The sequence below is a fragment of the Balaenoptera acutorostrata genome, chromosome 1 (genome assembly GCF_949987535.1).
Source record: "Balaenoptera acutorostrata chromosome 1, mBalAcu1.1, whole genome shotgun sequence".
Taxonomy (NCBI): Eukaryota; Metazoa; Chordata; class Mammalia; order Artiodactyla; family Balaenopteridae; genus Balaenoptera; species Balaenoptera acutorostrata.
This window is the reverse complement of record NC_080064.1, coordinates 133,278,655-133,567,012: the sequence shown is the minus strand read 5'-3', so window position 1 is coordinate 133,567,012 and position 288,358 is coordinate 133,278,655. Positions and strand designations below refer to the sequence as shown.

The 288,358-nt window shown below is 38.1% G+C and overlaps 1 protein-coding gene and 1 long non-coding RNA gene across 4 annotated transcripts; one reads left to right on the top strand and one right to left on the bottom strand.

Annotated features, from left to right (window-relative positions):
* Positions 1 to 98,250: 98,250 nt before the first annotated feature.
* On the bottom strand, positions 98,251 to 241,895 carry LOC130709052 (uncharacterized). Of its 3 annotated transcripts, none has more exons than XR_009009504.1 (7): positions 241,578 to 241,895; positions 211,928 to 211,998; positions 123,406 to 123,472; positions 121,590 to 121,768; positions 105,027 to 105,164; positions 102,581 to 102,665; positions 98,251 to 102,442 (listed from the first exon to the last, which is right to left on the bottom strand). It is a non-coding gene; the product is annotated as an uncharacterized LOC130709052 (long non-coding RNA). The 3 variants fall into 3 exon arrangements; XR_009009502.1 differs by having other exon boundaries at positions 123,418 to 123,472; XR_009009503.1 differs by lacking the exon at positions 102,581 to 102,665 and having other exon boundaries at positions 123,418 to 123,472.
* Positions 106,863 to 115,381, top strand: TNFSF18 (TNF superfamily member 18). Its single transcript, XM_007165335.3, has 3 exons — positions 106,863 to 107,036; positions 112,717 to 112,747; positions 114,996 to 115,381. Exons 1-3 carry the CDS (start codon positions 106,878 to 106,880, stop codon positions 115,340 to 115,342), a joined length of 537 nt encoding a protein of 178 aa, XP_007165397.3. The 5' UTR covers positions 106,863 to 106,877; the 3' UTR covers positions 115,343 to 115,381.
* Positions 241,896 to 288,358: the final 46,463 nt, after the last annotated feature.

The window sequence follows — 288,358 nt, the reverse complement described above, 5'->3', positions numbered from 1 at the left end:
TCACGATGTTTGGAACCTAGTTTTAAATCCTGATTCTGTCATTCTCTAGCTCGGTGACCTTGACAAATTTTTCTTTTTTTTTAAAACCTCTCTGAATCTTACTTTCTTTATCTGTAAAGAGGGGATATTAACACATACCTTCTGGGTTATTGTGAGCATAAGAGTACCTAACATACCGCCTGGAACATAGTTGGTCTCAATACTCAATAATTGTTTAATTTATTTATTTACTTTTTCCTGTTGGTTTCTTTATCTTTTTTTGTATTTTTTTAACATCTTTATTGGAGTATAATTGCATTACAATGGTGTGTTAGTTTCTGCTTTATAACAAAGTGAATCAGTTATACATATACAATATGTTCCCATTTCTCTTCCCTCTTGCGTCTCCCTCCCACCCTCCCTATCCCACCCCTCTAGGTGGTCACATAGCACCGAGCTGATCTCCCTGTGCTATGCGGCTGCTTCCCACTAGCTATCTATTTTACATTTGGTAGTGTATATATGTCCATGCCACTCTCTCACTTTGTCCCAGCTTACCCTTCCCCCTCCCCGTGTCCTCAAGTCCATTCTCTAGTAGGTCTGAGTCTTTATTCCTGTCCTGCCCCTAGGTTCTTCATGACCATTTTTTTTTTTAGATTCCATATATATATGTGTTAGCATATGGTATTTGTTTTTCTCTTTCTGACTTACTTCACTCTGTATGACAGACAACACCATACACAAAAATAAACTCAAAATGGATTAAAGACCTAAAGGTAAGGCCAGACACTATCAAACTCTTAGAGGATAACATAGGTGGAACACTCTATGACATAAATCACAGCAAGATCCTTTTTGACCCACCTCCTAGAGAAATGGAAATAAAAACAAAAATAAACAAATGGAACCTAGTGAAACTTAAAAGCTTTTACACAGCAAAGGAAACCATAAACAAGACCAAAAGACAACCCTCAGAATGGGAGAAAATATTTGCATATGAAGCAACTGACAAAGGATTAATCTCCAAAATTTACAAGCAGCTCATGCAGCTCAATATCAAAAAAACAAACAACCCAATCCAAAAATGGGCAGAAGACCTAAATAGACATTTCACCAAAGAAGATACACAGATTGCCAACAAACACATGAAAGAATGCTCAACATCACTAATCATTAGAGAAATGCAAATCAAAACTACAATGAGATATCATCTCACACCGGTCAGAATGGCCATCATCAAAAAATCTGCAAACAATAAATGCTGGAGAGGGTGTGGAGAAAAGGGAACCCTCTTGCACTGTTGGTGGGAATGTAAATTGATACAGCCACTATGGAGAACAGTATGGAGGTTCCTTAAAAAACTAAAAATAGAACTACCATACGACCCAGCAATCCCACTACTGGGCATATACCCTGAGAAAACCGTAATTCCAAAAGGGTCATGTACCACAATGTTCATTGCAGCTCTATTTACAATAGCCAGGACATGAAAGCAACCTAAGTGTCCATCAACAGATGAATGGATAAAGAAGATGTGGCACATATATACAGTGGAATATTACTCAATTATTAATTTACAGAAGTCACTCCACAAGGCAGAAAGTGAGTGCCAAGTGAATTATGGAATTTATCTGGTTTAGTGATGGGGAAATCACTAAAGCAAATGGAAGAGCCTTGCAGAATTTAGATGGGAGAAGAGGAAAGGAGAACATAGCAAGGGGAGAACAGTGTGTGCAAATGCCTAGAGGTGGAAATTCTCATGGTGTTTTCTGGGGACAAGGAACTTCCACTGTGGTTATGACACTCATTCTCTCATTCCTTTATTTGAGCATATTCTGTTTTCCAGGACAGAAATCTGTGTTTGGTCACGGTTGGAGGTAAGGATTAATGAGTAGTTTGAGGATAAAATATTGGAGGCATTAAAGACATAGCTAAGAATTTTAGATCATATCCTGCAAAGGGAGACAATCAATGTTTTTGAATAGAGAGAATTTATCATGATTTGGGGGCAGAGCCTAAGTTCTTGTCAATATCACTTTTCATTTTGACCCAATTCATAGGAGTATTGTTCTCTGTCAGTTGAACAAAAGCTTTCAATTACTTCTACTAGAAGAAAATAAGAAAAGGAAATGTCATAAAAGTTTTTAATACTTTTGGCAAAAGGTATACAGAGAGCTTCTTATTAAATTCAGAATTAGTGTTTAATAAAGACCACAGTGGGTGGTTTTTAAAATATTAATTATATATTTTTTAAAAAGTATTTTCAGATATCAACCTGAGAGAGGTTATGAGCACTAAACAATAATCCCTGAAGATTTCAATCACTGTGCACATTTATTTATTTGTTTGCGACTTAAATATATCCTATTTCTAAAATTTAGTTTTTGGCAGTGCTTTGGAATTGCCTATCATGTATCTGTCTATCTATCTATCTACCTATCATCATCATTTATCTTATCTATCACCTATCTATCATCTATCTATCACCTATCTATCATCATCATCATCTATCTTATCTATCACCTATCTATCATCTATCTATCATCTATCTATCTATCTATCTATCTATCATCTATCTATCTATCATCTATCTATCATCTATCTATCTATACTTTTCCCCTGCAATAGCCTCCCTCACAGAGTATGTGGGTAGCCTGGGACTTCCCCAAGAACATCCCTAGTAATTAGTCATGGTGGCTCTTATAGCCACTCATTCAGTCCATAATCCACGGGATCAAGACATGGAAAGATATTGTTAAAATTTAAATGTAAATATTACTTAGGAGAGCTGACACATGAAGCCTATTAATGCTTTACCATTATCACTCCCCCCAACAAAAAGCTGGTCAGATGGTTCATGCCAATCTTGAGGGTATGGGATGTAAGGTCCTTTAGTTCTGACTGATGCCTGGGGGACAACTAGGGTAGCATTCAATCCAGAAGCAGGCAGGGAGTTGCCTTAGGAAGAGAATGTTGAGCTTCCAGGGTATTCTGTCATTCTGCTACAGCCCTTCAGAACTCTGGAGCCACTGTACATGGGGTGTGGTTAAACATGGGCCTTGGCCAGCATTTTGTTTAATGAAACTCATTGACTTTGTTCATCTTCCTATGGTCTGTCTGTGGGAGGGAGCAGAGGAATGCTAGGAGCTGAAACAGACTTTTAGCATTTGGGTTTCCTTGGAGTCATGCCAAGGCTGAGAAAATACTTTTATGTTCATATTCATTCTCTTTATTGCTAATGGATATAAAAGACCTTTATTTTCCTCCTGATTTATTCAGTCTTGACCTTTGGTTTTTAAATCTGAGGTTAAAAGAAGAACAGTAACCAAAAAAGCAATCTATATTGTAGAAATATAAGCAGGAAATAATTTCTAAAGGTCATTTCAGCCCAGCTCTTTACTTTTATTTAGGATGTACTATTTATTAGTAAGGACATATATCATCTTAGTGATTTTTAAGATATGATAATCTGTATCCTCCCTGTATAATCCATTTTAAGAGTTACCATTCTATAATCCTATGACAATTCCTTAAGGCAACTTGAACCTTTCAATTTATAAAAATCTCATTCACTATTATAAATAAGCAATAGTCAGGCAGTCAACATAAATATGTTCTACTCCTACTATATGCCAGGCATTGTACTTGGCACTTAGTGATACCTTTTTTCCTCATGAGAAATGAAAATGAGCCATTATTATTGATCTTTTACTCTCAAACCCCCAATACTTGCTGCTGTTACGTCTATTGTCCATCCCTCTCCTAGCACACATGCATTACCCAGATGCATTATAGAATATTATCGATCAATAAAAACATTGATATAATGTACCACATTATTTGTATATTTTTCATTAAAACTATTTCTATCCCCTTCATCATGTTAATACTATTTTAATCTCTTAAAAATTGATGCAAACACACTTCTTTTAGGTGAGTAATAAACAATTCTCATTTCATTTACAGTTAAAACTCATTTTATTGGAAGTCAAATACATAGCATTTTTGAAAGAGCAGATATTTGAAAGCTCAAAATAATTTTGTCTCTGAATTTTCATTTTTAGAGTGTTGAATTCATAAGATAAGGAGACCAGAGACAGAGTTAGTAGATTTCTTGTATAGCATTCCTTATATGATTGATGACATTTTATCCATTCATCCACAGATAATTATTGAATTCCTACTTTGTGTTACTGTGTGCCTACTATGCTAGGTACTCAAAATGTAAAGACAAACACAGAATCATTTCTTTCCACGAAGTATTGAGAATAGTTCATAGTGTTAACTGGAGTGAGGAGAAGCTAGATACCAGGTAAGATATCAGGATATCAGTAAGAAACTGAGTGTTGATGACTATAAAGAAAGGAATGGATCTGAAAGATATCAGGAACAAAAAACTAATAGGACCTGTTGATTGGTAGGATGTGAGTGGTAGATTTAGTGGTGAGGAATTCATTTGCTCATTCATTAAAACTACTGTTGTTTTGAGAGTCATGAAAAAATAAGAAACAACAAGCAAAAAACTAAGAGAAAATGAGAGTGCTATGAGAAAAAAAAATAGTGGGGTTATTTACTTTAAATTGGGGAGAGACCTTGTTGAGGAGATGCCATTTAACTCAAGATCTGAAAATTTGAAGAAACCAGCTGTTTGAAGCAAAACATGTTAGCAGGGGCCAATGAGGTGGGGGTGAATAGTGGAAAAAGGAAGTTAAAAAATTGGTCACATCTATGACCATGCGACCAACTTTGGAAATGAGAACTATAATAGTTATGAGTATTTTTCCTTATTTTGACATGACCATATTTATGCACACATTAACCACTCTTTTCCTTCCACTTTCCCATTCCTCTGTCATCTACTATAACGTGTTCATGGTGTTAACTTTACATCTTAGTGTGACTCAGCTGGAAGAGGAACAGAACATCATCCAAAGATGGATAAGTGAACTTTCTATCTTATTTGTGGGAGAGAGTTAACATGTTTTTGGTTGCACAAGTGATAGCTGTATCATTGGTAGAAGCATCATTTTGCTGTTGTCTTTATTTGGAAGTTAAGTATGATTAAAAGATACTATGTTGACAGGGGTGAACTGTGGTGGGTTCATATTAGTACAAGTTAGCTAAGGTTGAAGTATAATTCCTAGCATTCTTTTCCCTGTACAGGGAGAAGTTTGCATGACAATTAGAAGGTGGAAATGAAGGAGCAGCCGTTTTTATACTCGAGAGGTTGGAGACATTGTGGCAACTGACAGCCATTGGTGCTGATCTGCCAGGTCACCATGTTACTGTGAGGCAACACCCGCACTCACAGCTTATCTACCTCCTTCCAGATCTCCTTCCTCGGCTTCTCCAAGTCCTGGGCCATATACTTGTGCAGCTCTGTGGTAAAGGGATCTAATTTCTCCTGCAGGTTACCAGTGTCCTTAAAGTTGGTGGTATCCAGAGACAGATGTGGATTCCAGCTTGTCTCCCTGGGTCTAGTGTTCAAGAGAAAGTGACAGCATGGAGAAGAGGCAAGGAAGTACCAATATATAAGATAACAGGAGTCCTGGAAGAAGAAAACCAATTTAAAAAAAAAAAACAGAAAAAGTGCTAAAAACTATAGTTTAAAAAACTGTTCTGAAATCAAAAAGATTTGAAACCACATATTGCATGCATGGGAATACTGACCCTCAATGACCAATACCAAGACATAGTAAAATTACTGAACTTAAAAAAAACGGAAATCATTTAATAGGCATCTTGGCAAAAATATTATCACCAGACTCTTTGAGACCAACACTCTATTAGTTTCCTATTTCTACTGTAAAAGATTACCAGAAACTAATGGGCTTAAAGCAACCGAAACTTATTCTCTTACAGTTCTAGAGACTAAGTCTGAAATGAATCTTACAGGGCTAAGATTAAGATGTCAGCAGGGCTGGCTCCTTCTGGAGGCTTTCAGGGAGAATCCATTTCTTTGTGTTTTCCAGCTTCTAGAGACTGTTCTCATTCCTTGGTCAGTAGCCCTGCCTCACCTCACATTTTCTCTCCTTGCTTCAATCAACACATTGCCTTCTTTCTTTTCTGTAGTCACATCTGCCTCTGCTTCTCTCTCATAAGGATATTTGTGATTGCATTTAGGGTCCATCTGGATAATTCAGGGTAACCTCCCTATCTCAAGACACTTAATCACGTCTGTAAAATCCCCTTTGCCATATAAGGTAACACACACAGGCTCCAGGTATTAGGATATGGGTATCTTTGAGGGGGCTGGGGGAGGCATTATGCAGCCTATCACAAACACTTAAACAAACAGCCAGAAGAAAATGGAAAACATTTAAAATACTCAAGGAAAGAAAATACAAGATAAAAATTTTACATCCAGCAAAAATAACATTCAAATATAATGGGCATAGATAAATTGCTTTCAACTTTTAAGAACTCAGGAAATATTGTTCCCATAAACCCTTCCTGAAGAATCTATTAGAAAATGAGCTATAATAAATAGATAGACATTGACCTAAGGACTTGCGGTGATCATGAAACACCTAGTTTTCATAAAGATAAGACTTGGAAGGAAGAGATTATAGTATATAATGGCTACATCCTCTGACAACATAACTTTAAAATGTGTAAGGGAGAATGGGGAGGGTATATTAAAAATATGTTTTAAACTGTTCTTAGTAACTGTATAGATGGTAGTCATATTAGTACTGCTGTTCTGAAACTGTGTTGTGTATAATGTGGAATAAAATAAATGTACAATCATCATTTAAGGATTAGCTCAAAGAAAACTCCCCTTTAAGTCCTCCTTTAATTCCACTAGGAAGAAGAAATCTTTTCCTTTCTTTGAATTCCCATTATACATTATATAATTCTCTTATGATACATTTCAAAAAAAAATTTTTATTATGGTGATTTGAAGCAAGTTTTTTTTCTCAAGCACTACAATGATGAGTTTCTATACCTGACACAGTGCTAAGCATATAAGGTTGGCCAGTGAATAATTTTTTGTGAATAAATAAATCATTTATCTCGAGGAAACTTAGCAGGTACAGAGATAAAACATTGGTATTACTAATAAAATTCTCATACTGGGTCCACATTTCTTTTTTCCCAAAGTGTTGTGAAGGATAGAGTATCCTCATTAATAATGTCTGCTCACTAAATAGTGAAATGTTCCTTCTATAAGCCCAGGTTCGGCCCCCTAGTTATTTATTGTTGTTTAGATTGGTAGTATGGAAATAGCTCCCTAAGGACCCATACTTTTATTTTCTGAAGGTAGTTTGTTCCTGTGGGTATAATTTGTTAGACAAGCCTCATAAACCATAATTAACTACCCACAAAAAAGCAATCCCACCTTTGTTAATCACCTGCCCACACCTTTATAGCTGTAGAATTCATTCTGAGTCTGTAGCCTAGCCACGTGCTTACAAGCAGAAGATACTTGTAAGAGGAGACTTCTGCCAGTTGCTCTTAGACCAGAAAAAAAAGCATGACTTTCTAATGTTTTGGCTGACTTCCCTGTTAATTTACTGTCAGTTGAAAACATAACTCATTTAGCATGCAACAGGAGTCTTTCTGGAAGAGGAATAAATATCTAGCTAAGGAGACTGGAGAAAAAATAGTATCCCAAGCTAAGTCTAGACGAGCAGACAGTTGAGTCTAGATCCACATTCCATTGAATTAATGTTTTTCCCATAAAGTTAAATAGACAGGAAACTCTCTCAAATTGCAGTAAGTCATGCTCTTCATAAGACTTTTGCCAGAAATTCTCAAGTGGCTAAGTGGCAGGCTGCACAATGTATGCTGTAATTTCCTAAATAAAAGCTTCCTTCTTAGGAGGGCTGAGATGGCCCTTGGGACCATCAAGAAAGGGAAGGGAATGCAGTGAAGGAAAAGCAAAAATAAAGCAGGCATGGAGAAGACAATCAAGGAAGGGACAATATAAATGTCCTTCAAAAACATAGATTTACAATAGAGGTTTATTAAACTTGAGGTTTACAATAGAGGTTTATTATTATTTCAATTCAATTTATTTGAACAAGTACTTGTTCAGTTTCTTTCACCAGGTGCCTGACACAGTAGGTGTTCTGGAGAATCTGAGAGAGATAGAAAGGAAGTAGAATAATATGATTGGTATAAACCCAACATTTGGAATCAAAGGAGGCTTGACTTCAAGCTGGAATTTTACCATCACTTATCAGCTGTGTCCTTTGGCTAATTACTTAATTGTAGGTCCCCTACTCATTGCCTTCCCTGCTCCACCACTGTACAAATAGGGATAATGAAACATATCTCACTGGATTGTTGTGAGGGTGAAATGGAGCACTAAGCACAGTTCAGTTCTCGACATTTTCAAGGCATTTAATAATCTTTAGTCACTACCTGTAGAGTCTTATTTAACAGAAACCAAAGACATAAGAGCCTCTAAAAGAAGTAGAGAGAGAGAAAATGTTGTGGGTTTGCAAGAAAGACGAATAAGATAAATAGAATGTTTTGCATCATTAGCAAATGGTGCAGACTTTATGATTTGTATGAAGTAGTAGGCCTGAGGGTTTTATTGAAACTTCTATGGGCTTAAGAAAGTTTTAAAAAAAGGCAGACTTAGCATTTTACAGATGAGAAAACTAAGGTTTACAATAGCAGAGACTACTAGCTAATTGACAAAACTGTTTCCTTTTCTCTCTTCCTCCCTTGAAGTTAGAAGTAGCCACGTGACTGAGTTCTAACCAATGGAATGTGAGTCGTAGCCCATCCTACTTGCAATACTGTATGCTCTTCTCCTATATACTGGCTGGATTTTGATCTCCAGGGAAACTTTGAAGCCTTCTTCAGCCTGGGTCTGTAACTGACTGCATGAAATAGTCTCTTTCCTCTCTCTCATTATCAATCAGAAACACCTTTTTGGCCTACATACACAAGAAATTTCCACTGCTTTAAGTTATTGAGAGTTTGGGATTTTTTTTTTTTTTTTTTTACAGTAACTAGGATTGCTCAGCTAAAACAGTTGGAGAGAATAAGAAATTGACTATATATAGAACAACTCATAGAGCCATATTTAAAATCTCAGAGCATCAAGGAATCAGATCATAAATCTACCTTTATCATTTTTTACACCTGTTGCACCTCTAGACATAGCTTGAAACTTGTAAAACTGTTGGTCTGGTTCCTAACTATGCTGGGATTAATGCATATTGGTGGGGAATAATCATGTTTATATTTGTATTAAAAATACAAGTGGTCAAAGGTAAGCTTTACATCACTCTTCTGTAATTTGGTGACACTTGCTTTTGTATACTTTCTAATGTCGTTGTACAGGTTAAGTCAAGCAATATGGCAGTACTACAAACATTATTCTTCAGAAGTCTAAATATTTTATACAACAATTAAAGTCTTGCGTACAAAGAGCAGTGGGGTCTTCAAATCAGTTATTTTCCAAGGGGCTTTTCCTACTTTAAAATCATAGAATCATGGTTATGATGTTAACACCTAATTTTCATGGAGCTTATATTTTGCCATGTACTGTTTTAGGTGCCTGGAGTATAACCTTATTCACCACTACCGCAAAGAGACCTGAGACTCCATATCTCTGCTCAAAAAAGATTTTAAATTACTCACTTGGAGTTTTTACAAACAAAAAAGTCTCTAGATTCCTTGCAGTAGTGATCAAGGAGAGAGATGAAAACTTCACCACTGACTTGTCTGGTTTAATTCATTACTTATGCTTTATTTGCAAGTCAACAGTTAAGGTATCCTTTGTAACCTAGCCAGTCCGGTGTACTAGAATAAGAGATGTACTTAAGGTAAGACCCTTAGGTTCCAGAATAAAGTCTGCCACGCACATCACAACCCTGGGCCTTAGATCTGTAATTTCTCGTCCTAATTCTCATTGTCAAGAAGTTCTAAATCTATGGGATGGATAAATCTGTCAGTATAATCTCTAAAATTTCTGAATCTAACATTCTACTAGAGGACCAGCCATATTTAAGGGGAAAAGGTACCACCAGCACTGCCACCAGCACCACTACCATCAGTGTTGTCATACATCTACAGGCAATGGGATAGTGTGGTGGCTAGAAACAGATGTGAAAGCCAGATGACCTCTTTGAATCTTGGTTTTACCATTCATTAGCTGTGTGATCTTGGGCAAAATACTAGACTACTCCATGCCTCAGTTTGTTCATCTGTAAAATAAGGAGGAGAGTAATAGTTACTTCACAGAATCATTGAGGAGATTAAGTTATTTCATGTATGTAAAACATTTAGAAGAGTGTCTGGCATATAATAAGCACTGATTACATATTAGCTATTATTGTTATGGTTTTAGGGTAACTTATGGCACTGGGGAAAATATAAGGCCACTGAGGTCGCATATTGCTGTCACCTCTCTCTCTATATATATAAAGAGCATGGTCATAGGTGGCCAAAAAGCATGGATATTTTGACTCTCTGTGGGTGAGGGCCTTTAAACATGAGGAAGTATCACTAACATTCTGATTCTTAAGTTGGATAGGGGGTAATGAGTGTTTTATTACTGTGTTCCATAACGTACATATTATTTTGCATGCGTCAAATATTTCATCAAAAACAATAGGATTTGTGAAGTCCTATTTATGAATTTATATAAAATTATATAAATGGATGTGCATATGTAGTAAGAATGGTTTTATAACATTTAAAAAATCATGGGACAAACACTCTGATTACCTCAGTTGTAGAGTGACATCCAAAGAGCTGAGTTAAATGCAACGTTGGCTTGCTTTGCCCAGAAAATGAGACTGAGTGGGGATGAGCCATATCAAATACAATGGTAAGTGGGTGAGATTTGTCTTTGATGCCAACAAGATCCTTGTCTTTACTCTTTTATGCTCCTGGTTTTCCCTCTGGTCTCACATTCTATCCTTATCAAATCACACTTTTGGGCCACCATCACCTATTGCCTGGTTTTATTCAACATCCTCCTAATAGGTCCCCTTGCCACCAATCAAGTCTCCTCCAATCCCGTCTCTACCCCGCATGTAAGAGGTCCTTTTGAAAATACAACTTTGATCAGGTGACTTCTTGTCTTGAAACTCTTGGACGAGTCTCCATTGCCCTCAAGGTAGAATTAACATGGAATGACATAGCAAAGACTACTAGTTCCCTTTAATATTGTTTTCTCCTTCTTCCTTACTAACAGAACCCTGATTTTGTTAGGGAGAGCAATTGTACTCAACTAAGAAACTACATTTCCAAGCACTCCTTACAGATAGGAATGGTTGTATGACTAAATTCTGGCCAGTGAGATATAAGCCAAAATGTCAAGTGTGGCATCTAGAAAAGCTCCACCAAAAGGAAACTAACTCAGGGGGACTGTAACCTGTTGCTTTTTCTCTCTCCTTCCATCTCCTTGACTGAAAGAAATAGTGGCTCAAGCTGAAGTGGCCATCGTGAGACCTTGAAATGGTCTTGTGGAGAGGGGTCCTGCCATAAAGATGGCAGAACTGAAAGTAAGAATGAGCTGAAATCTTTGATGGTTCCTCCATCATGGAAATAGTTTGGACTGTCTACTTCTGGATTTGTTTTACATGAGAGAAAAATAACCCACTATCTTATTGAAATGGTGTTTTGGTGACTACCATTTCTCACATCCATACATAATTTCTAAATGATATTCGTGGCTTAAGGTCTGGTATCTATCTCTTCAGCCTCATATTCTACCCACTTTTGTCCTCAACCCTCAAAGACCTATATCTAAAGCATAACAAATTAGTTTCAGTTCCTTAAGCCTGTTTTCTAATCTGTCTGCCTAAAATGCTTTCTTCCCTCCCTTTGACTAGTTTAATGTCTACTCTTCATTCTAGTCTTAATTATCACTTATTCCAGGAAAGCTTCCTTTTCATTCTAAGTCTAAACAGTTATCCTTCCTACCTATTTCCATTAAATCCTATACCTTCTATCTTGTCTGGTATCAACTGTAATTGATAAATTGCTTACCTGCTTCCTTTACTAGGTCTTAGGGTCAGTGATAGCAAGAACTGTGTCATGTCTACAGTTTTATCTCTAATATCTACTGCAATCCTGGTACCTTAGAGCCAGTCAGTAAATGTGTGGTGACTAGTGAATGAATGAATGAATGAATTCATACCAAAATGAAAATTATGGATTTATCTGCATGAGCTTCTTCTAATAGGGCTATTTTCCTGTAAAAAGAGGTCAGAGTTTAACTCCTATGAAAGAGGCGGGTGGTCCTTTTGGTTCCCCTGATATCACATGATATAGCCTCTTGTTCCACAGAAGCAAGAGAAAATAGCAGATTTCCACTTTTGTCTATGATTTGCCTTTATCAATACGCACTCCTCACTCTTCCTCCTTCTCCTCTTTTCCCACATACCATGGCTTAGAGGAAAATTCAATCAAGGATGGTTATTTCTTCAGGGAAAATATCATCTCTAATTTAAACCAAACAAAACCCAAGGGATCGGTCTGGCTCTTTTGAGGTTGAGTAATGGGTTTAGAGGAGAATGTCACCATGTGCCAAATGTTGCACTGATACCATCAACTCTTCGCGTAAATATGACTTTTTGTTCCCAGTTTTTGTTACTCACACTTTCATGATCTTTTTTTCCTTTCTGAGTAGATCATAATTTGCCAAATGTTAACTTGCCTTGGGGTCTGTGTCTATGGAGAGACTGAAACCTGGCTGGAAGTATTTGTTTGCCAAGAGTGAATAACACTGCTTATGATTTTCTTGAATAATTTTGTGTTTAAAATAACTAACACAAAATTGTTACTTAAAACAAACCAAGTTCCCCAACACAAAGATGAACAAAAACTTAAGGAAATCCCACAACATGAAAAAGAGACACCAAACCCAACAAACAGAACTATTCCCACTGGTTAGGAAACACAGTGTTAGAAGAAACTCATACGAGGAAGAAGGGACTGGTTTTCAGAGGACGGGGACATCTGATGCTAATCCAGACCCAGCTGTTTGTGAGGGCTCACGTACCTCCTAGAAACTCTTCAGGAGCCACTGACCTACAACCTATGTCATAAGTCACACAGCTTATTTATGACATGTCCTCATTCCTTACACCTTAGTACTATAGAAACTTTCTTCAGAGATTTGTGAAAAAGAGCTTGGAAGCCAGCAGTGCTGCTTTTTTGTATTTTTAAACATTTTTTTAAAAATTTATTTATTTGGTTGTGCTGGGTCTTAGTTGTGGCAAACATGCTCCTTAGTTATGGCTCACCAGCTCCTTAGTTGCAGCACGTGTGCTTCTTAGTTGTGGCCTGCGGGTTCCTTAGTTGTGGCATGTGAACTCTTGGTTGGGGCATGCATGTGGGATCTAGTTTCCTGACTAGGGACCAAACCCAGCCCCCTGCATTGGGAGTGCGAGTCTTAACCGCTGCGCCACCAGGGAAGTCCCGCCAGTAGTGCTTCTGGGATGACAGTGGAGTGGGCAGAGACGCTGAGATGTGGAGGTGGCAAGCAAGCACTGAATTGGGTACATTCTGTGGGCAGGCTCCCAATAAGCCACTAGGTAGTTCTGGGTGCACACTGAGAAAGTGGTGAAACTTCGATCACATGACTTTGGATTGTTTTTCAGAAGCTTACTACCCAGTGGTGTCCTGACTTCTAAATGTGATGATTATATAAATATTTGCTCAACGTTGATCATGTATCAAGCATGGGAGGTGTATGTATGAATGTCTGTGACAAATGACCCCTGATGGAGTTCTCTTCACTCCACTCCAGCTGCTTTTACAAATAAGACAATAGTTAAACAACAACACAGTGAAAGATGCTATGAGTGCTGATGAATGGGATGGACATGGACTGCTATTGTATTGGCAAAAGAAGTCATTGTAAGTTGGAGCTCCCTGAAACGTCTTCATGGATGTGGTAAGCTGTAGCTGAATATTAAGATTTCTGATTGAGTAGCAGAAAAAATAAAAATGCTAGGCAGCTTGCCCTGCAACTTGCAATCTTTGTGGATCCTAACAGGCAGAAAACTTCTATTGCCAAGAAGAGTTACAAAACCTAGACATCCTCAAGGCTTTGGAAAAAAATCAAGAATTACTCCACAGTGCAATAAACAGGATGAGAAGCCAGAATAAACCAGAATAAGGACATCTGCATTTGTGGCTGTCCAAAGTCTTTTAAATAGACTCTATACTTTGATTGTTCTCCTGTTATGATTCCCACCTTTGTTGAATAGGATGGTGCTGGCATGTAATCTAGATTCCACCAATCAGACATGCAACCTTGGAGTAAATAATGTAAGGAAAAGGGCTGGGTGCAGGTGGCAGTGGCTTGGTCTGGGACCAGTGTTGAAAGTGCTGTTCTGTGGTGAAGTTCTGGAAGGAGTTTTCGGAAACTCAGCCATAAGTTTATTTCTCTGGACCCTTGAGCTACCTAATATCCCATAATAAATTCCTTTTCTGCTTAAACTAGCTATTGATAGTTTTTGCAACTAAGAGACCTAGCTGACATTCTGTTGCCTTTTGATAACATCTGTGGGTCTTGGCTTTAGAACTGCCCTTCATCCCTCACTGGTTATCGAGTGGATCACATGAAGTCTAAGCAGTAGAGTCACCATGTATAACTCATGATATAAGCAGAGTACGAGTTCATTGTCTCCCTCCATCCCTTTAATGTTTCTTCAGAGGAGGTACTCTTTCCTATTCTATGAAAACTCTAGTGGATACCAAGGCTTTTATGTTCAGGAGGTAGGGTTGCTTCAGGTAACAAACACAGTCTGAAGTCAGTAATTAGAATATCCAGGAGGAGATATTAAACAGATATCAAAATGGGATTTAATGGCTTATCTCCTCCTACCCCTGGATCAGCCTGTCTCAGCCTGGAAGCTTCTAGTAGGAAAGGGGAATGTGGTTGGCTGCTTCTCCATCTCCCTATCCTCTCATCCTTCCCCAACTTGCTGGTCTGGGAGTGTGAAAGGGATAGAAAAAGCATCAGTTGAACCGACCAAATAGAATCAGTTTATATATGGCAGCTGTTGAAAGCAGAGTCTTTCATGAAGCACTTTGGTGGCTCTTTGGAAGCCAAGATCAAGCCTCTCAGACTTCAGGTTCCCTTGTCCTGAGAAGACACTTCCCTAATCTAGATGGTTACTTGTGCCTCCTGTAGTTTCTGGTAATCTGGCTTTCATCTCCAACTTTTTGCTGGGGTTCTGCTGCCTCTTTAGGAGGCTGTATAGGACATGCACCCAAGATGAGCTCTCACACCTGGTTCCCATCAACATCGCTTGTCCTGACAAACTCTAGTAGTGTTGGCTAATCTCAATGTAACAGTACTTCCCCTGTCCTTGCCACCAGAGCAGTTGGCTCATGTTTTGAGTTGATATTCTCTGGATGGACATTAGACTGCACACCCTTATGACCTATAGAGGTCACATGTTAAGCTCTTTCAGTGGCCCCGTGGAAGCCCACACCCCTCTTATGAGGGAGATGAAGGGGCATGCATCTCTTTCTAACATCTTGTTATAGAAATAAAGGACAGGTAAATGTTTTGTTAAAGATAAAATTCTTTCAAAATCAAACTAAATTCAGCAAACATATGTGCAGTGGGTAGTGAGTTAGGCCCTGGGGATGCAGAAATAAATAAAATATGCTACTTCCTCCCCATGTAGAAGATTTATAATTGCAAACAAGAAATTGCAAAATGGTATGTGCTAGGGAGAAATGGTGGTATAAATCACTCTACTGGAATGATTTGGTCAGCAGAGTAGATACTTAAGGAATGAGTAATGACATAGAGAGTATACCACACGAACTCAATGGGAAATGTCTGGATGTACGAGTGACATGGGAAACTTTGAAACTCAGAGAGAAGATTATGCTAGGAATTCGGCTCATTGAAGGGAGAGTTTCCCTTTCATTTGCTACAGAGAAGTTTTAGATTTTACACTTCGAGTGACACATAGGAGGCTCATGGCTTCAGATATCTGCATACTTTGTTCACCTTTAGGTGTCTACATAAGTTTGAGAACATATACTGAGAACATCAGTAAATACAAACAAGACTTTTGCTTCTTTAAAATTCTCTCAGGGAAAATAGAAAACAAGCACAAGGAATTTCTTAATGAGTAGAATTAGTTTCCTTGGATCTGAATAAATTAACAATAGAAGAAATTCTCCAGGTTATATTCTCTGGTCACAGTATAATAAGGTGAGAAATAGTTATTAGTAATACTTTATTGTTATTACTTTTATTGATGTAAGAATTCAAATGAATAACAGGAATACCATATGGAAAATGTTTAAAAATCTCCAGTATAACCAGTAAAATAAGACATAAGCCAATTACTTAATAACAGACCTTGGAGTAAATAACAAAAATTAGAACTGTTCGTAATACAGAAAATCTTGGGGATGGAGTCACAGAAATACTCAGAGGTCAATTCATAGTTTTCAATGCTTTCACTGTTAAAAAAAATAAAGAGCAAATAAACAAATAAAGCATTTACCTTGATTATATACGGGGAAAAAACACATTAAAAGTCCTAAGAAAACTAGCAGAAATGAAATAAAACAAAAGCTGAAAAAATTAATTGTTAAGAAAAAAATGTTGGGACTTCCCTGGTGGTCCAGTGGTAAAGAATTCACCTTCCAATGCAGGGGACACGGGTTCGATCCCTGGTCAGGGAACTAAGATCCTACATGCCACAGGGCAACTAACCCCACATGCCACAACTACTGAGCTCGCATGCCTCAACTAGAGAGCCCATATGCCTCAAACTACAGAGCCCACGTGCTCTGGAACCCGTGCACCACAACTACAGAGTCCATGCGCCCTAGAGCCTGCACGCCACAACTAGAGAAGAGAGAAAACCCACAGGTCACAACTGGAGACAAGCCTGCACGCTGCAAAGAAGAGCCTGCGCGCCACAACGAAAGATCCTGCACGCCTCAACGAAGGTCCCACGTGCTGCAACTAAGACCCGACGCAACCAAAAATAAATAAATAAATTTTTAAAAAAGAAAAAAAATGTTAAAGCAGAACCAACAACCCCAAGAGCTATAATTACACTTAGAAGGCTGCAGATTTTATCAAGGAAAAAAAAATGGAAGAAAAGGAAGAAGAAAAAGGAAGAAAAGCAGAAAAATCAGCATGGAAGAGACTTGTTAGCGAGGGTTCCCTGAACCAAGAGAGAGGAAACCTGTCCGAGGGGACGGTGGCAGAGTCTCAGCATTGCAGGGCAGATGACACAGGTAATCAGAAGGCCGAAGCAGAGCTTCCAGCCTTTTTGCCAATTAGGGACCCTTCTCAGGCAGGCACTGAGAATAAGGAGCTCCACCTGAGACAAGACAAAGAGATAGAAGGAGTGGCAACAGCCCCTCAGAGTGAACCCCACATATTTGGGAGTGATGCTGTTCTGTTATCTTTTCCATTTCTTCTCCGGTAGTTGATGGTCTGGATCATGAGAGGCCCCTACTGTCCTCCTCAGAGTTAGGAGTGAGGAGAGTGAGATTTAACACAGGGAACAGTTGAACACCATTTAACACGGTGGGAGGCGGGGGCTGTCCTCACTCCTGGGACTGGGGCTCACCGCTGTAGCTGCAGTGAGAAGTCAGGAAGCTCCACCAGGTGGGTGACCAAACAGAGGAATGCTGTGTCCATCATCCCAAACGCCTCAGTGCTTATATCCCCACAACGCTGGGGCCCGTCGGGTGCTGGATCACTGAGTCCAGTTGCCACCACTGCCTTGAAACACTCATGTCTCAGGACCATACTCGCCAGACAGAACTGCCCCAGGAAGATGGCCTTGCCTCCCTTCCGCCTTCCGAGTTTCACAGGCGAGCACAGGCAGAAGCTCAGTCACATCCAGGACCTCAGCTGAGAAAGAGTCTGGGAAATGTAGTCTATAGTTTTTCAGATTACCAACCAATCCAAACCCAACCAAACCACAGAAGGGGGTTGGAAACCAATGTCAAGTGCTGATGATCGTATTCAGCACAGTGTGTCTAGATGTAGGTTTCCTTTCGTAGACCTTGTTTGGGGCCTCAATCTGGGAGTAGATGTTGTTTATCTATTCTGGAAAATTCTCAGCCATTATGAACTCAAATGTTGCCTGACTTCTCTGGGTTCCCACTTTCTCCCGGTTTTCAGCCTCTGAAGATTCGTCATTACTTTCTCTCCATTGACTCACTGAAAAAAAAAAAAAAAAAGTCTTTTTTGGGGGGAGTAATTTACCCAAAATGTTAGGTTGTTTTCAACCTTTCATTTGGACTCTACTGAATAATATAAGTAATAAAAATGTCCTGAGGTAAAATCTAATGTAGGTTTTATCACATGCTTAGTTTTCCCCCCTTCAACAATGAAAGTTTATTAAAGAAAAGCCAGGAGCTGAGGGACCATGGGGTTTATGGGGCTGTCTTTATGGTTTTTGTAGAGTCCAGGGCTGATCCACACTGGCTGGCTGAGGTTAACTATCAGGTCCAGCAAGGATGCCTTTGGACAGTGTTCAGTTAAAGCTAAGTTTCTTAGGTAAATTGATCTATGGCATACGTCAAAGCTTATTTCTCATTAAAGAGGAAAGCAGGTAATGGAACATCAGTTCTCAGTGACAGGGGAGAGAAACAGCTTCTAACTCTCTTGGTGGTGTGGTTCAAGAGTGGCACGGACAATTCAGAGCCCTCGCCCTAGAGTTGCTAGACATGAACCATTAACCATTAGACATAACAGGTAATATTTCTGAGAAGGAAGCAATGAGCAAACTGACCTGCAGCAAATAGACAACATAAATAACAAGATTTTATTCCTCAAGAGGCCACATTAGGGAAGAGGTGCAAAACAGCTTCCGATAGAGGTTACTTGATGGGGTTCAGAAAACATTACTCTGAAACATGGTGCCTTGACATCATTGAATATTGGAAGCTAGAGAACTGACAGGTGCAGGGAGAACTCTGAATGTCCCCTTCTCCCCTGAAGCAGCCCTTTCTATACCTGGAGGAAAAAAGGATTCTTATTTCCAAAGATGGAGGAATGCTAAGAGGAATCCAGAGGAACATGTCTTGCTAAGTTTCCCAGTTTACTACCTTTAGCTCATATCCGTTTGTTCTGTCATGTTTTTCCATGACTTCCCACTCTTCATCAAACGTAGTATAGAAACACTCAGGCTTAACTATTTCTTCAGGTTTTTATTTCCCTATAAAGGCTCCAAAGTCATGTAAAACTTACATTAAATAAATATGTGTGACTTTTCTCCTGTTAATCTTTGTCAGTTTAATTTTCAGGCCCAGCCAAGGAACCTAATACTTTTTCTTCCCCTGCACTTAAGTGGAGACACTCCTGCAGCAGTTCATAAACATGCAATTAAAAATAATTTTTTCCCCTCACTTCAGGGCCATAATGACTCCAGGAAGAGAAAGGAAGTCTGTTCCTTAGTACCTGAACTCCTTACGTGCATTCTCTCACAGCTAGCAGGGGCACAGAGAACATGGTGACAAAGCCTCCTTGGGAGCAGAACCCACAGATACTTTCTACCTTTCCTCTGGGTCAGGGATATATGTGTTCCACTAGATTCTGCCCATCCAATTAAAGTGGCAAGGCATCCTAGCTGTTGATCTGGCTAAAGGCTAATAATGCTGGGGCCCAGGTCATGGCTGCTCTGGGCCTGAATCTTGTATGAGGCACAGATGTGTAGAAGGGAGATATAGTTCACTGATGCACAGCTGCACTCACTCAATCCCCTCCAAGCCTTCTCTGCCACATTACAGTGTGCTCATTAAAACATACAGTTGTCCTGCCACTACCCTATTTAAAATCCTTCAATGACTCCTTCATTACCTTCAAAGTAAAACCCAAATCTGTTATAGAAGATCATTCATGATCTCAGCCAATGGTTACTTCTCCACTCCAACCATTCAAAACATTTTGGTTGCCCATGACTATATTTCACTGTTCCCAGTGTCTGGTCAGAGTAGACCATGCCCTGGGTCTCCCAAGCTGAATCAATGAATTCTCTGCCCAAGGACTTTTGGGCTTGAGGGGAGAGAGAGACAGAGAGAGAGAGAGGAGCAGAGAGAGAGAGAGAGAAGGAGAGAGAGAGGGAAAGATCAGTTAGACCATCTCTGGTAGTAAAAGTTGCAAGAGGTCAAACTCAAGTGTTGGCTGGTGACCATGTTTTACCCCAATGTGGAGAAGACCACTCAGCAATGAGAGAGGATGAGATCCATGTGTAGAGAAATGTGAAAGAGACTGAAAGGGAGTCCTGGCAGCATTGAGTACCCAGCTCCAGTTGGGTTTTATTACACTGTTGACCTGGCTAACTCCTTATCCTTAAGAGTTGTGTGTGAGACATTTCACAGAAATAAGGACATGAGTTTCTGGTCTCCAGTGAGGGTGGCATAAAAAACATGCCATGTGCAGCACTCTCTTCAGTTAGGTCTGCTTGGAATAGCATCTGCCTGAAGGACTGAAGACATCCAGTTATTTCTAGATTGCCTTTGACTCAAAAAAGTGCCTGAAGAAAATTTTTAAACATTTTTAAAAATTTCTTGAGACGTTTATTTACTTTGTAAAAAAAAAAAAACATTTTGAGGCTTGTTCTTCTCAGCAATTAAGACAAGATCCTGAGCTTTATGAAAATACCTGGTAACTTGAATTTGAAAAAGGTAACGTGTTGGAGCATTCAATGGAAAAAACCTGCCCCTTAGGTACAAATCCAGGCTAATGATGTTTGGAATGCAAGAAAGAATCTAAGGAATTTAATTAGAACTCATTATTATCTGCAGAGCATGTCTTTTAGGCTTTGGGATTGAGCAAGTTTGTGCTGTTTGAAGTTGAGATGTGGAAACATACACCCAAGAAATTTCCCTTTTGTTGGTAGCACAAGTCAATACCTGGGAAGCTGGTTGAGAAGAGGTGCAGTGAGGTGTGCTCTGTGAAGATCCCTTCCTTTTCATTCACAAGAACCTGGCTCCGCTCTCCCCACCTCAGGGCAGGAGGTGACTGAAGAGTCTGTACAAGGCCAGCAAAGTCAGGCAGAAAGTCCATGACGTAGCTCCACAGACTGCAGCTGAGAAGGGAACCACTAGTTCAGTAAAACCAAACCTGAGAGAGAAGTGGGCAAAGGGAGAGGAGAGGAGCGGGGCGCTGGATCAGTGTAATAGGATGCTTATAGCTGGGTCTTCAAACTGGAGTCCCCCCTCAACCTACAGGTACACAAGAGATTAAGGAGAACATGCTGGGTTGTCCTTTCTGGACTTTCTTTATTAAAAAGAAAAAAAAAATCCTTCTCAGACTTTACATAACAAGGAACCCCAAAAAGGGAAGGGGGTAGGTTTGGTACTTGCAAAGCCTCCTTTAATTAGGCACAAGTCAGTGTTCCACTGGCATATTTTGCACGATTTCAAGAAGAATCATTATTCCAAGTCCTCAGGGTGCTAGAATTACCTTGGCACCAAACCCCAGGGGTCTACTCCAAGCCCCTCCATCTCTCCAGGAGCAGGAACACAGCCTCGATCTCCTTATTTGGGTATTAAGGAGGCAGGACCTTATGGGACCACTAAAGAATCCGGCAGTTGGGGGAATAAAGGCAGGTCAACAAAGGTTTGAGGGTGGGACAGGGCTCTGATGCGTGAAAGGAGGGGTCTGGATACGTTTCTGAGCCCAAGGCTCCCGCCTTTGCCTGGCTAATCCAGCAAGTAGCTGCAGCTCCTCAGGAGTGTGCCAAGTGAAGGTAGTAGATATTTGGTTTCACTTTTTAAAGTAATCACAACTTAGAGAAACTGGCAGAGATAAGATCCCTCCAGGGCTTCTGCTTGGATGATGCAATTGGGGCTGGGAGGGAGCCGCTGTGATGCAAATAGCTCGGGCCAGCCCAGGAGGAATCTCTGGTGGGTGGAACAGTCTTTCGGTTAGGAAAAAAAGGGACATCCTTGCCCAGTGGGAGGAACAGGCAGCTCGGACTTTTACTTTCTTGAATCCACCCACTGAATGGAGACGCAGCTGCAAGTGATGAAATCCACGTTCCTGAGCGGTCTGCTCCTCTGATCTTAAGGAGTAGATTTTTTCCCCCCGCCTCTGTGGAAGGGTCTTTTAACCACCTTTAGCAAAGGATAAAATAACTTGTTCTCCTCAGGACAGAAAATTGATCCTCCAGACCTGTACCAGCACCTTTATTTCATACAACTGATTTGTGACCCACCTGGAAAATCAGAAAGCTGCAGCTCACAGGAGGCTCACAGTTAAAGGAAGTAGAAGGCAGCCCAGGCTAAACAAATGCCAGCCCTTAAACTGCTTGTGCAGGTATTGAAGAACAGACTTCCTCAGGGGGTTATTCTGTCCTTCTGTGTCAAAACAGAACTGCTGACTTCAGCGAAAAAGACACATGCTTTGCAAGATCATTTCCAGTACTGATGACAGAGTTACGTTGGTCCACAGGGCCTCATACTTTCATTTACTTAATTTATAAATCACACCCTGCCTTCTCCTCCCTCAAAAAAAAAAAAAAAAAAAATTGTGGTAGCGTATTACAAAAGCAAACAAAACGAGCATCGATGTGATCACAGTAGAAACAAGATAAGACAGGGAGAGGGACATGTTTGGTTAGAAAATATGCCAAAAGGAAAATCAATATTATTTCCGTGAATTGTGCATTTAAGTAGCCAAAAGAAAGAAGTCAAAGAAAGAGCCAAGTAGCCAAAGAAAGAAGGAAGGAAGGGGTATGGTCAAGCCACTCAAGATGGCTGTTCTCTTGCTCTCTGTACCAACGCCCCCAGACCAGTGCCTGCTTCACCTACACCCTACTTACATGACTGACCTTCCTACATACTTGCCCCAGACCCCAGCTAGTAATTGTTCTTATCAAAGGGGTGGGGCACGCCCCTCCGCTAGTTTCCCTGGTAACTGACGAGCCAACCTGACTTCAATTCCCACTCTAACTGGCAATCTTCCCTTCCTCCCAGGAAGGAAGCCTGCCGCCATGTTCTGCCGGCCGCTGTGGGAAGTCGCTCCAGGACCTTGCTTCAAACATGTAAGCTCCCCCATCCATGAAACCATTGATGTCTCTGTTGCTGACTCTGGGCTTTCTTCCGTCTTAAAGTTGGGCAAGTGCAAGCTTTGTAGGCGCGCCGACTGCAGCCCAACAGAAGGAAAGAGGGAAGGGAGGAACCAACACTTACTGAATACCTCGCTCTTCTATCCTTGTGCTGGGCACTTACCTTATTTCCTCCAGTTCTTAGCACAGCCCTAGGAGAGATACTGTTTCCTCTATTTTACAAATGAGGACAGAGAGATTAAATACATCAGTCCAGGATTGCAGGACTAGTAGATGGGATTAGGATACAGCTTGTTTTTTCCATGCTCAGTGAGGCCCAGTGCTTAAGAGTATGTTCTAAAGAACCATCCACCTGGGTTCAAATCCTGGTACCATCAAGTACTACCTGTGTGTCTTCCGACACATTCTTTAACCTCTTCCTGCCCCATCTCTGAAATGGGGATAAAGAGGATTGCATGAGGAAATCTATAAAGCAAGTACACTAGTACTTGGAATATAGTTAACGCTCAAAACCTGGTAGGAGTGGGTGGGGTACTGTGTTTTGTTTTGTTTTTATTTATTTAAAAATTTTTTTATTATTTTTTTTAGTTCCTGGATTTCTGCCTTAGTCTATTCAGACTCCTCTAACAGAAAACCATAGACTGGGTGGCTTAAAAACAACAGAAATTTATTTCTTACACTTTTGGAGGCTGGGAAGTTCAAGATTGAGGCACTGGCAGATTCCATGTTTGGTGTGGACTTCTGGTTCACAGACAGCTGTTTTCTCATTGTGTCTTCACATGGTAGAAGGGGTGAGGGAGCTCTTTGGGGGGGGTCTCTTTTATTAGGGCACGAATTCCATTCATGAGGGCTCCACTCTCATGACCTAATCACCTCCCAAAGTCCTCACCTCCTAATACCATCACATTGACGCTTAGGATTTCAACATGTGAAATTTAAGGGGACACAAATCAGTCTATAGCAATATCTCTTTAAAAATAAGTTTGAAACAATGTCTGTCTTACATTCCTCTACCATAATTATCCCTACATTTATGACTGCATACTCTATCACCTCTTACTGATAAGTATTATTGGTAATACTCTCTATAGAAAGAATAGAAAGATAATTCAGTCTTTTATGGCTGGTCAAAAAAAAATTTTGTTTTTTGGTTTCTTTTTTGCCTAGACACTTTTTTAATATGGACGTTATTTTTTAGAGCAGTTTTAGATTCACGGCATGCTTGAAAGGAGATTTCTATATATTCCTATATTCTCTCTACCCCCACCTATGCGTAGCCTCCCCCATTAACAACACCCTCTAGAGTGATACATTTGTTATAATTGATGAATTTGCATTAACACATCATAATCACCCCAATTCTCTTGACAGTATCTTTCACAGAGCAGAAAATTTTAATTTTAATGAAGTCCAGTTTATCAGTTCATTCCTGGATCATGCCTTTGGTGTGGTATCTAAAAAGTTATCACCAAACCTGAGGTCATTTCTGCTGTGTTTTCTCCTATGTTATCTTCTAGGAGTTTTATAGTTTTTCCTTTTGCATTTAGATCTGTGGTCCCTTTTGAGTTAACTTTTATGAAGGGTGTAATGTATGTGTTTAGATTCTTTTTTTTTTTTGACACGTGATGTCCAGTTGTTCCAGCACCATTTGCTGAAAAGACTATCTTTGCTCCATTGTACTGCCTTTTCCTTTGTCAGAAATCAGTTGACTATATTATGTGGGTCTATTTCTGCGTTCTCTATTATGTTCCATTGATCTATTTATCTGTTCTTTTACCAATACAAAATTTGTTTTTTACTAACAGAAGCTGGGAGATTTTCTTTCATCTTCACCACTTGCTATTAAATGCCACAGCTATAACTTCTTGCCCTAAGATAAAGCCTAAGAGAACTCCAGCCCTGAGATCTCGAAGGACATGTCTCCTCAATAGCTGACAGCTGCTGCCTCAGCAGGTGGTCTGAATTGGTCAAGTTTTTCAGCTCCCAGTTTCCTGTCCCTGCTGGATGAATTTTCAGGGTATGAGAAGGCCATGAAGCCTGAATCATAGTGGCTCACAAAGCAACATCTCATTCAGATTCTTCTCCTTGGGGTCAATGATAGAGTTCAGATGCCTGACAAGGGCCATAAGGGGCAGGTTGTTCCTGGGGCCAGGTGCATGTGTAGTAGTACTGGCAGCCCATGGGCCACATGCTAGCCTTTCCTTGGTTGCCCCCTTCCCTGGTAAGGAGCTGGCAGGTCCAAGTGGTTATGCCTACGTGGAGCCTGTGGGCTATACCATATATATCTGCTTCCAGGCTTACTTGCTTGGGCTTTTCCCTGGGCCAGTCATCTAGTGAGTGAACCACGCTTGTGTTGTGCCCTTCTTTAGGCCTCCAAGTTATCAGGGCAGCAGTTTGCATCAAGGATGGAAAGGGTAGGGAGTGGGGAGTGCTGTGGACATACCTTGGATGTGTAAGTTAAGGTGTGAGATCCCTCAATGTGTAGGAAGGAGCCAAGGGCTGGAAGAGCAAGGGTAGCAGCAATTTTCCATACCAAGTTTGAAGAGGCCAAGAATTCTGAATTTGTACCTGGCCTTCTAGATCATTATGAAGGCATATTTGTCAGAGTAATAGGACAGGACGTATTTTATTTAACAGTTTGATACTTGATTTTAACTTTCACATAGCTAGGTGTATGGTATGAGGACGACCATTTGTACTCCTTCCCATGGCCCCACAAATTTGGAGGGTGGACCTGTTGGTGAGTGATAGACATGGGACCACAATTCAGTATTCTGGGTTCCTGTGTTAAAGTCCTTTCAACCCTTTTAATGAGCTTGGCTCGTCCTTACAAAAAACAACTGTTTCTCCTAGATTTCCTCTGGTTTTATCCTGCTGGTCAAGTGTAAAATCTGATGCTGAATCAGAGAAAGTATAGTTACCCTAAATTAAGTTAAAATATAGTTTGCTGTGGGCACCCACTCTCCCCTGACTCTTCTCTTCCCAGGCACAGTACCTTGTGCTGTGGCCCATGAGCTCACCCTCTTTCTCCCTCTTTCTGTCTGTAAAATTCATCCAAGGGATGACCCAAGCCTAGGCCCAAGGTCTAGCCACAGAATTGCTATTTGTAGGGATAGAGACAGAGCTTGGACAGGCAGGCTAGGGTACTCACATGTTTTCATAGCTCATCACATTACGGAACAGATCCAGAGGTGGAAAGGGGAAGCAGACTGTGGGCTGGGGGTCCAGGGACCAGCTCTGTCATGCTACCACATTCAAGAACAGAACTCTGAGCAGAATGTGAAAATTCAGAATTTGAACTTGGTTTTCCAAACTATTATAATCCATGTAAGATGATATAAAATATTTAATTTAATAGCCTCTTACTTTGACTTAGAACTTTCAAATAGGTAGAATGTGGTACATGAGTCTTGATTTATTTTTTCACACCTGGACTTGAGACTGTTAAGAGTAGACATCTGCTTAGAAGGATTTTCTCCCTGTAGGCTATGCTTCTCTTCTTTCTGGATAAAGGCATGGTGAGTTCCATCATAAAGTCTACTGTCAGAGGTGGATAGAGACTTTCAAACCTGACCACTGGCTGACCTTTACTTTCTTGCTGGTTTAAGGCAAAGGAGTCTTATATAGATTTTCACATTGGACCTCAGCTTGTATCTGACCTTCCATGTTTTCTTAGAAGAAACTTCCTGAAGTTTTCCCCTGTCCTGGGTGTGTTGAGAATTAGCAGAGGATAAAGTCCTCTGTACTCCACCCTCTCTTTTTTCCACTCCAACTTCAAAAACACATGCACAGAGCCACACAAGATTCCTGTAAAAACTGGGACTCCTCTTCTCATCACGGAGGTTTTCTGGAGCTTCCTTCCTCCTCTTACTGCTCTAGGGCGTTTTCCACTCAAAACCATTGACTTAAAAGAAAAAAAAAAAACAACTCTTGATAAAAAAGAAAAGGGAAGGGTTCTTGTCAGAACATGGGAAACAAAATTCTGAATATAGCTCATATTCTCCTACAGACATGATGCAAGTGTTATTAAGTTGAGGAACTGTTGACACCGATGACATGATTGCTGATCCTTTGCTCTTTTTCTCATTCTTTCCCATCAGTATTTCCTGAAATCTGAGTTCTGGGCAGTGACCCTTGAATGCAACCTTGTAAACGATCACCCATAATGCTTACAAGAAAATCTTAGAGCTATGACCCCCTTTAAACTTATATTTAAATATATTTGTAAATATAAATGTAAATATACTAAGTAAGTATATATTTAAATATATTAATAAATATAAATATAAAAATATATTAAAATTATATGTTTATAGAGATATATACCAACTGGGGGCTTATTTACTATAAATACCTCTTTAAATTTTCCTGGTATGGGGCTTCCCTGGTGGCACAGTGGTTAAGAATCTGCCTGCCAATGCAGGGGATATGGGTTCGAGCCCTGGTCTGGGAAGATCCCACATGCCATGGAACAACTAAGCCCATGCACCACAACTACTGAGCCTGCGCTCTAGAGCCCTTGAGCCACAACTACTGAGCCCACGTGCCACAACTACTGAAGCCCACATGCCTAGAGCCTGTGCTCCGCAACAAGAGAAGTCACCGCAATGAGAAGCCCGCTCACCACAGCAAAGAGTAGCCCCCACTCGCCGCAGTTAGAGAAAGCCCACACACAGCCAAAAATAATAAATAAATAAATAAATAAATAAATAAAATTTAAAAAAAAATTTCCTGCTATGGTGAGGGGGATTTAAGGAGATAGAGATGGGATAAATGCAATCAGGAGAAAAATAAAAATTTAGGAACTGACCAGATGATGCTGATAAAATTGGACACAACTCAATAGGTTTTAGGAGGCCAAAGACATTAAGATAATTCATTGGTCCATTCATTTATTCAACTAATATTGCTATTTTCTTCTTTCTACTCTAACAAAAAGGATTAACACAGCTAAATTGTATTTATTGTGACTGGCAAGGACTGTGTACACTATTCTGGAAAATATAAGATTGTGACACAGCTGTTCAGAAGTTCAAAGCTGTTAGGGAAGGAAAACGTGTATCTGAGAAAGTGAAAACAATATAAGACTTTATCAGAGATACTGGCCCTGAGTTTTATCTCATTTCCCCATTCCATATGTTATGTTATGACCAGAGTTAGGTTTCTAAAATGAAAATCTCATCGCATAAATCTGCCTAAAACCGTTTGTGGGTTCTCGTTATTTATCGGAGAAAGTTGAAGTGCCTTAGCATTGTGTACAAAGTGTCCATGACCTTGTTCGTGGCTACCTTTCTGGACTCATCTCCAGTCACCGCCTCTCCTCCCTGTGTGTAGAATGGGAGCTTCCGGAGAGCCATGACTATATCTTACTCATCTTTGACCTCCCAGTGTCATAGTGGAGGCTTCAGGAGCACTTTATTTTTAATTAATAGAGCCTTTTCCATCTGTGAATCTTTTCTCTTTATGGTGGAATTTAACACATACAGAACACTTCGTAAAACAAATGAACACAAGTTTAATTACCACTTCATTCAAAAACTAGAACATTGCTGGCTCACCAGAAGTCCTCTTCATGCCCTTTCCTAATCACATCCCCTTTTCTCTCCCCAAAGATAACCACTCACCCCACCTATTCACCTGTTCTCAGCTCAAGCCCACAATCCCCACACCCCACCTCACTTCTGGGATATTCCCCTGAGTTCATACAGACCTCTGATAACTTCCTTTGTCTCTGATCTTTAAAGCACCTATTTTCTTTAGCATTCATTTGGCACCTAGTTACCTATCGCATCTCTTTATAAAGTTACATTTATGGTATTCTTCTTGTATTGTTTATATTATTTTGCCTTCACTGTAGGTATCTTTATCTGTTCAAATACTTTTTGATGTCTATATTCTATATTGCTATTGTCTATGTTTTACGTTTATAGTTAAATATTCATTAAGTATCTATAATGAGATCTTATTGACAGACATATCAAAGCATGTAAGAGACAGATTTACTCAACCCAATAAAGAGAAAGAGCCAAGTATAGTCTACACAAAGACACAGAGAGAGAGAAAGAGAGAGCAAGATATTGTTCTGATGTAGTACACATAACTATTCAAGAGTTTCACACATTGAGAATCATAATTTCTCTCTCCCCTATTATTCATTTTCTCAAACCAGAGCAAGTGTTAGGAAATCCAGATATGCTTCTGATATAATCTTCACACAGATTAAGGTTTTGAGTAAAGAAGACATTTAGGATCAAGCAGTACCTGTCCTCTTTAGCATTTTACTTGAGAGGAAACGTCGCCAGAACATGGGCCACACTATTGGTTGAACTCCTGACATGGATACTCCAGGAAGGATTCCCCATTGTCAGGGAAACTGGAAGAGATGACACTGAAAATCCTTTCCTACCTTATGATGGCATGGATGAATGAAAGCCATTGCCAATCTAAATATAATTATTAAGTCTGTAGTTTTACTTAGAAATTAAGTTGGTGCTGAAAGCTCAGGTCTAAGACATGGGATTGTGATTCAAATAGCTCCCAGATTCCACCCAGTAAATATGGTTAACATTTTTAGTCAACCTATATCCATCATTTCAACTCTTGGATGGAATGATAAATGTTAAACATGTGAACATGAATTATCTTTCCTTGCTTTTCACATACTATCAATGACCCCTTCCCATGTCACCTATACTTTTCTTGCAGAATTTTACTCATTCTTTGAGATTCAAATAAAACATATCGTCCCATATGAAATCTACCTTGATCTCTCATGAAAGTTAGGGCTTTGTCTATTCTGCTTAACAATACTTTTTTTCCTTAAAATACTCAACACATTGTATTTCAGTGTATTTATCTGCCCCACAGAATTATAAGCTCCTCAACTTTAAGGGCTGGGTTTTATTTAGTACTAGACCTGTGGTAGGTGCTCAATAATTTGAGTGAACAAAAAGTACAAAGTAGTAAAATTTGAGACACAGAATCAAAAGTAGTAAACACCCAGTGCCAGAGTTAATATCTTCTGTTTTCCAGTTACTAGATTAGGTACTGAGACAAGGCAAATAAAACACAGAACAGGCATCCACAATCTCACAGTCCAGTAGGGAAAGAAGAGAAGTAAGTGAACACATGAAATATTGTTGGAGGGAGGAAGATGGAGGTGGGTGGGGTGCTGTGGGAGCCCAGAGAACTGGTGTTTGACTCAGGAGGGGGAGTAGGAGACAGATGTGCAAGCTGATTTATTAAGGACAGGCAGTCAGTCATATGGAGAAGGGGAAGAGGTAGGGGGCATTCAAGGCAGGGGAACTTGAAGCATTGGAGTCCTCTGTGACCTTACATGGAGAACAAGCACAGAAAGTTGCTTCTGTCAGGTTGACCGTAGCCCTAGCACTTCTATGGGGTGTACCAGAGAGGAAAAGAGAAAGGAAAGGAGAGCATACTTCTGTCTGACTGGGAAAAAGTAAAAAGATGCAATTGGATCACATGTGAACTTGTACTATACTTGGACGTACAAAGAAAATTAGCTTCTTTATTTTCTAATACATGGCTGATCTTCTTTACAATCTCCTCACATCCCCTTGGGAGGGGAAGGCAGAGACTTTCAACTTCCTATTTCTTGCATCACAGGCTATACTAGTTTGAACAGTGTATTTTCTTTTTTAAAAAAATTTATTTATTTATTTATTTATGGCTGTGTTGGGTCCTCGCTTCTGTGCGAGGGCTTTCTCCAGTTGTGGCAAGCTGGGGCCACTCTTCATCGCGGTGCGCGGGCCTCTCACTGTCGCGGCCTCTCTTGTTGCAGAGCACAGGCTCCAGACGCGCAGGCTCAGCAATTGTGGCTCACGGGCCCAGTTGCTCCGCAGCATGTGGGATCCTCCCAGACCAGGGCTCAAACCCGTGTCCCCTGCATTGGCAGGCAGATTCTCAACCACTGCGCCACCAGGGAAGCCCTGAACAGTGTATTTTCAATGACTCAGTCTCTTTTGGATAAATGCTTTCAGATTTCCTCTCCCCATCTCTACTCCTGCCTCCATCCCTTGCTTTTTTCCCAAGGGCAACCTCATGGCAACACAGAAGACAAATGATTGGAACCCATGTAGCATTCTCTAGAATCTTATTGGTCTCTTCTGGGCCCTGCCATGAGGCAGCCACTCAGCCTTTCAGGTACAGCTGGTTTTATTTGACCTTTTGGAGGATATGCAAGCATCTGTGACTAGAACTCACAGTCTAAGGCATTTATATGGTACTTTAAATGTGGCAACCACTTCATTCAGACCCTGGGTCTTCGCCAGTATGCTGCTCCAACCAGCACCTCAACACCTGGTGACATGTTTGAGTACCATGTACAGGCCTTGGGAAAGAAGGAGAGATACTTTAAGACAATCTTTCTGGGCACTCTCCTTCAGGATCTTCAGGCATGTGCATCTGGATCTTTCCACTGGGTCCCTCTCCTTGGGGTTCATCCTGAGTGGGGGAAATGAAGAAATGAAAGACCTCTCCATAGCACTTAGTCAACTCTCTTTTCTTTCCCATAATCCACCAGGATAGAAGGGGCAATTGATCTACTTCTCCTTCCTGGCATAGACTTCTCTTATAAAATATTCTCCTGTTTCCTTCTTAATAGAAGAGAAGTATTTCCATATTGTGGGAGAAACTATAATTTGAAAAGAAACTCTAAACTCTGAGTTGGCCAGGTCTGGCTCTTGATGGAGTACAAGTGGACATTGGTTTAACACCCACACATATTATTCTGATTACACAGGCACAGCCAGGATAAAAAAGTAACACTTAAAGAAGTGTTGTGGAATGGCAGAGCAAGATGGTGAAACTCTTTTCTCACAAAAACAGAAAATTCAAGCAAAACAACTAAAATCATTTCACGACTTTAGAAATTAACCAAAACCACGGAACAAATTGAAAATTGTCTATGCAAGAGAAACTAAACTTCTGTAAGGTAGCAGTATCTATGGCATTTTAACATGGGCTTTTCCCATCCCCCTTTCCTCTCCAGCCAGGTAGTGGGGTAGTCATGACAAGCCAGCAGTCTTGCTGCCAATGGAGAGGGATGACCACTTCTGGAACTTGATTAAAATACCCATCTATATAGTACCATTGATATTTTGTCTGTATTTGCAGCTACCTGGAAAATGTTCATTCCCAGGGTGTTGGGGCTATTTGTTTTGACTCAGAGCTAGCTCAACAACAACTAAAAGCTCTATCCCCAGGATGTTACCTGAAATAATAGTAATCTGCTGGCAACATCATAACTGTTGGTCCAAGGCTGTGATTTCAGTTGAGGCAAAAAAGAGTATGACCAAAAAATTTAAAGGAAGTCCTGGAGCTAGGTAACTAGAACTAAGGAACTTCAGAAAGCCCTGACATATTTCTGAGGATCTAGAAGGCAGTGTGTGTGTGCAGGACTTGACCTGGGAAAGGAGAAGGCTTCAGCCATTCCAGTCCACATTTGGCTGACATTGACATTGCACAAGCAGGAAGTGAAAGCTAAGACTGCTTCATAAATTGCCTGAAATTTGAAAGCATGCCTTCACACACATCCCTTTGGCAAAGGGTGAAAGACATGTAGACAAAGCATTTAAGGAACTATTCCAATAGATCATTGGCTGGCCACAAGTAATACTGACTCAAGGATGACCCCTAGGAACTCAGATTAAAAATAAAGACAAGAACTTTTAAAAAAAGCCTAAGAGAGAACTCATTGGCCACATATTTCAGAATACCAACAACAATAAGAAACTTTGGAGAGGAGGGTGATCTGATACCATAGTTGTTATATTATTCAATATACTATCTAAAGTATCCAGTTTCAAAAGAATTATGAGACATGCAAAGGAAAATAAAAATATGACACATACATGGAAAAAAACAAAGGGAGCCAAAGAAAATGTCCCTGAGGGGGAACTGATGGTGAACTTAGTAGCCAAAGAATTTAAACCAACTATTATAAATATGTTAAAATAACAAAAGAATTAAAGGGAAGCATGACAATGATATGTTACCAATTAGACAATATAAATAAAAAGAAAAATAATTTTTAAAAAACTCATTAGACCTTCTGGAGTTGAGAAGTACAATCACAAAAATAAGAAAAGTTTAATAGAGGTGTTAAAAGCAAATTTGAGCTTGCAGAAGAAAGAATGTCAACTTGAAGATAGGTGAATTGAAATTATCCAGTCCTAGGAAAAGAAAAAAAAAAGAATGAAGAAAAATGAACAGCACCTCAGAGACCTGTGAATACAATCAAGCATGTGAACATACGCAAAATGAATGTCTCAGGAGGAGAGAAGAGATAAAGGGGCAGAAAGAATATTTGAAGAAATAATGGCCCCAAACTTCCAAAACTTGATGAAAAGCATTATTCTACACATCCTAGAAGCTCAGTGAACTGTAAGATAAACTCTAAATGATCTACACAAAGACTCATCATAATGAAACTTTAGAAAGCCAAAGACAAGAAGACAATATTGAAAGCAGCAAGAGAGGTGACTCATCACATGAGGGATCCTCATTAGAAACCATGGAGGTCAGAAGATGAGATGAGATGACATATTCAAAATACTGAAAGAAATGGACTGTCAACCAAGAATTCTACATCCAGCAAAACTATCCAAAAATGAAGGAGAAATTAAGATATTCCCAGGTAAACAAACTCTGAGACAGTTTGTCACTAGCAGAGTTATTTAATAAGAAATACTAAAGGAAGCCCTTCAGGCTGAAATAAAAGGACACTAGATGGTGACTCAAACCCATACAAAGAAATAAAGAGCATTGGAAAAGGTAAATACATAGCTAAATATAAACGACAATATAAACGTATTTTTGTTTCTAACTGTTTTATTCTTTTATATGAGTTAAAGGCAACTACAGGGACTTCCCTGGTGATGCAGTGGTTAAGAATCTGCCTGCCAATGCAGGGGACACGGGTTTGAGCCATGGTCTGGGAAGATCCCACATGCCACAGAGCAACTAAGCCTGTGTGCCACCACTACTGAGCCTGAGCTCTAGAGCCTGTGAGCCACAGCTACTGAGCCTGTGTGCCACAACTGCTGAAGCCCGTGCACCTAGAGCCTGTGTTCCGCAACAAGAGAAGCCACTGCAATGAGAAGCCTGCTCACCGCAAAGAAGAGTAGCCCCCACTCGCCGCAACTAGAGAAAGCCCACATGCAGCAACGAAGACCCGTTGCAGGCAAAAATAAATAAATAAAATAAATTTAAAAGACCAGGAATAAATTTAACAAAGGAAGTACAAGACTTGTACACAGAACACTACAAAACACTGTCAAAAAAACGATTTAAGTAAATGGAAGGACATCCTATGTTCATGCATTGGCAGAGTTAATAGTGTTATAATGGCAATACTCTGTATTGATCCACAGATTCATTACAATCCCTGTAAAAATTCCAGATTCCCCTTCACAGAAATTGGCAAGTTGATACTAACATTTTATGGAAATAAAAGGGATATATTGCCAAAAGAACCTTGGAAGAAAAGGAATAAATTGGAAAACTCATACTTCTCTATTTCACAACTTACTACAAAGTTACAGTAATCAAGATAGTGTAGTACTGGAATAAGAATAGAAATATAGGTCAATAGAATATAAGTGAGAGTCCAGATATTAACTCTTATATTTATGGTCAGTTGATTTTTAATAAGGGTGCCAAAATAATTCAATGGGAAAATATAATCTTTTCAATAAATGGTACTGGGACGTCTGAGTATTCACATGGAAAAGTATTAAGTTTGACCCCTACCTCACATTGTATACAAAAATGAACTCAGAATGGATCATAGACTTAAATATGAGCTGAAACTATAAAGCTTACAGAAGAAAACTTAGGAGTAATTCTGTGACCTTGGGTTAGACAACAATTTCTTAGATATGACACCAAGAAGTACAAGTGACAAAAGAACAAAGAGGATAAATGGGATTTCATTAGAATTAAAACATTTACTTCAAAGGACACTATCAAGAGAATGAAGACAACCCACAGACTGAAACAAAATATTTGTAAATTATATCTCTGCTAAAGGATTTGTAACCAGAATATATTTTTAATGAACCTTACAACTCAATAATAAAAAGACAAGCCAATTAAAAAAGAGCACAGAATTTGGATAGACATTTCTTCAATAAAAATATACTAATAGCCAACAAGAATATGAAAAGATGCTTGACATTATTAGTCATTAGGTAAATGTCAATCAAAGCTGTAATCACTTCACACCCACTAGGATGGTGAAATAAAAAAGAAAAACAATAACAAGTATTAACAAGGATATGGAGAAATTAGAACCCTCATATATTGCTTACAGGAATGTGAAATGTTGCACCCACTTTGGAAAACAGTTTGGTAGTTCCTCACATTATTAATCAGAGTTACAGTACAAGCCAGCTATTTTATTCTTAGGTGTATACCCAAGAGAAATGAAGACATATGTCCTCACAAAAATGCATTTGTGAATGCCCATAATAGCCAAAAAATGGAAACAACTCAAATGTTCATCAACTGATGAATGGATAAACAAAGGTGGTATATCCATACAGTGTAATATATTCAGCCAGAAAAAGAAATGAAGTATTGATACATGTTATAAAGTAGATGAACCTTGAATAAGCACTAAGTGAAAGAGGTAATCACAAAAGACCAGATATTGTATGATACCATTTATGTGATGTCAACCTATAAAAAACAAGAATCCAGTTCAAGAGGTTAAGTGTTGATTTGGGATCAAAGAACTGCAGTTTGGGGTACACAGATTTAGGTAGAAATCCAAATAGTACCCTGATTACAGGAGAGGGGCTCAGGGTTTTTAAGGGGAAAAGAGAGGAAGATAAGTTGTTTTTAAAAAGGGTTAATTGGTGCAAGATGAGGTAATTGATCAAGTGAAGTCTTCATTGGTAAAAGATGAGGTAAAGCTAGATTTGTACTTTATTAATTGGTCAGGTGAAGTGGGCATGAGGTAAAAGTTCTCTTTTATCAGTCCTTTCAAGGATATTCTTGTTCTCGCTGATTTCTTGGCACATTGGTGGTTTGGCCTAGTTCAGAGTTTCAGAAAATAGGATGTACAAGGCAGGTGTTCTGGAGTGGCTACTCTGGTGTGGTAAGATGAAAATGTTGTAAAATGAGATTTTGGAGGTGGTTGCAAAATTCTGTGACTATACTAAAAACCGCAGCACTGCATACTTTAAATGAGTGAATTTTATGGTGTGTGACTTATATATCAATAAAGTTATTTTTTTAAAAAAAGAGAGAGATAGGGGTGCCACAGAAAATGTGACAGGTTTTTGGGGGGGGAGGCATGAAATCTCAAGCTCATCATCTCAGAGAGCATGGCTCTGTTAACCAGGTGTTTCGGGAAAGTCACTAATAGACTAGGTGAGTTCCCTTGCTGATATCTATTTAGAAGCCTAGATTTATCCAGATTTTTATATTTCCAAGCACTAATTTTAAACTTAAACTAAATCTTATGGCCTACAGGTGACATTTCATATGTCAAAGTACTTTTACACTTGTCATTTTATTTGGCCAGAAAGACAAATATTATTAATGGTTAAGAAATTTTAAATTTCTTCTCCATAAAAATATTTTATAAGAATTATAACAAAGAGGCACAAATAATTGATTTAGAAGGCCTTTCAATAGTATTTTTCTAAATGTGTGCAGTGGAACACCAGCTTTGCTAAGTGTTTTGGGGAAAAAAAGAGATCAACAGCCAAAAATGTTTGGGCATCTATGTACAACATTCTTTTCTTGGAAATTGAATGGGCATGAGGCAATTAAAGGCTCTGAAAAGTTATTCACACTCACTCAACAAATATTCATTCAATGCCTCCTAAGTGTCAGGCACTGTTCTAGGCACTGAGGACACAACAGAGAACAAAGACACAATTCTTCATCTGATGGGGTTTGCATTTTAATGTTGTACAGAAAAAATCTATTTTAATTTAGTATTTTTAATTAAGTATTTCTCAACTCATTTGATCACAGAATATTTTTTTCAAGAAATATCCATTAACATTCTGTGGAATACATTTTGTTAAATAGAGGTCTACATTTATATATACCAACCTTCTAATAGAAATGCTATAAGACAGTCAAGGGGGAAAAGCAGCATATGCAAACATCCTGCATTGTACACAAACTGTGGTTTTAGTCCTTGGTGTTATCAAAAGGTAATGGGAATTAAACCTTTATCCTTAAGGAGTATGACAGGATGGCCTGATTAAAAGTGAGGATGGGAAAGAAAACAAAAGAGATGAGCAATTAAAATATTTGTAAACATATTTTAGGTGACCCAGTTTCCAGATCTTTTCAATTATGAACAAGTTGAGAAAACCAAATGGAATTAATTAGGGTACTATAGAGGAGGAGGGACATGTGTATGAAATTAAGATATCATCTGAGAAATCTGAGTGTAAGGAATTGTAAATTTCCTCTTTTAACTACTGGGAAATTATAAAGGAATTACAAATCCCCTCTTAAGAAATGTATTCAAGTGACAGTAAACTACTAGAAATTCAAGTACAACAGTAAGTTCAACTGGATAAAACTAAGGCTAGAGCAAATTTTGGAGACAAAAAAATTGTCCTCAAAGGCAATATTAAAAGTCATAACTTTACTACTAATTCCTATTAAAAAATCTTCTTTACACTTACATTCTTTTCTCTAATAAAGTTCAGTTTCACATAAGTGGAATCAAACAATAAGTGTGTAGCCTTTTGTGTCTTTATTTCAATTAGCATAATATTTTCAAGGTTCATCCATATTTTAGCACATATTGGAATTTCATCCCTTTTTAAGGCTGAATAATATTCCATTGTGTGTATATACCTATCCATGCATCTGCTGATGGACATTTGAGTTGTTTCCATTTTCTGGCCATTGTGAGTAATGCTGCCATGAAAATTGGTGTACGTGTATCCGTTTGAATACGTGCTTTCAATTCTTTGGGGTAATATCTAGAAGTAGAATTGTTGGATAATCTGGTAACTGTATGGTTAACTTTTTGAGGAACTGCCAAACTGTTTTCCACAGCAGCTGCACCATTTTACATTCTCAAGGCACAAGGGTTCCAACTCCTCCACATCCTTGCTGTATGATCAGGCCATCCAAGATGGCTATTCTCTTGCTCTCTGTACATCCCCTGCTCAACCAGTGCCTACTTCATTTACATGCTACTCACCTGACTAACCTTCCTACATACTTGCCCCAGACCCCAGCTAATGATTGGTTTAACTTTAGCTACCAGGATAGCTTATCAAAGAGGTTGTGAGGGGCATGCCCCTCTGCTGGTTTCCCTGGTAACCAATGAACCAATCTGATGTCAATTCACCCTGTAACCGGTAACCTCCCCCTGCCCCTGAGAGCAAAGAATGCTGCCATGTCCTGTCCCTGCCACCTGCCACACACAGTGGGGTGTTGCTCCAGGACCTTGCTTCAGACATGTAAGCTCCATCTATCCATTAAACCATTAATGTCTCTGTTGCTAACTCTGAGCTCTTTCTTCCGTCACAAGGATGGGCAAGTACAGGGCTTGTAGGGCTGTGGGATGCATCCAAACACTTGCCAATACTTTTTATTCTCCTCCCCCTTTGTTGGATAATAGGTATCCTAATGGGTGTGTAGTGGTACCTCATTGTTTTGATTTACATTTCCCTAATGGCTAGTGATGTTGAATGTCTTTTCATGTGCTTATTGGCCATTTGTATATCCTCTTTGGAGAAATGTCCGTTTAAGTCCTTTGCCCATTTTTGGATTAGGTTGTTTGTTTTTTGCTGTTAGACCATAGGAATTCTTTATATATTCTGAATATTGATCCTTTATCAGATATATACTCTGCAAATATTTTCTCCTATGCCATGGGTTACCTTTTCACTTTGTTGACAGCATCCTTTGAAACAGAACAGTTTATAATTTTGATGAAGACCAGTTTATCTTTTTTTTTCTTGTCTGGGCTTTTGGTGTCATATCCAAGAAATCCTTGCTAAATTCAGTGTCAAGAAGATTTTCCCCTATGTTTTTTTAAAGCGTTTTATTTCTTATGTTTAGGTGTTTGATTCATTTGAGTTAATTTTCGTACATGTTATAAGGTAAGAATCCAGCTTCCTTGTTTTACATGTGGATATCTAACTTTCCTAGCACCATTCATTGAAAATGCTGTCCTTTTCCCATTGAATGGTCTTGGCAACCTTGTTAAAAATCAAAAGACTGTGCAAAGGTTTATTTTTGGACTCTCTATTTTGTTCCATCTGTCTACATTTCAGTCCTTATGCTAGTACCATACAATTTTGATGATTATTCTTTTGCAGTAAGTTTTGAAATCAGGAAATATGTGTTCTTCAACTTTGTTCTTTATTTTCAAAATTGTTTTGGTTATTCTGAGTCCCTTGAGTTTCCATATGAATTTTAAGATGGGTTTTTCTCTTCCTGAAAAAACACCATTGGGATTTTAATAGGGATTGCATTGAATCTGTAGGTCATTTTGGGTAGTATTGTCATCTTAACAAAATTAAGTCTTCTAATTCATAAACATGGGATGTCTTTCCATTTATTTGTGTATTCTTTAACTTCTTTCAGTAATGTTTTATAGTATTTAATGTACAAATCTTTTGCCTCCTTAGTTAAATTCATTTGTAGATTTTTAAAAAAATTTTGATGCTATTGTAAATGGAACTGTTAATTTCCTTTTTGGGTTATTCATTGTTAGTGTATAAAATTATAACTGATTTTTGTGTGTCGAATTTGTATCCTGGAGCTTTCCTGAATTTATTTGTTAGCTCTAACAGTTGTGTGTGTGTGTGTGTCTTCAGAATTTTCTGTATGTAAGATAGTCTCATCTTTGAACAGAGATAATTTAACTTCTTCCTTTCCAATTTGGATGCCTTTTATTTCTTTTTCCTTGCCTAATTGTCTCATTGCCTTTAATCACTATCAAATACCTCCTTCATCCAAAGCCTTCTAAGGGTATTCTGGAAATTATTTCTCTATCTCCTTTTTCTTCTTCACAGGCCTTTCCTTTGTTGCCTCAGATATAGCTGCTCAAAAATCTTTAACTTCAAAATTCTAAAATGCTTTAACAAAACAAAAAGGAGCTGCCTTATCTTCCCAGGAGGTGTTAAGACCACCTTCTGTGGGTCCAGATTGAAATCAGTCATTTCTATTCTGGAATGAATCTCAGAGTAAATTTCCCTTATTCAAATATTCCCTCTTATCTCAGAGTGCCAAATGTGATGGCATGAGTCCTATATTTGAAATCAGTCCTATATTTGAAATTTGAAATCAGAATCTGGGTTTATGTCCCCATTCCTTCTCTTACTAGTTTTGGGTGAAGTGGAGAAGTCTCTTACTCTGAATGTTGGCAGCTGTAAAAGTTAGGTGCTAATAATATCTGCTTTACCTTATAATATTTTGAGAATCAAATAGAATATGTATCTAAATCTAATAGAATATGTAGCTCATTCTGTAAGCTCTTAAAGTGCCATCCAAATATTATTATTGTAAGTAAAACTGTAAAGTACTATATCTAAGTAAAACATTATCATTTGTTCCTTTATTTATTCTACAAAATTTACCAAACTTCTGTTATGTTCTATGAGAGAGAAGAGGGAAGTTTCTCGAAAGGAAATCAGACAAGTCTCTTTCTCTGGAGGTGCTCACACTTTAATAAGAGAGATAATGTGCATAAACAATTCCAGTTCAGCATGACAAATGGTACAGTAATGGTGTGAAAAACTGGTACATTAGAATAACTGGTTCTTTTGGTAGGGGTTTGGGAAAGCTTCACAGGTTGTGCTTTGAGATGAGTCTGGGAAAATATTGGTGAGCTCACCATGGACAAAGGAGGGGACCCCTAGAGTTCTATAGAGAACACAGCTATCTTAAAAATGAAGTGATAGTTGCTCCTTTGCTTGAGATTAGAGCTCCTGACACTCCAAGAAAGGAAGCACTGAGGAAGCAACAGGGAAAGCAAACTTTCAACAGACTCACTTTCAACCCCAAAAGCCTCTTTTGTGGTAACCCTTCAAATTCCTTTTTTAGCTTCTATGTGAGTTTAAGTTTCTCTCAAACAGTTTGTCATTTAATAAGATAAAGGTACACCTGTAGGGTGAAGCAACACCTTTACTGTCATGACAAAAAAAAAACCCAATAATAATGATGATAAAAAGTAATTAGAAGGTCACAGGGTGGAGAAAAAAACATTTTCACAAATTCAGGCCATAACTCCATTTGAATGGTTTTGAACTTGCTCCTGAACCCCAGGTCTTGGAACTATCAGCTAACAACATTGCACTGACCTGTAGCACTTCCCCTGCCCAAAGAAAAGCATTCTCAACTGACAAATTATCTGAGTAGTTAACTAATTCCACAGCGGTTAGAATGCAGTGACCCCAGCAGCTAGATCAGGGTTTCTTTGAAAAAAATTTCCCTATTACTAGGGACCTATTACATTGTGGAGCACTCCAAGAAAAACAAAACCAAGAAGTTTTAATCACCAACTTTCTTTAAGCAGAGAGTCCCCGATAGACAGTAGACTTCAAAAAGATGGGACCCCTAATATTTTGTTGTATCTCCAGTACCTAGCACATAAAAGGGTGACAATAAATATGTGTTGTGGTCAACCGAATGGTGCAGAGGTTGCTCCTTCACCAAAAAACATCAAACTAGACGTGAAATTCTGGGTCTGAATTGTTAATAGAAAAACTTCAGCTCTTGCCTCTTTCTCACACCCTTCAGAGAAAAATTTATGCACTGGAAAGGAAAGATGGGAGCAAATAGGGTTGCCCTTCCTTGGCCTGTCTTCTAGTTCCACAGAAGTTTTGTTTCTTCTCCCGGACTGCGGTACACCCACATACTCTCCTGCTTGTAGAGGGACTAAAATTTCTTTCCAGTGGCCTCTTTTCTGGTCTCAGCTTTTGGTCAGTGTTCCACAGCTACCACCTGAAGAGTTAATAAAAAGCGGGGGAGGGTGTGTCTTGACCAGTCTCCATTCTTTTTCCACAATAGGCTTTTCCTTCATCATATTCCAAGAAACACAGTCTGTGCAAAATATTGCACAAAATGATTCCAAGTTATAATCAAAGATAGGTCACAATCACAGTCACACAACACAGCTAGTTTGGCTCTATCATGAGGAATCTTGTTTTCTTTCCTTCCCTGACTCTCCTGCTGGGTCAACAAGCAGCCTCTCCCCTCAGCCCTTCCACTCTCAATTAACACATTCTTCTTTCCATGCTTCACCACAGTGTAGGAAACCCAATTCTGAAATGCCCTCCTATTTAGGCACAGCGCTGCCCTGGAGTCATATTCTTGCCTGTTCCATCTGTTAGTCACATTTCTTTTCAGAGATTCTCAGTTACATTAGCATATTTGAAATATTTAAGACCCTACATTTCCATTTTTTTAAATACATCTTTATGGAGTATAATTGCTTTACAATGTTGTGTTAGTTTCTGCTGTATAACAAAGTGAATCAGCTATACATATACATATATCCCCATATCTCCTCCCTCTTGAGCCTCCCTCCCACCCTCCCTATCCCACCTCTCTAGGTCATCACAAAGCATCGAGCTGATCTCCCTGTGCTATGCAGCAGCTTCCCACTAGCTATCTATTTTACAGTTGGTAGTGTATATATGTCAGTGCTACTCTCTCACTACATCCCAGCTTCCCTTCCCCACCCCCGTGTCCTCAAGTCCATTCTCAACGTCTGCATCTTTATTCCTGCCCTACCACTAGGTTCATCAGTACCATTTTTCCAGATTCCATATATATGCGTTAACATATGGTATTTGTTTTTTTCTTTCTGACGTACTTCACTCTGTATGACAGACTCTAGGTCCATCCACCTCACTACAAATAACTCAATTTCGTTCCTTTTTATGGCTGAGTAATATTCCATTGTATATATGTGCCACATCTTCTTTATCCATTCGTCTCTTGATGGACATTTAGGTTGTTTCCATGTCCTGACTATTGTAAACAGTGCTGCAATGAATATTGTGGTACATGTATCTTTGTGGATTATGGTTTTCTCAGGGTATATGCCCAGTAGGGTGATTGCTGGGTCATATGGTAGTTCTATTTTTGGTTTTTAAAGGAATCTCCATACTGTTCTCCATAGTGGCTATAACAATTTACGTTCCCACCAACAGTGCAGGAGGGTTCCCTTTTCTCCACACCCTCTCCAGCATTTATTGTTTGTAGATTTTTTGATGATGCCCATTCTAACTGGTGTGAGGTGATACCTCACTGTGGATTGGATTTACATTTCTCTAATGATTAGTGATGTTGAGCATCTTTTCATGTGTTTGTTGGCCATCTGTATGTCTTTGGAGAAATGTCTATTTAGGTTTTCCACCCATTTTTTTTTAAACACATTTTTAAAAATTAACAGACTTTTTTAGTGAAGTTATAGGTTTACAGGAAAATTGAGCAGAAAATACACAGAAGTCATATGCATTTTAAAAATCTCCTTCCACTGTTCTCAACAGGAATGTTGGTCTACTGCAAGATACTCTATCATACCAACAAGTGGATGTACATTGTAAGCAATACTTCTTGAAGGGATCAGTATATTAAAGAAGAAACATTAACTTAATGTATACATACAAATTCTCCATGTTGCAAATAATATACTTATATATTTAAATAAAAGACTGGGAGAATATTTTCAACAAATATAAAAAGGCTGACTATATTATACAAAGAGCTCATAAGTTGATAACTGGAATAATACCTCAATAACTAGCTAAAGTTTATAAAAGTTTTAATGAGAAGCTAGATTTAATAGAGTAACATTTAATTTTAAACTGATTAATTTATCAAAATGAAAATGAAAAAAAGTAGTTTTTGTCCATTAAATAAGTTCTGATAACTGGTACATATGACTTCGTAGGTATTGGACCCTGACCCTTAATGCTGTTAGCTGGATTTTGCTTTAAACTGGAAAATGCTGCATTCAAATCCTGGTGCTACCACTGGCCTGACTATAAGAATACCACCATCTGAAATCCCTGCTGCTCTGCTTCAGTCCACTAGCTTATACTTAGATATTATTGGCAGAACAAATCAAGTGAGTCTGCCATATCCTCTTCAACTATGATTTGGTTTGCTCAGTACTCTCCTTAGTGCCCACCCTGTAATCAAATGAATTCCCATATGCTCTCCCTCCCCATTTCTGACTTTCTTCCCTCTATACCAAAGTCCTATTATTCCTCTGATTAAAGTACATATGGGTTATAACAATATCCAACATTTATAAGGAAGTATTCCACCCATTTTTTGATTGGGTTGTTTGTTTCTTTGATACTGAGTTGCATGAGCTGTTTGTATATTTTGGAGATTAATCCCTTGTCAGTTGATTCGTTTGCAAATATTTTCTCCCATTCTGAGGGTGGTCTTTTCATTTTTTTTAAGGTTTCCTTTGCTGTGCAAAAGCTTTTAAGTTTCATTAGGTCCCATTTGTTTATTTTTGTTTTTATTTCCATTATTTTAGGAGGTGGATCAAAAAGGATCCTGCTGTGATTTATGTCATAGAGTGTTTTGCCTTATGTTTTCCTCTAAGAGTTTTATAGAGTCTGGCCTTACATTTAGGTCTTTAATTCATTTTGAGTTTATTTTTGTGTATGGTGTTACGAAGAGTTCTAATTTCATACTTTTACATGTACCTGTCCAGTTTTCCCAGCACCACTTATTGAAGAGGCTGTCTTTTCTCCATTGTATATTCTTGCCTCCTTTATCAAAGATAAGGTGACCATATGTGCATGGGTTTATCTCTGGGCTTTCTATCCTGTTCCGTTGATCTATATTTCTGTTTTTGTGCCAGTACCATACTATCTTGATTACTGTAGTTTTGTAGTATAGTCTGAAGTCAGGGAGCATGAGTCTTCCAGCTCCGTTTTTCTTTCTCAAGATTGCTTTGGCTATTCAGGGTCTTTTGTGTTTCCATACAAATTGTAAAATTTTGTGTTCTAGTTCTGGGGAAAATGCCATTGGTAATTTGATAGGGATTGCATTGAATCTGTAGATTGCTTTGGGTAGTATAGTCATTTTCACAATGTTGATTCTTCCAATCCAAGAACATGATATATCTCTCCATCTGTTTGTGTCATCTTTGATTTGTTTCATCAGTGTCTTATAGTTTTCTGCATATGGGTCTTTTGCCTCCTTAGGTAGGTTTATTTCTAGGTATTTTATTCTTTTTGTTGCAATGTTAAATGGGAGTGTTTCCTTAATTTCTCTTTCAGATTTTTCATCATTAGTGTATAGGAATGCAAGAGATTTCTATGCATTAATTTTGTATCCTGCTACTTTGCCAAATTCATTGATTAGCTCTAGTAGTTTTCTGGTGTCATCTGTAGGATTTTTTATGTATAGTATCATGTCATCTGCAAACAGTGACAGCTTTACTTCTTCTTTTCTGATTTGGATTCCTTTTATTTCTTTTTCTTCTCTAATTGCCATGGCTAAAACTTCCAAAACTATGTTGAATACTAGTGGTGAGAGTGGACAACCTTGTCTTGTTCCTGATCTTAGTGGAAATGGTTTCAGTTTTTCATCATTGAGAATGATGTTGGTTGTGGGTTTGTTGTATATGGCCTTTATTATGTTGAGGTAAGTTCCCTCTATGCCTACTTTCTGGAGAGTTTTATCATAAATGGGTGTTGAATTTTGTCAAAAGCTTTTCCTGCATCTATTGAGATTATCATATGGTTTTTATCCTTCAATTTGTTAATATGGTTTATCACATTGATTGATCTGTGTATATTGAAGAATCCTTGCATTCCTGGGATAAACCCCACTTGATCATAGTGTATGATCCTTTTAATGTGCTGTTGGATTCTGTTTGCTAGTCTTTTGTTGAGGATTTTTGCATCTATGTTCATCAGTGATATTAGCCTGTAGTTTTCTTTTTCTGTGACATCTTTGTCTGGTTTTGGTATCAGGGTGATGGTGGCCTCGTAGAATGAGTTTGGAAGTGTTCCTCCCTCTGCTATATTTTGGAAGAGTTTGAGAAGGATAGGTGTTAGCTCTTCTCTAAATATTTGATAGAATTCACCTGTGAAGCCATCTGGTCCTTGGCTTTTGTTTGTTGGAAGATTTTTAATCACAATTTTGATTTCAGTGCTTGTGATTGGTCTGTTTATAATTTCTGTTTCTTCCTGGTTCAGTCTTGGAAGGTTGTGCTTTTCTAAGAATTTGTCCATTTCTTCATGTTTGTCCATTTCATTGGCATACAGTTGCTTGTAGTAATCTCTCATGATCCTTTGTATTTCTGCAATGTCAGTTGTTACTTCTCCTTTTCATTTCTAATTCTGTTGATTTGAGTCTTCTCCCTTTTTTGTCGATGAGTCTGGCTAATGGTTTATCAATTTTGTTTATCTTCTCAAAGAACCAGCTTTTAGTTTTATTGATCTTTGCTCTTGTTTCCTTCATTTCTGTTTCATTTATTTCTGATCTGATCTTTATGATTTCTTTCCTTCTGCTAACTTTGTTTTTTTTTTGTTGTTGTTCTTCTTTCTCTAATTGCTTTAGGTGTAAGTTTAGGTTGTTTATTTGAGATTTCTCTAGTTTCTTGAGGTAGGATTGTATTGCTATAAATTTCCCTCTTAGAATTGCTTTTGCTAATCCCATAGGTTTTGGGTCGTCGTGTTTTCATTGTCATTTTTTTTAAGGTATTTTTTGATTTCCTCTTTGATTTCTTCAGTGATCTCTTGGTTATTTAGTAGCATGTTGTTTAGCCTCCATGTGTTAGTGTTTTTTACAGTTTTTTCCTGTAACTGCTATTTAGTTTCATTGCATTGTGGGAGGAAACGATGCTTGATACAATTTCAGTTTTCTTAAATTTACTTAGGCTTAATTTTTGACCCAAGATGTGATCTATTCTGGAGAATGTTCCATGTGCACTTGAGAATAAAGTGTATTCTGTACATTTCCATTTTAATGCATAAACTTCTGTCCATTTTCCGGGATTTCCCTCTATGCATTTCTTGGGGAATTGTTTATTTTTCCAAAAGACGAGAGCCCTGTAACATCATTAATTGGATTGTATCCTCAAATGCTGAGTAATGAATCTGAAGGAAATTCTTTATGAATCCCAAATTAGTGTCTGATAATTTTCTTAAGAGGAATTAATAAGATTGGATGTGATGATAATGCAGCCCTGGACAATGGGCCTATGGATTGGCCTTGAGGGCTTAGAGTCTGCCACTGTTTGCTTGACTGGAAGCTATACCATTGGCTTGAAACCTCAAAATTGACTCTGGATGGAAATCTTCAGCAGAAAGTTTGGTGTCCTTGTAGGAAAGGAAGGTAGGAAATAGGTAGGGCAATGTTCTATACTTGTTTGTATTTGTGGTCCAGCTCTTGGGCTATAAATGAACATCAGCCCATGAAAGAACACCCATGCAACATCTTTATGAGCTACTGTAAACATTCCAAAGAGGTATTTTGGTTGGCAACACTCTACTTCAAGAATAAATGGTCCTTCAGATAGGCAAAGCTCTTCCTGAGAAATAAAAACAGGAAGTACTTGAGTGGGGCCTCCAAGTCTTTGTTCCAAAGGAAGAAGCAATTTGTCTGGTCTGGCTCTACTCCAGGTAGATTCTGTGCAATTTAAGTAATTCTGGATTCTGAGCCTGTAAAACCCTAAGCAAAAATAATGAGGGAATGTGCTACTCACAGCAGATCTGGGCAGGCCCTGGCCTGAGTCTTGCTGGCTCTCAGTGCAGGGCCTAGAGGCATGACATATGTTTTCTCAGCAACCCTTGCACTTTGTATTATTTGATTCCCTTTTGCAAGCATTGACTATCAGAGAACCTGAGAGCAATGTTTAATGCCTCCAGTAGAGCATTTTATGTCTAAGCATATATCCACCCATATTTTTTAAAGCTTTAGGCCCCTTGGTTAGATGTCCCTTCATGTCTTACTCTTTCTTTCCAGCCTCCATTTCTCTCCATTCATGTCCTTTGAACACCTTTGCCGAAAACCTCTTCTTGGCTTCCCAATTGGGAGTTTGACATTCTGCCATAGCCTTACAAATTTATCCATCTTGGGAGGTGTTTTGCATGCTTTCCCCTGAGTGTAGAAGAAAATTCATTCTGAGATTTATGTAAGTAAATTTAAAACACATACATACCCAAAGCAACACTGTATTTTTTCCAATATATATGTATATTAATGTAAAATATTCATCACATTTCTAATGTACATATAATGTAACTATTTAAGTAGAAAAATTATATATATATAACTTTTAAAAATACACATAGACATATTTTGGATATATTACAGTGAGTCCTTGTGGGGATCAAGGGAATGCGAATGTGGATTGGAGATGAAAAAAAAGAGTAAGATATCTTTCCATGGACTAGTGATGTTATACCTGAGACCCAAAACAAAACAAAAGATGGGGAAGGATTTTCTCACATGGGGAGAAGTGGGAGAATATATCAGGCAGAGGGAATGATAAATTAATATATTAATATATTAATGAGCTCTACCCATATTTACAGAGTATGTATTATGTGCCCAACACTGTACAAGACATTAAGGATATGACACAAGACTGATGTCAACCCTGAATTTGCCTGGCAAATCATATGCTGTATATAATAAAAATAGCCCTTACAATAACCCTATGAGAGAGATGGGTGCTATTATTATCCCCGCTTAGATAATGATAAAGTTAAGGTGTGGAGAGGTTAAATAACTTGCCAGGCCCATACAACCAGTAAGTGGCAGAGCCAGGATTTGAATACCAGCAGTATGACTCTGGAGCCCACATCATGATGGACTAAATCACTCCCTGAACTTACTTATAAACAGACAATAGTAGTATATGAGATAAGGACTAATGAAATTCACATGTTCTAAGTTCTCCAGCTTTCTCCAGTCACCTTTTATTTCAGTATTGAATGGACTGGTTCAATCTCCATCACAGGAACAGTAGGAAATCTGGTGTAGTTCTCATGGTTAAAATGTCTTTGGTGGGTGAGGGGAAGTGACTAAATCTATATTCTCTTGATCATTCAGTACTGCAGCAAACCTCCCTACTCTAAACCTAATTCTGGACATGGCTATTTTTTCTGCCTGCCCATATCAATTTTGGCATGAAATATTATATATTTCCTTTTGCTCCTTGCAATCCCCCACTCCCCAGGACTATTTATAAAATATTTGCAGCGCTGGAACTTACCTGGTGGTCCAGTGGTAAAGAACCCACCTTACAATGCAGGGGACGTGGGTTTGATCCCCAGTCGGGGAACTAAGATCCCACATGCCATGGGGCAAGTAAGCCTGCACGCCACAACTACTGAGCTCGCGCCTCAACGAGAAAGCCTGCAAACTATGGAGCCCACATGCTCTGGAGCCTGCATGCCACAACTACAGAGCCCATGCACCCTGGGGCCATGCGCCACAACTAGAGAGAGAAAAAACCTGCATGCCACAACTAGAGAGAAGCCCACATGCCACAACTAGAGAGAAGCCCGCATGCTGCAATGAAGACCCAACACAGCGCCCCCCCAAAAACTTAACTAAATAAATAAAATAAATATTAAAAAGAATTTGCAGCAGAGTTTTACTAAAAGTTTGGGAATTAATGAAAGGAGTCTGTATAACAGTTCAGTGCAGGTATCAACTTAACTGAATGTTAGATGTGGTCTCAAAAGTCCATCAGTTGATTTTTGCAGGCCCAGGGAATGCTTAGCTCCAGTTTGCAGCCAGATGCTCTAGTCTCTTGCTTTTTCAAAATATTTTGTGTAGAGTGGCAGTCTCTAAACCCTAAAATCCTGTTGGGTTTCCTATGAAGTGCAATTTGGCTCTCTGTGTTAGCTCTCTCCTCAAAGAGACCTAACAATTAGGGGTGGTAGATGGGTGGACAGAGAGCATGCTTCACAGCCAAGAGATTTCAAAACATTTTCTTTGACAAAAGCTACCTCACCTATTATGAATTGTACCGCTGCCCTAGTGTATTAAGGTTGCTGCAGTCAATTCTTGTTTTATATAGGTGGTGTTTCTTTCCATATAGTCCCAGAGGAAGAATACAAAGTGCAGTTGGAGCACATAGGATGGGCATCTAACCTAGATTATAGGGGTCTTGGAGGAGATGACCAGCAGAGGTGATAACTCTATACTGACATCTTGAGGATAAGTATGAATGAGCCAGGTGAAGGGCATGGAAAGAATGGTAAAAGTGTTCCAAGCCAAACGGCCTAATCCAAAGCCCAGGGGTGAAAGAATACCCGTTAAATAAAAATCCAAAGTTAGTTTTGTGTTATTAGAAATTAAAGATTGTTAAAGAAAGTGGCAGGGCTTCCCTGGTGGCGCAGTGGTTGAGAATCTGCCTGCTAATGCAGGGGACACGGGTTCGAGCCCTGGTCTGGGAAGATCCCACATGCCACGGAGCAGCTGGGCCCGTGAGCCACAATTGCTGAGCCTGCGCGTCTGGAGCCTGTGCCCCGCGACGGGAGGGGCCGCGATAGAGAAAGGCCCGCGCACCGCGATGAAGAGCGGTCCCCGCACCGCGATGAAGAGTGGCCCCCGCTTGCCGCAACTGGAGAAAGCCCTCGCACGAACCGAAGACCCAACACAGCCAAAAATAAAATAAATAAATAAATAAATAAATAAATAAGAAAATCCTTAAAAAAAAAAAAAAAAAGAAAGTGGCAAGAGATGAGGAAAAGTGAGCAAAGTCCTGGCAGTCAGACTAAAATCAGAATTTATCTGAAGGCAGTGAAGATACATAAAAAGTTTTATGGTAGGACTATCGTAATTGAAGTTTCTTCCCTCCCTCTCTCTCTCTCCCTTCCTCCCTCCTTCTCTTCCTCCTTCCCTCTTTTCTCTCCTTTTCTTCCTTCCCCTTTCTCCCTTTCTTTTATCTTTATGGGAGATCTTGGTGGCTGCAGTGTGGAGAATAAATTGCCAGAAAGAAAGACTGGAGGTTACTGCTGTAGTAATTTGAGTAATGACTATGGGGCCAGAGAAAAGTGGGATGGATTCAAGAGTTATTCAAGATGTGAATGGAGAGGTGGGGAGGCAGTGAGGAAGAAAGAGGCATAAAGAATTGACTACTGAATGGATTGGGTGTGGAGTGATGAATTCACTAGGATAAGGAATCCAAAAGGAAGGAAATAGTTGAATGGACATCTAATGAATTCAATTTTGGACATACTGATTAATAAGATTTCCAAATGCGGATGACCAGCAGGAAGTTGGATATGTGTATTTGGAGCTCCAGTGATATCTGTCTTGAGACACAGAGTTGGGATTCATCATCAAGTAGGTGGTAATTGATGCCTTTGGAGATAAGATAACCTACTTAGAGTGGCCACGAGAGAAGAGAAAAGGACCATAGACCAAATGTCAATGAATACCAATATTTTAGGGTTGGGCTAGGAAAGAGGAGCACACCATAAATACTAAAGAGGATGAAACAGAGAGATGGAAAGTAGGACAGAGAAGCCAGTGTAAGAGTGTTTAAAGAAGGAGAAAGTAGTCAGTCATGTCAAAGCTCAGAGACATGTCTGGAAATGGTGCTCTTGTGAGTTGTTTCCCCAATTTGATTACAAACTTCTTGTGCCATTGTTGAGTTTGAAATTTATGCTCAATAAATACTTCTTGACTGACAGCACACATCCCTTTCCCCCTCCCCAAATATTTCAAGTCTCTGCTTTTCTTGTCTTTTTCTGTTGAAATATAGTTGACTTACAATATTTTATTAGTTTCAGCTGTTCAATAGTTATTTGATTTCTTATAGAATATACTTCATACAAAGTTATTATAAAATATTGACTATATTCCCTGTGCTGTACATTACATCTTGGTAAATTATTTATTTTATACTTCTTAATCCCATTCACCTATTTTGCTCTTCCCCCCAGCCCTTTCCTCTCTGGTGACCACTAGTTTGTTCTCTGTATCTGTTAGTCTGTTTTTGTTTTGTTATATTTGTTCATTTGTTTTATTTTTTAGATTCCACATATAAGTGAAAGCATACAGTATTTGTCTTTCTCTGCCTGACTTATTTCACTAAGCATAATACCCTTCAGCTCCACCCACGTTGTTGCAAATGGCAAAATTTCATTCTTTTTTTATGGTTGATCAATATTATATTGTGTGTGTATACCACATCTTCTTTATCCATTGACTGTTGGTGGATACTTAGGTGTTTCCATATCTTGGCTACCGTAAATAATTTTGCTGTGAACATGGGAGTGCATATATCTTTTTGAATTAGTATTTTCAGAGTACTAAATCAAGAAAATAATCCCTTTTACAATCAAATTAAAAAGAATAAAATACCTAGAAATAAATTTAATTGAGAGGGTGAAAGACCTGTACTCTGAAAATTATGACATTGATGAAGGAAATTGAAGACTGTACAAATAAATGGAAAGATATCCCACATTTATGGATTGGAAGAATTAATATTGTTGAAATGTCCATAGAACTAAAGCAATCTACAGACGTAATGCAATCCCTATGAAAATACCCATGATGGTTTGCACAGAACTAAAACAAATAATCTTAAAATTTGTATGGAAGCACAGACGACCCCAAATAGCCAAAGCAATCTTGAGAATAAAGAACAAAGCTGAAGGTATTGTAATCCCTTGCTTCAAACTATACTACAAAGCTACAGTAATCAAAACAGTATGTTAGTGGCACAAAAACAGACACATAGATCAATGGAACAGGATAGAATGACCAGAAATAAACCCACACACTTATGGTCAATTAATCTACAACAAAGGAGGCAAGAATATACAAGAGGAAAAGATAGTCTCTTCAATAAGTGGTGCTGGGAAAACTGAACAGCTACATGCAAAACAATGAGATTATAACACTTTCTCACACCATAGACAAAAATAAACTCCAAATGAATTAAAGACCTAAATTTAAGACTGAAAGCCATAAAACTCCTAGAAGAAAACACAGGAGGAACATTCTTTGTCATAAATCATAGCAATATTTTTTGGGATCTGTTCTCCAAAGGCAAAGAAAACAAAAGCAAAAATAAACAAATGGGATCCAGTGAAATTAAAAGCTTTTGCACCGCGAAGGAAAGCATCAGCAAAACAAAAAGGCAACTTACTGAATGGGAGAAGATATTTGTAAATGATTTGTCTGATAAGAGGTTAATATCCACAATATATAAAGAACTCATATAACTCAATATCAAAAAAACCCAAACAATCTGATAAAAATATGGGCAGAGGACCTGAATAGGCTTTTCCAAAGAAGATATACAGATGGCCAACGATCATATGAAAAGATGCTCAACCTCACTAGTCTTGAGGGGAATGCAAATGGAAACCATGATATATCACCTCACACCTGTCAGAATGACTATTGTCAAAAAGATAAGAAATAACAAGTATTGGTGAGGATGTGGAGAAAAGGGAACCCTCATGCACTTCTGGTAGGAAGGTAAATTGGTGCAGCCACTATGGAAAACAGTATGGGAGTGCCTCAAAAAATTAAAAATAGAACTACCATATGGTCCAGTAATTTCACTCTTGGGTATTTATCCAAAGAAAATGAAAACACTAATTTGAACCAAACAGTTCATGCTTTCCTGATAGTACATTGTTTTCCTTTGTGAAGAAAAACTGGTGACTCTCAATGAAAACTTTGGAAAATCTAAGGCTGAGTCCTTTGTATAGATAAATATGGCAGCAATTAATTTCTTGGTATGCCATCTCATCACATGGGAAATAATATGTGCTTTATTTAGAAGTGTGACTTTTCTCCTCACTTTCTCTTTTACTGCCTTCTAGGGTGGCTGGTTGAACCTCTTATTCTCTAAGGCAATTAAACACTTAAATAATTCATTCCTTGTTAATAAATATAGGAAATGGGGCACTGGTATGTGATGTAAGGAGTAGATACTTTAGGGTGTATACTGCAAAGAATGTCTGGTGTCACATAATTTGCTAGAGCTGGTACTAAGGATTCATGAATGCTTAATTTTTGTGGTCCACAGAGCAGTTTCCACTTGCACTCAGTAGTACTGTGAATCAGCTGACTTTAACAAGTCTTGTCACAGTTCTGGAAATTGGGTATCCCATCAACCACTCAGAAAGGAAAAATATTTCTTATAGTTAAAAACAGGAATAAAAAAAGGTTTCACTTCCTTCAATTAGTGTGAAACATATTTGCTCAGGCTTGTGAGTGCTTGGAAATTGTCTACTTCGTTTTTTTTTTTTTTTTTTTCCATTTAAGCTAGTTTTGATTCAGGAAAACACTTAAAAGCCAACAAGAAAGTCTGTGGCTTTGGCAGTCATACTTAAGCTTCCCCACAAGAGGAAATAAATCCTAGCTGGTTGGGTTTTCTAAAGGGTGATAGCTGTGATATAATATTAAATTAGCTCAAAGTCTAGCTTGAAAAAGATATAGTCCATTTGCTTTCAAGATGTTCTGAGAAATCCAATCTTGGACAAAAGTTAGAAATGGTCACTAGACTACATTACAATATATTTGTTTGCTTACCTCATTGTCCTTCAGATGTAAGAAGATGAATAAAACACAATTCTCCCCTTTTTATATTTCTCACTCCCCAATGAGTCATATCTATATACAAAATGACCTAATACCATTTGTCAGCAGAGAGTAGGCCTTCTAATTTTCTGGCTTTTATCAAAGTGTAGGTTCTTTCATCCTTTTCCTGAGAACTAACTCACCTGGATCCCATTATCAGCTTCAACAGAATGACTTTCATCTGACATTTTATACATTATTCTTCTGCCTTTATAAAGAGCCATTTTATACATTTGGACAGCATTTTAAAGTCTTATGTAAAACCATAGTAGAAGATATCATCAGGTATTATCTACATGTCACTCATAGAGATACATAGGTCCAGGAAATACTTCTTTTCTTTTTTGTTTTTTACATATGATTTGATGTCTTAAATACAAGAAAATAAAAACTTCATCACTTACCACATTTTTAAAAATAAATTTATTTATTTATTCATTTATTTAATTTTTGGCTGCATTGGGTCTTCGCTGCTGCACGCGGGTTTTCTCTAGTCGCTGAGAGCGGGGACTACTCTTTGTTGCAGTGCACGGGCCTCTCACTGCGGTGGCCTCTCTTGTTGCAGAGCATGGGCTCCAGGCACGTGGGCTTCAGTAGTTGCGGCTCACGGGCTCTAGAGAGCAGGCTCAGTAGTTGTGGCGCACAGGCTTAGTTGCTCCACGGCATGTGGGATCTTCCCAGACCAGGGCTTGAACCCATGTCCTCTGCATTGGCAGGCGGATTCTCAACCACTGCACCACCAGGGAAGCCCCATCACTTACCACATTTGATTCCCTTTTGCAATAGCTGTCAGAATTTAGAGCCAAACATATTTCGCAATATCGTAAGCTAATTGGTCCTCCATCTGATAACACCCATCCTTTCTGTTTGGTGTCCTAATGACTCCTGTACTGGAAATAGGATGACCTGTCCACAGTCATACCAGGGTTCAAATTTCAGCTCTGCTTCTTGCTACTTATATGAAGCCACATTTGACTTCTTTGTGCCTCAGTTTCCTTATGTGTAAAATAGATAAACATATCCTAGTTTCATCAAGTTATTTGTGAGAATTAAATGAAAATCTGTGTTTTAGCCTTCAAGATTAGTTTATTTCTTTAAGATGGACTACCTTGAATTTTTATTCTTAAATACTTTGCTAACTTTAAATCTGTTCATGGTGGGGTGCTGACTTGAAAGAGCAAGAGCATCTTTGTAGCTAGAGCTTAAAGGTACTTCATACAGAGGAAGAAGAAAGACTGTGGTAAGCGAGAAAGTTGTTTACAGTTTCCTGAATAATTTGAAAATTGAACTTTCTTTAAACTTAATTGTAGCAGAACATGGTTTTAGAACCTGTTCAACATACAGTTTCAAGAAGCCACTACCAACTGATTGGAGTTAGAATGAGAGAACTAAATTCACTTGGCATACCTATGCTGTCACTTAAAAATCTGGGCATGTCTTTATGAATTTTTCTTCTAGAATAAGACAGTAATTCATGTGGCTTCTTTGATACTTTCTCATCTGATTTACACTATAATTATAGAAGTAATTTTCTTTTTTTTGATTTATTCATTATTGTTTTTATTGTTATTTACATGCAGAGTCATTTTCATGAGATAATAAATATTAGTAGCAGAAACTGAAGATGTTATGAATTTTCAGGATTTGGGACCACTCAGTTCAATGTATTTGTTTTAAAAAAATCAACAAATGTGTGAGGATACCAGTAATTAAATTTCAATATTCTTCCATTTCACTAGGTGTTTTAAAATTATTTTTTTATTTTTTTTATTTTTTTATACAGCAGGTTCTTATTAGTCATCAATTTTATGCACATCAGTGTATACATGTCAATCCCAATCGCCCAATTCAGCGCACCACCCCCCACCCCCCCACCACTTCCCCCCCTTGGTGCCCATACGTTTATTCTCTACGTCTGTGTCTCAATTTCTGCCCTGCAAACCAGTTCATCTGTACAATTTTTCTATGTTCCACATATATGCGTTAATATATGATATTTGTTTTTCTCTTTCTGACTTACTTCACTCTGTATGAAAGTCTCTAGATCCATCCACGTCTCAACAAATGACCCAATTTCATTGCTTTTTATGGCTGAGTAATATTCCATTGTAAATATGTACCACATCTTCTTTATCCATTCATCTGTCGATGGGCATTTAGGTTGCTTCCATGACCTGGCTATTGTAAATAGTGCTGCAATGAACATTTGGGTGCATGTCTCTTTTTGAATTATGGTTTTCTCTGGGTATATGCCCAGTAGTGGGATTGCTGGATTATATGGTAATTCTACTTTTAGTTTTTTACGGAACCTCCATACTGTTCTCCATACTGGCTGAATCAATTGACATTCCCACCAACAGTGCAAGAAGGTTCCCTTTTCTCCACACCCTCTCCAGCATTTGTCGTTTGTAGATTTTCTGATGTTGCCCATTCTAACTGGTGTGAGGTGATACCTCATTGTAGTTTTGATTTGCATTTCTCTAATAATTAGTGATGTTGAGCAGCTTTTCATGTGCTTCTTGGCCATCTGTATGTCTTCTTTGGAGAAATGTTTATTTAGGTCTTCTGCCCATTTTTGGATTGGGGTGTTTGTTTTTTTAATATTGAGCTGCATGAGCTGTTTATATATTTTGGAGATTAATCCTTTGTCCGTTGATTCGTTTGCAAATATTTTCTCCCATTCTGAGGGTTGTCTTTTTGTCTTGTTTAGGGTTTCCTTTGCTGTGCAAAAGCATTCAAGTTTCATTAGGTCCCATTTGTTTATTTTTGTTTTTATTTCCATTACTCTAGGAGGTGGATCAAAAAAGATCTTGCTGTGATTTATGTCAAAGAGTGTTCTTCCTATGTTTTCCTCAAAGTGTTCTATAGTTTCTCATCTTACATTTCGGTCTCGAATCCATTTTGAGTTTATTTTTGTGTATGGTGTTAGGGAGTGTTCTAATTTCATTCTTTTACATGTAGCTGTCCAGTTTTCCCAGCACTACCTATTGAAGAGACTGTCTTTTCTCCATTGTACATCTTTGCCTCCTTTGTCATAGATTAGTTGACCGTAAGTGTGTGGGTTTATCTCTGGGCTTTCTATCTTGTTCCATTGATCTGTGTTTCTGTTTTTGTGCCAGTAGCATATTGTCTGGATTACTGTAGCTTTGTAGTATAGTCTGAAGTCAGGGAGTCTGATTCCTCCAGCTCCGTTTTTTTCCCTCAAGACTGCTTTGGCTATTCGGGGTCTTTTGTGTCTCCATACAAATTTTAAGCTTTTTTGTTCTAGTTCCGTAAACAATGCCATTGGTAATTTGATAGGGATTGCATTGAATCTGTAGATTGCTTTGGGTAGTATAGTCATTTTCACAATATTGCTTCTTCCAATCAAAGAACATGGTATATCTATCCATCTGTTGGTATCATCTTTAATTTCTTTCATCAGTGTCTTATAGTTTTCTGCATACAGGTCTTTTGTCTCCCTAGGTAGGTTTATTCCTAGGTATTTTATTCTTTTTGTTGCCGTGGTAAATGGGAGTGTTTCCTTAATTTCTCTTTCAGATTTTTCATCATTAGTGTATAGGAATGCAAGAGATTTCTGTGCATTAATTTTGTATCCTGCTACTTTACCAAATTCATGGATTAGCTCTAGTAGTTTTCTGGTGGCATCTTTAGGCGTCTCTATGTATAGTATCATGTCATCTGCAAACAGTGACAGTTTTACTTCTTCTTTTCCAATTTGGATTCCTTTTATTTCTTTTTCTTCTCTGATTGCCATGGCTAGGACTTCCAAAACTATGTTGAATAATAGTGGTGAGAGTGGACATCCTTGTCTTGTTCCGGATCTTAGAAGAAATGCTTTCAGTTTCTCACCATTGAGGATGATGTTTGCTGTGGGTTTGTCGTATGTGGCCTTTATTATGTTGAGGTAGGTTCCCTCTATGCCCACTTTCTGAAGAGTTTTTATCAGGAATGGGTGTTGAATTTTGTGAAAAGCTTTTTCTGCAGCTATTGAGATGATCATATGGTTTTTATTCTTCAACTTGTTAAGTTATCACATTGATTGATTTGCATATATTGAAGAATCCTTGCATCCCTGCGGTAAATCCCACTTGGTCATGCTGTATGATCCTTTTAATGTGTTGTTGGATTCTGTTTGCTAGTATTTTGTTGAGGATTTTTGCATCTATATTCATCAGTGATATTGGTCAGTAGTTTTCTTCTTTTGTAGTATCTTTGTCTGGTTTTGGTGTCAGGGTGATGGTGGCCTCATAGAATGAGCTTGGGAGTGTTCTTTCCTCTGCAATTTTTGGGAAGAGTTTGAGAAGGATGGGTGTTAGCTCTTCTCTAAATGTTTGATTGAATTCACCTGTGAAGCCATCTGGTCCTGGACTTTTGTTTGTTGGAAGATTTTTAATTACAGTTTCAATTTCATTGCTTGTGATTGGTCTCCTCATATTTTCTTTTTCTTCCTGGTTCAGTCTTGGAAGGTTATACCTTTCTAAGAATTTGTCCATTTCTTCCCGGTTGTCCATTTTATTGGCATAGAGTTGCTTGTAGTAGTCTCTTAGGACGCTTTGTATTTCTGTGGTGTCTGTTGTAACTTCTTCTTTTTCATTTCTAATTTTATTGATTTGAGTCCTCTCCCTCTTTTTCTTGATGAGTCTGGCTAATGGTTTATCAATTTTTTTTATCTTCTCAAAGAACCAGCTTTTAGTTTCATTGATCTTTGCTATTGTTTTCTTTGTTTCTATTTCTTTTATTTCTGCTCTGATCTTTATGATTTCTTTCCTTCTGCTAACTTTGGGTTTTGCTTGTTCTTCTATCTCTAGTTCCTTTAGGTGTAAGGTTAGATTGTATTTCAGATTTTTCTTGTTTCTTGAGGTAGGGTTGTATAGCTATAAACTTCCCTCTTAGAACTGCTTTTGCTGCATCCCGTAAGTTTTGGATCATCGTGTTTTCATTGTCATTTGTCTCTAGGTATTTTTTGATTACCTCTTTGATTTGTTCAGTGATCTCTTGGTTATTTAGTAACGGATTGTTTAGCCTCCATGTGTTTGTGTTTTTTACGTTTTTTTCCCTGTAATTCATTTCTAATGTCATAGCGTTGTGGTCAGAAAAGATGCTTGATATGATTTCAATTTTCTTAAATTTACTGAGGCTTGATTTGTGACCCAAGATGTGATCTATCCTGGAGAGTGTTCCGTGTGCACTTGAGAAGAAAGTGTAATCTGCTGTTTTTGGATGGAATGTCCTATAAATATCAGTTAAGTCCATCTTGTTTAATGTCTCATTTAAAGCTTGTGTTTCCTTATTTATTTTCATTTTGGATGACCTGTCCATTAGTGTAAGTGAGGTGTTAAAGTCCCCCACTATTATTGTGTTACTGTCGATTTCCTCTTTTATAGCTGTTAGCAGTTGCCTTATGTATTGAGGTGCTACTATGTTGGGTGCGTATATGTTTATAATTGTTATATCTTCTTCTTGGATTGATCCTCTGATCATTATGTAGTGTCCTTCCTTGTCTCTTGTAACATTCTTTTTTTTTTTTTTTAATGATATTCTTGTCTGCTTACATTCTTTTTATGTATGTATGTATGTATGTATGTATGTATGTATGGCTGTGTTGGGTCTTCGTTTCTGTGCGAGGGCTTTCTCTAGTTGTGGCAAGCGGGGGCCACTCTTCATCGCGGTGCATGGGCCTCTCACTATCGCGGCCTCTCGTTGCCGCGCACAGGCTCCAGACGCGCAGGCTCAGTAATTGTGGCTCACGGGCCGAGTTGCTCCGCGGCATGTGGGATCTTCCCAGACCAGGGCTCGAACCCGCGTTCTCTGCATTGGCAGGCAGATTCGCAACCACTGCGCCACCAGGGAAGCCCACATTCTTTATTTTAAAGTCTATTTTACCTGATATGAGTATTGCTACTCCAGCTTTCTTTTGATTTCCATTTGCATGGAATATCTTTTTCCATCCCCTCACTTTCAGTCTGAATGTGTCCCTAGGTCTGAAGTGGGTCTCTTGTAGACAGCATATATATGGGTCTTGTTTTTGTATCCATTCAGCATGCCTGTGTCTTTTGGTTGGAGCATTTAATCTATTCACGTTTAGGGTAATTATCAGTACGTATGTTCCTATTACCATTTTCTTAATTATTTTGGGTTTGTTTTTGTAGGTCCTTTTCTTGTGTTTCCCACTTAGAGAAGTTCCTTTAGCATTTGTTGTAGAACTGGTTTGGTGCTGCTGAATTCTCTTAGCTTTTGCTTGTCTGTAAAGCTTTTGATTTCTCCATCAAATCTGAATGAGATCCTTGCTGGGTAGAGTAATCTTGGTTGTAGGTTCTTCCCTTTCATCACTTTAAGTATATCATGCCACTCTCTTCTGGCTTATAGAGTTTCTGCTGAGAAATCTAAAGCTGTTAACCTTATGGGAGGAAGCTGTTAACCTTATGGGAGTTCCCTTGTATGTTATTTGTCTTTTTTTAAAATCTAAAGCTGTTAACCTTATGGGAGAAAGCTGTTAACCTTATGGGAGTTCCCTTGTATGTTGTCTTTTTTCCCTTGCTGCTTTTAATAATTTTTCTTTGTCTTTAATTTTTACCAATTTGATTACTATGTGTCTCGGCCTGTTTTTCCTTGGGTTTATCCTCTATGCGACTCTCTGTGCTTCCTGGACTTGGGTGGCTATTTCCTTTCCCATGATAGGGAAGTTTTCGACTATAATCTCTTCAAATATTTTCTCTGGTCCTTTCTCTCTCTCCTCTCCTTCTGGGACTCCTATAATGCGAATGTTGTTAAGTTTACTGTTGTCCCAGAGGTCTCTTAGGCTGTCTTCATTTCTTCTCATTCTTTTTTCTTTATTCTGTTCCGCAGCAGTGAATTCCACCATTCTGTCTTCCAGGTCACTTATCCGTTCTTCTGCCTCAGTTATTCTGCTATTGATTCCTTCTAGTGTAGTTTTCATTTCAGTTATTGTATTGTTCATCCCTGTTTGTTTGTTCTTTAATTCTTCTAGGTCTTTGTTAAACATTTCTTGCATCTTCTCGATCTTTGCCTCCATTGTTTTTCTGAGGTCCTGGATCATCTTCACTATCATTATTCTGAATTCTTTTTCTGGAAGGTTGCCTATCTCCACTTCATTTAGTTGTTTTTCTGAGGTTTTATCTTGTTCCTTCATCTGGTACATAGCCCTCTGCCTTTTCATCTTGTCTCTGTTTCTGTGAATGTGGTTTTTGTTCCACAGGCTGCAGGATTGTAGTTCTTCTTGCTTCTGCTGTCTTCCCTCTGGTGGATGAGGCTATCTAAGAGGCTTGTGTAAGTTTCCTGATGGGAGGGACTGGTGGTGGGTAGAGCTGACTGTTGCTCTGGTGGGCAGAGCTCAGTAAAACTTTAATCCACTTGACTGCTGATGAGTGGGGCTGGGTTCCCTCCCTGTTGGTTGTTTTGCCTGAGGCAACCCAACACTGGAGCCTACCTGGGCTCTTTGATGGGGCTAATGGCAGACTCTGGGATGGCTCACGCCAAAGTGTACTTCCCAGAACTTCTGCTGCCAGTGTCCTTGTCCTCATGGTGAGACAGAGCCACCCCCCAACTCTGCAGGAGACCCTCCAACACTATCAGGTAGGTCTGGTTCAGTCTCCCCTGGGGTCACTGCTCCTTCCCCTGGGTCCCAATGTGCACACTACTTTGTATGTGCCCTCCAAGAGTGGAGTCTCTGTTTCCCCCAGTTCTGTCGAAGCCCTGTAATCAAATCCCAGTAGCCTTCAAAGTCTGATTCTCTAGGAATTCCTCCTCCCATTGCCAGACCCCCAGGTTGGGAAGCCTGACGTGGGGCTCAGAACCTTCATTCCAGTGGGTGAACTTCTGTGGTATAAGTGTTCTCCAGTCTGTGAGTCACCCACCCAGCAGTTATGGGATTTGATTTTACTGTGATTGCACCCCTCCTACCATCTCGTTGTGGCTTCTCCTTTGTCTTTGGATGTAGGGTATCTTTTTTGGTGAGTTCCAGTGTCTTCCTGTCGATGACTGTCCAGCAGCTAGTTGTGGTTCTGGTGTTCTCGCAAGAGGGAGTGAGAGCACGTCCTTCTACTCCCCCATCTTGGTTCCAATCCCCAGAAGTAATTTTCAAAATGGCAAAATCAAGATTATCTCTGACCATGGAACAAATTTTTAAAAGAAGATGTAAGAAACTCAAGGCAAGAAGGACAATTAACCCTATGTTATAATCCCAATGTTGTTATCAATCTCTTGACTAGCAAGTAGCAAGTATAATTTAGTTCACCAATGGATTATTTTTTGAAACAAAAAATAGAGGTAGTTTAGTGTAGAGACTCAAAGCACAGACTCTAAATTCAGACTATTGGCATTTGGATCCTGCTTTGCCACTAACAGTCTGACTTTGGGAAAACTACTTAATTTCTTTGTTTCAGTTTTCTCAACTATAAAGTGAGAACTTAAATTCTGTATACCTCAGTTTCTTCCTCTGTAAGATATGAACAGTAGTGATACCTAACAATCAAACGATTTAATGATTTAATACTTGCAGAGCACTTAGAAAAGTGTCTAGCATGCAATAAGTTCCTTATAAACATTTGTTAACTAACTAATATAAACTAGTGAACAATGAAGGAAGCATGGGTGGTATGTCATCAGGTTGTTATGAAAGAGGGCACAGTCTTTGGAGACAGGCAGGTTGAAGTTTGACTTTACCACTTTCTGACTGTGGAGGCTTGGACCAGTTAGTTTTTCCATCTGAAGAATAAACTTAATAGGCTGTTCACAGAATTATTGTGAGGGTTTGAGCTAATCTGTGAGAATAACCTAGCTCAGTACCTAGGATATGTGAGGAGAGCATACTAGAAAAGTAACTATTTATCATTTCCCTTAAAGAATGAAAAGGTAGAAAAGAGATTACATGCACAGTAGGAAGGATGGATTAGCCAACAGGAAGATTTTTCTGGCAATAAATCTTATAAAAGGCTGGAGCAATTCACAAGGAGAATGTGTGGGCTCTCCCTTTAAGGCAAACCTTAATTCCATGATAATTAGGCATCTGAATCAGTTTGATTTAGTAGGTATAGACTCTAGAGACATATTCCAGAAATTTTTTCCTTTCCTCCCTCTCCCCATCCTCTTCTTTCCTCTCTCCCTTATTCACTTCTCTTCCTTTCTTCCACACTGATTGAGTGTCTATCATGTGCCAAACATTATCCTAGGTAACAGTGACACATATATAACTAGAATCCATTTCCTCTCCTTCAGAGGGTCACTATCTAATACTTGTGTTTTATAAAGGGAGAAACTTTGCTGGTGCTAAACAGGAACTGCAGATATTAAGTCAGCTAGGCCTGTTATAGTGACATAGCTCTGTATTTCTACAAATCACTTTTCTTCTCTTGGCTCTTCCAATCAATGAATTAAGATCTCTAAATACCTATTGTGTGTTAGGTGTTATAATGAGCTCTGGGGATATATAGCTCATTAACACAGAATCCTGCTCTCCAGGCACTCACAGTGTCATAGGAGAGATGGACATACATACAGAGAATAGCCAGGCATCATTGATGTGTTGGGATAGAGATAAGAGCAGAGAGTTGGAGTCTGGAGTACAAAGTGTCAGTATATTCTTAGTAACAACAGGGAAGACTTCAAGGTGAGAATATTTTAAAATCTGGGCTTGAAGGAGGGAGAAGGGAGAAGGTTTCCAGTAAAGAGAAGAACGTGAAGGCCTGAGTGTGCATAGCTTTGAGGGAAACAAAGATACTCAGTGACCAGTAGGCCCGAGGAGACCTGTAGACTAGTAGTATAGGATACAGGGTAAGGATACAACTTCCTTATTTTGAATGTGAATGTCCAGTTTTCCCAACACCATTTGTTGAAGAGACTATCATTTCTCAATTGTGCAGCCTTAGCACCCTTATTAAAAATCATTTGATTACATATACTAGGGTTTATTTCTGGGTTCTCTAGTCTATTCCATTGGTCTGTGTGTCTTTTTTTATGCCAGTACAACACAGTTTTGATTACCATAGCTGTGTCATAAATTTTGAAATAGGAAGTGTCTGACCTCCAACTTTATTCTTTTTTGAGATTGTTCTGGCTATTCTGGGTCCCTTGAAGTTGCAAATCAGTTTAAGATAGATTGTTCTATTTCTGCAAAAAACATCATTTGCATTTTGATAGAAATTGTATTGAATCTATAGGTCTCTTTCAGTAGTTTTCACATCTGAACAATATTGTCTTCCAATTCATGAATATTGGGTGTCTTTCCGTTCATTGGTGTCTTCTTTAATTTCTCTAAGCAATATTTTATAGTTTTAAGTATACAAGTCTTTCATCTCCTTGGTTAAGTTTATTCTAAGTATTTTATTCTTTTAGACACTATTATAAATGGAATTGTTTTCCAATTTCCTTTTTGAAATGCAAATGATTTTTGTGTATTGATTTTTTTGTCCTGCAATTTTGCTTTATTAGTTCTCTATCAGAACTATTTGTTAAAATTTGTTTATTCTACAAGTTTGTGAGTCTCTGTGTGTGTAATCTTCACAATTTTCTGCAAGATAAGATCATGTTGTCTGAGGACAGAGATAGTTTTTACTGCTTTCTTTTCAATTTGAATTTCTTTTATTATTTTTCTTCCCTAATTGCTCTGGCTAGGACTTTCAATATTTTATTGAATAGAAAGTGAGCAACCTTGTTTTTTTCCCAATCTTAGAGAAAAAGTTTTCATTCTTTCACCATTGAGTAAGATATTAGCCAGGGCTTTTCATATATGGCTTTTGTTTTGTTGAGTTTCCTTCTGTTTCTAGTTTGTTGAGTGTTTTTTATAATGAAAGTGTGTTGAAGTTTGTCAAATGCTTTTTCTGTATCAGTTGAGATGGTCATGTGTTTTTTCCCCCTTCATTCTGTATTACATTGATTACTTTTCATATGTTGAATCTTTCTTGCATTCCAGGAAGAAACCACTTGATCATGGTATATAATCCTTTTAATGTACTATTGAATTCTGTTTGCTAGTGTTTTGTTGAGGACTTTTGCATTGATACTCATCAGGAATATTTGTCTGTAGTTTTCTTGTATTGACTTTGCCTGGCTTTGATAGCAAGGCAATTTTTCCCTCTTTAAATGCGTTTGGAAATGTTTCCTCTCCTTCAGTTTTTTGGAAGAGTTTGAGGAGGATGGTGTTCATTACTTAAATGTTTGATAGAATTCAGCAGTGAAGTCATTTGTTCCTTAGCTTTTCTTTTGAAGAGGGTTTTGATTATTGATTCAATCTCTTTACCAGTTATAAGTCTTTTTATATTTTCTATTTTCTCATGACTTAATTTTAGTAGGCTGTGTGTTTCTAGATTTTTGCCCATTTCACCTAAGTTATTCAATTTATTTGTATACAATTATTGATAGTACTCTCTCATAATCCCTTATATTTTAATAAAATTGGTAGAAATGTCCTGTCTTTCATTTCTAATTTTAGTTGAGTCTTTCTTTTTTCTTAGTCAACTGAGATACAGGTTTGTCAATTTTGTTAATTTTTAAAAATGAATCAACTCTTGGTTTCATTTATTTTTCTCTATTGCTTTTTTATTCTTTATTTTGTTTATCTCTGCTCTAATCTTTATTATTTCCTTCCTGCTACTAAACTTGGGTTTAGTTTATTCTCTTTGTATTTCCTTAAGGTATAAATTCAGGTAGTTGATTTGGAAATTTTTTTTTTCCTTTTTTAATTTTATCATTTACAGCCATAAATTTTTCCTTTAGGACTGCTTTTTCTTGATCACATAAGTTTTGGCAGGTTGTGTTTTCATTTTATTTTTTCTCAAGATTTTTCTAATTTCCCTTGAGATTTCTTCTTTGACTCATTGGTTATTTGACTGGGTTGTTTAATTTCCACAGGTTTGTGGATTTTCTAATTTTTCTTCTGCTACTGATTTCCAGTTTCATTCCATTGTGATTGAAAAAACACTTTGCATGACTTTAATCTTTTAAAATTTATTAAGACTTATTTTGTGGCCTGATATACGATCTGTCCCATGTGTACTTGAGAAAACATGTTTTATGCTTTTTTATGAGTAGAGTTGTTCTCTATATGTCTGCTAGGTCCAATTGGTTTATTAGCATTGTTCAAATCCTCTGTTTCCTTATTATCTGGGTCTTCTATCCATTATTGAAAGTGGGGTATTAAAGTCCTCTACTCTTATTGTTGAGCTATGTAATTTCTCCCTTTAATTTTGTCAATGTTTACTTTATATATTTAGGATCTCTGATGTTTGGTGCATATACTTTATAATTATTATATATTCTTGGTGAATTGGCCCTTCTATCATTAAATGATATCCTTCTTTATCTCTTGTAACAGTTTTTAATTTAAAGTCTATTTTGTCTGATATTAGTATAGCCACTTCTACTATTTGCATGGAATATATGTTACTATTTGGTTACTATTTGCATGGAATATATGCTTCCATTCTTTCACTTTCAACTTATGTGTACTTAGATTTCATTTGAGTCTCTTGTATACAGTATATAGTTGAATCTTATTTTTATATCCAGTCTGCCAATCTAAGTTTTTTGATTGGGGATTTTAAGCAATTAAAATTAAAATAATTACTGATAGGGAAGAACTTATTATTGCCATTTTGTTATTGTTTTCTGTATGTCATGTAGCTTTTTGTTCCTCATCTCCTCCCTTACTGCTTTCTTTTGTGTTTAGTTGACTTTTTGTAATGACATGTTTTTGTTCCCTTCTCATTTCCTTTTGTGTACATTTTATATATATTTCGTTTGTGGTTATCATAAGGGTTGCATAAAACATCCTAAAGTTATAACAATGTACTTTAAACTGATAACTACTTAATACCATCACATATAAAAACGCTACCCTTTTAGAGCTCCACTCCTCTCCACTTTATATTGTAAATGTCATAAATTACATTTATATATTGTTACTCATTAACATATATTTAGAATTTTTAAATGCTTTATATTTTAAATTTTATAAAGAAATTAAAACGGGAGTTAAGCAAAATTACAACAACACAGTTATTTACCTTTATGGGACAACTTTGTTGTTTTCATATGGATTCAAATTACTATCTAGCATCCTTTTGTTTCAACCTGAAGGACTATTTTTAGTATTTCATGTAGGGAATGTGTAGTGGGAGAGGACTGGAGTTGGCTGCATGAACACAGCCTGAAGGGACTGAGAGGGAGTCCAGGAAAAAGTCTGGACCTGCCTAAGTGGCAAGAGACCATTGTTTCAAGGTGTGTGAGGAGAGGGGATTCAGAGCACTGCCTAAACGAGCTCCAGAGATGTGTGTGAGCTGTGGCTATCAGCGTGGACACCAGAGACGGGCATGAGATGCTAAGGCTGCTGCTACAGCCACCAAGAATCCTGTGTGCAAGCACAGGTCACTATCCACACCTCCCCTCCTGTGAGCCTGTGCAACCCGCCAATGCCAGGGTCCTGTGATCTAGGGACAGCTTCCCCAGGAGAACACGGGGCATGCCTCAGGATGTTACAATGTCATGCCGGCCTCTGTCACCACAGGCTTGCCCAGCATTCTGTACCCCTCCCTCCCCCCCGGCCTGAGTGAGCCAGATCCCCCAGTCAGCTGCTCCTTTAACTCCATTCGGTCTGGGCAGTGAAGAGATGCCCTCAGGTGACCTACACACAGAGGCGGGGCCAAATCCAAAGCTGAACCCCAGGAGCTGTGTGAACAAAGAAGAGAAAGGGAAATTCCTCCCAGCAGCCTCAGGAGCAGTGCATTAAATCTCCACAATCAACTTGATGTACCCTGCATCTCTGGAATACCTGAATAGACAACGAATCATCCCAAAATTGAGGCAGTGGATTTGGGATGAATTGTTGACCTGGGGTTTACTTTCTGCATCTAATTTGTTTCTGGTTTTATATTTATCTTAGTTTAGTATTTAGAGTTTATTATCATTGTTAGATTTGTTTATTGATTTTGTTGCTCTCTTCCTCTTTTTTATATATAGATATATATATATTTTTTCCTTTTTCTCTTTTCGTGAGTGTGTATATGTATGCTTCTTTGTGTGATTTTGTCTGTATAGCTTTGCTTTTACCATTTGTCCTAGGGTTCCATCTGTCCGTTTTTGTTTTGATTTGTTTTGTTTTTTTAGTATAGCTTTTAGCGCTTGTTATCATTGGTGGATTTGTTTCTTGGTTTGCTTGCTCTCTTCTTTCTTTCTTTTTCTTTTTTTTAAATAATTTTTTATTTTTTATTTTAATAAATTTATTTTATTTTATTTTTCTTTCTTATTTTCCTTTTCTCTCCCTTTTCTTCTGAGCTGTGTGGCTGACAGGGTCATTGTGCTCCAGCTGGGTGTCAGGCATGTGCCTCTGAGGTGGGAGAGCAGAGTTCAGGACACTGGTCCACCAGAGACCTCCTGGCTCCATGTAATATAAACCAGTGAAAGCTCTCCCAGAGATCTCCATCTCAACACTAAGACCTAGCTCCACTCAACAACCAACAAACTACAGTGCTGGACATGCTATGCCAAACAGCTAGCAAGAGAGGAACACAACCCCACCCATTAGCAGAGAGGCTGTCTAAAATCATAATAAGGTCACAGACACCCCAAAACACACCACCAGACGCTGTCCTGCCCACCAGAAAGACAAGATCCAGCCACATCCACCAGAACCCAGGCACCAGTCCCCTCCACCAGGAAGCCTACACAACCCACTGAACCAACCTTAGCCACTGGGGGCAGACACCAAAAACAACGGGAACTACAAAACTGCAGCCTGCGAAAAGGAGACCCCAAACACAGTAAGTTAAGTAAAATGAGAAGACAGAGAAACACACAGCAGATGAAGGAGAAAGGTAAAAACACACCAGACCAAAAAAATGCAGAGGAAATAGGCAGTCTACCTGAAAAAGAATTCAGAGTAATGATAGTAAAGATGATCCAAAATCTAGGAAATAGAAGAGAGAAAATACAAGAAACATTTAGGACCTAGAAGAACTAAAGAGCAAACAAACAATGATGAACAACACAATAAATGAAATAAAAAATTCTCTAGAAGGAATCAATAGCAGAATAACTGAAGCAGAAGAACGGATAAGTGACCTGGAAGATAAAATAGTGAAAATAGCTGCTGCAGATCAGAATAAAGAAAAAAGAATAAAAAGAATGGAGGACAGTCTCAGAGACCTCTAGGACAACATTAAACGCACCAACATTCGAATTATAGGGGTCCCAGAAGAAGAAGACAAAAAGAAAGGGACTGAGAAAATATTTGAGAGATTATAGTTGAAAATGTCCCTAATATGGGAAAGGAAATAGTCAAGTCCAGGAAGCACAGAGAGTCCCATACAGGATAAATGCAAGGAGAAACACGACAAGACACATTTTATCAAACTATAAAAAATGAAATGCAAAGAAAAAATATTAAAAGCAACAAGGGAAAAACAACAAATAACATACAAGGGAATCCCTATAAGGTTAACAGCTAATCTTTCAGCAGAAACTCTGCAAGCCAGAAGGGAGTACCAGGACATGTTTAAAGTGATGAAAGGGAAAAACCTACAACCAACATTACTCTACCCAGCAAGGATCTCATTAAGATTTGATGGAGAAATTAAAACCTTTACAGACAAGGAAAAGCTAAGGGAATTCAGCACCACCAAACCAGCTTTACAACAAATGCTAAAGGAACTTCTCTAGGCAAGAAACACAAGAGAAGGAAAACACCTACAATAACAAACCCAAAACAATTAAGAAAATGGTAATAAGAACATACATATCAATAACTACCTTAAATGTAAATGGATTAAATGCTCCCACCAAAAGACATAGACTGGCTGAATGGATACAAAAACAAGACCCATATATTTGCTGTCTACAAGAGACCCACTTCAGACCTAGGGACACATTCAGACTGAAAGTGAGGGGATGGAAAAAGATATTCCATGCAAATGGAAATCAAAAGAAAGCTGGGGTAGCAATTCTCATGTCAGACAATATAGACTTTAAAATAAAGACTATTAAAACAGACAAAGAAGAGCACTACATAATGATGAAGGGATCAATCCAAGAAGAAGATATAACAATTGTAAATATTTATGCACCCAACATAGGAGCACCTCAATACATAAGGCAAATGCTAACAGCCATAAAAGGGGAAGTTGGCAGTAACACAATCATAGTAGGGGATGTTAACACCCCGCTTTCACCAATGGACAGATCATCCAAAATGAAAATAAATAAGGAAACACAAGCTTTAAATGATACATTAAACAAGATGGACTTAATTGATATTTATAGGATATTCCATCCAAAAACAACAGAATACACTTTCTTCTCAAGTGTCATGGAACATTCTCCAGGATAGATCATATCTTGGGTCACAAATCAAGGCTCAGTAAATTGAAGAAAATTGAAATTTTATCAAGTATCTTTTCCGACCAAAACACCATAAGACTTCATATCAATTACAGGGAAAAATCTGTAAAAAATACAAACAAATGGAGGCTAAACAACACACTACTAAATAACCAAGAGATCACTGAAGAAATCAAAGAAGAAATTAAAAAATACCTAGAAACAAATGACAATGTCAACACAATGACCCGAACCTACGGGATACAGCAAAAGCAGTTTCTAAGAGGGAAGTTTATAGCAATACAATCCTACATCAAGAAACATCTCAAATAAACAACCTAACCTTACACCAAAAGCAATTAGAGAAAGAAGAACAAAAATACCCCAAAGTTAGCAGAAGGAAAGGAATCATAAGGATCAGATGATAAATAAATTAAAAACAAATGAAGGAAACAGTAGCTATGATCAATAAAAGCTGGTTCTTTGAGAAGATAAACAAAATTGATAAACCATTAGCCAGACTCATCAAGAAAAATAGGGAGAAGACTCAAATCAACAGAATTAGAAATAAAAAAGAAGTAACAACTGACACTGCAGAAATACAAAGGGTCATGAGAGATTACTACAAGCAACTCTATGCCAATAAAATGGACAACCTGGAAGAAATGGACAGAGTCTTAGAAATGCACAACCTACCAAGACTGAACCAGGAAGAAATAGAAAATATGAACAGACCAATCACAAGCACTGAAATTGAAACTGTGATTAAAAATCTTCCAACAAACAAAAGCCCAGGACCAGATGGCTTCACAGGCGAATTCTATCAAACATTTAGAGAAGAGCTAACACCTATCCTTCTCAAACTCTTCCAAAATATTGCAGAGGGAGGAACACTCCCCAACTCATTCTACGAGGCCACCATCACCCTGATACCAAAACCAGACAAAGATGTCACAAAGAAAAAAAACTACAGGCCAATATCTCTGATGAACATAGATGCAAAAATCCTCAACAAAATACTAGCAAACAGAATCCAATGGCACATTAAAAGGATCATACACCATGATCAAGTGGGGTTTATTCCAAGAATGCAAGGATTCTTCAGTATACGTAAATCAATCAATGTGATACACCATATTAACAAATTAAAGGAGAAAAACCATATGATCATCTCAATAGATGCAGAGAAAGCTTTTGACAAAATTCAACACCCATTTATGATAAAAGCCCTGCAGAAAGTAGGCATAGAGGGAACTTTCCTCAACATAATAAAGGCCATATATGACAAACCGACAGCCAACATCATCCTCAATGGTGAAAAACTGAAACCATTTCCACTAAGATCAGGAACAAGACAAGGTTGCCCACTCTCACCACTATTATTCAACATAGTTTTGGAAGTTTTAGACACGACAATCAGAGAAGAAAAAGAAATAAAAGGAATCCAAATCGGAAAAGAAGAAGTAAAGCTGTCACTGTTTGCAGATGACATGATACTATACATAGAGAATCCTAAAGATGCTACCAGAAAACTACTAGAGCTAATCAATGAATCTGGTAAAGTAGCAGGATACAAAATTAATGCACAGAAATCTCTTGCATTCCTATACACTAATGATGAAAAATCTGAAAGTGAAATTCAGAAAACACTCCCATGTACCATTGCAACAAAAAGAATAAAATATCTAGGAATAAACCTACCTAAGGAGACAAAAGACCTGTATGCAGAAAACTATAAGACACTGATGAAAGAAATTAAAGATGATACAAATAGATGGATAGATATACCATGTTCTTGGATTGGAAGAATCAACATTGTCAAAATGACTCTACTACCCAAAGTAATCTACAGATTCAATGCAATCCCTATCAAACTACCACTGGCATTTTTCACAGAACTAGAACAAAAAATTTCACAATTTGTATGGAGACACAAAAGACCCTGAATAGCCAAAGCAATCTTGAGACGAAAAATGGAGTTTTTCAGACTATACTACAAAGCTACAGTAATCAAGACAGTATGGTACTGGCACAAAAACAGAAATATAAATCAATGGAATAGGATAGAAAGCCCAGAGATAAACCCATGCACATATGGTCACCTTATTTTTGATAAAGGAGGCAAGAATATACAATGGAGAAAAGACAGCCTCTTCAATAAGTGGTGCTGGGAAAACTGGACAGGTACATGTAGAAGTATGAAATTAGAACACTCCCTAATACCATACACAAAAATAAACTCAAAATGGATTAAAGACCTAAATGTAAGTCCAGACACTCCAAAACTCTTAGAGGATAACAGAGACAGAACACTCTATGACATAAATCACAGCAATATCCCTTTTGACCCACCTCCTAGAGAAATGGAAATAAAAACAAAAATAAACAAATGGGACCTAATGAAACTTAAAAGCTTTTGCACAGCAAGGGAAACCATAAACAACACGAAAAGACCACCCTCAGAATGGGAGAAAATATTTGCAAATGAAGCAACTGACAAACGATTTATGTCCAAAATTTACAAGCAGCTCATGCAGCTCAATATACAAAAAACAAACAACCCATTCCAAAAATGGACAGAAGATCTACATAGACATTTCTTCAAAGAAGACATACAGATGGCCAACAAACACATGAAAGAATGCTCAACATCACTAATCATTAGAGAAATGTAAATCAAAACTACAATGAGATATCATCTCACACCAGTCAGAATGGCCATCATCAAAAAATCTGCAAACAATAAATGCTGGAGAGGGTGTGGAGAAAAGGGAACCCTCTTGCACTGTTGGGGGGAATGTAAATTGATACAGCTACTATGGAGAACAGTATGGAGGTTCCTTAAAAAACTAAAAATAGAACTACCATATGACCCAGCAATCCCACTACTGGGCATATACCCTGAGAAAACCATAATTCAAAAAGAGTCATGTACCACAATGTTCATTGCAGCTCTATTTACAATAGCCAGGACATGGAACCAACCTAAGTGTCCACTGACAGATGAATGGATAAAGAAGATGTGGCACATATATACAATGGACTATTACTCAGCCATAAAAGGAAACAAAATTGAGTTATTTGTAGTGAGGTGGATGGACCTAGATTCTGTCATACAGTGTGAAGTATGTCAGAAAGAGAAAAACAAACATCATATGCTAACACATACGTATGGAATCTAAAAAAAAAAAAAAAAAAAAAAAAAAAGGTTCTGAAGAACCTAGGAGCAGGACCGGAATAAAGACTCAGATGTAGAGAATGGACTTGAGGGCACAGGGAGGGGGAAGGGTAAGCTGGGACGAAGTGAGACAGTGGCATGGACTAATAAATACTACCAAATGCAAAATAGATAGCTAGTGGGAAGCAGTTGCATAGCAAGGGAGATCAGCTTGGTGCTTTGTGACCACCTAGAAGGGTGGGATAGGGAGGATGGGAGGGAGACGCAAGAGGGAGGAGATATGGGGATATATTTATATGTACTGCAGATTCACTTTGTTATAAAGCAGAAACTAACACACCATTGTAATGCAATTATAGTCCAATAAAGATGTTAAAAAGAAAAAGAATCTACTCTGTATTTACTTTTTTAACAAGGATGTGGTTTTGTGGCAGGGTTCACATTACAACATGGTCTGACATACATCAGAAGACAGATGTACAGGGTAATCACTCAGTGTCTACAGGGTGTCTAGTAAGATCCTGATTGTTATAAATCACAGGCTGGGTGTACAGTTTGGATAAGACCAGTATGGTTCTTGCTGTTTATACAACAGGGTTTAGGCAACATGATAAGCACAAACACTGCTCTGCTTCCTTTCCTTGGCAATCAGCATCTCATAGGAGAGAGAGGCTGGAGCATTACAGCCAGCCATAAGACCACCAGGTCTTAGCTGTACAATAAAAATGTTGCTATTGGTGTTACAATATTTAGGGGAAAAAATGATTAAGCAAAATGTGAAGCAAACATTTCAACATAGATTTAGCCCTGTTGATAGGTGATTGATTAGTGGGATGAATATGGTACTTATAAATTCAAGCCTTAGGAGCTGAATTTGGTCTGGGTGCTACTCTGTGATGATCTAATGTTAGTAAAGCCATCCATTAATCCGTCCAATGCTCATTAAGCATTATCTATGAACCTGGCCTTAGGTAGGCTTTGGATGTAAAGAGATTAAAAAATCACCTCTAGAGTCCTACACCCCAATGGAGAAGATATATAAGTAAGCAGATGATTATACTGTGGGATGGTAAGTGCTAAAATATGGATAAATATGGCGAGGTTTGGGAACAAATGGAAGAGGCACTTAACTAAGATGAAAAAGTCAAGGGATGATTTCTCTAGGAAGTTGTGCTTGGTTGAATTTCAGAGGATGCTAAGAGTTGGCTAGCACAAGATTAAGAAGGAAAAACTGAAGGGTGATTTTTGTCTAATACTGGCCTCTCTGTTACTGGTACTTCTAGTAAGCAGATTCCTGACATAAGCTAATACAGTTAATAGCCTATTTTGGAGTAAGAGCTTCCCCTGAGCAGGAAACCAGAAGATACTGAGAACCCCTTCTCAAATACAAAGAAGAAAAAGTGTAACCTGTAATGACTAGACCCTTTCAGCGGCAGAACAGTACTGAGCCTTCTCACATAACCCTTAGGCAGTTTGTCTCTCAGCTGAAGAAACTTGTAGTGTATCAAAAGGAACACCAGTTAGAGCTTAGACATCTATTCTAAACAAGCCCTCACCTCACACTTGAATAACCATTATGTCCAGTTTGGAGCACCGGTAATAATATTGAGGATATAGACTATAATTCCTAATAACTCTTTTAGTGGTTAGGGTCACCTGAACACTTCCTGTTGATTTTTTTTTTACACTGTTTAGCACCAAAGAGAGGAAGAAACATCCATGTGAAAGCACTTGATTATATACTACTTTTTATATTCCTCAATATTTAAAAAATTATTTAAAAATAATTTCCAACAATAAGCTATATCCATTCAATACAGATGCAGTGCATCCATTAAATATTATTTTGTGGATTATTTAAAGGCAATGCCAGTTATTACTAAGTATAAAAAGCAAGTTATGTAACTATGAAAAGTATGACTCTAAATTTGTATATAGAAAAAATGCATCCATCCTTTCCCCTGCAATGCCTTACCTCTTTGAGGCTGGTACAGGGATTACTATAGAGATAGCTCATAGCCAAGAATACACAAGTGGATGTTATGTTCTAACGTGAAACTTCTAAGTACAAAAACTGCCTTTTGCAGATTTCACAAAGAGGTGCCTTCCACCCAATGTTATAGCAACATCCCTTTTCCTATATAGACAAAATGGCTAGAGTTGGGGAAAGGGGTCATTTGCAGCAAGGACAAATATTAGAAGAGCATCTGTGTGGACAAGTCTTTTAGAGGAATGACCTAGTGTGTCAGGGCACGGCTCCTCTTCATGTCCCACACCTGTCTCTCATCTCCACAGAATGAGGCACATATGACATTGATTTAACGTGAGCCTAGGCCATGTCATGTCATGGAGGGAGTAACAGGCAGGGAGTGGCTGTTTACCCAAAAGACTCTTGGAGAGAAAGATGAACTTGCATTGGGAGACCCCTGGAAATAACCTATTGGGAGTGAAGGAAGGATGCAGCAGTGCTCTCCAAAGGACTCCCTGATGTCAGAAGGCAACAAAGGGCCAGGTGATACTATGGTAGGTTGAAGGACCACGCACAGATGTCCACACACTAATCACCAGAGCCTGTGAATACATTTCCTTATATGGTCAAAGGGACTCTGCAGATGTAATGAAGGTTATGCACCTTAAGATAGGGAGGTTATCCTGGATTATCCAGGTGAGCCCAGTGTAATCACAAAGGTCCTCAAAAACATAGAACTTTTGATGTTTGGAGTTAGAAAATGGGGAGTCAGAGAAATCTGAAATACGAGAAGGATTTGACCCACCAGTGCTGGCTTGAAGATGGAGGGGAACTGAATTCTGCCAACTGCCTGAATGACCCTAGAGCAGATCCTCCCCCAGAGCCTTCAGATTAGAAGGCTGAAGTGTTATTTCAGCTTTGTGAGATCCTAAGCAGAGTACCCAGTTGATTACCTCAGACTTCTGACCTACAGAACTATAAGATAATAAATGGTTGCTGTTTTGAACTACTACATTTGTGATAATTAATAGTGGCAGCAATAGGAAACTAACACATACCCCAACCACTAATGGGTAACCCAACGGGATCATGGCCCAACAAAGTAATACCAAATCTCCACTAATGGCCTCCGCTGACCTGAGCAGTCTCCCCTCCTCCCTTCCAACTCCACATGTGTTCTCTCTGACTTCATGCTGAACTGGTGGGCCAAGGCACAGGGAATGTGAGATGGAGAGAAAGCAGGTAACATCCATACCACCTCTTTCCCAACTGCCACAGCTTACATGTATAGGTGTTTGGCTAGGGAGTGGTGCGTAAGTGGGTGAGATTGCAAAAAAGGCAAACTTTGACATTAGTTATTGGAAAAATAAATCCTTCTTTGTGTGTAAATTGATAAGTTTGGACTGTTGATCTTATTTGTTTTGTAGACACAGAAAAAAGGGTAGGAAAGTAATAAAATCTACATGTTAACAGTGGTTATACCTAGGTTATGTGTGATTTTAACTATTGTATTTTTCTGGATTTTTGAAAATTTCTACTGTTATATAAAGTATATTTATCAAGGGAATTCAGTTATTGTTTCTTTTAAGGGTTTATACATTTTTGTAAAGTCTATATCTTATGCCATTTAAAAAAAAATTCCAAAGTACCTACTGAAACACTTTCTTTGAAAATTTGAGGGAAATTAGCATTCAAATATTTTATATCAGTAAACCTTTTGTATATTAATACTTATCAATGACTAGGGTGATATAATTGAAATATTTACTTTCTTTTTTTCCCTCAACTTTATTCAGATATATTTGACATATAACATTGTGTAAGTTTACAGTGTTTACATGTTGATTTGATACACATATATTGCAAAATTATTATTACCTTAGCATTAACACCTGAATCACATCACCTAATTACTATTTTGAGTGTGTGTGTGTGTGTGTGTGTGTGTGTGTGTGTGGTGAACACATTTAAGATCTACTCTCTGAGCAACTTTCATGAATATAGTATAGTATTATTAACTATATTTGGTATGCTGTACATAAGGCCCCCAGAACTTTTACACCTTATAACTGGAAGTTTGTACTTTTTGACCAATATCTTCCCTTTTCCTTTACCATCCAGCCTCTGGTAACCACTATTCTAGTCCCTTTGAGTTCAGCTTTTTTTTAAGATTCTATGCACAAATAATATCTTGTGGCATTTGTCTTTTTCTGACTTAATTCACTTAGCATAATACCCTCAAGCTTCATCCATCTTGTCACAAAAGGTAGGATATCCTTCCTTATGGCTGAATAATATGCCATTGTATATATATAGTGATTCTTTATTCATTCTTTTCTTGATGGATATTTAAGTTGTTTTCATATTTTGGCTGTTGTGAATAATGCTGCAAGGCACATGGGATTGCAGATATATTTTTGAGATTCTGTTTTCATTTCTTTGGATTTATACCCACAAGTAGGAATGCTGGATCATATGATAGCTCTATTTTAAGTTTTTTCAGGAAACTCCATATTGTTTTTCATAGTGGCTGCACCAATTTACATTCCTACAAACAGTGCAAAAAGATTCCCTTTTCTCCCCATCCTTCTCAACACTTGTTATCTCTTGCCTTTTTGATGATAGCCATTCTAACAGGTGTAAGGCGATATCTCGTGGTTTTGATTTGCATTTTCTTGATGATTAATGATGTTGAGAATGAAGTTTATACACCTGTTGGACACTTGTATGTCTTCTTTGGGAAAATGTCTATTCAGTTCCTCTGTCCATTTTTAAATCAGATTTAGTTTTGCTGTTATGTGAGTTCTTTATCTATATTGGATATTAACCCCTTATCAGATATATGATTTAAATATTTTCTCCTATTCTGTAGGTTTTATTTTCATTTTGTTGATGATTTCCTTTGCTGTGTAAAAACTTTTAAATTTGATATAGTCTCACTTGTTTATTTTTGCTTTTGTTGCATGTGCTATTGGTGTCAAATCCGAAAAGTCATTGCTGAGACTGATGTCATGCAGGTTACCCCCTATGTTTTCCTCTAGGATTTTTATGGTTTCAGGTCTTAACATTCAGTTCTTTAATCCACTTTGAGTTTATTTTTGTGTATGGCATAATATAGGGATACAGTTTCCTTCTGTTGCATGTGGCTGCCTAGTTTTACCAACACCATTTAATAAAGAGACTATCCGTTTTCCACTGTATATTTGTGGCTCCTTAGTTATAAATTAATTGATCATATATGCATGAGTTTTTTTCTGGGTTCTCTGTTCTGTTCCATTGATCTATGGTCTGTTTTTATGCCAATACCGTACTGTTTTGATTACTATAACTTTATAATATAGTTTGAAGTCAGGAAGTGTAATGCCTCCAGCTTTGTTCTTTTTCAAGTTTGCTTTGGTGATTTGGGGTCTTTCATTCTATACAAATTTTAGAATTAAAAAATTCTGTGAAAAATGCCATTGGAATTTTGATAGAGATTACTAAATCTGTAAATTGCTTTGGGTAGGATGGACATTTTAACAATATTAATACTTCTAATCCATGAGCATGTAATATTTTTTTCATTGGTTTGTGTTTCCTTCAATTTCTTTCATTAATGTCTTATAGAGTTCAGTATACAAAAGTTTCATGTTGCTTAAATTTATTCCTAGGTATTTTATTATTTTTGATGCAATTATAAATGGCATTGTTTTCTTAATTTGTCTTTCTGATAGTTTGTTGTTAGTGTATAGAAATGCAACCAATTTTTCTATATTAATTTTTTATCCTGCAGCTTTTCTGAATTCATATGTTCATTCTAACAGTTTTTTTTTGATGGAGTCTTCAGGGTTTTCTATGTGTAACATATGTCATCTGCAAATAGAGACAATTTTACTTCTTCCGATTTGGATGTGTTTTATTCCCCCCCTTTTTTTTTAAATTAATTTATTTATTTATGGCTGTGTTGGGTCTTCATTTCTGTGTGAGGGCTTTCTCTAGTTGTGGCAAGTGGGGGCCACTCTTCATCGCGGTGCACGGGCCTCTCATTATCACGGCCTCTCTTGTTGCGGAGCACAGGCTCCAGACGCGCAGGCTCAGTAATTGTGGCTCATGGGCCTAGTTGCTCCGCGGCATGTGGGATCTTCCCAGACCAGGGCTTGAACCCATGTCCCCTGCATTGGCAGGCAGATTCTCAACCACTGCGCCACCAGGGAAGCCCTATTTCCTTTTTTTTGCTTAATTGCTCTGGCTAGGACTACTAGAACAATATTAATAAAAGTAGTGAGTGGGCAGACTTTTCTTATTCATGATCTTAAAAGAAAAAAATTTCAGCTTTTCACTGTTGAGTATAATGTTAGCTGTGGGCTTCTCATATATGACCTTTATTGTGTTGAGGTACATTTCCTCTATACTCAGTTTGTTGAGAGTTGTGTTTTTTTTTTTTTTTAATCATGAAAGGATGTTGAATTTTGTCGAATGCTTGTACTTTTATCTATTGAGATGATCATTGATTTTTATCCCTTATTTTGTTAATGTGGTGTATCACAATTGTATCACATTGATTAATTTGCAGATGCTGAACATTCCTTGCATCCCTGAAATAATTCCCACTTGATCATGGTGTGTGATCCTTCAATGTACTGTTGAATTTGGTTTGCTAATATTTTGGAGGATTTTTGCATCTATGTTCATCACGGATATTGGCCTGTAATATTCTTTTCTTGTAGGATTATTGTCTGGTTTTTGTATCAGGGTAATGCTGGCTTCGTAAAATGCGTTTGGAAGTGTTCTCCTCTCTTCCATTTTTTGAAGGAACTTGAGAATGATTGGTATTAATTCTTTTTTTAAATGTTTGGTAGAATGCAACAGTGAAGTCATCTAGTCCTGAACTTTCCTTTGGGAGCGTTTTGAATCAATAATCAATCTCCTTACTGGTAATTGATCTGTTTAGAATTTCTATTTCTTCCTGATTTAGTCTTGGTAGGTTGTATAATTCTAGAAATTTATTCATTTCTTCTAGGTTGTCCAATTTGTTGGTGTATAATTCTTCCTAGTTGTCTCTTATGACTATTTGTATTTGTGTAATATCATTTGTAATATCTTCTTTTTCATTTATAATTTTATTTATTTGAGTCCTCTTTTTTTCGTGGTTAGTCTAGCTAAAGGTTTTCTATTTTGTTTATTTTTTTCTATCTCTGTTTCATTTATTTTCACTCTGATCTTTGTTATTTCTTCCTCCTGCCTAATTTGGGCTTAATTTGTTCTTCTCTTTCTGTTTCTTGAGGTGTAAAATTAGGTTGTTAATTGAGATCTTTGTTCTTTTCTTGAGGTATGTGTTTATCACTATAAACTTACCTCTTATAAATGCTTTTGCATCATCCCATGATATTGGTATGTTGTATGTCCATTTTCATTTATCTCAAGCTATTTTTTGATTTCTGTTTTGATTTCTTCTTTGGCCCATTGATCTTTTTTCAGAAGCATGTTATTTCATCTTCACATATTCATAAATTTTCCAGTTTTGTTCTTGTAATTGATTTCTAGTTTCTTACCTTTGCTGTTGGAAAAGATACTTGATATGATGTCAGTCTTCTTAAATTTATTGGGACTTTTTTTGTGGCCTACCATATGATCTATCCTTGAGAATGTTTCATGTGCATTTGAGAAGAATGTACATTCTGCTGCTGCTGGATGAAATGCTCTGTAAATGTCAAGACTATCTGGTCTAAAATGTAGTTTAAGTCCATTTTTTACAACTGATTTTCTGCCTGGATGATCTATCCATTGCTGAAAGTGGGTTATTAGAGTCCCCTACTATTATTCTGTCACTGTTTACTTCTTCCTTCAGGTCTGTTAGTATTTGCTTTATATATCTAGATGCTCCTATAAATGTTTACAAACCTTTATCTCTCCTTGATGAATTGAGCCCTTTATCGTTATATAATGTCTTTTTGTCTCTTATTGCAGTCTTTGGCTTAAAGTTTATTTTGTCTGATGTAAGTCTAGCTAGCCCTGCTTTCTTTTGGCTTCCATTTGCATGGACTATCTTTTTACATCCTTTTATTTTCAGTCTGTGTCCTTAAAGCTAAAATGAGTCTCTTGTAGGCACCATATAGGTAGGTCTTGTTTTTTAATCCATTTAGTCAGTTTATGTGTGTGTTTTTTTTTTAAATCAATTTACCTATTTATTTATTTTTGGCTGCATTGGGTCTTTGTTGCTGCACGTGGGCTTTCTCTAGTTGCAGCGAGTGGGGGATACTCCTCATTGTGGTGTGTGGGCTTCTCACTGCAGTGGCTTCCCTTGTTGTGGAGCACGGGCTCTAGGCACGTGGGCTTGAGGAGTTGTGGCACGCAGGCTCTAGAGTGCAGGCTCAGTAGTTGTGGTGCACGGGCTTAGTTGCTCCGTGGCATATGGGATCTTCCCAGACAAAGGCTCGAACCCATGTCCCCTGCATTGGCAGGCAGATTCTTAACCACTGCACCACCAGGAAAGTCCCCGGTTTATGTGTTTTGACTGGAGAATTTAGTCCATTTGCATTTAAAGTAATTATTTTTAGATATGGATTTGTTCTTCCTATTTTGTTAATTTTTTTTTCTGGTTGCTATATTCCTTTCTTGCTCTCTTCCTTTGTGGTTTGATGACTTTCTTAAGTGATATGCCTAGATTTCTTTCCTTTTCTCTTTTGTGTATCTACTGTAGGTTTTTACTTAGTGGTAACAATAGGGCTTACATAAAACAGATAATTTTATAACAGTCTTTTTAAAGATAACAACAACTTTGAACATATACAAAAATTCTGCATTTATACATTGCCTGGAACATTTTATGTTTTTTTTTAAAATTTAATTAATTAATTAATTAATTTATGGCTGTGTTGGGTCTTCATTTCTGTGCGAGGGCTTTCTCTAGTCACGGCAAGCGGGGGCTACTCTTCATCGCGGTGTGCGGGCCTCTCACTATCGCGGCCTCTCTTGTTGTAGAGCACAGGCTCCAGACGCGCAGGCTCAGTAATTGTGGCTCATGGGCCCAGTTGCTCCGCGGCATGTGGGATCTTCCCAGACCAGGGCTCGAACCCGTGTCCCCTGCATTAGCAGGCAGATTCTCAACCACTGCGCCACCAGGGAAGCCCCATTTTATGTTTTTGATGTCACAATTTACAACTATTACATTGTGTAGTCCGTAACAAATTATTATAATTATAATTACTTTTACTACTTTTGTCAACTTTCATACTAGAGTTGTAAGTGACATACCCACCATTATTACAACATCAGAGGACTTTGAATTTAACCATATATTTATATTTACCAATCAGTTTATACTTTAATATGTTCCTGTTATGAATCTGTATCTTTGTTTTAGGTTAAAGAACTCTTTCTAACTCTTTCTATTTCTTGTAAGACCAATGTAGTGATGATGAACTCTTTCAGCTTTACTTGTCTAGAAAAATCTTTATCTCTCCTTCAATTCTGAAGGGTTGTTTTGCCAGGTATAGTATTCTTGGTTGGTTTTTTTTTTCTTTTTTTTCTTTCAGTACCTTGAATGTATCATGCTACTCCATTCCGGTCTGCAAAGTCTCTGCTGAAAAATCTTGTGATAGTCTTTTGGGGGTTCCTTTGTATGTGATAAGTTGTTTCACTCTCTCTTTTTTTTTTTTTTAACATTTTTTCTTTATTAAATTATTATTAGTAGTATTTTTTATTGAGTGTAGTTGCTTTACAATATTGTGTTAGTTTATACTGTACAGCTAAGTGAATCAGCTATACATATACATATATCCCCTCTCTTTTGGATTTCCTTCTCATTTAGGTCACCACTGAGCACTGAGCAGAGTTCCTCGCACTATACAGTAGGCTCTCATTAGTTATCTATTTTATACATAGTATAAATAGTGTATATATGTCAATCCCAATCTCTAAAAATAGAACTACCATATGACACAGCAATCCCACTGCTGGGCATATACCCAGAGAAAACCATAATTCAAAAAGACACATGCACCCCAATGTTTGTTGCAGCACTATTTACAATAGCCAGGACATGGAAGCAACCTAAATGTCCATCAACAGAGGAATGGATAAAGAAGATGTGGTACATATATACAATGGAATATTACTCAGCCATAAAAAGGAACGGAATTGGGTCATTTGTAGAGACATGGATGGACCTGGAGACTGTCGTACAGAGTGCAGTAAATCAGAAAGAGAAAAACAAATATCATATATCAGTGCATATATGTGGAATCTGAAAAAATTGGTATAGACGCTCTTATTGCGAAGCAGAAATAGAGACACAGATGTAGAGAACAAACATATGGATACCAAGGGGGAAAGGAGGGGTGGGATGAATTGGGAGATTATGATTGACAAGTTGTTTTTTTCTTGAACTTTGTCTTTGTCTTTTCTTTCCTTGTCTTTAACTTTTGATGATTTAATTATAATGTGCTTAGTGTGGGTCTCTTTGAATTCATCTTATTTGGAAGTCTCTCGGCCTTCTGCATCTGTATGTTTGTTTCTTTCCCCAGATTAGGGAAGTTTTTATCTGTTATTCCTTTGCATAAGCTTTCTGCCCTTCCTTCCCTCATCTCCTTCTGGGGCCCCTATACTGTGTATATTGGTCTGTGTGATGTTATCTCATTAATCCCTTAAGCTATCTTCATTCTTTTTCATTTTGCTTCTCCGATTGGATGAATTCCACGTGTCATCTTCATTTCACTAATCCTTTCTTCTACCTGAACTGGTCTACCCCTGTATTGAATTTTTCAGTTCAGTTATTTCATTCTTCAAATGCGTGATTTCTCTTTGATACTTTTTACTATTTTCTCTCTCTTTATTGAAATTTTCACTTTATTCATGGATTGTTCTCCTGGCTTTGGTTAGCTTCTTTATGACTGCTATTTTTGAACTCTCTATCATGTAAATCATGTATCTCTATTTCATTAAGATGTGTTTCTGGATTTTATCTTGTTATTTTTTGTAACATATTCCTCTGTTTCTTAATTTTCCTTGATTCTCTGTGTTGATTTCTGCACATTAGATAAAACAGCCACCTCTCCCAGTCTTGACAGAGTGGTCTCATGTACGATGAGCCTTGTCAATCAGCCCAGCCTGAGCTCTTGCTTATCTCTCAAACTTTTCTGATTGTCCAAAGCATGTTCTTTGTCTTTGGGCCTCCCTATAATTGAGGGTGTGCTAAGACCTGTCAGTGTCCCAAAAGGAGGATTGAGTCAGCACCTAGATTCAGATTGATTGAAAGCTGGACCTTCAGGCAGCTTCTCGGAAAGTATGTAGTTAGGCCCCTTCCAGGGACAAACTGGGAGATGGGAACTTTTGCCTGCTCTTTCTGCATTTGGCCCCGGTATATACAATCAGGGGTGGGTGGGGCTCCTATACCCACTAAGAACTGCTTCTTTGTTTGATACGGTCCTGTGGGACTTGGGAATGCAAGATCCATTGACTATGAACGTCAGTGACCCAGAGGCTTATTTCTTGGGTGGCAGTTGCCAAAGCTGGGGCACCAGACATGTGTACAAGCTTCTTCCAGGGTGATATTAGTGGCTTAGTGTGAGCAAGAGGGAGAGGGCAGGGTATATGTCGATAGGTTTCCCTGGCCTCCAGGGAAAATCTGTCAGTCCTTAGATGTGTGTTATTTAGAAGCTTGATCCTCAGGCAGCAGCTTTTAATGTATTCAAATAGACCCTTTTCAGGGGAAGCCTGGGAGATGGGCTTTTTTTTTTTTTTTTTTTTTTTTTGCCTGCTCACTCTGTGCTGAGCTCTGTGAGCAAAACTATTTCTTTGTTTGCTACAGTCCTATGGGAATTTCACAGGCCAGCCCCATTGGCTATCAGAGCCAGGTGATCTAGGGGCTTGTCTCTTATGTAGCAGCAGCTAAAACTAGAGTAAAGATGTGTGTACAACCTCCTTTCTGGGAAATATTAACAATTTGGAGCAAGCTAGAGAGACAAGGTGGGGAAGGCCTCTGATGCTTCCCTAGTCTCTGGGGAGAATGGCATTTAGCCCCTAGATGCGTGCTAAAAGAGAAGCCTGAGGCAGCAGCTTTTAATGTATGTAAATAGGTCTTTTTCAAGGAAAGACTGGAAGTTGGGCATTTCTTTGTCTGCTCCTGATAAACCCTGAGGGGATAGCCACTAGAGTCCTCTAGAACCTGTTAAAAACTGTTGCTTTGTTTGCTGTAGTCTTGTGGGTCTCGTGGGTGCAAGCCCCACTGGCTTTCAGAGCTAGGGGTTTTGGGGGCCCACTCCTCAGGTGGGAGTCTTAAAAGTTGGGGTGCTAGATATGGAGTCCAAATCCTTTGCTCCTCATGGAGAAACTGGGAGTTGGGGATTCCCTCCCAATGGTATGGTGCTATACTGGGGATGGGGTTTATGGTGAGACTGTGTCTCAGCCTTTCCTACCAGTTTCAATGTGGGTTTTTTCTCATTCACCCAATATGTAGGAGTTGCTTAGATAGTTTTTGAATTTCTTTAAGAGGAAATTGTTTCATGGTAGTTGTGTATTTTGTGTGTCTGTGGGAGGAGGAGAGTTCAGGAGCCTCCTATATCAACACCTTGGACCAGAAATAGCACTTCAATATTGTCTAACTAGGTATTTAATTACTTTGAGAAGTAGTAGTAGTTCATCAAGAGTCTTAAGTAGGTTCTGTGTCCACAGTTCCCTCGATGGAAAATTGAGGGAGTTAAAGTAATCCTTTCCAGCTTTTACATTCTAGGATTACAAGATGACAAAAGAACATCCCAATGATACCATCTGAACACTCACATTTTGTTACCAAACTCAGGTCTGGTGCTTGCTGCTCAAAAATCAATACTCAGGAGACAAGTGCTGGTAGGAACGGAGAGGTTGTTTTAATCAGAAGGCCAGCAATCTGGGGAGAAGGTGGACTCATGTCCTAGGACCAACTCTGAAGATTCTGTTTGGCCATGAAAGTTTTTAAAGGGAAAATGGGGAAGTAATCTCAGTTAATCATTGAAATAGAGGGTCAGATTCATCACCATCTCCCACTGGGTGCAGGCTTGTTGACTCCTTGTGATCTTTCTACAGATGCTATCTTTTTTTTTTTTTTTAATTTTATTTATTTATTTATTTATGTATTCATTTATTTATTTTTGGCTGTGCTGGGTCTTCGGTTCGTGTGAGGGCCTTCTCTAGTTGCGGCAAGTGGGGGCCACTCTTCATCGCGGTGCGCGGGCCTTTCACTATCGCGGCCCCTCCCGTTGCGGGGCACAGGCTCCAGACGCGCAGGCTCAGTAATTGTGGCTCATGGGCCCAGTTGCTCCGCGGCATGTGGGATCTTCCCAGACCAGGGCTCGAACCCGTGTCCCCTGCATTAGCAGGCAGATTCTCAACCACTGCGCCACCAGGGAAGCCCCATTTTATGTTTTTGATGTCACAATTTACAACTATTACATTGTGTAGTCCGTAACAAATTATTATAATTATAATTACTTTTACTACTTTTGTCAACTTTCATACTAGAGTTGTAAGTGACATACCCACCATTATTACAACATCAGAGGACTTTGAATTTAACCATATATTTATATTTACCAATCAGTTTATACTTTAATATGTTCCTGTTATGAATCTGTATCTTTGTTTTAGGTTAAAGAACTCTTTCTAACTCTTTCTATTTCTTGTAAGACCAATGTAGTGATGATGAACTCTTTCAGCTTTACTTGTCTAGAAAAATCTTTATCTCTCCTTCAATTCTGAAGGGTTGTTTTGCCAGGTATAGTATTCTTGGTTGGTTTTTTTTTTCTTTTTTTTCTTTCAGTACCTTGAATGTATCATGCTACTCCATTCCGGTCTGCAAAGTCTCTGCTGAAAAATCTTGTGATAGTCTTTTGGGGGTTCCTTTGTATGTGATAAGTTGTTTCACTCTCTCTTTTTTTTTTTTTTAACATTTTTTCTTTATTAAATTATTATTAGTAGTATTTTTTATTGAGTGTAGTTGCTTTACAATATTGTGTTAGTTTATACTGTACAGCTAAGTGAATCAGCTATACATATACATATATCCCCTCTCTTTTGGATTTCCTTCTCATTTAGGTCACCACTGAGCACTGAGCAGAGTTCCTCGCACTATACAGTAGGCTCTCATTAGTTATCTATTTTATACATAGTATAAATAGTGTATATATGTCAATCCCAATCTCTAAAAATAGAACTACCATATGACACAGCAATCCCACTGCTGGGCATATACCCAGAGAAAACCATAATTCAAAAAGACACATGCACCCCAATGTTTGTTGCAGCACTATTTACAATAGCCAGGACATGGAAGCAACCTAAATGTCCATCAACAGAGGAATGGATAAAGAAGATGTGGTACATATATACAATGGAATATTACTCAGCCATAAAAAGGAACGGAATTGGGTCATTTGTAGAGACATGGATGGACCTGGAGACTGTCGTACAGAGTGCAGTAAATCAGAAAGAGAAAAACAAATATCATATATCAGTGCATATATGTGGAATCTGAAAAAATTGGTATAGACGCTCTTATTGCGAAGCAGAAATAGAGACACAGATGTAGAGAACAAACATATGGATACCAAGGGGGAAAGGAGGGGTGGGATGAATTGGGAGATTATGATTGACAAGTTGTTTTTTTCTTGAACTTTGTCTTTGTCTTTTCTTTCCTTGTCTTTAACTTTTGATGATTTAATTATAATGTGCTTAGTGTGGGTCTCTTTGAATTCATCTTATTTGGAAGTCTCTCGGCCTTCTGCATCTGTATGTTTGTTTCTTTCCCCAGATTAGGGAAGTTTTTATCTGTTATTCCTTTGCATAAGCTTTCTGCCCTTCCTTCCCTCATCTCCTTCTGGGGCCCCTATACTGTGTATATTGGTCTGTGTGATGTTATCTCATTAATCCCTTAAGCTATCTTCATTCTTTTTCATTTTGCTTCTCCGATTGGATGAATTCCACGTGTCATCTTCATTTCACTAATCCTTTCTTCTACCTGAACTGGTCTACCCCTGTATTGAATTTTTCAGTTCAGTTATTTCATTCTTCAAATGCGTGATTTCTCTTTGATACTTTTTACTATTTTCTCTCTCTTTATTGAAATTTTCACTTTATTCATGGATTGTTCTCCTGGCTTTGGTTAGCTTCTTTATGACTGCTATTTTTGAACTCTCTATCATGTAAATCATGTATCTCTATTTCATTAAGATGTGTTTCTGGATTTTATCTTGTTATTTTTTGTAACATATTCCTCTGTTTCTTAATTTTCCTTGATTCTCTGTGTTGATTTCTGCACATTAGATAAAACAGCCACCTCTCCCAGTCTTGACAGAGTGGTCTCATGTACGATGAGCCTTGTCAATCAGCCCAGCCTGAGCTCTTGCTTATCTCTCAAACTTTTCTGATTGTCCAAAGCATGTTCTTTGTCTTTGGGCCTCCCTATAATTGAGGGTGTGCTAAGACCTGTCAGTGTCCCAAAAGGAGGATTGAGTCAGCACCTAGATTCAGATTGATTGAAAGCTGGACCTTCAGGCAGCTTCTCGGAAAGTATGTAGTTAGGCCCCTTCCAGGGACAAACTGGGAGATGGGAACTTTTGCCTGCTCTTTCTGCATTTGGCCCCGGTATATACAATCAGGGGTGGGTGGGGCTCCTATACCCACTAAGAACTGCTTCTTTGTTTGATACGGTCCTGTGGGACTTGGGAATGCAAGATCCATTGACTATGAACGTCAGTGACCCAGAGGCTTATTTCTTGGGTGGCAGTTGCCAAAGCTGGGGCACCAGACATGTGTACAAGCTTCTTCCAGGGTGATATTAGTGGCTTAGTGTGAGCAAGAGGGAGAGGGCAGGGTATATGTCGATAGGTTTCCCTGGCCTCCAGGGAAAATCTGTCAGTCCTTAGATGTGTGTTATTTAGAAGCTTGATCCTCAGGCAGCAGCTTTTAATGTATTCAAATAGACCCTTTTCAGGGGAAGCCTGGGAGATGGGCTTTTTTTTTTTTTTTTTTTTTTTTTGCCTGCTCACTCTGTGCTGAGCTCTGTGAGCAAAACTATTTCTTTGTTTGCTACAGTCCTATGGGAATTTCACAGGCCAGCCCCATTGGCTATCAGAGCCAGGTGATCTAGGGGCTTGTCTCTTATGTAGCAGCAGCTAAAACTAGAGTAAAGATGTGTGTACAACCTCCTTTCTGGGAAATATTAACAATTTGGAGCAAGCTAGAGAGACAAGGTGGGGAAGGCCTCTGATGCTTCCCTAGTCTCTGGGGAGAATGGCATTTAGCCCCTAGATGCGTGCTAAAAGAGAAGCCTGAGGCAGCAGCTTTTAATGTATGTAAATAGGTCTTTTTCAAGGAAAGACTGGAAGTTGGGCATTTCTTTGTCTGCTCCTGATAAACCCTGAGGGGATAGCCACTAGAGTCCTCTAGAACCTGTTAAAAACTGTTGCTTTGTTTGCTGTAGTCTTGTGGGTCTCGTGGGTGCAAGCCCCACTGGCTTTCAGAGCTAGGGGTTTTGGGGGCCCACTCCTCAGGTGGGAGTCTTAAAAGTTGGGGTGCTAGATATGGAGTCCAAATCCTTTGCTCCTCATGGAGAAACTGGGAGTTGGGGATTCCCTCCCAATGGTATGGTGCTATACTGGGGATGGGGTTTATGGTGAGACTGTGTCTCAGCCTTTCCTACCAGTTTCAATGTGGGTTTTTTCTCATTCACCCAATATGTAGGAGTTGCTTAGATAGTTTTTGAATTTCTTTAAGAGGAAATTGTTTCATGGTAGTTGTGTATTTTGTGTGTCTGTGGGAGGAGGAGAGTTCAGGAGCCTCCTATATCAACACCTTGGACCAGAAATAGCACTTCAATATTGTCTAACTAGGTATTTAATTACTTTGAGAAGTAGTAGTAGTTCATCAAGAGTCTTAAGTAGGTTCTGTGTCCACAGTTCCCTCGATGGAAAATTGAGGGAGTTAAAGTAATCCTTTCCAGCTTTTACATTCTAGGATTACAAGATGACAAAAGAACATCCCAATGATACCATCTGAACACTCACATTTTGTTACCAAACTCAGGTCTGGTGCTTGCTGCTCAAAAATCAATACTCAGGAGACAAGTGCTGGTAGGAACGGAGAGGTTGTTTTAATCAGAAGGCCAGCAATCTGGGGAGAAGGTGGACTCATGTCCTAGGACCAACTCTGAAGATTCTGTTTGGCCATGAAAGTTTTTAAAGGGAAAATGGGGAAGTAATCTCAGTTAATCATTGAAATAGAGGGTCAGATTCATCACCATCTCCCACTGGGTGCAGGCTTGTTGACTCCTTGTGATCTTTCTACAGATGCTATCTTTTTTTTTTTTTTTAATTTTATTTATTTATTTATTTATGTATTCATTTATTTATTTTTGGCTGTGCTGGGTCTTCGGTTCGTGTGAGGGCCTTCTCTAGTTGCGGCAAGTGGGGGCCACTCTTCATCGCGGTGCGCGGGCCTTTCACTATCGCGGCCCCTCCCGTTGCGGGGCACAGGCTCCAGACGCGCAGGCTCAGCAGCCGTGGCTCACGGGCCCAGCTGCTCCGCGGCATGTGGGATCCTCCCAGACCAGGGCTCGAACCCGTGTCTCCTGCATTAGCAGGCAGATTCTCAACCACTGCGCCACCAGGGAAGCCCTACAGATGCTATCTTGTTCACACAGTTTGTTCATGAGATTACTGAATGGGAAGCTGGAGAAAAGATCTCGTCATCTGTTAATTACTTATTCTTCACCTCTATTTCTTTGATCTAAGGAAAGAACCAACAGGTTAGGCAAGGCTTTGTGTGATCAAAAGATTTGAAAATTGTGCTTAGGTCAGAGGTTAGTTAAAATATAGCTTTGCTAAAGTGACAAGACAAAAGGGATCTCCTGCAAAGAGCTCTTTCCTGCAAAGAGCTCTTTCCTGCAAAAAGCTGCTTACAAATCCCCACTGTCAGACATCATTCCATTTCTATGGAATTACGGGCAAAGGTCTGTCTTCTGTAACTTCTTCATGCTGACAAAGGGCTTTGTATTCTTAGAGTGGAAGAAGTAGACATGTGTCTGTAGCATCTCTTTGTTGACAGTTTTAGTTGCCTGTTTACATATACGGGCAGAGCAAGCTACAATTATTTTGATGCCCACCAAGATATAGATTATTATGAGCAATAGTGTTAATCCCATTCTCTTGAGGCCAGTTCTTGGAATTGTGCTAGCCATAGATTCAGTACTGCTCAAGATGGAGCAGTTTATGTCATGGTTACAGTCTGGTTAACGTGCAGTTAGCTTTTTCCTCTGGTGGCAGTTACAGTATCTGTAAAACAACTCAGGAATGTGCACCAGACACTGAAAGAGTCTGTGACTCTGTTACTGAGTCCAAGCTTACTCTGCTGGCCTCACGGCAGGCCAATAAATTAGCAGACGAGGTGTTGAGGCAAGGAATATGACTTTATTCGGAAAGCCGGCGGACCAAGAAGATGGCAGATTAGGGTCCCCAAAAAACCATCTTATTGGGGTCAGTTTTTTATAGAGTCAGAGAAGGAAGTAAAGTAAAAAAGGCAGAATAGAGAGGGAGAGGCGGGGAAGAAGTAAAGTAAAAAGGGCCATCAGTCTTGCAAAACATCTCCTGGAATGGCCATCCTCAGGGAGGGGATGTGTTAATTTCTTCTTGCTTGCAGCTACCCACAGGTGGGTAGGGTTCCCCGAGGCAGGCCATTATGTATGATTATAATAACAAAAGCAATGAAAAGCGAAGGTTAAAGTCAAAGAAACAGATGCAACATGGAGTCGAAATTGGCTCCTCTGTGTTAACAACTCTATTGCCCTAATCATTAACTGCTTGAGCCTGCTCATTTGTGACTCAGGGAGGCCTGGGAGATTTCAACTTTTCTACAAACAAGAGGCAGGGGACATAGAGGGGCCGGGGTGTGCGCAGGGTTCTGCTTGGTTTCAACTTTAGATTCAGAAGTGTCCAAATATTCTGCCATTTTCTTTGTGTGTGAACATAGCAACTAAATAAATACTTAAGAAATCTGGCTACTTTATTATGTGGTTGGAAATGAATAGAACTATAATATGTGTGTGCATTTATTTTAAATTTTATCCTTCATATTAATTTAAGGATGAGAGTAATAATGGGAAAATTTAGGTGCTTTTCCTAAAGCTCTTTCTCTTACCTCAAAACACTGCAGAGCAATATAAGCTGGGAAGTTCTTGCCTCCACATGTCCACTAGCTTCAAGCCACTATATGAGACTGAGGTAGACAAAGGCAGGATGGACTTGGAAAAGCCAGGAACCATTTCTCCCTTTCTTAGCTCATTCATTTCAGAAGTCCATACCATTTAGTTTTCTTGTCCCTCCATTCACTTGCAAACCGCATACTTTATGTGTTCATATAAATACAAATTGATGGTGAATTTGCGTATTTCCTACTCTGAACCTAAAAAGGTCTTACAACTTGGTTGACTTCAGATCAGCATGGTCAGGTCTTTATTATGGGCTGATCAACTCCTACTTAAAAGACAGAAGGTGCTCAAACAAGGTTAGCTGTTGTTGACGCTGTGGTTGCTGTCTACATTGTTACTATCAGAAGAATCTTCACACCAGTCTTTGTGTTTTCAGCATATTCATGAATGACTAATGATTGTTGAAATCATCTATCATCTTTACCACAGTTACTGTCCTATCTTCCCTTTAAGCCTTCTGGGACCTCTGTTTTCTTCTACGTTGAAACTACTACAACTAACCCGTCCATTGGGTTCCCACAATTCTACTCGGCTCTAAATTTCTCTTTTAATTAATACTCCCTCTGACTCTGTATTTGCCCACAAATTTTACTACTATTACTCTCTTTGTTAAATTAATATGGATAAAATTTAAAGTAAATGCTTGCTATATATACAGTATTAAAGTATAAAGGGTTTCTTTTTCTCTTTTTGCTAAGAAAAATTGCTTAAGGAAATTTTTTGGCTGGAAATAGTTTTGGAACTGGAAATAGCAAGTACTATCTTCATCCTAATTTAAAATTTGATTTCAACTCTGGCTCTATCTGGAAACCTGAGTCATTTTGAGATTAAGAAGGAATAAAAGGAAGAATTTGAAATTGAAGGCAAAGCAAAGAATTATGCCTGTTTGAAAAAGATAGTACTATTTAGTAAGAGCTTTTTCTTCAAAAGATATATTAGTAGAATTCATATTCAGAAATGGAGCACATAAGGATCCTTAACATTGTAAATTGTTTCTCATTTTAAAATCCTTCCCCTACTAAAGCCAAGTTCAGGTACTTATTAATGCATCAAGACAGAATGGATAAAATAGGGTTTAGAGTTAGACAGATTTGGATTTGAATTTTAGTAGTTTTGTGACTTTGGTTAAGTTCTTAAACATCTCTTAACCTCAATTTTCTCATCTGTAAAATGGGACTAATAAGGGCTACTTTCTTTTTTTTTTTGTTTTGTTTTGTTTTTAAACATCTTTATTGAAGTATAATTGCCTTACAATGGTGTGTTAGCTTCTGCTTTATAACAAAGTGAATCAGTTATACATATACAATATGTTCCCATTTCTCTTCCCTCTAGCATCTCCCTCCCTCCCACCCTCCCCATCCCACCCCTCTAGGTGGTCACAAAGCACCGAGCTGATCTCCCTGTGCTATGCAGCTGCTTCCCACTAGTTATCTATTTTATATTTGGTAGTGTATATATGTCCATGACACTCTCTTACCCTGTCACATCTCACCCCACCCCCTCCCCATATCCTCAAGTCCATTCTCTAGTAGGTCTGTGTCTTTATTCCCGTCTTGCCACTAGGTTCTTCATGGCCTTTTTTTTTTTTTCCCTTAGATTCCATATATATGTGTTAGCATACTGTATTTGTTTTTCTCTTTCTGACTTACTTCACTCTGTATGACAGACTCTAACTCCATCCACCTCATTACAAATACCTCCATTTCATTTCTTTTTATGGCTGAGTAATATTCCATTGTATATATGTGCCACATCTTCTTTATCCATTCATCTGTTGATGGACATTTAGGTTGCTTCCATGTCCTGGCTATTGTAAATAGAGCTGCAATGAACATTTTGGTACATGACTCTTTTTGACCTATGGTTTTCTCAGGGTATATGCCCAGTAGTGGGATTGCTGGGTCGTATGGTAGTTCTATTTGTAGTTTTTTAAGGAACCTCCATACTGTTCTCCATAGTGGCTGTATCAATTTACATTCCCACCAACAGTGCAAGAGTGTTCCCTTTCCTCCACACCCTCTCCAGCATTTATTGTTTCTAGATTTTTTGATGATGGCCATTCTGACCGGTGTGAGATGATATCTCATTGTAGTTTTGATTTGCATTTCTCTAATGATTAATGATGTTGAGCATTCTTTCATGTGTCTGTAGGCCATCTGTATATCTTCTTTGGAGAAATGTCTATTTAGATCTTCTGCCCATTTTTGGATTGGGTTGTTCGTTTTTTTGTTATTGAGCTGCATGAGCTGCTTGTAAATCTTGGAGATTAATCCCTTGTCAGTTGCTTCATTTGCAAATATTTTCTCCCATTCTGAGGGTTGTCTTTTGGTCTTGTTTATGGTTTCCTTTGCTGTGCAAAAGCTTTTCAGTTTCATTAGGTCCCATTTGTTTATTTGTGTTCTTATTTCCATTTCTCTGGGAGCTGGGTCAAAAAGAATCTTGCTGTGATGTATGTCATAGAGTGTTCTGCCTATGTTTTCCTCTAAGAGTTTGATAGTGTCTGCCCTTACACTTAGGTCTTTAATCCATTTTGAGTTTATTTTTGTGCATGGTGTCAGGGAGTGTTCTAATTTCATACTTTTACATATTCCTGTCCAATTTTCCCAGCACCACTTATTGAAGAGGCTGTCTTTTCTCCACTGTATATGCTTGCCTCCTTTATCAAAGATAAGTTGACCATATGTGTGTGGGTTTATCTCTGGGCTTTCTATACTGTTCCATTGATCTATATTTCTGTTTTTGTGCCAGTACCAAACTGTCTTGATTACTGAAGCTTTGTAATATAGTCTGAAGTCAGGGAGCCTGATTCCCCCAGCTCCATTTTTCGTTCTCAAGATTGCTTTGGCTATTCGGGGTCTTTTGTGTTTCCATACAAATTGTGAAATTTTTTGTTCTAGTTCTGTGAAAAATGCCAGTGTAGTTTGATAGGGATTGCATTGAGTCTGTAGATTGCTTTGGGTAGTAGAGTCATTTTCACAATGTTGATTCTTCCAATCCAGGAACATGGTATATCTCTCCATCTATTTGTATCATCTTTAATTTCTTTCATCAGTGTCTTATAATTTTCTGCATACAGGTCTTTTGTCTCCTTAGGTAGGTTTATTCCTAGATATTTTATTCTTTTTGTTGCAATGGTACATGGGAGTGTTTTCTTAATTTCACTTTCAGATTTTTCGTCATTAGTGTATAGAAATGCAAGAGATTTCTGTGCATTAATTTTGTATCCTGCTACTTTACCAGATTCATTGATTAGCTCTAGTAGTTTTCTGATAGCATCTTTAGGATTCTCTATGTATAGTATCATGTCATCTGCAAATAGTGACAGCTTTACTTCTTTTCCGATTTGGATTCCTTTTATTTCTTTGTCTCCTCTGATTGCTGTGGCTAACACTTCCAAAACTATGTTGAATAATAGTGGTGAGAGTGGGCAACCTTGTCTTGTTCCTGATCTTAGTGGAAATGGTTTCAGTTTTTCACCATTGAGGACAATGTTGGCTGTGGGTTTGTCATATATGGCCTTTATTATGTTGAGGAAAGTTCCCTCTATGCCTACTTTCTGCAGGGCTTTTATCATAAATGGGTGTTGAATTTTGTCGAAAGCTTTCTCTGCATCTATTGAGATGATCATATGGTTTTTCTCCTTCAATTTGTTAATATGGTGTATCACATTGATTGATTTGCGTATATTGAAGAATCCTTGCATTCCTGGGATAAACCCCACTTGATCATGGTGTATGATCCTTTTCATGTGTTGTTGGATTCTGTTTGCTAGTATTTTGTTGAGGATTTTTGCATCTATGTTCATCAGTGATATTGGCCTGTAGTTTTCTTTCTTTGTGACATCTTTGTCTGGTTTTGGTATCAGGGTGATGGTGGCCTCATAGAATGAGTTGGGGAGTGTTCCTCCCTCTGCAATATTTTGGAAGAGTTTGAGAAGGATAGGTGTTAGCTCTTCTCTAAATGTTTGATAGAATTCGCCTGTGAAGCCATCTGGTCCTGGGCTTTTGTTTGTTGGAAGGTTTTTAATCACAGTTTCAATTTCAGTGCTTGTGATTGGTCTGTTCATATTTTCTATTTCTTCCTGGTTCAGTCTCGGCAGTTTGTGCATTTCTAAGAATCTGTCCATTTCTTCCAGGTTGTCCATTTTATTGGCATAGAGTTGCTTGTAGTAATCTCTCATGATCTTTTGTATTTCTGCAGTGTCAGTGGTTACTTCTCCTTTTTCATTTCTAATTCTATTGATCTGAGTCTTCTCCCTTTTTCTCTTGATGAGTCTGGCTAATGGTTTATCAATTTTGTTTATCTTCTCAAAGAACCAGCTTTTAGTTTCATTGATTTTTGCTATTGTTTCCTTCATTTATTTCTGACCTGATCTTTATAATTTCTTTCCTTCTGCTGGCTTTGGGGTTTTTTTTGTTCTTCTTTCTCTAATTGCTTTAGGTGCAAGGTTAGGTTGTTTATTCGAGATGTTTCCTGTTTCTTGAGGTAGGCTTGTATTGCTATAAACTTCCCTCTTAGCACTGCTTTTTCTGCGTCCCATAGGTTTTGGGTCGTCGTATCTCCATTGTCATTTGTTTCTAGGTATTTTTTGATTTCCCCTTTGATTTCTTCAGTAATCACTTCGTTATTAAGTAATGTATTGTGTAGCCTCCATGTGTTTGTATTTTTTACAGATCTTTTCCTGTAATTGATATCTAGTCTCATAGCATTGTGGTCGGAAAAGATACTTGATACGATTTCAATTTTCTTAAATTTACCAAGGCTTGATTTGTGACCCAAGATATGATCTATCCTGGAGAATGTTCCATGAGCACTTGAGAAAAATGTGTATTCTGTTGTTTTTGGGTGGAATGTCCTATAAATATCAATTAAGTCCATATTGTTTAATGTATCATTTAAAGCTTGTGTTTCCTTATTTATTTTCATTTTGGATGATCTGTCCATTGGTGAAAGTGGGGTGTTAAAGTCCCCTACTATGATTGTGTTGCTGTTGATTTCCCCTTTTATGGCTGTTAGTATTTGCCTTATGTATTGAGGTGCTCCTATGTTGGGTGCATAAATATTTACAATTGTTATACCTTCCTCTTGGATCGATCCCTTGATCATTATATAGTGTCCTTCTTTGTCTCTTGTAATAGTCTTTATTTTAAAGTCTATTTTTTCTGATATGAGAATTGCTACTCCAGCTTTCTTTTGATTTCCATTTGCATGGAATATCTTTTTCCATCCCCTCACTTTCAATCTGTATGTGTCTCTAGGTCTGAAGTGGGTCTCTTGTAGACAGCATATATATGGGTCTTGTTTTTGTATCCATTAAGCCAGCCTGTGTCTTTTGGTGGGAGCATTTAATCCATTTACATTCAAGGTAATTATCGATATGTATGTTCCTATTCCCATTTTCTTAAATATTTTGCGTTTGTTATTGTAGGTGTTTTCCTTCTCTTGTGTTTCTTGCCTAGAGAAGTTCCTTTAGCATTTGTTGTAAAGCTGGTTTGGTGGTGCTGAACTCTCTCAGCTTTTGCTTGTCTGTAAAGGTTTTAATTTCTCCATCGAATCTGAATGAGGTCCTTGCTGGGTAGAGTAATCTTGGTTGTAGGTTTTTCTCCTTCATCACTTTAAGTATATCCTGCCACTCCCTTCTGGCTTGCAGAGTTTCTGCTGATAGATCAGATGTTAACCTTATGGGGATTCCCTTGTGTGTTATTTGTTTTTTTTCCCTTGCTGCCTTTAATATGTTTTCCTTATATTTAATTTTTGACAGTTTGATTAATATGTGTCTTGGCGTGTTTCTCCTTGGGTTTATTCTGTATGGGACTCTCTGTGCTTCCAGGACTTGATTAACTATTTCCTTTCCCATATTAGGGAAGTTTTCAACTATAATCTCTTCAAATATTTTCTCAGTCCCTTTCTTTTTCTCTTCTTCTTCTGGGACCCCTATAATTCGAATGTTGGTGCGTTTAATGTTGTCCCAGAGGTCCCTGAGACTGTCCTCAGTTCTTTTCATTCTTTTTTCTTTATCCTGCTCTGTAGTAGTTATTTCCACCATTTTATCTTCCAGGTCACTTATCCTTTCTTCTGCCTCAGTTATTCTACTATTGATCCCATCTAGAGTATTTTTAATTTCATTTCTTGTGTTTTTCATCATTGCTTGGTTCCTCTTTAGTTCTTCTACATCCTTGTTAAATGTTTCTTGCATTTTGTCTATTCTATTTCCAAGATTTTGGATCATCCTTACTATCATTATTCTGAATTCTTTTTCAGGTAGACTACCTATTTCCTCTTCATTTGTGAAGTCCGGTATGTTTTGACCCTGCTCCTTCATCTGCTGTGTGTTTTTCTGTCGTCTCATTTTGCTTATCTTACTGTGTTTGGGGTCTCCTTTTCACAGGCTGCAGGTTCGTAGTTCCCGTTGTTTTTGGTATCTGTCCCCAGTTGCTAAGGTTGGTTCAGTGGGTTGTGTAGGCTTCCTGGTGGAGGGAACTAGTGCCTGAATTCTGGTGGATGAGGCTGGATCTTGTCTTTCTGGTGGGCACGTCCACGTCTGGTGGTGTATTTTGGGGTGGCTGTGGCCTTATTATGATTTTAGGCAGCCTCTCTGCTAATGGATGGGGTTGTGTTCCTGTCTAGCTAGTTGTTTGGCATAGGGTGTCCAGCACTGTAGCTTGCTGGTCGTTGAGTGAAGCTGGGTCTTGATGTTGAGATGGAGATCTCTGGGAGATTTTTGCCGTTTGGTATTACGTGGGGCTGGGAGGTCTCTTGTGGACCAGTGTTCTGAAGTTGGCTCTCCCACCTCAGAGGCACGGCCCTGATGCCTGGCTGGAGCACCAAGAGCCTTTTGTCCACACGGCTCAGAGTAAAAAGGAGAAAAAATAGAAAGAAAGAAAGAAAGAAAGAGGCTATAATATAGTGAAGTAAAATAAAGCTATTGTAAAGCAAAGCTATACAGACAAAATCTCACCCAGAAGCATATACATATACACTCACAAAAAAAGGAAAAGGGGAAAAATTAATATCTCCTGCTCCCAGAGTCCACCTCCTGAATTTGGGCTGATTCGTTGTCTATTCAGGTATTCAACAGGTGCAGGCACATCAAGTTGTTTGTGGAGCTTTAATCCGCTGCTTCTGAGGCTGCTGGGAGAGATTTCCCCTACTTGTCCCTGTTCGCACAGCTCCTGGGGTTCAGCTTTGGATTTGGATCCGCCTCTGTGTGTAGGTCGCCTGAGGGCGTCTGTTCCCCGCCCAGACAGGACGGGGTTAGAGGAGCAGCTGCTTCGGGGGCTCTGGCTCACCCAGGCCGCGGGGAGGGAGGGGTACAGAGGAGGCGGGGCGAGCCTGCGGCGGCCGAGGCCGGCGTGACGTTGCAGCATCCTGAGGCGCGCAGTGCGTTCTCCCGGGGATGTTGTCCCCGGATCCCGGGACCCTGGCAGTGGCGGGCTGCACAGGCTACCGGGAGGGGCGGTGTGGAGAGTGACCTGTGCTCGCACACAGGCTTTTTGGAGGCGGCAGCAGCAGCCCCAGCGTCTCACGCCCGTCTCTGGGATCCGCGCTGATCGCCGCGGCTCACGCCCTTCTCTGGAGTTCGTTTAAGTGGCGCTCTGAATCCCCTCTCCTTGCGCGCAGCGAAACAAAGAGGCAAGAAAAAGTCTCTTGCCTCTTCGGCAGCTGCAGACGTTTCCCCGGTCTCCCTCCCAGCCAGCTGTGGTGCGCCAACCCCTTCAGGCTGTGTTCACGCCGCCAGCCCCAGTCGTCTCCCTGCGATCCGACCGAAGCCTGAGCCTCAGCTCCCAGCCCCGCCCGCCCCGGCGGGTGAGCAGACAAACCTCTCGGGCTGGTGAGCGCTACTCGGCGCCGAGCCTCTGTGCGGGAGTCTCTCCGTTTTTCCCTCTGCGACCCTGTTGCTGTGGGGTCCGCGCTGATAGCCGCGGCTCGCGCCCTTCTCTGGAGTTCGTTTAGGCGGCGCTCTGAATCCCCTCTCCTTGCGCACCAGGAAACACAGAGGCAAGAAAAAGTCTCTTGCCTCTTCGGCAGCTGCAGACTTTTTCCCCGGACTCCCTCCCGGCTAGCTGTGGTGCGCTAACCCCTTCAGGCTGTGTTCACGCCGCCAACCCCAGTCCTCTCCCTGCAATCCGACCGCAGCCCGAGCCTCAGCTCCCAGCCCCGCCCACCCCGGCGGCTGAGCAGACAAGCCTCTCGGGCTGGTGAGTGCTGGTCGGCACTGATCCTCCGTGCGGGAACCTCTCCGCTTTGCCCTCCGCACCTCTGTGGCTGCGCTCTCCTCCGTGGCTCCGAAGCTTCCCCCCTCTGCCACCCGCAGTCTCTGTCCGCGAAGGGGCTTCCTAGTGCGTGGAAACCTTTCCTCCTTCACAGCTCCCTCCCACTGGTGCAGGTGCCGTCCCTATTCTTTTGTCTCTGTTATTTCTTTTTTCTTTTGCCCTACCCAAGTACGGGGGGAGTTTCTTGCCTTTTTGGAGGTCGGACGTTTTCTGCCAGCGTTCAGTGGGTGTTCTGTAGGAGCAGTTCCACGTGTAGATGTATTTCTACTGTATCTGTGGGAAGGAAGGTGATCTCCGCGTCTTACTCTTCTGCCATTTTCTCTCCTCCCTCCAGGGCTACTTTCTAATGTTGTGAAGATTAAATAAACCTAATAATGCATGTGAAAGTTTAAACTTTAAACACAGTGACTGGAAGAGAATAGGCTTTTAATGTATATTTTTCTTGTTTTTACTCTTTATAATTTTCTATCTTTTTTTTTATGGTTTACATTTGAAATCAACGCTCAGTGGTGTTGCCATCAGAGCAGCTGGTACATGACAAAATCTAGGAATTCATGAGATGAGGGACCAGGAGAGGATGTAAGAGGCCGTGTATGTGTTGGGTGGAGAATATCCTTACTTTCAGCCAAAGAGATTTTCCTTAGGCTTGCTGGGTGTTGAAAGACCTGAAATACCTTAGGCCTTATCTTTCCATAATATTCATAGCTAACTCTTCAGGGTTGTTTATTCTTTATTTAGCTAATGGAAGCTGCCTGCTACCTTCAGCTGGCACCAGTTCATCAAGCAGCATTCCACAGTGTTGTCTGAGTCAGCATTTTTTCCATTGGCATACCAGCCTGAGATTTCCTCTTTATAGTGGGACATCCATTCAGGGCTGGAGTCCTCAAACCAGATGGACGAGTATCTTGGCCTGAACAACTCCAGAGGCTTTGGCAATTCTCACTTAGGAAGTTGGGAAAGTTACATAAAATCATACAGAAAGAAAAAAAGAAAAGAGAAATAAGTGAAACTTGTCTTGAAATTGAAACATGTTTTCAATGCAAGTTTAGAAGACTCAAATGTAAGAGAACCAGCAATTACCAGATAATGGATTCCTTAAGATCAGAGGTCCTGTCATACTCCTGATTTCTCCATTGCCAAGTAAAGTGCCTGAAACACTGTAAGACTACACACACACAATATATATATATATTTATACATTGTACTATATATAGCATACATAATTTGCTGATAGCATAATATATAAATATATATTATCAATATATATCATATTAGTAAATTTATACAAATTGATTAGCTTAGGGGAGTGGGATATTATGAGGTTTTTTCACCTGGTAACATCTCTTTAGACATATATATCAGCCTAGTCATTGCCTCCTTTATAAAACTTCCCCTTAACCCAAGTGAGGTCAGGTATTTGGTTCTTATCCTATTACACACTTCTCCCCATATTGCTTTGTATATTTGTCTCTTTCCCTAGCTACCTTTAAAAACCAAACCAAACCAAAAGTAATAAGAAATTTGAAGATATGGACTGGCCCTTTTCTATTAGTACTTAAGTTCTCTACATACTTGGTACGTAGAAGGCAGTCAATAATATTTTCTAAATGAGCAAGGGGGATAACGTTCTTTTGCTATATTTTGGAATCATTTCATATAGAAAAACCAAAACCTTTCTTTACTCATGTAGGTTCTCAGTGCCAAAACCAACCAATCTAGCCATGAGCCAGAGTATCTAGATTGGATGGTGTAAGACCAGTACTAAAAATGGAAAACCAGAAGAGAAAGTGTCTCCCAGATTTCTGTATGAACACGTGTCACAGTTGGGTGTTGAATACAGTGAATGTGCTGATTGTTTTCCACTGGTGGAGCTCATGTTTGGTAGTTTGTCAAATGAGGAAAACAAGTTGAATCATAAAGGGAAAAAAACCTCTCCCATCCCCATCTGCCAGGGCTACCCACGGAAATCCAGGAGATTTGGGAGATGCTTAGTCTCAGGAATATTAAGACCCTCTTATTTAATTTGGTTGGTAGGTGAAATATAGTTCTCTGGTGATCCATTTGATATTGGGCAAGATATGCTTTAATAGCAAATCCCTTTCATTATGGCTTCTAGGGTGATGTTTGATGGTTTTAATTAGGAAGTGTTATGCCATGTTGCATAACGGAAAATCTATTTTCAGTCCAGATTCCAAGCAGGAAGTAATCCTTCCCATCAAAAGGTGTTTAAGATGCTCCTTCCGGGAGATGCTGGGATACTGACACAATACTGGTTAGGCTAGAGAGGACAGCCCCCCACACCTCCCCAAGACAACAAGAAGCCACTCACAGAGAGAACTCAGGCTAGACAGGGACATACAACCCCACACAGCCTTTCTCAAAGATTAGTGGTAAGGCAGGTACCTGGAACAGGAAGGCTTCCATGGAAATTTGTCAATAGACTTGTTGCTTAAAGACTGTACTTGATTCAGTAAAACATAGACAAACAATGAAGAATTTGGGAAGGGCTCCAAAAAAATGGACATGCAAAAACAGCACAGAACAAGAGAATTTAGCGTATAGAAGAGGGTCCCCAAGTCATGGAAGAAAAACATAATCTTAATTCAAACTGTTTCCTAGACCACCCTGGTTAGAGTTGTTACTAGTTCCTTAGAGAGAATGATCTGAAGATTGATATGTCTCCATATACCTTTTAGAATTTATTGTACATATAATATGTAAATATGTATATGTATGTAAATATGTATTTATATGTGTACATATATATCTATTTATGTATAGAGCTTACACAATTCTCTTTACAGAGTAGGCGTTTATTAATCTTAACAGAGACTGTTGTTGCCTTCATAAAATTCCAAGTTTAAAACCATATTTATGTGTTATGTCTGTCTATTTTCTCTTACCTATCTATCATCCATTTATGTATGTATCTTAAGGCCACCTGGGCCTTATTTGTTCCAACAACGAATACTCTGATATCTAGAGTAGGCAAAATCAGCTGTGTAGTGCTCCTGACTGAGTTCTGACACACTGAATATTTCTCACTGAATAGGCCACGCCATACACTATCACAAGCATAAAGTCATGGTAAATAGTATATAAGGGGAACGTGGCAGGGACTGCAGACCTGATTCTGGAGGAATCCATTGTCTATCTAATGCTCTCTCACAGTACAGTGATTCAGTTATACATATATATACAAATATTTATGTTCTTCTTTCAACATTCTCTTCCATTATGGGTTATTACAAGATACTGAATATAGTTCCTTGTGCTTGGAATGTATTCTTCTTGAGATAAGCATGTCATCTTTTTAAAGATATGTTCAGAAGGTTAAAATAATTAATCAGGATATTCCAGAGCCTAATCTTAGTTAAGGGCAGAAGAAGGAACTGGATTTTATTTGGAACAGATCCTTATTTAAATAAATATTAACTGAATTGAGCAAGCAGAGGCACTGCCATCTAAAATTTGGAGAGGAATCAGGAGAAAGAACAAGTCAGAAACACAGAGGAAATAGACTGACTTTTCAGTGGTCAGTTTTAAATTCTGTGCTGGTGCGTATGCATTTCATGCATTTCAGACATGATACAAGGGAAGAGTTGTAGGTAGAATGCATCACTCTTCTGGAGTCATTTTGCTGTTCATCTCTGCATCACAGCATCTAGGAGAGAGCCACAAAACATTGTTGTATTAAAAAATTATTCCCGTGTGACTCAGTGACTCTTTTCTTCAGAGATACTTTATTGATCAAGGTAAAATAGAGCCAAATTAAATCTGACAACTCAGTGAGAAATATTGCTACAAGTAGTGTGGTACTAAAAAAACAAAAAAACCCAAACAAACATGATTGGGTTAAAAGATAGTATCCTTGGGCTCAGGTCCCCACTCCACTGTTACCCAGCCATTAGTGGTGTGATACACCTCTCAACTTCTATTATCCTTAGCGTCTTCTTTCAGAAATGAGGATGTTCAATCTCTAGGCTTTTCCCCTAATTTAAAACATCTTTGATTCTCTCTTAGATTAGAAAGTTTTTCTTCAAAATACTTTCATTTTACCTCCTTTTATTTAAATGAACTTCAGTTGAGTTACACCCTGTGGCAAATATTTAAAAAATCATTCTTTTCTAGAATTTCATAATTGACTCAGTCTTAACATCTCTCAGAAGGGTGGAGAAGAGAGAAACACTTATGGAACACTTCTTATGAGCCAAACCTTCACATCTATTTCATTCTCAAAAAAGCCTTATGAAGTGGAAATTTTCTCCATTTACAAGGACAGAAACAAAGAAGTCAAGTAACATGCTGCAGGCCACTGAGCAGATAAGGGCTGGGTAACACCAGGCCCCCCTCTCAGGTCTGTCTGATTTAAAAGTCCATGTTCTTTCTAGAACATGATTCTGGCACTGTGTAAAAAAAAAGGTAGGCATTCCATTTAACAGATGGAAAGACTGAGGTACAGAGAACCAGGGAACTTCCTCAATTTTGTAGTAAATTGGTATTTTTGGTGCCAGGAAGAAAACTCAAGGTTTTTGGAATAGAGTGTAAGCTCAGACTGGAGGACAGGGTGCAAGAATATATCCTTTTGTATAACTTTATTTCTATTTGATGCCAGCATTGAATTTTCAGAGTTTTTAAATGGTGAGACATAAAAGAATTAAGCTTGTTGTATTGACATATTTTAAAAATTAAATTCTAGTAATACACTTGGTGTTTTCTAGAGACCATCTCAGAATGAACACATTTTTTTTTCTTTTCACACACACTGTATTTTATTTTTACAAGAGATAAATAAACTGACACCAAGCATTGTAAATGGATGACCACAACAAAAGCAACAATGATTGCAATTACCAAACACGAAACACACTCAGAATGAACACATTTTATACACTAGAAATTGATGAAACGATTTTTTCCAAACCATGCATCCCAGTCTCCCTAGCTCCCTGATCTACTGCCTCACACATGTATGATATTTGGAGTACGATAGGGCTTAATCTTGAACTTTATTTTTTCTTACAAAAAGTGATTTTCTTATCTGGAATAATTTGTAATACCGCACAGTTCCATAGTTCCTCTTGCTTCAGGAAATAATTTTTTCCCCCCTCTTAACTTCTCTTGTTTTGTTCTGTATTTTGTCCTCTGTGTTTGTGTTCCCTTTTAGCCCTCTCTTCCTTTCAGTGCATTTGGCCTGGTGCCAAATGAGAATCAGCACTTAGCCTAGGAGTATCATTTTCCAACACACAGAATCAGAAGGAAAACCCCACCTCTTACACCCACTACTAATTACCATAATACTACAAAACTGACTCCTTGCACCATGTGCTCATCACTTGTGAATATTTGCTTTCCACAGCTCTCATTCCTGCAAAGAATGGATTTGAGCCCCCTGGAGAATATGCCTTTAGGCCATTCAAGTCCTCAAAGAGCACAGAGACCATCCTGGAAGAAATGGCTACTCTACTCAACAACAGTTATTTTGCTATTACTTTGCTCCTTCAGTACACTAATCTTTACTTGTCTTCCACTCAAGGTAAGGAGACAACTGTACCTAAGGTTGCTATTTATTATACTCCTTTTTTCTTTTATAAGTCTAGTTATTATCATTGTCACTCAGTATTGTTAGAGCTAGTTGGAAGAAAGAGTCATGTGGGTACAGATAATGTAAATATAATTCCAATTTTGTCACAGCAATATGGCTTTTGAGGCTTATCTAAGTGTTTAAGATGAAAGGTAGTAGAAAATACTAAATGTTAGCTGCAGAACTAAGTTAGATGGAATCAAATAATCAGTCAATTGACAGATGTCTGTGGAGTGTTTTCTCCCTTTCTGGAACTCTGCTCTTGGTGGAATAAGAGGACGTAAAACACAATGCTTGCCCTCAAGGAATGGGGTGCAAGCTACACTCTTACTGTGGAAAAAGACACAAGAAGATAATAAAAGACAATAAGGTAAGTTACAGATGGTTAGCGTATCTTTGAGGAGGGAAATGGCACTGAACTAGGAGTAAGAAGATATGGATTCTATGTCTCTCAATAACTAGCTGTATGCATCTGAAAGGCGTCTAATCTTTCTGGTTCTCAGTTTCTTCATCTGAAAAATGGTGGTAGGCAAATGGATTTGTTCATTATAATGTCCCTTCTAGCTATAAAATACAGTGATTAATAATTTAGCTAAGGACAGTATAGAACATAAATGCTTTAGGAGGTCAAGAGGGGGTCACTGACTTTGGGCTAGGTTGATCAGGGAAGGCTTCATGGAGGAAGGAGGAAATACTTTCTTATTTGGGAAGGCCCTGATGCTTATCAGGAATTTCCCACTGAGCTCCAATCCAAGTTGTGGGTCTAGTGAAGGGAAGGGAGGTACATGAGATTCTTAGTAGAAAAGTGACTGTTGACTACATAGCATTGACCAAAAAGAAAATAAGAAATGCTTTATTTAATTTAGGATTTAGCCAATTCCTGGGTACATCTAAAGATTCTGAGTCTTGCAAAGAATAAGGTAGTACATGACCATCTCAGAAAGGGCTGTGATATGAAATCAGTGACTGTAGAAACATTTTTCTAAGGGGGATTGGTCAGTTAAAATTTCAAAGATATGGTTTTACTACTTCAGATATTTAAAAGCAATTGAGAAAAGATACAGGAGGAAGCAGTACATTGTAGTTGCTGATGTTAACTTAGGGTAAGTATAGCTTTGGCCAAGTTTTTACACAGTAGCCCATTAATTTGTAAACAAGTGAGTACAACAGAGGAATCTGTAATCACATCCCCACTGTCTCAGGAATGTATCAAGCAGAACTCTGAACTTTCTGGAACAGTGAAGCTTTGAGCAGGAAAAAAAAAAAGAATTGTCAGGAATTCTGAGTGTTTAGATTTCTGAAGAAGGGGAAGGGTGAGAATAGCAACAACTTAAATCTGGAAGTGCCTTTTCCTTCTCCAAACCTCACGTCCTATTAGCCAGATGACTGTGAAGAACACAGGATATGTTCTAGGTGTCATCATTTCCTGTGTGTGACTGGGGAACCAGTGCCTGGGAGAGAAGGAAAGTGCCTTTCTCAAAGGCACACAACTGCTCTTGCAAAGGGAAGGAGGTGGGCTCATACTACGATACTTCTTGCCAGAACTGAATTTGATCAATCCCCTGTGTTTGAGCTCTGATTCCAGATTCTCTCTCCTAGACAATATGCAGCTTCTCAATGAAAGGGTCCGCCTCTAAAGAAATAGCCCAGAGTTTGTACCAAATTTGGGGAAGTTTGAAAGGTTTTCAGGATATTGTCCTGACAGAATGCCAGGGAGGCTTAGTTCCCATGGGAAAAGCCAATGCCTGGCCGACAGTGGAATGGTATTAGCTCCTGTATTCCACTTTCCACTTGCCTGCACTTCTTTTTCCCTATTGGCCACAGATTAGTATTTTTGGAAAAGAGGACTGAATGGCTGGTGGGTGATGAGTCATTATGAGGTGGCCACTTCCACCTCCTCATAATGCTCCACAACCTTGGAGTTTACATTATTTTAGTCTCCACTCTGGTTTTTATATACAAAAACCCCACTTTCCAGCCTCTCTAGGCACTAATTCAAAAAGTGTTAGACAGGAAGGTTGGCTCCTTCAAAATCAACAGAAATTTCCTTGGGAGAATTCTTTTTTTCTTTTTTCCCCCTCTTCATTCAGAAGACATTTCACTGAAAGAATCGGTTATGAGCCCAAGGAGTTGGTCCGTCCCTAGATGAAAATAACCTCATCGAAATTGTCTCTAAGAAACCAAATGTCAGGAGAGTCCCCTGCTTCAATGAAATGAAGGATACTTTCAAAAGGGAAAGTTGTGCTTGTACTTAAAAGCAGAGTAGATTCTATTTCCAAATGATGATCTGATTAGACTTGGTTTGGAGAAATAATTATTAAGTTTATTTATTAACCCAAGTATGTAAATCTGGGCTTAAATCACAATGGGGTTACAAGAGCAACTGATCCTTCTAAGCAAAAAATAAATTAACTAAACTGAAAGTCCCATATGCTTCTTTATAAGTGGATACCCACTCCTTCCAAACATCACCAAAATTAGAAATACAAACTGCTCCACAGAGTGGTAGGGGTGAGACTTTTGGGTCAGGCTCTGTTTGTATCTTAGCCTGGCCTCTCATCAGCTGCATGACCTTGGGCTAGTTACATAATCCTTCTCCTTCTTGTTTCCTCATCTGAAAATGTGTGTGTTGGTTATTTCACAGAGTTGTGGTAAGAATTAATGAGATAGATAGTACAGTGCCTGACCCATAGTAGGCTCTCAGTGGATGGTAGTGATTCATATTTGCACCATTATTATTAATGACTTTACAATGAAGATAAAGTTAAAAAAGCCTTTTAACAAAATGGGTATTCCTTGCTTATCTATTCCACTTCCTCAGCCAAAGACTATGCCTCACTACCAAACAGAGGATTTTTGTGATTAGACAGATTTTCATTTGTGGCAATAATGACAGAATAGCACAGTGGTGGTTTCTATAGTTCTAAATAGACATTAAAGCAGCCTACAGGATTTCTGCAGTATCCAGGATTTCTGTCTCTGGCAATTAATTTGTCTGTGGCATTAGGTTTCTCCTCACACTCTTTATACATGAGAGTAGACAACATAGAGGTTACCTGTGGCACATATTTTGGAACTCTTTTGTACTTAGATTGTTATCCAATCCCTTCATGTGTTTAATCATGTCTTTCTAGAAAGATGATAAACTTTTTAAGAGGCAAGGACCATAGATGACATTAGTTTCTCTTGCTTACAATGCTAGTATAATGTTGGGAATGTAGGTGCTTAAAGTTTTAATTCTTCATTATAATCAGCATCATTATCAAAACACTAATACTTAATAAGCAGGACAAGACAGAATATCTGGGCAAAATCCTTTATAAGAATTATCTCATTTAAACTCATAAACAACCTCAATGGGCTAGGTGCTGCTATTTCCCCCATTTTATAAGTGAGAAAATTGAAGTTGAGTCCCTATCACATGCCTATTATGGGCTAAACTAAATTGAATTTTAACATCTCTTCTAAGAAATCCCAAAGTAAGGATGAAATAATTGCAAGAGCAAAAGCAATTGTAGGAATCCAGTGATATATCTCCTAGAACAGTGATTCCCAACCTTTTTGATTGCACCTCTCTATCAACAAAATGTTCTAGAGTACAATCCCAATATACATGCTAATTTATTGTACGTTTTATACAAGTTCTAATACTCTGTAAATTAAAAAGATACACAATAGAAATTTGTAAGGATGAACCAAATAATATGCTTAATGTTGTTTATTCACAGTGCAAAACCATTTTGCTTTTACCAAAATGTTATACTTATATAATATGCAAATATATAATATAAAGATTTCTAAAATAATTGAAATAATATTTTAGTAAAGTAATTTGATAAATGTGTTTCTTTTATTTTCTTAATCTTAGTTTAACACTTTTTAATATAATAATTTTAAAGTTATAGTCTAGGTTAATTTACCTTACCTTGATTCATGGTTTTGACCGTCATAACTGAAAAATTACCTCATGAAGAAATATAGATCAAAATGGAGGAATGCATTTTTGAGTGTGCTTACCATGTTATGACACTAAATTTTAAATCCATCATTCAATAGTGCAAAGTTCTTTTTTTTAAATTAAAATAATATTGTCCCAAGTTGGGGGCAGGGTGGTGGGATGAATTGGGAGATTAGGATTGACATATATGCACTAATATGTATAAAATAGATAACTAGTAAGAACCTGCTGTATAAAAAAAATAAAATTAAAAAAAAATATTGTCCCATCACTCCATTCATGATTTTTCTTCCTTCCTTAGACAACTTAAATTCCACGGTCTATAATTAAAATCCTTACCAAGGTGGCCTTTCCTTCGTAGGCTCCCTTGCGGGTTCTTTCTTATTTCCTGACCTCTAAACGTTACAGTGCCCCAGTACTCCTGTCTGTCTGTACCCACTGACTTGATGCTCTTATACAGTCTCATATCTTTAAGCACCACACAGAAGCTGAAGACTCTTAAATTTATATTATCAGAACTCCTTAAATTCCATCCTTACAGATCTAACTACCTTCTTGACACTCCTACCTGGATATCTAATAAGCATCACAAACTTGACATGTCTAAAAATGAACTCATGACTCTTTTCCCCCCAGTTTACTCCTCTTAAATCTTGCTCATTTCAGTGATTAACAGTTTTATCTTTCTAATTACTCATGCCCCAAATCTTGGTGTCATCTTTGTCTCTTCTCATTTTCTTATCCATATCCATGTCAGGAACTCCTGTTGGCTCAGTTTCCAATCACTCATCACCATCTGCACGGCTAGCACCTTGGTCAGAGGCACCATGCTTTCTTGCATAGATGATTACACTGATCTCTTAGCTTGTCTCACTGCTTTTGCTCTTGTCACCTTTTAATTTATTTCTAGCATAGCAGCCAGAGAAATCCTATAAAAGAAAAACTGATATCACGTTTAAGCTCGAAAAGTCTCTTAAGCCCTTTGCCACAAGGAAACAAAAGAACTTTACATGGTACAAAATGTGTGGGTATACCTTACCTTACTACTAAGTATCTTAAAGCCTTTAGTATTTAAATATCTGTATTTATAAAATCAACCACACTGGTGGCTTCCTGTAGCATGTAAACTGTGGTATGTTGCAACAGTTTGAAACTGAGATCTCCTCAGGGTATTTCAGTCACTGTATATGATGCATGATTGTCTGAATATTAAATAGTCGTGACATTATCAATCTGAAATGTAAATATTTCTATAGCTTAATTTGTTATTTAAAATATAAATAGAAATTCTATTATTTTCTTCTCACATGACAGTGGACCATCTTGTGAAGTCACTGGGATGCAGAGACTATTATTTATAGAAAATTTCTATAGCCCAAGATGAGGAGAGTCCAAGGTCAAATAGCTGTACTGTGGGTAGAGATTAGGTGGATAAAAGGAGTTCTTAACTTTTCCCTAGAAGACCCAAAAGGTAGCTGGGTAATGAAAGGTAAAGGAAGGCGCCAGCCATCTGTAAAGGAAAGCTGAGAGATCCAAAACAAGGGGGAGGGAGGGATTTTTTTCATGTGGCTAGGAAAAAGAAGTCGGCTTCAGGAATCAGAGGCTCTAAATAAATCAATCAAGAAAGTTGTGACACTGTCATCATCCTGACCAATTCTTCTTCTTCCCTTACAGACTGTCAATGGGCCCTGTATTGCAAAGTTTGGTGAGTAACATGTCTCATATACCTCCTTTTTTACTTTTCTTAGTATTTGATGCAAAAGGCAAGCTCCAGAGTTAAGAAAGCATGCATTCTATTTTAGTCATCCTTCAGCTACTATTTACAACTGCTTATCTTGTGCCAAGCAGTTGTCTAGGAGCTGAGGCTTCAGAGGTGAACCAGATGGACAAGCCCATGCCCTGATGAAGACTACATTCAAGGTCACATCTCTGGGCAGGAATGCTTAGGCACTCCCATAGGCCTGGGAATCTGAGATCCAGGAATGTACTTTTAATTCTGTGTTTTAATAAGCACAAGTTTCAGATTTCTACAACCTTTCCCTGGGACAAACTCAAAGTCATTCTCACATTTCACATACTGCTAGCGTCCAGTAGAGTGAGTATAGGGTGTGATTTTTGTTTCTAAGTATAGAGATGAGAAATGAGAGTTAGGGGAATGGTCACATCTCTGCTCGTTTCTCTTCTCCTCTTAGCTCCTGAGTCACTTCCCTTTATAGTGACCTGGTACTTGCTTAGAAAACACACTAAAGTTTACAGTTTTCCGGAGCCTTAGGGCATTTTTTAGAATACATACAAAGTTGAAATGAATACATTTTGGGTTGTTTACTGGTTTAAGGTCAAACAAACACCCATTTTCAGCTGACAGCAGAATATTTCTAGAGTCAACTTCGACTCCTGTTTTCCTATACAGTGCAAACAGCCAGGCTTCCTTGCTTTGTGGAAATTAGGGAGTCTCTTTTTACTTGTCTCTGCCTTTGTGATTTGTTTTTGTTTTTCTAGTGAATGGAGTGAAACTCCTCATGATATGTTGAAATTTTCTTTTGATGTGGTAAAAGTTGAGAACCTCAAGTGATGCTAAGATGGTCTTTAAGTGTCCCCCATCACAGAATTAAATATGAGAACCAGTGACACTTCTTCCTGGTGACTTGCCTATGGTCAATTACATGGTCAAGCAGGAAGAAATTTACTGGGCTCTGGGCTCATTGGAGATACAGGGAGACTTTGCTTCTTGCTTTAATGATCTTTCCTTCATTCTCCTTCAGAATCTACTCTCAGAGCCTTATATCTGACATTTATATACAAATAAGAATTTGTCAATATGTTATCTCTTCCAGGGTGCTTTTTTTAAAATCAAGGTTTCTAATTATGTGACAAACGCTTTGACGCCGTAACAAAAATTATGGAGAATTAGAGAACAGGCCAGATAAGTGTTTTGGGAGGTAAAAGCACATCCTGGGATTCTGAAATCACACCTCTGTGTAAAATAATTAACATCAGGAAAATATGTAAATTCCATATATTCCTATGAAAATAAACAAGTCTTGACCCTTTCCCCATCCCCTTTGACAGCAATAAACTAGGGATACTTATATTTAAACAGTCAAATAATTTCCATTTATAAACTCATTAATTTACCAGTAGCTATTCTGGGAGTGTTTGGATAAAGATAGTCCAAGTGTATCTTGAATGATATATACCCATAAAGTGCCATAATTTAGACACAGTGCACCTAATTCAGGAACACAGTTGTATCATTCAATCAAGATATATTTATTGAGCACATACTGGGTACCAGGAATTCTTTTAGGTGCTGAAGATACAGCAATGGACAAAATAGAGAAGTACTCGTTCTCAAAGACATTATATTCAAATGGGTATGAGACAGACAATGAACAAGTGAACAATTTATAATAGGCTAGATGGTGACACCTTCTATGAAGAAAACAAAAACAAGGTAAAGGGAGAGGGTAACAGGAGAGTGCTATATTTTATACAGATTGATGAGAAGATCTCATTGATAAAGTGATACATAGTAAATAGTATTTACACAGAGAAAGACAAGTTATGCATCCTGCACTGCCAACTTTGGTCATCACCATCCTGGCGAGTGATTCCTCTCCTCCTTTCTCCCCTTTCACAAATATCGATTGACAAGAGCTGAAGTGGCACCCTAAAACTTAACCCGTGTCCCTATTCCAAATGTATTTCCTTAGAACTCCCCAAGCAAGCGATACACTCGGGAGCTGCAATTTCTCTAAAACAAGGAGTAGGTAGATACTTAAAATATTAAAATTGTGGTTGGAGAGAACTAGTATAGACCGGGTAAAGAAACATCCGGTAAGTAGGAAAGAACTATAATCAGGAAGAAGATGAAATAATTAAATAACTATGCTTTCCTTTTTTTTTTTTTTTCTTTCTTTCTCTCCCCCGCCTTTCTTGTAAATGTCTTATAGGACCATTACCTTCAAAATGGCAAATGCCCTCTCCTGAGCCCTCTTGTGTGAATAAGACAGCTGACTGGAGGCTGAAAATACTTCAGAATGGTTTGTATTTAATTTATGGCCAAGTGGCTCCCAATACAGCCTACAAGGGGCGAGCTCCTTTTGGGGTGCTGCTACGTAAGAATGAAGACTCCATACAAACTCTAACGAACAACTCTACAATCCAGAACGTAGGAGGGGCTTATGAATTCCATGCTGGAGATGTAATAGACTTGATATTCAACGCTGAACATCAGGTTCTAAAAAATAACACATACTGGGGGATCTTTTTGCTAGCAAATCCCCAGTTCATCTCCTAGAGACTCGATTTGGTCTCCTCCGTCCTCTTCAGCACATGCAGAGATACCAGTGGGTAGGACGGAGGAGGAAGATTTTCAGTGCCTACAGTTCATCTGGGCACACAGATCAACACAAACAGAACTCCTCTTCATGTGGATTTTCATTTCTCATGCCTGTCTGAATAAGACTCAGAGGGAGGACCAAAGACATTTGGTTACCCTTGACGTTAGGTCAGCAAAGGCACTTTACTAGTTCATAATAAAATGAATACGGGTGGCTAGAGGACAGAATCTTCTCAAAAAGTGTCTTTGTCTAATCCTTGAATCCCTGGGTGGAAAAAAATGAAGTCTTATTCCCATGGGAGCCTTATCTGGTATGAAAAAAGATCCAGGGCAGTAGCCTGGCCTTGTTCTCATACTCTTGGACCGTGGATTGCTTGACTTCATTCTTCCCATATTCCCATCTTCTGAGATCCTCCTAATAAAAAGTAGACTTGGAGGGTGGCCACAGATATGCCAGCAATACACCACTTTAGATTTGATGGCATTAGAGGATAGAGAACACTCTTGAGAACTATTGGGACAGAGGCACAGGTGGCATTGGAATGGAACGCACTTTATTCGGGAACTTTCCTTGATTTTATCATACTCAGGATGCAGGGTGCTTTATAAAACCAGCTGGTCAAAAGGGTCATTCTGAACCTTCACATAGGGCTTCAAGAGAACTTGTGTATGTGTCTAAACGTTGTCAATAGTAAAGAAAGAGTAATCATTACTAATCATAAGCTTTACCCCAGAAATTGATATTACCAGTACTGTATTTTATCATGTAACGATTTCATATTTTTAGCTAGCTCTGCACAGTTTGCAAAGTGCTTTCATATATCACTTGACAATTCTATGAAGTTAATGGAGCAGGTATTTTTGGCACAGTTTTAGCAATGAGAATACGGAGGCAGATGGAACATAGGTAACTTGTTTCAACCCACAGAACTAGTGATTAACAAGGGGCCCTGGGCTTCCCACTGTATCACACCATTTTAGCTTTAAGGTTGGTATTTCTGCTAGCATATTAGAAGTCTATAAAGTTTAGCAGATTTGATTTTTCAGGTGGTATATTCCCTTTTAGCCCAAGGTAGATAGATAGAGGGAAGCTACACCAATTCTTTCCTTTCTCAGCAAACTTCTTTTCCTTTCCTTGCCTGGAGCAGGGAACACAGGGTGTTGTTCGGGACTGACTTCAACCAAATCCCCTTCCTCACTTTGAAGAGCCTGTCTTGGTCAAATGTGTTAACTTCCAAAAAGAATGAATAGCACTCAATTCAATGACAGTCTGCTAAAGTTTTGGACTCTGAGAAATTAACTAGCTGCTTATGGGTTCTTGTTGAAAGGTATGTAATGTGATTACATGATAACCCAATTTAAAATATTTATGGATATTTGTAAAAGGCTACATTGTTAATTAATAGTATCACCGTATAAAGCTAATTTTAAAATATTTGTATTGTGTGCAAGAAAAACTGCCTGGGAGCAGACTAAGCCTGAGGCCACGGTGCTTCTTAGTAATTTTTTTTTAAAAAGACATCTGCTGAGTAGCTTAGGGCCAAAGGCTTGGATGCCTGGTTCCTCTTGCATTTGTATATTTTCTCAGGAAATAATTAAAGTTATATGACATATATTTATGGAAACTTGGTGATATTGATTGTTGTTGAGCTATAAGCAGCAGAGTGCTGGAGTGGGCCAGTACTAGTTCATAAGAAGTGATTGTTAAATTTTCACAAATTGCACAATCTGGTTGTTAAATACAGTCAACCTTGAAATTGGCCATGGTGGGACTATTTATACCATGGGAACTGGCAAATGCTACAAATCAAGGCTTTTGTTTTTGGAAAACCCATTCACCAGCACACCACTGCTTGTAAAACTCTCCTTCATAATAACTCCTCTTGGCTTCTGCGTCATTCCTGGGACAATCAATCAGTCAAGGCAGATAAGGGAGAAAGAGAAATTGTCATACTCCTAGCAAAAGCCCCACATATCAGTGATTTCTCAGGGCAAGCAGAGGTCTCTGCAGTTGCAACCAGAAAGACAGCTACCAACAGATGACCTTTAAATTTCCCTAGTGTTGTAATTTCAGGTTTTGCTTTCAATGTATACTCTTTCCTTGTTTCCTCAAACAGTTGTTTACATTTTAAACCTATAATAAAGTATATGTTGGTAAGTCATCTGTAGCTGATTTATCTGTGGGTTATCAGACTAGAGATTTTGATCCAGAGAATATGAGAGTGCATCAAAGAAATTCTGGCCCATATGAAACACTGCTTTTTAAATTTATTTTTAGAAGTTTTTAAATTGAGGTATAGTTGATTTACAATGTTATATTAGTTTGAGGTACACAACATAGTGATTCAAAATTTTTATACATTATACTCCATTTAAAGTTATTATAAAATATTGGTTATATTCCCTGCACTGTACAATATATCCTTGTAGCTTATTTTATACATAGTAGTTTGTACCTTGTAGCTTATTTATTTTATACATAGTAGTTTGTACCTCTTAATCCCCTACCCCTGTCTTGCTCCTCCCCCTTTCCCTCTCCCCACTGGTAACCAATAGTTTGTTCTCTGTATCTGTGAGTCTGTTTCTGTTTTGTTATATCTGTTTGCTTTATTTTTTAGATTTTACATGTGAGTGACAACATACAGTATTTGTCTTTCTCTGACTTATTTCACTAAGCATAATGGTCTATCTACATTGTTTCAAATGGCATTATTTCATCCTTTTTTATGTCAGTAATATTCCATTGTATATCTAAATTACATCTTTATCCACTTATCTGTTGATGGACACTTGAGTCGCTTCCATATCCTTCCATTAAAAAAAACACCCTGTTCTCAGGAACATTGTTAAAGTAATTATGGAAAAGAAAAGAACCTTGTAAATTAAGTAACTTGCAATAGGGTAAATAGTCAATAAACTACCTTGTCTTGCATTTCTAGAACAGGACAAAATCCTATTTGGTTTAAGCCTTGCTGGGCAGATGCACCAGGAAGCAACTATCTTTACACTACTAAGACAAAACAATTTGTTCAGTGATCAGTAGCGGAGTTTTTCAAACTGAGGCCTATGGACTCTATATCAGATTCACCCAGTATGCTTGGAAAAAAAAAAAAAGATCCCCAGGCCCCATTCATATTCCAATGAATAAATGTTTCTAGGAGTAAGGCCTAGGAATCAAATTTTTAATGAGCTCTGACCCATAGGTGATTCTTATGTACACTACAGTTTAAGAACCACTGCTTCATGGCATGCAACTTTGAATCTCAGCTGAATATTTTTCCAAGTATTTAAAGACAATCAATCAAAGCTTCTAAACAAATATAAAAAAATAAAAAAAGCAGAACAAAAAACCAAAGTTAGTGTTGTCCATGAGACTTACCATAATCCATCTCTCATCACAAAAGCAAATGGCCTTCTATCCTCTATTTGAGTCTGAAAAAAGGTCATGCTCTTCACTTTTCATAACCTAGTGACAACTTTGGCACTTGAATGCTGGCAATCTATGGCATATGAGCCTTGCCACAATCAATATTATGTTATTTACCTGTATGCTGTCAACTCTCAAATTTTTATCTCTAGCCCAAGTTGTTCTCCTTTATTTCAGACTTGTAAATTCACTTCTCTAGTCAATAATTTCACATTGGAGGTACAATGGACATCTTAAATTCAACTTTCCCAAAGTGAATCTTTTAATGTTTCCTCAAACCAGCTTTTCTTGAAGCCCTCCTCATTTCAATCATACTGCATGAGCCAAAAACCTTTGAGTCATGGAGTCATTCTTGACTTCTGTTTTTCACCCATTTAAGGAAATCATATTGTCTTTACCTTCAAAGAGAATCTGACCTCTTTTCTGCTATGGCTCTTGTTTGTGGACCAAGATTATTTCAATAGCTTCATAACTAGTTACTCTGCTTCTACTTTTGAAGTCAGACACACTTTTTCAAAATCCCAGTTTTGCTGTTTATCACTTATTTGGGTCTTGGACAAATTACTTGCCCTCTCTGAGACTCAGTTTCTTGTTTGTTTTGTTTATCCAATGTCTGATGCATAGTTGGAGCTTAATATTTGTTGAATCCAGGAATAAAATTAAAATAAGTTTAAAATACCAATTAATATATGAAAGGTTTCTGATACATAGTGATACTAAAATGATGGCTGCCATTGATTTCATTTTTATTAAAGAGTTGGATTTATTCCTAAGTTTTTAAACTGCCACTTCTCAAGTTGACCTGTTAATTTAACATCTATCTTATTCTCTTTCCTCCCCAAGAAAAGGTAATCCCCAAGATAAAAGCATTTTATTTATTCAATGCTGTATCACCAGCACCTAAAATAGTGCTTGGAACATTGAAAGAACTCAACAAATATTGAAATGAATGAACAAAAAAGATGGGATGCTGGTTCTTGGTTAGAATGACCAGCAAGACATGAGATACATATGTTGCAAACAACCTCTCAGAATAGCCTAATGTCCATTCCTCTAGGTTTTTAAAAACTCTAAGTAAAACAATGCATGGAAAATTCTAAGTATTTATGTATGTAACAAGTGCTCCATAAAACTGGCTACCACAGTAATAAAGAGAAGCAAAATGACATGTGACTGGTCATCTCCGCTTGGTCCACAATGTGCAAAGAACCTGGTTTATGTGGCTTGTGTAGCTCCCATGCCCCGAGGGATGCTTGGTGCCCAGATGGCAGTCATGGATGATTACCTCCATGATTACCATGCTAACTGGAGAGCAAGGGCTGTGACTGCTGTGTCCCCAGCTCTATTGCTAGCCTGGCACATAATCAACCAACACAGATTGCTTGTTGAGTAAGTGCTTGCTGATGTGTCTTGTTATTGAGCAATTAGAGGGTCTGATGCCACCATACCTCCTCAGGTGTGTCCCCTTAGCTTCCTAAGAATCTAGGGGTAGGGGATTAAGAGGTACAAACAATTATCTATAAAATAATCTACAAGGATGTATTGTATACCACAGGGCACATAGCCAATATTTTATAATAACTGTACATGGAGCATAACTTTTAAAAATTGTGAATCACTGTACTGTATACCTATAACTTATTTAATATTGTACATCAACTAAAATAAAAAATAAAAAATAAAAAACTGGCTACCACATACCACCATCATCATCATGAAAGTCATTTCATTATCCTTGTTTTCCTAGGAAGCAGTATTCTAGAGCACATTAGCTTGCTTTACCATAGTAATGCTTTCACCAAATTTTAAGGTAAGCTTGTGCCTTTGGCCTTTATTAAATATATTTATTAGAAACAGCCATGTGTATCTTCTCAAAAAATGGCTCTTAGAACCATGTTTTTTAATGTTACGTATCATCCTTTGTGACAAACACATTCAGGAAAACTGATCTCTCATGAACTTGAAGCCATATCTCTATGGGAATTTTTTCTCACATATTTCTATTGAGCAATAAAGAGTTCAGTAATATGTGAGATTTTAGAATGCACACATTTTTCCTCTGCAAAGGCATTATAAGTCTCTAGAACCTTGATTTGTTATTAATTACTTCACACGAATATTTTTGGAAACATGAACTGTGGTTTCTGGGCACAGACATTGACAGATGCCACCTTAAGTGGTGAGTTGCTTCCTCAACAAGGTTTTTCAGAGTGGGTATTTCAGAATGGTGAAATTACCATGTCTGAAGTCCAGGATCCAGGTTTTTAGGTCTAGAAACTGAATTTTAACAAAGTCTTAGAGTTTATACATCTCTCAGGGACTGCATAACCAAACTCATAAGAGAGTAAGATTTAAACTAAGGTAGAAGTTTATTGGTCAGCACGTTCTCTTCCTGAAGGAAGCATTGTATGGTAATTCAAATTATAACCAGAAGGTTATTGGCAGGCATGGAATCCAAGTCAGGGTGGTTAGGTAGGGGATTCAAATGAATAATGGCCTAAGATACAAAATGCCTCTTTTACTTATTGAACAAATATTTCCTGAGGCCAAATATATCTCAGAAATTATACCAGAGGGGAAACTAAATGAAATGATATAATACCTGTCCTCAAACAGTTTAGAGTTTAGCTGAGAAACATGTATGTAAACAAATGATCAGAGGACTGTATATATGATAATTAATGTGAGTAAATTAGCCCATGGAAGAGATGGAGAACCTGAACAAGGACAATGGCATTGGTGATGAGACTGAGAGAAAAATTTATGACATAGACTCACCAGACTGTAGTGATTGTGGTAGGTACCACTGGGGTTTCTGCCAAAGTCATAATGGTTTCCTTATCAGACTTCCTTAACCACAGGGGTGGGTTTCAGCAGCCTCATTTTCACGATGTGATCTCATTCTCTTAGCCAGTGTTGACTTGTCCGGAATTAACTGCCCTGGCGTGATCTCTTGACTGGAGAAGATAAAAATTTAACAGCTATATGATAGCCCATCTTCCTCCTATAGAGTGGACCGAGAAGCAGAGAGACCCAGTCTGGCTGAGAAAGAAGAATGAAAGGGGTACACAGAGAGAAGCAGAAATGAAAAATGGAAAGAAACTCCACTGAACTGCTCTTGACCCATAAGGCCCAGCTATGTTCTTACCCCTGGATTCTGTAAGAATCACTGCAGCTGTATGACAAATTCCCTTTTACTTTTCCCCACTCAGCTACCTTAAGTTTTCTTCTCCTAATTGAAATCAGAGTCTTAACTAGTAAAGTGATCGATTTAAGGTGAAGGATAAAGAAGAAGGAGGGACCTTGCTGGACAAAGTGAGGAAGATGGTGATGTTTTCATGGTAGGGCATATGGAAGGAGGAACTAGAGAAAGTTTGGGGTGGATGAGATAATGAGTTCAGTTTTATAAATGTATGATTTGAGATGTCTGTAGAATATCCCAGTGGGCATTACTAGTATATAGCTGGAACTCAGGAAGAGTCACATGAGATGGGATGAATATTTGAAAGTCAACAGCCTTTAGAGTAAAGTCAATGATGTGGATAAAATAACTATAGAGAGGGTTTAGAGAGGGAGCAAACGACTGAGACCCGGGGAGCACCAACAGTTGAGGACAGGCATAGCGAAGGAATCCTATAGAGTAGCAGCCAGAGACAAATGAGGTCAACTGGAAGAGAAGCAGGCCTAAAAGACTGAGAATGAGGGTGTGGTCAGTGATGTTAGAGTCTCCAAGAAGTCAAATACTACGAGGATTGATAATTGCTCATTAGACTCCACTGGTAAGTAGTTGCTCGTCATTTTCAGTGGCATAATGGGAGAAGAATCCAGATTTCAAGGACTGAAGAACAAATGGGAAGAATAGTGCCAGATGAGGAGTTAATGGAACCTGAAACAATATGTTATACTACTTTTTGTAGAAACTTGTTTGTGAAGAAAAACGAGTTGTGGAATGGTAGAGGGTGGGTAATCTCAGGGCAAAGGGAAAGAAAAAGGCATCTATCTGGTAAGCAGACTACATGTTAATGTTGGTCAGTCAGGGTACCCTCTTCCCAGCAGAAGCAAGCCTTGTGCAATAAAATGAGCTGGGCAAATCCAATGCCCTTTCTTAGGAATTTGATCTAGAACATACAAGGAAAAAGTACCATTTAGCAGTGGAGAAGTTAAATGATGCCATGGAACTGTTGACAGGCAGGAAGAATAGAGCTAATGTAAGAGGAAAAGCCAGTGCTGCCATGAACAGGAGGGAGAGAGGGAGGGAAGGAAAGAGGGAGGGAGGGAGGGAGAGACCATGAAACTTGTTGGAAAAAGTTGAAAACAGTCAATGGCCAGAGATGCTCCAGTTTCTGATATAATTTCAGTTCCTGTTCTAGGCCTTGTAAATCATTTTAACAAACCATATTTTCTCCTTGAGTTAGTGTAAATGGATCTCTTTCCTTTCAACAAAGTAAGGTCCATCAACTCTCTAAGTTGTCTTTTCAAGATGTTTTAAAAAACATCTGTTATTGTCTAGGCTGTATCATCTCAGGGGAGGCAAATGAGTACTGTGGTTCAGAGATGGGTTTAGATTTAGATAGACCTAAATTTAAATACTCACTCTGCTACTTACACTTTGTGTGAGCTTGAGCACTTTGCGTAACTTCTCTGGGTCCAGGTGTTCTCATCTGTAAAGAAAGAATAATTATTTCTACTGCATAGGATAATTTAAGGATTAAAATAAAAGAATGCACACACACAAAAAACTCACCTCAGTGTCTGGCAATAGAAAGTTAAATAGATGCCAATTATTTTTGTGTTATTATCAGTTTATAATTAGTTTTGTTAGGCAGCCTTTTCTCTATCTTAAATATCTATTTTCTTTTTTAGTTTCAGTGAGTTCCTTCTAGCAACTAAGTACATATTCAGCTTCTTCATACTTTATATATTTGTATATTGATATTTGAATGGTGCTTGGAATGATGAATATTGAAAAGCTTTAATCTCTGTGGCTTATTCTTACTAGCTGCCTTGTCTTAGATCTTCTCTAGAAACATAGTTAAATGGAGAATACATTTTATTTAAATTGCAAACATATAGTGATTTTATCTTATATAAAGATCTAATTATTCATTCACTAATTCATTCATTTATTCCACAAATATATGTCAAGGTTTTTCTAGGTACAAAGTGCAGTTAGGCGCTATGGACAATGTGAAGCTTTGTAAGACACTGTGATTTAAGAAGCTATATCTAGTAAGAGAGATAGATGGATTCACAGAATTATAGAGCTAAAAGGTACCTTATACAAAGATAATCAATCCCCAATCTGTCATTTACAAATGGGGAAGCTGAGATACAGTGAGGTTAAGAAGTAATTCAGGAATTCAAATCTGGATTGTCCAAATCCCAGCCCAGTTCTTTTTTCAATTAGATCATCCAATACAATAATGAATGAAGCAAGTGCTATGATAAGCATAGGGCTATAATAAAGGATAACACATTCTAGCCAAATGAGAGAAGGGGGAAGAATTTTAATTCATGTGTGATGAAAGAGTAGGAGGTAGGCCTACAGGCAGAGGGTGAAGTGTGAGCAAAGGCACAGGGCGTGGAAGAGAGTGTGTGTGGTCCCCTGCTCGGTGAAGGTGATAGGTGGAGATAAGAGATGGGAGCTGACACTGAACATAAAGGAAACCAAATCCCAAGCAGCTATAGTGCTATTTCAAGGAATCTCTGCTTTACTATTTAGGGGCTTTTTGTTTTTTTATTTTAGAAGTTTGTGGCTTGATGGGACCTTTTTCAGAGAAGGTAGCTAAGGTAGCTCAGGTAGCATGGTGAAAAGTGGGTGGAAGGGGCAGAGCAAGACCACCTAAAAGAATGAGATAGCCCCAGTGAGGCATGATCTATAGTGGCAGAAGCAACAGAGAGGAGAGGAGCTCAGACAGAGAAGCAATAGTAAGAAAACATGGATCTTGAAGAAGAAGACATGGTTGTAACAACAATGATTTTAGTTATGACTGAAACAACCATCTCAGTATTTTAGATACTCTGTTTTAGCAATAAATGGATAGAATTGTTTTCACTAAAATAATCAGATGCACTTTGAAATTTTGGTAGTTTAAATAACATAACAAAATATTTCTTCAAGCCTTCCTACTAAAACCTGGAATCAGACAAGGATGTCCACTTTCACCACTATTCAGCATAGCATTGGTAGTCCTAGCTAGCAGTCAGGCAAGAAAAAGAAATAAAAGTCATCCGAATTGGAAGGGAAGAGGTAAAATGGTGATTATATGCAGATGACATGATACTTTATATAGAAAACCCTAAAGACTCCTCACAAAAACTACTAGTACTGATAAATGAATTCAGCAAGGTAGCAGGATACAAGATTAACATACAGAAATCTGTTGCATTTCTTTACACTAACAATAAAAATATCAGAAAGGGAAAGTAAAAAAACAATCTCTTTTAAAATCACATTAAAAAATATCTAGGAATAGTCCTGACCAAGGAGGTGAAAGAATTATATGCTGGGAACTATAAAACATGAAAAAAGGAAGCTGAAGATGATTCAAAGAAATGTAAAGATATCCCATGCTCTTGGATTGGAAGAATGATACCATTCTGACCAGTGTGAGGTGGTACCTCATTGTAGTTTTGATTTGCATTTCTCTAAATCTTTTTTTTTTTTTAATTTATTATTTATTTATTATTTATTTTTGGCTGTGTTGGGTCTTCGTTTCTGTGCGAGGGCTTTCTCTAGTTGCGGCAAGCGGGGGCCACTCTTCATCACGATGCGCGGGCCTCTCACTATCGCGGCCTCTCTTGTTGCGGAGCAGAGGCTCCAGACGCGCAGGCTCAGTAGTTGTAGCTCACGGGCCCAGTTGCTCCGCAACATGTGGGATCTTCCCAGACCAGGGCTCGAACCCGTGTCCCCTGCATTTGCAGGCAGACTCTCAACCACTGCGCCACCAGGGAAGCCCGCATTTCTCTAATAATTAGCGATGTTGAGCATCTTTTCATGTGCCGGTTGGCCATCTCTATGTCTTTTTGAAGAAATGTCTATTTAAGTCTTCTGCCCGTTTTTTGATTGGGTTGTTTGGGGTTTTTTTTTTGTTATTAAGTTGTATAAGCTGTTTGTGTATTTTGGAAATTAAGCCCTTGTTGGTCACATCATTTGCAAATATTTTCTCCCAGTCCGTAGGTTGTCTTTTCATTTTGTTTATGGTTTCCTTTGCTGTGCAAAAGCTTATGTTTGATTAGGTCCCATTTGTTTATTTTTGCTTTTATTTCTATTGCCTTGGGAGACTACCCTAAGAAAACATTGGTATGATTTATGTCAGAGAATGTTTTGCCTATGTTCTCTTCTAGGGGTTTTATGGTGTCATGTCTTTTATTTAAGTCTTTAAGCCAGTTTGAGTTTATTTTTGTGTATGGTGTGAAGGAGTGTTCTAATTTCATTGATTTATATGTGGCTGTCCAGTTTTCCCAATACCAATTGAAGAGATTGTCTTTTCTCCATTGTATATTCTTGCCTTCTTTATTGAAGATTAATTGACTGTAGGTGTGTGGATTTATTCCTGGGTTGTCTATTCTGTTCCATTGATCCATATGTCTGTTTTTTGTGCCAATACCACACTGTTTTAACTACTGTAGGTTTGTAGTATTGTCTGAAGTCTGGGAGGGTTATGCTTCCAGCTTTGTTCTTTTTCCTCAGGATTACTTTGGCAATTCTTTTATAGTTCCATAAAATTCATAAATTCCATAAATTTTATGGTTCCGTATAAAGTTTAGGAATATTTCTTCTAGTTCTCTGAAAAATGTCATGGGTAATTTGATAGAGATTGCATTAAATCTGTAGATTGCTTTGGGTACTATGGCCATTTTAACAATATTAATTAATCCAGGCATGCATGGATTCACTCATTCATGAGCTCCTTTGTCCTAGAAAAAATTTCAGAACAACGTCGAAAAACTCTTTGGGGGTCTTTTCTTCTTTTCCAGTTGTTGAACACTCCATAGGCATCAGCCATTGCTGTTAAGCACTGGGGTGAAAAGATGAATGGGGCTCGTGTGGCACCATGTCTTGTCCACGGAGAGATTACAGTCCAGCCAGGGAATATACATATATACCCAACTATTGACTTATATTAGGAATCAGAATCAGGTGTGAACTTGTATTCTGATTGGTGAGGGAAAAAAGGCCTGTGCGCTTTTTCCTGAGAAGAGGGAATATTGAGAAAGAGAATTCTCTCCCTTACCTCTTTCACCAGGGAAGCACTGGAAGAGAACTAAAATTAAAGCCCAAAGGGGTGAATGCTGGTTTTACTATCTTGAAGCAGAAAAGCAATTGGTGAAAGCTTCCCTAGAAAGCAGCCTCCTTTTGGGGCCCAAGGCCAGTGTGGAAGAGGCTGTGCACTTAACACACAAGGGTGTCTGAGAGTCTGAGCCTTTGTTCCTGGTTTACACCATGCTAGGTTCGCCCACGCCTGCTTTGGTGTGACCAGCTCTTCTTGATGATGCATGGTGGTGCTGGTGTGGGGCGGGGGTGAGAGGGAGGGATATGGGAAGATGGGAGCTCCATTTTCCCATACAACGCCCCTAACAACAAGAAGGAAAATGCAGTATCTAGCTCGCTCTGGTTCCCCTCTTACTGTACGCAGCTCCGCGAACAGTACCCTCAGTTTTCTCAGTTGCCGCTTTCAAAAGAGGTCCTGAGATTCACAAGTGAACTCCAGTGCATAAGGAAGGATGGCTAGAATCCAAGGAGGGCAACTTAACTTCCTAAAACTTTCTGCTCCTGTCATTTGGTCTCACCCCTCCCTTGCTCCCCTGCCCCAGTCTCCCACACTCACTCTGCACACTTTGGCCTTTGTGTTTTTAGCTCCCACTGTTTAGAACACACATCTCTGTCATCTCTGCCTTCCTTCTCTAAATGTGCTGATCCTTCAAGACTCAGCTGAATTCCTCTTCCTTAGGTCCTTCCAGTCACATAACTATAGTTAACCTTGAACTCCCTTGCTTTGGGACTCCTATCTTAGAGGTCTGCATTATTATTTAGATATTTTTTGGCTTTTTAATCGCTTTGGACGTGCTCACTTTGTCTTTCAAACTGCACAGAAAGAAACTAAGTCACAGAATTCTTTTACATGCACAATAGAAGGTACATAGTGCTTGGCCTGTCACTGGGCCCTAGAGATAGATGCTTGCTTGATTGACTCTGTGGCGGACTGTAGCATCAGACAACTAGAATGGGTGGAGTAGTGGAGGCTCAAAACTGAGGGAAGCTGCAAAGATAACCAGGATGACTGTCATGATGGGTAGGACTCCAGAGAATGTCCTGCTAGCTATGCGTACATATCACAGCTTGCTTACGTGTATCCTGTTGAAGTTTCTGTTCCATAAGACTGCTAAGGCAAAGAAGTCCCCGCTCAGAGGAATAAGCATAAATGATCTTCAAAGTTCTCAGCCAGAGACAGGCTGGATATCAAAACATGCTGTCAGCATGTCCCTGCTTAGCCCCTTGGCTGGCCCATTCCATCCTTTGCCTTTGGCAGCTCTGGGATCTATAATACTTTTCATGAAAGCACGAAGTCAGTATGTTTCATTCACATGGATCTTGGTGAAACTTGCAAAAGAATGGAGCATGTTTTCTATTCTTTCACAGTCTACAACACACTTGTGAACTTACTGGAATGCTCTGGGCCCACTCAAGACAGGAAATGAGGTTAGTGTTGTTGGTGCATCATAGTGCTGTTCCTGAAAATGAGACTTTCTCTGGCTCCAAGGACCAGAAACATGCAGACAGCCACCCAAGAAGCTCACAGCTGGAGAAGTAGGAGCTGTTGCCATCATTTGTCTCGGATAATGTGATAAAGCTGAAGGTGTGGGCATGTGGCAAAATATTTCCCTTTAGCAAACAATAAAACCATAAGCAACAAAAGGAAGGAGAAAATGCTACAAATCCTCTCTCATTCTCCTGATCACCCACAAGGAACACAAAGGTCAAGATACTGAAAGTTACACTCACAAGAGCCTGGCCAGGCTGAGGATTTTTTGAGAATCTGTACCTTAGTATGGGGCTTTCTATCACAGGACCTGCAAGCAGTTTCATTCAGCTGGACAAAAGAAAATAATCGGGTCCCAGGCAAAAAATTCCAAGAAAAAGTCCCTTTCCTTTTGATGACAATATTAATAATGATAATGATAAAAACAATAGGAACTAATTGAGCAACTACTATGTGCTAGTAATCTGGTCTTGGTGCTTTACACATTCTAGTTCATTTAGTCTTCATGAAAGGTCCCTAAGGTAGTCACTAGCATTATCTCCATTCTACAGATAAGTAAACAGAGGCACAGAGTGGGCAAAGGACTTGTCTAAGATTCATGGAGTGAATTAAGTCAAGGAGGTAGACTCCAGTTTCCAGACTCTGCTCAAATAAGTGAAATATAAAGATAGTTCTTGAGCTTCTAGAGGATGGAGCTTAAGCCTTCTTTATCCATGGGACCTTGTGCAGTACCTGGGCTAAAGCAGAAGTTTAATAAGTATGCATCCTACAGCTGGCTAGATCAATGAGTCATTGGTAGAAAGGTCAGGGGCCTCATCCCTTCATCTGTTCTCCCTGCTGTGGTGATATTTGAACCCAGGGTAGTAGGGAATTCAGATTCTCATGACATGAGTTCCCTAGATGGTTTTAAAGGGCAGCGAGGTCATTTCTTTCCTTCTGTATACTCCCTTTGCTAGAAAAGTCCAGAGAGAATGGAAGCTGTGCAATCAGGTCATATTATAGCCAAGTTTTCTGCTGTTGTGAAGGCCTTGGCTTCAGGTGCTTTTTCACATGAGACACTAAGAAGGTACTCTGATGGCGAAAATTGCCTTTTCATTTGTTTTTGTCCTTTTCTTCTCTCCCTTTTCATCTCTTGTATAGTTTTATCTTTTACCTTCTCCTCTCGTTTTCCTTTCTCTTCACTTTCCATTCATTTTATGTTAGAGCCAGAGTTATTTAAAGTGTCCTAAAAATATTGTCGTGGATATATTGTCATTGATAATTAGACATGACGAAAAAGGTATATACGTATATCTTTTTAGTCATCATCATCACTTCTAATTCTGTGGTTGTGTGATTTACACACACAAGATCTCTAAGAAGGGTATTAAGACACATAGCTATAAGCCCTAATCTAATTCCCAGCCCAAGCAAACTTATATTGAGCCAAAGATAGCAAATCATCATTCTAAACAATCTCTTTGACTTGTAAACTGTTATTATTTGATCAGAATTAAAGCACTTAGCCTGAATGAGAGCCACGAGGTACCTGAGGTGTCAGTCTAGACAGACACAAATATAGTAACTAGATGATTCTGAAAGAGGTGTCTTTTGGGTTTCTGAGATCATCTATGACATATCCCTGTACCCCAGATATTGCCCATGTTAGAAGTATAGAGCTCACAATAAAAGACTAGATGTTTTCTGTAAACTCCTGCTTGCTATGCCCTCCATATAGTATAACGTGCAACAAAATTCTACATATAACCAGTATTGTATCTGAGAATACTAAAAAGTTTCAATTGGATGGACACATTCCCTCTTATTTACTCTGCTTACAAAGTTTTGTCTTCCCAGCTCCTATGCTCCCTTGAAACTGCTCAGGCTCCAGTCATAGAAGAACTCCAAATAGTCAAAAAAAAGGACACTGTATAGTCTTTACCTCATTGACCTAATCCAAGGTACTTTACACCATTTACTATGGCTTGATATCTGGGACACCACTCTTTCATAATTCCTCTTCCATCTCTCCGACATCTCCTTTTCAGTTCCCATTACAAGCCTACCTCTTAAATGCTGTCATTCTCCAGAGTTTAGTCCTTAGTCTTCTTCTCTTCTTACTCCTTATAGTTTCCCCAAGCAATCTCTTCCACATCAAAAGGGTCTGGTATTATCTGTACGGTGATGACATTCAAATCTGGATCTCCTGCCCAGATCTTACTCGGAAGCATTAGAACTATATAACTGCCACTGGACATCGCCATATAAATGTGCCACAAAATCTTAAATTTAAAAGTTCCCTGAATGAACTTACTTCCTCCCACCCCCAATATTTATTTCCTCTTGGATTCCCTCTTTTGGTTAACCAGAAAACCAATCAACCTAAAAATCCAAGCAAGAAAGTCAACAATTATCCCTGAATCCTTCCTCCCCCTCATACCTCTTACCCAGTTGATCACCTCTTAATTCTTCCTCAAAGTTGATTCTTTCCATTCATGCCCACTAGCATTGCCTTAGTTCAGGCCTTTCTCTTCTCTTATCTAGATTATCATACTAGTTTTATAACTGGGCTCTGTGACAATCCCTTACTCTTACTTGTTCTCTACACTGTTGCCAGCATATGCTTTCTAAAACACACATCTAGTCACTGCTCCACTCTTTTCAAAGACTCCCTCACTGCCCAGATAATAAAGTCCAATGTCCTGTACATGGTTTCATATTAGGACTTTTTTGGCCAGAAGTGATGGAAACTCAATTTAAAGTGGTTCAAGTAGAACCCAGGTAATGAGAATGTCCAGGAATTGAACAGACGCTTCAGGCACAGGGCTCAAGTGATATCACTAGGGCCTCATCTTTCCATTTCTCTTGATCTCTCTCACTCTGTCCCTGGATTCTACCTTCCTTGGTGTGTTTGTCTCATCTGGCATACAACTTGCAGGCAGCAGGAGATGGTAGCTGCTTACAACTCCAGGCTTGCATGATCCATACAATTCAAGATTCCAAAGGAAGAAGACCCTTTATCTCAATTTTCATACATCAACTCTTAGGGAAAATTCTTATTGGCCTGGCTTGAGTCATGTGCCTTGAATTAATCATCATAACCAAGGAAGACAGAACCGTAGACTGGGTAATTTTGAGTCATTTTCTGTCTCTAGGTTGCCATGAAAGATAGCCCAACCGATATCACAAAGAGTAGGGAAGTGTGGTTTCCCAAAGAGAATCAGGGTGTTATTATCACTTGAAGGGGAAAGAGATGCTGATCAGACAAAATGACTTAAGTACACTCCCCATGACATACAGATCTCTCCATGATCTTGATCACTGTCAGTCTCTCCCATCACTACTCTTTCTTTCCATCACTGGACTACTTATAGACTCCTGAATGTGCCAGTTCGTTTCAGACCTTCCTGCCTTTGCAAGTGCTATTTTCTCTGCCTGGAATGTCTGGCAGGCTAAGTTTTATTCCTCTCTACAACTCCAGCTTAAATACCTTCTCCTCTGAGAGCCCTTTGCTGACTTCCAGCTCGTAAGGTGATTATTTCCTCTTTTGTGCCACTATTATACATAGTACTTACCAACATTATTATGCTTTTTTTCACCCTATGCTGCAATTATTCATTTTTTTTGTCTGCCTAGCCCAACAACCTGGGAGAGTACTACTAGATCCCTGAAACATAGAACAGATGCAGAGTAGGTGTTCAATAAATTATTGCATTGTGTTATGTGAATAAATATATGAATGGCTGAGTTTTTCAGTGGTAGAAATAACATATAAAGTTTACTATTTTTCCTGGATATCAGGAACATCCTTTGACTCATCCTTCTGTTCCTTCAACCTCCATCTTGATACATGCACACACAGATACATATGTGCAACAATTCCTCCAGAGGGATAAAGAGAACTACCTCCTTAGGACACCCAGGGTTATCCTACTAACTGTTCCTTTATGCCCTTTCTACAGCTGGAAAAATAGCACATTGATCTTTGAAATGCTTTTTTCTTTTTGGATAGATGGAGAAGTATGAAACAAGTAGAAGGCTAAAGGGTGTCTGAAGGGGAGAAGGGGAGGCCAGATGGAGAGGAAAGGATGAAGGAGAATGATAGAATCCCAAATGACAAACTTTCTGGACATTTCACTTTCGGTTACGGTTGTCCAAGTTTGTTTCCATGATGAGAAAATGGTATATGAAACTATTTGTGCCTGCATCACATGACTTTTGTGTGTTTACATAAGCAAGTTTAGTTTTGCTTAATACAGCTAAATTCCTCTCAAAGGAGTGTTGTTCTCAGAAAATGCATCAGTAATATAAGACTTGGATTTGCCAAAGAGAATTTGTGTGATCTTAGATCATCAGTCACCAAACATTCTACATCTATTTAATATCTGGAAAAATGGAAATCATTAATCCTGCTTTGACTTTCATCCCCAAAGGGTTATGTGAAGTCCTCAAATGAAATGTGTCAGAAAGTATTTTGTAATGTGTTAAATCAATGTGTACAAGAGTGAGTCATTAATATTAGAGAATGGTTAAAATTCCTCCATAGAACGATGTTAACGTAACTGCCATATTTTGAAGTTTATTTTTGTTTTTGTTTTACATTAATTTTCAACAATTGGATTTTAAAGGTACAGTAATAAGATTGTGAGTACATTTATGAGATGTCTCTGCTAAGCTTATAAATTGGATAAATGAGGATTTTTCTTAATTTGGCTGACAGCATACAAATCTGTTTTACCTGAGAGAAAAAAAAAGAAAGGGATGGAGGAGAAAAAAAAAATCTGTAGCCAAATTTATTAAGGTGGATGCACTTGTTAGAAGAGCTAAAGAGTTTTGATGATCTAAGATCACAATTAGCAGCAACATGACCTGGTCGAGAGAGAAGTCAAGGGGGCTGGTTCAAATTCCAAGTGTTTTCTGGAGTACTATGTGACTGTGGGAAAACATTTCTTACTCTTCTATTTGGAAGTGCTGAGGAAATTACCAGTAGAGAAAGAAAATTTAAAAATATACCATGTATCCACAAGATCAGATTCAACTGAAAAATATTACACTGTTTTTATGGTATCAGTGCTTTGCACAGTATCAAGTTTCACTAATTATTTGTTGAGTGAGTATGTGAATGAGCATTGGAGTCAGAGAGAGGAAACAAGGAGAAATTCATTGCTTACTTGACCTTCAATGTGTTGTTAAGTTTAACTTTTCTCTCTTTGTTTTCCTTCCTATGGAGGAAGGACAATTTTTATACTGAGAATCAATGATAACATGAGATAGAAAAGTAAACACAAGATAAAAGTAACACCACCTTCCATATGTAGGCTTAATATTTTTCTAAGTTCTTTTATGTGCAACCTCTCATTGAAACTCACTGACAAGAGAGTATGGGAATTTTATAGGCACAATGTTTAAGCATACATACTTGGTTGCTTTCCCTCTTGCTAATAAAACTGATCTCTTCTACCCCATCCTCTGTCTCTCTCACGCTCAAGGAACACTATGAGCTGTTTCAAGGAATGATGCCAGGTTCCATCCACAGGTCTAGCCACCTGAGACAAGCGTGGGCAACTGGCATGATTAGGTTCCTTGGGGATTAAGAAACCTCCCCTGACTTATTGCCTGAGCAGGGCTGGCAATGACTCTTTCTTCAGCTTCACCCCTCCCTTGCTTACTTCTGCTGTGGTGTAAATGGTATTACCTGAAGCATAGAAGTACAAAGAGGAAAGGGGTGGTAGTAAACTCAAGTAGAGAAAGTATCAAGAGATCACTTGGTAGACCTGAGCTCAAGCTAAGAACTCCCAAATTCACCTCAATATCCCTCTCAGTCAGCATGTAGCCCTCATCTAGCTTCAGATTGCCACATGGGAGAGTGAGCCCCAATTCACAAATGCTCATGGGAAAAAAGATTTTACTTCCTTTCACCATGTAAAGGGTACAGATTTGGGTGAGCACACACTTAACATGCTTTACCATGACCTGTTGAGCTTTATCTTTAAAACTGTTGAAATCCTAACTATCTTTGGGATTCTTTCCACAACCTCAGTATCATAAAGAGGAACCTGGAAATTCTGGCAAACTGGGTCCTGGATATTACCCAAAGAAGAAATCTGGAAGACCAGCATCTTTGGAAGTAGAGCACAGCACAATCTATCCATCTTCATCATTGATGGCATTTTGCCAGATACAACTGACCAAACTCCTTTCTCTTATATGCTCACCTCTACTCCTTACCTTCAGCCCATGGAGTGATTAATCTCAAGGGCAACAAAGAAGCAAAAATAATGATCTCATCAAGAGATAGCTTTAGAATCCCTTTCAATGGGTTTGAACAACAATGGAAGCAAATTCCTCCTTTAGTAAGAGTCCTCTTGGTTTATGCAAAACAATGGCTAAAAACACTAGGCACCCTCCTACCAAGGTAGAAGATACCAAACAAGAACCAATGTTGATTTGCAAAAGACAAATCTTTTCTAGTTGGAAATGTAATAAAGTCTATATCTTTCCAGAGAACCCAGACTGCCCCATATTGGAAAGAAACAATGATTTGCCACTTAATTTCTAACTTAAATATGTTTTGTCAGATAATAGGGAAGGAGTAATATTGCCCAACTCATTTTATGAGCCTAGTGTAGTCTTGATTCCAAAAGTAGATAAGGATGACTCAACACTTATTTATAATTAAAAGCAAAGTCTTAGAAAACTAGGAATAGCCAGGAAATCCTTAACTTGGTGATAGTTATATACCAAATACCTAGAACAAACATTGTGGTCAGTGAAAAAGCCTACACATGTCCTTTAAATACTGGAAATAAGACAAGTACACACTGCTACTATTTCACACAGTACTAGACATGCTGCTGAAAGTTACCTGGAAAGAAAAAGAAGTAAATTCAAGGATTGGAAGAAAAAAGTAAAACTCATGACTTGCAAGTGATATGATTATCTACCTAGAAATACCAATGGAGGTACAGACCAATTCAGAACTATTAAGAGTTCAATGTGTTTGCTGGATCCAAGATTACTGCACGATAATAAAAGCACATTCCTTTATCAGTAGTATTCAAATAGAAAATGCTATTTTTTAAAAAAGACGTCTCTCTCAATCACAAGAAAAAGTTATCAGAAGTTAACTTACCCAAGGGTACACAAGATTTCTAGAAGATGACCTGAACAAAGGGAGAGGCATTTTATTATCTTGGATATAAGGACTTAAATGTTACAAAGAAACCAATTCACTCCACATTTATCTATAAGTTCAGTGTAAACCCAATAAAACTTTAATCTGGATCTTTGAAGAAACTAACAAAAAATTCTAACATCTCAGAAAAGAAAACTGCAGAGAGAAAACTTAACCTATCAGTTATTAAGAATACTAAAAAATCATAGTTATAAAAATAGTTTCAAGAACATGGAGCCTAGAGAGACAGACCTATGTATATACAGCAAAGGAAGTTCTGCAAACCAATGGACAAAGAGCAGATGGTTTAGTGGATGGTGTTAAGAAAACAGGCTTGCAACATGTGGAATAATGAAACTGGATTCCTTCTTCAATAGTAAATGCAAATGGTAGATTGCAGATGGATTCAGAACCAGATATTAAAACAAAATTTATAAAAGTACATACAAAGTAATGCAAAAGAATATCCTTGTGACCTAGAAGTGGGGGAAACTATTCTTAAACAATGCTTCCCCCTAAAATAATTCCACGAATCATTAATAAAATAATTGATGAATTTGATTATATAATAATTAGGTCTTTCTGTTCAATGAAGGACATCATAAATAAAGTTTATAGACATTACATATTGGAAGAAGATGTTTAAATGTCTAAAACCACAAAAGACTAATATTTAAGATAAGAAACACATGAAGATCAACAAGACAGGAATTTCCAATCAAGAGATGGGCTAAAGACATGATTGGGCCATTTATAGAAGAGGAAAGGCTAACAAGCATATGAAAAGCTGTCCAAACTCAGTAGTAATTAGAGAAATGCAAATTAATCAATGAGACATTACTTTATATTTGTTAAACTGGCAACAAAAAAAAAAAGAGAGAAAGATGGACATTGCCAAGTGTTGATAGAGATATGGGGACATCTTTTCCATAGAGTATAGATTGGTGCAGAGATCACTCTGACAGTCCTTGGTCCAAATAAATAACCCCTTACTTAATGACCAAGCAATCGTACTTCTGGATATCTACCCAAAGACATTCTCACACAGTTTCACAAGGGAACATTTTCAAGAAAGCTCATCCCAGTGTTGCTTTTGGTGGTGGAAATTTGAGGCAATCTTGTTGTCCAATCCTGGGGGAAATATAGGTTGAAAGTGAAGAATTACCATCATGAAGGACTGTGCAGTGAAAGAAATAACAGACTACATATGCCCACAGTTCCATAAACAAATGCTAAAAAAGTTATGGCTGAGTTTTTAAAAAGAAAGAAAAGATAGAAATAGGAGTGGAATCTGTAAATACCCCATCTGCATCAATTTAAAATTCATGCAAATAAAATGCATATTTTGTAAGAATAATACATACAAAAAAGATAATCATTAAATACTTTAGAACACTTTCCTATGATGTGAGGCATAGGGATGGAGAATTGGTGTGGGAAACGGAGGAAAGAATGAAAGAAATTAAGCAAGAGACTAGCATGGACCTATGACAATAATGTGCATTCTGAAGAGTATGATTAACTCAAATATATCTATTTCTATACATCTCTATGTTTATCTATCTATCTATCTATCTGTCTGTCTATCTACCTACCTACCTACCTACCTACCTACCTGCCTGCCTATCTAGGGACATGGAAATTTCTACCACCAGGTAGGAGCACAGAATGGAATCATAGAATGTCCTTGTTGGAAGGGGCTGGTCAAGACTGAATTTTATATATTCTCCCCCTCTAGGAGGGCCTTCTTCAAACTCTAGCTTCTTAAAGGAGAGTCCATGTCAGTTCCAAAAGAAAAGAAAAAAAGGAAGAAAGGAAAAAAATGCAGACAAACAGGCTCAAAGAACCATTATTTAAGTATTATTGATATAATTAAAATTATGGAGTTAGAAAACCTCAGGAAAGAAAAAAATAAAAGCAAGTACAAGATTAAATAATATATTTGCCATACCTCCAAAACAACACAAGTTCCAGGCAAATCAATTAGCTTGGCCCAAGTAGTCATGCTTTTCGATAATCATTGTGGAGACCAAACGTAGTAAGACAGACTAAACTTCAACTGAATTAGTGAAATCTTTTGTTGTCAGGCAGAAACGTCCTTAAAGTGCTGTGGTATGTTCCTGGTTCACAGTTCATGTGGAGGAGGTTTGAAAACTCCTAGCAGAATGTAATCTTATGCTTTGTTTAATGTAAATTGCACCGTTTTTCCCCTTTGGGGTACCCAAGTAAAGAAAGGTGATTTTTCAGTAGTTTAAAATCCTAGAGGAGGAAAATTACTGTTCAACTAATGAATTTTACAAGAGAACACCAGTTGCATCTGACATAAGTAGACAGACACCCATACTAAGCAGATGGATTGGTTTCTTCTGGGAAATGTTATAAACAGGAAAAAGCAAACACCCTTCCCACACAAATTTTTAAAAATTTTCCTTTGGTATTTGTTTAATATCTTGATTAAAAATGCGGGTCACATGAAACTCTATGCCCAAACTGGAGATACTGAGTGTAAAAATATCAGACACATTAGATGGGAGAGTAGGGCCCATTCACCATAAGGGGGCTAAGATCAGAGATCATCACAAGTGACTCCCCACTGTCAAGTGAAGCAATGAGTGCTCCGAAGAAAAATTCTAGGGCTTGCATTCATTCACTCAAAATACATCAAAGAGTAACTCATTCTCTAGGCACTGTTCTCTGAACTGTGAACAAGACTAGCAAAACCCTTTATATTCTAATGGGATCAGACAGACAAGAAATGTGTAAACAAGTAATTACTAAGATAATTTCACATTACATTAAACACTGGGAAGAAGAAAAAGATGGAAAGTAGCAATGGGAGAAAGAGAGGAGAAAGAGTGAGGGTGAGAATATGGGAAAATATATTTTGGCAGTGGTGGGCTCCTCTCACTAGAGTGGTTAGAGGAGGTCCATCTGAGGAGTTGGCATTTTAGGTGGAACTGAATGTTGAAAGGCTGGGATGATGGATAGCGAAGAGTGTTGTAGGGAGAGGGAAATAAATAAATCAGGAAAGAGCATGGCATATATGGGCATAGAAACAAAGGCAGCATGGTTGAAGCACAGTGAGCAAGCTGGGGAGTGATAAAAGGTCATAATCAAAAGGAAGACAGGGGTTAAATTATGCAAAACCTTATAGGCTATGAGAAAGAGTTTAGATTTTTATTACAAGTGCAGAGCATTGTAAGTGGGGAGAGGGGTAACAGGATCTAATTTATACTTTGAAAGATCATTCTGGCTTCTAGGGGAAGGGAAAAAGAATAGAAGCAAGAAGACAAATTAGAAGGCTCTTATGGCAGTCCTGGTAATGATGATGGTGGCTTGGGTCGAGATTCTGCCAGGAGCAATAGTTACTTGTGATCTGACTCAGGATATCCTTGGAGGATGGCTGATCAACTGGAATTGGTGTGTAAGGGAAGGAAGAACACCAAGGACAAGTTAATTCTGAGATTTAATGTGTTATGCAGTCAAGTGGCGATGTCAACTAGGCAGCTGGATATAAGCGACAGGAGGTCTTTGGTGAGGCAGGAGCTGGAAAAATAATTAGAACTTTAACAGGAATGATTAGGGAGCAGGGGAGCTCTGATGAACTATTTTTTTTGGAAGAATTGAGAGTTGACAAGACATCTTTTCAGCTTTTAGAAAATCTTTCCGAAATATAACTCTGCTGACCTGTCTCAGACCTTCATAATGCAATACAATATGTATACAATGCACATAACATGTCCAACGAATGCTTACTGATTAAGTGATTAATTAGTAGTTTATTATACTGATATTCTTTACCTCTCAATGTTGATTGAGACAATGGGCTTACCGGGGCAATTTCTTCATCTGTAAAATGAATATAACAATATGTTCTTGCAGAGTTATCATGAATATCAGGCACATAGTAGGTATTTATGTGTAATAACTATTTTTGAAGATTGCATTCTCGTCAATGTAGATCTAACAGTAAGGCAATCCAAAGAATTGTTTTCCTGAATTGAAAAGGCTCCAATTGAAACTGCCTCAGGAAAAGTATTATTTCAGGAAATAATATATAATAGACTAGCATTTCCTTTCAGAATCAAGGAAATGACTTCTGAGTAACCTGCACTTTATTCAGTTTTTGACTTGTATTGAACACCTGTATTGTTGACTCCAAGAAGTCCAGTGCTAACATGTTTGGTATGTATTTTTATTAGTCACGGTTTTCCAAAGAAACAGAACTAGTAAAATATGTGTGTGTATCTATATCGATATCTATACTGTTTTCTCTTTCTCTATTTACCTATCTATCTAGAGAAATTTATTTTATGGAGTTGGCTCACGTGATTGTGAGGACCATACGAGTCTCAATTCTGTAGGGTAGGCCAGCAAGCTGGAGACCCAGAGAAGGGTTGGTGTTGCAGCTCAAGTCCAAAGGCAGTCTGGAGACAGAATTCCTTCTTCCTTAGGAGAGGTCAGTCTTTTTCTCCTAAGGCCTTCAACTGATTAGATGAGGCCCACCCATATTAGGGGAGATAATCTGCTCTACTCAAAGTCTACTGACTTACAAGCCTCTTAGATAGCCTCATCCACAAGAGGGCAGACAGCAGAAGCAAGAAGAACCACATTCCTGCAGCCTGTGGAACAAAAACCACATTCACAGAAAGATAGACAAGATGAAAAGGCAGAGGGCTATGTACCAGATGAAGGAACAAGATAAAACCTCAGAAAAACAACTAAATGAAGTGGAGATAGGAAACCTTCCAGAAAAAGGATTCAGAATAATGATAGTGAAGATGATCAAGGACCTCAGAAAAAGAATGGAGGCAAAGATTGAGAAGATGCAAGAAATGTTTAACAAAGACCTAGAAGAATTAAAGAACAAACAAACAGAGATGAACAATAAAATAACTGAAATGAAAACTACACTAGAAGGAAACAATATCAGAATAACTGAGGCAGAAGAACAGATAAGTGACCTGGAAGACAGAATGGTGGAATTCACTGCTGCAGAACAGAATAAAGAAAAAAGAACAAAAAGAAATAAAGACAGCCTAAGAGACCTCTGAGACAACATTAAACGCAACAACATTCGCATTAAAGGGGTCCCAGAAGGAGAAGAGAGCGAGAAAGGACCTGAGAAAATATTTGAAGAGATTATAGTCGAAAAGTTCCCTAACGTGGGAAAGGAAATAGCCACCCAAGTCCAGGAAGCACACAGAGTCCCAGGGAGGATAAACCCAAGGAGAAACAAACCAGCTCTACAACAAGTGCTAAAGGAACTTCTCTAAGTGGGAAACACAAGAGAAGAAAAGGACCTATGAAAACAAACCCATAACAATTGAGAAAATGGTAATAGGAACATACATATCGATAACTACCTTAAATATGAATGGATTAAATGCTCCAACCAAAAGACACAGGCTCACTGAATGGATACAAAAACAAGACCCATAAATATGCTGTCTACAAGAGACCCACTTCAGACCTAGGGACACATACAGCCTGAAAGTGAGGGGATGGAAAAAGATATTCCATGCAAATGGAAATCAAAAGAAAGCTGGAGTGATGTGGCGATCACACCTTGGGTCACAAATCAAGCCTCAGTAAATTTAAGAAAATTGAAATCATATCAAGCACCTTTTCCAACCACAATGCTATGAGACTAGAAATCAATTATGGGGATAAAATGTAAAAAACACAAACACAAACACATGGAGGCTAACCAATACATTACTAAATAACCAAAAGATCACTGAAGAAATCAAAGAGGAAATCAAAAAATATCTAGGGACAAATTACAATGAAAACACGATGATCCAAAACCTATGGGATGCAGCAAAAGCAGTTCTAAGAGGGAAGTTTATAGCAATACAAGCCTACCTCAAGAAACAAGAAAAATCTGAAATAAACAATCTAACCTTACACCTAAAGGAACTAGAGAAAGAAGAACGAAAAAAACCCAAAGTTAGTAGAAGGAAAGAAATCATAAAGATCAGAGTAGAAATAAATGAAATAGAAACAAACAAACAAACAAAAAACACCAGCAAATATCAATAAAACTAAAAGCTGGTTCTCTGAGAAGATAAACAAAATTGATAAACCATTAGCCAGACTCATCAAGAAAAAGAGGGATAGGACTCAAATCAATAAATTTAGAATGAAAAAGGAGAAGTTACAACAGACACTGCAGAAATACAAAGCACCCTAAGGGACTACTACAAGCAACTCTATGCCAATAAAGTGGAAAACCTGGAAAAAATGGACAAATTCTTAGAAAGGTATAACCTTCCATGACTGAACCAGGAAGAAATAGAAAATATGAACAGACCAATCACAAGTAATGAAATTGAAACTGTGATTAAAAATCTTCCAACAAACAAAAGTCCAGGACCAGATGGCTTCACAGGAGAATTCAATCAAACATTTAGAGAAGAGCTAACATCCATCCTTCTCAAACTCTTCCAAAAATTTGCAGAGGAAGGAACACTCCCAAACTCATTCTATGAGGCCACTTTCACCCTGATACCAAAACCAGACAAAGATACCACAAAAAAAGAAAATTACAGACCATTATCACTGATGAATATAGATGCAAAAATCATCAACAAAATACTAACAAACAGAATCCAACAACACATTGATAGGATCATACACCATGATCAAGTGGGATTTATCCCAATGATGCAAGGATTCTTCAGTATATGCAACTCAATCAATGTGATACACCATATTAACAAATTGAAGGAGAAAAACCATATGATCATCTCAATAGATGCAGAAAAAGCTTCTGACAAAATTCAACACCCATTTATGATAAAAACTCCCCAGAAAGTAGGCACAGAGGGAACCTACCTCAACATAATAAAGGCCGTATATGACAAACCCACAGCCAACATCTTTCTCAATGGTGAAAAACTGAAACCAGTTCCTCTAAGTTCAGGAACAAGAAGAGGTTGCCCACTCTCACCACTGCTATTCCACATAGTTTTGGAAGTTTTAGGCACAGCAATCAGAGAAGAAAAAGAAATAAATGGAATCCAAGTTGGAAAAGAAGAAGTGACACTGTCACTGTTTGCAGATGACATGATACTATACATAGAGAATCCTAAAGATGCTACCAGAAAAAGTCTAGAGCTAATCAATGAATTTGGTAGAGTATCAGGATACAAAATTAATGCACAGAAATCTCTTGCATTGCTATACACTAATGATGAAAAATCTAAAAGAGAAATTAAGGAAACACTCCCATTTAACATTCCAACAAAAAGAATAAAATATGTAGGAATAAATCTACTTAGGGAGACAGAAGACCTGTATGCAGAAAACTGTAAGACAGTGATGAAAGAAATTAAAGATGATACAAACAGATGGAGAAATATGCCATGTTCTTGGATTGGAAGAATCAATATTGTGAAAATGACTATACTACCCAAAGCAATCTACAGATTCAGTGCAATCCCTATCAAATTACCAATGGCATTTTTTACAGAACTAGAACAAAAAAATCTTAAAATTTGTATGGACACACAACGGACCCCGAATAGCCAAAGCAGTCTTGAGGGAAAAAAAAGGGAGCCTGAGAAAGCAGACTCCCTGACTTCAGACTATACTACAAAGCTACAGTAATCAAGACAATATGGTACTGGCACAAAAAGAAATATAGATCAACGGAACAGTATAGAAAGCCCAGAGATAAACCCATGCACCTATGGTCAACTAATCTATGACAAAGGAGGCAACGATATACAATGCAGAAAAGACAGTCTCTTCAATAAGTAGTGCTGGAAAACTGGACAGCTACATGGAAAAGAATGAAATTAGAACACCCCCTAATACCATACACAAAAATAAACTCAAAATGCATTAGAGACCTAAATGTAAGACTGGACACTGAAAACATAAGAACACTCTTTGACATAAATCACAGCAAGATACTTTTTGATTCACCTCCTAGAGTAATGGAAATAAAAATAAAAATAAACAATTGGGACCTAATGAAACTTAAAAGCTTTTGCAAAGCAAAGGAAACTACAAACAAGACAAAAAGACAACCCTCAGAATGGGAGAAAATATTTGCAAATGTATCAATGGACAAAGGATTAATCTCCAAAATATATAAACAGCTCATGCAGCTCAATATTAAAGAAACAAACAACCCAATCCAAAAATGAGCAGAAGACCTAAATAGACATTTCTCCAAAGAAGACATACAGGTGGCCAAGAAGCACATGAAAAGCTGCTCAACATCACTAATTATTAGAGAAATGCAAATCAAAACTACAATGAGGTATCACCTCACACCAGTTAGAATGGGCATCATCAGAAAATCTACAAACAACAAATGCTGGAGAGGGTGTGGAGAAAAGGGAACCCTCTTGCACTCTTGGTGGGAATGTGAATTGATACAGCCACTATGGAGAACAGTATGGAGGTTCCTTAAAAAACTAAAAATACAATTATAATATGACCCAGCAATCCCGCTAGTGGGTATATACACAGAGAAAACCATAATTCAAAGACACATGCACCCCAATGTTCATTGTAGCACTATTTACAATAGTCAGGTCATGGAAGCGACCTAAATGCCCTTCAACAGACAGATGAATGGATAAAGAAGATGTGGCACATATATACAATGGAATATTACTCAGCCATAAAAAGGAACGAAATTGGGTCATTTGTAGAGACGTGGATGGATCTAGAGACTGTCAAACAGAGTGAAGTAAGTCAGAAAGAGAAAAACAAATATTGTATATTAACACATATATGTGGAACCTAGAAAAATGGTACAGATGAACTGGTTTGCAGGGCAGAAATAGACACAGATGTAGAGAACAAACGTATGGACACCAAGGGGGGAAAGTGGCGGGGTTGGTGGTGGTGGTGTGATGAATTGGAAGATTGGGATTGACATGTATGCACTAATATGTATAAAATGGATAACTAATAAGAACCTGCTGTATAAAAAAAATAAATAAAATTCAAAAAAAAAAAAAGTCTATTGACTTAAATACTAATCTTAACCTAAAACATAGCTTCACAGGGACATCCAGACTGGTGTTTCACCAACTATCTAGGGACTGTGGCCTAGTCAAGTTGACACATAAAATTAACCATCACTGTGTTCACCCTTGGAGTTTAACAACAATGGTACTGTTTATTCTATACAGAAGAAAAAATAAATCCCCAGCAACCTGTGTGAGAAAGCCTTAGTTATTAAAATCTCAAAGTAAGGCAAACTCATTCCACATCAGTTTCTTCAGTTTTTTTCAGTATTTCCTGACCAGGTGAGATTCTACTATATTATGGGGTTGTCTTAATACTCCAAGCTTCCTTTCTACCTACTCCTCCTTCTTCCCTGCTCCCTTTTTATCACATATCCCTGATGAAATACAGATGTAATCACTTTAAAAAGAAATGTAAGTGTCTTTAAGGAAGAAAACAGATTATAAGCAGAAAGGAGACCATATTCCATGACTCGTAGCTGAGAAATTACTGAGGGAAATGAGAATTTCAGTTCAGCTCCATTGCATGGCAGTTTACAGTTGTTTTCTCCTCAGTGACTTTGGAAGGAATTGATTCCTTTGAACAAAATGTAGTGCACAATTACTGAACAACTCTTTTCAATTTATTTTCAAAGCAGAATATTTTAAAAAATTGTGGAGAGGTGTCTGAGGTTCACAGGACATACTCCGGCCATGTTTACTACCCAAATATTTCCAATTATCAATAAACCCAAGTTTATTTATTTCCATTAATCTTGTGAGGAATGAGATGGTGACAAATATTTAAGGTCAGCAAAAGTTCACCTCTAGTTACCTAGGCAGGAAGTGTGGGCAAACCAGTTTGGTTCAGTTGTGCTGATGGTGAATAGGAGAAAAATCAAATGCAAGAGAGTTTGAAAATGCCCTAAGGGTAATACAAATTCTCACACATTTGAGGGAAATTCCATTCAATCAACAGTATTTATTGAATTCCTGCCATGTTCAAGGCACTGGACTAGGTGGAGGTAGTGGTAGGAGGAAAGATTTAGAGATGGGTAAACTATAGCTTCTATTCTCCTCATAATTCTAATCTAAAGGGAAGAATAAAGGCAGTGCATATATATCCATCATATAAGGCAAAGTATAGTCAGTAACTTAAGAATAGAAATATTCATGTAGTGGCTTTTTGGCCAAAATGTCTTTTTGTACTTTTAGAGGAAAAGGGTTGGGCAATCAGCTGACATCTACTACCTTTGAAAAATTTGCCCAACGGCCAAGAATCTGAGGAAGAAACTCTGCCTATCTTGGAAACAGTCTCCAGCTTTGACAGCAAAGCCTTCCCTATCACTTTATTCCATTATTGGTCTTCAGATTTAGGTCTCCAGTGAGGATTTAGGAATACGCTTCTGTAGGTGGCATCCAACCAACACAGCACCTGATACCACAAATACCTTTAGTAGATCCAGGCTGTAGATCCCAGAAGCCAAAATTAATATTAAATGCCATGATTATGTGTGCCTTCCACCTAGTTCTTGACTTGTCATGGGCCTGTATCTCTCACCTATTTTCTACTCCCTTGGTCTTCCCTGGGCCAAAGTCCAGAGATCTTTGCTTTTTTTGAGAGAAACTACCAAACTCACTGACTTTGGCCTTTCCTTGTGCTAATTTTCAGTTTGAATGTTTGCTCTGGCCACAGAGATTTAGTCCAGTTTACCAACTACTTTTATGATACAACCTAGAGCTTAGTCCAGATTGGTAGCTGGCTCCAGCTATACCCTAGCTACTAACTCAACAGCTGTCAAGTTCCAAGGAAGCTTCCAGTAGAACTGGATAAAATGACATAATGCTATGCTATCAAACCACACCCTTCCTCAGTTTACACTGCAGTGTAAACTGATTACAAAGTTAGTTTTTGTGCTTTCCTTTGAGGCAGCTTGACACTTGCCACAAAAATACAAAGCCAGATGTTTTTAAGGATTTGATTCCTCTCCAGCCATCTGTGTGCCACTTGTAAACTCAAAGGCACGTGCCTTTAAAACTTGAATTCTGGGGCTTCCCTGGTGGCGCAGTGGTTGAGAATCTGCCTGCCAATGCAGGGGACACGGGTTCGAGCCCCGGTCTGGGAAGATCCCACATGCCACGGAGCAACTGGGCCCGTGAGCCACAATTACTGAGCCTGCGCGTCTGGAGCCTGTGCTCCGCAACAAGAGAGGCCGCGACAGTGAGAGGCCCGCGCACCGCGATGAAGAGTGGTCCCCACTCGCCGCAACTGGAGAAAGCCCTCGCACAGAAACGAAGACTCAACACAGTCATAAATAAATAAATAAAAGAACGTGAATTTAAAAAAAAAAAAAAAAAAAACTTGAATTCTGGTGACACGAGTCATATAAATTCGAGAGTGTGTTGGTCCAAATAGGCCTATGTCTGTAATAGTCACTCATTAAATATTTCTTGGGAGAATATATTTTTCTAATGCTTCTTACCATTTTCCCATTATTATTTCATTCACTCAATCACTCAATTATTGATCAAATATTTACTGAGTTCTTACTATGTGACAGGGACTGTTCTAGATGTAGGGAATATATCAGGGAACAAAAGAGACAAAAATTCCTGCCCTCCTGGAGCTTTCACTCCTTATTATGGTAAGGGTGAAGCAATAAATACCTTGGCATATTATATATTATTATAAATGGGCATGATTGATATAAACAAAAATAAAGTAGGAAAGGAGATAAAGAGGTGGGGGTCAGGGGAGGGATAAAGTTGATTAGGGTACTTCTATGCTCAAATGCTGGGAGATTAGGAAGAACTGATGAAATAAGACTGAGAAAGAATAGCAAGTTAGGGAGGAGGAAAACAAGGGATGTGTGGTTTTGGTAGTCAAGAAGATAAGAACTGAGAACTGATTTACCGACATGGAGGCCATTTGTTACTTGACAAGAGCAATTCCACTGGAGTGATGGAAGGAAAAGCCTGATTGGACTTATTTAAGAAATAATGGGAGAAGCATATGAAAAAGTTCAACATCATCAGTCTGCAAGAACAGGCAAATTAATATCATAATGAGATACCAGTATCTCCCACCAGACTGAATTAAATTAAAAGGATAGTAATATCAGGTGTTAGTGAGAATATGGAGATTTACATTGTTGGTGGCCATGTAAATTGGCAAAGCCACTTTGGAAAATTAACTGGCAGTATCTTTTGAACTAAACGTGATCCTGACACAATTCCACTCCTGGCTATATATCCAATAGAAACGAGTGCTTGTGTGCAGCAAAATATGTATAACAATGTTCAAAGTAGCTTTAACAATGATAACAAAAGTTGGAAGCAATCCAAATATTCATCCATAGAATGGACAAACTGTGGTATATTCATACAATGTCATATAAGAAATGAAAAAGAATGAACCGCTGCCATCCTCAACAGTACAGATGAATCTCACAGAAATAATATTGCATGAAAAAAGCTAGACACAAAAGAGGGTATACTGTGTGATTAATATAATATTCAGAAACAGGTAAAAATTAATCTATGGTGATAGAGTAGAAAATAGATATTACCTTTGAGGAGATAGTGACCAGAAAGGGGCATGAGGGAGCCTCTCTTAAGGACTGGTATTATTCTAATTTTAACCAGAGTCATGCTTAAGTGCTATACACTTAAGATCTGTGCATTTCATTGTATGTAAGTCATACATCAATAAAAAAAAAAGAGTTTAGAAGGAGAATTAAGAAAAGGGAGTAGGGGGCTTCCCTGTTGGCACAGTGGTCAAGAATCCGCCTGTCAATGCAGGGACACGGGTTTGAGCCCTGGTCTGGGAAGATCCCACATGCCGCAGAGCAACTAAGCCCGTGCGCCACAACTACTGAGCCTGCGTGCCACAACTACTGAAGCCCGCATACCTAGAGCCCATGCTCTGCAACAAGAGAAGCCACCACAATGAGAAGCCTGTGCACCACAATGGAGAGTAGCCCCTGCTCGCCGCAACTAGAGAAAAGCCTGCGTGCAGCAACGAAGACCCAATGCAGCCGAAAATAAAAATAATTTAAAAAAAAAAAAGAAAAGGGAGTAGGGACAACTTTTTTGTTTCTTCCCCAACACTGACATAAAGTCCTAAGCACACAGAATCTTAGAGTGGGAAAGGATTTACAGATCATCCTGTCCAAACTCCTTCCATAGTCGCCTGTGAGGCATACTGCTTTCCTGCAGATTGGTGTCTGGATATGTGCCTTTGGGCATTGATCACTTTTCTACTTGTCTGCACATTATTTTGGTTGACTCATTTGATTATCATGATATGGCAGCCAAGAGACAAAGTGCAGCAAAATAGATTTAGGGTAAACTTAAGGAATGACTCCCTTAAGAATCAAGGATACTAAAGCATGTGTTCCATGTGGAGATGGGTAACTGTGACCAACTCCTACCTTATATTTAATGAAAAGAACCACCATCTCTGAGTTTAGAAGGCATATTTCAGGTAGAAGGAAAGGCGCGTGCCAATGCAAATCCCAAATTATTCCAAACTGGGAGTTTCTCCACATTTGAAAAACACACATAAGTCTTTCGAGCTTCTATGGGATCGTTTAAATGCTTTTAGGTAAGCTGCTGGAAAGATAACATACACACGAATTGTCAAAGTAATGTCATACACCTAGCTGAACCGCTCAACTTGTTCAGAGGCTGCATTTCAGCTTGTTCTAGTGAGGAGCCTTTTACCCTTTGTATTGATTTGGAAATAGTTAATGACACAGCATAGACCAAGCCCTCTCTCCCTTGAAGCCCAGCCAAGTTCCAGAGCTACATCTTTCTTTGCCAAAGAGAACTCCCTGAGCCACGTGAAGCTTCCTGGCGAGGTCCTCAACAGTGCGATATGGCAACAGCAGTAGTGACAGGAACTGATGAATTGGGAGAAGGAGTTTGCTGGGCTAGAGGGAATCCTCCTCCTGCTTTCTCCCCTGGGCACACCAAGACCATGTAGTAAGGGAAATCTACTCTTCCCTGCAGCAAGTACAAATTCTAAGGGGGTGGAAACTGGCTGTGGAGCAGTTAACATGGCAGAGGTAAAGCCTTTCATTTTGTGGGAAGAAGTTGGAGCAGGGGGTGGAGAGCAGAGTCAGGGAAATCTGCTCTGCTGACTGCAATCCGCACTGTAGGAAATTACATAATTGAGATTTCATCAGGACCTAGGTTGCTGAAGCCAATGTTGTTCACCTCCTAGGATGTGAGTCATAACTTCACACACAGACACACACACACACACACACACACACCAATCTAGATGATAATATCCTATGGGGATCATGAATTTCAGGCCCTTCCGATATTAGAAGGTGGGATGATAGTAGAAATAATTAAAAGATTAAACCGCCTTCAGAACCAACCAGTGCCACAAGAGACGCACATAAATGGTAATTTAGAGATCAAAATGATGCTCGCACACAGCACACACTGTAAGTTTTCATTAACTGTGATGACTGAGAAATGAATACATGTTGGCTAGTAGGCCTTTTAAAATTAAACTCAGATAAACTTTAAAAAAGTTTTAAAATAATATATTTTAATTTTTCAACTACTAAATTAGGAAGTAGATTTAATGATAATTAACAAAGGTTGGTTAAAGTGTGGGGAAATGGAGATTCCCAAGAGAATGTAAATTTGTATACATTTTTCTGTAGATCAGTTTGGCAATATGTACTAAAAGTCTCAAAATAATAAATTTCATTTACCAGTAATTGTAATTTTAGGAATTTTTAAGGATATCACTAGTTCTGTTTTCAGAGATTGTGCTCTTCACACAATGAGATAATATATCAGCATTAGAAATAATGTTTTAAAGAGTACATTTGTTGACATGGAAATGTGGAAATTTCTTCAAGGTATACTGATGAGTGGGAAAAAATATATGTAAAAGCATTAAAATACTGTGTGAACAGTATGACCTTATTTTGTAAATAAATGTGTAAACAGTTGCACACACATAGAAAAAAATCAGATAAACTTTTTATAAATAGTATGCATCTCAAAATTATTTCTGTTGATAAGCTCCAAATTTTTTTATGGGTACGACTTAAGGAGTTAGCTAGAAATAAAGGGAAAAGAGAGACAAAGTAATGTAACTTAAGGCTTATTATTAAACGTCTAAGGCACCAGATAAGTGTTTCAAAATCTAATGTATGGACATTAGAATTGCTAGGGATATTCTGATTTATTGGGTCTGGCCCCCCTCTAAACTGGTATTGTTAAAGCTTCCCAGGTGATTTTAATGTGCAGCCGCAGTTGGGATCTAACACATTAGGTGCAGTGGTTCTCACAGTGTGGTTCCTGGACCACACCATCAACATCCCCTGAGAACTTGTTAAAAAGGCAAATTATTGGTTCCCACCCTAGGCTTACTGAATCAGAAACTCTGGGAGTGGCTGGGCCCAGCAGTTTATGGTTTAACAAGTCCTCTAGGTGATTTTGATGCAGCCTAAAGTATGAGAAACACTGCCTCAGGGAATCATCAGAAATAGTGCCATCAGTTTCAGGTGATCAACCACAGGAAACCTAACTCAACGAGGCCTGCTCAGAGCTCTACATGATAGTAGATGGATCTATTCTAGGAGTCAGCATACATGTAAATTTCCAAAATTCAAAAAATTAAGTTGGGAAAGGAAATTTTCTTTGTGCTGATGCACATACATAGGCAGTGATCTTCCAAAGCAGGCTAAACTGACACATGTGAGAAAGCTTTGCTTCCACGGAACACATGGTTACATGTTTCCAATGCCTGGAAGTGTTGTTCAGCTGCTGCTACTGAAGATCCTTTCCCACGGTAATACACCCTCCATGTTACAACCAAAGGAATATTTTCCACTTGCAACACTGATCATACCACCTGCATTTCCAGACTTAAAAACCTCAAGACTTGCCCTTGCCCAGAGGCCAAGATTCCCAACATGGCTTAGAAGGTCCCACACATTCTGATCCCCACCCACTTCCCCATCCTTGTGTCATAGGATGTTCCTTTGTGAGTTCAGAGTTTTGGCTACATTGGCCTTCTTTCTGTCCTATGGACTCCCAACCATCCCTCCGGCCACATTCTTTTCACATAATGTACCCCATGCTGAGAGCACTCTCTCCTCCTGTCTTTGTCCATTTAATTCCTGCTCATTCTTCAAATCTCAGTCATCACCTCTACAAGGCAACCTTCCCCAACCCCGCTGACCAGGTCACTTCCCTCTTTGATATGTTTGAACAGCACATACTCTCTCCTTCAGAGGACTCCTCATAAGTGTGATCTTGCATTTAGCTGTGAGACTCCTTGACTCCTATTTCCCCCACCATTTGGTCAACTCCACATGGGCAAGCTCTCTTTCACATCCCTGGCATACAGCCGGCACAGGGCTTGGCATATAGCAAGGGCACAAGAACACTTTTAATGAGTGGATGACTGGATGGATAGATAAATGAATAAATGAATAGTAGTTTGGCTATATTGATAGTACTTCCTACTGTTTAAGTTGTTGACAGTGGTCATTGACCTGCATCACACCATCCACATCCCTTATTCGAGGTCCATACAATCTTATAGGAAGGGAAACAAGGACATTCTGAAAGCGTGCCTTTTGTGTATTGCCACAGTTTTGGGTCTTGAGATTGACTTGAGGGAGAAAACTGCACTAGAAGCCAAGTGTTTTTCTTAGCTGTGACTCTGTCTCTATCAGCCTGTATGGACTAGCTTTGCCACAGTGAATTGTATGTGACCCATTTACTGCTTGCTGGCACCGTATTAGCAGGCTCTGCCCATCAATTTCTCCTATCTGAACTTGCTTTGACAAGTTTAAACTTTTACATACCAAGAGCCTAAAACAGTACTTAAGTCAAAATAGGCATTTAACGTGTGGAGAAAGATTTGTGTGAGAGCAAAGCTTTGGCCTATGTAGCTATAAGGACATCGATTGTACTGGCAGTCCAATCCAGTTGAGGGGACAAAGGGAGGTCCCCCCTGAGGTAGTGGTCAGACTAGTCAATAGCAATAGTGGATGCAAAAAGAGAATGAAATTCTATATTTAAATCATTGAGAGAAAAGAAATTTGGACTAAGAATTTTATATCAAGTTACATTTCCATTCAAAAAATTGTCTTAATAAAAAAGAGGCATATACAGCCTCAGGTTTACCTCCTAAAGATATTACCTTGAATATGCTTTTGGAAAAAGTTCTAAATAAGAGAAAAATTCTAAATAAGAGAAACCAGGAACTGCTGTAAGAGAGGAGAAAATAAGGTGATCAAATATCTTGGTAAACTTTACTGTTCTCTTTTGGGAAAACCTAGAACCAGAGAAAAGCAAAAAGGGAAGTATCTGATCCAGAACTAAAATTTAGACAACATGATAGATGAATATGGAGACAAAACAATACTTTTTAATGCAAGATAAAAGTATTGAAACATGAAGCAACCAATGAAGATATATGAACATGTGTATGAATGTTATAAGAAAAAAATGCAGTATACAACATTTAAGATAGCAGAAGAAAACACAATCTATTCGCTGGGATGCAGGAAAGGAGAATAAAGAAATTAAAGGAAGCTATGAAAATGAATAAAGATGAATACTCTGGGCTGCTCAAGAATAGTGAATTGGGATTTGGCAGCAGCTTGGGGAAGAGGCAGAATTAAAAGACATTTTGTTTTGGAGGACAAACCCTCAGTGACCTCAATGTTATTATTCACCTTTTCCTTTCTGATCTGATCATCTGTTCTTACACAGCCATTGTGTAATCAAATGCGGCTATTTGAAAATAGACATTTTGTTTCCCCTGCCCTGGGTCTCAGGGAATGTCTTGGAAGTCTGGCCAGCTCTTAAATCTCAAATCAGGGAGCTGGCTGTCAGAGACAAATAGTGGGCCAGGCTAATAACCATCACTACAACTGGTGTAAGGTTGCCAGACACAAGGTCTCTCCATGGGGTCTGTTCCCTGTTCTAGGGACTAGATAAATGAGCTGTTTGAAATGTTCAGCAACCATACTTGTCAACTAGTCACAAAAATTGGGGCCAGAAGAGCCTTAAGAGACAAAAGTCTCTGAGCACTGGAAGTTTATATATTTGACTTTCAGTATATGTAGAACACCAAATATTTGACTTTGATGGTAAATTTGAAATTAGGGAGGATTAGCTTGCATGGGAAGGAATTCACTTCCTAGGTTGGATTAGTTTGTGTAGACATTAATCACTTTCCTCAAATATTCCAATTTCAAAGAGATATATTGAGCTCCCACTTTCTCAGGATAGAATGGTAACAAGGGACACATGTGTTTTCAGTGTGAGAAAATCCTCTGTACTAATTTCCCTCATTGTTTTCCAAATAGAGTACATCTTCCCTGGCTTAATGGAACATTGACTGAGCCTAAAATGCCTCCGTTCTGGAGGAAATGTCCAGTGAGCAGTGAATCTTGATGCTTTCATGTGGGGAAGGAGGCATTTTAATAAAGCCAGTCCCAGGGTCAGAGGGAGGAACATTTCAGAGTGGAACGTCTTCTAGCATTCAACCGGGAGCAACGGGAAGTTCACATTCATGATTCATCATTCCCAGGATAAGGAATCGTGAGTGTACACACTCTCTACCAGCACGCACAATTAGCCCTCTCCAGGGAAAAAAGAAACAAATGAAAGAATATAGAAAGGGAATTTTAGGGCCAACCATTTAATTCCCATTAAACATAAGTTTTCTTAGGTTCTGGGAGCACAGATTAAATAGCATTCAAACACATTTCTCTAACTTTTTCAAGGTCATAGTTTTCTTGAGAAAATTACTGTCTTATCTTGCCTCCCTAATTTTTTAGGACTCCTAGGAATTTCTAAATTTTAGGATGAGTACTCTTTCACAAAGTCGTATTAACAAGTCTTATTAATAGAAAATAGCATATAACATATATATCCAACATACAGTTTGTGTAAAACTGCATGTACACACGAGAGTTCCTTCATAACCTTAGCCTGCAAAACCTATTTATCTTTCCCATAAGTCAGAACTGGAGATGTGTGTATCTTTGTAATTCAAGCCTCATGGTTTTACCTCTTTGAAACTCTACAGAACTTGCTCAATTTAGTCCTCACCACAAAACTGTCATTTCTTCTAAGTGTAAGAAGGATTCCCAGAGGCTTGAACTTTGCTGGCAGAGTGCTGCTTCATCCACTCAAGGAAGTTCTGCAGTCAATGCTATTCTCAACTTGCCAGGCCTCCAGAGAATGCTCTTTTGCCATGGAAGTTCTTTTCATCAAAAAGACCAATGGCTGGTCCAAACCAAGCCCTTCACCTCAACCCAACAGACTAGGGTTGCTTTTTAAATTTTCTCTGTACCTCCTGCTATGAAGAATCTTCAAAGGAATCCTGAGAATAAGATCATTCTCTCCAGTCTCTCACTTCTTGGCATGACTCTCCTCTTTCCTATCATCTGTATTCACATCTGAATAGCCACAACTATCCAGAGAATTCAGGAGAACTCTCTGAATTTCCTGGAAAATTGAGGAAAGTGTATATACAACTAACAGGTGTTGAGCAGGTACTCTGTTCAGACGCCATTTTTAGTGCTTACATGTAGGAAGACTCACAACAGCCTTACGAAGCAAGGACTGGTTTTATTTAGTTTTACAGATAAGGAAATTAAGGCTTCAAGAAGTTAAATAACTTGTCTGCAGTCATAGTGCTAGTATATTTAGAGCCAGGATTTGAGAGTCCACACTATGTCCAGGAGTTACTTCAGTGTGCACATCTGGCCACTGCCAAGTCAAGTTACAACTTTATCCTTTTGCAAGGTTATAAATGCCTGACTCAGAGTATCTTAAATCATGCCTTCCTATAAAATGATACAATACTTGATATAACTTTTCCATTCAGTCCCTATCTTTCCCACAAAGAAAGAAAATTTAACAATAAACAATACATTAAGATCCAAACAAACTTAGAACACAGTCTTACCAATAAGCCCACTTTAAAGATGGAATGAAGGAAGGCCAAACAGAACAGTCAGGAAAACAGTAGTTTCCTAGCTTCTAGAGTCCCACAGGTCATCACCACACACAAAGAAGGTGCATACCCTTATTTCACTGCTGCTTTTGAGGAGTTTTACTAAGTGCCAATCAAGGAACTGTGAGCACCGATACAACCTACATTTTTGCAGGTCAATAGCACTACTAATATCAGTAATAATAATCCAAATTTCACTGCGTTTTGCTGCCATATACTCACAGAGGTCTTCAATCCTGTGAATGAAGGACCTGCTTAAGAAAAGTGTTTGCTTTTTTATTTTCTCTAACAATACAATTTTTAAAAAAGCAAAATTTTGAGAAGTAAAACCTTTGGAGAACAAAGGAAAGCCAAAACTGGGATTTATTTTGGTGAAATGAAGAGTGATTTCCTTCTGGGAGCAAAACACAGTAACTTCCCAGAGACACATGCATTTAATTTATATCGGTTATGCCTTCATTGATCTGTGTATCTTCACAATCATTTATATGAGGTACACACTGAGGGTGAAATCAGCGCTCAGAGGGACTTCCTTTGAAGGGAGGATAGCTGCTCTTATTGTCTCTAGAGAGTTAGGAAAGCCAAGAATTATAGGATGATATGCCCCAAATTCAAAAGGCTCCTGTTTATCCAAGTGGGAATGATTTTAGGATCTTGCTCTTTATCTCGGGAATGCTTAGATTCACACACATCTGAAAGGAAATTATGTAACTGACTTCAATTTCTTTTTAACAATATCAATTTCTTCAGTCTGCCCTGAGGATTATATAAACTGAAAGCCCACAGTTGGCTGTGTTGACGCTCACAAGCTCTTTGGAGACTAGGCAAGGGAAACTTGCCACCACCGTTGCAATAAAAGGAGAGTCGGAAGATATACATCATTAACTCTGAAGAAAGACAGAAACTCCATGGGATTTATCTTGGTGGAGAAGAACCAGATTTACTGAGATATAGTTTACAAGTATGCATATTTTAATTAATTTTAAAAAGCCTAATAGGTTTTCCTGTAAAGAAGCATTTGTATTTAGGGTATCCCTTGGCAAAGTCATGCTCTAAAGAGCCCAAGGGAAGTGGACCCAAGTGAAATGGTTTGGATGTAGGCTGTAAAAGGGAAAGGTGGAGAAGAGAGTTAGAGAGAATCAAAGCTATGAAAATGAATTTAGATGGACCAGAGTGGAGGATGTGGAGTGAGGAAAAGCTGCTGCTTTGAGGGAAGTAATAGTCATTGCAGGGAAGTTAGAGCAGATTTATATGTGTTCCCTGTACTCTGATGATTCATACCCGTGTGTTCTCCAAAATCCCAGGAGAGGAACACAGAGACAGCTTCACCCCAGGAAAACTCCAAACCCAGTTCCGTAGCCTCATTATGGCTTTTAGCATTTCCCACTTCAACCAGAAAAGCCTGACTCAATTTGAATTCCACTGAAACTGATTTCTCTTAACCTGACACCTAGGCATGTACCCTCAAGTATTCAAAACCTGAAAGAATTAAAAAAACTTTTCTCTCTGATGGAGGCAAGTCAACTTTCCTAGCTTCACATTTCAGTTCTACCACATTCCTCAAATTCCATTCTGCTGGTTGTTCATATCCAGAACTGTGCCCCTTGGTGTGCTTATTCTAATGCTCGGACGATCTGTGGGCTCAGCCTGTGTTTCCCCTGGCAGGAAATGACGGAATGAATCTCAGAGCTGGAAAAGACCTTGAAAGATATCTGTTTCTTGGTTCAGTCCTGTTACCAGACAAATTAACACCTAGCCCAATCTAGGCAGACGTGTGTTTTAAATGAGGGACAGAAAATGATGCCAGTTGGACTGTTGCCCCAAGTACTTTGTTTACTATCAAAGTACATCTGACAGCACTTCTCTCATGCTGCTGCTTCTTCCTGCTCCTGCTCTCCATCAGATCACCAAGGTTATAACTGCCCCACCTGGGGCTTGAAATCACAAGCCACCAAGCCTTGTCCTCACATTCTTTCCTCCCTTCCTCTGAGCCTTGAAGGGTGGGCTCAGGATATCATCCTCCTTACAACTCTTCTAATACCCCTAGAGAACAAGGTCAAAAATCAAGTACTGCTTCCATGAGGTGGAAAATCCCCTTTTTACCAGCTGATTTTTGACCTAGATATGGCTACAAGCAGCTACACATTAAGAGCAGTGTATATCTACAATATTCCACAGTTTTACATTAGCTTTATGAAACTTAGCAGCAAGCACAAACTGATTTCAAATTAAAATCCAGACTCTCAGATCCTCCTCTTTGTATTTCAATTTTCATCATTCATGGTTTTTTTCCCCTGCTTTGTTTTGTTTTCATATGGAAACATTTGAAAATAGATACCCTTGTATTTATGGCCTATGACACAATAAATGGACAAAAAAATCTTATTGATGGCCTAAAATGGTTTTAAATAAGGTTCCTTATGTATAAATTCAGGTCAAAATCTCTGAATGCCATGTGAGAAGGATGGAAACTGACATTTTTATTTATAAGATTTTTGTAAACCAGACTAGTGCTTTAATTAAGTGTTTTCTTTAAGTTGATTAATCTTGAGTTGAAATTAATTAGTCTGACATTAATCAAAGGAATCTTCCATTAACAGGCCAACTCCTCTTTAAATGAATATGAAACTCTAGTTTTGTAAATTTGTAGCAAGACCTCTGCTTCAGGCTTAGCACAGACTAGGAATTCTATTAAAAAGTGTTTGTTGACTGGCTGATTGTTTAAGGAATAAGTTTTGCCCTTCCAATTTCCATGAAAATGACTTGAGAAGTTTCCATAATGTTTTAGTTTCCATTTTTCTTCCTTCTCTTTATCTAACTTATTCTCAGAACTGAACAGAGGTTTATGCACTGGCATTAAAAAAATCAGCCTCTTTACTAATAAGCTTGATTTTTTTTTTTAATAATAAGTGTAACTTGTCTCTCTTTCCCATATGATAAACTCATGCTAATGTTTGTAGAAGCTCTTAATTCTGTAGAAAGAGGTAACGATTGAGTCAATATACTACCTTTTACTAAATTAATCATAATCCATTTTATTCAAATTGGACACCTATAAAATGATGACATTTGGCCTCTGAAATAGTTTGACAATGGATCTTGAATGGCGGCTGGGGGAGGGGAGGGGTTCCCACACTTGGAGGGGCCCACTCATGGTGAGGGAATCAGCAGAGATGGGGAGAGATCTTCAGAGTATTGGGGAATCGGAGGGGAATGCAGCCAGCAACTCCCCCACCCACTAGGGCCCTGACAAGCCTTCTGGGGTCCTGGGCCTGAACCTCTACCCTCCGGGGCCACCTCCGGCTGCCCAGGTCCTGAGCCTAAGCTCCGCCCCCCCCCCTCCCCCCCCACCCCCCCCAAGACCTTTTCTGGCTGCGTGGGCCCTCAGCCAAAGCCCCCTCTCCCCTGCTAAGGCCTCTTCTGGCCGTTTTGTGTGTGTGTGTGTAGTTCTTTTTTGCTTTGTTGTTGTTGTTTCATTCTTATTTTTATTTTTTCTAATATATTTTTTATTTTTCTAATTTTATTTTATTTTTTATTATTTGTTATTGTTCTCCTTTCTGTTTGTTGCCTTTTTTTTTTTTTTTTTTTTTTGGCTGTGCTGCGTGGCTTGCATGGTCTTGGTTCCCAGTGCAGGGATTGGACCTGAGTTCCTGTGGTGAGAGTGCCAAGTCCAAGCCACTGGACTAACAGAGAACTTCAGGCCCCAGGGAATATTAATCAGTGTTAGCTCTCCCAGAGGTCCTCATCTCAGCACAAAGACCCGGCTCCAACAAACTGCCTGAAAACTCCAGTGCTGGATGCCTCAGGCCAAACAACCAGCAAGAGAGGAACACAGCCCAACCCATCAAAAAAAATATGTTACAGATGAAGGAGCAAGGTAAAAACCTACAAGACCAAATAAATGAAGAGGAAATAGGCACTCTACCTGAAAAAGAATTCAGAGTAATGATAGTAAAGGTGATCCAAAATCTTGGAAATAGAATGGAAGCATATATCGAGAATATAAAAGAAATGTTTAACAAGGACCTAGAAGAACTAAAGAACAAACAGTGATGAACAACACAATAAGTGAAATGAAAAATACACTAGAAGGAATCAATAGTAGACTAACTGAGGCAGAAGAACGAATAAGTGAGCTGGAAGATAGAATGGCGAAAATCACTGCCGCGGAGCAGAATAAAGAAAAAAAGGAATGAAAAGAAATGAGGACAGTCTCACAGACCACTGGGACAACATTAAATGCACCAACATTTGAATTATAGGGGTCCCAGAACAAGAATAGAAAGAGAAAGGGTTTGAGAAAATATTTGAAGAGAATAGACGAAAACTTCCCTAACATGGGAAAGGAAATAGTCACCCAAGTCCAGGAAGTGCAGAGAGTCCCATACAGGGTAAACCCAAGGAGAAACATGCCAAAACATATTAATCAAACTAACAAAAAATTAAATTCAAAGAAAAAATATTAAAAGCAGCAAGGGAAAAGCAACAAATAACATACAAGGGAATGCCATTAAGGTTGTCAGCTGATTTTTCAGCAGAAACTCTGCAGGCCAGGTGGGAGTAGCAAGACATATGTAAAGTGATGAAAGGGAAAAACCTACAACCAAGATTACAAAACCCAGCAAGGATCTCATTCAGATTTGACAGAGAAATCAAAAGCTTTACAGACAAGCAAAAGCTAAGAGAATTCAGCACCTCCAAACCAGCTTTACAACAAATGCTAAGGAACTTCTCTAGGTGGGAAACACAAGAGAAGAAAAAAACCACAAAAACAAACCCAAAATAATTAAGAAAATTGTAATAGGAACATATATATCGATAATTACCTTGAATGTAAATGGGATAAATGCTCCAACCAAAAGACACAGACTGGCTGAATGGATACAAAAATAAGACCTATATATATGCTGCCTATAAGAGAACCACCTCAGACCTAGGGACATGTACAGACTGAAAGTGAGGGGATGGAAAAAGATATTCCATGCAAATGGAAATCAAAAGAAACCTGGAGTAGCAATACTCATATCAGATAAAATAGACTTTAAACTAAAGACTATTACAAGAGACAAGGAAGGACACTACATAATGATCAAGGGATCAATCCAAGAAGAAGATATAACAATTGTAAATATTTATGCATCCAAAATAGGAGCACCTCAATACATAAGGCAAAAGCTAACAGCCATAGGAGGGGAAATCGACAGTAACACAATAATAGTGGGGGACTTTAACACCCCACTTACACCAATGGATAGATCATCTAGACAGAAAACAAACAAGGAAATGAAAGCTTTAAATGACACTATAGACCAAATAGACATAACTGATATTTATAGGACATTCCACTCAAAAGTGGAAGAATACATTTTCTTCTCAAGTGCACATGGAACATTCTCCAGGTTAGATCACATCTTGGGTCATAAATCAAGCACTGGTAAATTTAAGAAAATTGAAATCGTATCAAGCATCTTTTCTGACTATATGCTATAAGATTAGAAATAAATCAATTACAGAAAAAAAACTGTAAAAAATACAAACACATGGAGGTTAAACGATATAATACTAAATAACCAAGAGATCGCTGAAGAGATCAAAGAGGAAATCAAAAAATTCATAGAAACAAATGACAATGAAAACTCGATGATCCAAAATCTATGGGAGGCAGCAAAAGCAGTTCTAAGAGGGAAGTTTATAGCAATACAAGCCTACCTTAAGAAACAAGAAACATCTCAAATAAACAACCTAAACTTACACCTAAAGCAATTAGAGAAAGAAGAACAGAAAAACCCCAAAGTTAGCAGAAGGAAAGAAATCATAAAGATCAGATCAGAAATAAATGAAAAAGAAATGAAGGAAACGATAGCAAAGATCAATAAAACTTAAAAGCTGGTTCTTTGAGAAGATAAACAAAATTCATAAACCTTTAGCTAGACTCATCAAGAAAAAAAGGGAGAGGATTCAAATCAATAAAATTAGAAATGAAAAAGGAGAAATTACCACTGATACCTCAGAAAAACAAAGGATCATAAGCGACTACTACAAGCACCAATATGCCAAAAAATGGACAACCTGGAAGAAATGGACAAATTCTTAGAAAGGTACAACCTTCCAAGACTGAACCAGGAAGAAATATAAAGAGAGAAATCACAAGTAATAAAATTGAAACTGTAATTAAAAATCTTCCAACAAACAAAAGTCCAGGACCAGATGGCTTCACACGGGAATTATATCAAACATTTAGAGAAGAGCTAACACCCATCCTTCTCAAACTCTTCCAAAAAATTGCAGAAGAAGGAACACTCCCAAGGTCAATCCATGAGGCCACCATCACCCTGATACCAAAACCAGACAAAGATATCACAGAAAAAGAAAATTAGAGGCCAATATCACTGATGAATATAGATGCAAAAATCCTCAAAAAATACTAGCAAACTGAATCCAACAACACACTAAAAGGATCATACACTATGATCAAGTGGGATTTATTCCAGTGATGCAAGGATTCTTCAATACATGCAAATAGATCAATGTGATATACCATACTAACAAATTAGAGAATAAAAACCATATGATCATCTCAATAGATGCAGAAAAAGCTTTTGACAAAATTCAACACCCATTTATGACAAAAACTCTCCAGAAAGTGGGCATAGTGGGAACCTACCTCAACATAATATAGGCCACATATGACAAACCCACAGCAAATATCATTCTCAATGGTGAAAAACTGAAAGCATTTCCTCTAAGATCAGGAACGAGACAAGGATGTCCACTCTCGCCACTATTATTCAACACAGTTTTGGAAGTCCTACCCACAGCAGCCAGAGATGAAAAAGAAATAAAAGGAATACAAATTGGAAAAGAAGAAGCAAAACTGTCACTGCAGATGACATGATACTATACATAGAGAATCCTAAAGATGCCACGAGAAAACTACTAGAGCTAATCAATGAATTTAGTAAAGTCACAGGATACAACATTAATATATAGAAATCTCTTGCATTCCTATGCACTAACAATGAAAGATCAGAAAGAGAAATTAAGGAAACAATCCCATTTACCATTGCAACAAAAATAATAAAATACCTAGGAATTAACCTACCTAAGGAGGCAAAAGGCCTGTATGCAGAAAACTGTAAGATACTTATGAAAGAAATCAAAGATGACACAAACGGATGGAGAGATATACCATATTCTTGGATTGGAAGAATCAATGTTACAGATTCAACGCAATCCCTAACAAATTACCAGTGGCATTTTTCACAGAACTAGAACAAAAAATTTTACAATTTGTGTGGAAACACAAAAGACCCTGAATAGCAAAAGCAAGCTTGAGAAAGGAAAATGGAGCTGGAGGAATCAGGCTCCCTGACTTCAGACTATACACAAATCTATAGTAATCAAAACAGTATGGTTCTGGCACAAAAACAGAAATATAGATCAATGGAAAAGGATAGAAAGCCCAGAAATAAACCCACACACATATGGACAACTAATCTATGATAAAGGAGGTAAGAATATACAATGGAGAAAAGACAGTCTCTTCAATAAGTGGTGCTGGGAAAACTGGACAGCTACATGTAAAAGAATGAAACTGGAACACTCCCTAACACCATACACAAAAATAAACTCAAAATGGATTAAAAACCGGAAGGTAAGACTGGACACTATAAAACTCTTAGAGGAAAACATAGGAAAAATACTCTTTGACATAAATCAGAGCAAGATCTTTTTTGACTCACCTCTTAGAGTAATGAAAAAAAAACCAAAAATAAACAAATGGGACCTAATTAAACTTAAAAGCTTTTGCACAGCAAAGAAAACCATAAATGAGATGAAAAGGCAACCCTGAGAATGGGAGACGATATTTGCAAACAAAGCAACTGACAAGGGATTAATCTCCAAAATATAGAAGCAGCTCATGCGGCTCAATACAAAAAAAAAACAAACAACCCAATCAAACAATGGGTGGAAGACCTAAATAGACATTTCTCCAAAGAAGACATACAGATGGCTAAGAGGCGCATGAAAAGATGCCCAACATCGCTAATTATTAGAGAAATGCAAATGAAAACTACAATGTGGTATCACCTCACACCAGTCAGAATGGCCATCATCAGAAAATCTACAAACAATAAATGCTGGAGAGGGTGTGGAGAAAAGCAAAACCCTCTTGCACTCTTGGTGGGAATGTAAAATGATACAGCAAATCTGGAGAACAGTATGGAGGTTTCTTAAACAATTAAAAATAGAATTACCCTATGACCCAGCAGTCCCACTACTGGGCATATACCCTGAGAAAACCATAGTTCAAAAAGATATATGTACCCCAATGCTCATTGCAGCACTATTTACAATAGACAGATCATGGAAGCCACCTAAATGCCCATTGACAGACGAATGGATAAAGAAGATGTGGTACATATATACAATGGAATATTACTCAGCCATTAAAAGGAATGAAATTGGGTCATTTGTAGAGACGTGGATGGACCTAGAAACTGTCATACAGAGTGAAGTAAGTCAGAAAGAGAAAAACAAATATCATATGTTAATGCATATATGTGGAATCTAGAAAAGTGGTACAAATGAACTTGTTTGCAAGGTAGAAATAGAGACACAGATGTAGAGAACAAACGTACGGACACCAAGGGGGAAAGTGGGGGGCAGGGTGAGATGAACTGGGAGATTGGAATTGATGTATATATATACACACTAATATATATAAAATAGATAATTAATTAAAAAAATAATAGGGTAGTCTATGTCCCTATAGCCCCTATGATTTACATAATGAATCTAACTTGTTTTTTTCAGTATAAGTCAATTTTATAATTTCCACTAAACTGGATATCTGTCACTCAAAATAGTCCCTGGTTCTTTATTCACTGATAAGTCAAACGTAAATAATTGCTGCTTCCATTCCTAGAAAGTAAGAGGGTGGACATGGAGTCATCTCAAGGCACATCTTAAGAAAACAGGCAAGTCCGGGAGTTGGCCGTTGTCTTTTGCAACACTGGAGGGTTTCACAATCGTTAGCATAGACTGCTAGAAGAATACGTTTCCACAACATCATGTAGCCCTGGCTAAGATTCACCATGGTAGGTTCAAATTTTTTTGAGAAGTAAAATATTATCAATAGAGGTGAAATTTTTTGTGCAGCCCACTCCAATGAAGATAGGTTGATGAGATTTATCATTTCTGTGGAAATTGTTCTATATATCAGCAACAGCAATAATAGTAATAGTAATAATAACTAACACAAGCATTGCTTACAATGTGCCCAGCACTATTCTAAGCACTTTCTATGTATTCAGTCATATGATCTCTCCATCCAAGAAGTTAAGTTTCGCTGTCATTTCCATTTTATTGATGAGGAAACTGAAACTCAGAAAACTTCTGTAATTTGCCCAAGGTCACATAAGTAGAAGAGCCAGAATCTCTAAAAAAAAAGAAATATATATATATGGTGATATTTTTTATGTTTTTAATGTTACATAAGTGGTATCATGTTGAATTCATCCTTTATAACTTGCTTTGTAACTATTACATCTTTTATGTTTATTCATGTTAATATGCATAGCACTTATTCATTCATTTAATTGCCACACAATACTACATGTGGAATATATGGCTATTCCACATTATACTGATCTATTTTCCTATTCTTGGCCCTGTGGTGATTTATAAATTTTCCCTATTATAAAAAATACTGTATGAAATGTAAAATATATAAAAATTTGTATGGAAACACAAAAGACCCCAAATAGCCAGAACAATCTTGAGAAAGAAGAATGGAGCTGGAGGGATCAGGCTCCCTGGCTTCAGACTATACTACAAAGCTACAGTAATCAAGACAGTATGGTACTGGCACAAAAGCAAACACATACATCAATGGAACAGGATAGAAAGCCCAGAAATAAACCTACGCACTTATGGTCAATTAATCTATGACAAAGGAAGCAAGAATATACAATAGAGAAAAGACAGTCTCTTCAATAAGTGGTGCTGGGAAAACTAGACAGCTACATGTAGAAGAATGAAATTAGAACATTCTCTAACATCATACACAAAAATGAACTCACAATGGATTAAAGACCTAAATGTAAGATGAGATACTATAAAACTCCTAGTGGAAAACATAGGCAGAACACTCTTTGACATACATTGCAGCAATAGTTTTTTGGATCTGTCTCCTAGAGTAATAGAAATAAAAGCAAAAATAATCAAATGGGACCTAGTTAAACTTAAAAGCTGCTGTGGCTATTTCCAGTTCCAGGTCTTATGAAACTGGCAGCTTCCACTTTTTATCTCTTAGGCTTCTGAGTTTTGGAACCCAGCCACTATGCAACCCATAGAGAAGCCTAAGTGGGAAGGGAACAGAGATCCCCAGCCTTCTGCCCCTGCTGAGCTCCCAGCCAACAGCCAGCACTAACTGGCCAGCCATGAGAGTGAGCCACCTTACAAGTGGATCCTCAGCCCCCAGGAAACCTCAGCTGATGCCACATGGAGCAGAGACAAGCCTTCCCCACCAAGGCCTGTCCAAATTGCAGTTTCATGAGTTACATAATTGATTGTTGTTTGAAGCCACTGGGTTTGACACACCTAAGCTTCCTTTCCTCTAAAATTCTTCTATGAATCTATACATTCTTCTATGGCTAACTTCCTGGTTTTAAGATGAGAGCCAATGCTTGTTAGTTGTATATACATCATGCCTGATTTCTCCAACAGTTACCTCATTATAGTAAGAGCCTTCTGTAGATCTTCCCAAATTAGATAAATAACTTAACATTGAACAAGACATTTCTTTCTTTGTAAGGTGGATTCAGCATGGGACTACATGCATCCTTGGAATTTAGTTGAATGAACACAATACATTCCAGCTTCTTTATGTTTTCATTAACTACGTTGAGTCCACACTGAACTAAGTAACATTTATACTTTACACTTTGTCTAATGCTTAGAAACCCCCAAAGTTCTTTTTTAGTAGGTTTCTAGGAAATAGAGAAGACACATATATTCACCTCAACTAGAGAGCAACAGGCCTTGAGTGGAGGGGTGGTTAGCATGTTTAAAAGAGAAGAATGGTTATTCTCCTTCTCTGCTTTTACTTACCTCTTCCAGTAAAATCACACAATCCCTTTCCTTTACCCCCATCTCTACATAAGAAAATGAGGAAAAGAAAATAAAAGAAGGTAAGAAGAGAGGGGGTAGAATATCCCAGAGACCATATTTACATTTTTACAGCACTTTAAACTTTTTAAGAAGTGCACTTCCTGTAAAGTAGATAGTAGAATCCTCATTTTTTGGCCTGTGAAAATTAGTGAATTGCACGATATCTTGTACTTTGTGACAGCATACGTCCTGGTATCTGAGTAAACCCAGGGATTATTTCATTAATTCTAACATCATGCCCTTACAGTGGGGAGGATGATGCAGACCAGCCACCACCAGGGCCCCGAGGAAGATGTCCAAGGATGCGGAGGCTGAACTTCCAAAGTCAACACTCAGCCCTGCCCTCTTGGAAGTTCCTAATCTCATACACTGATGTTTCCTGTTCTCCCCCAGACCACACTTCAATCTCCTGCCTTAATCCTTCTAGGGTTTAGGAATGGGGTTTAAAGAGGAGGTCAGAGACTCCCCCAACTCTTTCATGGAGCTGGGGGTGAGGGAGACAGGATTGGTGTCTTGTCAGGAAACATATTGTAGTTTCTTTTTTTTTTTTTAAAGATCAATTTTATTTTTATTTATTTATTTATTTTGCCACATCACAGGGCATATGGGATCTTAGCTCCCTGACCAGGGATCAAACCCACGCCCCCTGCATTAGAAGCATGAAGTCTTAACCACTGGACGGCCAGGGAAGTCCCTGTATCTTCTTTTGTTACGTTCATTTGTTTTGTTTTGTTGCTTAATGGAGGAGGAGGAGAGAGGATCACTTGGAGGTACAGAACTCTCTTGTACCTCTCCTCTGCTCTCACACCCTCGTGAAACCAGCAGGACAAAGAAGAGCTACTTAAACCATGATGAGATAGTTTCAAGACGGCGGAGGAGTAAGACGTGAAGATCACCTTCCTCCCCACAAATACATCAAAAATACATCTACATGTGGAACAACTCCTACAGAACACCTACTGAACTCTGGCAGAAGACCTCAGACTTCCCAAAAGGCAAGAAACTCCCCAGGTACCTGGGTAGGGCAAAAGAAAAAAGGAAAAACATAGAAAAAAGAATAGGGATGGGACCTGCACCTCTGGGATGGAGCTGTGAAGGAGGAAAAGTTTCCACACACTAGGAAGCCCCTTCACCAGTGGAGACAGCGGGTGCGTTGGGGGGAAGCTTTGGAGCCATGGAGGAGAACACAGCAATAGGGGTGCAGAGGGCAAAGCAGAGAGATTCCCACACAGAGGATCGGTGCTGACCAGCACTCACCAGCCTGAGAGCCTTGTCTGCTCACCCACAAGGGCGGGTGGGGGCTGGAGCTGAGGCTCCGGCTTCGGAGGTCAGATCCCAGGGAGAGGACTGGGGTTGGCTGCGTGAACACAGCCTGAAGGGGGCTAGTGTGCCACAGCTAGTTGTGAGGGAGTCCAGGAAAACGTCTGGACCTGCCTAAGAGGCAAGAGACCATTGATTCAGGGTGTGCAAGGAGAGGGGATTCAGAGCACCGCCTGAACGAGCTCCAGAGATGGGCATGAGACGCTAAGGCTGCTGCTGCTGCAGCCACCAAGAATCCTGTATGAAAGCACAGGTCACTATCCACACCTCCCCTTCCGGGAGCCTGGGCAGCCTGTCACTGCCAGGGTCCTGTGATCCAGGGACAACTTCCCCAGGAAAACACATGGCATGCCTCAGGCTGTTGCAACATCACGCCAGCCTCTGCCAATGCAGGCTCACCCTGCATTCTGTACCCCTGCCTCCCTCTGGTCTGAGTGAGCCAGAACCCCCTAATCAGCCGCTCCTTTAACCCCATCCTGTCTGGGCAGTGAAGAGATGCCCTCAGGCGACCTACATGCAGAGTCAGGACCAAATCCAAAGCTGAACCCCAGGAGCTGTGCAAACAAAGAGAAACAGAAATCTCTCCATGCAGCCCCAGGAACAGTGGATTAAATCTCCACCATCAAAATGGTGTACCCTGCATCTCTGGAATACCTGAATAGACAACAGATCTTCCCAAAATTGAGGCGGTGGACTTTGGGATCAACTGTAGAGTTGGGGTTTGCTTTCTGCATCTAATTTGTTTCTGGTTTTATGTTTATCTTAGTTTAGTATTTAGAGCATATTATCATTGGTAGATTTATTTATTGATTTGGTTGCTCTTCCCTTTTTTAAAATATATATATTTTTCCTTTTCCTCTTTTTGTGAGTGTGTATACGTATGCTTCTTTGTGTAATTTTGTCTGCATAGCTTTGCTTTTACCATTTGTCCTAGGGTTCTGTTTGTCCTTTTTTTTTTTTCTTTTAAGCATAGTTTTTATCACTTGTTATCCTTGGTGGATTTGTGTTTTGGTTTGGTTGCTCTCTATTTCTTTTTTTTTTATTACGTTTTTATTTTTAATAATATTTTTGATTTTTTTATTTTAATAACTTTATTTTCTTTCCTCCCTTTCTCCCTTTCTCCCTTTCTCCCTTTCTCTCTTTCTTTCTTTCTTTCTTTTTCACCCTTTTCTTCTTAACCTGGCTAAAAGAGTCATGGTGCTGTACCCGGGTGTCAGGCCTGAGTCTTTGAGGTTGGAGAGCCGAGTTCAGGACACTGGTCCAGCAGAGACCTCCTCATCCCATGTAAATATAAAATGGCGAAAGCTCTCTCAGACATCTCCATCTCAACAATAAGACACAGCTCCACTCAATGACCAGCAAGTTACACTGCTGGACACCCTATGCCAAACAACTAGCAAGACAGGTACACAACCCCAACCATTAGCAGAGAGGCTACATAAAATCATAATAAGTTCACAGACACCCCAAAACACACCACCAAACATGGTCCTGCCCACCAGAAGGATCCAGCCTCATCCACCAACACTGGCACGAGTCCCCTCCACCAGGAAGCCTACACAATCCACTGAACCAACCTTACCCACTGGGGGAAGACATCAAAAGCAACAGGAACTATGAAACTGCAGCCTGTGAAAAGGAGACCCCAAACACAGTAAGTTAAGCAAAATGAGAAGACAGAGAAACACACAGCAGATGAAGGAGCAAGGTAAAAACCCACCAGATTAAACAAATGAAGAGGAAATAGGCAGTCTACCTGAAAAAGAATTCAGAATAATGATAGTAAAGATGATCAAAAATCTTGGAAATAGAATGAAGAAAATATAAGAAATGCTTAACAAGGACCTAGAAGAACTAAAGAGCAAACAAACAATGATGAACAATACAATAAATGATAACAAAATCTCTATAGAAGGAATCAATAGCAGAATAACTGAGGCAGAAGAACGGATAAGTGACCTGGAAGATAAAATAGAGGAAATAACTACTGCAGAGCAGAATAAAGAAAAAAGAATGAAAAGAATTGAGGACAGTGTCAGAAACTTCTGGGACAACATTAAATGCACCAACATTCGAATTATAGGGGTCCCAGAAGAAGAAGAGAAAAAGAAAGGGACTGAGAAAATATTGGAAGAGATTATAGTTGAAAAACCTCCCTACTATGGGAAAGGAAATAGTCAATCAAGCCCAGGAAGCACAGAGAGTCCCATAGGATAAATCCAAGGAGAAACAGGCCAAGACACATATTAATCAAACTACCAAAAATAAATACAAAGAAAAAATATTAAAAGCAGCAAGGGAAAAGCAACAAATAACATGCAAGGGAATCCCCATAAGGTTAACAGCGGATCTTTCGGCAGAAACTCTGCAAGCCAGAAGGGAGTGTCAGGACATATTTAAAGCGATGAAAGAGAAAAACCTACACCAAGATTACTCTACCCAGCAAGGACCTCATTCAGATTTGATGGAGAAATTAAAACCTTTACAGACAAGCAAAACCTAAGAGAATTCATCACCACCAAACCAGCTTTACAGCAAATCCTAAAGGAACTTCTCTAGGCAGGAAACACAAGAGAAGGAAAAGACCTACAATAACAAACCCAAAACAATTAAGAAAATGGTAATAGGAACACATATATCAATAACTAACTTAAATGTAAATGGATTAAATGCTCCAATCAAAAGACACAGACTGGCTGAATGGATACAACAACATGATCCGTATATATGCTGTCTATAAGAGTACCACTTCAGACACAGGGACACATACAGATTGAAAGTGAGGGGATGGAAAAAGATATTCCATGCAAATGGAAATCAAAAGAAAGCTGAAGTAGAAATTCTCATATCAGAAAAAAGTAGACTTTAAAATAAAGACTATTACAAGAGACAAAGAAGGACACTACATAATGATCAAGGGATCAATCCAAGAAGAAGATATAACAATTGTAAATATTTATGCACCCAACATAGGAGCACCTCAATACATAAGGCAAAAGCTAATAGCCATAAAAGGGGAAATCGACAGTAACACAATCATAGTAGGGGACTTTAATACCCCACTTTCACCAATGGACAGATCATCCAAAATGAAAATAAATAAGGAAACACAAGCTTTAAATGATACATTAAACAAGATGGATTTAATTGATATTTATAGGACATTCCATCCAAAGACAACAGAATATACTTTCTTCTCAAGTGCTCATGGAACATTCTTCAGGATAGATCATACCTTGGGTCACAAATCAAGCCTTGGTAAATTTAAGACAATTGAAATCGTATCAAGTATCTATTCTGACCACAATGCTATGATTCTAGATATCAATTACAGGAAAAAACATGTAAAAAAATACAAACACATGGAGGCTAAATAATACACTACTAAATAACCAAGAGACCACTGAAGAAATCAAAGAGGAAATAAAAAAATACCTAGAAACAAAATGAAAATAGGATGACCCAAAACCTATGGGAGGGAACAAAAGCAGTTCTAAGAGGGAAGTTTATAGCAATACAATCCTACATCAAGAAACATGAAATATCACAAATAAACAAACTAACCTTACACCTAAAGCAATTAGAGAAAGAAGAACAAAACCCCCCCAAATTTAGCAAAAGGAAAGAAATCATAAATATCAGATCAGAAATAAATAAAAAAGAAATGAAGGAAACAATAGCTAAGATCAATAAAACTAAAAGCTTGTTCTTTGAGAAGATAAACAAAATTAATAAAACACTAGCCAGACTCATCAAGAAAAAAAGGGAGAAGACTCAAATCAACAGAATTAGAAATGAAAAAGGAGAAGTAACAACTGACACTGCAGAAGTACAAAGGATCATGAGGGATTACTACAAGCAAATATATGCCAATATAATGGACAACCTGGAAGAAATGGACAAATTCTTAGAAAAGCACAACCTCCCAGGACTGAACCAGGAAGAAAGAGAAAATATAAACAGATCAATCACAAGCACTGAAATTCAAACTGTGATTAAAAATCTTCCAACAAAGAAAAGCCCAGGACCAGATGGCTTCACAGTCAAATTCTAGCAAACATTTAGAGAAGAGCTAACACCTATCCTTCTCAAACTCTTCCAAAATATAGCAGAGGGAGGAACACACCTAAACTCATTCTACGAGGCCACCATCACCCTGATACCAAAATCAGACGAAGATGTTACAAAAAAAGAAAACTACAGACCAATATCACTGATGAACATAGATGCAAAAATCCTCAACAAAATACTAGCAAACAGAATCCAACAGCACATTAAAAGGATCATACACCATGATCAAGTGGGGTTTATCCCAGGAATGCAAGGATTCTTCAATATATGCCAATCAATCAATGTGATACACCATATTAACAAACTGAAGGATAAAAACCATATGATAATCTCAATAGATGCAGAAAAAGCTTTTGACGAAATTCAGCAATCATTTATGATAAAAACTCTCTGGAAAGTAGGCATAGAGGGAACTTACCTCAGCATAATAAAGGCCATATTGACAAACCCACAGCCAACATCATTCCCACTGGTGAAAAACTGAAACCATTTCCTCTAATATCAGGAACAAGACAAGGTTGTCCACTCTCATCACTATTATTCAACATTGTTTTGGAAGTTGTAGGCACAGCAATAAGAGAAAAAAAGAAATAAAAGGAATCCGAATTGGAAAAGAAGTAAAGTTGTCACTGTTTGAAGATGACATGATACTATATAGAGAGAATCCTAGAGATGCTACCAGAAAACTACTAGAGCTAATCAGTGAATTTGGTAAAGTAGCAGGATACAAAATTAAGGCACAGAAATCTCTTGCATTCCTATACACTAATGATGAAAAATCTGAAAAAGAAATTAAGGAAACAATCTCATTTACCATTGCAACAAAAATAATAAAATACCTAGGAATAACCCTACCTAAGGAGACAAAAGGCCTGTATGCAGAAATCTATAAGACACTGATGAAAGCAATTAAACATGATACAAACAGATGGAGAGATATACCATATACTTGGGTTGGAAGAATCAACATTGTGAAAATGACTATACTACCCAAAACAATCTACAGATTCAATGCAATCCCTATCAAACTACCACTGCATTTTTCACAGAACTAGAACAGAAAATGTCACAGTTTGTATGGAAACACAAAAGACCCCGAATAGCCAAAGCAATCTTGAGAAAGAAAAATGGAGCTGGAGGAATCAGGCTCCCTGACTTCAGACTATACTACAAAGCCACAGAAATCAAGACGGTATTGTACTGGCACTAAAGTAGAAATATAGATTAATGGAACAGGATAGAAAGCCCAGAGATAAACCCATGCACATATGGTCACCTTATCTTTGGTAAAGAAGGCAAGAATATACAATGGAGAAAAGACAGCCTCTTCAATAAGTGGTGCTGGGAAAACTGGACAGCTACATGGAAAAGAATGAAATTAGAACACTCCCTAACACTATATACAAAAATAAACTCAAAATGGATTAAAGACCTAAATATAAGGCCAGACACTATAAAACTCTTAGAGGAAAACGTAGGCAGAACACTGTATGACATAAATCACAGCAAGACCCTTTTTGACCCTCCTCCTTGAGAAATGGAAATAAAAACCAAAACAAACAAATGGAACCTAAAGAAACTTAAAATCTTTTTCACAGAAAAGGAAACCATAAAGAAGACGAAAAGACAACCCTCAGAATGGGAGAAAATATTTGCAAACGAAGCAACTGGCAAAGGATTAATCTCCAAAATTTACAAGCAGCTCATGCAGCTCAATATCAAAAAACAAACAACCCAATCCAAAAATGGGCAGAAGACCTAAATAGACATTTTTCCAGAGAAGATATACAGATTGCCAACAAACACATGAAAGAATGCTCAACATCATTAATCATTAGAGAAATGCAAATCAAAACTACATTGAGGTATATCACATCACACCGATCAGAATGGCCATCATCAAAAAATCTACAAACAATAAATGCTGGAGAGGGTGTGGAGAAAAGGAACCCTCTTGTGCTGTTGGTGGGAATGTAAATTGATACAGCCACTATGGAGAACAGTATGGAGGTTCCTTAAAAAACTAAAAATACAACTACCATATGAGCCAGCAATCCCACGACTGGGCATATACCCTGAGAAAACCATAATTCAAAAAGAATCATGTACCACAATGTTTATTGCAGCACTATTTACAATAGCCAGGACATGGAAGCAACCTAAGTGTCCATCATCGGATGAATGGATACAGAAGATGTGGCACATATATACAATGGAATATTACTGAGCATAAAAAGAAATGAAATTGAGTTGTCTGTAGTGAGGTGGATGGACCTATAGACTGTCATACAGAGTGAAGTAAGTCAGAAAGAGAAAAACAAATACCGTATGCTAACACATATAAATGGAATCTAAAAAAAACAAAAAGGGGTTCTGAAGAACCTAGGAGCAGGACAAGAAGAAAGACACAGACATAGAGAATGGACTTAAGGACACGGGGAGGGGGAAGGGTAATCTGTGATGAAGTGAGAGAGTAGCATTGACATATATACACTACCAAATATAAAATAGATAGCTAGTGGGAAGCAGCTGCATAACACAGGGAGATCAGCTCGGTGCTTTGCAACCACCTAGAGTGATGGGATAAGGAGGGTGGAAGGGAGACACAAGAGGGAGGGGATATGGGGATATATGTATATGTATAGTTGATTCACTTTGTTATACAGCAGGAACTGACACACCACTGTGAAGCAATTATACTCCAATAAAGATGTAAAAAAAAAAAAAAACAAAGGATTTAAATAGACTTTTCTCTAAAGATATGCAAATGGCCAACAAGTTCAACATTATCTGTCGTTAATGAAATATAAATCTAAAGCACACTTTGCTGCCACTTCACATCTACTAAGATGGCTATAATCAAAAAGACATATAACAACAAATTCTGGCATGGATGTGAAGAAATTGGAACTCTCACAAACTGCTGGTGGAATGTAAAAGGGTGCAGCCACTTTGGAAAAGAATTTGTTAGTTCCTTGGAAGTTTAAACTCAGAGTAACAATATGACCTTGCAATTCCACTTGTAGCTTATGCCCAAGAGAAATGAAAACATATATCTACAAAAAAATGTGTGCACAAATATTCATAGCAGCCTTACACATAATAGCCAAAAATGGAAATGATCCAAATATACATCAACTGAGGAATAGATAAATAAAATATGGTATATCCTTCAGTGGACTATTACTTAGCCATAAAAAGGAATGAAGTACTGATACATTCTACAATATGTATGATCCTTGAAAACATAAAGCTAAGCCAAAGAAGACAGTTACAAAAGGCTACAGATTGTACAATTCTATTTATATGACATTTCCACACTAGGAAAATGCATAGAGACAGAAAGTAAATTAGTGGTTTCCTGGGATTGGAGAGGAAAGAGAATGGGAATTTATTTAGAGGGTGATGAAAGTATTTTGGAATTATAGTGCTGATACTTGCATAACTTTGTGAATATACTAGACACTATTTAATTGTATACTTTAAAACTGATTTTTATGGTATTTGAAAAGTCAAGAGCAGTCTAAATCATCTAGTTTTTCCATGATAGAGCAATACATCTGATGTATTGCTGAGGCACATTGGACAGAGACATATGTGTGATTTGCGTCTTTATGGCATGGTACTCTGGGTCTCAGAAGGCTCATATTCTCCAGCTACCTTAAAATTATTCTTCTGTTGATCTCAGTGTGCTCCTGTTTTCTTTTTTCTTTCCCACCCACACCTTTGTCCTCTCTCATATATCCAAGTCATTCCCAGTGTAAAATTTAGCTCTATGTTTCCATATTCTAGACACTATGATTTTCAGCACATTTAATGACTAAGTCCAGAAGTGAATGTTATCCAAGGCAATGTTTTTCAAGTGTATTAAAATCACTAGTGGAGAGAATTTTTATTTTTAGAAATGTAGATTTCAGGACTGTGCACCCTGAAAGAGGGAATCTGCCTTGGTAAGAGGCATCCCAGGAGACTCGGGCACACCCATGTTTGCAAACTCCACTTCTAGAGATTGAGCCGACTTGGTGGGGATCCTTTCCTTGATCATTCAGTGATGATGATGATCGTCCAGAGTAACCATTCCTGGACCTCTGAATTTGGCATTGACTCTGTCTACTTCGTAACTAACTGAGCTCTCCTCTCCCCCATTACTAACCATCTGGATATTCCAGTACCCAGGGGAAGGGCACAAAGCAGTCTTCCCCATTCCAGGTTCTCCCCGCAGGAGGCCTGGCGATTCTCTCCACTTAACGGCAAAATTTCTTATGTCAAACTCACCAATTAAGACAGACTCACTCAAGGACCATGACACCCATCTTTCCTTCTGTATTTGGATGAACAGAGCAGGAGCCTTCTGACAGAGGGTCAAAGGACCCACTATCTATGGAGTCATTTGCAACACAAATGGGTAAAATCGGAGAAGAATTCTCATTTGTGTCCCACAGAGGCAAACAGGAAATCCTTCCGACGGTTACCTGGCTAACATGTTTTAGCATGGCTATGACTTACTCTCCATTCCCTGGTGTATTTCCAGCAAGCACCCTAACCACAGCCTGAGCCCATGAGGGCTTCCAGGTCTTTATGATTCCCCTTCATCCCCTTCCCTCTATCTTTCAGGCTGCCTGAGATCTGACAAGGACAGGCTAACAAAATATACATGTTCAAGTGGTTTGCTGGAAAAAGTGATGTAATGGAAAATAAGAACCAAATGCATAGCCAAGCCTGCTGTCTCTATTCCAATAAGGTAAGAACCAATCTGAAAACAGGATTGCCTCTGAAGGCAACTGAAAATTTTTTTAAAAAACAACCTATATCAAGACCAGAAAATAATTAATTACTTTTCAAAGAATTCTAAGCTGCTATCATTTTTATAAAAAAAGATTTCTTTAAACAGCTGATAGTGCAAAGTTTTTTTAAAAAAGCGACCCCTTCCTCCAATATCTAAAATTATCTTACTTTCTAGAGCCACTAACTGAGAGCCACTTCTGATCCAGCTGTCTAGTTACACCTGAGTTTCTCTTCCTGGCTGTTTTTTCCCTGTTCTTAGGCTGACAGTGATGACTGTTAACGATAGCCCTAAGAAGTCCACCATTGTCCCTTTCATTCAACCTACAATGCTCCACATTGGGAAGTGAAGAATTGGCCTCAGGGTAAAGAGAGTGATTGCAAACAGAACGAGGTGGAAGCTAGAGCACTGGCAGCACAAAGACCTGGAAAGCACTTAAACCCTCTGATGCCCAGGTTACATCCTCAACCCGTTAAATCAGAATCTCTGGCCACGGAACCCAAGCATTAGTATTTTCAAAAACTGTTCCAATGAATAGCCAAGGTTGAGAACTACTGGGCCAGAGGAAAGAGAAAGATGCTCCTACCATCCGGAACTCAAAGTCACATGCAATTTGATTCCATGCCATTATCCTAGAACCCCAAGCTCCCAGCCATGTCACCATATTCAAGCAAAGGGTAAAATCATTCTTCCCTGTATTGCATTCTTGCAGCTCTAATTCCTCCTTTTGACATTTTTCCCACTTAAGATACCTTTGAAGTTCAAGTTAACTTGGTTTTATCTTATATGTATCTATTGCACAAGTGCCATAAACAGGGGTTTGCTTTAATCACTATCATCTTCTCTCTCATTCCTCACCTATCATTCTACGTCTATAGGCCGGAGATTCTCAAAGCATGGTTTCCAGACGTGGGGCATCAGTATCACCTGGAAATATACAGAAATTTCAGTTCTTGGGCCCCACCTGCTGAACCAGAAACTCTGGGGATGGAGTCCAGCAGTCTGTGTTTTAACAAGCCTGCGGGTGATGCAGATGCGTGCTAAAGCTTGAGAACCGCTGCTCTTGCATCCATGAGACAGTAGATTATGCCTTCTGCTGTGAAGCTGAAAGCCAACCAGTCAGCACAGAGCCTTTAGAAGAGGTGCAGAGGACCTGTAAGTGATGTTATGACAGAATAGGCTAAATAACTAGAGTAACATAAGCAGCATTAGGAGGAGGGGCTTAAGGGACCATAACCCTTGAGTCTCTTTCTGCTTTGTTTCCCACCAACCTCTTCTGTCGCCTCTGTGTCCATGGATTTTCTTTCAGTTGAACAGCTACCTGTTGGGGTTACCACGTCCCTATTTTGAATGTTAGTCCTCTCACAAGGCAGCAACTCTCTCCCTCAAGTCTTCCAAAATATGAGTGCACATAGTGCTTGTAATTTCATTACCCGGGAGCCAAATAAAAAGAGCACAGTTCATGGAAAGAACAAGGAGCTTGGCTTCAGCCCCCAGACAATTTATCAATAAATATTTATTTATTCTGTGAGGACAGTATTATGATAGTTCCCCTTCTCCTGGTTCTTACTTGCCTCCTTCCAATCCACTTGCTACACAGAAGCCAAAAGATTCTTTCAAGAAGAAAATCCCATTGTGTTACTTCCTTCCTTAAAACTCTCTAATGACTTTAAATGCGCTTGAAATAAAACCTAAATTTCTCTATAAAGCCTGCAAGAGTCTTCACAATCTGGCCCCCATGTACTTTCCTCATTCCTCCGTCACTATTTTCCCTTCCACAGGCACTGTCCTCTGGTCACCATGGTCTTTCTGCTCCTAAACAAGTCAGTCTCCTCACCACAGGGCCTTTGCACTTGCTGTTCTCTGGCCTAGAAAGGTCCTCTCCATATTTTCACATGGCTTTTGTTTATTTAGGTCTCAAATCAAACATTAGCTTTTCCAGGAAACATGAGCAAATACTCTCAGTTAGCTATCTTTACACAGCCACTATTACACTCTTTTATGTAGCACTTAAAACTAGCTAAGCACATTTATCAGTCTATCCATCTACCCATTCACTTTTCTGCATGTTGTTTGTTAAGGACTTTTGTTTTTTGTTTGTTTTTTCTGTCTCCCCTCACTTAGAATCTAGGTTCCCTGAAAACAGGGGAATTTTCTGTCTTGTTCATTCCTGTATTCCCAGATGTAATAGGATAATAAATATTTTCTGAATATATAAGTGAATGAATGCATATGCCATACAGAATATTTTGAAGAATAACAGTATATAAAGTTCTTTTAAAAAAACTAATCATTTATAAGACTCTAGTGAAGTAAACCTGAATCATTAGCTAGTATCATGTTATAAAATCTGAATTAGTTAGGGGAAGTCTAAACATATTTTCAATACAGAATATTGGTGTGCAAAGGGGTATTAAAAGTTTATTATCCTTTCTCAGGGCAGGAATGCTTTCCAACCATCAAACAGAAAAAGTCTTTCCTTTTTGAGGAAAAATATCAACCCCTTCCTTTTGCTCACAGTGAAGTCTTTGGGACCTGGAATGCACTATGAGAGACAATTCAAATTCAGACCACACCTCCCCCACCCCCCATAGAAGGTTATTTTCCAAACCATATTCATATTCTCTAATAAGTAAATGTAACCCGATAAGCAAGTGGATTTACTTGGCTCATGCGGTAGGCTTATTTTTAAAGTAAAAGAGACAAAGAAAGTGAGTTTCCAAGTGCAATTTTCATTTTAAAAATCTGTGTCAAGAGTTCAGTTGTTTGAGGGAAGAGGTTCCAGAATTCAAGAGCTAGCACTATGTAAGTCACCCAGCCCAAACCTGTACCCAATGCAGAAGCCCCGCCCCCTATAATATCCATGACAGCTTTTCCTTGATCATTTCCAGCCCATTACTTCACAAGACAACCCGATCCATGATTGAAATATTTGAATTATTAGATAATTCTTTCCAATTATGTCCTTAAATCTGCCTCTCTAAAACTTCCCTATCCACCTGCCCTCTAGACCAACATAAATGAATCTGTTCCCTTTCCTACATGACACTCCTTCAAACATGGAATCAATCAGTTCTTCCTTTTTCTCTTTTGAGGCCAAGTTTTCTCATTAGTCATTAGTTGTTTCTTTTATGAATTGGTTCCAAGTCCCTGATCACTCTGGTTATTTTCCTTTGTACATGCTCCAATTGATCAATATCCCTCTTAAAATGTAAACTCCAGAGGTAAACCTAACAGTAAACAAGTGGCTTGACTGTTTCATGGTATAGGACGCTGACATTCCCCTTACTTTGGTCCCGTGCCCACACTAAGATAGTTAGTGTTTTGACAGCTTTGTCACAGTTGACTCATGTTTACAACACGTGGGTTAAGATTCTCTCACTTTAGTGATGTCTTAAATCCTCTGTCAAATTTTACAGAAGGGTATACAATGGCAAGGGCAGAATTAGGTTAACTTAGGGTTTTCTAGACTTTTAATGAGTTCAGTACAGTTACCAATAAAGGCAAGAATTCCTTCTTACTTGATGCACTTTCCCGGTGGGTTTAACATTTAATCCTCAATTCTGGCTCTTTGAATTTGTTTGATGGCTATTTATCAGCAAACCTTCTTATAACATTCTGGCCCTCAGAAGGAGGTTTCCGGGAACAAACAGCAGGGAACCTGAGAGCAGTATCTCAAACTTCTTGTTTCTTTCTAGGTACAATCTCAAATGCCAACTCACATGTCTCCATGGTTTGGGTGCTAATTATTCTGCTTGTCTTTTTTTCCATCTAAACAATAGCCACACTTAAATACAGGGTTAAACGCAATGCTGCAAACAGCAGAACCGTGGTTCCAGATGGCCAAACGTATTTTCTGCCAAGACCTTGGGAATTCCTTTCTTCTCTTGTTCTCATAAGTACTGATTTTCTGACCTCGAAGGCATACAATAAGGTTTGTGTTTTTCAATATTCATCCCAAAGTACTAGTTGATCTAATCTACCTAGGTCCTTCCTGCCTTGTTTTAAACTTGCTACCGGCAAGTAGAATGGAAAATAGTGTGAAACTAAGACTGAAACATTCCTGACTTGGGAACTTACTGTGACAGTCACACTTTATGATCTAAGGCATTTATAATCCTGATCATTTCTGCGCATCTTTAGTATGCTACTATCCATGCACAGAGACTTCAATCAATAAGCATGTGTCCAGTGAATGAAGTAACTGGCATTACAGGCCTTCCTATAGGTTTTCCATATACACCTAGATGCACAAGATACTCAACATCTATCACTGACCAAATGGAATTATTCTCTGCTTGGCCCACCAAATTCCTGGTGGGTCCAGGCAGAGAACCATTATGATAAAGTCATTATCTCATTTTTCTCTCTGAAGTCCGCTTTCCTTGTTTCTGAACCCGTCTTCCATTTCCAAGACTCAACATCTTCAGTCATGCTTTCAGTTGTCCACGGCCCTTGCTATAAGACCCCACTCCGACTTGCATTCTATAGCATTACCTATAGTTCCCCCACAGCAAACAAACAAAACCCCCAAACCCATATCTGTTCTCTGCCCCTTATTCTCAAGGTCCCAAAATATGTCTGGAAAATTAATCCAAGAAATCTAGCGTGTAAAGATAGGAATAATATTGAGAGCTTGTTAGCCTAATGGTTAAACTTAGTAGCTTTTGGAGGTAAACTGCCTGGGTTTGAAGGCCAGCTCTACCAACTACTGGTGAAACCAGGGGCAAGTTATTTAATCTTTCTGTGCCTTAATTTTTCTCATCTGTAAAGTAGGAGTAATAGCATCTACTTCATAGGGTTGCTAGTAGTATTAAAATTATGCAAAAATTTTCAAGTATCTGGCACATGATACATACTCAGTAAACAGTAGATATTACTCCTCCCGGTCAGTACCAATTACACAATTGAGGAGTCTTTATTCAGATGAGTAATGGTAACCACTGCTTTGAGAGAAATTTAGAATCCAGAAAAACATTCTGGTGCCCTTCAAACCACATTCATTAGGCACTTAGCTATCACTTAGGAATAAAGACACCCCAGATGACCCCAAACACTATGATTTCCATGTATCAAGCACAGGCACTAAAGAAGTAGTGTTCAAAATGTTGTATATATCCTGATTGTATCTGAAGACTTTCTGAGGGATATGCAGATGTAGATGGTTTCAAGGCACTAGGTTATCCTCAGAGTCCATAAAATGCCTATGATAAAGCATAGGTTTTTCTTTCCCATCTGGCTCTTCACAATAACTTTTTGTTCACTTCACAAACGAAAGAACCACCTCTTATCTATACTAAAGTTGCTTTGGTTCATTGATCCAGAGTGTAAAAAACCACTGGGTGACAAACAAGGGGACATTTAAAAATATTGATGTTGGTGTTGAGAAAGCAAATGACTCTACTTATAGGAGATTTGTTGCAAGTTGGATGGTTTTCAGCTCTTCGATTTTGAAAAAACTGGAGGCGGGCTTAATTGATCTGTCAGTTGATAGACCACTAAATAAAATTTTTATTATTCAATGTCCTGATGTAAGTGTTGGCATTTAACACAAAAGGAGGATTATTAATTGAGTGACATTTCTACATAATCATGAAAAATAAGAGTAAAATTGGTGAACTTTGTCTCATTCTAGTAATGAGAAACTCATCCATGAATGGAATGTCTGAAACAATTGGAATAAAAAACTCCTACTTACTTTTTTTTAAAGTAAAAATGTTCAAAATTTTATCCAATTACATTACATTCCACGTTACATATTCATGTTTTAACCATTCTGTACTAACAAATTGTATGGTAATGCAACCCAGGAAATTTCAGTTTATATTCATATATTTGCTACAAAGAAAATGATAGGGTAATCAATGAAAGACTTGCAAGGCTAAAATAGATTACATTAGGATAAAACTCTGTGGGAATGGAAATACTAATTCAAAGATAATGACAAAACTTTCAAATATTATAGAACATGTTCATCTATTCCAATGTGGGTGACAGTATCAAACCATTATGATATTTAGATACCACTGGATATATTTAAAAGAATGATTTAACAGTTTAATTGGCAGTAATATTTACAACACATGGAAATTTCATATTTTGCAATTATTTCAACTTAAATGAAAAATTTTATCTGGTAACTTAACATGAGCGGTAACTACACAGCTTTAGATCATTTTACAAAAGTCTTTTACAGATTATGTAAACAAAGTCTTTGATGACCACCACACTTAAGCATCCTGTCTTTTTGTGTATTAGGACCGGCATCTGCCATGCTGAGGCCTGACAGGTGGCCAGAATTTAGGGTTGTCAGATTTCCTAGAAGAAGCTCCATCATTTTATTTGTGTGTGTGTACCTCATAAAGGATGATAATAACAAACACCTTCTCCATTCTTTGTCTCTGCTGTGCTTACTGGAGCCTAACTTCATTGCCCTAAGATTAGCCTCAGATACAACTCATCACTGGAAATGTGGAACAAAGACCTAGGTTCAAGTCCATGCTTCTTAAACTCTTGGGGTTTCCACTGGCCCTTTAGCTAAATCCCAGTTCTGCTGTTTATTGACTCTGCTTCTTTGAATGAGTGACTTAACCTCTCTAAAGCCAGCAGCTTTGTGTGTAAAGCTGAAGTTACAATGCTTAACCCATGGGATCATAGTGAGCATTAAATAAGATCATAGAGGCATAGTGTTGAATACTGCCTGGAATAGAGTAAGCACTATTATTAACATTATGATCCTAGTTTCACCATCTCTAAATCTCAAAGAACTTCATAACTGCTACATTTTCTCATTTTTATTCATACTTCTAACCAATTCCTAGGGAGTTCATCATTTTTATATTACCTCCTGTCTCCTTAAAAAAGGGTAATTGCATAAACGGATAGAAAAATAACATATGCTTATCTCTCAGATTCAAGTTATGTGACTCAAGATCAGTAGTCACAGGACCAATTATATGGTCCAATCTATAAAATCATGGTAGACACAGCTAAGATCTTTTGGATGGTCTGATTTTCTCCATTGGAAACAATCACCCTGAGATCACAGAACTGTCTAATTGATAATTCAGAAAGACTGACTCTTTTTGGTATGTTTTATTTTACCATGTTTGCATAAACCGGGCTATGGTGTCTTTACTGGAGTAATGAGTTAAAGTCAATATTGTTCAGCTAACATTGATAGGAAAGAATTTGAATAGAATTTTCCAAAGCATATTTGTCAGGATGTAAGCTCTAGAAAGAGTCTTCAGATATCTTCACTAAATGCTGGGGTGTCATGGGGATAGATTTATCATCTTGCAAATAGTTTTGTTTAGTTTTTAAAAATCATGATAACATAACACACACAACGGATTTTAGGTGATATCATTCATTAATCCAGCTTAGAGAAAAGGTCACAAAAGATTATTTTGCAGGCAAAAATTAACTTCTAATGTTAATCTCAAAAAGGATATAGTCAAAACACTTGCTACTGGAAGTTATTTATTCCTTTCACTACTGTTTTCTTCCCTCATCCATCTAGACATCCAAATTAGAAACAGGTAAGTCATCCTTGACTCCGTTCCCTTCTTCCTTCCAATTGGTCATTAAGACCTAATGATTCATCCTCCTAAACATTTTAAGTTTAGCTCCTCACCTTCTCTCTTTCTCTTGGACTTCCTAAATAGTCTCCCTGCCAAAGAAAACTGTCTAACATGTAAACTTTAACGCTTAAAAAAGTCAACATCTCCTTACTGCACATGTATGATAAAGTACTCTTTAGTATAATATTTAACATCCTCCAAGACTGGGTACCTGTCTGCCTTCCTAGTTTCTTCCTCACCTCTCTCCTCTCTCACATCAATACTCCATCTACACTGACCTGTTTACATTCTCTAAACTCAAGTACCCTCCCCTCCATGCACCTTCCCACCTTCTTGAAGTAGAGAAAATCACCCCCATGTCTGTCCCACCACTCTACCTAATTTATATATTGTTACTTTCTATGCAATTATTTGTTTCTCTTTTATTGTCTTCTCTCCTAGATTCCGAGCCATCTGCAAACATACCACGTGCTAAAACCTCTGATTTTATCCTCAATACCAAGTATAATAGGAGATGCTTAATAGATAGCTAAGACATAATGAATAAACAAATAAACGAATGCATCTTTTCTATACCTAAGTTGGGCCACAACATATTAAGGTATTTTTCTTTAGTTTCTAGTAAAATGCCTTTGGGAAAATCCAGACTGCCTCAGTTATGCCAAAGACCAAAATTTAATTTTGGTTGTGGCAGTACATGAATCAAAGTCTTAGGGGAACAGTTTACCTTTGAGTACAGGATAAGGTAGTGGCTGCAAAAATAAACACAACAAAATCTCAAGGGGAAGATGAAACTTGGGCTATCAGAGTAAGCTCTGCTTAAATTGTTACCCCCACCTCCATTGAGGATTTCCTCCTAGAATTCTTCTTTGCTAAAATCTTGAGGTTTTGATGTCTTGGTCTCATGATGAAGATTGTTCCCTCTTAAGATAGCAAAGCATCAATCAGACTGACATAGTGTGAATGAAAAAAAAGGATCCAGGACACAGGTGGAAGGGTTGACCTCACATAGGGGGACAGAAAATACATTCATTTCAATAGGAAGGGAGGCAGAATCTATGGGTAGAAAAGGTGCAGGGAGGTTAGAGATTTGGTGGGGAAAAGATGAGGAGCTTCTTTTCTGATCGCTCTTATTTTCAAGCAGAGTAATCAGCTGAGAGGGAGGAAGAGCAGAGTTGTTGGAGATTTGAAGAGAGAGGAAAAGGTGAAAAATAAAGATCCTAGGGCTTCCCTGGTGGCGCAGTGGTTGGGAGTCCGCCTGCCAATGCAGGGGACACGGGTTCAATCCCTGGTCCCGGAAGATCCCACATGCTGCGGAGCGGCTGGGCCCGTCCACCACAACTACCAAGCCTGCTCTCTAGAGCCCATGAGCCACAACTACTGAAGCCCGCGTGCCTGCAGCCTGTGCTCTACAGCAAGAGAAGCCACCGCAATGAGAAGCCCACGCACCACAACGAAGATCTAACGCAGCCAAAAATAAATAAATAAAACAAATTAAAGAAACAAAAACAAAAAAAACAAAAAAACTAAAGATCCTAGAAAGCAGGAGAAGGACTTGCTGGTAAGTGCAGTATGATGATGTCATTTGAGGTTAATACCCACGAATTTCAAATGTATCAGTCTGCCTAGTTGTATATTTTTTCCAGCCATATTCAGCTGCTCAGGTGCAAACAAAAATGGGTGAAGAATTGGATCTAACCAGGTGAATATGATGAGCAACTAAAAGGGCAAGGGAATTGGAACTATATCTAAGGGAGGAATGAGAATAAACCAGTGAACTAATTTGGGTAAGGAGGGAAGACAGGCTGTGGAGGAGATAATAGGCAGTGAAAAGAGAACAGGGTGAATGGGAGAAGGATCCTTGGGGAGTGGAGGAGGGTTACTACAGGAACTGAAGTGGAGACATTAAGAGTGGTGATCAGAGAGTTTTGAGTGAGGTTCAGTCCTTGCAAATTATATGGTCTAGGGTATATAAGTATAGGAATGTTAAAAAACAAAATTCAACTGGGTAGATTTTAAAGATCTTATTGGCTTTGTTCAATGATTCATGAGTCAGGAAGCATCCAATCTAACAGAAAGGAGCTCCAAGGAGCTGGATAAAATGAAAGACTTTTGTAGTCAGAAGGGAGCAGGAACAAGGAAGTTATACTAGCAAAAAGTGGATTGGTTGTGGGATGGTCACTTTCCTTTATGAGATGGCAGGGGTCTGTCAGGCACTAGTGCTCACTAGTGCTGATCAGGTGATTCCTAATTGACTGGTTTAAGATTCCATTTCTGGAAGAGTCAAAACTGCAAATATGTTAAGTCTCAGTTTGGGGGTGTGGGGTTTATCATAAGTGACTCCATTTGGGCCTGTTCTCTTATTTCTGATAGAAGTAAATGACTGAGGTGAGGTCAATGGAGGCTAAGAGCACTGGAAATGAGATCAAGGTACTGAGAGACCAAGTAGAGAATGGATTATCTCCGTGGATAATGAGGCATCAAAAATTCTGACAAGTGTAGTGGGTGGGGGAAAACAGAGGGTAAAATTTTTACTGAAAAAAGTGGGAGACCTAGAGCTTAGGAGACAGGTGAGGGATGTGCATAGAATCTAATGGTAGGTGTTTTCAGAGAATTGTTTAAAGGGGATGGTTAACAATATTTGGAAGAAGTACTAAGAATCAAATACTTACCTCCAGTACTGTGGTACAAGGATTGTAAGAAAAAAAAAATTGCCTTCACTTTGAAGGGATGTGTAAGAAGTGGTGTCTTTAAAGGAGACCTAGATTTCAGTTAGGAAAAACTAATGAAGAGAGTAACGGAAAAAGAGGTTGCGTATATAGGAGACTTTGCTGAGGCATGACTATAAGAACACAGACCAGAAGAAGGATTTGGGGGATCTGACTGACGGGACTGGAGATGGAGTCCAAGTAAGGAATATGGAGCAGTCTGAGGAGAGGAGAGGTGGGATAACACTCGGGCAAGCCCTAAAGACTCTTTGGTGAAGACGGACGCTCAGTTCTGACCACAGTGCTTTCCTGCATTTAGTCCTCAGGCCATGTGTAGTGGTGAGGTGAAGAGGAGTATTGAGCACAGAGCTTGGGAGACTTGGTGGTCGGCATTGGGGTGGGGGGGTCTCAACAGAAGGGTGCAGAGCTCTGTGGGCTTCCCTTTAATCCTGCCATGGGACAACCATAGACATTTAAAAGGAACTCTTTGGGTTTGCTTTCAATCAAGTAGATGATAACCAATAATTAGTTCTATTCATTTACCAATTACTCATGGGTGCCTACAATGTATGGGGCACTGTTCTAGATTCTGGGTAAACAGATATGGCCTCTGTTCTCCTGGACTTTACAGTTTAGTGGAAGACAGGCATTTAAAGTAAATAAACCTACAAACAATAAATGCTGGAGAGGGTGTGGAGAAAAGGGAACCCTCCTACACTGTTGGTGGGAATGTAAATTGGTACATCCACTGTGGAGACGGTAGGGAGGTTTCTTAAAAAACTAAAAATGATTATATGATCCAGCAATCCCACTCCTGGGCATATATCCAAAGAAAACCATAATTCACAAAGATACATGTACGCCAATGTTCTTTGCAGCACTGTTTACAATAGCCAGGACATGGAAGCAACCTAAATGTCCATTAATGGAGGAATGGATAAAAAAGATGTGGTACATATACACAATGGAATACTACTCAGCCATCAAAAGAATGAAATAATCCCATTTGCAGCAACACGGATAGACCTAGAGATTGTCATACTGAGTGAAGTCAGACAAAGACAAATATCATATGATATCACTTATATGTGGAATTTCAAAAATGGTACAAATGAACCTATTTACAAAACAGAAATAGAATCACAGACATAGAAAACAAACTTATGGTTACCAAGGGAGAAGGGTGGGAAGGAATAAATTGGGAGATTGGGATTGACATATACACACTACTATATATACAGTAGACAACTAATAAGAACCTACTGTAGAGCACGGGGAAGTCAATACTCTTAATGACCTATATGGGAATAGAATCTAAACAAGAGTGGATATATGTATATGTATAACTGATTCACTTTGCTGAACAGCAGAAACTAACACAATATTGTAAATCAACTATATGCTCCAATAAAAATTAATTTAAAATTTAAGTAAATAAACCAAAAAAATACAATAGCCAATTATTTGTTCCTATGAGTGTAAAGTCAAAGAACAGGGTGCAACAAGATCATATAACAGAATACTTTATAGCATTTGATTTTCCTATATTCTTTTGAGTTTACCATGTTGTCTCACCCCAAAAGAAGAACTAGGAAGTAAAACTGAAGATGTAGGTTAAGGTTTAATTATTTTCTGAATTAACTAAAGAGACTGATTGAGGTGAGGCTGTGAAGTAATGGGACTGATCCCCAATCATAATCTCTCTATATATGTCATTTTTTAGCTTGTATGTGGTCCTTCTCTTGAATTAACTTTAAACTGTAACTTACCATGCACTGTCATTTAAATAGGAGAAAATGTTATATGGAAGTTACTTTGGAAGAAAGATACCAGGTATGAAAAATATGAATAAATAGGAAAGACCCAAGATCTATTTCATTTTTCTGGGTGGAGATGATGGAAAGCTGCCCATAATAGAATGTGGAAGTGCTTTCTGCTGTAAGATGCCTTGAGCTCATTTAGTCGCAACATAAAATGTAAATCCAAGTATTTAGAACCACATGCTCAACTTCAGTTCTGTATTTCTCCTCTGAATTGCACTGGGTCCCAATGACTCACCGGCAGAATAAAATAATGTTTTACTCATGAAAGAAGAATGCAATTCCCTGGGAAGAGCATGGCTGATGGGGGAACACTTGCCAGTGAGAAAATACCAGATTTTTAAATGCAGTTTGGGAGTTCTTAGGCAACACAGGAGTGGAAGAAACGTTGCATATCAATCTCCATCACAGGAGTGTCATGCTACTTCCAGCAAACTAGCTTTTCCAGGAGACAGGAGCCTTTGTAACATTTCATTAAGGTTAGGAATGCCAAGATGAGGTTTGGATAAGCTTTAAAAATTTCCCAACCTACCTACCAACTGGAAAATAGGACAACTTTCAGTCTCAAGGGCGAGAAACTAAATACATCATTGATGCTTCTTCACCAGATCAGCTTGGGAACTTTACTGGCAGTATTCCCTGGCAGTCTCCAGGCCTGGAGGAAATACATACATACATACATACATACATACATACATACATACAGGCAATTAACACCACCTCACAGCAAGACTGGAGACTTCTCAAGTGACCATTTTGAGAAAAAGCTAAGAAACCATCCAAAAAGTGAAAGGGGAAGGCAAATTCTGTTCATCCAGAATTCTTCAAGCTTCTCTTTAGCTCAATACATTCATCTATCTATCCATCCATTTAGTTATTTTAGCAATCATTGACTGAGCAGTTACCAGGTATCTAACTAGGGTTCACAGTAAATAAGACACAGTTCATGTCCTCAAGGAGCTAATTTATAACATAATAACAAGCCAGCAGACAACTACTTGGGTAATTTCCATGCTACACGGTAGCTGTTATGATTAACACAGATACTATGGGAATACATGATGGGGTGGGCGACCTCACCCAGTATGGGGAGTCAGTGTCTTCAAGGAGGTAATATCCATGCTGAGATGTGAAAGAAGTAAGACATAGGCAAAGGAGATGGGAGAAGGAAGAAAATTGATAGAAAACAGGAATGTGCACTTCATTCCTGGGTAAAATCTACAACTGCTGGACTTGTAACTCAGCTCAGGTCCTCCTGGGTTCTGCAGGAACAAAAGACCTCTTGAGGCTCTAATATCTACTCAGACCCAAAGCAGTGAGGTGAAAGATCTAGAGGAAGGTGGGGTGATGCAAAGGTTTTCAAAGATAACCTGAAATAAATCTGAGACTTCCTAGAAGATCTTTATTACACAGTAATAGTGGGACAGGGCTGACTTTTACAAAGGCATTCTGAGCAAGGAAGTTTTAATTCAAAATGAACTATGAGTTGGCTAATTAATTGGGGTATGGATCAAGGTGTGGGCCTGAAAGTTCCTGGTTGAGTGCTCCAGGACCTTTTCCTGGATTTCAGAGAATCATGATTTGTTTTATTGTTTGTTTAAAAAAAAAAAACGAGAGAGAGAGAGGGGAAATATGACATCTGATTAACAAACATTTGAAGAGTTAATCTGTTAGAGACTGACATTTCCTTGCTGTGTTCTATATCGTAGAACTGAAACCAATGAATAAGAGTCAAGCAGTGGTCGATTTCAACTGAGTACATGGAAAATTTTGTAATAATTAAAATTGCTTGGAAAAGAAATTGTTTGCTTCATTAGGTAATGGACAGCCCCCTCCCCGCCCGCTTCCCCACAGCCTCTCTATCACTAGAGGCATTGAAGCAGAGCTGGGCCAGATATGCAGGCAGGCTTCTTACACTGGCTAGGGTAGTGGGGGTTGGTTTAGTACAGATTCTGAAATCAGGGGAGCACTTTAGCAATACAGACCTACTGAATTAGGATCTAGGGTAGGAGAGGGGAGCCTAGAAATCTGGATTCTTCACAAGCTGCCTAAATGATCTGATGTGAAGCTCTCCAGGCACCAGAACTCAATCTGGCATAGGTGAACCACTGGTCTAAAGAAGTCTATTCTCTGACCACTTGGTGAATTTTTATCATTTCTTGCCCTCTCCCACAAAAACTTTCTTCTCCTACATGCTTAGGGTCAATGATAGACATTCATTATTTTAACATCCTGGAGTATAATTCTGGTTGGGAATCACTAACCTAGATGACATTTGAAGGCCTCTTTTTCTGCTAAGATTTTATGATTTAAGATTATTTTTATTAGCTCTCACATTGAAGTAGAAAAAATGCAGACTTGGACTGAATACACTTGGATTGGCTTGGAAGTAGTTTCCAACATTGATCATGTTGGACTCTGAAACAGACCGTGGGATGGTTCTTCCTCAGGGTCTGGGCAAACAGGATACACTTGGGGAAGGGTTTAGGAAGGCCACTGTGAAATAGGGGAATGTCTGGAAAAAAAGCCCTGGAAGTCCTTTCAATTCCTATGATTCTGTTTTTTAACTGGCTAATGTTAGAACAGCAATATTTAGAATAAAACCTGATTCTCACATCCTTGATGGAGCTACAGAAATAGATGCTCCCCATGTGGGAAATAAACAAAATGTCTGGGAGAACAGACAAGTTTGCACTCAGAGGTCCCCTGCTTCATTTCTTAATACCTCAGTTTTTGTTTTGCAGTAATAAACCACTTCTTGTCATTCCTTTGACTGATGACACCAGTATGACATAATGGAAGGCCTTTCCTATAATGAAGTCACTCTTATGGGAAAGGGGTAGGTGACCTACTTCCTTAGGAAGTCTTGTTTCTTAGTAACCAAACTCTAGTAACCAAACTCTTAGTAACCAAGCTCTAGTAAGAAAGGAAATTGCTTCTCTAAAGTGAGCAAGGAAGAGCTAAGCTCCATTATTCAACTAAATTTACCTCCTCCAGCCCAACTCTTCATTAAGCCATATTTTTTTCCATCTTAGTTATCCTTTCTGCTCTGCAGTAGAAAAATATTTCATCTGAAGAAGAGTTGGGAGAGAAATACTCTTTTTTTTTTTTTCTGGTCTTGCTTGGATATGACAGGATCCAAAAAAACCCAAGCTGGCTCTCTCTGTAACTTCTTTTATCTTCAATTATGAATCCCTGATAGGAAAATAAGTCAGTTAATTAAGTGCCCAAGGGTTCAAATGATCTCAAAAACTACATGTTTTATTTAAAATTCAGAGAACTCCACTAGAAATTTCCAAATAGGCTCTGCATCAAAGTTAGGACAACTATATCCTGATTTGCATAAAAGTGGCATTGATTTGCAAGAGATTCATCAATGAATTGAAAAAAAAATGATGAGGACTTCCCTGGTGATCCAGTGGGTAAGGCTCCATGCTCCAATGCAGGGGGCCGGGGTTTGATCCCTGGTTGGGGAACTAGATTCCACATGCATGCCACAATTAAGAGTTCGCATGCAGCAACTAAGAAGTCTGCATGCCACAACTATGAAGCCCACATGCCACAACTAGAAGATCCTGCATGCTGCAACTAAGACCTGACACAGCCAAAATAAATAAATAAATAAATAAATATTTTTTAAAAAAAGGAAAGAAAGAAAAAGAAAAAAGAAAAAAAGATCAAAGTAGAATGCTATATTTTAAAGATAAATCTTTGCCCCAGTGTGTAGCCTAAATAATTCCTCAAAATGTCACCTCTGAAAACTTTTTAGTGCTCCCAGGAAGGAAGGAGCATGGGTAGCTGCTTATCTGAAATTCCTCCTTCCTCTGATGGTTCACACTATTTCTTTCTCTTTGATAACTCCCACCTAAGAGGTAGAAGTGTGGCTGTGATAGCAGCAGTATAATTTTAAAGTGATGAAAGGCTTTATTTGCTAGAATTATGGCAGGAACTATCCCTCTTGAGAAGCTCAGTCTTTTCCGAGGGTGGTGGGAAGTTTCACCTTTCCTGAAACAGGCTTTTCTTAAGGTAGAATGAAGGGAATGCTGGGTCAGACTAGCAAGGAGGAACTGAGTGGAAAATAGTACTGCTCGGAAGACACTGTAGAGAAGGGAATTTGGAGAGAAGGACTGATTCTTAATAACCACCATGAGTGAAACTTGGGAGATAGAAAGACATGACCAAAGAATATCGTTGGGAGTTTGCTGTATGATGTCCTATATAGATGCTCTCAGCTACTGCCTTCTAGACCTCAGTAAAGCTCCAAGAGATTTTCAAGGTTTTAGAAACTAGATAATAATTCTTAGTAATTGATACCTGTAGTGACTTGGTTTAAGGCCAGAGTCAGCTGATCTGTTTAATACTTATTGAATAATCATTCAAACCAAGTTTATTTTTGATGTAAGCTCAAGGAGGGCAAACACAACATTTGAAACACTTGTGCTCAACTGTTGGGTTTTAGTTATAGAGGAGGCAAATCTGAGCCAGATGTCCTGTGGAATTCTTTCTAATAGGATATTTTAAACTAGCAAGCTTATAGCACATCTTTAACTGTGACTTTTAATTTTTTATTTTATTGCTACTTTAAGAATATATCTATGGGGCTTCCCTGGTGGCGCAGTGGTTGAGAGTCTGCCTGCCAATGCGGGGGACACGGGTTCGAGCCCTGGTCTGGGAAGATCCCACATGCCGCGGAGCGGCTGGGCCCGTGAGCCACAATTACTGAGCCTGCGCGTCTGGAGCCTGTGCTCCGCAACAAGAGAGGCCGCGATGGTGAGAGGCCTGCGCACCGCGATGAAGAGTGGTCCCCACTTGCCACAACTAGAGAAAGCCCTCGCACAGAAACGAAGACCCAACACAGTCATAAATAAATAAATAAATAAAAGAATGCGAATTTCTTAAAAAAAAAAAAAAAAGAATATATCTATATGTATATCTACATATCTATATCTATTAGATCTATCTATCTATCTATACACACGACATACATATTTCTTATTTAAACAAAGGAAGTAAGAAGAGGGAGAGATATTCGACTCTTTGGCCAATATCCCAGACTCAGTTTTTTAAAAACCCCAAATAGAATTAGTGGCAATCACCCACACAATTCACTTGCTTATGATTTAACCTAAAATACAGTGGAAGGGGGAAAAAATGTTTTACTCAAAAAAAAAAATCTATGAATATAATCCACTGTATTCATAGTCAAAAGAGAATAATTAAATCAACTTCGTGGTAATAAAATTTAAAATAAAAATTAATGGATTAGTTTCTTGGGTGAAAAACAGTTTTGCAGCTCAAATCAAGACCCACCATTATGACGGGGTACTAAAAGTGTTCCCATTATAATCCAAAACTGAATAAAGATAACCATTATCAACATCACTACTGGAATTACAATCTCATGTAATTAGGCAAGAGAAAGAAAATAAAAATCATAACAGAAGAGGTAAAATTATAATTTTTTTGCAAATAAGAGATAGATATGTAAACCTAGAAAATATTAGGATTGATAAAAACTTTTACAATAAGAGAAATCAGCATAGTGATTGGTTAAATAATTCACAACAATCAGTAGTTTTGCAGAACAAAAATAAATGACAAAATATAATGGGGAAAATATACCATCTATGATAAAAACAAAAGAGATAAATACCTGGAAAAAAACTTAACAAAAAATATGCAGGACCTATCTAAACAAAGCTTTAAATTCTATGCAGGAACATAGAAGTCTTGAATCAATAGAAAAATAATTATTTTCTGGACAGGAATATGCAATATTTAAATGATACCAATTCTCCCTAAATTAAGGTAGAAATTCAAAGCAATCCCAATAAACATCCCAGGAGGACTTTCTTTAACATGGTAAACTGATTTTAAAATTTGTATGACAATAAACAAGCAAAGAAAGTGATCCACAAGAAGAATTCTGATCCACAAAAGTAATGAAAGATGAAAAGTACTGCTAGGGATTAAAATGGTCACTGGTGTATTCCCAACACACAGAAGAATGCCTGTTACACAGTACGTCCTCAATAATTATGTTGGATAAAGACATAAAAGAATGAAATTAAGCCAGAATGATGAAAATTATTGGCACTGGTAGAGATAGAAAGATCTATGCACTAGCAAAGAGAATCTAGAGACATACCCAAATCCACCTGGGAAATCAGCACCAGATAAGGATGGTACTTGAGTCAGTAGAGAAAAGTGCAATAAATGATGCTGGGATAATCAGGCAGCCATTTACAGAAGCAAAAACTCAAACAAAACTAGATTACTACCTCATCCCTTATATCAAAATACATTCCATTTGCAAAAGAAAATAAAAAGTTAATTTCATTATTGGACAGGCCTTTCTAAACAAAATCCAATCCAGAAGCCAAAAGAAAAAGCCTAAAAAGTTTACGTTAAAATTAAGATTTAAAAAAATTCAGCAAAACTAAATCAACACACAAACAAATCACCCCGAACTAAGTAGAGAGGCATGATAAGCTTGGAAGAGAAGTTGGATTTAGATTAATATATAACAGAAACTAAGGGAGGGGGCAGTTAAGAAAGCAAGAAGAATAGCATAAACAATGCCAAGAAAATGAATAAATTGATTGAGTATAAGATATAAGGGCAAGAGTGTGGAGAAACAAAGAGTGTGCCTCAGGAAATAAGTAGAAAGCATTAGTCATCAATTAGTTCACTTTTGTTTTGTTTGAGAGGCTCAGAACCATATCTGCTCCTTCATAACATAACATAGCAAATCCCCATCTTTGTATGAAGTTAAGTACCATGCAGCTGAATAGGTACACGCCCAGGCAAGAGCTGCCAACAGGTGGCCTGCATTAGGTAAATGATTTGGTTAGACTTCATACCAAAGTCATAAAAACAGCAAATAGGTATTGTTCTTTGTGAGCATTCTCAGTGGCTGCAGGCTTCTCCAAGCACAGAGGCCAGACTGATGATAACCTCGGGTGAGAAGTAGAAACTGAAGGACTCAGCCCTAGCTACTCACAAACCCTCCGTGGGCTGAGTGGCATGCCTCTCATTGTTTTCCAACCCTCGCCAGCTGGTCACTGCATAACCCTTTACACAGACGTAGGTGGAATATTCTGGAGTCATTCCACACCACAGGCAGTTCTGGAATAAACATTCTCTCCCATGTTGAATGAGAACTTAGTCACCCAGGGAAATATAAAAAAAGTGAGAAAAATGTTCTGCCCTTTGCCCTCTAAAATAAAGGTTTTTTCAACTTAAGGGTATGAGTAAAAGAAGGACCAAGATTGATGAGAGGGAGTTTCCATGGAAGTTCAGGATGGGAGATGTTGCATTTGAAATTTTGGCATAAAACATGCAAACTTGCTTGTAGCTCTGACAAATGCACTCAATTGTGGGTGTTTTGTTTGACCATCCCTCTAGGCTCCTGGGACAGTGGACATGGTTAGTAATTTCTTTAACTTCAAAGGGCTAGAGGAGCACACGCTCATTTTTGTCTCACATTTGTACTTTTCTTGGAATATATGGCATCTGGACCTATTCTGTATGAAAATAATCAAGTTTGGACTCCTGAGTCTTGGCCCTTCCAACACCACTCGATCAAGTCAGAACAAATTCATTTTTATGAGGTACCACTCGGCTTGAATTAATAGTTTTGCTAATCCTCCGTGAGTTACAGTTTTAAGACTTTTGTTGTCAGTGAAAACTTTTTTTTTTTTGGTACCGCTGGCAATAAAACCTATTGAATTCACATTCCAATTGAGGTGATAAACCAAGAATAGCAGTCCCCCCTTCTATGTTTCATACTCCTCACCCCTGTCTAGGCACTGCCCCCATTTCCCAGCTGGACATATATTTTGTAATCTGGATTTGAGATAAAAGCCCCAGTCCTGTAGCAATCAATTCCCACTAGACAAAAGCCACAACAGAAACTCCATAGGAAAATCCTGGAGACTCGTTCAGCCACAACAGAGACATTTTTCTAAGTATCTAAAGTGATTACAACAAATATAAAAAAACCTCAATGATGTAAGATTCTTCGTTAAATTCTATGAGAACATTTTTATCCTTCAAGAATGAAAGTACAGTAAAAAATCTGAAAGCTTATTAAGGTCAAGCAATTTACCTAGTTCCTTGTCCTTCCATCAAAAGGTGTGGCCAACTTCTTTCAAAGTTTTTCCACAGTGAAAGTCAAGGGAGCAAAACTGGAAGCAGGTTCTCAGCAAGGTTTCAGGCCCACATCTGAGAGCAGGATGTGTGATGAATACACAAAGAAGCAAGAGTTTTAAAAGTGATTATTAGGCCTTGCAGGTAGAAAAGGAAATGACAGTTTCTGAATGCTGATAACAAATAAATGAACCTTGGCCCCAGCAGATATGAAGTCATCCTAAGGCAGAAGACAAAGTCAATATTTGTTCTTTTCCCATGGGTTGGCACTGGTGGTGTAGAACTCTGAAAAGATCAGCAGGGACTTAAGACAGAAGGAACTCAGCACATGCAGCAAGTATAGTGTTCATGTATCTCATTTGAGCCTTATGGCTATGGGGAGATGCTAGCTTGCTCCCCAGAGCCTTAAGGATCCAAGAGTATGCAACTATGTATAAGTGATTTTTCCATTGCTGTGGTATCTAGTTCATGTAAAGGAGATGCCATCCCACAGAATGCCCTGATGATTCATTCACTGATGAATTTTCCTCCCTCCATCACTGTCTACCTATCTAAATGCCTCAACCTGTTTTGACATTTGTCAAAAACAATCCCTTGCAAAGATATCATTAAAACTGTTCTCTAAATAGTTTCAGAATCTCCTTTACTTCCAATTTATGCCTTAATCAATGTAAATTTATAAAACATAATCTTATTTTGTATATATTTTATAATCTGGATTTGAGATAAAAGCCCCTGTCCGGTAGCAATCAATTCACACCAGATGAAAGCCACAACCTAAACTCCATAGGAAAATCCTGGCATAATTTTATTTGATGGTAGTTAAGATATCTGAGGCAAGATAAATATTATCAAGGTTTCAGATTCCTTTGTTTGTATCTCTCCCACCCATTCCCAACACTCTTTTCTAATTAACTACCTTTTTAGAAAGTTACAGACTACCTGTATCTCAACACTTGACATTTTCCTGCAAGATTCCTCGTAAGGTCTCCATTTCCTAGGCTTTGGGATGGTTTTGTATTGCTGATCAAATGACATAATTATGTCTGTGTGCTTTTCTCCTTGCCAACTATAAAACTCTAATGGGATTCAATTAATCAGGCACATGCCCATTAATTACTCCTGAATTTCTCAGCGTCTCTTTCTCAAGACCCAGTCAAATAGCTTTTCCTCAGAGGCCAGGCAAATTGCTTGATAGCCTTGTAGGTATCTAATAAGGTGGGAAGGGTGAGGCAAGAGTCATAGTCCGGCCATTTAATTTAGTTCATTGTTTTTGATGATTTTCCTAATTTTTCATTTTTATTCTACATTTCTCACTTTTGGTGATCACCTGCTAGGCACTTCCAGCTTATAATTAAAAAACTGTGTTGGAAGCAATAATGTTCAGGGAAGGACAAGTAGATTTGCATGTCTTTTGTGAACAGATGGTAGTTGGATCCAAAATTATAGAATACACAATTGAGCACAGAAATGGTTATCTGCCTTGATAGGGATGATGTTTCAGGTTGAGCCTCTATAGCAGACAGTGTTGGCACTCTTCCCAGCTTCCTTCCAGTCTTTTCTGGTGTTTCTATGCAGCCTCACCAGCTTCTGTGTGCTTTTTCTTCTAGTGCCCACATATGAGACTCGCCTCAGACAGTCCTCTAGCTACTAGAGCTGTTTTTCCTGCAAGGGTAGAAAGCCAAAGTGCTGGGAAAGTTATTTCCCCCACCATTGTTAGCCAGTGACTGCCCAGTGCAGGAGCATGAAAGTCCACCTCTCTTATATAGCTCGTATCCCAGAGTTTCCTTTGGGATAAGACTAAGCTGGTCTCTAGGGGACTTTGCCTGGAATTATACCTTTGCTTGACTCCTTTCCCTCTCTCTATCCTATTCTCCCCAATCCCTTACTTAGATCTGAGAATCTGACCTAAGATAGCTTCTAATATGAGTGGATGTAAGAGTCACTAGAAAAAAAGTCAAGTGCAGACAGTCATGCAAGAGAAGCCAGTGTTAAAACTGATGTTGATACTTTGCTGTATACCTGAAACTAACACAGTATTGTAAATCAACTATACTTCAATTTTAAAAGAAGGCATCTAAATTTTTTAAAAAAGGGATGTTGCTGACAGTTCACTGTGTGTAAAGCTACACTGAAGTTTAAAAGCTTAAAATGATATTTAAGCTATACTGAATTTAGCAGTGAGCAGGTCACCAGAAACACTTGAAGTGTAGTTTTCATGGATTAGAACAAATCCATACTGGAGTATAGAGAGATCTAGAGAAAATTATCCATTAGAAATGCATAGTTTACAATTAGGAAAGCACACATTAACTTTGGGGGGGAAAGTATTCCATCCCTACACTTGTTCTTATATTTTAGTCACACATATGCATTGAATATCTACAATATATACAAAGTACTCTGCTAGGCACTTGGAACTGTTTGGAGTTAGAAAATCAGACAGAGCTTTAGAGTTTAGCGGGGGAGACACATTAAAACTAATCACATGTACAAAAAAAATGGCTAAGTACTACTTGTGGTAAGTGCCTTGAATAATGTTTGCAAAGATCTACAAGAGCATATAACAAGAATCAAGACTCAGGCTGAGGGGTCACGAATTGGCACCCTCAAGGTAGGAGTATATAAGCTGAATCTTAAGTGTCAAAAAATTAATTGGGCAATGGAGGTGAAAGATAGCATTCTATGGCAAGGGAATAGCATATGTAAAGCCCTCGAGGCAGTAGAAAAACATGCTCCAATTTAAGAGAGAGAGCTAGTTTTTACCAAACATCAGGAAAATCTCCAAATTTTGGTGTTCTTTAAGAATTCCAAATTCTTTGATCTAAAACATCCCTAAAGGAATACAGCCAATATTTTATAATAACTATAAATGGAGTATAACCTTTAAAAATTGTGAATCACTATATTGTATACCTGTAACATATAATATTGTACACCATACTTCAATTTAAAAAATAAATTTTTCAAAGTCCCTAAAATACACTATAATAAACAATCACTTTTTCATTTTGGGTGACTGAGACATTAGGTTTGTGCAGTTCAGCCATTTAGAAAAATAACCATGGAAACATTATTTAATTTCAACTCAAACTATTTTTGCATTAGTTAGAAACACTGTGATTAACGATTCCATTCAAGGGAGCAGAAATCCACCTCCCCTAGCTCCACTTTCCTGAGAAAAGTATCTCATGGAAGATCTGAAATCCAAGGCTGGCCTTTCAGCTCTGAAACCGTAAGGCCTTGAAGGACACCACTTTTAGTGCGGAGCACAGTGAGGATGTGAAAAAAGAAAAACCTGTTCCACTTCATGAAGACTGAATGACACTTCACTGTCTCACCCATCATCTGCTCAGCATTTCAGAAAGAAAAGGGATAAATGTGCTTTACGGTAACACAAAGGATATATAGCCAGTAGTTCATTTAGAAAGACTAAAATTGGAGTGGCATTTAAGAAGAACGCAACCAAGACTAACAATGCTGAATGAAGACATGTTATCGGACTGGGTAAAAACTCCTAAAGGGCAATAATGGAATTCCCATGGGTATAAGAGTTATGACTTGACTAGTCTAAAAATTAATGGTGAATTTCCCTTCAGATTTTTCTCCATCAAAAGACTCATTTGCTGTGACTAAATTTCTTAGTCCCCATTTCAGTTTTAATAAATAAATTTTCCCTAGCTGGAGATTAAAGTATTCAAACTTAAAGGATTGGGAAAGGAAAATAATGACCCTCAAGGGTTCTTATGAAAACCACAAAAATGAACTTAAAGCACTTCATGCAGGGAAACAATATATTCATTTAACAATGGCCACAAGAGAATACATTCCTTTTTGATTAAAGGGTTATATACTTTGACCTATCTTTTAACTCTCACTTCTTAGGAATATATGAAGGGATCTTCGGAAGCTTAATTAAGTCTTAAAGACTCATTAAAATAATTATATCAGCCCATAAAAGTATTATCTCATTATATATTCTCTGGCTCAAGCTACTTACTAGGGCTAGCATAATGTCACAGTTGGGCCAAAATACAGTCACCCTCCCCCCAAGGGGGAACATATTACAAACATATGTATTAAATATATTTGTACAACATATGACATTTATAAAAGTATAGAGTTTTCAATTTCATTTCAAATATGACAGCACTTACCAGCATTTTTGAGTTTGTGTTAACTTTCAAAACTCAATATATATGACCCTCAGAAGACTTGAGTATGAAATACCTTTAGACATTTTGTCTTCAATGAATCACATGAAATTGAAATTGTCTTATATAATCTAGTCATTTTCTAAAGTGGCTACCATCTCATTTGTAATTAAATATATTCATAAAAGAAACAACCAGTTCTGCTCCATTATCTAATTTTAAAAAAATAAAACTTACACAGTAGAAAATGACCTGGCATTTGCACTGGTTCAGCCTTCTGAATAATTAGATGAATCATACAAAATATGATATTATGAAAATCTTTGTCTTACATACTGGTATTGCCACATTTGGTTTTAAAAAAAATTCTATAGCTGCTTTATGTATCTTGACACATCCAAAGATGCAATGACTAACATTGTCACTGGAACACACAAATTAATAACAGTGTTAGTCACTGGATCTTAAAACTGGCTAATGTACATTCTGAAACCCATTTGAAATGAGAGGTTTATTTAATTTTACCACAGGAATAGTATTTTCAAGTCTTTTGTAAGGTTAATGCTGCACCGTGTTTACATCATGACATTTAATTTTAATAGAAGAGAAACTAAATGACCTGATTTTGAGCTCAACATACGGGTAGTCATGTATGGAATGTCCAGAAATTACTTCTTTTCTCAGCTGAAGAATGTCAAACATATATTTTAGAGAAGACATCATTTTTCTACTTTACAGTCCTACAGGACCAGTTCAAAATTTCAAAACATTGTGAAAATACTTATTTGTATTTAAAAAATCATTTTAAATCACTTCCACATTCATTAATTTGAGATATACATACCTTATAACACACACACACACACACACACACACACACTTAATGGATATAACTAAGTTGACAGTCAGTTCCAGGTCTAGATATTAAATCTCTTTCAAAATAAAACCCTCTTTCATTATGTTCTTTGCCCTAATTTTATTGTGATCTAAGGTAATGCAATAATGTAGAATGCTGACTGTTACATGAGAATAGAGAATTCAAAGTAAAAAACACTGAATTTTATTCTGATTCCATAATTAATTTATGCATTGTTATGTATTGTTAAGCATTCAGGGTTTTTTTTTTACATCAGAAATAAAGTTTTAGAAAAATTCAGCACCACCAAATCTCCAGTGCTTTGCTTTACCTGTGCAAACTCTATGTCAAAGCCAAAAAATTAGAATCACAACTGTCAGCTCTCAATCACTGACACTAATAGTGAATGAATCTATATGTAATTAGCATCTACTTAAAATCTCAAGTCCTTTGGTTTATTTATTACACCTTCCTCTCAACAATGTGTTCAATCAGAACTTCTAACAAGTAGAAAAATTGACTAAGTTCCATCTTTTCTATTCATTTTATACTTTACTGTCTAAGGTTTTCATGATCACAGATGTAATTTTAAAAAGTCTTCAAAGCCGGGAGAGAAGAGCAAATATTCTAAAGGCTTTCCAACAGAAACAATTCAAAAGAGTTAGCTCTTGATCATCTAGTTTGTGGTGGGCATGGTTCTCTTGCTTTTCCCCCCCTTTTTTAAATGGGGAAATTCTAATGTAAGAAAGAATTGATAAATAGTCACAATAAGAAGCAAAGATGACTTCAGTTTCATTTATTCATATTAAAGCATCCTTATTTTACACCTTGTAGACATTAAAGCATCCTTAATGAACCCTCCACTAATTTCAGACATCTAAAAAACATTCTGAAAGGTAATAATTCCAATAACTGTCTGTACATTAATAAATCATTTGTTAGTGGAAGGGAATAAATTTTTATTCAGTTAAAAATTCCTTCCAGCACACAGTAACTGAGTGTTATTTGGGTCAGATTGTATAAAAGTATAACTTGAGAGTAGAAGTAAGAGAGCTCTAGAATGAAGAGAGCCAGGACTCATCAAGGCCACCTACAGGTTAGGTGAAAAAGCCAGGGATGCCTTGATGAGGAGGGTCCGAAGGGGAAGCAGAGAGCTTCACCAAATAAAAAGATGCTTTGAAGACAAAATTGAGAGGATCTTACCTATTGATTTAATGGGGTGAGGAAGGAGGAGGAGTTAGGGTGATTCCAGGGTTTTCAACTCAGATAATGGAGAAAATGAGGGGATTAGTAATAGGGAAAGAGTGTTAGGTGAGAAACAGGAATTCAAAGGTTTCGTTGGAGTGGTGAGAAGTGGAGAAGAGAAGTTCTAAGTTAGACTTGAGGTATATCTGCAGGAGTAAGACAATGGAAGGAGATTTCTAGGAAGCAGTTAGAAGTATAGAGCTGTAGCTCAAGAGAAGTGTAGGGTAGGGGTAAAAGACATGCTTTAAGGCATATAGGGGAGAGCTGAAGAGAGAATGCTTGGAAACACTTCAAGAAAGAGTGAGGGCAAGAAGAGAACAGAAGTTGGAATTCTGATAAACAACAATTAAGAGACAGATAGAAGAAGAGGAGGTTGGGAGGGTGGATAAAGGAGATAGGAAGGGAATAAAAGGAAACAGAACCTATCTTAAAGTTGAAGGAGAACAGACTTTCAAGAAAGAAGAAGTGGTCAATATTATTAAATACCATAGCCAGATTCAAAGAATGAGGAAAGCAAAAAAACCACTGGATTTGGGAAATAGGATTTTTTCACTGGTGACCTTTGAGAAGGTCAGATCAGAAGAGGCAGAAGTCAAATTTTAGTGGTTAATAATGTATGAAAGAAAGGTAAAGGAGTAGAGGTGGCAGGTAAGGCTTATTTCAATAAATTGGGTGGGAAAGAGAATAAATGGTGGTGAAGAGAAGGAGAAAGTTGTGTGGTACAGGGTTTTTCAGAAAGGGGAAATAATAAAGATGTCTGTGGGTTGAGTATTTGGAACTTAGGTAGAGAGAGTGAAAGAAACGGAGATGCAAAGAATGAAGCTTACTGACAGAAGAAAATCTCTAAGGATGCAAGAGGAAATAGGATCAAAAATATATGTAGCAGAATTAACCTAGCAATTCAGAAGTTATATTTATTCCACTTCAATAAGACAAAAAAGTGGGTGAAGATATAGGTTTGAACTAAGAACATTTTTACTTGATAATGTTTCTTTTCTCAGTGAAATAGGAACCTGGGTCATCTGCTGAGGCTTTGTGTAGAGTGAAAATTTCTGGGTATTCTCTATGGGGAATAGGAACAGAAGCTGCTGGGAAAGAATAAAGGAACTAAAATGATACAAATGAACTTATTTACAAAGCAAACAGACTCACAGACTTAGAGAATGAATTTATGGTTACCAGGGAAACGGGGGGGGCAGGGAACAGATTGGGAGTTTGGGATTGACATGTACACACTAGTATACATAAAATAGATAACCAACAAGGACCTACTGTATAGCCCAGGGAACTCTGCTCAATACTCTGTAATAACTTAAATGGGAAAAGAACTTGAAAAAGAGTACATACATGTGTATGTATAACTGAATCACTTTGCTGTACACCTGAAACTAACATAACATTGTCAATCAACTATGCTCCAATACAAAATAAAAATTAAAATAAAATAAATTCAAGAAAGAAAAGAATAAAGGAACTGTTTTGCAATGTTGACTGAGATTAGAGGTATTACACTTATAATGAAACTAATCAACAACATTATGCACTTTTTCTCCAGGAGCTTATATCAGACCTAAATCAGAAACAGAATAATTAGAACACTAAGTCCTGAACTGGATGTTTTAATTTGGCAGATAATGGGGAGATGAGAAAAACTGCAGGGTGTGGAGATGGTATACTTGGAAGTAAAAGAAAGTGGAGGCAGTAAGGGACTTGGGAAAATAAGTCTAATAAAACTGGTCAAGGGAGCTAGAAGTTAAAATTATTTCAGTGATGAGGTTTAGTGGGCATGAGGGAGAGAGAAATACAGGGGAATAAGAGGTTGTGGTCAAAAGAGGAATTTCAGAGTTCAAGACTTCAAAGGCACCCCCTCTCAGGTACTGATCGAGTCCAAGACATATCCACATAAGTAAGTGTGTTGTTGAAGTAGAGAGGAAGGGATAATTGGAGAAGAAAGATAAAGTAATCATGAAGACATTAGACGTTACCACCAGGATAGATAATAGAGTGGGATGTTGAGGACCAACTGTGGACCATTTATTAGATTCTGTAACAGTTAGGAGGAGTAACCTTGAGTTGGGCAAATAACAAATGGTGAGAATAGGGGGAAAATTCAATTGTAAGTCATAATATTGGGTTGACCAAAAGGTTCATTCAGGTTTTTCTGTAACATCTTATGGAAAAACCCGAATGAACCTTTTGGCCAACCCAATATATTACTTAAATCATGTGGTGTATGAAATTGCTGCTGCATGAATCCCATGGGAAAAGAGTGGCAGAGTTAGACGGCATGGCTTTCAGTGGAATAAAGGCTTTTGAACTAAGGGCACAGTCAGGAGGAATTTGTGGGTGAGCATAGAAAGCAGACCCAGCCTCCCAGGCTCAAGAGAAGAGGCTACGATAGAATCAGTGCTTCTGCCTGAGGGGGTTTCAAAGGAAGTGGTATCACTGATAAAAGAGGTGAATAAAGAATCCAGATTTTTAGAAAGTGGTAAAAAGGGGAAATTTACTGAAGAGGTAAAAATATAGACTTACTGAGAGCTTGGTGCTTGCACATAATATTAAAGCATAATACAAAAATAGCCTTCCTACATAATTAAGCAGAAGACTAGAAGATAAAAAACACATTGACTGCTTTTTTAAATTATGATATCTTCAAAGTCTAGAACATTGTAGGTACTCCAAAAGTATTTCATAAATGAATAAATAAAAATTGAAATATTCTGTCCATCTACAAAGGACAGGAGGTTCAGGGTCATTTGACTACTGCTTGTTTGTACAGAGCCAACCGCATCTTCAGGTTCTATTATCCTTGGCTCAAATTTTATTTATAAAAGCCTGAGTTTAAGGATGCAGCCTGTGATTACAGATGTAAATAAAACTAATTAGCTATAAGGGTCTTGTGTGCATGGCTTAGGGCTTTTCTTGAGCCAACCATCTAGTTTTATAAAAGTAGATCAAAGTGCTTTTTTCTAAAATTACATGGTTTTTAAAAGATATTCTAGAAGAGGTGGATTCATTGGAGGTACTTTAGGAACCATCTTAGGAGCCACAGTGAGACTAAGAAGATGTAATTCCCTGTTTCAGGTCCTACTGCCTAGTTTCAACTAGAGCACTGTTGCTTTTATCTATTTTATATTTGGGATTTCCACATTATGGTTTACTTTTTCTTTTTTTTTAAGTTGGTGTTGTGGAGGAATGCTATTTCTCTGGAAAGAGCACAGGGGTCACCAAGGGTATAGTTTCTACAAAGTCCCTGATTTGGAGGGGTACTCTAGGAGTAAGGGTAAAGTAGGGGTAGAACTGTCCTTATAGAGCATCCAGCCAGATTCAAATCAGATCAACACCTGATATTGGATTTCAGTGAAGACAGGTTGCAAATTTCCCAGGAACCTGACAAAAGCAAACCTCTCTGGAGAATGATGACACTATGCTAGGTCTCAGACAAGAAATTTGTCAAATACAAAGTCTAAAAGATAATATAATTAATCATACACATGGGGAGACAAGGTAACATAGGTGAGAACCAGCAGAAACAACAGATACAGAAACAGACCTATAAGGCCTCTAGATATTATGGTTATCAGACACAACTTTAGAATAATTCTGCTTGTTGTTTTCAGGGAGACAATAGACAATGTCAAGAATTTCAGCAGAAGATGTAGAGAATGGACTTGTGGACACAGGGAGGGAGAAGGGTAAGCTGGGACGAAGTGAGGGAGTGGCATGGACATATATACACTATCAAATGTAAAATAGATAGCTAGTGGGAAGCAGCCGCATAGCACAGGGAGATCAGCTCGGTGCTTTGTGACCACCTAGAGGGGTGGGATAAGGAAGGTGGGAGGGAGATGCAAGAGGAAGGGGATATGGGGATATATGTATATGTATAGCTGATTCACTTTGTTATACAGCAGAAACTAACACACCATTGTAAAGCAATTATACTCCAATAAAGATGTTACAAAAAAATGAATTTCAGCAGAGATTGGGGATTATATTTTTTTAAGTAGCAAATTTGAAAAAGAGCTATTTAATTCTAGAACATTGATGACAACCAGAAAACTGGACTCCCTCCAAAGTAAATCTCCTTGATGGCATCAGAAAGCTAACAAGGCAGTGAAGAATTACAAGACTAAGAGATGCTTATATGGACATTCAATTTATAACAAGTAGGGGAAAGTATATTGTTTTCAATAAATGGTGTTGGAGCAATTAAACACCTATATGAAAAATGTGAAACTGGATCTTTACCTCACATATAGAAATTAATTCCATATATATCCATCACTTTGGGGTAAAGAAAGAATTATTAAAGAGGTTACTAAAAGCACTGACCATAAAGAAAAAGAATACTAGTAGAAAAAACATGTAGAGAAGGAAAAGCTGAACAAAAACATAAAAGGAAAGTTGACGGTATAAGTTTCCTGAACAGACAGGAACAGAATAGGATGGAGAACACAGATGGAAAACCTGACTACACAGAGAGAAGCATGTGTTTCACTAGAATCCAAAGGAAGAAGGCAAAGATATGTGCAGATGCAGTAAGCTTGCAGATGCGGTTGCAAGAAGATGAGGAGTTCCTACCTACAGATTTCTACTTTTGGCATAGTAGAAGGTGAGAGTGGTAATTGGTTGAGACTGTGGGAGAGTGTATTCAGGTAAGAAGCTTGAGAAGAGTAGATATGCTCTTAAACAGTCACTATTAGAAATGGGAGCTAGAACTGATGAAATATTTGACTGTTTAACAGCAATGAGGGTCCAGTTAAGGTTGAAGACCACGTTTTTATCATGATACCAAATTTAGCTAGGCAGCCTGGACATAAAAACAGAGAAAACAGTTGGACTGATATATACTATTATGTAAACTATCTATAAATAGTTTGAGTTTTATCAAGCTGGTGTGGTGGAAGGCCAACAGGAAAGGCTGTTGATCAAATTAACAAGAGAATATTAAAAATGATTAATTATGGATTTTACGCTGCATAGAAAAGGAAGAGGATGGAAAGGGGCTGAGTACATGGGAACTAGGAGGGATCAAGAGACTGGTGGTCTTCATGAGGTATGAGAATAGGGTATAGTAAATCAAGGTATAGAACTGGAGGACCAGAGTTTATGATCGGAGATCAGAATGTTTGAATTTAAAGTTTCAAGAGAAAGCATACGTGAGTGATGCCAAGGTCCAGTGTGTGATCACTGGAGTATACGGCTTACGTGGAATATAAATAAAGGTCACTGCAGTGGAGGAGATCAAGAACTTGAGAGGCCAGAGCGCTGAATGGTCCTCCCACATACACACTGAATTCACCAAGGATGACAGCAGGGTGGGCGTATAGAAGAAGACTATGAGCCAGGCATAACCGGAAGCCAATAGACAAAAGCAGCAAACAATTCTATACTAAAATAAATATTTCTCGTAAAATAAATTTACATCTCTATCCATGTCCATCATCTATCTCTCCCTATCTATCCATCTATGTACCTATCATCTATCTATCTCTCTATCTATCTACAGGTTTTTCTGTAAGATGTTACGAACTTTTCGGCCAACCCAAGTATCTATCTATCTATCTATCTCTATCATCTTGTCTATCTATCACACTACAGGCCCCTAAGTGTTTACATATGTATAACAGTTGGCCATGCTAAAGATGATTTGCAATGAAATAACTGGCTTGTGAGTGCTGTTACTGATGAGTTGACACTATCGTAATTTTTCATACATCTTAAAAAATGACCTGATTGGTTCTAATGCTTCAGTATACTGAGATATTTGTATATAGTATTGGCTGGTTGACATGTTGGTTTTTTTCTCTCCTGCAACTTACAAGAAAAAATCTTTTGACTACATTAGTGATCAATATCCTGATTTTAATCATAAACATACTACCACAATTCTTTCTAGTCTTTTATCTCTGTTGATAAAATGGAAAAGTATTCTATCTCCAGTTACATCCAATTGAATCCTGGGGTAAGGAACAGCAGTGTTCCTGAGAAGGCATATATCTGAGAATGTATTAGGGAAAGGCTGGCTGAGGTGGAAGAGGTTGTGTGTGAATTTTCAACTATCAGATATTTCTGGCCTAAAATTCCACCATTATCAATTCATGCTTTTGGAATAAACTCCGATTAGTCTCTCTCTAGGTTACCCACATCAGAAAGATAACCCAATAAATTCCTGTCACGTTAGTGTAAATTAATTTAGCAGACCACTCTCCAACATTATCCCTACAGAATAGGAAGATGAAGCAAACATGGGAATGTCAGGAGTTTAGGGGGAGAAACACACTGACTGAAATGGAAAGTAGAGTACAGAAAGGTGAGAGATGACAGCTATAATGCCTTTGTCTTTTCAGCTAGATTAAAACGCTTTTTTAAAAAGGGGGTCATGTATTCGCATATGCTTGCCCTCTTAAAACTAAAGCATAAAAGACTTAAACATAAGACATAATACCATAAAGCTTCTAGAAGAGAACAAAGGCAAAACATTCTCTGACGTAAATTGTACCAATGTTTTCTTAGGTCAGTCTCCCAAAGCAATAGAAATAAAAGCAAAAATAAACAAATGGGACCTAATCAAACTTACAAGCTTCTGCACACCATAAACAAAATGAAAAGACAATCTACAGAATGGGAGAAAACATTTGCAAATGATGTGACCAGCAAGAGCTTAACTTCCAAAATATACAAACAACTCATACAATGCAATGACAAAAAAAAACAAACAACCCAATTGAAAAATGGGCAGAAGAGCTAAATAGACTTTTCTCCAAAGAAGACATACAGATGGCCAACAGGCATATGAAAAGATGCTCAACATTGCTAATTATTAGAGAAATGCATATCAAAACTACAATGAGGTAACACCGAACACCAGTCAGAATGGCCATCATTAAAAATTCTACAAATAACAAATGCTGGAGAAGGTGTGAAGAAAAGGGAACCTTCCTACACTGTTGGTGGGAATGTAAATTGGTGCAGCCACTATGGAAAACAGTATGGAGGTTCCTCAAAAAACTAAAAATAGAGTTGCTATATGATCCAGCAATCCCACTCCTTGGCATATATCCAGACAAACCTATGATTTGAAAAGATACATGCACCCCTATGTTCATAGCAGCACTATTCACAATAGCCAAGTCATGGAAACAACCTAAATGTCAATCAACGGATGAATGGATAAAGAAGGTGTGGTCACATATACAATGGAATACTACTCAGCCATAAAAAAGAACAAAATAATGCCATTTGCAGCAACATGGATGCAACTAGAGATTATTATACTAAGTGAAGCAAGTCAGAAAGAGAAAGACAAATATCATATGATATCACTTATATATGGAATCTAAATATGACAAAAATGAAGTTATCTACGAAACAGAAGCAGACTCACAGACACAGAGAACAGACTTGTGGTTGCCAGGGGGTTGGGGTGGGGGAAGGATGGAGTGGGAATTTGGGGTTAGCAGATGCAAACTATTATATATAGAATTGATAAACAACAAGGTCCTACTGTATAGCACAGGGAACTACATTCAATACCCTGTGATAAACCATAATGAAAAAGAATATAAAAAACAAATACCGTATGCTAACACATATATATGGAATCTAAAAAAAAAAAAAAAAGGTTCTGAAGAACCTAGGGGCAGGACCAGAATAAAGACACAGACATGGAGAATGGACTTGAGGACATGGGGAGGGGGAAGGATAAGCTGGGATGAAGTGAGAGAGTGGCATGGACATATATACACTACCAAATGTAAAATAGATAGCTAGTGGGAAGCAGCCACATAGCACAGGGAGATCAGCTCAGTGCTCTGTGACCACCTAGAGGGGCGGGATAGGGAGGGTGGGAGGGAGATGCAAGAGGGAAGAGCTATGGGGATATATGTATAGCTGATTCACTTTGATATAAAGCAGAAAATAACACACCATTGTAAAGCAATTATACTCCAATAAAGATGTAAAAAAAGTGTATATATATGCGTAACTGAATCACTATGCTGTACAGCAAATTGACACAACCTTGTAAGTCAACTATACTTCAATTTAAAAAGTAAAGCATATATTTACATATACATAGATAGAAATGTAAGAGATTTTATTGCATATAAGTTCCCTCAGATCACACAACGTGATAAAAGACCTATCTCATTAAACAAAGACTTCAGAAATTCTTTCTTTATGTGCTACTTTTGTTTCATAATTTGGAGGGGCTCTATGCATAACTATAGATGTGATAAAACTCACGTGGTGCTCAAGACAAGCCCCAAAGGCAAGTGCTTTCCATCGTTTGCTCTCCCAGTGTCATGTTGGTCAGGCCCCAATGATCAAAGGAACTCACCCTGCCAAGCGCAGATCCAAAGGGTAAAGAAGTAGACTCGATTTCTTGATGGGAGGAGCCACAAAGTCACACTGCAAAAATGAGTGTATACAGGCATGAGAAGAATGTCATGCCAATTTTTACAAATTAATACATTTTATAGACATAAAGGTATGGAAGTATACACAATAAACTGATAATACTGTTCATTTGGGGGAAGGATTGGCAAAGGAGACAATATTTTATTCATTTGTATTTGCTTGACTACTACACCAAGCGTATTACCCTCATAAGTTTTTTTTTTAAATAGAAAATTTAGTAAATATATAAGCCATGATGATTACATTCCTATCACCAAAAGTTTTATTTTATGGAAACCTTAATTCATCAGCATTCAAAAGAATAGAAAATAGAAAGAAAATGCCAGAATAGAGCAATCTTGTCAATATCATAGCACTACTGACAAAGGAGACCAGATCAAGAAATTACTTTACCAAATGATCCACAAAATTGTTTTGCAGTTTCACAACTCACAGATTGTTTTTCACCGGATACATCTAGGCTTCTAATGCTGAGCTTTACTTGCAAATGTCAAAGGCACCCTTCAGGAAATATACTTGCTCAGCCCACTGCCTTTGCTTATAAAAATCTACTGCCTTTTCAGTTAGCATTGGCAGCTGAAAGGACATTCTCTGATCTTTTTGCCAAGAACTAGTCATAAAACCTTCTATAGGCTCTAATTTAGTAATATGAAATGTACAGTACTAGTCACAAGTTTTTTATGACTCAGAATTTGCAAAGAATTTGACCGGGTGTCCTTTCCTAGTTTTGGTGTTATCGAGCCTGGGAGAACTAAATATCATAATGATCTATAAAGACTTCTCAGGTCTCTCTCTCTTTCTCTCTGCCTCTGTCTCTCGATCTTTTCAAGGTAAGTATCCTCACTCTTTTGTCTCCACCAAGGGAATTTGGAATAGAAATCATATGATAGTATTTGACACACCCAGATCTGTTCTGTGGCTTGTGCAGAATGTATTTTGTTCACTAGAGTGCTTTATTGTGATTTACCTTACTACTCTCTTTCAGGAAACAATCCACAGACCACAGTACCAAAATTTTTTGTATAAAGCACATAAGAGGGTCTCCCCTGTGTCATCCATTCAGGCCTGATTGAACCACTGCAGGAAATCATGATGAAGAGTCTTGCTTCAAGAAACGTCTCTCTACCACATGGATGCCCTCTCTACCCAACAGCCAAGTAATCACATAACACAGGGACATCCAAAGGCACAATACACCAGATAAGGGAATAAAGACTCCCATCCACCAATCATCACCCCTAAAGTCTTTATTTCTAGATTTCAATAAGTCATTTTGGAAATCATACACATGAAAGTCACTAAATCTTGTATCAACATCTGGTAAAATAAGTGACTGCCCTGTATAAACTTTATGACTAAAATTTTTCCAAGTGACTTACTCTAAAACAAATTGGTTAAAATCACAAATTAGTTGAAAACAAAAACCTTTCCAGTCACTGCTTTAAAAAAATATGTAATTTCTGCGTATTATGTGACCATTTTACAATTTTTAGGCTACAATTCTTTTTAAGTCTTTTCTTCAGAAAGTATTTGGTTAGGGAATCATTTTTCTTACACTTGTTTGTAAATATTAGTTTATATTTTAGTACTTTTATTTATTTTTAAAATCTTATAAAATTATTTAAAATTCATTGGTTAATATTTTCAGGAATTATAAATAATATTTCTTTGTCTAAATAAATTACCCAGAATAAACTGGTAAACATTTAAAGTGTCTAACCACTTGTTCATATACTACTAATATTTAAACAACCTAGAGTAATTTTAAAAATTTAAAAACACACTTTAAAAGCCATTTTGTCCACTTTCAATGATACTTAACTACATTTTCCTGACTTTTTGTAACATATGGAATTGTGACAAACAATTCTTTATAAAGAAAATTAAACTTCCCAAAGGAACAAATGAATACCTGATTTTCTTTTCTTTTTCTCTTTTTGTCAAATACTTTTAGAAAGAGTATTAATTACAGTTCAGTATGTTGTTTTGAGTGGAATAAGAAATAAAGAGATTGGAAATACTTTATAGATCATTTTAATTAATTTAGTTTTCCAGTAATCATAGACATTATTTTACTATTCACCCTAAATACTCAATACATGATGAATGCTATCCCCATTTGTGAACAAATGATTTTTATAATGAAGTGGTAAGCATCACTGAGCGAAAAGTTGCCGAGATTGGAAATATCCATTTTTGACCAATATCCTGATTTTAACAACTGTTTTTAACCAATTGATTTTTAGAAAATTATCTACTTTCAATTTGCCCATATTTGCACCCCCATTTTAAATTTCAAACACAGGTCATATTTCAAATCTCAATGTGTTAGAAAACTATTTCTCACATTATTTGTGTATTCTAGGTATTTACTGCGTGAAAAGGACTTCATCGTCATCTGGACACAGAAGCCATATTAGTGATAATCTCCTCAGAAAGTCTAGCCTTGACAATCCCTGAAACTTGAATGTCTTTGTTTCCCTGGACTGTTAAAAGGTCCTTTTGGACACCAGTTGGTTTCATTCTCCTAGTGCTCTAGACTTTTAAAAGATATTTTCATGGGAGTCTGCTAAAGATATCCCTCCTCCTGTCTGCCTTGTGCACAACAAGCTCTCTTGGATTCTGCCTTGTAGCACAAAGGTCTAATTGGGAGACGGATGTGTGAAACTGGAGATTCTAGGTAGGAAACAAAGACCAGCCTTGCCCAGTTCAAGGCAGCACTCTCCTAGGTGTAAGGGTAGGGCTAGGCTACAAGAGTTCTCTGCTTTTGTTGGAAAATCTCTTGCAGTCTCAGAGAAAAGCCTTGTCCTGGCCCAGACGCATCTCCATAGTTCCAGAAAACTGACTGTCATCTAGATAAGCAGGCAACTACTCTGGGCTGCCTTTATCACCAGCACCACCACAGTAATTCTGAAAATGACAGTTATTGGTATCTGTGTATTGGGAATACCCTTGTTCCCAGAATCACGGTGCATATTAGCACTGGTGGCTTCCACCTCCTCGTTCTGCTATCAAAAACCCAGAGAGGTTATCAGCCTTGGGAAAGAAAGGCCAACCCAGGAGACAGGCCATTCAGGATTTCCCAGTAGACATTATAATGAGACTTCTGAGATTATGTTGTTCAGCCCTGGAATGTCAAGAAATGATGAGAGGGCAGGATAACATAGATAAGAGAGCTAGCTTGGCTGTCAGTAAACTGCCAGTATCAACCCTGAAAATGTCCTTTTTCTTCCCCTGGACTAGGGGAATCTATGCTTTTATCCCCATTCCTCCCTGATCCTCTAGGACCCAGTTACATCATTTATGATCCCATCCCATCTTAGTGTGGAATTCCTCCCAAAGCACACAAATAATCATTTGTCAGTAGTTTATTTGAAAGGTTGAAAGGAGAATGAAGAAGTGAGTCAGGGAAGGGAAGGCAGCCAATGAAGGGTGTGCTATCCCAGAGGGCACTGAGATCAATTCTGTGGGGAAACCCTGGGGAACGACCTGGAACCTGTGCCTCAGAGGAATCTTAACCAGTGTGTCAAGGAAGAAGCTGACTAATTTCTCCAACCAAATTCTTCAGCCATTGCTTGAGGGCTTCTCTGGAGGGTGGATTACGGGCATTCTGGTATGTTTGGTCTGCCATGAGCTTGGGCATAGCATGCTTCCAAGGCAAACTTCAGGCCAAGAGGTACAGATCCTGGGCAGCAGCACATTGCAGGTAGGTGTGGGGTGGATCAGTGTCTGCCTTTCCCCACCCTTCTATTTGATAGAGGAAGAAAAAGAAGAAGGGGGGGAGGAAAAGGAAAGTTTACCAAAACAAAACAAAAAAAAAACAAACAAAAAGAAAAAAAGAAAAGAAAATAAAGAAAAAAGAATAGAAAGAAAGGAAGGGAGAAGAAAATTTGATTTCACTATTTTTTTAGCACCTACTATTACTATGTGTAAGGCAACTCATCGACTTCTCAAAGCAACCCTATGACATAGGCATTTTATTTTCCCCATTTTACAGCTCAACCTACTGAATTTAAACTGGTTAAGTAAAATCCTCCCAAATCACACAACTGGCAGGTTAAGGACTTGGGATTTGAATTTAGGTCTTCTTTCCCTACTCAAAATCCTTTAGTAGTTTACCATTACTTACATATAAAGTTTCTCCTTGATCTGCTCCTATAATTTGTTGGAATATGAAAACTCCTGCCCTGCGAGTCAGTAGAATAGAGCTCTGGTCCAGGCTCTGCCAGTCATAGCCCCACCAGGGTGATGCTCCAGTCATTCTCTCTCTCTCTGGGTTTCATTTTCTTTGTCAGTAAATAAAGGAGCTAGGCTAACTGATGGTTAAGGCATCGCCAGCTCTAACAGTTTAGGATTCTTTCCACTTTAATCTTCAGTTAATCTCCTTTAACCAACTATATTCCAACTACACTGAAAAACCCTTCACTCCCTTATAACACCTTGTACTTTCCCAATTCTATTACTCTCCCCCAAAGGCTGTCCCTGCCTAAATCCTTCATGCCTAAATCCTCCACATCTTCCAAATGTTCTCTCTTTCAGAAAGGCATATTTTATCCTTTGAACTAGAAACAGTATCTCATTTCTCCGAAGACTCCAAGTATTTTCTTTATATCTTCCTTAAAATGTCAAATTCTATATCTTGTTCTGTCCTATATATAAATTCTGTGAAGTTACCTTGCATGTAATTATGAAGCACCATGTATAGCATAGACTCTGGAGCCAGAATGCCTGGGCTATAGTCCAAATTCCCCCGTTTTCTAGTTATGCAACCTTGGGCAAGTTATTTCTGTGCCTTAGTTTCCTCCTCTGTGATATGGGGATAATAATACTACCTACTTTAGTGCAGTTTGTGAAGTTTAAATGAGTTAGTGTATGTAAAGTGCTTAGGGTAGCTCCTGGTGGATAATAACCTCTATGTATGCATTTGTTATTTTTATTAAAAATTATTCATTTTTTTCTTTTTAGTTTTTAGTACTTTAAGTATGCAGTTATCTCTCTTGTGATCTTATAAATTTTCTGAGCCCAGGAATGTTTTCTTTCTCTTTGTTTCTTTTTAGCATAGTGTCTTATATGTAGCAAAGACCCAATAAATATCTGATGAATATGTCTATGTGTCTGTGCAACGTATCATTATTATGTTTATATCTATCATTATCTTTCTTTGTTGCATCTCTTGTTTATTGTTTTCTTTCTGTATAAGTCCTATAGCAGGAACTGTCTTATCACTTGCTTTTTTGTATTATAACTGTATCATTATATTAAAGTCCTTGAAGAGCTTTTACTTTGTGGGGTCCATCATTTCCTATGAAAATATAGAACATATGTGAGCTACTTAGCTGTGTAATTTGTTGAATGAATAAACATAGAAATCATGGACAAATAGTAAATGCTTCATAAATCTAGACACTGGCACTTCTCTCTCCAATCCACTACCAAGTATAAAACACTAAAAGTAAAACCACTTTCAACTGTATTCTCTACCCCCAACTACAGTCAAGAATGGACTTTCTTAGGTGTTCATTCAAAACAGAACTAAATCTCTATTATTCTTTTCTGTAAAACTTTCAAATGCCTACCTGACAGAATGTGTTACTCTGTGGGTAGGAACTTGGAAGGTCTGAGCCACTAGACAGACCCTGAGTGATTTCTTCAAAACAGTCTGGAATATCAAGTGATGATTCTTCAAATCAACATGAATTAGTTTCTTTACAGATGAAATAAAGTTAACTTTTCTAGGTATTAGTGATACTTTCCCATCATTGAGGGATAGTTTTCAAATTTCCCTTTATTGTTTTTAGCCAATTTGATTGATTGTATCTGCAATGCTGGCTAAACAGAATGTCTTGGTGAGAATAAAGGAAATGAGATGAGTTTGTATGAGAGTCAACAAGTTTAGTTAATTTCTCATTTTCTTTTAAACCCATGGCTTCAAAGACATTGACAGGGCAATGTATCAGTTATCATCGACAATTGTAGTCATGATATTATTTTTTCATAATATTATTAATAAATATAATTTCCTTGAAAATAAAGTATCTTATTGATCTCTAAGTCCCCTAATCCCCAGCACAGATGTAATAGATGTTATTGATTATCTATCCAAATCCATTCTCTTCTTCTCCCTTGCCCACAGAAACCCAATTAAACTCAGGTACTAGAATACAATCTGCTTTCAGAGATGTTAAACCTCTCTAACAGCCTGAGGAAGAGGGGTAAATCTTTATTAATTTCCTTAAGCCAACAGTAGTAATCTCAACCCTTTTACCAATGATATGTTAACAACGGGCTTGTGACAAAATTCTGGTTTATGAGAACTGAGGGGAAGCTTCTTAGGGACTTTTTGGGAGAGTTGTCTTTGTCCTTAAAAAGGAATGAAAGACAGAGTCAATTTCTTTTCAGCCTATGGACATTGCAACCTGCATGTGATGCTTGGAACTGTAGTTGCCATCTGTGCCTTGAAAAGAATCAACCTAAGACAACAAGGAAAACTCTGAGGATTGAAGAACTAAAAGACTGCATAAATCTGGTTCCTAATGACACCTCTGAGCCATTAACTTAACCAACCCTGAAACTCCCCTCCCTCTAGATTTCCTGAAAGAAAGAAATTTTTGAGCTGATTTTTCTGTTACTTAGAGCCAAAGCATCCTAATTGATAGAGTTGGGGTATTTATATGATTTACTACCTAAAGGATTTCTTATTATTCTTAATATTAGTCTTAATAATACCTAATAATAAAAAATAGTAATAATTTGCAACCTTTATTCTACTCTGTGGAAAACAATGTACGAGGCACTTGTATAAATTATTTTAATACTAATATTTGCTTGAAATAGTTGTTATTGCTCTCATTTTACATGTAAACAACAACAAGAATGGAGGCCTAAAAAGGTTAGTTAACGACATAATGCTCACAGTAAGTGACAGAGTCCAGGTTTTGAACGAGTCAGTCTGATCGGATTGCACCATCTTTCAACAACCCTACCATCTTTCAACAATCCTCCTCAATCAGTCTTCATAATTACATTCTGAGCAACTCAGGATTATCACCTTCACTTGAACAAATGAAGTACCCAATAGACTGTGTGATTTGCCAACAGCCACAAAGGAAAGCATTAATTCAAATATCTGAGTTTATAGAAATTCAGAGTTCTACGAAATTTAGCATTTCTTTATTGCTAGTCCCCACTTTTATTTCAGTACATATTTGATCGGTTTGTTCTTTTTATTAGATAATACAGATTATCTTGCACAGGTAAAGAACACTGCCACTCAAAACAGACACAGAGAAGTCATTTACCCAAGAATATTATTATTAATAACAAAGGGTTAAAAGCACATTTATTTAGTTAAAAAAATAAAAGGGCCAACTTCCCGAAGAGTAGAATGAGGAACACAGCTGACTTTGCCCAACAAAAAAGGATGTAACTAGAGGAAATTACTAAAAACAAAACAAAACAAAAAACCCAATTTTAAAAATCTCTGGAAATTGTCCTAAGGGCATCTGGCAAATGGAGAAATATTCGATCCAAAAAACAAAAAATCCACCACATCTTGGTAAGAACAGTAAGAGACTGTAGCAGATAAGCCAAGACTCACTCTATTACTGCCCCATCCCTCATTTCTGTGTTATAGAAGTTCTATCCTGAGTAGTATACAAGCAAGAAGATGGAAGCTCCCTCTTTCCACAGCTCCCAGTCTAGGACTATGGTTTTATCCTGGGAGGGGCAGGTTGCCTGTATTTTTCATCCCTCTTAACCCCATGCTGAAAAAGCTCTGTTCCAGATATGCAGGTCCAAGAGGACTAGGGCTCTCTTTCCCCATTCAACCCCTACTCATGGGGTAGAAGTGCTACTCTAGGCATGGCAGGCCAAAACTTGGGAGACCCCACTGCTTTTGCACCAATTTGCCTTTACAGCAGATGTCCTACACCAAGATGGGCAAGCTGACAAGACCTGGGGCTAAAATCTCCCTCAAGTGCCTGCTTGTAGAAGAGGGGTATCACTTCAAGAGAAAGGAGGGACACCTACAGCTCTATCAGAGCTGAGGTTCTGCCCAGGGAGGAAACACAGGATGCCAGAACAAAGTTCCATAGCTCTGCCTGAGGGGACTAACAATATTTGTAACAGTGTTTTGAGACTGTCAGGCCTCATGGCATTGTCAAAGACAATGAAGATCTTGGTGGAGAACAATTGAATGGGCACTGTATCTTCATAATAGCAGAAACAAGCAAAATGGCAGAAAAATCAGAAGTTTAACAAAGAGAACCAGGGAAATAAATAGCCAAAAAGAGCTCTCCTAGGATTATAGTACAATCTGGGGTTCAGGAAGACTGTGCCCATGAATTAGGCTGTACCCACTCAGGAACATCAGAGCAGGACATGAGGCAGACTTGAAAACATTCCCCCAAGCTGCACACAGATCAATCAACAAAATCTCACTGGCACTAGGAGCATAAACACAACCTCTGACCAAACACTGAATGAACAATAAGCCATGAAGACCTAGAGCAACTCCTAGGAAACCAGGCTTAAAAACAAAATCATTCCCATCCTTGACAGTGTGGAAGACTGAATTCATGCTCAAGGCCTTGCCCTGTCAGGAGTAACTGGAGAGAAAAAAATCCAAGCTACTAGTCCCTGGTTGAATGTGGGAGCAAAAATGTAAACTCCCTGAATCTTTATAGTAGCTTCCAAGCCATACATACATCCAATGGTAAAAGGAAAGAATATAACTGGCCAAGGAAGCTTAAGCACAATTTTTGACAAATAAATGGCTTATGCTGAAGTAGGGGCAATCCTTAGGTAACCAGACCAAAAGATTTTTAAAAAAATTAAGCAGGGAGGGGCTTCCATGGTGGCGCAGTGGTTACGAGTCTGCCTGCCAATGCAGGGGACATGGGTTCGAGCCCTGGTCCGGGAAGATCCCACAGGCTGCGGAGCAACTAGGCCCCTGCGCCACAGCTACTGAGCCTGCGCTCTGGAGCCTACAAGCCACAATGGCTGAAGCCCGTGAGCCTGGAGCCCGTGCTCCACATTGGGAGAGGCCACCGCAGTGAGAGGCCCGTGCAACGCAACGAAGAGTAGCCCCCGCTTGCCACAACTAAAGAAAGCCCGCCCACAGCAACAAAGACCCAACACACCCAAAAATAAATTAATTAATTAAAAAGAAAAAATTCTGCAAGCTTTAAAAAAAAAAAATTAAGCAGGGATATGAGAGCTTTTTGCCCACTGGGGAGGGAAATAAACTGCAAAGAGTTAGTTCAGCAAAGTTGCTAAACAAATAAATGACCAAGCAAACAATAACAAGATCAAGCCCCTGGGGGTGGGGTGGAGGTCAGTATTCAAAAAGTTCCTACTTATTTTATTTAAAATGCCCAGCTTTCAACCAAAAATTATAAGACATGGAAAGACACAGGAAACTGTGATCCATACACAGGAATAAAAGCAGGTAATAGAAACTGCCTTGAAGAGGCCCAGATGGTAGACTTAGCAGATGATCACTTCAAAGCAGCCATCATAAATATTTTCAAAATTAAAGGAAACCATTTCTAAAGAATTAAAGGAAGGTATGATAACAATGTCTCATCAAATAGAGAAAAATCAACAGAAATTATAATGGAGATCAAATGGAAATTCTGGAGTTAAAAAGTTTGATAACCAAAACGAACAATTCACTAGAGGGAATCAACAGTAAATCTGAGCCAACAAAAGAAAGAATCATCAAACTTAAATCAATACAGATTATACAACCTGAATAACAAAGATGAAGAATAAAGGAAAAGTGAAGTCTCAGACAGATTTGGGACACCATCAAGAATATTAACATATATATAATGAGAATACCAGAAGAGGAGAAAAAGGACAGAAAAAATACTCAAAGAAATAATGCCTAACCCCAATTTCTTTTAATTTCTCAAATTTGATAAAAACAAAATGAAATATTCTACACACCCAATAAGCGCTATTAACTCCAAGTATCTTACTTTATCTTAAACACAGAGATCCACACTCAGAAACATCATAATAAAATGTTAAATTCTAGGGATAAAGAGAAAGCCTGGAAAGCAGTAAGAATAAAACAACTCATTATGCAGAAGAGAACTCTAATAATAGCTGACATCTCATCAGAAACAATGGAGGTCAGAAAGGCAGTAGGAGGACATATTCAAAATACTGAAAGTAAAAAATTCCTCAACTAAGAATCTTACATTGAGCAAAACTATCTCTCAAAAATGAAGGCAAAATAAAGGCATTCTCAGAATAAAGAAAAAAAATGAGATAATTTCAGCAATTTGCTAGCTAACCTGACTTATAAGAAATGCTATAAAGAAGTTCTCAGGACATACAGATGGCCAAAAGGCATATGCAAAGATGCTCAGCATAGCTAATTATGAGAAAAATGCAAATCAAAACTACAGTGAGATATCACTTCACACTGGTCAGAAAGGCCATCATTAAAAAGTTTACAAATAATAAATGCTGGAGAGGGTGTGGAAAAAAGGGAACCATCCTACACTGTTGTTGGGAATGTAAATTGGTACAGCTACTATGGAGAACAGTATGGAGGTTTCTTAAAAAACTAAAAATGGAGCTACCATGTGATCCTGCAATCTCACTCCTGGGTATACATCCAGAGAAAACTCTAACTCAAAAACGTACATGCACCCTAGTGTTCATAGCAGCACTATTTACAGTAGCCAAGACATGTAAGCAACCTAAATGTCCATTGACAGATGAATGGATAAAGAAGATGTGGTATATATATACAGTGGAATATTACTCAGCCATAAAAAAGAATGAAATAATGCCATTTGCAGCAACATGGATGAACCTAGAGATGATCATACTAAGTGAAGTAAGTCAGACAAAGAAAGACAAGTATCGTATGATATCACTTATTTGTGGAATCTAAAAAAAAATGATACAAATGAACTTATATACAAAACAGAAACAGACTCACAAACATAGAAAACAAACTCATGGTTACCAAAGGGCAAAGCTAGGGGGGAGGGCATAAATTAGGAGTTTGGGATTAACATATACACACTGCTATATATAAAATAGGTAAATAACAAGGACCTACTGTATAGCACAGGAAACTAGACTCAATATCTTGTAACAACCTATAATGGAAAGGAATCTGAAAAAGTACATATATATGTATATATATATATATATATATATATATGTTCTTATTTATTTATATATATAAATCACTTTGCTGTACACTCAAAACTAACACATATTGTAAATTAACTATACTTCAATTAAAAAATAAAATAAAATAAAAATAGAAAAAAAAGAACCAACTATATGTTAACTACAGGAAACACAACTTAGATCAAAGCTACAAGTAGGTTGAAAGTAAAAGGGTGGAAAAAGATACTTCAAAAAAGAGTTTGAGTGGTTTTACTAATATCATACAAAATAAATTTTAAAACAAAAAAATGTTACTAAAGATAATAGAGAAATTGTATAATGATGAAAGGGTCATTCCATCAGGAATATGTAACAACTATAAACATACATTCTCCTAACAACTGAGGCCCAAAATACATGAAATCAAATCTGAAAGAATTGATGGGAGAGAGAGATAATTCAATAGTAGTTGAAGACTTCAACACTCAGTTTAAATAATAGATAACATAACTAGGCAGAAGATCAACAAGAGAATAAAAGACTTGAACAAGACTATAAAACACTAACAAACATCTGTAAAACACTCCACCCAATGATAGCAGAATACACATTCTTCTCCAGTGCACATGAAACATTCTCCAGTACAGACCATAAAATAGGTCTCAATAAATTTAAAAGGACTGAAGTTACACAAAGTATATTCTCAGACCAAAATTAAATTAAATTAGAAATTAATAACAAAGGAAATTTGGGAAATCCATAAATATGTAAAAATAATTAAACTTCCTGAATAAATGAGTCAAAAAAATAACAGGGCAGATTAGAAAAAATTTTCATGAATTAAAATGAAAACACTGCATACCAAAACTTATGGAATGCAGTTAAAGAAGGGCTCAGTGGGAAATTTATAGCTGTAAATGTCTATTTTGAACACATAATAAAGACCTCAAATCTTTCTTGTTATACTTTTATTGAGTACACCTATAATAAGAGATTGATTTAGTAATTTAAAAATTTCTCACAAAGAACCACCCAAGAGTGTATAGTTTCACTGGTAAATTCTACCATGTTTAAACAGGAACTAATACCAATTCTTCACAAATTCTTCCAAAAACATATAATTGGAGGGAACACTTCCCAACTTACTCCATGAGACAAATATTACCTGATAGCTGAACCAAACAAAGACATCACACGAGAAACAAAAACAACCCCCCACCCCGGCAAATTACAGGCCAATATGCTTATAAATATAGATGCAAAAAATTATCAGAAAATACTAGTTAACTTAATCCAGCAACATTTTAAAAGGATTATATTTCATAACCACATGAGAATTATCTTCCTGGGATAATTCCCAAATTCCAGGTTGGTTTAATGTAGAAAATCAATCAATGTAATACACCAGGCATATCTGTAGAGATTTAGATTAGTGGTTGCCTAGGGTCACATCAGGGGAATGGGGAGTGACTACTACGGAGTGTGAGATTTATTGTTGGAGAGATAAAAATACTCTAAATCCAGACTATGGAGACGACTGCACAACTCTATGACTCTACCAAAAGCTACTGAATTCACCCATTTAAAATGTACAGTTTTTTGATATGTGAATTATATTTTTATAAAGATGTCAAAAAATAAGACAACAAAACATAAATCATTAATTTGATCTTAAGTATTAGTTCATAAAAATTAATGAGAATTTAATTAAATTTATTTGTAAAATTTATTCTACACATTTATTTTCACTGCCACCCCTAGGGACTAAAGTTAGTACCTAAAGACCTACAGCTGAATAGTTTCTGATAAGCTCTTTTGAGTTTGACTTTAATTTATATAAATTCACCAAATATACACTGAGCATGTGTTATACACAAGATACTCTGATAGGTACTGTAGTGGATAGACACATAAATGTTTAAAAATAATCATCAGAATATCTATTCTCAAGTCAAATACTTTATTTTGATTTAAAGTGCAAATCTCATTCAGGGTTAAAATGTTTTTAGAAGAGCACCTTGGGCTTTTGGGTTAGCTAATATTGTCACTTATTGTCTATGATGAACTTCATTTATTTGTGGAAATTTCTATATTATTATTTACTTTTTTCTTTAATTATTTCAGTTACCATATGCTTTCTATTAACTGGGTGTGATAAGAAAGTGTGAGATTATTGGGACTTCCCTGGTGGCGCAGTAGTTAAGAATCAGTGGTTAAGACACAGGTTCGAGCCCTGGTCTGGGGAGATCCCACATGCCGCAGAACAACTAAGCCCGTGCGCCACAACAAACTGAACCTGTGCTCTAGAGCCCGCGAGCCACAACTACTGAGCCCATGCGCCTAGAGCCCGTGATCCACAAGACAAACCATCGCAATGAGAAGCCCACGCACCGCAAGGAAGAGTAGCCCCCGCTCGCCGCAACTAGAGAAAGCCCGAAGCAGCAACGAAGACCCAATGAAGCCAAAAATAAATAAATAAATAAATACATTTTTAAAAAAATGTGAGATTGTTAGCTACTCAGAAGTCCTCGGCAACTTTTCTACTCCATTACCACATTTACTTTAAGAATTATTCAGCTCTTACTTGACCCTAGTCATTGAGGTATGTAGGAATAATAAACTATGCTCATTTAATAGCTTAAAAAATTATGTTTAGAGTGGTAATTGTTTATGCAACATGGCTGGTAAGTGATTTGGACCTCATTCTTCTGACTCGAACTCCATCATTCTTTTAAATACCTTAAGTACCACAATGCTGCCCTTATATAAGAACCAGGCTCAGAGAAAGTCAGATGGAATTGAGTGTCTGAAGTTATTTCTGGGTCACTCAACCTAGGGAAGGAGAGCCAAAGAAGAGTTTATCATGGCGTAAAATTACCAATGCCAAACGAAGGAAGGAAAGGACAAGTAGAGGCAGTGACCTATGCAGCAAGAAACCTGGGCTGGAGCCAGGGGACCAAATTCTTATTTGGGGTCTGTCATAAAGTTCCTGTGTAACTTGAGTAAGTCGTTCAAGCTCCCCAGACCTCCATTTCCTCATCAATAAAATGTGGAGATTGGGATAAATATCTCCAAGACATTTTCCAGCCCTTTCATTCTATGGCTCTTTATTAGCAAGTGTCCAAACTGGCTTTCCCATTTTCCTCCATGCCTTCAGAAAACAGGTGAAACACATTCAGCAACTCTGTTTTCTTGTCATGCTGTATGATGCATAGACCATCTTAGATTTGCTAATCTAAGCTTCATTATTTTAACACAGACTCACCAATTAATTTTTTTTAGTCTTGTTTCTTTTCTAACCAACACTTACCTTTAAGGTGGCATTCTCTTGCATGTTTGAACATTCTCTTTCCATTCTATATGACGTACAGGTGCATTTTAAAATCTTTTCTCTCCAGAATGTGGAGAAAAGGAAACCCTCTCACACTGTTGGTAGGAATGTAAATTGGTGCAGCCACTAGGGAAAACAGTATGGAGGTTCCTCAAAAAACTAAAAATAGAATTGCCATATGCTTCAGTAAGCCCACTCCTGGGCACACATCCAGAGAAAACTTGAACTCAAAAAGATACATGCACCCCAATGGTCATAGCAGCACTATTTACAATAGCCAAGACAGGGAAACAACATAAATGTCCATTGACAGATGAATGGATAAAGAAGATGTGGTATGTGTATATAGACATAGATACTACCAGGAAGACAGGCATAGTACTGCTGCTAATGAGTATACTTAACTCAAAATCCTGGAACAGTTTTTAATGGTCTCAACACCGATATGCAAATCTTTTCCATGATCTTCATCAGTAGAAGAGCATCAAGCTCAGTATCACTGACCCAGTGGTCTTGGACTTAATCATATATATATTTTAAACCTTTTCTAAAGAGATCAAGACTGGTTTACATCATTGAGGAGTGACTGACCACACAAAAATGAATGGAAAGCAGACTAAGTAGGATCTTTCTGCCTAGCTAGAAAGGACTTTAAAAACACATAAAATTCTGAAATGGGCAGATTGTATATTATGGGAGTTTCTCTAGGATTCTTAGCCCCTATCCAATGACATCTTATTTTCCTGCTTGGTAGGGTTTATTTAATTATTTGAGTCATTCTGCCCTGTCTTCCTTCTCTTCCATTTAAGTCAATGTTCCTCTAAGACATTGAAGATGACCAGATGACGGTTTGAAAATCTGTGTGGGAGGAGAAGGGAATCTGACTCTGTGTTAGAAAGGCAGAATAAGTTCTAATGTTATCCCAGTTCAAGTTAAAGACTCGGGGTGAAACTCCTTCCCTTTTGAAAATTGCCTGGAAGTTTTTCAAAACCACAGACAGTGCATGCCTCCATGGCCAGCTCATTAGGGTGTTCCTGGGAACAGTGTGAACCCTCACAGTATATGTGTTCCCCTGAGAAGCTGCTCCGCATCCCTTCCCTTAGCATGTGCAGACTTTCTGCAAAGTTGAAAGTAAGCTAATGATTTTGTGGGTTCAAGCCCACACCCCTGCTACCCTGGTTTTATTTATCTCCTCTGTGCTGCACTGAAATCTCTTTTTTTTCCCCTGTATTTTTTACTTTGATTTTCTTAGATTTATAGTAGAAATAACTATTTCCACTAAAGCCAATCCACCCTCTGTTGGCAGAAAATTGGTCAGTGGTGAGACAACAAAACAGAACTGAAACTCAAAACTGTGGACAGACTCACTTTTCTGGAGATGAATCTGCCTATTTGGGGTGACAGTGTGTTGTCAGTATTCTGTAAATGGAAAAATCTCTTTCCTTCCTGGTATTTTCTCCCTCAGTCCCTGGGGGAGGGAAGAACAACTTGAAAACATGTACAGGCATATTCGTTCTGGTGAAAGAGGGTCAAGTGAAAAAGAGTTCAGGCAGAGAGCTAGTGAAAGAGAGGTCTGACTTGATACTCCCCAAGAGCATTCCTAATACCACCAGGGATTCATAAGTGCTGGCTCTGATGGTGAGAAATTCCTGCTGAGAAAGTATGAGAGAGGGAGCTTCAAAGTGTCTTCCTTTGCTAGTTGATCAGTGAAGACATCTTCCCCAGAAGGTGGCCCATTCTCACTACCCATTCCTCTCCCATGACCCTATCCTGTCTCAACAACGGTGTGGTCACTGTCCCTTAGATCTTTGCAGAGCTTGGCTCCTCCAAATCTCTGATGTCTCAACCCAAATGCCACCCTGCAGTAGAGCTTTCCTTGATGACTCAGCCGAAGTTGCAACTCCCATCCTTGCCTGTGTTGCTCTATCCCATTACCCTGTTTTATCATCTTCATAGCACTTGTCTCTCTATGAAATGATCTTCTTCATTTTGTTTGTTGCTGTGGATATGTTGTTTTTTTTTTTGGTCTCAATTTCCACCAAAGTATAAGAACTAGAAAGGCAGGAACTGTATCTTTCTGAATCTCTGCTACATCCCAGTGCCTGGGAAAGTACCTGGTACACTAGGGGCTCAAAATATTTGCGGAATAAATGAATTTATGAGTTCATGAGAATCACTGTAGGTAAGAAGATATAAGCTATATTCAGAAGCAGGGATTATCCGTTATCTCCTTTATGTATCCTGCTCCCATGTTTCCATCAACACAGTGGGTAAAGGTGCATATATAGAATCATATTCCTCAGGTCAGGGTGTGAAGTCAGAGTGACTGGGTAAAGTAACTGACTTCACTATGTCACATATCCAGATACTTTTCTCTGAAATCTAGCTTATCCAAGTAGGTAAGTACAAAGACCCTGAAGTGCACTGCTGAGGTCACAGCCTGCCTGCATAACTGGCTTAGTATTGTCACCTTGGGCAAATTAACCTCTCTGTGCTTTATTTTCTTTGCCTGTAAATGAAAATAGATTACTTCCCTAACTGGGTTGTTGTAAAGATTAAATGAGTTAATATAAGTAATAAACTTAGAACAGCATCTGGCGTGTCATAGCACCATAAGTGTTTACTATTAATTCTGTTATAATTCTCACTTCTTATACTGTGCCTCTAAGTCACAGGAATTTGAACTTTCTTGTGCCACAGTTTCTGACAGTATGGTGAAGACTGTGGACCATTTCTCATAAAAATGCTTTTAGGGCTTCCCTGGTGGCGCAGTGGTTGAGAATCTGCCTGCCAATAATGCAGGGGACACGGGTTCGAGCCCTGGTCTGGGAAGATCCCACATGCCGCAGAGCGGCTGGGCCCGTGAGCCACAATTACTGAGCCTGCGCGTCTGGAGCCTGTGCCCCGCAACGGGAGGGGCCGCGATAGTGAAAGGCCCGCGCACCGCGATGAAGAGCGGTCCCCGCACCGCGATGAAGAGTGGCCCCCACTTGCCACAACTAGAGAAAGCCCTAGCACAGAAACGAAGACCCAACATAGCAATCAATCAATCAATTAATCAATAAAAAAATAAATCTTAAAAAAAAAAAAAAATGCTTTTAAAAGCATAAACTACACAATATTACAAAGGAAGCAAATATATTGAAATATTTATCAATTTTCAAAAATCTGTGCTATTGAAATACATCTTCTTTTTAAACACATTAAATAACAAGATATACTGACAGGAATTATAAGTACCATCATTTAAAAGTAGCGAAAAGCATAAACAATACTTCAAGATATTGACAACAACAATGAAAATATCTGTGATTTCTATTACTGACAAAATCACAACTACTGCTAATATACTGTGGTTTATTGTTATCACTAATAATTGAAAGGAAAGCTAAATTTCAGTTAGAGGTTAGAGAAAATGAAGACGCAAATTTTTTTCCCAGTGCAGTTCACAGACACTCTGATCATATCCACAGTTCATGTAATCCAAGATGAGAACACCTGCTACAGATACTGTTTTCAGCTCCTTTAATAGCTACCCCCAGGGCAGTTTGGCAAAATATACATACTTTTTAAAATGCATTTTTAGAAATAGAGGCGATTTGACTCTGAGACATATATCCAATAGAAATGCCCATGCACATACACACACAAGAATACTTACTACAGTCTGTCTGAAATGGTGAAAGACCAGAAACAACCCTCATATCTATTGACAGGAATTTGTTAAAATAATTTCATTAATCTGTACACTATGTAATACAAGTTTTGTTTTTGTTGGTTTGTTAAGGAAGAAGCTGAAGCCTGAAAATTGTCTCTATGTACTGACATAAAAGACCCTCTTAACTGAAATCACAAAGTCACAAAACATATATAGCATTATCCTATTTTTGTAAAGACCCAATTAATTGTATAGATATACTGATTAACAGTGGTTATGGGGGTGGTTGATTATGGGGAAACTTTCACTTTCTACATATTTCAGTAATTAAACATTTCTTTTTTCCAATAAGCCTGTATCTTCAATTATCAAAAACAGGATGATGATTATTTTTGAAAAAACAAACCCAGCTCTCCCAGGTTTCCTGGCATCCAGAAGCTTATAGTTTAGTAAATGGGTAGAAGACCAAACATATTTATTATTATTTGCATGCCTGGGGGCAGGTAGCTTCATCTAACCCAGAGAGATAACCCCTGGGGCTTTTCCCAGAATTCCTACTTAAGAATGATGCTGTGGGTCTCAAGCCATGGCCTACTAGCTTTATATTACTCAGACATGAACTAGCATTTAATCTCAAAAGCTTTGAAATATTTTGGGTCCATTTGGTCCAGTCTGCCAATGTTTCTTGTTTCTGGATCCCTCTCTCTACCCATTCTTTAGCATTGCTGCTCGTTGATGTGAACCAAATGCTTAAATTGCTCATTTAATGTTCGTTGTTCTGCCTGCAGCAAAACATTACTTTACTTTCACTGCCCTCTGCATGTACTTGATCCATTCTGGCAATTGGGTCTCATCCTTCTAGCTGTCCTCATCTGTCTGCATTGCATTTGAAGATCAGAGAAGAGAGCAAACTTCAGGTTAGGGAGGCTGTCATGGTCACAGCAACTATACAGTTTTATCAGCATATACATACTTAAACATCACCCTGCAATGCCAAATCAATGGCAATGGTTTGTTTTAAGAATCCATGCTTCTTTTAAAACAAAAAGGGCAGGGGGGAATTGCCACTTCCTCTTCCTTTCATTTATAGATCTCACCATTTCTCAACTCACAGCAATCTAGTTCCTATCTCCACCACACTTCTCTTTAACATCTCCAACAAGCTCCATGCACGTTGCTGCTCTTTTGTTTTTTTGTCCTCATGTTATCTGATATTGTTGCTCACTGACACATCTGTGAAACTCTGTCCTCTTTGTTTCTAGGACAACATGCTATTGATTTTCTTCCTTCTTCTCCTTCAGAGTTCCCTCTTTTCCACTCTTAAATACCAGGGCTCCTCAGGGCTCCATTTATGGCTATAGGACTATGGCCCATAAGCACCTTTAAACTCAACATGTCCAATCCTAAATTTTGCATTTTTCTCCCCAAACCCTCTCTTCTCTATTCTCCATTTCCTATCCCAATGCATGACACCCTGCTTTTCTACTTGTTCAAGGACAAACACTAAGCATCCTGCTAGAACCCTCCCTCTCACTCATCCCTACAAACCCAACCTCTCTTTTGATTCCATAGCTTTTACTGTCTTAAATGTCTTCAATCCATCAATTTCACCCCATTATTGCCCTAATTCAGGGTCTCATTACGCCTCACCTGGGCAACCACAACACTCTCTCAACTAGACTTCTTGCCTCTAGTTTGGCTAGCTTCTATTTACAAATGACTACATGATCTTTCTAAAGCCCAAATATGATTATGCCATTTCTTAGCTAAATTTCATAGATCCCCATTACTTTTAGTATTAAAGTAAAAAATTCTTCATGGACCAACCAAAGCCTTCCATGATTTAATTTCTGCCTTCTTCTCTAGGCTCATTTCCTGCCATACTCACCACAGACAGCTCAGTTCAGTCACAGGAAATAATTTGGTGAGTGTTCCTTTTGAACATATGTCACATGTCTATGCATTTATACATGCAAGTCTCTCTGCTTGAAGTAACCAATTTCCACACACCCCCCACCACCATTGTCACAGATATCCTTACACACACATCTGATATAAGTCTAGCTAATGTGGACCTGTCCTTGAAAACTCGTGTCATTGACCCATATATCATCACCTCTACCTACCAATTTAAATCGATCCTGTGCTACCATTATCATAGCATTGATTACTTGGCACCATATCCGCCATCAGGCCAGAAGCTTCTCAATCACAGAAGCCATATCTCATCAGATTCAGTATCACCAGCAACCACTGGGTACTCAACCAATGTCTGTGGAATAAACAAATGGGTGATTTACTTTATGATACAAACTCCCATTCTCTCAACTACTCAGTCCCCATGATGAAAATCAGTTCATGTCACTCACTTCCCCAGAAGCCTCTCCCATGCCATTATGAGAATAAATTCTAAAGTCCTTAGTGTAAAACCCAAGACTTCATAATCTAATTCCAAACTGCCTTTCCAGAATTATTTCCTACCATATACCACCTGTGGATCATTTGCTACAGCCCTACTCTACTGTTCATCTTTCCCTGAATTCTTTTACTCTCATACTTTCAGACCTTGATCTATTCAAGGAGAATTCACAAATCAGTATTATCTGGAAAACTTTTCTCAGGAAGAATTAATTTCAGGAGAATTAATTCACTCTTAATACAAAATGCCTTTATTTAGTGTTAATTATTTTTTGCTATTTTTCTATTTAATTTCCTCCCATTGATTATAATGTCCTCAGAGATGGAGAATTTGTCTCATTCCTCTCTGCTTACCCTTTTCTATTCCTAACCCCAAGGCAGCAACTTGCACATAGTTGATAATCAATAAACATTTGGTAAATTACATACATTTAACTGGGAAGTTTCACCTTATTTTAAAAATAAGTTTAAATTTTGAAGCTGATAAAGCAAAATTATGCCTAAATTCCATGTTCTTTCTATTCCTGCAACTTCAGAAAAAAAAATCCTGGACACAGGCAACAAAAATGAACAAGCGGAATAACATCAAACTAAAAAACCTCTGCACAGCAAAGGAAACAATCAACAACATGAAAAGGCAAATTATAGAATGGGAGAAAATATTTGCAAACCATGTATCTGATGGGTTAGTATCCAAAATATATAAAAAACTCTTACAACTAAAAGAAAAAAGAAACCTGATTAAAAAATGGCCAAAGGACTTGAATAGACCTTTCTTCAAAGACATACGATTGGGCAACAGGTATATGAAAAGGTGCTCAGCATCACTAATTATCAGAGAAATGCAAATCAAAACCACAGTGAGAGATTATCTTACACCTGTTAGAATGGCTATTGTCAAAAAACAAAAGATAACAAGTGTTGTTGAGAATGTGGAGAAAAGGGAACCCTTGGTACACTGTTGGTGGGAAGGTAAATTGATGCAGCTACTATGGGAAGCAGTATGGAAGTTCCTCAATAAATTAAAAATAGAACTTCCATGTGATCCAGCAATCCCATTTCTGAGTATATATCCAAAGAAATTGAAATCAGAATCTTGAAGAGATATCTGTATTCTCATGTTCATTGCATCATTATTCAAAATACTGAAGACATGAAAGCAACCTAAGTGTTCATCGATGGATAAATGGATAAAGAAAATATGGTATATACATACAATGGAATATTATTCAGCCTTAAAAAATGAAGGAAACCTTGCCATTTGAATACCATGAATGAACCTGGGAGACAGCCTAATAAGTGAAATAAACCAGACACAGAAGGACAAATACTACATACAGGATCTCACTTTTATGAGAAATCTAAAATGGTCAAATTCATAGAAGCAGAGTAACCAGGCGGTGAAGGGAGGGGGAAATGGGGAGGTATGAGTCAAACAGTACAAAGTTTCAGTTATGCAAAATGAATAAATCCTAGAGATCTACTGTACAGCATAGTGCCTACAGTTAATAATGCCATATCATATACTTAAAAATTTGCTAAGTGGATAGATCTTATGTTCTTATCACAAATAACAATAAAGAGGGTGGATGGCAATAAACTTGTAGAAGTAAAGGATATGTTTATAGCACTGGCTGAGGTGATGGTTTCATGGGTGTATACTTATCTCCAAATTCATCGGTTGTACAATTGAACGTGTACAGCTTTTTGTATGTCAATCATACCTCGATAAAGTGGTTTTAAAAACTCTGGAAAATACAAATGTCACTTATTCATTCACAGAAAAAAAAATCCTAACTATCTTAACATTATTGCTAACCAAAAACTAGTACAATTTAATATATAAGAATGAATATAATATAATAATATAATAAAAGTAATAATAATATTCTATTAAGAAGGCCATGCTTTCTGAGAAGGCAGCATCTGTTCATGAAGACTGAATATACACTTCCTTTATTGATTTTAGAAGAAATGGGGTATCCAAGGGCTTACACCACTGGACTATTCAAAGTTATTTCTAACAAAGCCTCTAGACTGTCAGTGAGGTCAAGGTAGTCAGAAATATTAGAAAAGACAAATCCCTATTTGAGGCAATCATAGCCAGTGACATAAGAATTTCACCGCTAATACAGAAAAAGGGAAAAACAAAGCTGGCATCTCTGGTTATCATAACAGCCTTGAGTTTGCACCCCTAAAAATGCACTTCTCTCCTCTCAACCTGTCCTCAGCTTCTTCCATTCCTCTTGGAAGCACAGGGAAATTCCGATGTTCTCCTGTGTCACTGACCAAAGATGAGCACGTCAACTGTGGTAGAAGCTGCTGGTTCCCTGGTGACTGTGTCAGAAACCCATGTATTTCTCCAAGTGTTACTCAGCATGCAATACCTTCAGTAAATAAACGGCTTCTGCCTCCTCTGTGCCTTAGACAATAACAACACAAACAAATCTAGGTGAAGGCGGAGGTTGGGGGTAGGGATGAGGTCAGGATGGTAAAGGGGAGAGATATAATAATAAATGGTGAGTTTGTTATACCACATGTGTTGGGCTGGTAAGTGTCTGCCTGAAAAAGGCAAATAGTGGAGTCTCTCCTGGATGATGGAGTAGGGAAGGACACAGGACATCAGTGTAGCACAAGATGGAGAGCCTTATCCCAGCACACCCTTCCCCAGCCAGACACTGAGGGAATGATGTGTCCATGTGTCTTCATGGCAGAGATGTCTTGATGTGTTTGCAGGGCAGCACTTTCTAGTTCTGAGTCATCAGATAAAGTGAGCTTCCTCTGATCTTTTCAGTATAATGATTTTTTAAAAAGCCCTTCCCTCTGGAACCCATTCCCATGTAGATGAGCCTCTAGAAGCTGGCAGGGAAAGGGAGACAACTCTGGGTTTGGAAAGTTAAAACCTGGTTTAACTTTGGCCCTTCTGAGAATCCTCCCTTCCTACCTCACTGGTTGCTCTGAGCATCAAATGAGATAGGTATGAAAACTCTTTAGGAAGGGCTGTGTAAATGCTAGTATCACAATGGCTGCTCCCCACCATCAGAGCTCACACGAGGAAAATTAAGAAGGTGAGGTTGTTTTCAGTTTTCTTCCTCTATTTTCCTTTTCCTTATTACAGTCTTCTGAACCTACCTCTGACCCAGTGTTCTCAGCAGCTTACCGTATTACCCTGCCTTGACTCACTTGGAAGTATCTTTTCCTTACAATGTTTTCATTGTAAGGGAGGATACTTAAAGAGATAATATTTGGATGCCATTGCACAAATGTCCAAGTGAGCTATGAAGCCATATAACAGATAAGTGTCATCTGGTGAAGCATGGTGTAGGGGTGGGGAGGGAAGCAGTAAGATAGATGGTCAAGGGAAAGGTGACCATTCTCAACCCCAAACTCCCTGGCTCTACCACCTAGCTTCCTTGCCAATAAGAACAAATACTCATGGAGTTGTTGTAGCATTAAAAGAGTGGATGCTTAGCACAGTGCCTGGCATTTATTAAGTGCAACGTGAACACTAAAGTGCTATCATAAAATTATGAAGCTATGGAGATAAGGTAGTTCCAGGCAGCAAAAGACCTTGCTCCCAGTAAAAAAGAAGGATGAGGAAAAGCAGGAGGCACTGGGGAAAGAAGTGGCAGAAAAACACAAGAATTTTATTACCCACAGGATCTCAAATTTAAAAGCTTAAATAATAATAATAAGCTTTAAAAAATAACCTTAAGTAATTGAAAGCCTTAAACAGTAATAATAATACCTTAAATAAGCTGTCTGTGAAATAGGTTTGCCCAGGGCAAAACCTATTCACGTGTAAGGTGTGTGTATGTAAATGTATTTACTGAAAGAACAGGAAAATGATGGCTAGGTTTTGGAGGGAATAACATCGGTTTTGTTGGTTTAACCATGTGAAGACTAATAACCACTCACTCACACACAAATATTCACAGAACTATCAAACTGGGACTGAACATGCAGGGTTTCATGGAGTACATCCAACTTCACCATGTCCATGATGTCAAGTTGGTTGGATCAAAATGTTCAGGGTTGGTAACATAGCACATGTGGCTTTGTTACATCTATACATTACTACATCTATTTAGAGCCATGTGAGTCTCCTACTGGGTGAGAGTGAAAAGAGCAATTGAAGAGGCTGATCATGAATTCCCTTGTTTGTTTTTCTTCCTGAAAGAAATAGGTAGCAGGGTCTGGAAAGTTAGAGTAAAACATAGCATGATAATCTATTGAGCAGTTATTAAATGTTAGATACTGTGCATTATCTTCTCTAATCCTCATAAAACCTAGGAGCTATGTAATATCATTCCCATTTTACAGATAAGGAACTGAGATTTGGAAGAGTTAAGTAACTTGCCCAAGTTACAGAGCTAGTAAAAGACAGAACTAAGAGTTTCATTCAGCCAGTTAAAATTTAAAGCTCTCATTCTTCTTTTTTTTTATTTTTTATTTTTTTAACATCTTTATTGGAGTATAACTGCTTTACAATGGTGTGTTAGTTTCTGCTGTATAACAAAGTGAATCAGCTATAGATATACATACGTCCCCATATCTCCTCCCTCTTGCGTCTCCCTCCCACCTTCCTTATCCCACCCCTCTAGGTGGTCACAAAGCACTGAGCTGATCTCCCTGTGCTATGCGGCTGCTTCCCACTAGCTATCTATTTTACATTTGGTAGTGTATATATGTCAAAGCCACTCTCTCACTTCGTCCCAGCTTACCCTTCCCCTTCCCCGTGTCCTCAAGTCCATTCTCTACGTCTGAGTCTTTATTCCTGTCCTGACCCTAGGTTCTTCATAACCTTTTTTTTTTTAGATTCCATATATATGTGTTAGCATATGGTATTTGTTTTTCTCTTTCTGGCTTACTTCACTCTGTGTGACAGTCTTTAGGTCCATCCACCTCACTACAAATAACTCAATTTCATTTCTTTTAATGGCTGAGTAATATTCCATTGTATATATGTGCCACATCTTCTTTATCCATTCATCTGTCGATGGACACTGAGGTTGCTTCCATGTCCTGGCTATTGTAAATAGTGCTGCAATGAATATTGTGGTACATGACTCTTTTTGAATTATGGTTTTCTCAGGGTATATGCCCAGTAGTGGGATTGCCGGGTCATATGGTAGTTCTATTTTTAGTTTTTTAAGGAACCTCCATACTGTTCTCCATAGTGGCTGTATCAATTTACATTCCCACCAACAGTGCCAGAGGGTCCCCTTTTCTCCACACCCTCTCCAGCAATTACTGTTTGTAGGTTTTTTGATAATGGTCATTCTGACCAGTGTGAGGTGATACCTCATTGTAGTTTTGATTTGCATTTCTCTAATGATTAGTGATGTTGAGCATCCTTTCATGTGTTTGTTGGCAATCTGTATATCATCTTTGGAGAAATGTCGATTTAGGGCTTCTGCCCATTTTTGGATTGGGTTGTTTGTTTTTTTGATATTGTAAAGCTCTCATTCTTAACCACTATTTTACTAAGCTCATTTTAATGACATATTTTAGTCAAATATGCAACCATATTTGGAAGCAATAACTTTAAAAATACTTTGTGATTTCTTATACTTTTGATTTCAAAATAAGTTTAGATTTATAGTTTTTCAGTTACATTCTTAGATCCCATCCACTTAGTTATTAGTCTGCCATAGTATCTCAGATTTTCTTTGTTTCTCATGACTTTGACACTTGTATTCCTCAGATATTTTGTACAATGTCCCTCCATTTGGATTTTTCTGAGGCTTTCTCATGACTACAAATTTTTTTCTCATGGGGTTATGAATTTTTGAGGAAGAAAAATCCAGAGGTGAAGTGCCCTTTTCATTGCATCATCATCAGTACATGATATCAACATGACTTTTTACTGGTGATGTTAACTTTGACCACTTGGTAGGGTGCTGTCTGCCAGGTTTCTCCACTGTAAAGTGACTATTTTTCCCTGCCCATACTCCACTCATTTGAAGCAAGTCACTAAGTCCAATCCATATTCAAACCTCCACCTCCTGGAGAAAGGAGTATCAGAAAATTTGTGGACATATATTAAAACCACCATGGAAATTCATATTTGGGTTACTTTAAAACTGTGCAAATACTCTGTTTCTCCTTAAAGTTTTGCCCACTAATTTTAGTATTCATCAATGGACCTTGCCTGCACCAGTGATTACTCTGGTGTTGTGATGGTGACTTTGTACTTCCCTCACTGTTTCTGCATTTATTATCTGGAATTCTTCTGTAAGGAAGATTTGTTCATTCTTCCTCATTTATTTATTTATTCCATCATTTGTATCAAGATATATAAACTCAGTATATAGAAAATAAGTACATATAAACTGCATACTATAGACTCACAGGCATTTATTAATTCATTTAAACTTTTTATCTAGAAATAATTTTAGATTTACAGAAAAATTGCAAAGAGTTCCCATATACCTTTCACCCAGTTTCAATTTCCCTTAATGCTATCAGCTTATATTACTTTGGTATATTTACCGAAACTAATAAACTAATATTGGTATATCACTATTAACTAAATTCCATACTCTATTTAGATTTCATCAGTTTTCCTATTAATGTCTTTTGCTATTCTAGGAGCCCATCCAGGATGCCATATTGCATTTTATTGTCATTTCTCCTTAGTCTTTCTTAGTCTGTGATGGTTCCTTTCTCCCCCATCCTTTTCAAGATTATGTCATGTATCTGTATTCATTTAACACAGTCTGCATTCCATTCTGGGATCTCTTCAATATCCTATTTGATTTTTTAAAAACTTTGTGATGTTCACTCCTATAGGTTTTGTCAAAAGCATAGAGTGATGTATCCCTCCACTACAGTATCCACTGTACCATACAGACCAGTTTCATCACCCCCAAAATTCCCTTTTGCAGTCCATTAGTAGTCAAGCCCTTTTACTTCCTCAAACCCTTGGCAGCAAATGATCTGCCTTCTGTAGCTACAATTTTACCTTTTCTAGAATGTCATAGAAATGGAGTCATACAATATGTAGTCTTTGGGGTTTGGCCTCTTTCACTTAGAGAGATGCATTTAAAATTCACCCATGTTGTTGGATGAATCATCATTAAAAAGTTTTAAGTTTAATAAAGTTTCATTTATTAATTCTTTATTTTGTGGATTGTACTTTTGGTGTCATATCTATACAATGGAAGATTACTCAGCCATGAAAAAAATGAAATAATGCTACTTGCAACAACATGGATAGACCTAGAGATTATCATACTAAGTGAAATAAGCCAGAGAAAGACAAATATCATGATATCGCTTAAAGGAACCCAAATGAACTTATTTACAAAACAGACCCACAGACATAGAAAACAAAGTTATGGTTACAAAAGAGGAAATGGGGGGAGGGATAAATTAGGAGGTTAGGATTAACATATATACACTAATATATATAAAGTAGATAACCAACAAGGACTAACTGCATAGTACAGGGAACTATACTCAATATTTTATAACCTATAAGGGAAAAGATTCTGAAAAAGAACATATATATATATATATATACACACACATACACACACACACATATATATGTATAACTGAATCACTGTACCATACACCTGAAACTAACACAACATTGTAAAACAACTATACTCAATTAAAAAAAATTGAAAAAAAACCCAATAGAACTATGCCACAAAAAAACCCAACAACTTATTGCCCAATTCCGAGTCTTGTAGATTTTTTTGCTTATGTTTTCTTTTAGAGTTTTACAGTTTGATATCTTCCATTTAGATTTATGATCCATTTCAAGTTAATTATTGTGTATTGTGTGAGTTAAAGGTCATGGTTACTTTTTGCATAAGGATAACCAATTGCTCTAGGACTGCTTGTTAAAAAGATCATACTTTCCTTATTGAATTGGTTTGACATCTTTTGTTAAAATCTATTAACTCTATTAACCCTCTGACTTCATCATTGTAGCTTTATGGTTATAACTTTATAGGTATATAATTCTTAAAATCAGAAGGTGTGAGTGCTCTGGCTTTGTTCTTTGTTTTAAAAATTGTCTTGGTTATTCTGGGTCTCTTCCATTTACATGCAAATTTTAGAATCAGCTGTCAATTTCTACAAAAGAACCTGTTAAGATTTTGATTAAGATTACATTGAAGGCCTCCCTGGTGGCGCAGTGGTTGAGAATCTGCCTGCCAATGCAGGGGACACGTGTTCGAGCCCTGGTCTGGGAAGATCCCACATGCCGCGGAGCAACTAGGCCCGTGAGCCACAACTACTGAGCCTGCGCGTCTGGAGCCTGTGCTCCGCAACAAGAGAGGCCGCGATAGTGAGAGGCCCGTGCACCGCAATGAAGAGTGGCCCCCGCTTGCCACAACTAGAGAAAGCCCTAGCACAGAAACGAAGACCCAACATAGCCAAAATTAAATTAATTAATTAATTAAAAAATAAATAATAAATAAATAAAATAAAAAAGTCAGTAGTGCCTGACAGCCAGCATTTAAAAAAGAAAAAAGAAAAAAGAAAAAGATTACATTGAATCTACATATCAATTTTTGGATAATTGATATCTTTAAAATATTGAATCTTCTGATTCATGAACATGATATATCTGTCAGTTGTTTGAGTCTCTTTTAATTTCCCTGAGAATAAAATGTTTCCTGAAGACAAAATAGTAGTAAGTGACAGTTAAAGTCCACACAGCAAAGCCACAGGATTTAGAACTATCTAAGGCAGATTAATGTGGAGAGAAATAGCTTTATATATTTCAAAAGCCTCTCAGGAAAATGAAATTTAGTAACTGATATCATAATGATAACCCAAAATCATTAGGCGAGCAGTAAATGCTATCTAGTGTATTATTTAATAAGGCAAAACAGCATATACTTAAAAAAAAATCTTTTAATTGATAGTGATAAAAATAAAGTATGGTGCTTAAAGGAATGTTTCAGTTAAATGGAAAATTCACTAAAAAGGGATACTTCATTTCCAATAATGCCAAAAGACTTAAGCATCTCTGAAAATGACATCCTTTATCTAGATACTTACAGAAGTAAGAGAGGCAGGCCAGGTTTCTCCTTTTGCCTGGGGATCTCCCTGCAAGAGACAGGAGTAGTTTTTCTTTCACTATATGCAGGGCTTCGCAGGATGTTGTTTGATCTTGTTTGTGACTTCAGAAAGTGGCTGACAACGTGCGGGTGCCTCTAAGAACTTCCCACAAGAAATGCAATCTGTTTTCTCTCAGCTAGAAAAAAAAAGGAAGCCTTGGTTTTCTTGTAGATATACTTTGGTTTCATAGTGAAGAGATGAAAGTTGTCAGGTTTATTTTTCTTTTTGTCACAGCACTAGGTAAGTCTCCCTTGGCATTACAGCTTTTGTAGTTGGAAATCCAATCAACACAGACAAGAGAGATTAAAGGAGAACAGTAAAGGAATTTCCATCATTTTAGACAATTGTTTCATGAGTCACACTTTTCTATGATGCTATGCCAAATATCCCATTAGGATATTAGAGCCAAGTTAAACATTTGAACTATGCCACTCAGTCAGGGCTGAAAGAAATAGGCATAGCCTCAAGATTTCTTTCATATTAAGTGCTTCAGCCCCAGAAGAGTACATGGAAAGAACCAGTGAAAAATGTTCTTTTTTGCTAATAACTCCTGTCAGTTCAAAAATTATAATTTTTTTCTAGAAGACTGTACTGGTATATAATATTATCACTGAAAAGATTGAATATGGGAAGGAGGAGGAATGTGGAAGATGCAAACTACCATTTAGTATTACTAAGTCTTGTTATTATTTGAAAAACATTATTCTGAATCCTGGAAGTCATTGATCTTTTAACCAGTTCTCTATTTCTTGGTAGCACAGAAATAAAGTCTCATTACAAGGCACTTTTTTTTTTTTTTTTTTTTGCCATGGTGATTTTGGCCTATGCATATTTCTTATTTCATTTTGCCCAGAAAAAAAAAAAAAGAAACAGCTGAAGTGTTGGGCGCAGCCATGTCACACCAGGAACTCTGGTCTGAGGTGTTGGGGGCAAGGGCTCTGCACACAGCACCCTGTGAGCAAGTGAAACCAGACTAAGCACAAAGGAAAGGAAAAAAAAAGGTTAGGGCCATGTGGCTAGTCCTTCCCAGGAGCCTATAAGCACAAATGATGTGTATAGGTTCCTTCTGTTCTGTGACGGGGAATAGTGGAGATTGAACCACATACTGAGATGGCAGTGTCACAAGAGATGGAGCCTGGTTTCCTGAGTCACCAAATGGAGGAGAGCTTCACCAACCTTCTTTGAACTTTGACTTGTGAGATCTTGGTTCCCAGGCCAGAGGTCGGGCCTGAGCTCCTGTGGTGGGAGCTCTGAGTCCAAACTGCTGGACTAACAGAGAACCCCAGACCCCAGGGAACATTAATCAGAGTGAGACCATCTGGAGGTCCTCATCTCAGCACCAAGACTCAGCTCTATCCAACTGCCTGAAAACTCCAGTACTGGACATCTCAGGCCAAACAACAAGTAAGACAGGAATACAGCACGACCCATCAAAAAAAAAAAAAAAGAAATGACAAAAAAATATGTTACAGATGAAGGAGCAAGGTAAAAACCTACAAGAACAACTAAATGAAAATGAAATAGGCAACCTACCTGAAAAAGAATTCAGAGTAATGATAGTAAAGATGATCCAAAATCTCAGAAACAGAATGGAGAAAATACAAGAAACATTTAACAAGGATCAAGAACAAAAGAGCGAAAAACACAATTGATAAACAACACGAGTGATAAACAACACAATTACTGAAATTAAAAATACTCTAGAAGGAATCAGTAGCAGAATAACGGAGGCAGAAGAATGGATAAGTGAGCTGGAAGATAAAATGGTGGAAATAACTGCCAAGGAGCAGAATAAAGAAAAAAGAATGAAAAGAATGGAGGACAGTCTCAGAGACCTCTGGGACAACATTAAATGCAACAACATTCGAATTACAGGGGTCCCAGAAGAAGAAGAGAAAAAGAATGGGTCTGAGAAAATATTTGAAGAGATTATAGTCAAAAACTTCCCTAACATGGGAAAGGAAATAGTCAAGTCCAGGAAGTGCAGAGAGTCCCATACAGGATACACCCAAGGAGAAACATGTTAAGACACATATTAATCAAACTATCAAAACTTAAATACAAAGAAAAAATATTAAAATCAGCAAGGGAAAAGCAACAAATAACATGCAAGGGAATCCCCATAAGGTAAACAGCTGATCTTTCAGCAGAAACTCTGCAAGCCAGAAGGGAGTGGCAGGACATATTTCAAGTGAGGAAAGGGAAAAACCTACAACCAAGATTACTCTACCTGGCAAGGATCTCATTCGGATTTGATGGAGGAGTTAAAACCTTTACAGATAAGCAAAAGCTAAGAGAATTCAGCACCACCAAACCACCTTTACAACAAATGCTAAAGGAACTTCTCTAGGCAGGAAACACAAGAGAAGGAAAACACCTACAAAAACAAACCCAAAACAATAAAGAAAACGGTAATAGGAACATACATATCAATAATTACCTTAAATGTAAATGGATTAAATGCTCCAATCAAAAGACATAGACAGGCTGAATGGATACAAAAACAAGACCCATACATATGCTGTCTACAAGGGACTCACTTCAGATCTAGGACAAATACAGACTGAAAGTGAGGGGATGGAAAAAGATATTCCATGCAAATGGAAATCAAAAGACAGCTGGGGTAGCAATTCTCATATCAGACAAAATAGCCTTTAAAATAAAGACTATTACAAGAGACAAAGAAGGACACTACATAATGAACGAGGGATCAATCCAAGAAGAAAATATAACAATGGTAAATATTTATGCACCTAACATAGGAGCACCTCAATACATAAGGTAAATGATAACAGCCATAAAAAGGGAAAGTGACAGTAACACAATAATAGTAGGGGACTTTAACACCCCACTTTCACCAATGGACAGATCTTCCAAAATGAAAATAAATAAAGAAACACAAGCTTTAAATGACACATTAAACAAGATGGACTTAATTGATATTTATAGGACATTCCATCCAAAAACAACAGAATACGCTTTCTTCTCAAGTGCTCATGGAACATTCTCCAGGATAGATCATACCTTGGGTCACAAATCAAGCCTTGGTAAATTTAAGAAAATTGAAATCATATCAAGTATCTTTTCCGACCACAATGCTATGAGACTAGATATCAATTACAGGAAAAAATCTGGACAAAATACAAACACATGGAGGCTAAACAATACACCATTAAATAACCAAGAGATCACTGAAGAAATCAAAGAGGAAATCAAAACATACCTAGAAAATAATGACAATGAAAACATGATGACCCCAAACCTATGGGATGCAGCAAAAGCAGTTCTAAGAGGGAAATTTATAGCAATACAATCCTACCTCAAGAAACAAGAAAAATCTCAAATAAACAGCCTAACCTAACACTTAAAGCAATTAGAGAAAGAAGAACAACAACAACAACAAAAAAACAAAGTTAGCAGAAGGAGAGAAATCATAAAGATCAGATCAGAAATAAATGAAAAAGAAATGAAGGAAACAGAAGCAAAGGTCAATAAAACTAAAAGCTGGTTCTTTAAGAAGATAAGCAAAATTGATAAACCATTAGCCAGACTCATCAAGAAGAACAGGGAGAAGACTCAAATTAATAGAATTAGAAATGAAAAAGGAGAAGTAACAACTGACACTGCAGAAATACAAAGGGTCAGGAGAGATTACTACAAGCAACTATATGTCAATAAAATGGACAACCTGGAAGAAATAGACAAATTCTTAGAAAAGCACAACCTTTCAAGACTGAACTTGGAAGAAATAGAAAATATAAACAGACCAATCACAAGCACTGAAATTCAAACTGTGATTAAAAATCTTCCAACAAACAAAAGCCCAGGACTGGATGGCTTCACAGGCGAATTCTATCAAACATTTAGAGAAGAGCTAAAACCTGTCCTTCTCAAACTCTTCCAAAATATACCAGAGGGAGGAACACTCCCAAACTCATTCTATGAGAACACCGTCACTCTGATACCAAAACCAGACAAAGATGTCACAAAAAAAGAAAACTACAGGCCAATATCTCTGATGAACATAGATGCAAAAATCCTCAACAAAATAGTAGCAAACAGAATCCAACAACACATTAAAAGGATCATACACCATGATCGAGTGGGGTTTATCCCAGGAATGCAAGGATTCTTCCTTATATGCAAATCAATCAAAGTGATATACCATATTAACAAATTGAAGGATAAAACCCATATGATCATCTCAATAGGTGCAGAAAAAGCTTTTGACAAAATTCAACACCCATTTATGATAAAAACTCTCCAGAAAGTAGGCATAGAGGGAAACTACCTCAACATTAATAAAGGCCATGTATGACAAACTCACAGGCAACATTGTTCTCAGTGGTGAAAAATTGATACCATTTCCACTATGATCAGGAACAAGACAAGGTTGCCCACTCTCACCACTATTATTCAACATAGTTTTGGAAGTTTTAGCCAGAGCAATCAGAGAAGAAAAAGAAATAAAAGGAATCCAAATCAGAAAAGAAGAAGTAAAACTGTCACTGTTTGCAGATGACATGATACTATATATAGAGAATCCTAAAGATGCTACCAGAAAACTACTAGAGCTAATCAATATACATCAATCATTGTATCCTGCTAATAATTGTAGCAGGATACAAAATTAATGCACAGAAATCTCTTGCATTCCTATACACTAATGATGAAAATTCTGAAAGAGAAGTTAAGGAAACACTCACATTTACCATTCCAACAAAAAGAATAAAATGCCTAGGAATAAACCTACCTAGGGAGACAAATGACCTGTATGCAGAAAACTATAAGACACTGATGAAAGAAATTAAAGATGATACAAACAGATGGAGAGATATATCATGTTCTTGGATTGTAAGAATCAATATTGTGAAATGACTATACTACCCAAAGCAATCTACAGAGTCAATGCAATCCCTATCAAATTACCTATGGCCTTTTTCACACAACTAGAACAAAAAATTTCACAATTAGTATGGAAACACAAAAGACCCTGAATAGCCAAAGCAATCTTGAGAAAGAAAAATGGAGCTGGAGGAATCAGGCTCCCTGACTTCAGACTATACTACAAAGCTACAGTAATCAAGACAGTATGGTACTGGCACAAAAACAGAAATATAGATCAATGGAACAGGATAGAAAGCCCAGAGATAAACCGATGCACATATGGTCACCTTATCTTTGATAAGGAGGGAAGAGTAAACAATGGAGAAAAGACAACCTCTTCAATAAGTGGTGCTGGGAAAACTGGACAGCTACATGTAAAAGAATGAAATTAGAACACTCCCTAACACCATACACAAAAATAAACTCAAAATGAATTAAAGACCTAAATGTAAGACTAGACACTATAAAACTCTTAGAGGAAAACGTAGGCAGAACACTGTATGACATAAATCACAGGATAGATCCTTTTTGACCCACCTCCTAGAGAAATGGAAATAAAAACAAAAATAAACAAATGGGACCTAATGAAACTTAAAAGCTTTTGCACAGCAAAGGAAACCATAAACAAGACGAAAAGACAACCCTCAGATGGGAGAAAATATTTGCAAACGAAGCAACTGTTAATGGATTAATCTCCAAAATATACAAGCAACTCATGCAGCTCAATATTAAAAAAACCAAACAACCCAATCCAAAAATGGGCAGAAGAGCTAAATAGACATTTCTCCAAAGAAGATATACAAATTGCCACCAACATATGAAAAGATGCTCAACATCACTAATCATTAGAGAAATGCAAATCAAAACTACAATGAGGTATCACCTCATACCAGTCAGAATGGTCATCATCAAAAAATCTACAATCAATAAATGCTGAAGAGGGTGTGGAGAAAAGGGAACCCTCTTGCACTGCTGGTGGGAATGTAAATTGATACAGTCACTATGGAGAACAGTATGGAGGTTCCTTAAAAAACTAAAAATAGAACTACCATACGACCCAGCAATCCCACTACTGGGCATATACCCTGAGAAAACCATAATTCAAAAAGAGTCATGTACCACAATGTTCATCGCAGCACTATTTACAATAGCCAGGACATGGAAGCAACCTAAGTGTCCATCGACAGATGAATGGATAAAGAAGATGTGGCCCATATATATACAATGGAATGTTACTCAGCCATTAAAAGAAATGAAATTGAGTTTTTTGTAGTGAGGTGAACGGACCTAGAGTTGGTTATACAGAGCGAAATAAGTCAGAAAGAGAAAAACAAATACCATATGCTAACACATATATATGGAATCTAAAAAAAAAAAGGTTCTGATGAACCTAGGGGCAGGACAGGAATAAAGACACAGACGTAGAGAATGGACTTGAGGACACGGGGAGGGTGAAGGGTAATCTGGGATGACGTGAGAGAGTAATACTGACCTATATACATTTCCAAATGTAAAATAGATAGCTAGTGGGAAGCAGCTGCATATCACAGGGAAATCAGCTCGGTGCTTTGCGACCACTTAGAGGGGTGGGATAAGGAGGGTGGGAGGGAGACACAAGAGGGAGGGGATATGGGGATATTCGTATGTATATAGCTGATTCACTTTGTTATATAGGAGAAACTAACACAACATTGTAAAGCAATTATAATCCAACAAAGATGTTAAAAAAAAGAAAAAGAAAAAGAAAGGGGGAGGACTCTTTCAGATTAAAAGCATGTAAAGAGATTGATGGGATCCAGGGCACACTATCCCAAAACATGGAAATCTATTTCCTCCACAAGATATAACAAACAAATGCAATGCATAAAACTTTATTGGATCCTCTTTAGGAAAAAAACAGATAGAAGAGATATTCGTGGGACAATTGGGGTAAAACTGTATAAGAACTGGATTTTGAATGACATAATAGAATTAATTATTAGTTTACGTTGGGTAACAGCTTACGGAAAAACCCGAATGAACTTTCTGGCCAACTCAATATTTAAGAGGTATGTGTTATGATACCTACAACTTATTTTTTTTTATATACTTATACATATATCCCCATAACCCCTCCCTCTTGTGTCTCTCTCCCACCCTCCCTATCCCACCCCTCTAGGTGGTCACAGATCACCAAGCTGATTTCCCTGTTCTATGCAGCTGCTTCTGCCTACTGCAACTTATTTTTAAATGATTCAGCAACAGTATAAAATATGTATAGATAGTTCATTGGTGAGTGATGAAATAAATATGGTAAAATGATAAAAATTGTTGAATCTAGGTAGACAGTATACAGATACTCACTGTAATTTTCTTTAAATTTCTCTCCATGTTTGAATATGTTCATAATAAAAAGGTTGGAGAGATTAAAAAAAATGAAACAAACATGTAACAATCAGTTTGTTGTCAACATTAAGAAAATGTAACATTTTTCAATAGTCAACTTCAACTCAATTCAGTCTTTTTATCATTAATATATTATATTTAATGTTGGACAGGGAAGCAATTTAATATGTTTTGCATTATGTGAGGTGGGGGTCTCCAAAATCAAGAGTACCTAATAAGACCAACTGTAGATTTTAAAATGACTATGTCATTTAGATACTTGATGGGGGATAAATATAGCACACTATACAAGATAGATGTTATTTAAACAGTTGCTCTAATACATCATAATCATAAAAAGCCCATGGCATTTGTTTCAGTTTGTTGGTTAGAGCTATGTCTCTACCCCTACACAGCCATTACTTCATTCTATGATTACTGCAGGTAGAACTAGTGTCTCTGCCTTTGGTCTTTTCTTTGCAGTGACAGATTTCTCTTTCTAAAGCACATCTTTCATTATGTCATAGATCTGCTCAAAAACACATAGTGGGTCAAGGAAGAGGAATTATTTAAGTTGGGTCTCAAAGAATAAACCAGAGAATAGCAGACTGGGTGGACAGAAAACAGGGATTCCAGGCAGAGAAAACACCCTACATTAAGTTACCAAATGGCTTAATACTTTCATGAAGTTCTAAGTAGCTCGCTGTGTCTGGGGCACATGTGTTAAGGGAGTGATGGAAATGAGGCTGTGCAGTTAACCAAGGGTCAGATCACATTGAGTTTTGTGAACCTTGGCAAGAATTTTGGCTTTTATCCTGTAGTATATGGTAGTTTAGGCAGGAAATGGACATGATCTGATTTTCCTTCTAGAATATAGTCCTAGCAAGTCTCTGACCCATATAATCATTTCAAGGCTTCCAGATGGCTCATATTACTCATCATAGAAACCACATAAACAGGGCACCTGTGCTCCACCTTGCAACTCACCCATCCACACCTACCACATACTCAAAAACTCTCCAACAGATTTCTGGGATTCTTTGCCCCATTTCATTCAATGTTCCATGCTCTGAGTCTCACCATTCAGTTCTGCCTTACATTAATGATATTGATTTAGACCTTCACCCTTCTGGACATAATATTGATATTTATGAGTTAGCATGATACAATGCAATTTTTGGGTAAGAAGCTCTTCCTTACACACCACCACCCAGCTCCATCTTGGCTTCCTGAACACAGCTTTTTCCTGGGACTTACCTGACTGGAACAGGGACCAAATAACAGTAGTAGAAAGACTGAGGTTAAAAGCAGGTTAGAATGGAGACAAGGAGGACAGTTGCAGAACTATCACAATGACTATGTATTAGATGAACTAAGAGAAGGAAGGTATGAAAGGGAGTGAAGAAAATCAAATAAGCAGGTTTTAAGGGGATAAGGAGCAGAGGAATGACTTCTGGGTTCCTTACTGGGATGACTAAGTGGTCCCATTCACTTAGATAAATAAAACAGGAAGCAGATTTGATGGAGAAGACTATGACCCCAGTTGTGGATCTGTTGAGTCTGTAGTGCCTAACAGAAATTTTGATGGAGAAATCCATGGGCAGCAGGACGTCTAGGTCTGGAACTCAGGAGAATCTGCACTGGAGATAGTGATTTGGAAGTAGTGAAAGAGATAGGCAGGAATGAGATCACCTGGAGAGAGTGCTCACTGTGAGGAAAGGATGAAAGATGAAATCTTGTGGAACAAAAACATATAATGAGCAAGTAAAAAAGATAATACCTAGTGAAAAAGACCAAGTAGGAGTGTCCAGAGAGATAGAAACAGGACCCAGAAAGAGTTCCTCAGCTGTCCTCCAGACCATTAGATTTGATATTTAGAAGGGTTTTGGTGACCTTGGAGAGAGCAGTTTCAGTGAAGTGATAGTAATACATTATTTTTTTTGAAAAAGTAAGGAAGTTGAGGAAGTGTTTACAGAAAACATGGATAACTTTTCAAGAAACCTGATTACTAATGAAAGGAATGAGATGATGTTTTAGCTGGTTTCAGAGATTTTTTGTTTGTTTTTGTTTTGGTTATGCTGTTTTTATAAATGGGAAAGGTTTGAATGTGTTTCTATACTTCAAGGGAAGGAGCCCCTGAAAAACTGAGACTGAGAGGAGGCAATTGCTAGACCAAGACACCAAAGGAGGCAGGAGAATACTGTATATCCTGTGAAACAGGAAGGAAATAGGCAAAGATGCCTGCAGATAGTACGTTTGCAGATGTAGAAGTGAGAAACTGGGGAAATTAGTATCTTGCACTTTGATTCTGCCTCTGATTTAGGGGACCTGTTCCGCTGTGGAGAGTGAGAATAAAAGTTTAAATGTGGTGAAGAATTGGCATTGCTGCAGGAAGAGTCCACTAACTATTGGAGGCAGTTAGTGGCATTAATCTGTCATTCTTGTGATCTTCCCCAGCAGCTGAAATGTAAGAGCATAGAAAATAGTTGCTATGGAAAGAAGTTCAGATTTTATCATGCAAGAACGATCCAAGTTGAAAATTAGTAGCATAGGTATAGAGGGAGAATGGAAATTAAGTTGTTTGAAAGTAAAGGACTTAAGCAGTGTATTATAAGGTCTAGACTAGAAAGTAAAAGAAATGAGGCTAGAGGAGAGTAATGGTATAGGTGAAAAAAGAGGAGCTGAAAAAACCTGAGGTTTTTTTTTTTAGAAGAAAGAGCGAATACCATTGAGGTAAAGGATTGAGAGGATGATCAGGATGTTAATTGAGATGGTCAGAATGTTAATCAAGGTTGGGGCTTTGGGCTTTGAGATTTCGGAGGGAGAACATTTCCAAATGATGATAAAGTTCAGCATATGACCTTGGGTGTTATTTGCTGACGCATGGTGTGGGTCAAGGTTGTTGAGTAGATAATGTCAAGGACTTTGAGGCTAGGGCATTGGGTGCTTTGTCCCCTGAACACTGAAGTCACCCAAGGTAAGTATGACTTGGAAGTTAAGATGCAACCCTTGAATGTGGGTAAATGTGAAAATGGTAGATGACACTGTCCAGGAGAGGTAGAGGATGGTGTAACAAAATGGTATTAATTTTGAATGAGGAATGTATTTAAACAAGGGTAGAAAGGTAATGCTCTGGAAGAGTGATTCTCAAAGTTTACTGTGCTTAAGAATCACCTGGAGGGTTTGTTCAAACACAGATTGCTGGACCCTATTCCCAGAATGTCTGTTTCAATAGGTCTGGAGTAAAGCCAAGAAATTTGCTTTTCTAGCAAGTTCCCAGGTTTGGGGACCACTCTTTCAGACCACCACTCTGGAAGCTCTGTAATGAGAATTTGACAGAGATGAACTTGTTGAATAAAGAACAATAAGCAGCCTCCATAAGACAGAATGAGGGAGAGGGGAATAGAGATATCAGAAAGAAGAATTGCTTTCGTTTGTTTCAGTTAAGGGAATATGTGGAGAAATCATTCATTAAAGTAATTGAGGAGGGAGGAAACTCTAGTCTCATGACTTGGGGTTTCCTGAAGATGTGGTGAAATAGTTTGAAGAAAAGTCAACAAGGAGCTGGTTGAGGCTCTAGGGAAAATGCATAGGCTGTAAGAAAAATAAAGCTTCTGAGAGGCTGCCATTTAAGGGAATAACTGAGGTAATTGTCTAGGTTGTGAAGCCCTGTGTTAGCAAAGGCTCAGATGCAAAGGGTGCCATGGAAACCTGCAGCTGGGTCACCACCTGTAAACTTTGTTACTCTTGAAATGGCTAATGGAGCTTAAGGCCTTGTTTTCCCAGAGTGAAACCAGGAGTACTCTGAGATATGGGGAGAGTGTGCCTGTGTGGTTGATCAGCTCATAATCCCTTTATCTGAACAACAGGAAAGTGGAAGATGGAAACTCCTGGGGGAATTTTCTCGATTCAACAATGGCCAAGGGCCTTTGGTGACATAGTCCCATGTGTAATATCAAGATTTGGGGGGCTTCCCTGGTGGCGCAGTGGTTGAGAATCTGCCTGCCAATGCAGGGGACACGGGTTCGAGCCCTGGTCTGGGAAGATCCCACATGCCGCGGAGCAACTAGGCCCGTGAGCCACAATTACTGAGCCTGCGCGTCTGGAGCCTGTGCTCTGCAACAAGAGAGGCCGCGATAGTGAGAGGCCCGCGCACCGCGATGAAGAGTGGCCCCCACTTGCCGCGACTAGAGAAAGCCCTCGCACAGAAACGAAGACCCAACACAGCCATAAATAAATAAATAAAACTAAAAAAACAAAAAAAACAAAAAAACCAATTGTTTTAAAAAAAAAAAAAAAAAAAAGATTTGGGTGGATGTCTAGAGATGGCCAGCTTGTCTGGAGAGTACCTGGGATTTAGATATTAGCTAACCTATCAAAAATGTAGGTTCTTTAAAAATGTAAAATGCTGTTGAATATTGATAGTTTTTCAATGTTGACTGTGAAGTATATTAACACTTCGAGCTTTGTCACTGATAACATTATAAATCATATATTTTTTTAATTTTTAAAAATTTTTTATTTTTTCAAGCAGACAGAAAAAATTTATTTAAAGTCACACAATAACTATATTAGGTAGGGATTAGTGTATCTCCGTTTTATAGATATGGAAATTGAGGTTTAGTCACGCAGCTAGTAAATAGGAGAACCAAAATTTGAAGACAGACATTCTAGCTCCAGAGCCCATGCTTTTAACCACTATTCCATATACTGCCTCCACAGATGGATCATAATTTATTGAACCATTCTCCTATTGTTGGATAATTAGTTTTCTAAACTTTCAGTTACGAATAAATGAACATCTCTTACACATGTCCTTGACACAGTTAAACAACTATTCCTGTATGACAAATTCCTAAAAGTGAAAGAGGGTCTTTTTTTTTAATATCCAACAATGCCTTGCAAAATCAGAGGAACAACAAATCCGAAATTAATAAAAACTTTTTAACATGATCTCGAGCAAAGCATCTGAACTGGAGAGGAGAGAGATCCTTGTGTATTTTCTAAATTGGACTTGGATAGGCAAATTAGGAACAGGTCTGTGGTCCCATCTCCTACTCCCCTCCTCACAAATTTAGACTCTGTTTTTCTGGTATTACCTTGAGGTTAGACCAAGAGCATGAAAAAAAATTGGAGGGAAACATGACAGAACATCCCAGGCCTGGGGTTGCTTGCTCTAGTCCCTCCTCCAGCTACTCTCACCCTGAGCAGCTTCTTCTTTCTCATAGAGGACCAGGCAACTTCCTCCACCACCCCAAGGCAAGTGAGGAGGGAGGTCCCAAGAAAACCTCCAGCTGGTTTTGGGGGCTGTATTTAGAAAGGGGAAGCAAGTGTGTAAATCCGTGATTGGATGCTCACGGAATGGCGGAATTGATGACGCTGCCATCAAATTTGGGGGTGGGGGGTAGCTTGTCATCTTTACACGGTCCTAAAGATTGTGCCTACCTTTTGCCTTGAAATGTCTGACTGTGAGAGGCTTGCTGTGGTAACCTGAGCTAGCGGAGTAATAGGGGGCAATGGAAGTGTGATGGTTAATTTTATGTGTCAATTTGACTAGGCCACAAGATGCCCAGATATTTGATTAAATATTACGTCTAGGTGTGTCAGTGAGGGTGTTTCCAGAAGAGATTAGCAATGGAATAAGTATGCTGAGTAAAGCAGATTGTGTTTTACAATGTGGGTGGGCATCATTCAGTCTGTTGAGGGCCTGAAAAGGCTAAAAAGGCAGAGGAAAGGAGAATTTGTGCTCTGTCTGACTGCTTGAGTTTTGGCATTGGTCTTCTCCTGCCCTTATACTGGGTGGGACTTACATCATTGGTGCCCCTGTTCTCAGGCCTTTGGACTTGCATTAAAACTATACCACCATCTTTCCTGGGTCTCCAGCTTGCAGATGGCAGATTGTGGGATTTCTCAGCCTTCATAATCCTATGAGCCAATTCCTCACAATAAACCTCTTGAGATATATAAAATTTATATTGTTAGTCTTTTCCCCAGCCTTCCCCAAAGGGACTTACAGCCTTTTACCAGAGTTACTGTGCACTGGAGAAAATGAAATAATCAGACCTTCCAGGGACTACTGGCCACTGACTGAACTGACACAAATTCCAGGAGACCCAAAACATCACTGTGGTCCACCAGGCAGAATAGGGGCTTACAGAGGTTAGGTGATCAATGGAGTTTTAGCTCAGATCCATCTCAGAGAGGGCGTAGTAGGTCACCAAACCTATTCTGTGGTTATTTCTCCTTTTCAAGAATGGAGAAATGCTCAGCATTTAGCAGAATCAGCATTTAGCAGAATCCCCACATTAGTTCCCTGACTTGTGGAGTGAGGGCTATTATGGTGGGAAAGGCAAAGTGGAAGCCATTAGAACTGCCTCTACCTAGGAAAATCGTAAACAAAAAGCACTACCACACTGCTGGAAGGATTGCAAAGATTAGTGCCACCATCAAGGACTTGAGGGATTCAGGCATGGTGAGTCCCACTACATCCCCATTCAACTCCCCTATGTGGCCTGTGCAGAAGGCAGATGGATCTTGGAGAGTGAAAGTGGATTATCATAAGCTTAACCATGTGGTGACTCCAACTGCACCTTCTGCACCAGATGTGGTTTCAATGCTTGACCAACGTAACATATCCCCTGGTACCTGGGGTACAGTTATTGCTCTGGCAAGTGCTTTCTTCTTGATACCTGTTAGTTACGACCACCAGAAGCAGTTTGCTTTCAGCTAACAAGGCAAGCAATACACCTTCACTATCCTACCCCAGAGATGTATCAATTCGCCAGCCCTACTTCATAATTTAGTTTGCAGTGATCTTGATCACTTTTTCCTTCCACAATATATTACACTGGTCCATTACATGGATGTTGTCAGAGCAAGTATTCAACTTCAGTGAAAAAACAGCCTGTTTTTATGTTTATGCATGAAGCTTTAGAAACCGTGGAAATATTTTAATTTTAAAAGATCATTTTAACAGCCCTTTGAAATTTTGGTGAGCCCTACAGAGATAGATACATCTAAATGTCTTTTACACGAGGTTATCTTTCTTCAGACTACTTGAGAGTTTCTTTTTGAATAAAAAATTATTTTCCTATGAATCTACAAGAGATCATGTTGTGGTGTTGAAGTTACCTGAACTGGGTATTTAGTAATTAATCTTAGAACCTTATAAATTATAAAGTCTCATTGGCAACTGTTAGAAAATTATACTGACAAATGGTTTAATAAATTGAGATTATCCTATGCTCTTTTTGGTCTTTTGTTTTGTTGTATTCCTTTACAGCACAGCAGCCTATGCTATAAAAAATAAAGTATTTTTCTTATTTTATATGTTATTCGTGTAGGTTTATAGTTTCCTTTTAGTACTGTCATTTCATATGAAAAGGATTTATAATTTGTCTGTTTCCCCCATTACTACTTAAGATGTGGCTGAGTTTTATTCATCTAGCTGGGCAAACAATATTAGGTTTCCAGGCCTGGGAATAATCCTTCGTGGTTCATGGCTCCAACCTCTGGGTTTGAGGCTCTTCTGTCTGGCCTTGAGGCTCTGTCTTTGGATTCTCCTTGCTTTTTCATGAAGTACCATGTGTTTGTAGGTAAATACTTTAATCAGCCTGTTTCCTGCCTGTAGCATTTTAGAAGTCCAACTGTCTTTCATTTTATTCTCTACCTATTCATTTCAGTCCAAGTGGACAGTGTTTCTGTTGGCATAAAACTTTCTGGAAACTCGTGTTATCTCCTCTGTATGCCAGGGGATCTACTCCATTACACAAGAGACCTCTCCATAGGTCTTCCCTAGATAATCCTATTTTTATTTTTGGCTTCTGCTGAGGTGGCCGAGGCGCTCCAAAAGTCACACCTCTAATTTCTTCAATGACCCCTGTATGACTGAATACTGTGATATCTGATTCCTTTCAAGGCACTAACAAAAGGTTGCCTAGCCAAATGCTTGGCTTTCTCACCAGAGTAGGTTTTCCTGACAGTGACTCTTCTAATTTTAGCATATCTGTCAGTTTGGACAGACTGAGAATTTCCCAAATCATCAAGTCTTATTTCCTTTTCAATTAACAGTTCTTCCCTTAATTTATCTCTATCCTCACCCATTTTACTATAAGAAGCCAGAAGAAAAGAGGCTGTACCTTCAACACTGCTTGGAAATCCCAGCTAAATTTCCAAGTTCATCACTTACAAATTCTGCTTCCCACATAACTGCAAGGACACAATTCAGCTAATCTTTCTGTCATTATATAACAAGGATCCCCTTTTCTCCCGTTTTCAATAACATGTTCCTCATTTTCATCTGAGCCTCACCAGTAGCACTTGTAATACGAATATTTCTATGAAAAGTCTGTTCATGATGATTTAGGTATTCTCTAAGACAATTTATGTTTTTTCTACCATGCTCCTCACTTCTTTCTGAGTTCTCATTAGCAGAGTCATTAAAATCCATATTTCTACTAACAGTCTGTTCAAGGCAATATAGGTTTTTTCTGTTATGTTTCTCAAAATTCTTCCAGCCTCTGCAATTGCCCAATATTAAAGCCACTTCCACGTTTTAAAGTATTTGCTACATCAGGATCCCAGTTTTGGTATCAAAATCTGTGTTCGTTTCCTATTACAGCTGTAAACAAAATTATCACAAACTTAATGACTTAAAACAAGACAAATTGATTTTCTTACTGTTCTGTAGGTCAGAAGTTTCATGGGCTAAAATCAAAGTGTCACTAGGGCTGCTTTCTTTCTGGAGGCTCTAGGGGAGAATATATTTCCTTGCCTTTTCTGGCTTCTAGAGGCACCTGCATTCCTTGGCTCATGATTCCTTCCTCCATCTTCAAAGTCAACAGCATAGTATCTTCAAGTCTCTCTCACTGACACTTCTGACTCTCTTTTATAAGGACCCTTGTGATTACATTGGGACTATCAGGATAATTTTCCCATCTTGATATCCTTAACTTAATCACTTCTACAAAGTTACATTTGCCATCTAAGATAACATGTTCACAGGTTCTAGGGAGCCATTATTTTGTCTACCACAAGATGGAAGCTTAGATTATTTATTTGAGATCTTTTTTTTTTTTTAACTTTTCTGAGGTATTCATTTAGTGCTATAAATTTTTCTCTCAGAACTGCTTTAGTTGTGTCTTACAAATTTTGATATGTTGTTATTTATGTCTCACTCACTTCAGTGTGTTTTTTAAAATTTCCCTTGAGACTTCTTTCTGACCCATGGGTTATTTAGAAATGTGATGTTTACTTTGCAAGTGTTTGAAGACTTTCCTTTTATCTTTCTGTAACTGATTTCTATTTTGTTTGCTTTGTGATCAGAGAACACATTGTGTATGATTTAAATTTTTTTTAATTTATTGAATTTGCTTTCTGGCCCACGATATGGTCTATCTTGGTATATGTTTCCTGGGTACTTGTAATGAAGCTATGTTGAGTAAATTGTGCTACAAATGTCCATTACAGCCTGTTTGTTGATGGTGTTGAGTTCTGTACCTTTGCTGATTTTCTGCTTTGTCATATAGATTTTTGAGAAAAGGATGTTGAAGTTTCCAACTTATAACTGTGGATGTGTCTATTTCTTCCTTCAGTCCTATCAGTTCTTGCTACACATATTTTGCAGCTCTGTTGTTGGGCACATATATATTTAGTGTTTTTATGTCTTACTGATGGATTGACTCTTTAACTACACACCCTTTCTCTGGTAATTTTTTCTTAGAAGTCTAATTTATCTGATATTAACATAGCCACTCCTGCTTTCTTTTGCTTAATATGTGCAAGAATTTTTTTCATTCTTTTCCTTTTAACTTGCCTATATCATTATATCTAAATTTCCTGTATGAGTTTCCTATAGACAGCATATAGTTGGGTTATAATTTTTAATACACTCTGGGAATTTCTGACTTTTAATTGGTCCATTTAGATATTTACATTTAAAATAAGCATGTATATTTAGGGCTTTATGTCTGACAATTTAATTTTTGTTTTCTGTTTTCCTCTCTGTTTTTATCTCCCTGCAAGTTGCTTCAGAATTTTTTACATTTCCATTTTGATTATCTATATAGTTTTTTATTGTATCTTTTTGTATAGCTTTTTAGTAGTTTCTCTAGGTATTACATTATACATACATAATTTATTACACTGGCATACAGTGTAATAAATGACTACACTGGCATAGTCATTTACCAGTTCAAATGAAGGGTAGAAACCTTGTGTTAGAGTTCTCCAGAGAAACAGAACAGGATATATAGATATAGACATAGATATATAAGAGGAGATTTATTATAGGAATTGGCTTATGCAGTTATGGAAGCCAAGAAGTCCCACAATCTGTTGTCGGCAAGCTTGGGAACCAGGAACTGGTGGTATAATTCAGTCTGAATCTGAAGGTTTGAGAAAAAGGGGGCCACTGGTATAAGTCCTGGAGTCCAAAGGCCCAAGAACCAGGGGCTCCAATGTCCAATGGTAGGCAAGGATAGATGTTCCAGCTTAAAGAAGAGAGAGAATTTGCCCTTCCTTCACCTTTTTGTTCCATTCAAGTCCTCAAGAGTTTGGATGATACCTGACCAAACATGGGAATTGTGAAGAGTGAATATCTCTACTCAATCTACTGAATCACATGTTAATCTCTTCCAGAAATACCCTCATAGGCACACCCAGAAATAATGTTTACCAGCTATCTGGGCATACCCCAGCCCAGTCAAATTAACACATGAAATTAATTGTCACAATTCTTATCTCCCTTTATGTTCCATTATCCTCCCTAGTTTATAGTTTAGTTGTCTTAAATATTTTCTCTCCATACATTTAAAATGTTACATTCTTGGCTTCAATTTTCAAATATAAGTTACAAAATTCAAGAGGAGAATAAATGTCTAATGTATTTACCCATATTTTTGTTTACTGTGCTCTTTCTTCCTTCTTGATATTCCAAGATTTCTTTTTGTGCTGTTGCTTTTATATTTAGCGAACTTCACTTAGCCTTTCTTTCTTCTCTTTTTGAGGTTTATAAAATAATCTTTTTAAAATTTTTTTCTTGCTTTACTGAGGTATAATTGACAAAAAAATTGGAACACAGTTAAAGTGTACAATGTGATTATTTCCTATACATATATATTGTGAAATTATTTCCTAGCCTTTTTTGTACAGTAGATCTACTGAAAACAAATTCTCTTAGCTTTCCTTCATCTGAGAATATCTTGATTATCTGCTATTTCCTGAAGAATATTTTCACTGGATATAGGATACCAGGTTTATGGCTCTTTTCTATCACCAGTTGAAAAATGTACCACTTCCTTCTAGCCTATGTGGTTTCTGATGAGAAATCCATCATCATTCAATTCTTTTCCCCTAAGGTTAAGGTGTTGTTTCTTTCTTTCTGCTTTTAAACTTTTTCTTTGTCTTTAGTTTTCATAAGTTTTACTATAATGTGTGCTGAAGTGAATTTTTAGAGGCTTCATCCTGTTTGGTGTTCCCTTAATTTCTTGCATCTGTAATCTTTCTTCTCCTGGGGCTCTAATGACATGAATGTTAGATATTTTGTTATAGTCCTACAGGTATCTAAGGTTTTGTGTGTTGCTTTCAGACTTTTTTCTCCCATTTTTTCAGATTTGGGTGATTTCTATTGTTCTGTCTTCAAATTCCCTGATTCTTTCCTCTGTTCCTTGCATTATGTTACTGAGCCCATCCATTGAGTTTTGTTTTGTGTATTTTTTTGTTTTTTGCTTTTGTTTTTGGTTATTGTATTTTTAAATCTAAAGTTTCCATTTGGTTCTTCTTTATGTTTTCTAATTCTTTGTTGAGAGCTTTTTTTTTTTTCTTTCTCTTTTGCTAAAGCTCCCTATGTTTTCATTTGGTTCAAGCATGTTTAAAACTGTTCACTGAAGCATTTTTATGATAGCTGTTTTAAAATCTTTGTCAGATAATTCTAATATCTGTCATCTCAGTGTTTGCATCTGTATTATTTATTGTTCAGTTTGAGATCTTCCTGGTTCTTATTATAATGAGGGATTTTTTATAAACATGGCCATTTGGGTAATTGTAAGACTCTAAATCATATTTAAACCTGGTGTAGCTGGCTTCCATTCATACTAGTCTAGCAAGGGAGGAGGAATATTCCACTTTACTATTGCCAGGTGGGAATAGAAGTTCAGGTTGTTCACAAGGCCTCTGTTGACACACAAGCAGGGAACTCCTCATTACTGATGGGAGGGCTAGGAGTCTTGTTCCTCAGTGGCCTTGACTGATATTTCCCTTGCTAGAAGTTGTAAAGTGCCTTATTACAGCTTTTCTTGTGGTCTCCAATAACACCACACGGTAGAATATGGTCTTACTTCTGCCTGATAAAAAGTCTTGGCTCCCTACTCAGCTTTCCTACTATATCTACTACTCAGCCTCCCTACTGCACCTATTAATCCCTACTACACCTACAACTCAGTCTCCTTACCCCCACTCCCCAGGGAGAGGATGGTGTGTGAGGGTGGTGTGATGTGGCAGTAGTAAGGAAACCTTGCTAGAGCCTGATGAGTGTTTCAGCCTAGGCTCCCCATTCAGCGTTTTTTTTTTTTTGTTATTGTTGTTTGGGGGAAGGCCACAGTTTTTTCTGTGATGTTTGGCTGGAACATAGCAGTTATTGTACAAAAGTTTCCTATATCACTAGGTTGTCCCTTTCTATTCTTTTGGCTAAAGATAACAGGCTTTTCTTGGGGCTTTTTGTCTGTGCCCCTCAGCATTTCCAGGTTACTGCCTTCTTCAATTCCAAGTCTGGGATATATAAGGCAAGGGAAAAAACCCTGGAAACTTACCATTGTGACTGACCTTCCACAGACCCGAGGTTTCTACTAATCTGCCTTCTTTTCTCTATCTTTCAAATCTTTCTTATGTTTGCTCTATATATACTGCCCATGGGTTTTAGTTATACTTAGAGGAAGGAAGAGGGAAAATTATGTCTACTCCATCTTCTCAGAAATGGAATTGCTAATAAGTAATTTTATAGTTATTAAAAGAAAAAAAACCCAAATTAAACTTCTACTACATGGAAACTACTATAGATGTTCTTTCACAAGTACAATTTAAATAACTGAACTTTATCAAAATTTAAAAATTTGCTCTGTGAAGAGCACTTGTAAGCAAGTGAAAAGGTAATCCACAGTCTAGGAGAATTGAACCACTGCATGACCCGATAATAAATGAATGTCAATGTCTCCATAGAAAATTAATCCAAGATAAAATAGACTTTAAAATAAAGAATGTTATAAGAGACAAGAAAGGACACTACATAATGATGAAGTGATCAATCTAAGAAGAAGACATAACAATTATAAATATATATGCACCCAACATAGGAGCACCACAATACAGAAGGCAAATGTTAACAGCTATAAAAGAGTAAATTGACAGTAACACAATAATAGTGGGGGACTTTAACACCTCACTTACACTAATGGACAGATCATCCAGACAGAAAATTAATAAGGAAACACAAGCTTTAAACAACACAATAGACCGGATAGATTTAATTGATATTTATAGGACATTCCATGCGAAAACAGCAGATTACACTTTCTTCTCAAGTGCACATGGAACATTCTCAAGGATAGATCACATCTTGGGTCACAAATCAAGCCTTGGAAAATTTAAGAAAATTGAAATCATATCAAGCATTTTTTCTGACCACAACGCTATGAGATTAGAAATAAACTACAGGGAAAAAAACGTAAAAAACACAAGACATGGAGGCTAAACAATATGCTACTAAATAAACAAGAGATCACGGAAGAAATCAAAGAGGAAATCAAAACATACCTAGAGACAAATGACAATGAAAACATGACGATCCAAAACCTATGGGATGCAGCAAAAGCAGTTCTAAGAGGGAATATTATAGCAATACAATCCTACCTCAAGAAACAAGAAAAATCTCAAATAAACAATCTAACCTTATACCTAAAAGAACTAGAGAAAGAAAAACAAACAAAACCCAAAGTTAGTAGAAGGAAAGAAATCATAAACATCAGAGCAGAAATAAATGAAAAAGATAAGAAGGAAACAACAGAAAAGATCAATAAAACTAAAAGCTGGTTCTTTGAGAAGATAAGCAAAATTGATAAACCTTTAGCCAGACTCATCAAGAAAAAGAGGGAGAGGACTCAAATCAATAAAATTAGAAATGAAAAAGGAGAAAATACAATGGACACCGCAGAAATACAAAGCATCATAAGAGACTACTACAGGCAACTCTATGCCAATAAAATGGACAACCTGGAAGAAATGGACAAATTCTTAGAAAGGTATAACCTTCCAAGACTGAACCATGAAGAAATAGAAAATATGAACAGACCAATCACAAGTAATGAAATGGAAACTGTGATTAAAAATTTTCCAGGGCTTCCCTGGTGGCGCAGTGGTTGAGAATCCGCCTGCCAATGCAGGGGACACGGGTTCGAGTCCTGGTCTGGGAAGATCCCACATGCCGTGGAGCGGCTGGGCCCGTGAGCCACAATTGCTGAGCCTGTGCTCCACAACAAGAGAGGCCGCGATAGCGAGAGGCCCGCGCACTGCAATGAAGAGTGGCCCCTGCTTGCCACAACTGGAGAAAGCCCTCGCACAGAAACGAAGACCCAACACAGCCATCAATAAAATAAATTAAAAAAAAAAAAAATTTCCAACAAACAAAAGTCCAAGACCAGATGGCTTCACAGGTGAATTCTATCAAACATTTAGAGAAGAGCTAATACCCATCCTTCTCAAACTCTTCCAAAAAATTGCAGAGGGAGGAACATTCCCAAACACATTCTATGAGGCCACCATCACCCTGATACCAAAATCAGACAAAGACACTACAAAAAAAGAAAATTACAGACCAATATCACTGATGAATATAGATGCAAAAATCTTCAACAAAATACTAGCAAACAGAATCCAACAACACATTAAAGGGATCATACATCATGATCAAGTGGGATTTATCCCAGGGATGCAAGGATTCTTCAATATATGCAAATCAATCAATGTGATACACCATATTAACAAATTGAAGAATAAAAACAATATGATCATCTCAATAGATGCAGAAAAACCTTGTGACAAAATTCAACACCCATTCCTGATAAAAACTCTCCAGAAAGTGGGCATAAAGGGAACCTACCTCAACATAATAAAGGCCATATATGACAAACCCACAGCAAACATCATTCTCAATGGTGAAAAACTGAAAGCATTTCCTCTAAGATCAGGAAAAGACAAGGATGTCCACTCTCGCCACTATTATTCAACATAGTTTTGGAAGTCCTAGCCAAAGCAATCAGAGAAGAAAAAGAAATAAAAGGAACATGAATTGGAAAAGAAGAAGTAAAACTGTCACTGTTTGCAGATGACATGATACTACACATAGATATTACTAAAAATGCCACCAGAAAACTACTAGAGGTAATCAATGAATTTGGTAAGCTTGCAAGATACAAAATTAATGCACAGAAATCTTGCATTCCTATTCACTAACCATGAAAAATGAGAAAGAGAAATTAAGGAAACACTCCCATTCACCATTGCAACAAAAAGAATAAAATACCTAGGAATAAACATACCTAAGGAGGTAAAAGACCTGTACTCAGAAAACTATAAGACACTGATGAAAGAAATCAAAAATGACACAAACAGATGGAGAGATATACCATGTTCTTGGATCGGAAGAATCAATATTGTGAAAATGAATGTACTACCCAAAGCAATCTACAGGTTCAATGCAATCCCTATCAAATTACCAATGGCATTTTTTACATAACTAGAACAAAAAAATCTTAAAATTTGTATAGAGACAGAAAAGACACTGAACAGCCAAACAATCTTGAGGGAAAAAAACAGAGCTGGAGGAATCAGACTCCCTGACTTCAGACTATACTACAAAGCTACAGTAATCAAGACAATATGGTACTGGCACAGAAACAGAAATATAGATCAATGGAACAAGATAGAAAGCCCAGAGATAAACCCATGCACCTATGGTCAACTAATCTATGACAAAGGAGGCAAGGATATACAATGGAGAAAAGACAGTCTCTTCAATAAGTGGTGCTAGGAAAACTGGACAGCTACATGTAAATGAATGAAATTAGATCACTCCCTAACACCATACACAACAATAAGCTCAAAATGGATTAAAGACCTAAATGTAAGACTGGACACTATAAAACTCTTAGAGGAAAACATAGGAAGAACACTCTTTGACATAAATCACAGCAAGATCTTTTTGACCCACCTCCTAGAGAAATGGAAATAAAAACAAAAATAAACAAATGGGACCTAATGAAACTTAAAAGGTTTTGCACAGCAAAGGAAATTGTAAAGAAGATGAAAAGACAACCCTCAGAATAGGAGAAAATATTTGCAAACAAATCAACAGACAAAGGATTAATCTCCAAAATATATAAACAGCTCATGCAGCTCAATATTAAAAAAACAAACAACCCAATCAAAAAACGGGCAGAAGACCTAAATAGACATTTCTTCAAAGAAGACATACAGATGGCCAAGAGGCACATGTAAAGCTGCTCAACATCACTAATTATTAGAGAAATGCAAATCAAAACTACAATGAGGTATCACCTCACACCAGTTAGAATGGCCATCATCAGAAAATCTACAAACAACAAATGCTGGAGAGGATGTGGAGAAAAGGGAACCCCCTTGCACTGTTGGTGGGAATGTAAATTGATACTGCCACTATGGAGAACAGCATGGAGGTTCTTTAGAAGACTAAAAATAGAGTTACCATATGACCCAGCAATCCCACTACTGGGCATATACTCAGAGAAAACCATAATTCAAAAAGAGTCATGTGCCACAATGTTCATTGCAGCACTATTTACAATAGCCAGGTCATGGAAGCAACATAAATGTCCATCGACAGTTTAATGGATAAAGAAGATGTGGTACATATATACAATGGAATATTACTCAGCCATAAAAAGGAACGAAATTGGGTCATTTATAGAGACATGGATGGACATAGAGACTGTCATACAGAGTGAAGTAAGTCAGAAAAAGAAAAACAAATACTGTATGCTAACACATATATGTGGACTCTAGAAAAATGGTACAGAGGAACTGGTTTGCAAGGCAGAAATAGAGACACAGATATAGAGAACAAATGTATGGACCCCAAGGGAGGAAAGCAGGGGTGGGGGGGTGGGGGGTGGGATGAATTGGGAGATTTGGATTGACATGTATACACTAATATCTATAAAATAGATAACTAATAAGAACCTGCTGTATAAAAATAAATAAATAAAATTAAATTTTAAAAAATCCAGCTAAAAATGAAAACAAAATGATATAATTAGAGCATCATTTTACAACCTTCAGTGTACTAGTGAATATAGGTATCTGACCATTAACAGCTGCTAATACTGGAAGAGAATAAAAATAAAGGTTAGGTTCATCCTGATGAAAGAATATAACATTATCTATAATCTTGCCAAACTAAACAAACCTGAGTTTTATCAAGTCTCTGGATCCAACAACCAAATTTCAGAAAATACAAAAGAAGAGCAACATGGAAATACACCATCAGTGTGTAATCAGCAAAATCTCATCTATAGGAAATTCTGCAGGTCCATGGCCCAAGTTCTGCAACAAATACATTTTAAAAGACATATCAAAAGGACAAAGATAAGTGAGAGGAGAAAGCAGAACAAAATTTTGGAAGCTGAAAATTAGATGAGTGAATCTTAATCTATGGTAGACAAGGAGCTTAAACCAGCAGTGGGCAAACTGGTTCAGAAATTTGTGTTATTAGTTATCTCTGAAACTGGGGATGTGGATAGGGCTGAAAATAAGAGGACTGGCTGAAAAATCTGTTCAAGAAGCAGTAAAGTCCAGGTACCCTGTCATACTGCACATGGATGGGAGCCAGCCCCTTGTCTCTTCCAGAAGAAAAGTAGATGTTTATTCTCTGTAAAAAGTTTAACAGAAAAGATGGATGATGGATAATAGACATGACTGAGTGTTCTGTGCTAACTCAGAGTTGAGTAAAGGTCTACATCTTGAATGATGAATCCCCATCCTGGTTTTCCATACATCTCCCCAAATGCTAACAGCCAGGCTTATACAGTAAGTCCCCTACATATGAACCTTCAAGTTGCAAACTTTCAAAGATGTGAATGCGCGTCCGCATGTCCAATCGTGTTAGTTCATGTGTCTCGCATACATTGTCACGTGCGTGCATCCTCTACAAGTGGTTGTGCTTTTGTGTACTTTACTGTACAGTACTGTATAGAGTACGGTAGTATGTATCTTTATTTCAAGCTAGATCTGCAAGAGGACAACTTCATTGAACTTCCTTGCTGTGCAACACAAGAGGCTTACTAATGAAGACCTGATGGAATTGGAGGTCCAGAGAAAGGACGAAGAGAGACAAGAGGAAGAAGTAACTGAAGAACCAAAGAGATTCACGACACAGGAAATGGCAAGGGAATTTTTTTTATTTGAGGAGGCACTGTTAGTTTTTGAGGCATAGGATCTGAATGTAGAATGGTACACGAAGGTTGCAGCAGCCGTTCAGAATGCAATCCAGTGCTACTGCGTCATCTATGACGAGAAAAAAAAGAGCTACTACCCAGACATCACTGGATCGTTTTTTCAAGAGGGTAAATAGAATTGAATCCAAAGAGGAACCAGAACCTGTGCCATCAATGTCAGGTGTGAGTGAAATTGCAGCTTGCCCTTTGTCTCCTGTTGCTGACGATCCTTCAGCTCTACAATCTCCCACCTCCTCTCCCTCCTCCAGTCAGTAACTCTTCTTGTCTGTTCACTCGATGCCAGTTCCTGTATGCCAGCTGTTGTACTGTACTTTTCAAGGTACTATACTGTAAGATTAAAAATTTTTTTTTCTTTTTTTGTGTGTTTGTTTTTTATGTATTATTTGTGTGAAAAGTATTATAAACCTATTACGGTACAGTACTATCTAGCTGGTTGTGTTAGTTGGGTACCTAGGCTAACTTTGTTGGACTTACAAACAAGTTGGACTTACGAACTTGCTCTCAGAATGTAACTCATTCGTATGTAGGGGACTTAGTGTATGCTCTATGTATAAGAGGAGAAGATTCTTAACTGAATATTCAACCCAACCCAATAAAAAAGATCTAAAAGTACTGACAGTTGGTGGGTCCCCCAAAACACAATCAGGTCAAGTCACCATGAAGTGAAACTGAACTGTCAACAAACACCACCAATGTCCACAGAGCTTCCAATCAGTTTTCTAGTATCCTGTTCAAGACACTAGACATCCAAGAATTATCAGATATTTAAAGAAGCCTTCAACCTCCAAAACAGACATCAAATAATTTGGAAGAAATCCATTTCAAATCATCACTAATATTCTCTGAGATATAAAAGAAATTATATACAAGAAATATGAAATGATGCTCCAAAATAAAGAAACATTTGGGGGGAAGAGAACTCTTTGAAAATTAAAAACAATAGCAGAAACAAAAAGTGCAATAGAAAGTTTACAGGATAAATTAAGAAAACACAGAGAAAAATTTAGAGTTAGGAGAAAAGTAAAAGATGCCTAAAATCTGAGTAGCTTGAATTCTAGTAAAGGCAAAATGAGAAAAGAGTGGAGTGGGAGTATTATCAAAGAAATAATTCAATAAAATTTCCCAGTAAGTTATATGTTTTCAGTTTGACCAGTCCTACCAACTACTCAGCAAACATTTCAGAAGAAATACTCCAAATTAAGATGCATCACCATGAAACTTCAAACTCTGGCCATAAAGAGAACACTCTAAAATCTTCCAAAGAGAAGAAAACCAAAGGTCACATACAGTAATTTGATATTAAAACAACATTGCATTTCTCAACAACAAAGCTGAAAGCTAGAAGACAGTAGAGTAGTAATCTCAAGTTTTTGAGGGAAAATGATTTGTAACCTGAAATTTTATACCCAGTATAAATAAAACTTGTAAGGGTAGTACTAGCTATTGTAACAAATAAACCTCCAAATTACAGTGGCTTAATGCAATAAAAGTTTACTTCTTATTTATGTAACAGAGCAATATAAGTGTTCCTGTTTGGAAAATGGCCTTCCATTTGTTGATTCAGAGACCCATCTTCCTAAAATTTTATGATTTTTTCCCTCCTCATGGACTTTGCAGTCCTCTGCCTTCAGACTGTGGATTGGAAGAGGGAAGAAGAGGGGGTGGAGGAGAACACAAACTTATTAAGCTCATTGACCTGGAAGTGATTCACGCCACTTTTCTTCACATACTGTAGGTGAGAACTAGTCATCTGCCACCTTCTAGATGTCAGGAGTCAAGAAAATATACCTCCTGGGTAGCCAAGAACTTCCATCAATGAATCTTCACAATGAAAGGAAGAGCACATATTCCTGGTGGACAGCCAGCCATTTCTGCCACAACAGCCAAAATATCAGTTGAATGTAAAAGAATAAAAATATTGTTTAGACATATGAGGTCTCAAATAACCTTTCTTCTGTGTACTCAGGAAGCTCCTTATAGAGCTACTCCAACAGAGGAAGGAAATGAAGACATGAATGGTAATCAGGGATTTAATGCAGAAGAGAGGTGAAGAAAATCCCCAGGGTAATAGGAAAGGGAGAATCCAGGGTTGCAGGTGTGCAGTAGGCTTAGAGAACAACTAGTACAGATTTGGGCAGGCATTCAGAGGGCTCCAAGAAAGAGAGTTCCAAGAAGATAAAACTAATAGAACATTTGATGGTTTACAATTATGGGGAGGATTTATATTTATGGTGGAGAATCTTAGAAAACCAAACTAACATACCAGAAAAAGACAATTACTAACTCTAGGGAAAACAGAAACCAAAAAGTTGTACAGGAAAAGAGATGTATTTAGTTGCAGTTTCCTACATGGAGTGATATAATAAGAAATACATTTGATCTTTGTCCATGGTTCCTGGCACAGAGCTTCCTGAGAACTTCCTTAGTGATAGGAGTATTTTTTGTCATTCATAATAATTCCCTTTTAACCATACATGAGTTTACACTAATGAGGTGACTATTGGTGAGTCTCTAGAGAGCTTCAGGATGGCGGCTGGTAGCCAGAAGATCCAACCATTTGATTAGAAGGTTAGAATTTTCAGCTGTACCTCCCAACCTCCAGGGAGGGAAGAGGGGCTGGAGGTTGGGTTTAATCACCAATGGCCAATAAATTAATCATTTGTGCCTAGGTAATAAAACTGCCATAAAATTCCCTGAACAACAGGGTTTAGAAAGCTTCTGGGTTGATGAACACATTGAGGTGCTGGGAGGGTGGTGCTCCCAGAGGGGGCATGGAAGCTCTGCTCCTCCACTCCTCTCACATACCTTGCACTATGCATTTCTCCCATTTGGCTGTTCCTGAGTGCCATCCTTTTTAATAATCCAGTAAGGGTAAGGAAAGCACTCTCCTGAGTTCTTTGAATTATTCTAGCCAATTATCAAGCCTGAGGAGGGGATTGTAGGAACCCCTGGATTTGTAGCCAAGTTGGACAGAAGTAGAGGTAACTTGAGGAACCTAATACTTGAGACTAATGTCTGAAGTGAGGCCAGTACTGTGGAATCCAATCCTAACTCCAGGAGTTGGTGTCAGATTTGGCTGATGTCAGGAAAGACAGAACACCAGACACAGCTTGGCTTTGAACAGTATTCAAATAATTATAATAACATAAACTGAATATTGATTTACCAAAATTACAATGTAAATATATAAATACAATTATAATACAAAAATAATTGAAAGAGAATTTGTGTGTGTGTGTGTGTGTGTGTGCGTATGTGTATGTCTGTTTGTGTTGGAGTGGAGTCTCAGTAAGAAAGCACTAAATCCTCATCTTCCAAGGCGGAAAGTCAATAGATAATGCCTGAAACTGAAACGAACAAGACATAGCCATATATGAATGCTTTTTTTTTTTTTTTTTTTTTTTTTTACTTTTTTTTTTTTTTTTTTTTTTAAGGATTTTCTTTTTTTTTTTTTTTTAATTAATTAATTAATTTATTTTTGTCTGTATTGGGTCTTCGGTTCGTGCGAGGGCTTTCTCCAGTTGCGGCAAGCGGGGGCCACTCTTCATCGCGGTGCGGGGACCGCTCTTCATCGCGGTGCGCGGGCCTTTCTCCATCGCGGCCCCTCCCGTTGCGGGGCACAGGCTCCAGACGCGCAGGCTCAGCAATTGTGGCTCACGGGCCCAGCTGCTCCGTGGCATGTGGGATCTTCCCAGACCAGGGCTCGAACCCGTGTCCCCTGCATTAGCAGGCAGATTCTCAACCACTGCGCCACCAGGGAAGCCCAATATATGAATGCTTTTACAAATATGAAGGTAATGCAAAAGGAATAGCCTGTGAAATGCAGGAATGGGGTTAGATAAAGGAGGGAGTGGCAGAGCCTACTTTATTTTATAAGAAGTTTTCTAGAATGTTTATGTCTTTTAAACTATGTTATATGGGTAACTTTGATTGACATGAAAATAAATTTATTTTTGAAAACTTACCTACACAATATCACCCTACAGATATCCAGAAAGGAGAACAGATTGAAATCATAGGAGATGGAAGGCAGAGAGACTAGTTAAAAGCCTACAGCAGCAGTTCAGGAAAAGAGATAATCCGTACTGAATGAATGCAGTTTCAGTGAGAACAGAGGAAAAAGGACAGATATAACATGGTCACAAATCAATTAGGGAAGAAATAAAAGTAAGAGAGGAACATGTAATAGCTGCAACATTTTTATCTTTTATAACTGCATCTATGGCAGTGCCATTCTTAGAGAGAGGAAATGTAGGAGCAAGAACAAATTAAAAAGAAAGATAATGAGATCAGTTTTGGATGTCATGGATATGAGAAGCTGACTTCTAGAGCCCAGAAGAGAGATTATAGGTGTGGATCTAGATTTGCCAAGAGCAGAATATCAGTGTTAAATAATTAATGCCAAGGTTGACACAGTAAAGATTGCTCAGGATAGAGCTTGCAGAGTGATAAGATAAGAAAGTCAACAACTCAACTCTGGTGAATGCCAACATTCAAGAGCAAAGAAAGAAGAGACACTGCACAAGAGAATGAATAGAGATAGAGGGAGATGCAGATGCCGAAATACAGTGATGTCTCAGAGTCCAGCAGGAAGAAGAGTGTCAACATGAGACGAATCTGCAACGTCAGCGTGAAAGAGAAGTTAGTAAAAAAAACATTAAAGAGTGTTATATTTGGCAGAAGTGGTTTAAACATAATGGGAAGTTAAAAGTAACATTCTGTTGAAGAAAGTAACTATGAAGGGAAGGCAAGAGAAGCGGCAGAACCCACATGGGGAAAAGGGTCAAAGGAGGGTTGTTTGTATGTTCACTTAATGTCTTTTTTATCTGATTACAAAAGTAAAATGTGCTTTATAAAGAAATTCTGGAATGTTATTCAGCCATGAGAAAGGAGGATAACCTGCCATTTGCAACAACACGGATGGGCCTCAAGCACATTATGATAAGTGAGATAAGGGAGACAGAGAAAGACAAGCGCTGTATGATATCACTTATGTGGAATCTAAAAAAAAGTCAAACTCATAAAAAACAGACAGTAAATGGTGATTACCAGGGGGTGGGGCTAAGGGGACAAAATGGATGTTGTTTAAGGCTATAAACTTGTAACAAACAAAGCCATAGAGATCTAATGCACAGTATAATCAATGTAGGCAACAATAGTGTACTGTAACTATGTAATGTGATAAATGTCACTACAAGGGCAATCATGTTACAATACACAAACGTATCAAAGAAACATGTTGTACACCTTAAATTTACACAATGTTATACGTTAAATTTATTCAAAAATAGAAAAAGACAAAAATTTAGAAATAAATGCAGAGGTCATATTTTGATATACATATTATCAATATATTTTTCACTTCCACTCCTTGTTAACTATGTGTTTTCCTCATTTAAACTAAAAGAGAACATACACATTTTCTCAAGAGAAATAAAATACTTTAGAAATGGAGAGAAAATTATTTGGGGTTTCAAAACTAAAGATTTTGCAAGATTTTTTAAAGTGCCGAATATTTTGAGATTTAAGAACATTTTGCCTTACAGAATTCAATGCATCTACCTTGTGCCATAACTAAAAAAATTGGGAAAATATGTGATATATAAGAATACATTTTTTCCGATCCCCACAACAGATAAGCATCCAGACTTGGAGAAAGGAAAGGAAAAATTAAAGAACTTTCTACCTTTATATATCCCTGAGACAGGGCCCTCCCCAGGAGCTGCATCTAGTTGAGAATTGAGGGAGGGGGACATGACAGAAAATCCAGGTGAGTGTGAGAGATCCCAGAGAAGAGGAAACCTGTGCCTGGTTTTCTACATGTAACCTGAAAAAATGGTAAGTTTTTTGGAGTTTCCCTGGGCCTAGCATGGCATGGGGGCAGTGGAGGAGACCTGGCTACGTGGACATTTGGGATTTACACAACCTTATCAAATTTCTTGTGCTCTGGGTGGCACAGGAACACCCAAGAAGAGGCCTTGCAGCAAGGAAGCAGAGCCATGAGCTGTGTGAACTAACATCTGGAAGCCAGACAGGAAATGATAGCCGACTTTCTGCCAGTACAGTCAGATGATGGCAGAGAGCTAATTGGTCCCCAGAGTCCACAGCCTTGGCCTGCTGAATACCCCTGGAATTTAGTCACAGATCCAGGGACACTATGAATAAATTTCTACCTCCCAGTTCAATTGAGGGCTTGAAATAGAACTTAGGTTTATTTGTAGAAAAACTAAAGAAAGTTGTATTTTTTTTCTTCCCTCTGTTTATGGACTGAGATTTGTGCCCATTACCCATACAAAACTATGAAAATGAAAATAGAACCCCCCCCCCAATAATGTCAGCACTGAGAGATACCTACTGTTAGCATTTTTGGTATAAGACCAAAAAATCACCTCTTATTTTAATGTAACAGTGTCGGGGGAGATGGGCCCTGCCCTTTGATGGTGGAAATGGGACAGGGGAGAGGAGATACTTATGAGAGTATCAAGCTGTGGTCATACGGTTGGACTGCTGAGGTACATATCCTTCTTGCTCTGCATTCAGATATGCATGAACTCTTTGTTATTGTTGGGAACCCAAATTTTTAATGGAGACTAAACATAGTGCAGGAAAGGTCACTAATATCACATGTGGTATCAGCCACATCCACCTCAAAAATTAATGACCCAAACCAGGAGACCCTCCTACTTAGAACTGAGGAATAGGTATTAAGGATGGTGGGCTTTTGGTATTACTGCTTCCTTCTTTGTTTTACCACACCCAATACATAGAATCTTTCCTTTTCCTAGGAGCCTGCATTTAATTTGAAATTGGCTCACGCAGATGGAAAGGGTAGACATTTGTTCATCTATTCCCCCATTTTTCTCAAAGAATATCCTCATTTTTCTTTGGAGAATTCAGTCCTCCCCATTCTTAGTCATACTACTTAGATAAGATTGACTCCAGCCCAGGTCCAGAAGTGGGTCCTAATTGACTTAAGCCAATCAGCACTTCATTTTGTTAAGCTAAGGAATTAATTTAGAATTTATGAAGTAGCTACCAGAAGAGGTTCTCCCTTGTTCTCTGGTTCTATAGTGTGAAGATATGAAATATGCACCATGGATATGCTGGATGGGGAACAACTGTGATTTCTCAGAAAAAAGCTGACACCATGGAAGACAGAACAGAAAAACAGAAAGAAACAAAGTCTGTAGAGACACAATTTGAGCCACTGTATCAGGCCTCAGCTGAAACAAGTTTTGATGTTTTCCATTATGTGAACAAGTATCTTTAAACTTTTAAGCAAGTTTAAGGTTGGATTTTCTGACCCAAACAATGAAATAATACCTAACATCAATGATTTAGGGAGGATTTGGATGAGACATTTCCATCTGACTTTACTTTCTCTAGCTGACTGAGAACCTCCTTAAACATGGATTACTATCATTTACTAAAAGAATCACACATTGACATTTAGGTTTGGAAAGAGACACAATTTTTTTTAATAGTAAAATTTCCAATTTTCCCCCCTAAGTTATATTTCTAGATAGAGGAAAGTTGGGGGCTAAAAGAATATTTTAAGAATATTTACATATTGTCAAATTACCTTCCAGGAAGGTGACCCCCATGGCCATTTATAAGCGGGTGTTGCAATTCAGTGAGAGGGAGTTGGTTATGGTTGTAGCTGTAGTTGTTGCTACATATTGGAGAGATTTGAACGTTTGTAGGCTTTAAAGATTTAACTCACAGAGAAGGAGAGATTGAAAATGCATGATGGGGAGGACGTGACTGATGAATAAAAGATCCAAGTCCTGGAGGAGACAGAAGAGGGGATTTAGAGTATAGCAGCAAGATTACCATTAGGCAAATTTTTAGACAGATACCTCCTACTCAGAGTAGTAGGAATGGAGTCAAAGATGTGAATAGAAGTAATAAAGTTTCAGGTTGAAGGGATAATGAAAATTGAATAAATATCAAATTATCACTTTCCTACAGCCAAGGCCATCAGCTCTGAGTAAGAATGATGAGTGAGGGTTAAGAAATTTAAATGAAAAAGATATGAAATAAATTCCTTTAGAGCAATGCAAAGAAGGAGGGGATCAAGTCCATAAAAGAGGATTGCTAAGCCACACTCAGCTCGGTGTGAAGAAAAACAGTTGTGATTTTTTTCTCCAGCTGAATGCAATAGCCCAGGGGAAAGTGAGATAAAGAGTGGTGGATAGATCCAACGTCAAGGAGTTTTGAAAAACAATGGAAAAAGGACAGGGCAATGAGGATGATGGGTTTTCTGGCAAGAGAGCAACTGAGGTGCTGCATCCTGGGGTCTAGGCCAAGTCGGAAGGAGACAATTTGAGAACAGGAATTCGTTAGGCCCTGAATGCTGGGATCTCTGTAAAGTTTAGAAACATGAAAGGAAAGGGGAAGTTGTGAAAAACTAAGGGAAAGAAAATCCTGAGGTACACCAAAATGCAAGGAGCAGAGCAGCCAGAGGCAGATCAAGAAAGAAACAAAGTCATAGAAAACGAATCAAGGAGAAATGAAGTCACAAAAGTCAAAGGAAGAGAAGAGAATGGTCAACAGTTTGAAGAATGAAAATGGAAACCTGGATTTGGCAATTTGGGTATTAGTAATTGAAGGAATAGCGATTTCAGCAACATGGGAGAGTAGAAATCAGATCAGTAAGGGTTCGATAAACGACTGGTTCAAGAAGGTTCCTGGTGAAATGTGAAAGAATGGAAGTGTCATATATTGAAAAGCAGGTAGTTTTCAAATTCTTTTTCAAATTATTTTCCCAATTAGGTTGTTACAGAATATTGAGCAAAGTTCCCTATAGAGAACCTATATAGTAGGTCCTTGTTGGTTATTCATTTTAAATATAGCAGTGTGTACATGTCAATCCCAAACTCCCTAACTATCCCTCCCTCAAGAATAGATACATGTATATGTATAACTGAATCACTTTGTTGTACACCTGAAACTAACACAACATTGTTAATCAACTGTACTCCAATGTAAAATAAAAAGTTAATAAATAAAATAAAATACAAAGAAAAAAAAATGAAAAGCAGGTAGTTTTGAGGTAGAGTCTATCTAAGGAGGGGCAGAAATTGAGAGGCTGGTAGGCTGAGAGGAAAAACCTAGTAAAGATGAATAGACCAAAGATACAGGTGGCAATGGGGCTTAATGAATGAGCAAGATCTCAGCAGAAACAGAAGGCATGGCTTGTAGTCACAGATGGGAGTTTAGCCTCGGAGAAGATACACCTTTCCCTGAGACAGGAAAAAAGGACTCTATAGGTAAGTTTGGAGGTAGAAGAAAAGGAAGTTGAGGGAGTCCTGACATTTTCCTCCTATAGGAAAATGACTCATAGTAGGTGCTAAATAAAAACGATAGTGAATTTCTGAGTTAAGAATTTCTAAAATATCTCTTTAAAATACTGGTATATTAAGTTTATTAATATTCTTTTGAGAGCTGGCATTAATCTCAGAAATCTTATATTGGAGTAGAATAAATTTATTTGTACACTCTTTGGCTAATCATTACATAATTATTTTGATATCTCCTCATATTATGTAAACAAATATTTTATTATAACTTACATGTCAAGCAGACTATCAAAATATGTAAACTGATTTATGGCAAATGTATCTCATTCAGTCATATCTAGCACTTACTGTTAGTTTCCCAGTTTTTTATAGAAAGCTTTTAAAAATCCATACATTTTGTGTCTGAGTGGTTTGCCAAAATAACTTCCCAAGTATGCCACATTATAGAAAAAGAAAAAAATTATCATATACATTCACAGAACATCAAATTCGACTCAAAATAATTCTATTTCTCTCATCAAAATATCTTAATTCAATCAGAATTAAAATTTCTTATTTGTAGCTGGGTGAAGACATCATAATGGTGAGACTGAAAACTTTGAGCAACAGTTTTTGACCTTCAAAAGCCATCAGCAGGCATTGTCTATAAAGGGGCGGGTAGTAAATATTTTAGTCTTGAGGGGCAGTGGGTGGACCATAAAGTTTCTGTCTGACTGCGCAACTCTGCAATTATAAACAGCTGTAAACAATACTAAATAAGTGGGCTTGGCTGCGTTCCATTAAACCTTTATTTACAAAACAGGCAGCAGGTCAGGCCAACCTATGTTCTAAACAAGAATATTTCCCACAATCACTTCACTTTTTTATGCTGATGCAACCCTAGAGTCAAACAGTGTGTAAATTAGCTTAGATGTACAGCCCTAAACTTTGACTTTATTTCATAATGTCCTGTGCAACTACTGATTCCTTTGGCACATGCTCTATGATAGCACAGTCATTTTATAGTCTTTTACAGAAGAAAGTTTTTTTTTTAACATCTTTATTGGAATATAATTGCTTTACAATGTTGTGTTAGTTTCTGCTGTATAACAAAGTGAATCAGCCATATGCATACATATATCCCCATATCCCCTCCCACCCGCCCTATCCCACCCCTCTAGGTGGTCACAGAGCACTGAGCTGATCTCCCTGTGCTATGCAGCTGCTTCCCACTAGCTATCTATTTTACATTTGGTAGTGTATATATGTCAATGCTACTCTCTCACTTCGTCTCAGCTTACCCTTACCCCTCCCCATGTCCTCAAGTCCATTCTCTACGTCTGTGTCTTTATTCCTGTCCTGCCCCTAGGTTCATCAGAACCTTTTTTTTTTTTTTTAGATACGATATATATGTTAGCATATGGTATTTGTTTTTCTCTTTCTGACTTCACTCTGTATGACAGTCTCTAGGTCCATCCACCTCACTACAAATAACTCAGTTTCATTTCTTTTTATGGCTGACTAATATTCCATTGCCTATATGTGCCACATCTTCTTTATCCATTCATCTGTTGATGGACACTTAGGTTGCTTCCATGTCCTGGCTATTGTAAATAGAGCTGCAATGAACATTGTGGTACATGACTCTTTTTGAATTATGGTTTTCTCAGGGTATATGCCCAGTAGTGGGATTGCTGGGTCATATGGTAGTTCTATTTTTAATTTTTTAAGGAACCTCCATACTGTTCTCCATAGTGGCTGTATCAATTTATATCCCCACCAACAGTGCAAGAGGGTTCCCTTTTCTCTACACCCTCTCCAGCATTTTTTGTTTGTAGATTTTTGATGATGGCCATTCTGATGCGTGTGAGGTGATACCTCATTGTAGTTTTTATAACAAGTTTCTTCACTGTAGCACTGGGAGCTGTACCTCTGACAACAAACTTGTGTCTCCTTAATTGAATACTGACGTGATGTCAGAGTTCCTGCTTTAAATATAGTTTACCACATTGGATTTTTAAATTTTTAGTGGGTTTGTATTTTTAAGTATATTTTTCAATATTTGGTTATAAGTGCACTTTGTCTATACACTCATTTTGATACCAAAATAAAATTATATAATTAACTATCTCAAAATTAAAATTACCAAGTACGATAGAAATAGCATTATTATCAGCAACTAAGCAATCCATCAAACTGTTGCAATTGCTAGGACTCCTCTTTTTTTTTTTAAGTTTTATTCTTGGGGTCCAAGAACTAGAAAAGCAATATATGGTACACAGCAATAGACATATGAAGCCAGGAGTGGGAAAATGGTGTTTTGAAAGCTCTACGTATTCAGGTTGGTTTCCATAACAGGGGTGCAGAGTTATTTTGGGGAAGATAACTTCTTTTTTGTTTGTAAAAACGTTTTAATAAGCCTTTACTTACATAAAAATAGACCACATGTTTAGTCTGGAAGAGAAAGATGGCTCAAAGTGAAGCTACATTTCTCCATTTAATAGAGAAACAGAATTTTGGCATGCTCTCCTGGTGAGACGTGGAAAAGGAGACTAAAACAAAGCCTGGGGAAAGAGGGGGTGGGCAGACCTGAGAGGAATTGTCGTCAGTGATTACCTGAGGCCTAAACAAGAAACAGGGCCAGTGAGAAGTCTGCTTTGCTGCAGATTGCTAAGAAATGTTAAGAAAAGAAAATATGGATAAATTGGGAATTTGAGATTAACAGATACACACTACTATATATAAAATAAACAACGAGGACCTACTATATAACACAGGGAACTATATTCAATATCTTATAATAACTTATAATGGAAAAGAATCCAAAAAAATAGATATATGCATATATGTGTATAACTGAATCACTTTGCTGTACACCTGAAACTAATACAACATTGTAAATTAACTATACTTCAATTTAAAAAATGGTTTAAAAAATTAAAATTAAAGTAACTAAATAAAAACTGAATCACTTTGCTGTATACCTGAAACATTGTAAATCAACTATATTTCAATTAAAAAAAAAGAAAGGAAAATATGTAACACTGATTTGTAGCTCACTTCTGTGTGTGCTGTAATCCCACGGTGATAGTCCCAAACATACAATCTAGGTCAATTAAACACACTAGCCTCTGGACAGTGAAGGGGATGCTTCCATGCCCATCCATGGAATGAAGTGGTAGAGAGAGGAGAGTGTCCAGGGAAGGTGAGATGAGAGAGAACCAGAACCAGGGGGGTTGGGAGCAGAGATTCAGACCACATGGTGTCCAAGAGAACTGGTTCTCCACTGGCCATGCCTTCTCAGGCTGCTGTGCTGGCCCCTCCTTATTTTTTAACACTAAACGTTTCACTGGGCACCAGAAGTCAGTCCTCAAACCTCTTTTCTTCTCTGCTTATATTCATTTCTTAAGTCAGGGCTTTTCAAAATGTGGGTTGCCACCCATTAGTGGATGGTGAGGTCAGTTTTGACGGCCACGACCAGTACTTTTAATGAAATAAAAGAAAATATCATTGAAAATGTCAGAGTACAACATCCGTGGTAAGGATCAGTTTTGTTTCGTCGGCTTTTGAATCAGTGTGTGTGTGCATGTGTACCACATTGTAAAGTGACACACATTTCTTACTGTAGCTGTGGTCCAAAAAGTGTGAAAAGCACTGTCTTAGGTGATCTGATCCAGTGTCATAGTTTTAAATACCATCTCTATGCAAATGTTTCAGAAATACAAACTTATATCTTCAATGGAACTTGAGTGCTAAACTCCAGACTCATCTATTGAGTCATTTACTTGATATTTCAATTGGGATGTCTATCAAGTGTTGCAAACTAAATGATCAAATCTGAAAACCTGGTACCACCCCCCACACCCTCTGTGTGCCCTGCCTGTTTCTCTTGTGGTCTCAAAATAAGGCAATTTATTCTTTCTGGTTCCTCAAACTAAAAATCTTGCAGTCATCCTCAACTTCTCTCTTTCTCTCATACTCCACATTTAATGCATCATCAAATTCTGTCAACTCAAACTTCTACAGATATCAAGAATCTTACTACTTCTCATGACCTTCATGGCCTTCATCCTAGCCCAAATGTGCCCTGATATCTTGCCCAGATTATTGTACTAGCTTCCTTCTTCTTCCCTTGCCCTTCTCCAGTCTATTTTCAAAAGACCAACCAAAGTGATCCTGTACAAGTATAAAGGAGAGCATATCCATTCTCTAACTTAAAACCCCTTAGGACTTCTCAATCTTGTGAAAATAAAATCCAATGTTGTTACGATGACTACAACGCCATACAAGAATGTCTATACATCACTCCTCTCTGACCTTACTGAATACCACTCTTCTCACTGTTTTTCCCCTTCAGCCACTGTCTCCTTGAAGTTTGAACTTACTAGACATTCTTCTACCTCAGGGTCTTGGCCCATGTTATTCAATTTATCTCAAAGGTTCTTACACCAAAAACCTACAAGTCTGAATCTTTCATTGTATTCAGGCCTCTATTTAAATGTCACTTTACAGACAGGCTCCCTCTACTCACCATCCCTGTTTTCCTATTTTTCTTTTCTCCAAAACAAATATAAACTATACGTATCAGAAGGTTTAGATTTTTAAGACTTATATTTATTCATAAAGGAGTGAAAAATGAGATGTCAGTATACAACTTATAGGAAATCAAAGATGTTCTACATCTTTGTAGAAAAAATGAATAAATGAATGAGAATAAAGGGAAGAGAAATAAGAATCTCAAAGTCTTACAAAAATGGTTAAAATTTAAAACAAGAATAAGTATTAACTTTTGAAAATAAATAAAAGTCTGAACCTGCAAACAAAATAAATATAACAACAAAAATAGCTATAAGAATTAAACGTGAAAGACAGTACCAAAAAAACCTTCTTACAAAAGATCCTATTAATAGTTGATTTAAAAAAATAAAATCTGTATCTTTTTAATAAATAAGAAGCCAAAGCTTAAAGAGATAAGAAGCTTAAAATGATACAGGAAAAGATAAAAGATTATGATTAAAAACATTCCGTCAATAATGTAAAAGATTTAAAAGGTGAAAAAGTGATTTTACAAATTAAACAAAATTGAAGACTAACAAAGGAATTAAATAAGAAAAACAGGTTAGATTAAAAAATGGAAAGTAAATATGAACAGAACGTTTAAAGTTTAGAAATCTAGGTGAAGGAGGAAGAGGAAGCCAGATGGAAACTGTCAGGAGTGAAGGTCTAAGGTTTCCTTGAGACTTGTCTTCAGCTCAAGCAATGAGAGTGGGAGCTGGGGTCTCCCTCTAACTTATCTCCTTTCTCCAATTCATAATTTATACCACCCCCAAATAAATATTCTGAATAAACCAGTTCCATTAAGCTTTAAATTATCTACATAATAAGATCCAAAGCTCAATAGCTGGACATTCAAGACCCTCTGGAATCTGTCTTGAGATAGGACTGTCTTTCTAATCTTATCTCCAGTCCTATCTTCCATGTCTTCCCAACACAAACCCTCCTCTCTGTGAGGCTTTAATTTCTCATCACATTCCCACAGCCATGTCGTGCTCACATCGCCTCCCCTGCATGGAATAGACTCTATACTCTTCCCAATAATTTCCTGATGAACTTGTTCCTCCACTGCCCTCAGTATCCATGTTTGCTACTGCAGTTACAAGGCTACAGAAAGTGACTCTGAGGGACGTGCCTCCTATCCATGGACAACTTTTGCATCACGGCATATTTTTACTAACTATACCACTCTCTTTTCTTGAGTACTCCAGTGCTCTCATTTCACCATCTTTTCAACTCCTATAGTTTCAGCATCACCTGGGAACTCATTAGCAATGCAAATTCTCAGGCCTCACTCAGACCTACTGAATCAGTCTGTGGGTGGGGCTCAGCAATCTGTGCACTAACAAACCTTCAGAGGATTTTGATGATGCTAAATTTTAGGTTTTTAAAACAGAAGAGGAGGGAGACAAGATGGTAGAGTAGAAGGACTTGAACTCACCTCCTCTAACAACAACAAAAAAAAAAATCACAACTAACTGCTAAACAACCATCAACAAAGACTAGAACCTACCAAAAAAAGATATTCTACATCAAAAGACAAAGAAGAAGCCACAACCAGACTGTAGGAGGGGTGCACTAGTGATATCATCAATCCCATACCCTCCAGGTGAGTGACCCACAAACTGGAAAATAATTATATCACAGAGCTCCTCTGACAGGAGTAAGAGTTCTGAGCCCCACGTCAGGCTCCCCAGTCTGGGGGTCTGGCATCGGGAGGCAGAGCTCCCAGAGCACTTGGCTTTGAAGGTCAGCACAGCTGGATCGCAGGAATTCCTCAGGACTGGAAGAAACAGAAAGGAAGGCGCACACAAGGTCTTGTGCCCACCGGGACCCAGTGAAAAAGCAGCCACTTCATAGGACCTTGGGCCAGACCTACCTGTTGTCCTTGGAAGGACTACTGGGGAGGTAGGGGGGTGACTGTGGCTCACTGTGGGGACAAGGACACTGGTGGCAGAGGTACCAGGGAGTACTCATTGGCATGAGCTCTCCCAGAGGCTGCTATTTTGACACCAAGACCTGGCCCCACCCAACGGCCTGTAGGCTCCAGTGCTGGGATGCCTCAGACCAATCAACAGGGCAGGAACACAGCCCCGCTGATCAGCAGACAGGCTGCCTAAAGTCTTCCTGAGCCCACAGCCACCTCTAAACACAGCCCTTGACATGGCCCTGCCCACCAGAGGGACAAGACCCCCCAGTGGGCAGGCACCAGCCCCTCCCACCTGGAAGCCTGCAAAAGCCTATAGAACAGCCTCACCCACCAGGGGCAGACACCAGAAGCAAGAGGAATTATAATCCTGCAGCCTGCAGAATGGAGACCACAAACACAGAAAGTTAGACAAAATGAGATGGCATAGCATTATGTCCCAGATGAAGGAACAAGATAAACCCCTAGAAGAACAACTAAGTGAAGTGGGGATAGGCAATCTACCCAGTAAAGAATTCAGAGTAATGATAGTAAAGGTGATCCAATATCTCAGAAAAAGAATGGAGGCAGAGACCAAGAAGATACAAGAAATGTTTAACAAAGAGCTAGAAGATATAAAGAACAAACAACAGGGATGAAAAATACAATAACTGAAATGAAAAATACATTAGAGGGAATCAATAGCAGAATAAATGAGGCAGAAGAGTGGATAAGTGAACTGGAAGACAGAATGATGGAAATCACTGCCATGGAACAGAATAATGAAAAGAAATGAGAACAGTTTAAGAGACCTCTGGGACAACATTAACCACACCAACATTCACATTATAGGGGTTCCAAAAGGAGAAGAGACAGAGAAAGGGCCTGAGAAAATGTTTGAAGACATAACAGCTGAAAACTTCCCTAACATAGGAAAGGAAACAGTCACCATAGTCCAGGAAATGCAGAGAGTCCCACACAGGATAAACCCAAGGAGGAACACAGTGAGACACATGTTAATCAAATTGACAAAAATTAAAGACAAAGAGAAAACATTAAAAGCAACAAGGGAAAAGCAACAAATAACATGCAAAAGAATCCCAATAAGGTTATCAGCTGATTTGTCAGCAGTAACTCTGCAGGCCAGAAGGGAGTGGCAGGATATATTTAAAGTGATGAAAGGGAAAAGCCTACAACCAAGAATACTCTACCCAGCAAGGCTCTCATTAAGAGTTGACAGAGAAATCAAAAGCTTTACAGAGGAGCAAAAGCTAAGAGAATTCAGCAGCAGCAAAAAAGGAATCCAAACACAACACTAAAGATAGTCCTCAAATCACAAGAGAAGAGAAGAAAAGAGGAAGGAAAGAAAAAAGACGTACAAAAACAAAGCCAAAATAATGAACAAAATGGCAATAAGAACATGCATATTGATAATTACCTTAAAGGTAAACAGATTAAATGCTCTAACCAAAAGACATAAACTGGCTGAATGGATACAAAAACAAGACCCACATATATGCTGTCCACAAGAGACCCACTTCAGATCCAGGGACACACACAGACTGAAAGTGAGGTGATGGAAAAAGGTACTCCATGTGAATGGAAATCAAAAGAAAGCTGGAGTAGCAATACTCATATCAGACAAAATAGACTTGAAAATAAAGACTATTAAAAGTGACAAAGAAGGACACTACATAACGATCAAAGGATCAATCCAAGAAGAAGATATAATAATTGTAAATATATATGTGCCCAACATAGGAGCACTTCAATATATAAGGCAAATGCTAACAGCCATAAAAGGAGAAATTGACAGTAACACAATAACAGTGGGGGAATTTTACATCCCACTTTCATCTTTAGACAGATCAGCCAGACAGAAAATCAATAAGGAAACACAGGTTTTAAATGACACGTTAGACCAGATGGGCGTAATTGATATTTATAGAGCATTCCATCCAAGAGCAGCAGAATACACATTCTTTTCAAGTGCACATGGAACTTTCTCCAGGATAGATCACATGCTGGGCCATAAATCAAGCCTCGGTAAATTTAAGAAAACTTAAATCATATCAAGCATCTTTTCTGATCACAACACTATGAGATTAGAAATCAACTACAGGAAAAAAAACTGTGAAAAACACAAACATGGGGAGGCTAAACAATTTGCTACTAAACAACCAATGGATCACCAAAGAAATCAAAGAGGAAATAAAAAACTGCCTACAGACAAATGAAAACAAAACCTATGGGGTGCAGCAAAAGAAGTTCTAAGAGAGAAGCTTATAGCAATTCAATCTTACCTCAGGAAACAAGAAAAATCTCAAATAAACAATATAAACTTACACCTAAACCAAACAGAGAAAAAAAGAACAAACAAAACCCATAGTAGAAGGAAAGAAACCATAAAAATCAGAGCAGAAATAAATGAAATAGAGATGAAGAAAACAACAGACAAGATCAATGAAACTAAGAGCTTGTTCTTCGAAAAGATAAACATAATTGATAAACCTTTAGCCCAACTCAGTAAGAAAAAAAGGAAGAGGGTTCAAATCAATAAAATTAGCAATGAAAAAGGAGAAATTACGTTACAGCTGACACCACAGAAATACAAAGGATCAAAAGAGACTTCTACAAGCAACTACATGCCAATAAGATGGACAACCTAGAAGAAATGGACAAATTCTTAGAAAGGAACACTCTCCCAAGACTGAACCAGGAAGAAATAGAAAATATGAACAGACCAGTCACAAGTACTGAAATTGAAACTATGATTAAAAAACTCCCAACAAACAAAAGTCCAGGACCAGATGGCTTCACAGGTGAATTCTATCAAACATTTAGAGAAGAGCTAACACTTATCTTTCTGAAACTCTTCCAAACAAATTGCAGAGGAAGGAACACTCCCAAACTCATTCTATGAGGCCACCATCATCCCGATACCAAAACAGACAAAGATACCACAAAAAAGAAAAACTACAGGCCAATATCTCTGATGAACATAGACGTAAAAATCCTCAACAAAATACTAAAAACCTGAATCCAACAATACATTAAAAGGATCATACACCATGATCAAGTGGGATGTATCCCAGGGATGCAAGGATTTTTCAATATCCACAAATCAAGCAATGTGATACACCACATTAAGAAACTGAAGACATTAACATATGATCATCTCAATAAATGCAGAAAAGGCTTTTGACAAAATTCAACACCCATTTATGATAAAAACTCCAGAAAGTGGGCACAGAGGGAACGTACCTCAACATAATAAAGGCCATATATGACAAACCCACAGCTAACATCATACTCAACAGTGCAAAACTGAAAGCATTTCCGCTAACATCAGGAACAAGACAAGGATGTCCACTGTTGCCACTTTTATTCAACATAGTTTTGGAAGTCTTAGCCATGGCAATCAGAGAAGAAAAAGAAATAAAAGGAATACAAATTGGGAAAGAGGGAGTAAAACTGTCACTGTTTGCAGATGACATGATACTATACATAGAAAATCCTAAAGATGCTACCAGAAAACTACTAGAGCTCATCAATGAATTTGGTAAAGTTGCAGGATACAAAATTAATGCACAGAAATCTGTTGCATTTCTACACACTAACAATGAAAGATCAGAAAGAGAAATTAAGGAAACAATCCCATTTACCACTGCATCAATAAGAATAAATTACCTAGGAATAAACCTACCTAAGGACGTCAAAGACCTGTACTCTGAAAACTATATGATGCTGATGAAAGAAATCGAAGATGACACAAACAGATGGAAAGATATACTATGTTCCTGGGTTGGAAGTATCAATATTGTCAAAATGACTATACTACCCAAGGCAATCTATAGATTCAATGCAATCCCTATCAAATTACCAATGGCATTCTTCACAGATCTAGAACAAGAAATCTTAAAATTTGTATGGAAACACAAAAGACCCCAAATAGCCAATGCAATCTTAAGAAAAACGGAGCTAGAGGAATCAGGCTCCCTGACTTCAGACTATACTATAAAGCTACAGTAACCAAAACAGTGTGGTAGTGGCACAAAGATAGACTTATAGATCAGTGGAACAGGATAGAAAGCCCAGAAATAAACCCACACACCTATGGTCAATTAATCTATGATAAAGGAGGCAAGAATATACAATGGAGAAAAGACAGTCTCTTCAATAAGTGGTGCTGGGAAAACTGGACAGCAACATGTAAAAGAATGAAATTAGAACATTCTTTAACACCATACACAAAAATAAACTCAAAATGAATTAAAGACCTAAATGTAAGACTGGACACTATAATACTCTTAGAGGAAAACATAGGCAGAACACTCTTTGACATAAAGCGCAGCAATCTTTTTGGATCCACCTCCTAGAGTAATGAAAATAAAAACAAAAGTAAACAAATGGGACCTAATTAAACTTAAAAGCTTTTGCACAGCAAAGGAAATCATAAACAAAACAAAAAGGCAATCCATAGAATGGGAAAAAAATATTTGCAAACAATGCGACCGACAAGGGAAAAAGCTCATGCAGCTCAATATCAAAAAAACAAGCAATCCAATCAAAAAACTGGCAGAAGATCTAAATGTCTAAATGGACATTTCTCCAACGAATACATACAGATGGCCAAAAAGCACATGAAAGGATGCTCAACATCACTAATTATTAAAGAAATGCAAATCAAAACTACAATGAGGTATCACCTCACACTTGTCAGAATGGCCGTCATCAAAAAGTTGACAACAAATAAATGCTGGAGACAGTGTGGAGAAAAGGGGATCCTCCTACACTGTTGTTGGGAATGTAAATTGGTACAGCCACTATGGAGAACAGTATGGAGGTTCCTTAAAAAACTAAAAATAGAGCTACCATATGATCCAGCAATCCCACTCCTGGGCATATAGCTGGAGAAAACCATAATTCACAAAGATACATGTACCCCAATATTCATTGCAACACTTTTTACAATAGCCAAGACATCTAAGCAACCTAAAAGTCCATCAGTGAATGGATAAAGAAGATGTGGTACATATATACAGTGGAATATTACTCAACCATAAAAAAGAATGAAATAATGCCATTTGCAGCAACATGGATGAATCTAGAGATTATCACACTAAGTGAAGTTAAGTCTGACAGAGAAAGACAAAATATCATATGATATCACTCATATGTGGAATCTAA

What these genes read in the sequence shown, in the direction of transcription:
- TNFSF18 (XM_007165335.3), top strand. Translation starts at nt 106,878, where the DNA reads ATGGATTTGAGCCCCCTGGAGAATATGCCTTTAGGCCATTCAAGTCCT. An exon ending in TTACTTGTCTTCCACTCAAG is followed by an intron (nt 107,037 to 112,716) that starts GTAAGGAGACAA and finishes CTTCCCTTACAG; the next exon opens with ACTGTCAATGGGCCCTGTAT. An exon ending in GCCCTGTATTGCAAAGTTTG is followed by an intron (nt 112,748 to 114,995) that starts GTGAGTAACATG and finishes AATGTCTTATAG; the next exon opens with GACCATTACCTTCAAAATGG.